The 287,340-nt window shown below is 43.0% G+C and overlaps 16 protein-coding genes across 29 annotated transcripts in view; 8 read left to right on the forward strand and 8 right to left on the reverse strand.

Annotated features, from left to right (window-relative positions):
• Nucleotides 1-9,825: 9,825 nt before the first annotated feature.
• On the reverse strand, nucleotides 9,826-17,771 carry cbx5 (chromobox homolog 5 (HP1 alpha homolog, Drosophila)). The gene is made up of 5 exons (XM_039010546.1): nucleotides 17,472-17,771; nucleotides 16,664-16,881; nucleotides 14,702-14,924; nucleotides 13,734-13,834; nucleotides 9,826-13,431 (listed from the first exon to the last, which is right to left on the reverse strand). Exons 2-5 carry the CDS (start codon nucleotides 16,804-16,806, stop codon nucleotides 13,290-13,292), a joined length of 609 nt encoding a protein of 202 aa, XP_038866474.1. The 5' UTR covers nucleotides 16,807-16,881; nucleotides 17,472-17,771; the 3' UTR covers nucleotides 9,826-13,289.
• Nucleotides 17,772-17,968: 197 nt separating this feature from the next.
• LOC120061044 (heterogeneous nuclear ribonucleoprotein A1-like) lies at nucleotides 17,969-21,630 on the forward strand. 6 transcript variants are annotated; one of them, XM_039010539.1, is made up of 10 exons: nucleotides 17,969-18,066; nucleotides 18,560-18,676; nucleotides 18,872-19,229; nucleotides 19,325-19,420; nucleotides 19,660-19,746; nucleotides 19,835-19,924; nucleotides 20,109-20,300; nucleotides 20,635-20,829; nucleotides 21,000-21,078; nucleotides 21,332-21,630. In XM_039010539.1, exons 1-9 carry the CDS (start codon nucleotides 18,055-18,057, stop codon nucleotides 21,065-21,067), a joined length of 1,215 nt encoding a protein of 404 aa, XP_038866467.1. In that variant the 5' UTR covers nucleotides 17,969-18,054; the 3' UTR covers nucleotides 21,068-21,078; nucleotides 21,332-21,630. The 6 variants fall into 6 exon arrangements, with proteins under 6 accessions (XP_038866467.1, XP_038866469.1, XP_038866468.1 ...); XM_039010541.1 differs by having other exon boundaries at nucleotides 20,109-20,258; XM_039010540.1 differs by having other exon boundaries at nucleotides 19,859-19,924.
• Nucleotides 21,631-24,792: 3,162 nt separating this feature from the next.
• Nucleotides 24,793-29,673, reverse strand: nfe2 (nuclear factor, erythroid 2). Its single transcript, XM_039010538.1, has 4 exons — nucleotides 29,443-29,673; nucleotides 27,345-27,423; nucleotides 26,866-27,009; nucleotides 24,793-26,622 (listed from the first exon to the last, which is right to left on the reverse strand). The coding sequence occupies exons 2-4, from the start codon at nucleotides 27,390-27,392 to the stop codon at nucleotides 25,309-25,311; spliced, it is 1,506 nt and encodes a 501-aa protein (XP_038866466.1). The 5' UTR covers nucleotides 27,393-27,423; nucleotides 29,443-29,673; the 3' UTR covers nucleotides 24,793-25,308.
• A 7,448-nt stretch (nucleotides 29,674-37,121) lies between these two features.
• On the forward strand, nucleotides 37,122-46,708 carry LOC120061046 (coatomer subunit zeta-1-like). Of its 2 annotated transcripts, none has more exons than XM_039010547.1 (9): nucleotides 37,122-37,231; nucleotides 39,300-39,368; nucleotides 41,012-41,093; nucleotides 41,998-42,089; nucleotides 42,217-42,272; nucleotides 42,360-42,437; nucleotides 42,948-42,999; nucleotides 43,924-43,962; nucleotides 46,124-46,708. In XM_039010547.1, the coding sequence occupies exons 1-9, from the start codon at nucleotides 37,214-37,216 to the stop codon at nucleotides 46,169-46,171; spliced, it is 534 nt and encodes a 177-aa protein (XP_038866475.1). In that variant the 5' UTR covers nucleotides 37,122-37,213; the 3' UTR covers nucleotides 46,172-46,708. The 2 variants fall into 2 exon arrangements, with proteins under 2 accessions (XP_038866475.1, XP_038866476.1); XM_039010548.1 differs by lacking the exon at nucleotides 37,122-37,231 and adding an exon at nucleotides 37,724-37,756.
• Nucleotides 46,709-59,683: 12,975 nt separating this feature from the next.
• On the reverse strand, nucleotides 59,684-69,453 carry znf740b (zinc finger protein 740b). Of its 4 annotated transcripts, none has more exons than XM_039010549.1 (7): nucleotides 69,373-69,452; nucleotides 67,944-68,106; nucleotides 67,352-67,582; nucleotides 64,783-64,923; nucleotides 64,494-64,620; nucleotides 62,658-62,776; nucleotides 59,684-61,441 (listed from the first exon to the last, which is right to left on the reverse strand). In XM_039010549.1, exons 2-7 carry the CDS (start codon nucleotides 67,986-67,988, stop codon nucleotides 61,256-61,258), a joined length of 849 nt encoding a protein of 282 aa, XP_038866477.1. In that variant the 5' UTR covers nucleotides 67,989-68,106; nucleotides 69,373-69,452; the 3' UTR covers nucleotides 59,684-61,255. The 4 variants fall into 4 exon arrangements, with proteins under 4 accessions (XP_038866477.1, XP_038866479.1, XP_038866478.1 ...); XM_039010551.1 differs by lacking the exon at nucleotides 69,373-69,452 and adding an exon at nucleotides 69,213-69,259; XM_039010550.1 differs by lacking the exon at nucleotides 69,373-69,452 and adding an exon at nucleotides 68,730-69,198.
• A 3,341-nt stretch (nucleotides 69,454-72,794) lies between these two features.
• On the reverse strand, nucleotides 72,795-76,133 carry LOC120061055 (cysteine sulfinic acid decarboxylase-like). The gene is made up of 5 exons (XM_039010563.1): nucleotides 76,097-76,133; nucleotides 75,719-75,870; nucleotides 74,724-74,838; nucleotides 74,390-74,480; nucleotides 72,795-73,044 (listed from the first exon to the last, which is right to left on the reverse strand). Exons 1-5 carry the CDS (start codon nucleotides 76,131-76,133, stop codon nucleotides 72,795-72,797), a joined length of 645 nt encoding a protein of 214 aa, XP_038866491.1.
• A 1,261-nt stretch (nucleotides 76,134-77,394) lies between these two features.
• Nucleotides 77,395-93,243, reverse strand: zgc:174906 (uncharacterized protein LOC571548 homolog). 3 transcript variants are annotated; one of them, XM_039010556.1, is made up of 6 exons: nucleotides 93,165-93,243; nucleotides 90,713-90,752; nucleotides 90,549-90,616; nucleotides 78,408-78,779; nucleotides 78,214-78,294; nucleotides 77,395-78,093 (listed from the first exon to the last, which is right to left on the reverse strand). In XM_039010556.1, the coding sequence occupies exons 4-6, from the start codon at nucleotides 78,745-78,747 to the stop codon at nucleotides 77,801-77,803; spliced, it is 714 nt and encodes a 237-aa protein (XP_038866484.1). In that variant the 5' UTR covers nucleotides 78,748-78,779; nucleotides 90,549-90,616; nucleotides 90,713-90,752; nucleotides 93,165-93,243; the 3' UTR covers nucleotides 77,395-77,800. The 3 variants fall into 3 exon arrangements, with proteins under 3 accessions (XP_038866484.1, XP_038866486.1, XP_038866483.1); XM_039010558.1 differs by lacking the exons at nucleotides 90,549-90,616; nucleotides 90,713-90,752; nucleotides 93,165-93,243 and adding an exon at nucleotides 80,372-80,446 and having other exon boundaries at nucleotides 78,414-78,779; XM_039010555.1 differs by lacking the exons at nucleotides 90,549-90,616; nucleotides 90,713-90,752; nucleotides 93,165-93,243 and adding an exon at nucleotides 80,372-80,446.
• LOC120061050 (LIM domain and actin-binding protein 1-like) lies at nucleotides 90,555-104,305 on the forward strand. 2 transcript variants are annotated; one of them, XM_039010553.1, is made up of 11 exons: nucleotides 90,555-90,826; nucleotides 92,405-92,561; nucleotides 93,564-93,609; nucleotides 95,385-95,771; nucleotides 100,701-100,770; nucleotides 101,319-101,413; nucleotides 101,688-101,756; nucleotides 101,840-101,891; nucleotides 102,062-102,132; nucleotides 102,237-102,370; nucleotides 102,574-104,305. In XM_039010553.1, exons 2-11 carry the CDS (start codon nucleotides 92,440-92,442, stop codon nucleotides 103,703-103,705), a joined length of 2,178 nt encoding a protein of 725 aa, XP_038866481.1. In that variant the 5' UTR covers nucleotides 90,555-90,826; nucleotides 92,405-92,439; the 3' UTR covers nucleotides 103,706-104,305. The 2 variants fall into 2 exon arrangements, with proteins under 2 accessions (XP_038866481.1, XP_038866482.1); XM_039010554.1 differs by lacking the exons at nucleotides 101,688-101,756; nucleotides 101,840-101,891; nucleotides 102,062-102,132.
• A 3,148-nt stretch (nucleotides 104,306-107,453) lies between these two features.
• Nucleotides 107,454-190,158, reverse strand: spryd3 (SPRY domain containing 3). 2 transcript variants are annotated; one of them, XM_039010560.1, is made up of 11 exons: nucleotides 190,054-190,158; nucleotides 186,387-186,606; nucleotides 170,414-170,489; nucleotides 157,224-157,348; nucleotides 156,786-156,921; nucleotides 154,807-154,995; nucleotides 137,531-137,680; nucleotides 118,134-118,191; nucleotides 114,218-114,337; nucleotides 110,092-110,237; nucleotides 107,454-108,965 (listed from the first exon to the last, which is right to left on the reverse strand). In XM_039010560.1, the coding sequence occupies exons 2-11, from the start codon at nucleotides 186,503-186,505 to the stop codon at nucleotides 108,831-108,833; spliced, it is 1,254 nt and encodes a 417-aa protein (XP_038866488.1). In that variant the 5' UTR covers nucleotides 186,506-186,606; nucleotides 190,054-190,158; the 3' UTR covers nucleotides 107,454-108,830. The 2 variants fall into 2 exon arrangements, with proteins under 2 accessions (XP_038866488.1, XP_038866487.1); XM_039010559.1 differs by having other exon boundaries at nucleotides 137,531-137,683.
• Nucleotides 190,159-193,004: 2,846 nt separating this feature from the next.
• On the forward strand, nucleotides 193,005-196,125 carry igfbp6b (insulin-like growth factor binding protein 6b). Its single transcript, XM_039010033.1, has 4 exons — nucleotides 193,005-193,453; nucleotides 194,527-194,561; nucleotides 195,404-195,523; nucleotides 196,012-196,125. Exons 1-4 carry the CDS (start codon nucleotides 193,114-193,116, stop codon nucleotides 196,123-196,125), a joined length of 609 nt encoding a protein of 202 aa, XP_038865961.1. The 5' UTR covers nucleotides 193,005-193,113.
• Nucleotides 196,126-199,736: 3,611 nt separating this feature from the next.
• pip4k2ca (phosphatidylinositol-5-phosphate 4-kinase, type II, gamma a) lies at nucleotides 199,737-210,813 on the forward strand. Its single transcript, XM_039010561.1, has 10 exons — nucleotides 199,737-200,135; nucleotides 200,697-200,794; nucleotides 201,012-201,108; nucleotides 201,345-201,494; nucleotides 206,123-206,269; nucleotides 206,586-206,624; nucleotides 208,036-208,149; nucleotides 208,337-208,601; nucleotides 208,775-208,878; nucleotides 209,265-210,813. Exons 1-10 carry the CDS (start codon nucleotides 199,983-199,985, stop codon nucleotides 209,343-209,345), a joined length of 1,248 nt encoding a protein of 415 aa, XP_038866489.1. The 5' UTR covers nucleotides 199,737-199,982; the 3' UTR covers nucleotides 209,346-210,813.
• A 14,373-nt stretch (nucleotides 210,814-225,186) lies between these two features.
• On the forward strand, nucleotides 225,187-229,388 carry gpr182 (G protein-coupled receptor 182). The gene is made up of 2 exons (XM_039010035.1): nucleotides 225,187-225,361; nucleotides 227,439-229,388. The coding sequence occupies exon 2, from the start codon at nucleotides 227,442-227,444 to the stop codon at nucleotides 228,525-228,527; it is 1,086 nt and encodes a 361-aa protein (XP_038865963.1). The 5' UTR covers nucleotides 225,187-225,361; nucleotides 227,439-227,441; the 3' UTR covers nucleotides 228,528-229,388.
• Nucleotides 229,389-231,266: 1,878 nt separating this feature from the next.
• LOC120061062 (zinc finger and BTB domain-containing protein 39-like) lies at nucleotides 231,267-236,487 on the reverse strand. The gene is made up of 3 exons (XM_039010576.1): nucleotides 236,424-236,487; nucleotides 233,841-235,533; nucleotides 231,267-233,636 (listed from the first exon to the last, which is right to left on the reverse strand). The coding sequence occupies exons 2-3, from the start codon at nucleotides 235,494-235,496 to the stop codon at nucleotides 232,689-232,691; spliced, it is 2,604 nt and encodes an 867-aa protein (XP_038866504.1). The 5' UTR covers nucleotides 235,497-235,533; nucleotides 236,424-236,487; the 3' UTR covers nucleotides 231,267-232,688.
• A 7,901-nt stretch (nucleotides 236,488-244,388) lies between these two features.
• On the reverse strand, nucleotides 244,389-260,339 carry LOC120061069 (arf-GAP with GTPase, ANK repeat and PH domain-containing protein 1-like). Its single transcript, XM_039010583.1, has 18 exons — nucleotides 259,142-260,339; nucleotides 251,108-251,169; nucleotides 250,879-250,966; nucleotides 250,664-250,749; nucleotides 250,266-250,407; nucleotides 249,910-250,044; nucleotides 249,543-249,664; nucleotides 248,953-249,135; nucleotides 248,579-248,659; nucleotides 248,373-248,477; nucleotides 247,468-247,750; nucleotides 247,185-247,316; nucleotides 246,999-247,058; nucleotides 246,522-246,673; nucleotides 246,129-246,219; nucleotides 245,553-245,775; nucleotides 244,986-245,277; nucleotides 244,389-244,788 (listed from the first exon to the last, which is right to left on the reverse strand). The coding sequence occupies exons 1-18, from the start codon at nucleotides 260,337-260,339 to the stop codon at nucleotides 244,564-244,566; spliced, it is 3,660 nt and encodes a 1,219-aa protein (XP_038866511.1). The 3' UTR covers nucleotides 244,389-244,563.
• Nucleotides 260,340-266,861: 6,522 nt separating this feature from the next.
• Nucleotides 266,862-275,538, forward strand: tspan31 (tetraspanin 31). Its single transcript, XM_039010562.1, has 6 exons — nucleotides 266,862-267,032; nucleotides 267,961-268,128; nucleotides 271,726-271,806; nucleotides 272,423-272,563; nucleotides 273,032-273,142; nucleotides 273,381-275,538. Exons 1-6 carry the CDS (start codon nucleotides 266,970-266,972, stop codon nucleotides 273,453-273,455), a joined length of 639 nt encoding a protein of 212 aa, XP_038866490.1. The 5' UTR covers nucleotides 266,862-266,969; the 3' UTR covers nucleotides 273,456-275,538.
• Nucleotides 275,539-285,400: 9,862 nt separating this feature from the next.
• Nucleotides 285,401-287,340, forward strand: part of LOC120060648 (E3 ubiquitin-protein ligase MARCHF9-like) — a 5,672-nt gene continuing 3,732 nt past the window's right edge. The window contains exon 1 of the mRNA XM_039010036.1: nucleotides 285,401-285,724. Within this exon, the coding sequence (XP_038865964.1) occupies nucleotides 285,401-285,724 (324 nt within the window). The remainder of the gene's footprint in view (nucleotides 285,725-287,340) is intronic.

The following is a 287,340-nucleotide window of genomic DNA, read 5'->3' on the forward strand; positions in this document are numbered from 1 at the left end:
AACTGATTGAAACGCTACTAGCGCGTACCCGCTAACTAGCTAGCCATTTCACATCCGTTACACTCACCCCCCTTTCAACCTCCTCCTTTTCCGCAGCAACCAGTGATCCGGGTCAACAGCATCAATGTAACAGTATAACTTTAAACCGTCCCCATCGCTCCACAAAAGCCGCGGCCCTTGCAGAGCAAGGGGCAACACTACTAATAGCTTTCAGAGCAAGTGAAGTAACTGATTGAAACGCTACTAGCGCGTACCCGCTAACTAGCTAGCCATTTCACATCCGTTACAGAGAGGCCATCTGTTCTGTCTGCTCCCCAAATTCACTCACATTTCCTGGATTCCTGCCACGCTAATCTGGGCTACTTTGGGAAGATTGGCTTTATTTCTGGCCAACAGAGAAGAGATGAGATGGACTTGATGTGAAATGTTAGTATGGTGGCCTGTGTGGTCCAGCTGTGAGAGCCACTGACTCTGGCATACATGTATGAGTCGGCATGGGTTCGAATCCATCCCACTGCCCTTTGACTCACCCTTCCCTGTTTTTTCGAACACATCTCTTCAATAAAGCAAAAAAAATACAAAATACCTTCAACATTTTTTTGATGTATTATGGTCATGTGGCTCTTCTCAACCACTAGAAATTAAGGATCTGATGATGACACACTGTCTATGATCAAATACATTCTCAACGTAATTAAAGATACTTCCTACTTCTGATATAAAGGGCTTGGAACTGTTGTGAATGCATTACGCATGCGGGTCATTCTATGAAAATGGTGGCTTTTTGAACAGCCAACTTTTACAAATTTGAAATCTTTTTTTAAAATCCAAACTTATAGTCAGATAATAGTTAACCCCTTAACATTATAAATCAACATAAATGACATCAACATATTTTTACTACATTACATTTTTGTTTAAATGCTTGTGCTGCCTTTTTGTCACTGGTGTTACCTATATTTTAGATGACAATTCAGGCTTTCCAGAATGTAATTTCAGTCTTTAATTTGCATATATAATCAAAGACAGAAAAAGTTCATGATAATACTAAGGAATTATTTGGATGAGTAATAATTGACTTGAAACATGTAACATTCTATTGTCTGACATTTTTCCATTTGTACTATAGTTTTTCTTTTTTGTAACATTAGAAATAATTGAGGTGGAGTCGTCAAAATTGAATGATCATATCCTTAAAACGTTTACTAATGAATGTAGCAACAGTTAGGTAGATACAAAAAAACGTATTCAATGCAATTGGGCAACTCTGACGCCAGAGCACCAATATGCCATACAGTAATAACAGTGACACAATGTGAAACCAGTGACAAACGCAAGATCATTTCAAACACATTTTTATCAATTTATTAGTACTATTTTGAATTACAAATCATTTCAGATTTCATGAGGTGGGTTGATTTAATATGAACATAAAAAGGAGGGTTATTGGTCAAAGATTAAGACCGAAAGATGAAGCCTATTGACTAAAATGTGTCTTTCATAACACAACATTGTCATGCAAACATATTAAACATGTCCACTAGAACATTAGAAACACCAACATTGAACATAAACTTAAACTGTTTTCCTAACCACACTGATACCAACATTTTGTATGCAGTAAAACATGTTCATGGAATTTGTCCTGTATTGTTCTTCACTTTTACTTCAGATATGTTTGTCTTTGCCATGTTATTGTGTCGTGTCCATCTCTTATCATCTCTGAGCCAATCTCCATTGCTTTCTAGCTACTGACAGCGTCTTCACCAGTAGCCAGTTCACGTCTGCCACTTTCACACAGTCAGGTGCTCCTCCAAGTACTTCCAGATACTGTGGCAAATTGAATCTGATCTTTTGTTCACTGGCAGCGGCTCTGGCATCAGACAAACAATCTGGTCATCCCCATACCAGATATCATCTCTTGGGCTCGGCCAGTAGAACTTGTTGACACCATTCCTGTGCATGCACTTAACTTTGACATGATGTTCTTCAACCTCCTGTATAATGCCAGGGTTGTTCGTTGTAGTTCACGATACACCACTGTCCACTGTGGTGAGACTCAACGACATCTGGACGAGGTGGAGCTGAGGTATCCAGGTCGATGACATCTGGTTGAATGTGGAGGAGAGATCACGGCCATTAGCCGGCATTGTCGGGAGGGTGACTTCTTGGGAGTCCATAACATGGGCAATCCCACACACCTTCCGCTGCTTGGCAGAGACAACTTCTGTCTCTATATTGTAGGATGCCAAGTGTGATACTTACAACCTGGTGCATTCGCATGGTTCCTTTTATGGTAACCAGAGATACCTCAGACATCTTCTGTGACTTTCTCTCCACCTCTTCCTCGCTGACATAATGCAACTGTATTTGACTGCCAGAGTCCCTCAACTCCTGGTAGAAAGACATTGCATCCGTTATGTCTCTCCCGTGGTGGACCAAGAGGTCGGCTGACCTCTTTAATGAACCTCCCCACTCCATCCGGAGCACCTTTTCCGTGACTGCCCTCAAAAAAGTTCCTCGTAGTCCCCTGGAAGCCCTTCTTGTAAGGTTCTGTGCAAATCATGTAGAAGTTGCCCGTCTGTTTATATTGTGTGGCAGGGCCATCACTGAAGAAATGAAGGTGTTGCACAGCAGGGTACTGGTGTTTTATCATGTCCAGGATGGGGTCCAGGTGAGCCCATATGGCTGCTGGATCATGCCTTCTGCTGGGTGAGATGGTGCAGAAGGAGATGGGGGGCTCCTCTGCCACATAGAGGACACCAGTGTGGAAATTCAAATTGTTAACATATGAAGAGAGTGCACACTCACCGTGGGCTTTTCAAAATAGTCTCGTCTCCAATGAACCTTTGACCCAGGAAGAATTTGGCAAGGATGTTGCATTTTTTCAAAGTGGTGGTTTTTATACATTTTAACACTAGTGACATGAAATTGAGGGACAGCTATTACTCGTAAATTATTTGTAATATTTTTTTTTTTTTTTTTTTTTTAAAGTAGTCCACTAAATAACTATAATACTTTCCTTTGTATTATGACATTTAAAGAGGGAGTAAAAATATATTTTTAAACTCTAAACATGTCACTAAACCATGACTCCTGACCTGAGGGACAAGCCAATTTCATGGTACTGACCGTGCTCTACAATGTTAGTTTCTCCCTCTTTAATTGTCATAATACAAAGGAAAGTATTATAGTTATTTTGGGGTCATTATCTCACATTTTTAAGTGTTTTTCCTGGTGAATAAGGCCGGGACAGGAAAGCCTCCATTTTCGTAGAGTTACCCATGCAAATATCCAGAGTAAGAAGGATTGATCATCTACACCACACTTAAACTATGTAACACTAATCCCATGAGCATCAAAAGTCCACTGTGCTGTGTAAACCTGTTTCCTCTTGTGGAAAGGATTCTATTTTGAATCAAAGGCACTTAAAAAAATTAGCCAGATCCAACTCCGTGCTTAATCAATGAATATGAGAACCACATTTTGTGATGAAAGAAATATCGCAGTTGGAAATCTAGAGGATTTCACAGGCTCTTAGAACCATAAGCCCCCATGAAAAGAGTGTGTTTCCTTCTAATGGCCATTTCAGTTACTGTCTGACAATCTCCAGTTGAAATGTATGAAGTGTAGACAGAGCAGACCTGGGTTCAAATAGTATTTGAAATCTTGACACATTCGATTGAGCCTGCCTGGGGTGCAAGATGAGCATTGTTTGCACTTTTGGAACTTCTCCACTTTTCCAGCTGAGTCAAGCACAGTTAAATTATTTGAAAGTAAAATCAAATCTTATTTGAACCCAGGTCTGGTGCATAGGTTAACATTAGACAGATGTGGCCATTTGTTTTTTTTCTCTCCATTGCCAAATGTGGTTTCTTAGTTCTAGTCACAGCTGTTTTTTTTGTTTAAAAAAAAAACTTGATCCCCCATATTGAAACCTCAAGCGTATAATACCATTCATTGAGAGAGTGTAACGTTAGATACTTCATGGCGAAGCATTATGCTCGGATAGAGGGAAAGCAGAAACGGTTCTCCACTTGGCTCTAGCATGCCTTGATCAGTGGTGGGCGGTGGACATGCAGCACCCAGTCAGGGGTTTGGGCAGGGCTAAGAGCCAGAGACCCAGAACGTGTCTAGGCTAAATGTGAGCGGATTAATGCTCACCACACATTTGACCTCTTTAGGAAATACAAGCCGACTTTTCAACGTAAAAGGGCGCCAATAAGGCTCTGTAGTAAAATGCAGGGTCACATGCTGTCTGAAACAGCCCAATAGTCAGGCAGCCGTGATTCCTTTGGGCCAAGGGAGGACAGGGGGCACAAAGCTGAGGAGTGAGGCAGGGGGCCTGAGGCTGGGTGATGGAGGATTGTCAGCCGTGATTCCTTTGGGCCAAGGGAGGACAGGGGGCACAAAGCTGAGGAGTGAGGCAGGGGGCCTGAGTCTGGGTGATGGAGGATTGTCAGCCGTGATTATTTCCGGCCAAGGGAGGACAGGGGGCGCAAAGGGGCTAGGTGGTGATGAAGAATAGGATAGGGCCAAGGAGCAGGTGTGTACTTTTGACTGTCCTTCCCCTTTTTTCTTTTAAGCCTCAGAATATCTACACTTTCAGCTGTGTGTGTGTGTCCTCCCCAGTGAGGACATCATGGGATGCAAGTATCTTTTCAGTTTTCCACTGAGATCTAATGGTGACTGGCTGCATATCATCACCCTCCCTGTTAGCATATCTGTATCTTCACTCTGGCTGAGGCTCTGTTCCGACATCCATCCTAGCACACAACTTAGAATGAAGCTATGTATTGGCCATGTATTCTAACTGCTGTTCTAGGGTAGATATTAGACAATGCAACCTCCAAAAGGATCCCGTTTAAATGGCTGATCTACATAGCCTGTTTGTGGTACTTCAAAGTCAATCCCTGCTGAGAATGCATTTTCCAACACAAGGGAAGCTCATTATATTCCTTAATTAGCCTCTGAATCACATTGTGCAGCTGCCTGGTAACTTAGGCTTGTCTAATAGGAATTTACACATGGCAAAGAGAGCTCCATCCCAGAAAAAAACTTATTTGAACTGTTGTTAAAATGTTCAGGAAGGGGCCTCCCGGGTGGCGCAGTGGTCTAGGGCAGCCGGCCGCGACCGGGAGGTCCGTGGGGCGACGCACAATTGGGCTAGCGTCGTCCGGGTTAGGGAGGGTTTGGCCGGTAGGGATATCCTTGTCTCATCGCGCTCCAGCGACTCCTGTGGCGGGCCGGGCGCAGTGCGTGCTAACCAAGGGGGCCAGGTGCACGGTGTTTCCTCCGACACATTGGCGCGCTGTGTTAAAGAAGCAGTGCGGCTTGGTTGGGTTGTGCTTCGGAGGACGCATGGCTTTCGACCTTCGTCTCTCCCGAGCCCGTACGGGAGTTGTAGCGATGAGACAAGATAGTAATTACTAGCGATTGGATACCACGAAAATTGGGGAGAAAAGGGGATAAAATTAAAAAAAATATATATATATAAAAAAAATGTTCAGGAAATCCATTGCGACAGTCCCAATCTCCATGTGTAATTTACCAACATGGACGATAAAATGAATCAGGATTCATTTGGGTTTTAGAGCTCTCCTCTTAGCTGCTGCACTGTAAATAAGGAGGACCTGGATTGTATTCATTAGGGCACAATGGAATACAAAAACTTCTTATTGTACAAGTTCAGGTAAATCTAGTTGTCTGTCCCTCCATGTTTTAGTCAATTTTCTTCCATTTGGAGCCTGATGAATACTACCCATGGATCAGTCGCTGCACGGTGGTCAAGAAGAGTGCGCTGAAAAACTATTTGGTCAATCCATAGTATTTGTTACAGTCCAAAGAGTCACACTATTTAATATGATGGATCCCATACTTTTTCTTCTAACAATGTATTACGTTCTTATAATGTATTGCTACGGAGAAACACTTTTAGTTTATAACAATGTAATAACAATTGTTAGAACAATGAGCTAATTTCAGCTATTTGTGCCTCTTATTTAGCTCCTCACCAAATTACAAATGTATCATCTGAAACTTGCAGGAATATAAACTTTTGTTGTATTGGAATATATTCAGCAAAATATTCTATTATACAATTACTAAAACACTGGAACCATTGAGTGTGTGCCTGCATTGCATATCAATTCATTCCCCCCCACCAATCACGAACGGCATACTTAATCCTTTCAATCTTCTTTCTCTCCCTTTCTTTGGTGCAAATGAATTGATGATGTAATTACAGGACAAGCCAGATCACCATCCTTAACAGATGGCAGAGAAACAGAGCTGGATCATTGAAATCTAGAACGGGATCAATATTCAGAAGCCCATGGTAACACTGAGTATGACACCGGCTGTATTAACATGGAAATATCATTCAATATCATGCATTATATCCAGTAACTAGCCTTTCATTCTTTGCTGGTTTCATTGGTGAGGAGAACTCGAATTACCCCTGTCCCACCACATGTAGGTTACTCAACAACAACATAACAAAGACATGCCCGTAAGAATCTGGTGCTGCTATCAATTTCATCTTCCCCTCTCCCCTTTCCTCCTCATCTCTCCTTTACTGGATTCCCCCTCTTCTCTCAGGGCTAGTCAGTCGTTTCACACTCTGCCTCCAGCATGTAACTCTAGCTAGCCTGTTTAAATTATATCTGCTCATAGGGGCCAATAATTAGCATTTACATTTTATTGGAAGCACTGAGATTTAGAGCGAGGGGTATATCAGCTCTGAGCAGACAGAATTAGTTAACAATGCATTACCTGCCTTTTATGGCAGCTATAACTCTCTGCCCTGGTCAGTAGAAGAGATGAAGGGGAGGAGGGAGGAAAAGAAGGATGGAGGAGGGAAGGGAGTCGGTGGAGTGGGTTAGTCCCAATCCCGCCAGCGGAGGGGGACACAACGGGAGTGTCCTAAATGGAACACTATTCTCTATACAGTGCAAAACGCTACGCACTGAAAATGGAGAAGCTCTCTCTGTTGCCTTCTTACTGCACATTAACCATGATAGTGAGTCAAATTAGCGCATCACTCTGCAATCACCTTCATACGGATCAGTGATACTGCACTGTGCTGTGAGAAGCTGATGTCAGAGAATGGGTTCAAATACTATTCAAAATCTTTCAAATACTAAGTGCTTGCTCTAGCCTGCCTGGAGTGCCAGATGGGTGGGGTTTGCCATTTTGGAACTATTTACTTGGTCCATTAAGCCCGGAAAGATCAATCAAACACAGATAAGGTATTTGAAATGACTTCAAATAGTAATTGAACCCAGGTCTGGTTCTGTGCTGTGAGAGGCTGAAGCAGAAGCCGTCACTCACCCACAGAACAACAGCTGGAGGACAGCTATGCAGACCTGATCAGAACACCAGAAGGACCACATGACATGGCATTGGTCTCAGAGATATTCCGACACACAGCCCCTATTGAAATACAGTATCATTATAACTCAACATTTAACAGCAAAATACAATAATAGATGTTGTATAAATTCAGTTGCCGTGTGTGTGTGTTGTTGTTGAACAGGCCATGTAATATTGATCAAGCCCACTGCAGCCATCCTTCCCTTCCCGACTAACAACCCCAGCTGCACAGTAGCCCCCTCAACACTCATTTGTGATGATGTGCAGCAAGACAACCAACCGCTTCCACAGGCAATGCCCTCTGGAACTCATTTACACTGAAAGTGACACAAACACAGAATATGCGGCACGGGCTGTGCTCGGGGAGGCTGGCGCGCACGCTTTTAATGACAGAAAGCAACCCACACACGCTTAATGGTACATGTGCTCAGTCAATTTGTCATGTCTGCTTACACTCCATGACATCACTGCAACGATCCTCACCTGAAATCCATGTACTGTATTTTAACAGTACACAACAGATACACACAATACCGGGGTGTAATATTAGTGCCTGATATAGCTAGACAGCAAATTCTCGTCCGTAGTCCCTGGCTGGTTTGATTCAACCCTCTCTGTAAGACTGCTCATATTTTTCCAGAGATGCCTCAGCCTTATTCACCACACACATCATGGACAGAGAAAGCTGCCCTGGTCCTGACTAAGGATGCGTTATGATTCTGTACCCTTCTCCAGAAGTGTGTACTTCCTTCACTCCCCCTCATGCATTGGATTGGCGCAAGCACGGTTGGAGGAAGTTTCCACTTTATTCCTTACACCAGTCAGTCCATTCCTTTTAAATCCATAAAGGCAGGTGTACAAGTGCACACTTTGGGAGAATAGCCAATCTGAACATGGAGTACTACAGCTCTCCTCTCCCACTGCACCACTCCAAGTTCTTCAGCAGAGTGAGCAGACAACTCCAGGTTCCATAAAACCCCCTTCTGGACTTAATGGTCCCACGGGCTGGATCATTTACTGGTGACCTTTGCATTCCATTTGGAGTGGAAGAACTTTTTCATGTTTTTTGCTTGGAAAATTCTACCCCCCTAAATGTAGCTATATATATATATATATATATATAAATAATCGGATCATATATATGAATGAGAGAGATCCGATTGCACCAACGGGCATGGGCGGATTGACCGTCTGGCAATTACTTACAACGATAATTCTTTTATTAGGATGGGATGGGCCAAAAATGGATACGACCGTCGGCCCATGAGACAGTTTTTTTCTGACCTTTGCGCTATTTCTGTTGTCATAATGATTCTGTATTGAGCATTTGGCTGACCATCAAACGCACCAAAGAGAATGAAACCCGCTCCGTAAAAACAGAAAGATGGTGCAGGAAAAAGTTAAACCAAAAAAGGGTTTGAGGCTGACGCTGCCAAACGTGTGAAATTAACCAACTTATTTTCTAAAAGTTCTGGTTCTGCTGGTCCGAGTGCTGTGTCTGTGAGATCATGACAGATCACATGCTGTGGTGCAGTCGAGGTAGGAAGGAAACAGAGACCGACACACTCACTCAGAAATTAATCTGCATTCACATTCTAGAAACACAGGTTTTATATTGAATTTTAAAAAACAGAGAAAGGGAGAGACTAACAGTTCCTTAATGTATCCATTGGCTACAGACAAAACATTAAAGAACTGTCAGTCTCCCTCTCTCCTTCTATTGAATTATATGTAGCCTAATATTTACACACTTTTCTAAAGTGGACAGGGGGGGGGGGGGGACACTTGAAATATGTAGTTAGGCTGTTATATGAGCCAATGGTCATCTAGAAGGTGTTCAGTGATTTTCTTTGTCTAATATACAGTATGTGCTTAAAATAAAGTGTTACTAATTCTGGAAGTGATTGAATAAAGGTCTGTAATAAACCATTAATAAATTGTGTGTTCATTTATTTATAATTACTCCTACATTTAACCATTTGCTAATCATGAGTAAAGTATTTTTGCAGTCCCTAATCTAAAGTGAGTGCCATTTACACTTTATAAATACTTTGAGCGACCAGTGTAATTTCTCACAAAAAGATGGACACGCCCTTGGTAGACATTCCTGCAGTACCTGGTAAAGAACAAGCACACAACACAGGACATTAAAGGAACTATATAGATGTGTGAATAACTAGCTTACTAACATTTACAAATGTGGGAGTAATTATTATTAAATGCTGAACAAACGGTTTGTAAATATCAAACTGGCAGTACATGTCAGTGTGTCTCTCTCCCCACATCCATTACACGACTGCTGCAGCAGCAGAGATGCCTGTGCTGCTCAGCATCACTGGGACCAGAAGACCACACTGCCTGTGCTGGGCCCAGCAACATCCTAGTACCTATACCTGTAATAGTAATTAACTCTTAGGATGGCAGGGGACATATGACAGCCAGGCACTTATATTTGCAATAAGCAGTTAGGCTTTTAAGGTATAAGCCAATGATCATTTATTAGGCATTTATTCAGTAATCATTATCTAAAAAGTGTTTATTTATTCACAACTTGGATGTTGCTGGGCCCAGCACAGAAAGACAGATGTACTGCCTGTTCCTTAACGTTGGCACTATATGTAACAGCAATCAACATATAGTGGTGAGTTGTATCTCCAGTGGTGCTTTTACATGTCGTCTTTTAAACACGAGCTGGTTAAAAGGAGGACTATATTTCACCGGTCACTGGTACAGTGATAAACGCTGTACTATAGTTGCCTATGTATACGTGTGAGGGTGTTTTCCTGACCACCATGTGATCAAAGCAGGAATACCTTAAGGGCCTGGTTGTAGTCTTTACTATATAAAGCCTCTTCATACGGGCCAGGTGGAAGAGAATATTCCATTGAATTAGCTCAATATACAGAGTTGGACTAATAGAGGCAATATGCCATCTGTCACCTAGATGGTACTCTTGAATTAAACCGTTTTTTGAAAGTCTAAAATAGTCTAGGCGATGTATAAAGCAACTATTAGTATATCAATCATTGAATCTCTCGATAGATATAATGCGTATTCTCTGTAATGTGGGGAAATTAGATTAGTTTATGAGCAATAAATACTCAATTAGGTCCATTTCAGGATTTCCTTTGACATGGCTCCATCTGCTGGTTAAATATGACTAGTGCACAGCAGTCTAGCAGAAACATCACCAGTCCGTTGAATGTTGAAAACAGTTTACCACAATACATATAAAACCCAAATTTCAGAGCATTAAAAAAAAATGGTAAGATACACCAAAATGTGGAACACTTTGAAAAAAAGAAAATCAAAAATGGACTACAAATGAAAATCTTTGAGTAAATATAAATAAAAAACAGACAACCGTTACATTTGTCCTGAATAGAGGTGTTTCTGAAGAGAGAAGGATATCAAAGTAATCTTTCACTTGTTTCTATGACTACAGTGACAAGACAACTCAGGACTCAATTGCTCATTTAAAAAAAAAAACTTGAGTGGGAAAACATCACAAATTGAATACGAGAATATTTGACCACAATACATAGCAATAGCACTCTGTCCATCATCAACTCAATGCTATAGGCTACAAATATACTGGAATACTTTTCCTCTATTCTGTGACTAAACAACCTTGCTCTTTGTTACCACACATGTGGATATGATATCATTGAACACAAACTCAATGCTCTACATTCAACACAAGGGGTAGAAAGCCAAAATGGACAGAATAGGCAGTTAAAACAAATCTGTAATATGAAGCCAATGATGTGGATAACATCTTCCCAAAACATTCAGTATTTAGCATTAACAGGAAAGATGATAAAACTAGAAAGTCAGGTCAGGACAAATGATCTTTCTACAAGTGGAACAAATACTCTGTAGGTTGAGTGGACTTAACACTTAATACTCTGAAAAAATCAAAAATCATTGACAGGATCTTAAAACGTTCAAATGGATCGATAAGCATTCCCAAGAAGGAACAGTGTCTGGAAGTAAGCACCGATCTGCCTTATCCCATTCTCTCACTCAGGGGACTGGGCAGAGCAAGTCGGCAGAGCCATTTAGCCCCAGGGTGGCATACCTTGATCAAATCAATCAGTATGGTCGTTTGGTGTCACTTTCTACTGCAGAGCATGTGGCATGCTGATTGTCAACTGACTTCTGATCTTAGGGTCGGGTTCCAATTCAGCACTGCTGTGATTATGTCATTCACATTTGCAAATAAAGATGGCTTGAAACATTGGGTACAACTTTTGAAGTGGCCCGTCTGTGCATCTGTAATATTTGCTTAATTGTGCTTGTTGTGGTGATAAAATTGTCTGATAAATAAAAAAAACGGGTAATCGGAAGAATCCAATTCCAAGTTAGGAAAAAGCAGCTACTCTGACTAAATATGTTCATGATCTTAGCAATGGAATCGGAGCTACATGATTACTTGACCTACAGAACAGCTACATAACAGAAGCCAATCGACAAAAGAGTTTAAATATTAAAATGTAGGTTATTCAAAACTTAGTCCAGCCACAGTACTAGCGAAGAATTGGAGAAATAAAACAAGACATGGAGTACTTAGAGGGGACCATATTGACCTTAAAACATCAAAAGGTGGACTAAAACTACTGAACAAAAAAAATAAGCAGGGGAGATTTTCTACCAAGGTGATCTGATTACGATAAAACAATTTTATCTACTGCATAACTACTGTTATGTTCGAGGTTTGATAAGACTTGGAAGGCGATCATCTTCCATGGGGAAACATGTCGAGGGCTCGTATTCAAAGTTTCCCCAGAGTGCCTGATCTAGGATCAGTTTTTTTATACTTTTTAGATAACAATGAATATGAATATATGGACAGGTGGATCAGCACTCCTACTCTGAGACGCTTTGTGAATGCGCTATGAAAGTCCCCCCTACTTCCTGGATCATGTCCCATACCGTTTTTGAATGGGATTCCAGAGTACATCAAATTCATGAAAAAGGTCATTAAAGATACATGTAAAATGATATTAGTAGATTTACTCCGAACTGATGGCTTTCATGAAGGTAGAAGTAAATGAATCCACTAAAACAAATATATGCTTAGGATGGCGGCGCACAATTGGCCCAACGTCGTCCGGGTTAGGCCGTCATTGTAAATAAGAATTTGTTCTTAACTGACTTGCCTAGTTAAATAAAAAAACTTTTTTCCCTTCACGTTTTCATGATTTACTCTTGAATCCCATTCAAAAACAGCCAGTACATGATTCAGGAAGTAGGCGGGACTTTCATACAGGGCACTGGACCATACGTTGATAGACGAGGCCATTTTAACGTTACCTCTTAGTTAAGACGACTACCTTCAAGTCACCTTAAGATGGCTGCCAGTACCTAGACAGGGTACCACAGAATCAAGAATCGTACTTACACAAAAATACAGAAAGGGAATAAAGAGGAAAGAAAGACAAGCCGTCCCCAGTAGCGAGCCCAGCCACCCTGTTTCACCACCTCCAAAACCCACAGTCTTCCCTCATCCTTCTCAGTTTGTGTGTAAAACGGCTAGATTGGGCTCTTTGTTATTCAGGGACATTAACCTGTACATTGGGGCACGGAGGGAGGTATCATGAAGTGGGCAGTGTCGTCCATCGTTGGTTTGTATGGTTTTTGTTATGGTCATTAGCGGGGGGGGGGGGGTCTTTCAGTCCCAAATCGCACATAAACCCTCCATTTTGCCTTAACCCGTCACTGGTGGAAAATATACCACTACACTACTTACACCTACCCAAGCCACAAAAAAAAGGCGACCATAAAAAGTGTTAAGGCCAAGGGGAGGAATAGGTTGCGATTTGGTACTGGCTATATGAGTGTCTCCAGGTTGTCCCTGCAGTCGGGGGGGGGGGGGGGGGGTCAGTGACCATTCCTGTGATGACACTTCCTGCTTACATGCTCACAGCGCCTTTCTCCTTCTTATCCCCGTCTTCATGCCAGGTGAGGCGCTCTTCGTAGAAAGCTATGACGATCTGCGGGCACTTGTGATTGGCCTCCTTGGCCAGCACCAGATCTGCCTCATCAGAGTCCTTCCTGTAGCGAGACGAAATAAAGAAAGAAATAAACATGCTTTATTTACAGGCCTATTACCATGATGAAGTAAAGACAAGACGCCCTAGTAGACTACTTAGGAAATAACGACAATTCACGATGTCACAAGACTGGATCAGGAAAACCAGAAAGCTCTTAGACCCACTGTCTTGAAGAGGAATAGTTAACAAAATCAACTTTAAGTGAGCAACCACTTCAGTTAATCAGTTTCCGGTCACCAGTTTGAAGACATTCTCAGTGGCGTAATCTAGTGGACGACATATGTCTTAGTACTCAACACTCACCACTTCATGAGGAACATGAGGTCTCCACAGGAGTCTGTGGCTCCAATAATCTTCTCTGGTTCCAGACCTCTCTCAAAGCCTCTCGCAATCAGGACGTCATCCTGGAAGAAAGGAGAAATGACCAATTATACCGCTGATCATCTCTATGTTGTACATTTGAAGTGAAACTTAGGTACCACCGCAGGAAACAAGCACAGACAAGAGTTGTATTTCACAAAGCCTTTGTCATTCTAGTGACGGTAAGCAACACCCAAAAGCTCAACTATTTCAGTTTGAAATGAGGCGTCTTCAGTTGGTTATAAATATGCAAAGGAAGTTCTCCAAGATGATCAAGCTTTTGTTCTAGCCAACAATTACAATGCTGCAACACTTGGTTGGACACTTAAGAGGTCATAAAAAAATAAAAAAAAGAAGTGTTGAATGGCCTATCAGTGAGCTGCAAAAGCTGGAGAGGTAACGAATCTCAATGAAAGTCACCCCCTTTCATAAAGTGATGATCTGTTTTGTAGACTTGCATGTGGCAGTCAATTCACATAGCTCTTAGTGTCTAGTGTTAACCAAGCCTGGTCTATGTAACCCCCATCCCTCCTTGATTTTTGTCTATGTAACCCCCCCTTATTTTTGCACTTTCACACACACTACTTCTACTGTTTATTATCCTGTTTGCCTAGCCTCTTTTACCCCAGCGACATGTACATATTTTCGCAACTACCTCGTACCGGTACTCATCGTATATAAATCTCATCATTGTTATATTGTGTTACCGTTTCCCTTTCGCAAATGTCTTCATTTCTAACTCCACATTGTTGGGAAAAGTCTTGTAAGTATGCATTTCACAGCAAAGTCTACACCCGTTGTAGTCGGCACATGTGACAAATACATTTCTATTGGATTACAAACAACTCATTCTCGCTGTTTTTTGGGGGGGGAGACTTTGTCCACACGAATTCACGAGGTCGGTTACGCACCTCTTTTTTCCGTTTGGGCTTGTTGCTGCTCCCCTCCTCATCATCGTCAGAGTTTCTCCTCTTGCTGCTGCCTTCCTTGCTACGGCCTGATGACCCCGCACTGGACTTGGCTCCTACGCTGCTGGGGGTGGCACCGCCGCTAGGCTTCTTGTAAGTCTTCATAAACTCAGCAATGAGCTCGGGGCAGCCGAGATTCTTCTCTGGCTCCCATGTGTTGTGCTTTCTGCAAACAATAAATGCATTGTCATAGCAAGAACAAAATATATTCGATAGGGAAAACACACTGCAGGGTTATTTCTGAATATTTTTTATTTTAAGTATTGTGCAGGTGTATACTTAGTATGTAGAAAATTGACCTATTTTAAATAAGATCTTTTTCATTTTTTTAATGTAAAACTGGTGAAACCATTCCCACCGCCTAAGCCCCATTTGACACAGAAAAACACCTGCACTGGCCTTCTCACATGGTTTCCAATTCATTTTACACCCAACCCTCGGTGTGCACGAGTCAGAGCGTTGTACAGAGCATGAAGGTAACCAAAACATTTCAGCACTGAAAGCCATGAAAAATCAATACCATTATGAATTGTTAGGGGTAGAAATTAGCGAGCTACTGGAAACGTCGTAAAATAATAATTCACAGTAACATGTAACTAGAACACCAAAATATTTTTCTTCTGGGGATTTTCATCAAAATGTTATCCATGGAAGGGTCCTTTGATGTTCTGTTGACATGTGTTTCTTAAAGCATAATTTTTTCCTTACCCAGGCCCCCTTTAAGATGCCATAATGTTTTGTCTGCAGGTGCTACAAGGCAAAAGTTAGTGTCATTTGAAGCTTTATGGCTTGTAAACATGAATATTTAAAATAACATTTTTGATATAGCAATATAGCTGCATTCCTAACATGTAAAAGACCCAATCTCCTCCACTTATGCCCTTGGGGAATATCCATGGCCATCTTTGCCGTCGGTCCAAACAATTAGCCAAGCAAGGGAAGTTGGCAACGTAAGCACGTCAGCCCTTGTTTGTGATAAGAGTATGCAATTCTGTTCACGCCAGGGCCTGAAATGCCCCATAATTAAATTTGGGATGATTGTACATCCGCTAAGAAAAGCCTACCAAAATGTAAAGACCAACATCAACATGGAGAAGTCAGCATACAAGTGTAAGCAAAAAATGCATGTAAATAAGCTAGACAATAATTGCAATCATAGTTGACTGTAGCTCAAATAAAGCACACCACACACCAACTACCGGTGGTTCCATGATCACTGAAAACAACCATAGGATGAACGAGTGGCGATTTCCAGGCAAGGGCGGTGCAATAAAAAGTAACCAAGTGTCCACTTAATTTGAGGGTCTGTCTTTTACGTGTTTGGAATGCAGCTATTGTTTAACATAATATACAAGTTCCAGGGTGGGATCTCTGATAGTTTTAAAGTTATGGCCCATATACTTCTGAGGTTGTATCAGGGGGAGTTGGATATGCAAAAAACACATTTCCAACCCACACATGTGTAGTAAAACACTTTTCAGGGCTCTGCAACATGACCATTTTACTCACATATGCACCTAAATAGTTTGCTTTGTGACCTGAAATGAAGGATTCTGGCTTTATTACCTCAAATGTTTTTCTTTGTGCGCGTTTCTAGTTTGGCGCACACGTGCTCCTTGTGTACAGTTGTGCTTGTACATGTGTGAAATTGTACACCCACCAAGTTATATTATGTTCAACAAAATTGAAAAGTGAGCCAAATCAAAATACTACACACATTAGAGCAAGCAGTAAAGCTTTATATGACCCCAACTTTTGCTTTGTAGCACCTACTTAAAACTTCAATTAATTATTTCTCAAATATATGTCAACAATACTTTCTCCAAAGGTCCCTTCCATGGATTTACACTTTGTGAAAATCTTATTTTGTTATAGTCTCGTCTGGAATCACCCAGATGGACTTACTCTGAATAGCCTTTCCACTTAAGGAAGAATTCAACTCGGCCCTTCACCGTCCTTCTGTCCAAAACCTTCTCCACAATAAATTCTTCCTCTTCTGAAGATGAGCCCGAGGCATCATCATCATTTTCACGAGTCTTCTTTCCCATGATTTGGTAGCGGTACCTCAAATGAGTGAACAAGGGGCACGTCCCAACTTGGAAATGAAACGTTCGAAATAAAACCTAGAAAACATAGAAACAAAGTTAAGTAATGCGTGCAATATAATACATTGGTCAGCTGTTCATTACTACTAGCTAGCTACAGCAGATAACTAACCTAACTAGTATAAAATCATGATACAGCTGACTGTCCGTTTAAAGGGAATCACTCGAATTAAAAACCATGCTAACGTTAGTAGGTTAACGTTCGCTAAATTAGCCAACACGGCTAGCTGGCAAGCAGATGCTTTGCTTCCTTGATACAACACATGGCCTGTCCTCTAAAATAAATAAGGGTAAATTAACTAGTTATCCAATTGCCGTTTTAATTTGTTCCAGTTTGCCAACGATAATGTTACATTTACAGTACATAGAGGCATTTCAATCTAGCTAAATAGCCCTAAGCGCGTGTAGACTTGTGTTTGTCCTAACCCCCGCCTGGCTAGCATGAGAATGAGCTAGCTAGCTGTTCGCCACTGGCTAACGTTAACAATTTATCAAGCGTTATCCTCAATACTTTTTGCTTGAGACGGATTGATTGAAATGGGGGGGGAGGGTGTAAACTAGCTAATATTAGTTAAGTAGCTAAGAAATTGCTATATGTATTTACTCACCCTTGCTAGCTTTAGCGGTTTACTGGTTCGTTTTCTTGACGCTGTTGCTGGGCTTTTCGTTTCCCCTCCCAAAACGACTTGCTTGTTTGCCTCGCTGTGCAAGAAAGCGAGCGCCAAAATGCACAATGGCAGACCGTGCACGCCCACGAAACCGTCAAGCCAAATAACTAGGAGATCATCAGTAAATGTTGTAGCTATGTTCACTTAGGAAATATGCGGACGTATTTTTGGTATTACTTCTATCAAATAGACTATTTGCTAAATGTATACAGACTAGCCTGGGAATGGAATGGAACTGAAGTGACGTCTACATAACGTTTTGACAAAACGTAAGCCCACACCCACCACCGGCTAGTATCGTTTTGTTATTGGACATTGCTGATAATTGACTGTAAAATATCCAATTGGAGTTGCAGCGGAAGTGAGAAATTGAATGCAACGGCAATAGATAACCAATCGCTGAATCCAAGAGGCGTATCCTCCCTATTTATTGTACTCTTTGTTTCATTTGCAGGGTCGTTGCATTCTGTCGCAGATCGTCTTTCTTCGAATAAGGCAAAGGAATCGTAAGCTACCATCCACAATGTCGAAAGAGGTAAGTTTCTCTAACGAATATCTACATACAATTTTGTTCTTATGTGCATTAAATTTTAACGTGTACGTTGACCAATCTAACCAAAAGGGTTTTCCACTCGCGCGTATCTATTAATACAGCCATAGCTCATGTGGGGACGCCGCCATCTTAAAGGCCTCATGGCCTTATTGTTCGTGCGTTTTGCTCAGCCATTTTGCAAGAAAGGACGTATCTTTTTTTCCCCCATTGCGTTTAATATTAGTCAGATAATTTAATCCATGCTTCAACCATCACACATTATATAGTTTTGGTTCACATTTGCCAAATGCCCCGCCATGTTGAAATTTGATATTATTGTTTGACCCCCCCCCCCAAACGTGTTTGTTTTTGACAAACTTAACTGCAGGAATATTGACGAACGGTTGGTAATGAACTTTGAGTTCGCTAGAGTGTAGCGCTCGCTTGCTGATCTGCGTCTTTTGTTCTAAATACATTGTAATTTTTTTTTGTCTAGGCCCCACGTGAACCCGAGCAGCTCCGCAAACTGTTCATCGGAGGTCTGAGCTTCGAAACCACGGATGAGAGTTTGCGAGAACACTTCGAACAATGGGGATCTCTTACAGATTGTGTGGTGAGTATAATGTAAAAAAATATAGCAAGACATATTATCAGCTACAGGGAGAACTGTACCCGAATTGACTACAGCGTCACACAGGTTTACATTCCTTGTTAATGCTTGATTGGTAATCCTAAATATCGGTGAATCTGTCGTATGTATTTAATTTTTTTATTAATATTTTTGCCTTAAATTAAATCTCATCAACAGGTCATGAGAGATCCAGCCAACAAACGCTCTAGAGGTTTTGGGTTTGTCACCTACTCTGGTGTGAACGAGGTCGATGCTGCCATGGAAGCACGCCCCCATAAGGTTGATGGTAGGCTGGTAGAGCCCAAGAGGGCTGTTTCCAGAGAGGACTCTAGCCGTCCAGGCGCTCATGTCACAGTGAAAAAGATATTTGTTGGCGGTATCAAGGAAGACACTGAAGACTCCCACCTACGAGACTACTTTGAGCAATTTGGCAAGATTGAAGTAATAGACATTATGACTGACCGCACCAGTGGCAAGAAGAGGGGCTTCGCCTTTGTCACGTTTGATGACCATGATGCAGTGGACAGGATTGTCAGTAAGTAGTTGTCTGAACAATCTCTTTGTATTGACGAAAATAGCTGAGTTTCATGAGTTATCTACTGTATTTTAACACTGCCATTGTATTTTCAGTCCAGAAATACCACACGTTGAACGGTCACAATTGCGAAGTGAGGAAAGCATTGTCCAGACAGGAGATGCAGACAACAGGAGTGGGTATGAGGGGTGGTAAGTACATTTGCACGCAGAAAGTTACAGGAGTATTTCCTGCTTCAGGACATGTGATATGGCCTGGGAAGGAGTCCACACCCTTGCGATAAGCAGTATCCCTGTGTAACACATTATGATACATTTTATTTGAGTACATTTTATATCAGTCACTTCACATACTATAATTGCCAAGATTGATTCATAGTTAAATCATGAGTTGTTGCGTTGGCACTAATTCTTTGAGTTTTCTTTTCCAGCCCGCGGAGGTGGCGGCAACTATGGCAGAGGTGGAGGATATGGAGGTAATGATTTTGGCCGTGATGGTGGATACTTCGATGGCCGTGGTATGTTGTGGTCCTGCACCACTCTCTCTCTCTCTCTCTGCTTTAACCTGTATGCTTAACCCCTTGTGATTGTTTCAATATACTTTAGGTGACGCTGACTCGTCTGTTTCAGGAGGCAGAGGGGGTGGATACGGAGGAGGAGATGGCGGTTACAACAATGGTTATGGGGGAGGTGACGGTAAGATTTGGATTCCAGAATAGCCATTCAATAGCTTTTCTCACCGGTGGCAATTTTAGCTGGTAAACATGTCATTACAGTAGAAAGAACTTAACACAACATGCATTATTTGAGAAGCCACAAGGATATTACCATATTTTTTTTAGATGGCCGTGTATTTAGATTCAAACTTTCCTTTCTATAGGTGGTTATGGTGGAGGCCCTGGTGGTTATGGCGGTGGTAACCGTGGCTACGGCGGAGGACAAGGTTATGGTGGTGGACAGGGTGGCGGCTACGGTGGTGGAAATGGCTATAACGACTACAACAATGGCAATGGTGGAAACTTTGGCGGCGGTAAGTCCATGGCTTCCCCACAAGAAGCAGCCCCAGTTGGTGGTAAGTGGATGGCATCATAGGCTGTGACTTAATTCTCACACTACATTCTGTTTGGTGAAAAGTATTGATATATTATATCCTGTTTACAAAAAGTAAGCAACAAATGTTACCATACTACACCTGAGATTTCACGTGCTACAAAATCATATTGTAAACTCAAATGGCCTACTAAATGTGAAGTAGTATGAGGACTATGTCATGGCTGACTATGTGAAAGTGACGTACAAAATACTGTTCTCAGCTGTTCAAAACATTCAAAACATCCTTGGGCCGGTGTAAAATGTACAGAACCAATTTCATTATAAGTAATGTGGCTGTTCAAATTGTGTTGCAGGAAACTTTGGCGGCGGTGGCGGTAACAACTACAATGACTTTGGCAACTACAACAACCAGGCTTCCAACTACGGCCCAATGAAGGGTAACAACTTTGGAGGCAGCAGTGGCGGCGGTGGAGGTAGCGGTGGTGGCAGCAGTGGTGGAAGCGGTGGTGGTGGCGGCGGCGGCGGCAGGAGTAGCGGCCCATATGGAGGTATGTGGCAGACTAGCTTTAGACCAGGCACTGGTTGAGCTGTTAACTCAAGTTGGTTTGGCACGCCTTCAGGTGACTTAGGTTGTGTAATAATTATTTGGCTGACTTAACCAGAAAGCACAAGTTAGTGTGTTTTGTTCAACCTTTGACGGTTTTCTTTTTCATTTCAGGTGGATATGGAGGTAACTCAGGAGGCGGCGGTGGATATGGTGGGGGCTCCGGTGGACGACGATTCTAAATGTTCAAAAGGTATGCTTTTTTTAACGTGACAGTTTGAAACCATAACAACCGAAGTGTGTAGATGAGACTAGCATATTCTAGGATTTGTCTTTAAAATGTAGTGTTCAGAAACTACCTCCATTCTTGTACCCTTTGATACATACAATCCTAGTAGTTGTGTTTGATCCAAGCGTTAGTAATGCTGGATCTCATGTAGTAGGTTCTGGTTAATCCAACAGTCAGTGCACAGTTTAACTTAATGTTGTTCCGTATTGTTCAACAGGACTCAGTACTTAGGAGAGGAGAGCGAGACAAATGACAGGGCAGCTGCAGGTTTACACCCTAGATCTGCTCAGCCAAACAGTTGTGGCAGGTTACAGCTGCTACAAGAAGAGATGTGTACAATAGAGAAATCATGGAGGGGCTTCATACATTTTTCTGTACTGTCAAACAGGTTTCTTATGTTTCTGGAAAGCAAGCATTCCAATGAGGTTTTATGTAGATTTTGCATCTATGGTTTTTATTTGTGTAACTGCAACAATCAAGTTGAAATAAACCACCTTTCAGTTTTTTAAAACTGTCGTTCAGTCTTGTTAGCCTCTCTTTTAGGGGATTGGGTGGGAGGGGGAGGTTCTCTTCTGGTTTGTTTTAATGCATTAGACTGTATACAAATCCACATTTGAATGATAGATGCAGTCAATGGCCATTCTTTAGAAGATGAAGTACCACCTGTCAATGGAGACTCTTTGCCTAGCCCAATATGCTTTATTCCTTTCTTACACGAGACATTCTTAGTCTGTTCCAATGCACATACTACAGAATGTAGAACATCTCATATCCCAGCACATCAATGGAAGGTTTGTGACCAAGTAGTGTTACAATAGCGTTGAAGTCCTTGATGAACTCCAATGGATGAAGTTATGGTAGTACAAATACTAAGTCCACACAGAGAGCCCGTCTCTTTGAGAACTGCACCAGAGACGTGAGTTGGATGGCTAGATCAGACTTGCCTGTCAGACAGTACAGCTGCCAGCAGAAGGCTAGCTTACATGATGCAGTCTTGAGGCTAGCCAGCCATGGAAGCCAGCTGAGCTGAGGGAGAGACGTAGCAAACAAACCCATCGCCTGGCAGGAAGGAGCAGTGTGAAGCAGGAGAGTGAGTAGCAAGAAGGCATGTGAGACTAGCAGACAGCAGCTCCCAAAGCGCTTAGATGCCGCCTGTAGGTAAGAAGACTTTTCCAACTACTGTCAGTTTGAATAACATGTTCTGTAGTTGGTATGAGCAAACACTAGTTTTATTGTAGAAATTAATAGTATAGCATTAATGACCGTGTACGTTTTATTTGGATGTGCAGTGTTTTATTAGAAACCAATGCCCCCATCTAATACAACGGTCTGGACCTTTTGCGTAACATGGTCTTTACCGGCGTGCCAATCTCATAATGCATGCTGACGTTTGCAGTCAAATCATGGAATATATTTTGCAGTCAAATCATGGAATATATCAGACTAACGCCTTTCATTGGTTTATCTTCTGATACTCATTTGTCTCCTTTTCCTCTGGTGCTTTCTAGGAAAATGACTGATCGAAAGGACAGCTATCCAAAGCATGATTTTAAGCGGAACATTGTTGCATTGCATATAGTAAGCTACAATAACCTTTTTGATAACTTGGAAATATTAAGAGATTGTGAGGCTGTCCTGATTTTAAACAATTGTCTGTTCTCTTTTAGGGTGACTGGGAAGATGCAATTGGCTATTTTTATACTGCGAAGACTGCTGTGCAGGATTTTAACCTGTTTTTACCCACTTCCTGTTTTATCAATAAAATATTTTTTACCAACATACTTTTCCTCATATAAATACTGTTCAACTACCACACTGTACACAATTTTCATATTCTGATATACATGGTATACAGGGACATTTTTATAATAGAATTCCCAGGTGTACATTTTACATTTAAGACTTATCATTGTATCCAGAACGAGCATAGGCATATGACTGGTTAGCTCACGTTACTACAGTGCCTTCAAAGTGACTTGACTTTCTCCACATTGTCACAGCCTGAATTTAACATTTTATATTGAGCCTGTCACTGGCCTACATACAATACCCCATATCAAGGTGGATTTTTTTTGTTTGTAGTTTAGCATAAATTTCAGGAGAAAATATGCTTAAGTTGCACCAACTGATTTTTTTTAAATTTATAATTCCGTAAGTCAAACGGAATTTCAACTGATTTGACCTCCAAGACCAGGGAGGTTTTCCAATGCCTCGCAAAGGGCACCTATTGGTATATATTAAATATCCCTGAGCATGGTTAAATTACTAATTAGACTTGTGATGTATCAATACAAGTCACTACAAAGATACAGGCGGCCTTCCTAACTCTGTTGCTGGAGCGGAAGGAAACCACTCGGGGATTTCACCATGAGGCCAATGGTGATTTTAACAGTTTTATGGCTGTGAAAGAACTGAGGATGGGTCAACAGTTTAGTTACTCCGCAATACTAACCTAAATGACAGTGAAAAGGAAGCCTGTATAGACATTTTCCAAAAAATGCATACTATTTGCAGTAAGGCACAAAAGTAATGTGGCAAAGAAATTAACTGCCCTGAATACAAAGCGTTATGTTAGAGGCAAATCCAATACCATATTTTCAAGCGTGGTGGTGCCTGTATCATGGTATGGGTATGCTTGTCATCGGCAAGGTCTAGGGAATTTTTCATGATTAAAAACAAACTGAATAGAGCTATGCACAGGTGAAATCATAGAGGAAAACCTGGTCTGCTTTCCAGGCAACACATTCACCTTTCAGCAGGACAACTTAAAACACAAGGCCAAATATACACTGTAGTGATATACCAAGACGTCATTGAATGTTGCTGTGTGGCATAGTTTTGAATAAAATCTGTTTAAATCTATGGCAAGACGGGAAAATAGCTGTCACGAAATGCTCAACCAACTTGACAGAGCTTGAAGAATTAAAAATATAATGTGCAAATATTGTACAATCCAGGTGTGCAAAGCTCTTAGACTTACCCAGAAAGACTCTGCTGTAATTGCTGCCAAAGGGGATATCACGTGTTGACTCGGGTGTGAACACTAATGCAAATGAGATGTCGGTATTTAATTTTCAATGCATTTGCAAACATTTCTTGAAACATGTTTTCACTGTCATTATAGGGTATTTTGTGTAGCTGAACAAAAATATAAACGCAACATGCAAAGTGTTGGTCCCATGTTTCCTGAGCTGAAATAAAAAATCCCATAAATGTCCCATACACACAAAAAGCTTATTTCTCTCAAATGTTGTGCACAAATTTGTTTATGTCCCTGTTAGTGAGAATTTCCCCTCTGCCAAGATAATCCATCCACCTGACAGGTGTGGCATAAGAAGAAACTGATTAAACAGCATGATCAATACACTGCTGAATTGTACACAGATGCACCTTGTGCTGGGGACAATAAAAGGCCACTCTAAAATGTGCAGTTTTGTCATACAACACAATGCCACAGATGTCTCAAATTTTGAAGGAGCGTGCAATTGGCATGCTGACTGCAGGAATGTCTACCATAGCTGTTGCTAGGGAATTTGAATGTTAATTTCTATACCAGAAGCCGCCTCCCCAACGTTTTAGAGAATTTGGCAAACGGCCTCACAACCACCGACCTCGTGTATGGCGTGGGCAAGCGGTTTGCTGATGTGAACGTTGTGAACAGAGAACAAACATGGTGGGGTTATGGTATGGGCAAGCATAAGCTACGGACAACGAACACAACTGCATTTTATCGATGGCAATTTGAATGCACAGAAATACTGTGACGGGATCCTGAGGCCTATTTTTATTGAAGGTATCTGTTACCAATAGATGCATATCTATTCCCAGTCTTGTGAAATCCATAGATTTGGGCATAATGCATTTATTTCAATTGACTGATTTCCTCATATGAACTGTTGCGTTTATATTTTTGTCCAGTATATTTGATCCATTTTGAATTCAGGCTATAACAACTAAATGTGGAATAAGTCAAGGGGTATGAATACTTTCTAAAGGCTCTAAGTATTGATTAGTTTGTTTAACATGGTGCCATTTTAGCTGCCATTTTATCTGATCTCTACATACACTGTTCCATGGTTTTGTATGTAAATATCCTTAATGGCACTTATTGTACTGTAGATTTAGCAACAATTTCATATTGATATATAAACTGAGGCAGTATACAATAACTGTCCAATAGATTTCATCTTTACATTATTCTCCCTCCAACACTTCACTACGAGGCACCAAGTATACGTTCCCATCAGGGGTCTGCTGTAGAGAGTAGTCATCTATAGAGTAGGGATGTCCATCCTCATCCCGGAGCTGAGAAAAGACTTCAGCATACAAGTCTGTGAGGCGGTGTTTAACAATAGTCATGTTGCGTTGGAACTCCAACCTCTCCCTGGCCAGGTGTTCCCTCTGGGCCTGTAGCTGACCCAACTCCCCCTCCAGGTAAACAATGTTCTCCAGTTTCCTCTTCCTGCAGTTCTGGGCTGCCACCTTGTTCTTCCCCCGCCGGCGGATGTCCCTGACGAGGGCGAGCTGGGAGTCCGTGAGGGTGTACTGTGTCAGGAGCTCGTTGAAGTCATCCACAGGTAGGTTGATGATCTTCTCTAGAGGGAAAGGGATCTTGAGGGCGAGGGCTCGGCGTTCATCCCGGCTCAGAGGGACAGGAAGTGGGTTACCTCTGGGTTTTACATAGAACGCCTGGGGAGAGCTCTCTCTGGTGGCAGAGCTGTTAAGATGCCGGTCGTTCAAGGCACTGGGTAAACCTTGTTGATGTTTCATTGATATGGGAGGCAGGAAGTGAGGCTGTGGTTGCATTTGGGATGGTTGTGTTACAGGGAAGTAAGAGGAGTGCATCCCTGAGTAGTGGTAGGGGTGATTGGGATGCTGCTGATAGTCCACAGAGTAAAAGAGGCTAGCTCTCCTTCCTTGCTCACCCATATTCTCCATCTCCCCGTGACTATAGTTCAGACCAACCTCTGTGCTTGAATAAGCAGGGACACCAGTCATGGCATCATCTGGTGAGGCTAGTGGTGGGCTGGACCCCAGAGATAGGCCAGAGTCAGATTCCAGATCATCCACAGTGCATGGCGGGTGTTTGCTCTGCCCATGACTTGTCCCTAGCACGTACCGACCCGGGCCCTGAGAGGGGCCAGCATTGTCGTTTCCAACAAGTCCCTCACCACCGACGCTCGGCAGACTCATATGCTCTAGAAGGCCCATCAGCGAGGGCTGTAGAGGGTTCAGAACTCTGGGGTTCAGCTGGGCTCCAGAATGGTTTCCAGAATGTCCGTACAGTGCCTCTGCTGCTGCTTCCCTGGTGGCCTGATGTTGGCAAGCTGGCATTACTTTAGAGTAGGATCCCTCATAAGCAGCATCAGGATTTGTCTCACCACCACAGCGGAGGGGCTCTGTATGAGAGTGAGACTGAGCCATGCCATAACCTCCCAGAGAGATGGGCAGCTCCATGGGATGGTACTGAATATTTTCATATGGGCTGTCATGTGGGACCTCAAACTCCTGAAATGAAGAAAAAAAGGTAAGGCTCATTGGCGGATGCTTTGTCTATGGAAAACTATGCATCATTACAGTTTATCATTACTATATGTATTGACGACAAATAAAACAATTCGACAAGTTTGTCATTGAGTTTTAAAATGCTGTGTGTATTTGTGAACACGCAAAAGTACATATCACAGGATATGTATGATCTAGGCTATATGGTGACGTAATTGTCAGGTTATTGAATACTCATCCTCCTACCTGAAGCTCAGTGATGGTCATCAGTTCCTGCCAGGCCAAGTCCATCTCTTCGTCGTGTGGGTGGGGGGCTCCATGTGACCGGGCTCCAGGGGCATGGGTGGGCATCGATACCCCCCCACACAGCCTGCCAGGATTCGCCAAGCCCTGGAGAATAGAAATAAACTTATAGCAAATCACCTTAGATATTGATAGCTCATAGGAATTTGTTGGTAATGCTTTATTTTACAGCCCTGTTTTGTCCAATTTACGTGGCATAAGAAGTGGAAACGACAGGTACTTCCTGGTACTTGCTTCAAATAATTAAACACAATCAGTAACAACCTGTCATCAAATCATATGTAGTTTTGCTTGTTTTAATGAATAAAGTGTATGTCTATGGTCTATTACACTATATGATACCACAGCCCTCCAAAAGAGGAAATATCCGAGCCAGCACAGTTTAGTTCAGCATGATATTGTGAAAAGAGTTTTCGACTCACCTCACTGTGTCTCCTCAATGGGAGCACATAGTTGGCTGCTGCACACATTCAGGACAGGCTGTGGTTGCAGCGCCCCCTCCTGGAAGAGACAGACATTGACAAATATTACTATCAGATATTCAGCCATTAGAAAATGCTGAAATCTACGGATTCAATACGTAGCTGCGAACTAACAAGGAAAACACTCATCTAGACGAAGTCTCCTCAAAGCAAAAACATGACATTTTAAAATATAGAAAATCATGTTATGCTAATGTTATACTATTTGCCCTGCAGAAAGATGTATATACCAAAACTATACCCACTGTGACATGTAACCTACTATATGAGTGTTTGGGTGCTATTCTGTGTTGAACTCTTTGGGACATGCGAAAGCCAGGCACACAGAGTTCCGTTGGGCTGGATCCATCCTATCAGCTGAGCTGTGGTGCTGCTATGCCAGACACCGATAAGGCAATCTCCTGGGAGACAGCACAGCACAGCGTTCCCTCCACAGCAGCAGCAAACAGAGGCTGGGGCTGGGGCCTAACCGCAGTCAAGTTCCATATAGTAAAGTGAAAGTCAGAGAGGGCTTTATAACCTTTATAAAGGGTTTAACCTTACGTCTGGGACAGCACATAAATAAGTCCTCAATTGAGAATAGCAGACAGTACATTGTTGTGGTTTTATAGTCATTATACCATGCATGAATTCCATATTTAGTTATGTGTATTGTAGTTGGCACTATAGAATGCAAGGTATTGACTGAGATACTTGGTCATGGTCTAACTTTTGAACATTGCAAAAATTAAGTTATGTATTGTCCAGCATTTGCTCTCATTCCTCACTGGCTTTGTTTGGATCTCAACAAATACTCGGGAAAAGAGCAAGAATTCTCTGTAACAGCACAATTATGACCATTCCATCTTCCATGACCACAATTGTTTATTTACTTGAGGTGATCTCCTCGGCAACAGAAAATATTTTCACGCAATCTGGATATACTGCTTCAGAGTGGAACATTTGATGAGGAATTACTTTGTCTCTCACACTTGCACTCCGCTCTACATGTATCTCTCACAATTAGCAGGTGATGGCTCTCACCTGAACACTGTTGCAAAGATATGACCTTATCCCACAAAATACCCACTTGCCTAATTTATCAAACCAACTACAGGTTCATCCATCGTTGTATCTCTACTATGTGATCTGTAGCTACAGGTTCCCATGCATAGAGTAACCAACATGGATGGGCTTGTAACTCTCACCATATCTTGCTACAGCCACTGTTATGTTTGTGGTGATGCTTCCTAAGGCTGTTTCCTCTAGTACTGAGGGGACAAGGTTGCTTGGCCTGTCTAACCAGAACTCTTCTTACATGTCTTACATCAGGTGTTGCATAAACAAGAATATCAGTTGTGAGCACACTGGTAGGGAACAGAAATCCACTAGACTACATTTTCATATTTTAAATTGTCTTTAAAATTGTGTCGCATGTCATTATCTGAAGAGATACAATTCAATTTTGCAGGGAAAACTTACTCACATAACTAAGAGCAAAATACATGTAATATATTTGTATGCAAAACCAATAGACAGTGGATAATAATGTGGATAAGATTAACGGATATAATATGCTATTTGTGTGGATAATCCTTCTTAGCAATGGTCAGTGTGGTAAATTTGACATTAATTACTGAAGAGGGAAAAAAGGCTTGTGAGTCAATACTTCACCAAATAAATGGCTACAATAAGTGCTCTGGCCTAAATGCTTTCTACTCTTGAAGATGACAGTTTGATTCGAATTCTATAATATGCCTGTCCTTCAGCTTGAGCATATGATCGTAATATTTGCTTGTGACTCATTTTGAATGAGATACATTTGACAATTTATTGCCATTATATGTTTTCAATGAAGTTACATTTGTTCTTTGAATAACCGCTTCTTAAGTTTGTAGGACCTGTTATGACAAAGTAACAATGAGTTAATTCAAAACGGATTATATTTGACACTGGAAACGGACCTGAAAGAGGCATCAAATCAACCTTATCTAGCAATGAAAAAATATAAACTGCTAAAAAGCTGTAGAGAAGGGGGTTGTGAAAGAACATACTGTACCTGAGCAACATGTCTCTGTGTCTTCAACAGGTGTTCAGGAGAAAAAAATCTTCAGACTGACACGTAAGAAACATAATCCTGGTAAAAAAAAAAAAAAAGTAGAAACAGAACAAAAAAGTCTTTCTATTCAGTTTAGTGAGGACGTCTGTTAATATGTCTGCTTTTAACCGACCATTATAGGGAGTGCATGTGATTTCACTCTCACTCACTCTGTCTCTGTCGCTCTCTCTCTAGCTCTCTGCTCTGCTTCACAGACAATCCCCAGCATAAATGGGATGTCTTTGCCTGCGATGTAAGCAACCTTCCTGTAAAGCAGAAAACCACAAACCAAGGGCCTGACAGACCAACAAGTATCCCGTTGAATCACCTTTTAAACCAAGGCAAATAGCTTAGCTATGATGAATAGGTGTTTAAATGTTAACTACATTCTGTGACAAATTAACCATTCAATGATACAACACGATGCACAAATCCTTACACAAATCTAGCAGATCAGAACTCATCTTCCTTTAACTAACCAAACCCCTTACAATAAAATGTCCCAAAAGAAGTCCTCTGAAAGGAGAGGTTTATGGAGTGTGATCTGGAGCACCTGGAGTTAAACCAACCTGGTATTGTTGTTAGAGAGGGCCCTGTGCAGGCGGGGGCAGTGGTGGGTTGGAGACAGGCTGGATTGCAACTTAGTTTAGTAGGGATGGAATGTACACCTCCACCAGGTAAGAAAGGACACATTGTTCCTTTATCTGGCAGAGCAACCACTAAGGGGGGGGGGGGGGGGGGGAGGAGGAGGAGCAGGGGGAGAATGGAGAGAAGCGTGTCTTACATAGCAGGTGACCAGTAGAGTCATACTCCCCCAAAAATCCCCACACCACTGCCCCAATCCAACACATGCTGTATGCATAAAGACAAGCCGAACAAGCCTAAAACTAACATTAGCACGACGGACATTTCTCTAGCCTTATCAATACACAACCAGGAGTTGGTAATAAGCCCATTTAACTATTAGAAATAATTTGATGAACTTGGTGGAGTAGTTTTACTTCAGTGCAACAATGGACGTACAGTCAAAAGGGCTGGTGTGATATTCTCATATTTAAATCTATATTCATAGCAACGACATGCAACATTTATGTTTATAACAAAAAGAACATGAAAGAGGAATTCTATGAGGGATTTATAGAGGTGGGGTTGGGTTCACATTTCAAAAATGTTGATTAAACAACAAAATACATCAAATTACTTTTAATCGTAGGGGAGAGTGGGGTAAGATGTGCCACCATTGTTTCTAAGAGACCATATACAAAATTAATAATTTCCTCAACTATTTAGGAAGAGTCTGTGAAGGAAGAAAACATATGGAAAGTGGTAAGTAAGCAAGTTAGGTAAAAAATAATAATTCACCAAGTCAAATGAATGTATTGTGTTAGATGTTTCAATAATGCTTGTATCGAAACCAAAATAGATCATTTTAAGATTGATGTCTAGACATCAGTTGGTGCTTCTATAAGCTTCGATATGAGGTCCTAAACCTAGCATGAAAGTGCATCATTGTAGCTGTGTGGGCTAATACAGTAAGTTGGGTTAAGCCAATGGCAAGTTGAGCAAATTGAAGTGTTTTCCTCCCAGGTGTAATGCAAGGCATTATTGCTGGGATATGAGATAACAACAGGGCCTGGTGTTTGTTAGGTGTTAAGCCTGTGTTAAAGCCTGTGCTTTAAGCCTGTGCTTACAATTATTAAAAGACAGACAATAATTGTGATTGTGTTGAATGGTGCTTAGGAAATAAAGATAGACAAGGTTTTTAATGGGTAGTGGTAATATTTAATTCAGTACAGAAGTGTGTAGACGGCCTAAATTACCATATCCCGCGTTTCAACTTACCACATACAAGCTATGTTTTGTAATGTTTACAATGATTTCTGATTATTTCCAGGGATACACAACATCTTGACGTAGATACTGTATCTTTGTTAGAAAGAATACTATATTTCGCTTGACAATGATGCTGAATGTAAAAATTGCTCAACACATAAAATAAAATAATCACCCCTACACATAAAATAACAAGCCAGAAGTTTGAAAAAGTCCTATTACAAAGACAGATCCCATCTCCAAGCCATAGTTTATGATGTTTTCGTGTCATTGTTCTCAAAACATGGGAAGAGTAGGTGGCTGACAGAGTCAACAGAGGTGGGTGTTTACCAGGAATAAGAGAGAGAAGGGACTTCCCAACTTCCTAGCACCCAGCGCCCTACTCACCCACCTCCTAAGGATGCTAGAGAGCAGGCTGTTATTACACCGACCACAGTGGTTTTCACTCTGGCTGCAGTTACCAGCTCAACGCCCCCTCTCTATGGTTGTGTTTGTTTGCTGCAATTGGTCTTTGACATCTTGGGCAAGTACTTTTCAATTTGTTCTCTTAAAGTATCTCATCCATCCTCCTGATTTTTACCACATCTCTGAGAATAATCCCCCAAAGGCACTATTATAGTCCTTCCTTTGTCCCTGTCCCCCAAAGACCTACGTAGTTCCATGTAAGTGTAGGTGTAATGACCTGATGTGCACCCTCTGCCTTTTGCATGGCACCCTGCCCACACCTAACCCTGTATTCTCGTGACCTACACAATATGGGCTAGAAACCATAGCCATTTATATACATATATGGATACACACAAATAATGGTGTTTCTAGCATAGTCGTATCCATATACACCATCCTAATATTGAGTTGCACACCCTTTCAGCATCAGAACAGTCTCAATTCGTCGGGGCATGGACTTCACAAGGTGTCTAAAGCGTTCCACAGGGATGCTGGCCCATGTTGACTCCAATGCTGGATGTAGTTTAGGTGGTGGACCAGTCTTGATGCACACGATAAACTGTTGAGCGTGAAAAACCCAGTGGCGTTGCAGTTCTTGACACACTCAAACCGGTGCGCCTTGCACCTTCTACCATACCCTGTTCAAAGGCACTTAAATATTTTGTTTTGCCCATTCACCATATGAATGGCACACATCCATGTCTCAAGGCTTAAAAATCCTTCTTGAACCTGTCTCCTCCCCTTCATCTACACTGATTAAAGTTGATTTTCAGGTCATCAGATCATAGCTTTCACCTGGATTCACCTGGTCAGTCTATGTCATGGAAAGAGCAGATGTTTCCAAATGTTTTGTACACCCAGTGTATATGGATACAGCTATGTCAGAATCACCATTCTTTCCACAGATAATTCTAGAATTAGAACTAGGAGTCAGGTGCATGTTCTACTAGTTCTACTCCATGATTAATACATTGCTTCTTTCTCGACAAGTATTTTTAATTATTGTCACCATTTTGTCATTGAAGAGGTGTGGTATTGGAAGTAATGCCTTAACAACCCGAAAACATGATTTATATGATTTGAGTGGAAAAAATACCTCACCACGAATTTGTTTCCCCTGGTTGCGGTCTGGAGAAGGGAAATTCTCTGAGCCAGTAGGCCCACAGCTGTTGGGAAGAGAGGAATAGAGACTCCATGGACAGAGGGGAAAGTGGAAATAGTTCTTTATTGATTATTTAAAATTTAACTACGCAAGTCAGTTAAGATCAAACTCTTATTTACAATGACGTCCTAGGAACAGTGGGTTATAACTGCCTTGTTCAGGGGCAGAACGACAGATTTGTACCTTGTCAGCTTGGGGATTCAATCTGCAACCTTCCGGTTCCTGGCCCCGCGCTCTAACCACTAGGCTACCTGCCGCCCCATAAATACCATGGAGGGAAATGTATACTGAACAAAAATATACTGAAGAAAGATATAAACGCAACATGCAACAATTTCTAAGATTTTAATGAGTTACAGTTCATATAAGGAAATCAGTTAATTGAAATAAATACATTAGACCCTAATCTATGGATTTCACATGACTGGGAATACAGATATGCATCTGTTGGTCAAAGATACCTTTAAAAAAAAAAGATATGGGCGTGGATCAGAAAACCAGTCAGTATCTGGTGTAACCACCATTTGCCTCATGCAGCGCGACACACCTCATTCGCATAGAGTTGATCAGGCTGTTGATTGTGGCCTGTGGAATGTTGTCCCACCCCTCTTCAATGGTTGTGTGAAGTTGCTGGATATTGGCAGGCACTGGAACACGCTGTCATACACGTTAATCCAGAGCATCCCAAACATGCTCAATGGGTGACATGTATGGTGAGTAGGAAGGTCATGGAAGAACTATGACATTTTCAGCTTCCAGGAATTGTAGATCTTTGCGACATGGGGCCGTGCTTTATCATGCTGAAACATGAGGTGATGGCGGCGGATGCCTGCCCATACCATAACCCCATGCCACCATGGGGTGCTCTGTTCACAACGTTGACATCAGCAAACCGCTCGCCCACACGACACGTGGTCTGCGTTTGTGAGGCCGGTTGGACGTACTGCCACTTCTCTAAAACGACGTTGGAGGTGGCTTATGGTTCAGAAATCAACATTCAATTCTCTGGTAACAGCTGTTGGACATTCCTGCAGTCAGCATGCCAATTGCACGATCCCTCAAAACTTGAGACATCTCTGGCATTGTGTTGTGAGACAAAACTGCACATTTTAGAGTGTTCTTTTATTGTCCCCAGCACAAGGTACACCTGTGTAATGATCATGCTGTTTAATCAGCTTCTTGATATGACACACCTGTCAGGTGGATGGATTATCTTGGCAAAGGAGAAATGCTCACTAACAGGGATGAAATACAAATTTGTGCACAACATTTGAGAAAAATAAGCTTTTTGTGCGTATGGAACATTTCTGGGATCTTTTATTTCAGCTCATGAAACATGGGATCAACACTTTACATGTTGCGTTCATATTTTTGTTCAGTGTAATTATCACCACAAGCATTGGCAATAGATAATGCTCAGAGACAATAGCAAACAGACATGGAAAGGAAAATGTGTTTTTGTATGCTTCATCCAGCATCCCCTATCTCTATATGATGATGTTGTTCAAAATATAACCCATTCCCATTCCTAAGTTAATATCGATGTGTTTTCACATTGCATGGCAAATGCAAGTTTGTGGTGACGGTAGACAGTGGACAACGCCCAGTGTGTTAGTCCAGCATTGTGCAACGGACGGTGCAAGGCAGGGAGGATGGAGGGACAATGCGATAGCATGGGCTGCTCCCTTCTCCCCCTCTCATGGCAAAAACCACAGCAGTTAGCAGCTCCCTTCATAAGCACCCAATGCTGCTTTTATCAGCACCCAGCAGAGTTTCCTCTACCCAACATCCTCCCTTCCCGTCTTCCCTCTTTCTCTCTCTCTTTTTCTCTCTATGCATACACACCACACTGCAACAACAATACACATTCCTGTTGCACTTCGTTGAAAAAGTCCAGGTGATAAATGTAATCTTATTATTGTTATAAGATAGTAGTAATAGGCCATAGTCATAGAATAACAACTTTTCAAAATGTGAGGTTTAAAAAGGTGAAATACTCTGTATTGTGAAAGATCACAACTAGGGTAATCTGAACATCTTATCATTGGTCATATTGAGACATTAGCAATGAATGCAATGATAGTGCAGGTTCATGTTCCTCATTTGCTGTTATTCCGATGTAACAATTGGTCAATGGCGAACATTTTACTCAACCTCAACAGACCGTCTTCTGACTATTCTGCAGAATCTCCATGAGCATCAGGTTTGCTGTAATGATGAACATGATAGAACTACCAGATAAAGAGGTTATTTGTTACACCAGTAAATGCTGTTGTTCAATTTAGTCATATTGATTAAGCCGTTAAAAGTGTCTTGAGCATACTTCAGGAAGGGGCATACTGCCAAAGTGTTGCCTTTAGACTTTAGTGTCCACGTCTTGTGATTTTCCATCAGTTACATGAACATTTTTATCCTCTAGCTCAGGGTTTCCTAAACTCGGTCTTGGGGCCCCCAATGGGTGTACGTTTTGTTTCTTGCCCATGCATTACACAACTGATTCAAATAACCAACTCATTAACAAGCGTTGATTCTTTTAATCAGCTGTGTACTGTAGTGCTAGGGTAAAAACCAAAACGTGCACCCATGGCCCCAGGACAGAGTTTGAGAAATCCTGCTTTTGCTCACAATACAAAAAGTGTTTTATTTTATTTGACTATTTAAAACACATGAATATGTTACATCAGGCAACAGATACATATACCAAAATTGCTGCGTATTATATATACAAAAAGTCAAAAGACTTGTTTCCATTGTGGTCCTCTATTGGTAGGTAAGGGATGTTCATTATATACTTTATAAATCTAGTAGTATTTCGCTACACCTGCAATAACATCTGCTAAACACATGTATGTGACCAATAACATTTGATTTGGTTATGGAGGGAGGTCCTCTTTCCTCTCTATTGAATGGAAAACCCATTTGCCCATATTGTATAGAAGTAAATGATGAATACATTTAGGAATTAAACATGTAAAGTACTAACAGTCACTGTTGTCATGGTTATATTAAGAACAGGCTATACTGTAAAAACACAGGCATCAAGGATGAGAACAGAGGAATCTGTTAAAAATAAATGTTCTCATACTGCTATACTAAGTACAAGCAATGCCAACATGTGGCATGCCAACATTCTTCTGAGAAGCATTCAGGCTTTTGACTGTACAGTCAAGGCTGCATATTGTGTTTCCTCTCAGACATCAAGGGTAATTTCGAAATCTTTAGTGGTACAATTGTGAAAACCCATTGCTGCATTGCAAAATGTGTCGGTTAGCCACAGAACTGTTGCAAGTGAATTTTTTAGATAATATGATCATTTAATGCAGGCTATATAATATATAATATACATTTAGATTTATATTTGGAAAAATACATTTTATGACAAAAACAAATAACTTCAATGGCAATGTGTCTTTCCTGTGAAAACAATATTACACTCACAATACTCCTTGCAATAACAGACAGAATTGATGTTCATAACCAAAATGGAGGTTGACACGTAAACACTGATGCCATTCTGAATAGAGGGGAAACCCCATCACTAGTATGGGTTTCCAGATTGATACTTCCCAGAAGAAACAACCAGGGTAATTAAGTTGGTTTAATGTGGGATGATTCTTTAAAAAAAAACTTTTCATATAACATGACTGACTATACTCAGACACACAATAGGAATCAAAGGGGAGAACAGATGAGCTGAAGCCAGAGAGGAATACAGTTGGCCTACCTTCATTACTGTAGGCCTACCATGTAGGTTATACTGTATTATGCTGTAATGTAAAAACCTAAGGTTTGCAGTGGTGGAGTTGAAGCGCATGTCCTTTGGTCAAAGAAATCTAACTGACTTGAAACTTTTATAATACCCACAGAGCAAGCTAGTGGTATACCACCACCCCTGCTTGCTGGAAATGTTACTGCCCAACTGCACAGTCCCTCCCTAACCTTGTCTTAATTAGTACTGTCAGCTCCTCCAACCACAAATGTTGGCCCCTGGCCCTCACAATTAAATCCTGCATAATGAATGATATGAGCAGGTAACCCAATTGTATAATTTATAGTAACAGAAACTTTACATTCAAAGTTTATTCACTCAAGTATTTGCACCTTATTAATGGTCTGGACTGGTTGGCAAATGCCTTATACCTTTGTACTCTGTACTCAGTACAGAATGGACGGTGTCATATCGGGGTGTTATGACTGACGCGGAATATCATCCAATGGGAGATCACATAAATATTTAGCTAGGTTGCTAACAAGCTAAGAAGGTTGCTAGCTAGGACCTATTGGAAGAAGATGGATACTGTAACGCTGGTAACGTTTGTTTTGAAAAATATAGTTTTTTTTATGTTACATTCCTGATGTGACTTATTAAAGTCTAGTGACTTTGACCACGTCACGAGAGATAATGTGTTTGCTGCCTGTCGAGAAATTGGAAGATATTAGCTAGCTAACTCGCCGGATGTTTTAGCAAACTAGCTGATGTAGCATTTACAACAGTGTAACTAGCTAGCTAATCAGACGATACAGTATGTAAGTTCAGAAACTCTGTGGCTAAGTCCTCTATCTCTGGTCACAATGCTTAGTCAGCTTAGTAATGTAACATGTTTCCGTTAGCGAATGTCCTTATTTCTTGCGTCCTTACCTGCTATCATAGCTAGTTAGCTAACTAGTTGCTAATGTTAGCTAATTAGCTAGCTAACGATTGATGATGTGTAACATAGACGGAGCGAAAGAGGCGAGCGAGAGCCCAACTCCGGCAAAAATGTGCCTTCCCCAGCAGGGGGACATGTTTCTTTTTTTTTGCTTACATTCAAAGCGATGAGTTTTTGTCTGGAGGTCAGTGTCTAATTTGGTCAACAAAAAATGTAATGGTTTATTTGTTCGAATATAAGTTTTGAAATGTTTTTTTACAAGTGTACTGATAAGTAGGGCGTGACATCCCACAACATCGGAGTTGTCTCGAGCTGGCTATTCTGACATGAGGCTGTTAGCATAGCATCTCTATCCATTGACGTCAACACTATATTAAAAATAATTAGATGTTTCCACCAATCCAAAGAGGAATAAGCGGGAGTTTGACAGCCCGCTGTGCTGCTTTGTGGACAACTACTCCATTGTTTGGAAGGAGAGACAACGATATCGTCAGTACATCCATAATCTTTGCCTTAAAGCAGGGATTTGGAAACTCCAGTCCTCAGGGGCCGGCGTGGTGTCGCACCCCTCCCAGCAAACACAGCTGATTTAAACTAATTGCATTCTAAACTGGAGATCATGATTAGTTGATTATTGGAGTGAGGTGTGTTAGCGAAAGTGTGACTGATACAAATCAGGCGCCTAGGACCCCATAGAGAAGGATAGAGGCCTCTAGTGGCCAACGCCATTGAGGGCTTCCACCATTTTAAAGACACATTTTGTTAATTTGAGTCTGTAATGCCCAGAGCACGCAGGACCCTCTACCAGCGAACAATGACCTGAAAACTTGAAAGAGTCATGATTATACAAGCCTCTCGTTCAGCATAGTTGGCTTATTGAAGCTGTCATTTGTGACGGAGACTTGTAAAGGTGTGCTTTAAACAATGTACATTTGTTGATTGCTTGGCGTACAAATAAGAGTATTTCTTGATATATTTGAAACAATGTCTAGTTGTGGCGGAATGCATAGCTTGACTGCCGCGAGGGTGATAAGTAGCCTGACGACTCGCACTCAATTCTTCTGTTGCTTTGTCATTCGCTACATACTTCTAATTGCTGAGAATAAACTAACGTCCGTAGGCGTGGCGTATCGTTTGTCCGGAGTAAGGAGTCTGGGTAGCCAGGCCTGGTGATAAGCACAGTCGAAAGCGAACTGCAACCCCCCCCAAACGATACGTGTTTGAATTTGTTGAGCAGAGGCTGTGTATGTTTTGGTTCTACAAAGCTGTGTCCATCCTAACATTAAATAATCAATTAATTGCAGTCATTCTTACACCATGCGATGAAATATCAATTCTAAACATGTCTATTTTCCTGCGCGCATATGACAGACTGTTTGTGAATTGAGCACGTCTCTGAAGCTGCTGAGCCGGAGGAGCGTGTATTATTCCTGCTGTAGTACTCATTGCAGCCAGCACTAGCAGGTCAAACAAACGACTAAAATGAAAAACGAAATGACTCGAGTCATTAAAATGAGTTGTTCAAAAATAAATAATAGTTTGCAACTCACTAATTCCTATGGGTTGTAGCCTCATTGGCGCTGCCCATGCTGTCACAGACGTTATAATGGCACAGATATAAAGATGAGTCCTCTATATCTCTGTGTGTAATTTATTTCGCCACAGAGGAAGAGTACGCCCATATTCCCCTTCACTGCTACTCATGTCTGTGTACATCTGTCTAACAGGAACCATCTTTGTACACTGTGAAAGCAGTCCTCATTCTGGATAATGATGGAGAGAGGCTCTATGCAAAAGTAAGACTGATGATTAGGTGTGTTATACTGGGCTTGAACAAAAGCCTGCACACTCAGTAATTCAGAACCGAAGTTGGCAAGCTCTGCTATGTAACTAATTCTGTCGTTATGCAATACCCAGCTGCATTAGTCTACCATTGGAAATGTACTAACACGGTCGATCCATATGAGTTCAATCACTTTTTGACAGCATCCCTTTTGATTTAAACAAAACTTTCCATACATCTTTGCCCATGGAAGAAGTGGTCAGAAAGTGACTTGTTGGACATGAATGCCAAAACATTCAGGAGATAGGGGTGCTCAAAGTTTCCCATTTTGCATACCCCACCCTACCATGAGACATCCATGTCCATCACTGGAGAAGATACATATTTAAGTCTGATATAATTTATAATCTTACAAAATAGGATCTTCAAACAATTTTATTTCATATATTTTTTATTGTTGAATAAAAATCGATTTTTTTAACCTTTTTAATGTAAATTATCTAATAATGTGTATACTCCAATTTTTATTATATTTTTTTCTTATTTGCATATATAGCTTATACCCTACTTTAAATCTTCAGAGGTTTTTGTGATGTGCCAGCCATCGGTTGAAACACAACATGCTCTTGAGTACAAGGTGGGTGTCATTTCAAACATAGGTCCATTCTATGAATTATATTTCTATCCCTTCAGACCAATGTCAACTTAAATGGTCATGTCTATTCTATTATCTATATTTCTATGATTTCAATAGGTATCCTTTGGAGGATTGACAGTATAATTTTAAACTAATAAAAAGCATGAGCTGGCACACACCCAGAGAAAAGTATTTAGTGTAGAGGTGCTGACTAATGGTGAATAAACTGTAAGCTGTTAAAACCAGAAGAGCCGCACACTCTATATATAACCGCCCTGTAATTCATTGGGTAAAAAAACATTTCGGCATCACTGTGCCTTCTTCAGGGTGGCACAGTGATACCCAATAAATTACTGGGAGTTTATTTTTATATATATATATATATACACTTGTTATATATGGAGTATGGTACTTTAAATAACTTTTTTTATAGCTTCCAGTATAATTTAAAACCGGTATTCCCATTCAAGTCAACATTCTCTGATGTACCGCCGGTACCATTTTGAAAGTATAAATTTCTATTTTATTATTTTAGGACACCCACCCTGTATTCGAGCATGTTGTGCCTCAACCGATGACGTGCACAAAAACCTCAGATTACGTAAAGTAGGGTCTAAGCTACAACATATAAGATTTTTTTGGTTTGTTGAGTTTACACGTTTTTAGATCATTTACGAAGAAAAAAGAAAAGATGACAAAATTATAAAACAGTTTGACAACCCTGTTTGTAAGCTTTTAAATGATATCAATCTCAACCGTTTATCTTTTCAAGACATGGATGTCTCATGGTATGGTGGAGTATGCACCTTTTTATCTCTTGAATGTTTTTGTATTCAGGTCCAAAAAGTCACATTCTGAGCATTTTCTACAATGGGCAAATATGTATGGAAGATTTCATTCAAATCAAAAGGGGTGCTGTCAAAAAGTGATTGCATTCAAATGGATTTACCCAACAACCAAAAATATTTGTGGTATCGATCCCCTCATTCTGTTCATGCATTTTACTGCTTTATTGACAGTATTATGATGGCACCTACCCTTCAGTGAAGGAACAGAAAGCTTTTGAGAAGAACATCTTCAGCAAGACACACAGGACTGACAGTAAGAAATGCATTTGAATACACACACGCACGCAGACTAGTTATGTGTAGGTCAGCTTTGTTCACCTGCACCTGCCCATGCAATTGCTAATAACCCATCTGCAACCCCTGACTATTTTTGATAAAGTGAAAATCTGAGGCCCGTACCCGACCCTAAACCACAAAAATATAGAAAATTGACAGTGGGTGCAGGATAAAAAAACAACAAACAATTACGCCTAATTTAGATCGCCTACCAAAATGTAGTAAATTATAAGCAGAAACATAGGCCTATATGTTAATCAACTTGTCTATACTTAGATACGCATCTCTTCTGTCGTTACTTGTTTCCCTAGAAGACTAAATGAATCCTTGGTCACCAGAAAATGTCATACAACGATTGAAGCATTCATTCTATCTAGTTGACTACGATTTGGTACATTTTTAGAGACCGGGAACGTTTTAAGAAGTTTAGGGACCAGGGAGAAAGTGCAGTAACTCTCTCTTATTGAATTAAACTCAGACATTGTCCTTTTTGCCTCAGTTGATCGCCGTTAACTTTTTCTGCCCAAATTCCCAAAAGCATTTGGCGCGTGAACAGTTGGTGCGTAAGCCTAAGCTTTACGGCCTAACACCAGATCAAAAAAATATTAAAGAAAAACCTCAATGTAGACTTTAGATATGAATTGCACAATAATTATACATTTATGGATTTTTAATGCAAAGTTTCAATTTTTTTCAACCCACACTCCACCCACATGCCCTTCATCCACACAATATTTCATGACCCTAAACACACCAGCCTCGCGGATATAACCGCAGGGACTGCAGGTTATGAGTCAACTCGCACTTCACTAACACATGCACAGTTCATTGAATCGTGTTTTACCTCTTTGTCTCATTGTCATGTTTCTGTGCCTACTCAGGTGAGATCGCTCTTCTAGAGGGCCTCACAGTCGTCTACAAGAGCAACATTGATCTCTTCTTCTACGTTATTGGAAGCTCACATGAAAATGAGGTCATCATATTGGAAGGACGTGATTGGAAACAATTAATGCATTAATTGTATGTTTCATTTCAGTGCACTCTGCCATTCTCTAAATAACTTTTTTGGTGTGTCGGGTGTTTTTGTTTCCCTCCAACAGTTGATGTTAATGGCTGTTCTGAACTGTCTGTTTGACTCACTTAGCCAAATGTTGAGGTGAGACCTAAAGCTTATTAATTACAGCACATATTTAGTCATCGGTCTTTAAAAGGCAAGCCTTAAATGATTTGTCTGTCTCTGTAGGAAGAATGTTGAGAGGAGAGCTCTACTTGAGAACATGGAAGGTCTCTTTCTAGCTGTGGATGAAATTGTGGATGGAGGGTGAGTTCTATATTTTATACATTGATAGTTGAGCTGTCCTCTTATCCAGAATGACTTTCATCTTAAGGTAGCTAGGTAAGACGACAACATGTCATAGTAAATACAACTTTTTCTCAGTAAGCAGCTGTCAGTAAAATCAGTGCTAGTAAGACAAGTGTGGGCAGTGGCGTGTATTCATGGTTGCCTAGGGTAGCCAGGCTTCCCCCAAAAATTGACCAGAAAGAAAAAATTATCAGAGCAGTTGCTCTCCGGTTTTGTGATGAAACAAAGGTGTGGTTGAAATTATTCTGCCGCTGTGTCTTCTTATTGTCTCTGCCTTTATATCACAGTGGCAAGACATATGAACTAACAGGTTACGCAATTATCACAACACATGGGTTGAAATATGTCTTTATTTCTGGCTTCCCCAGTGATTATTATTATTATTATTTTTTTTTTTACCCACCCACTGCTCCCTCTGTCCTTGCAGTGTGTGAGTGATAACAAGCTTTTCCCTGCTGTCTCCTACAGCGTGATTCTGGAGAGTGATCCTCAGCAAGTGGTCCACCGCGTAGCTCTAAGGGTAAGTAAAGGTCTCTCTCCTCCCCTCCCCTCCCCTCCTCTCCCTAGAAAGTACTCTTAACTCAACCTAGTGGACCTTAGTGGAAAGTGTTCTGAGTATTGGTGCTGTTGTGTGACCAGGAGCTAAGAACACCTGACAAATGCGGGTAGATTTTTGTAATTGGCGGAAAATGTGTCTATTTCACCAGCCACTGTTGGTGGGTGGTCACGCCTCCACAGTGTGAGCATTTCACTAGCATTAGTGAATAAAAAGTCAAGTATGATCACATTTATAGTCAAATAAATGCTGCAGTAGATGTTTTCAAAGTATTTCTGCCATTTTTGTATCATAGCTGGTAAATTAATCTTACAAAATCAAAGAACTACGAATCCTATATAGCCTATCAAACCTTGCGCTGAAACACTGCCTGGCTGGGGGTTGTGCGCAGGTGAAACGAAAGTTTACTGAAGTGAGACTTTATGCTTGTTTCTTGGCTGTTTACATGGTTTTGTAACAAGCTAGGTTGTTTTTCTATGTTTTGAGTTTCAACTGTTAGAGAAGAGAAGATGACACGGCTACTAGTCAGATTAAATCTCACGGGCACAAACATGACTCCAGTCGCGCAACCACGGCAACCTCCCGCCCTTAAAGGGGCAGGTGACATTTTTGTCTCATCTGTGATATTTTGGTTAAAAGACTGAGATGACAAAAAATTACAACTATTCAATATACCAGATTATTTACGTTTTACTAGTAATATTGTTTCAGAAACATTACAAAGCATGCTCATCTGTTTTGTTGGTGTAATTTTAGGGGCTTTTTTTTTTTTTTTGACTTGTAAAAAATCTGAATGGCTGGTAGATTCTTTTTTTAAAATCTACGGCGGCTGGTGGACCAAAATGTTATTGTTATGCCCTGAAGGCCACTATGTGTTCTCTCCTACAGGGGGAAGATGTGCCTTACTCAGAGCAGACTGTTACCCAGGTGAGGAAAAACAGCCCTAATTACCTCGTTCATCTCAACATACTACACTGCTCAGTGTGGAATATGCTCCATTGCATTATTGACTTTCCACTCTCCTGAGACTTAGGGTGTGTCCCAAATGGCACCCTATTCCCTATGTATTCCACTACTTTTGACCAGGGCCCATAGGATTCTGGTCGAAGTTAGTTCACTATATAGGGAATAGGGTGCCATTTTGGACAGAACCTTAGAGCTGTGCCAAATGTCCTCGCTTGGGAATCCAGACTGAATCACGCTACATTTCACCTCTCTTGTTTTAGTGACAGTGGAGTGAAACAAAAACTGAAACGGAGCTGAATTGAGTCTAGATTTCCAGGCTACCAATGTCCCTCTCCTCTACATGATGGTGATCCGCATACTTCACCATCTCCAATCCTACCGTGTTGCTTTCACACTTCCTTAGTCCTTTTGGATGTAAATCACACAATTGGAAATGATTGGCTGATGGTATGGTAGCCAGTGGTGGTTTCCATTGTGTGTGCACACGCCTGTGTGCGTCTGCGCTTAGCTCCTCTCCTGATTAATGTTCTCATTTAAGAGGCCTGTGACAGGCTGCCATCCTGCCATCCCTTCCCTCTCTCTCTCTCTCTCTCTCTCCATCCCTTCTCTCTTTCTCTCTGTCTACTGATTAATGGCTGGCTGTCTTCCTCATGCTTTATGGTTCTGGTTCTCCTTTCCTTCAACGAATTAAGATGATTAATTAATTCCTGCATATTTTCCTTTACTGGCATTACTCATCTTCCTCCATCTAGCCTTTTGTTAAACTTTTTGTTGAGGTCAATTTAATGATTGCATTTTTATGTGAATCATATGGTCTCCCTCCATTTCCTTAAAATGGTCAATTGGTCTTCTAAACCAAGGTGGATGAGATTAGATTCAATCGGTGGATTCCATTCATTTGTTTCGATAGGGAAAGTCTTTCGTTTTGAAGTGCAATAAAAAAAAAAAAAATGGAAGTCAAAATTGTAGGGATGTAACGATTCCCCAATACGCGTCGGTCCCCAGTTCAAAAGTTTAAGATACGAGTGCATCGCTCCGCAGGAGCCCAAACTGATCCAAATGAAGCATGCATCGGTAAGAAAACCGAATGAAACATTACGAATAGCCTGTTCACTAAAGTTTGTTTACTTATATATTTTTTCTACCTTATTGGGAAAATACCTATAATCTATTGTGACTGAATTGCTGCGTCCTCTTGTTCAGCCTATTAAACTTTTTTGCATGTAATTGCGATTGAAATTGATCAACAAGTCACCAACGAGGGTTAGGTCTACCCTATCCCTGTTCTAATATTCGTTGGCTACATCTGCGTGACACCTTAAGCATTCTGATGTTTGTAAAATGGCTTTCGCAATATTAAATCATAGGCTTTATTAATTGAGGGACAACAAATGTAATTTGCTGGGTCATTGTTACCAAAATGCGCTGTAGAAAATGGTGTTTTACTGGTGGAGCTGTGTATGCTACGAATTGAACACTCATATCTTGCTGATTGCACATCCTAACTGCTGATTGGGGCTTTTCGATTGCCAGGTTCACTGTACAAAATCTTTTTGGTAGTTGTGCTTTCAACAGTCAGTGCATTTACATGGACAGGGTAATGGTGTGATGTCATAACAAGACCAGTAATCAGTTTTGTTGGGCCTCACTGGTCTGAACTCGAGACGAGAGCAGCTTTCCTCCGTAAGGTTCCAACTGTCAAAACCATTCGCGTTTGAGATGAGGGTGAATTCCAAAACTGTGTTTTAGTCATTTCTAAAGAGTAACATGTCTATTTATATCTCAACATTTTAATCTGCTATATGACAACTTAATCAGTGGGTGATGAGGATTTCAGATTAAAAGTGGGGGGACAAAAACATAAATTGCCCCTCCTATGGCTCAGCTCAAACACTACATCACACACAATCAAATCGTTTTGAGTAAACGTATTGCTCCTGTATCGTATCGGAGCCCATGTATCTAGATGCATATCGAATCGTGCTTGTAAGGAGAGATGCATGCCCTCATAAAATGGATGTCGTTAACGAAAGCTGGATGCTTATTACACAAACAGGTTTGTTTGTATGTTTACTTGTGTTGGTATGATCTGTTTTATAAGGCCAGTTTTTTTCATCTACAGGTGCTGCAGTCTGCCAAGGAACAGATCAAATGGTCTCTGCTACGATAGAACCTGTCGACTCCCCTCATTTAACACTGTACCACCATTACCCATGGCTCCTCTCTCTGTGACGCCATCTCTTCCCCTGTGCTCGTTACTCACCATTCCTTCAATCAGGACTGATGAGAGGATGATCACTCAGCCAATCAGACACTGCCAGGGGAAGGGATATCTGAGTTTTGTCTGTCTGAATCAATCATTTCTATCATGTGTGTGTCTTTACTGTAAAGGTGTATTCTTCTGATATATAGTTCTAACGCTAGCTATGAGAGATATTGGATGGTAGCGTGTCCATACATTCCAGTGGTTTGGTTCGCGTTTTCTTCCACAGTTCCTTACCACTTCCGTTGACCGCTTCATGCCCCTCATCTCTGATAACATTACATGGGTTAGTACAGACCATAGAAATAACTCCTTTCAAATTCTATGGTCCAGACATATGGTCCGATCAGGCAACATCGTTGTTCGTCACTATGTGCTCTTCGGAATACTTTATGAACTCAGTCATTTAAATCTTTTGAATAAAAAACATTTATAGACACTGAAGCTTCGACTATTATGATATTGTGTGGTTGGTTATGTTCTTGGTCGCCCTATTGATCTTGTCACACATTGAAATATGTTAATGTGAGGTTTTTATAAATGAAAACTGGTAGACTATGCTCCATTACGCTCATACATACATACATACACACACCACGGCTGTCAGCCAATCAGCATTCAGGGCTCGAACCCCCCAGTTTATAATGCCCTGTAGATTATGTGGAATTTCAGTCCACTTGAATCATGTACTGTCTCAGTTGCAACATTCCCATGTCAGACTATGTTTTTCCAGAGAACTTGGCCGGCCAAACAGGGAGAGACTCACAGCTAAAGCAAGGGCTCCATCTCCTGGTTGATGCATCAAAACCCATTCCTGAGGTAAATTATTTTGATGTAACTAAGTGCGTCTTTATTGAGACACTTTCAGTTAACGTTATGTGTTTAGGTGCTGATGAATCATGTCTTACATGTTTTTACCTTGAGTTACCTTGATTTCCCTTGGTAATCTCACTACACATCCAATCCAAATTGAGCAGTAGAGAGATAAATTGAAGCATGCAATTCATCTTTTTTTTTTGTAGAGCCCCCCCCACCACCACCACATTAATTTTAAATCAATTGAAAGATGCCCTCCAGAGAAATGGGTGCGGAATCAGGCACTATATCACGTTCTTTTAGTGTCTGCATTCCTACAGCACTGCTGGGTTGTGTTCATAAGGGCACGCAAATTAAAATGTTGTTTAACTTTTCGGAATGGAAATCGATATTAAGAAGTCCAGATGGTCCCTCCCTGTTTGTCTGTTTGGTGCCTATTGCCCCTAGTGTAGTTACACACATTCTCAATCTAACTTCTATAAGGTATTTGATGCAAACTGAGATGTGTACCATGTTCCATAACTGGTCTACCATTTATTAATGTGAACCGTATTGGATCAGTATATCATCAGTATGATAATACAATGGCTTTAGTATAATATATATATATATTTTTTAAGGCTTGTGAATGTTATAGATTTTCCCTCGGTGTCTTGAATGTACTCACACAGCCTGTTTTAAGTTGACAACCCCAGCATGTACAGACCCATCTCTAGGACAGAGAGCATGTACTGCTAATTGACAATGGATGGATGAGGTTGCTGTTCACCTGGGGCTCCCTTCTCTTTTCTATTCCCTCTATCCTTAATGAGAATTTGGCTCGGATATCAAAGGCGGAAAGAGATGAAGGGAGTGTTCAATTAATGTCCAGTCAGATCAGAGGTGTTTGATAACACCGACACTCACAGTCTTGTTAAGGTAGAACCAAAGCACCCTTTCTTAGCAAGTTTGTGTTTCATAGAACAACAGGCCTCAAACCTGCTAGTGAGGTCTTATAAGCCTTGACCTAGACATGATTGTCCTTTTTCTTAAGATGTTTGCTTATTCGACCTGCTCAGACACAATGCCGCTGTTTTTGTCCATCAATTACAAGGCTCGAGCCCACCACACACCCCTGGCTGTTTTACAGCGTGTTATGTACAGCGTGTCAACCGTGGCGTTTCTGACTATTATACTCATTCCTGTATAATTAATATAAATTACCTCTACGGCGTTTTACGATGAAAGATAATTATCTGATGAAAGATAGCCGTTGACTGCCCCAAGGTGCTGCCAGCCCTCCCGTCGGTGGAATATCTAGTTGGAATTGAAGGGACGGCAGGACACACACACACACAGTGACTGGGACATATAGAACATCTAGATGACAACTACGTGAGTGAATGGCAATACAGGAACTACAAATGTGTGTTTTGTGCGTGCGGGATCAATTTGAACTGTTTCCCTCCGTCCTCTGCTGGGTGAGGACACGGTGAGATGAATCGAAGCACCTACGGCAGTGCTGCTGTCTAGATCTGCTGCTGTCTAACCATGTCCTCTTTAACCTTCACATCTCCTGATTCCCCTCCCGTGAAACCACACACTGACTGAGACATGTGCTATAGGTTGACCTTCAGTATCAGCAAACTGGTTTGATATTGGAGTGAATAAATAGCATGGTACCAGTGATGGTAACACACCTGTCAGTCATGGCATCCTTTTATCCACTTAAAGAGTGGTGGACTTACTAGCAACACAATAGAGGATCTGACTAGAGGCCCGACAGTGGGTCCGTAGGTCAAAGCCCATAACTGTTTCATTACCCACACTTCCTCTTCATCGATCACTGGTATACACCAATGCTCAAACATCCACTCAGCTGCTACTGCAGCGTCCACAATGTGATCATTCAGAAGACATCGTTTTTTTTTTTATCATAGGAAAGACTGACGCGTCACACAAACCAAACATTTGCATCCCTATCTGCCTTCAACAGAATAATGTAGAAAAATAGAGAGTCATGAGCTGCATTTACTCAATTTAAACCAATCAGAAAATCATTTATTGGCACAGACTGTGTGAACGAGAGCTATAAAGGCTTGTGTATGCATGCGCGCATTCGTGTGTGTGTGTGTGTGTATGGAGGGGAGCTGGGACTGAAAGCATGGATGGAGGAGGGGTAGTAAAGGGGTCTTGGGCTGGTCTCCTCTTCTCAACAGCATCACTACAGTATGGCATGCTTTATGGCTCTGGTCGCCATGGTGGCCCTCAGAGGGGCTGTTTATGGATTCCCATAGAATAGAAAATCATTGCTGCTTTGCTCTGTGGAGTAGCCGGCCAAAAACAACAACACCATCAGAGCACAGACCACAGCACTTTCTCTCTGCCCTGGCCCCCTCAGCCATAACTCAGCACACAGTCTGTTTTTGCGAGAGAAAACAATTATTGTATTAATATCAATGACATAAGATGACGATAAATCACTGATGCAAATGTTTAATTCCGTGTTGATGTATGATAAAAAATGTCACAAGGACCGTAGCTGGTTTATTAGCTGCTGTTGATCCTTTCGGTGGGAAAGTTACATAGGTTTGTTAGGATAACGCTTTTTTTTCCCATCATTGAATAACTTTGCTTTTACACTAAGCTATTTATCCATCCTTCATCATGTTTCATTTGCTTCTCAAACTGTGTCATATAAATATTCCAACACTTTGATAGGTTAATGGTGTGCATTATCCAGGGTGTAGTAAATGGAAAAAATACTCCAACTTGGCTTGTCTTCTCTCCATCTTTGTCCTACCATTCCTCTATGCCTTTTGCAGTTCCTATGCCTTCAGCAGTTTACTTTTGGCAAAATGTTTTTCCTTGTTCCTCACTGAAAGTCTGTTCTCATTTAATTTTTGTATAGTATGTTATGTCCTAACACATGTGAAAAGTGTCATACGTGATGTGAACCCTCAGATGTCATTCCGCACAAGACTGTTGATGTGGGAAGAGGAGCTGGTAGTTTATCTCTGTCTCTCGCTCTCTCTCTCTCTTTGTGATTTAGAAGCATAATGAAATCCCTTCAGATCCAGGCCTCTGTCTTGCTGTGCTGTAGTACCCAGACAACAACCGCTCTTCATTTGGACCCGCTGACTGCAGACTGCTGCAGAGAGCTGGAGGAGGGACCACATCTGGTCAGCCAGAGGCCTCTCTGAGCAGAGCATGCAGCTCACAGCCCCTGACCCCTAGACCCGGGGCAGTCTGCCTCCAGCCAGTCAGTCCCACTGTCTGCCCTCATGCCTCCAGCTTGTCCCAGCTTGTCTGCCCACTGATATTGCTGTTTCATGGCTATCAGAGCCAGAGGTAAGTGTTATTATGAAACAGTCAACCTACAGTTTGGACTGGAGGAGTTGGGTAGTGATGCAAAGAGAGGGTGAAAAAATAATTCCCATAACTCATTTTCACTGCAGACATCAGACATACAGCCGTCTGTGGTGGCAGTAAAGGTTTATGGGTATTTTTCCTGGTGTTATCCAACTCCAGTACCATCCCTCGGGGGGGGGCACACACATATGTTTCTCCTCTTTTGTGGCTGTGTTTAGTCTTGTTTTTGTCACATTCCTCTGTCTGCCCTCTCTATGCTCTTTAAGTTTTTTAAACAGTATGTTTTGGATGTGACTTTGAACATGGCGTGGCTAAAGAATGAGAGGGAGAAAACAAGCGTTTTAATTCTGTGGCATACCGCTGTAGCCTTCAGTTCACCCACCCCTTCTCCCTCCCCTCCTCCCTCTGTCATCTATTCTTTCTCTCTCTCACTTTCTCCCCTCTCTTCCTCCCTCCCCACGGATTCCCCAACCACACCACAACCCCGTTAACAGACATACCCTTGACAGATTTACCGCCGCCGTCTTTCCATTGGCCGCCAGCGCGACGTGTGATTTAGTGCCTTGTCCTGATTGGCCCAGGCGTGACAGGGCAATTTATGGCCGTGCTGTGATTTGATGCCAGCTGCCTTTGAAGTGAGTTACAGCTCTGCCGCTTATAGGACACAGAAACAGTGTCAGGTTTCAGTCATAAAATCTTATCCCTGAAGGGAGGTGGTGCTGCCTGCTGGATAACACTGCTGGGCTGTCTGACGTCACCATAGGGGAGGAGAGACCCAAACACTAGCCTACTAGTAGAGAGTCGCAGAGAGAAAGACGGATAGTAGGAGAGACCCACTACTATTAGAAAGAGACACACAGAGAAAGAGGTCAATATAAGAGGCAGCCCGAGTCACACACAACTGCTCCACCATCATCATTGAATTGTGTGTGTCCTGTCTGTCTGTCTGTAGCAACTTCATCAGATATTTATTTCTCCAACAGTAGACAGGTATCATAAGGATCAGTAACTGCCTCCTCAACCATCCACCCATCTTACCCCGTCCCATACATCCTGCAATCAACGAGGCAGAATTATATCACTTATTATATATCAAAACCTACAATAAGACTTAAAGTGGCAAACTAAATCACTCTCGCATAGCTGATCAATAGAAGCAAACTGCCAGTCATTTTGAATCCCTGTCTATCTGCCCACTGGTACAGTATCTCCTATCAGCGATAAATACAGTTTGCACGCTACACATAATCTATCTACCGCCTAGCTATGTTTCCATCAGTCAGACATAAGGTGACGATAAATCCCTGATGCAAATGTTTAATTCCGTGTTGATGTATGATTAAAAAATGTCACAAGGACCGTAGCTGGTTTATTAGCTGCTGTTGGTCCTTTCGGTGGGAAAGTTACATAGGTTTGTTAGGATAACGCTTTTTTTCCCATCATTGAATAACTTTTGCTTTTACACTAAGCTATTTATCCATCCTTCATCATGTTTCATGTGCTTCTCAAACTGTGTCATATAAATATTCCAGCACCTTGATAGGTTAATGACATGCATTATCCAGGGTGTAGTAAATGGAAAAAATACTCCAACTTGGCTTGTCTTCTCTCCATCTTTGTCCTACCATTCCCCTGTGCCTTTTGCAGTTCCTATGCCTTCATTCTATCCCGTGGAGGTCCAAAAGAACCCATGGCCTGTATTCATGAAACGCCTCACAGTAGGAGTGCTGATCTAGGATCAGGTCCCACCCATCTCTCCGACTCTAATCTTTTTTTGTATCTTTTAAAAAATATTAAAACATACAATCTACCTGCAGTGAAGCCACTCAACATTTACATTACATTCAGTCATCTAATCGTCTCCCGTCCAGAGCGACCCACAGGTGCAACCAGGGTCAAGTGCCCCGCCCAAGGGCACGTCGCCAGATCTCCCACCAAGCCAAAACGGGGTCCAGAACCAGTGGCTTCATCTAATTCATTATGATCCAAAAGACAAAACTGATCCTGGATCAGCACTCAATACTCTGAGACGTTTTATAATATTAATAATAATAATAAATAAAGTTAATCCAAATAATGAATATGAGCCCAGAGTGCACTTTTGTACCGGCAGTGACCCGTGAATATCTCTAAGGGTAAATGGTAAGGCCGACCCTGTCTATCAAACCCCAGGGATTCATGCGTCATTCACCTGATATCAGATCCCTCCTCACTCCTTCACCTGACACTTACAGGTTAGGTTGGTCTGCTCAAGTGGAAAATTGCTGGAAAATAGAAAGAGAGGGAGAGAGAGAGCGTGAGTGAGAGAGAAAGAAGACCTGGACAACTGCAATGTAATTGCATAATTCCTTGAGAGAGAGAGACCGGGATATGAACTTGCTTAGCTCGAGGTTAGTACATGGCAGACGCAGACTCACTGTTGCTGTGCTGTGTTAAAGAGAGAAAACAGGTTCTGCATCTAAACAGCATGGCTCCTCGCTTCTGTGAACTCATGACTGACATTTTGACCACAGATGGGCAAAAGATACGTGTAAGTATCTTGTTACAAATACAAAATATCCGACAGATCAATGTCTCAAAATAAAATAAGAGACACTTGCCAAGTATTGTATCGAGATAAAATACAAGAGGCTTTTGCAAGCAAAGTATTGTATCTACATAAAATATATATTGTTGTTGCTATTTTCATTCAAAATACAAAATATATAAAAGTAGATGCCTTAACTACAACAACATTCTCAGTAATGTTTAAAAAAAAAAATGTTTTATTATTATTGCTTTGACTGTGATGTGTTTTTTGTTGATCGACCTTAGTTGAATGCACTGACTGTAAGTCGATATGGATAAGAGTGTCTTCTAATCAACCAAAATGTGAATGTAAAAATGAACAATTGCAAAGCACACTGGGTATTATTATTGGCCTTGTTTTGGGGGCAGAGTTCATTAGAATAATACCCAGCATGCTTGCAAGTGTTCATTTAGAATTTTTTTTACATTTACATTTTTGACACTCATTACACCATAGTGCCATCAGACTTCTGATTCCAATGCAGGGTGAGCTGCTATACATTTTTTTAAATACAGGTCTCGAAAGTATCTTGATACAATCCAATTTAATTTGTATTTCAGGCCGGTGAAATAAAAATGACTCAAAAGTAATTGAAATACGTATTTCAAATACATGTAACAGAAATACTGCCCATCTCTGATTATGACAAGACAGCCTAATCATATCAAAAGCGTATAATAGTTATCAAGTGAGCATTAAAAAATATATATGTTGCCACAATGTGTAAGGTAAAGCTCTAAACCTTTTTAATGTGCTGTTTTTGATCGCTTCCATCCGCCTCGTTGGGTTAATATGCCATGATTGTATCATATCTCCATGCGCATCGATTTCAGAAATGACTAAGTATGTCATACAGGTTGATTACAAACAGGGCTGGAATATTGCTTTAATAAATCCTCGACATGACTTCAGTGTGTCAGAGCAGAGCAGTCAAGTGATCAGACAGTCTCTCACACCAGGGTTGTGTCTCAAATGGTACTCTATTCCATATATAGAGCCTGGTCAAAAGTAGTGCACTAAATAGGGAATAGGGTGTCTTTTGGGATCAGCCCAGAAGTCACACTGCTACAGCTGAGCCTAGAAGTTGAGCCTTGAAGAAGCCTTGTTAAAATTCTCCTCTATGGTGAGCACAGATTAAGGAGACTCATATTTCATGTGCAGCATATCTATGACCTGTACTATATATATTTTTTAACTTTCTCTAACCTACTTCTTGGTCCTGACTCCTGACATGACATACTGTTGCTGTAACAGATTCACAGCAACAGTAATCTGTTACTTTTGCTGTAACAGATTCACCCTTGGTGAACTCAGAGTGACTAAATATGTGAAGGGCCTCTTTAGACCAGAAAAATATGTATTTAACTAGTCTTCCTGACTTGTGACATACTGAAATATAGCTAACAGGTTTAGGGCTGTATCCTGACTTGAGAGCCGGTGATTACATTTTTGCCCAAGTCTCCAAATGAATGATTTACACACAAGTCTGAGTATTGCCTGTTTATCTCAACTCTGAGTTGGGCCCTTGAGAGACTTTGGAGATCTCAGAGTGACTTACGTAAATAGAGACTAGTAGTGCAGACTACAGCGTGCTGGCTGGGTGGCAGTGACGCCCACCCATGATGTCTTGGCTCGATATTCCCTGAAGAGGGACCAGCCCCGCCGGCCTTGACGGGTCCCAACGAGCTGCAGATTAATGGGGTGGTGGTGGCGTGGGGCCACGGTGGGTTAATGTAGCTGTCTGTCCCAGCTAAACGCCTATGACTCTCTCCGGCCTCCTTCTGTCTGCAGGGGGCTGGGGTGGCAAACCACTCACTGAAGCACCCACCCATGGTGTCTTGGTTTGGAAAGAAAGGAGGGCTGGACTGGGCGCCGGCCCGGAAGTGGTGTCAATCCTATGCAGGGAATGTGAATGACTATTGAACCAATACATCACCAGATCTCCACTCTCTCAGCATGGGGGTGGACAGAAGGGGAAAACATGAAACTTTGTTCTAGTCTGAGTCTCATGGGTTAACACATGAATATGCATGATTTGGTGTGATAAACATGTAAGTAGGCCAATCGTGTGACTGTTTCATCGTTCAAATCCCTAGTCACTCATCATATGCTCTGATGGTGACAACTTCTCTCCCAGACTTGATCAGATGGGACAGGAGTGTTGAGGAATGGAAATAATATGCTTCAGCTAATTAATCTTGAGTGTTACAAAAATGTCAAAAAGCAGCTTATCGGGTGGTAAACGAACTGTAAATTGGACTTTTTTTTTTTTTTTTACAGCTTTTGCTTATCGTCCCATATAAAATACATTCTATAGTATCACAGCCAGGGGACATTTTAGTATGCTTTTTTTATCAAGTGATTGCCTGTGCAAAATAGAGCTGCTTTCTATCTTTTTTTTAGTAGGCAAAAGATACATCTAAAACAGTGGAGGCTGCTGAGGGGAGGACGGCTCATAATAATGTCTGGAAAGAAGCTAATGCAATGGCATCAAACACATGGAACCCATGTGTCTGATGTATTTGATACCATTCCACTAATTCCGCTCCAGCCATTACCACGAGCCTGTCCTCCCCAATTAAGGTGCCACCAACCTCCTGTGATCTAAGTCTTATTACATTTTGGTAATTTTGCTGACGCTCTCATCCCACCATAGTACCATCAGAAGTCTGATAGCAATGCAGGGTGAATGGGGGCAACGAAATTGTGAACTGCTGTAAAAAAAAAAAAAAATGGTACACAAATGTATCTTGTTACAAAAAACATTGGATTGTAGTTCAGGCCGGCAGTGAAATACAAATGACAAAATATTCCAAACGAATTGAAATACATATTTTACAGAATTACTGCCCGTCTCTGCATTTACCCATTAAACCAAATGAATACAACTATTTGGAAGCCATTTTGTCTATCACCCTTATGCAGTAAGTCATATAAGATGGCTGCCATTTTAAGGGTCCATTCTTGCTTTCCTTTTCCCAAGAGAGTACTTCATGCTCACTGATGTCTCGGGTCCTCTGAACAGCTCTTTTATGGGTCTATTATGCCTCTGTGTTATACTGTGTATAAGGATTCAGACCCTCATATATAATTAATTTCAGAATAATTGCATTCAGTATTTCAGAATATAATATTATTTTGGTGTTCATGAAAAAAATATTGTTTTCACAATTTCTTTATGCAGAGCTGTTGGGATTTCAGAATTTATGGAAAATGCCTCCTGGTAATGGAAGTGTTTGGTATCTGTTTACTAATAGGCTGTCGTTTGAGAAGCTTTGGAAGATTGTGGTTTACCTTAGAAGCACATCATGATATAAACCATGCTTTACGACTTGGTACTCATTTATAAACCAATTGATCTATCACACTTTTAAGTGCCTAAACCTGAACTCTAGGTTTCAAGGGACAAGACCATTTCTGTATTAATATTTTGTCACTGGGTGGCCACACCGCCGGTATGTACTAGGTAGTAGTACCTGTGTGTGTAGAGGTGGTGTACAACGGGCGGTGGGGTTTGGAGTAACGAGGACGTGAATATTTAATGAAGTGTGCACACACGTTTAAAAGGAACACCTAGCTCTGTCTGTATGCTGGCTTAAATACCAGAGCTAATTAACACAGAGTTGGGCTGTCATGATGAATAGCAGGGAGGGAGCGCGCGCGCGCACACACACACTCTTCAGCAGCATTCACACAGAGCGGCTGTACCATTTATTAATCAAACATGAAATGAGGAGAGAGGAGGAATGGGTCGTGCACCTCGGGGAGAGGGAGATATTGTTGGGACAGAGGGTTTTCAATCATATTGGCTGTGTGTGTGTGAGGTATTTGACCATAGACAGGAACCAAACCAGGGGTAAGTAAAGAGACCGAACCCTGGAAAAATACAAAATAACCACAGATATTTTTGTAACCTGAAAACCTCTTACAATAACAGAGATATTGACAGATTTACATTTGGTTATAATTGTTCATTTGTCTTCAGACTATCCTTAGTGTGTAGGGCCCTAACAGAGCAATAGTAGCAGGAGAAGAGGGGCTTCTGTCAGGCCAGCCACGCCTCACTCGTCTTGCTGACTGGGTGATAATGGATAACAAAGCAGGCCTCAGTCTCTGCGTCCCAAACGGCGCCCTATTTCCAACATTGGTCAAAAGTAGTGCACTGACCCCATAGTGCTGTCTGTAGAATGATTTCAAACCTGGATGATTTCAACACTTTCTGAGATTATGGAGTGGTATCACCCCCTCTCTCACCTCACTTAAGGCAGTACAGTGTTAAGTGCTCTGGCCTGTGGGGACTGTAAATCAGGGGTGGAGAGGGAGCCGATGTCTCCCCAGGGGCAGAGCACACGCTCCCTGGCCTGCAGTCTCCAGTGTAGGCTGATCTAATCCAGCTCATCTCCTTGGAGGTTTAATTACAACGCCTGGTCAATTAGAGGGAGGATAGCTCCAATACAAAGGGGAGAGAGGTTTGGAGAGGAAGGGATGGCCCCAAACATGAGAGGGGGAGAGGTATAGAAGGGCCAGCCCCACTATGTAGCCTAGTGGTTAGAGCATTGGGTCAGTAACCGAAAGGTTGCTGGATCGAATCCCCGAGCAGGCAAGGTAAAAAACATCTGTCATTCTGTACGTGCAAAGCAGTTAACCCACTGTTCCCCGGGCGCCGAAGACATGGATGTCGATTATGGCAGCCCCCTGCACCTCCCTCATTCAGAGGGCTTGGGTTAAATGAAGAAGACACATTTCAGTTGAATGCATTGTTGTACAACTGACTAGGTATCCCCCCTTTCTCAACTAGATCATGTTGCGAATAGGATCAAAGCCTGACTGCTGTTGGGTTGCAATCACAGACATAATGGCTGTGGATAGAGCCTCCTCTAGTGGCGTCTCACGGTCACAGCTATGCAATATCGTTGTCCAGATATGATTTGGAGTCCAATTCAGATGAACCAGTATGGCAAGATGGGTGAAACTACAATTCTCTAAATCATATGAGAAAGCATTGACAGTACCAAATGTTTAAAAAGAAAAACACATTTATTAAAGCTTGAGGCCCTAGTTTTTCCATTCACTACAATATCTTACTGAGTCAAAACTTTATTTTATCACAACTTTACTAGGATTGTGATAATGAAAGTTATTTTACTTTAAAAAAAAATATTTATTTATAAACCATTTTTACGGTCTTTACTAAAAACATTTATACAATATCCCTTCATTTTGGCGATCACAGATGCATGCAAAACTACTAGTAATAAAACGTTAATGACTGCTACAGTAGACAGGCACTAGTGGCAGTTCTGCCTCTACTCCTAATTGAATTTTAAAATATATATTAACTTAAATTCAGAAGTAGAAAACTAACTGCCTTTAGTCTTTGTAAAGGGCCACAAACTCCTTTGACACGACTTACAATCTGACAGTGATGCAATAGTAACTACTGGTCCTCTATAGAAAACCTTCTCGGTCTATACAGATAACTGTTGTATTACCTATATTTTGGGCTTCCTCAATCCAGTGTTTACAGATAGAATGTCAATGATAGCTTGGTCCCAGATCGCCTTGTGCTGTATAGCCAACTTCTATGGTCGTTGGGTATGGCAATGACCATAGGAGTTGGCAAGCCAGTACAAACTGATATGGGACCAGGCTACCATAATGGAACCCGAGACGCTCCAATAAAAATGTGAGTGAAAAGAACCCCAGTGGAACTTCTGTTACCATGGAAATATACTGAATTCTAAACCGACCCCTAGCACCTACTGTTCAGCCATTCCTGTAGATCTGAGAGGACTAGACAGATGGTATTACCAATTCTCTCAGATCTACAGGAGTGCCTAGGTTGTAGGGGTCGATTTGGATTTCAGTAATGGTGATCTTCCCTTAAGATGCTAGAGGTGAATAAAGTGAGCTTAAATTATTGGGAGTGACATTTGTTGTTTTGGCTCTTTACTCCAGCACTTTGGATTTGAAATGATACAATGACCATAAGGTTAAAGTGCAGACTAGACTATCAGCTTTAATTTGAGGGTATTTTCATCAATATCAGGTGAACCGTTTTGAAATTACAACACTTTTTGTAAATAGTCTCCCCATTTTAGGGGGCAAATTCTTTTTGTAAACTTTTTGTAAATAGTCTCCAAGTATTGGGACAAATTCACTTGTGTATTAAAAGTAGTAAAAAGTGTAGTATTTGGTCCCATATTCCTAGCACGCAATGACTACATTAAACTTCTTTGTTTCAGATTTTGTGCACAATAGAAATTAATGGTAAATAATGTAGTGTCATTTTAGATGAACTTTTATTGTAAATAAGAATAGAATGTTTCTAAACACATACATTAATGAGGATGCTACAATGATTCTGGATAATCCTGAATGAATTGTGAAATGCTAACCTCTCACCATTACAATAACAAGAGAGGTTAGCATTTCTTTTTTTGGGGGGGGGGCTCTAACTTTCCCACTCACGATTATCCGTAATCACGGTAGCATCCACATCAATGTAGAAGTGTTTCGAAACATTATTTTCTTATTTACAATAACTGACTCCAAAATGACAACATTATTTACCATTAATTTCTATTAGGCACAAAATAATCTGAAACACAACCAAAACAAACAGCAAATGCATCCAATAAATGTGTAGTCACAAGCTTGATGTAGTCATTGCATGCTATGAATATTGGACCAAATACTTAACTTTTGACTACTTTAATACACATCCTGTATAAGTGAATTTGTCCCAATACTTTTGGCCCCTTAAACAGGGAGACTATGACCAGAAAGTGCTGTAATTATTTAACGGTTCACCCGATTTGGATGAAAATACCCTCAAACTAAAGCTGACAGTCTGCACTTTAACCTCGTGTATCATTCAAATCCAACGTGCTGGAGTACAGAGCGAAAAACAACAAAAACTGTCACAACACTGAGCTCACTGTAGAAACATCAACACGGTATGATATTATAGAGGAAGCATTTGTTCACAAACTGTTCAACTGTCCTGCTTCATGAGATTACCCCTTCTTTAAAATAACACCAGAAATATGACAAGATGGATCGACATACTCAGGACATTTGATAATGAAGGACAAAAAAATAAAAAAATAGTGATATACTCTTCATAGAGTCTGAATGAATATAGAATAGGCTTACATGCACAGATGTCCTTTGAAATAAAACACCTGATTATTCACAACAAAAATACAAGATCACTTAGAATACTAGAATGGACATGAGTAATTCCATTTCCATGGCCACTGTCCTCAAAACGGTAGCTATGAGAGGTTCTAGAGTTAAACATCTGACCAGTGTAGCAAATTAGAAAGTTAGAACAAGAAATGTGTCAACTACCCAATGATCTCAATATCAAGGTAGTGTCAGCTAGTTACACAGGTCTATTAGGCTACGGCCATTCACTAACAAGTCAAACCAGGAACTGTTAAGCTAGTAGTAGTAACAGAACCAACTTGAATGAATTTGAGTGGTTCAAGGCCACAAGGATTTGTGTGTTCAACATTGTCCTTCAAATACTTAATAATGTCCATAGTATGTGCTTGGCCACTGAGGCTGCTAGTGGATCAGGAAGAGTGTCCTAGGTTACTGATCAGTATTGTCCAATGGTAAGAGTACACATACAATCAAATGGAGAGAAAAAATTGAAGCAAAGACATTTGTTCATATTGGTATGACCAGACCAACCTCACATTAAAGGGCTTTCCAGGCAGGAAGTGGCAGTGGAGTTTCCCATTCAATGGAGCTAGGTGGGGGGGGCCGAATTCTATCCAAGCGGAGCGGTCAGCAGTGCACGTGAAAGCTGCCTAGCGCAGATAATAGGAATCTGCCGAACTCCACTCCGAATGTTCACTTACTGTCTGGAAAGAGCTTAAGTCTCCAGTCAAAAAAACACTTGTCCAATTGAGCCTAAAACATGTCAGTTAATGGATTCATTATTGCCGTAGTAATATGACAGCTTGCCCAAACTCCTCCCACCCCACCCGAGGTCTCGTCTTCTCCTTCTGTTAAGTACCATGTACGTAACAATACAACATTTATTTAAAAAGTTATTACAAAAGTAGAAAATAATCCACTATCCCATCAACAGGATATGAGCTAGCTGGTGAGAAAAACTTAAGGTTTGGTGTCTTAGCCAGGTTTATCTGGGCTGAGGGAGGATGCAGTACTGGTCTGCTCTAGTATGTGGTGCCACTGAGCTGAGGACTGTTGTCTGTGAGAGGGTCAGCAGTTAAAGGTCAGACAGCCAGACGGCTGTTCTGCTGCTGTAGGGGGCTCCAGGCAGCCGTGTGCCCAGGTGCATCCTGGGAGTAGGCTCCTCCTCTGCCCTCGCAGGAGAATGACTGGTTCTCCTCCTTGGGAATGCTCCTTCCCGCCCCACACAGACGGCGATGACGTAGCAGACGGTCCGTCCGCGAGAAACTCTGGAACCGGGGCAGAGGGAAAGCATACAAGTAACCACAAATGATGGGAGTCAGTGTAATGTACGTATTAACCCCAAACCATGTTCAGTAGGCAAATGTTGCAGATAGAAATGTCATGAATAGAGCCGACATAATTCCATATTCTACATAACATATTTCTATCTGAACGTTCCACAACGTTGTGCCTTGCTGACAGTGCCCCAGGTGTGTGTGTGTGTACAGTGTGCACAATGTATACTGAACAGAAATATAAAACGCAACAGGTTGTGTTTGTCCGTTGTTTCATGGGCTGAAATTAAAGTTCCCATAAGATTTGTTCGATACGCACAAAAATCGTATTTCTCTCAAATGATGTGCACAAATTTGATTACATCCCTGTTAGTGAGCATTTCGCCTTTGCCAAGATAAACCATCCACCTGATGTGTGGCATATCAAGAAGCTGATGAAACAGCATGATCATTACACAGGTGCACTTTGTGCTGGGAACAAAAGGCCACTCAAATGTGCAGTTATGTCACAGAACATAATGCCACAGATGTCTCAAGTTGAGGGAGCGTGCAATTGGCATGCTGGCTGCAGGAATGTCCACCAGAGCTGTTGAAAGTTAATTTCTCTACCATAAACTGCCTCCAATGTCATTTTAGAGAATTTGGCAGTATGTCCAAACGGCCTCACAACCGCAGACCTGACTGCAGCTCGGCGTCGTAACCGACTTCAGTGGGCAAATGCTCACCGTCGATGGCCACCTGCACGTTGGAGAAGTGTTCTCTTCACGGATTAGTCCCAGTTTCGAGGGGTTCACGGATTAGTCCCAGGCGATGGGGTTATGGTATGGACAGGCATAAGCTACAGACAACGAACACAATTGCATTTTATCGATGGCAATTTGAATGCACTGAGATACCTTGATGAGATCCTGAGGCCCATAGTCCTGCCATTCATCCGCCTGATCAACTATGCGAAGGAGATGTGTCGTGCTGCATGAGGCGGTCACACCAGATACTAACTGGTTCTGGTCCACGGCCCTACCTTTTTTTTAAAGGTATCTGTAACCAATGCATCTCTGTATTCCCAGTCATGTGAAATCGATAGATTAGGGCCTAATTTATTGATTTAAAATTGACCGATGTTCTTATATGAACTGTAAATCAGTAAAAACTTTGAAATTGCTGCATGTTGCATTTATATTTTTTGTTCAGTGTAGATCTCGCTTACCTGATTGCAGCGATCACACTGGTAGGGCTTCTCTCCACTGTGAACTCTCTTGTGTCTGTCCAGGTGGTATCGCTGAATAAACCGCATGTCACACACGTCACACGCAAACGGCTTCTCCCCTAAACACAAAAACACTGTTCAAAACATAATGCTATAGATTGAATTTGATGGATTTGTACCTTTTGGGGGAGGCATACACCGCCCCCCAATTTCTTTATTATAGCTTTTTATTTTTTGTTACATTCTACACACATTTGACATGCACAGCACATTTTTTACAAAGTAGTTACATAGCAAAATATATATAGTTATTTGATATACATTATTACATCTGGATAGATAGTACTTAAACACATCCAGTATACATTATACACTCAGTGGCTAGTTTATTAGTTACACCCTGTTCAGGAAAATGGTTCACTCCTACAGAAAGTGAGTCACGTGGCCGTGGCTTTCTATTAAAAGCCATCAGACAGACATCGAGGCATTCAGCTACTGTTCGATTGAACGTAAGAATGGGCAAAACGAATGACCTAAGCAACTTTGAGCGTGATATGATCATCTGTGCCAGACGAGACGGTTCCAGTATCTCAGAAACGGCCAGCCTCCTGAGGTTCACACACGACAGTGTCTAGGGTTTGCCAAAAATGGTGCGACAAAACATCGTCAGCAGCAGTCCTGTGGGCGGAAACAGCTTGTTGATGAGAGGTCGAAGGGGAACGGCAAGAATCGTGCAAGCTAACAGGAGGGCCACAAACAGACAAATAACAGAGCAGTACAACAGTGGTGTGCAGAACAGCATCTCGGAACTCATCGGTCCTTGTCACGGATGAGCGAATGCAGCAGACGACCACACCAACACTCCTATCAGCTAAAAACAAAAAGCGGCTCTAGTGGGCATGCAATCACCAACACTGGACAATTGAAGAGTGGAAAAACATTGCCTCGCCTGACAAATCCCAGTTTCTGTTGCTTCATGCTGATGGCAGCATGAGACCATGGCACAATCCAGCCTGGTGTCTACGGTACAGGCTGGTGGTGTAATTGTGTGGGGAATGTTTACCTGGCACACGTTTGGTCCCTTGATACCAATTAAGCAATGTTTCCATGCCCCGAAGAGTTCAGGCTTTTCTGGAGACAAAGGGTGGTCCGACCCGGTACTAGATGGGTGTACCTAATAAACTGGCCACTGAGTGTATATCGTTTTTTCAGTCATAACTATTATAGATGGTGGTCTTTTAAAAACCACCCCTTAGCGGTTCTCAGCTCACCCATCTCCGTAAAGCACCCTCTTATGATTTCCATGTGCCATATTTTTTTTAACTGCGCTGTGATGATTCACATAAGTTCTGAACCTTTAATCACATAGTATCCACAGATTGTAAAATTAAAGATAAACAGTTTTACTGTTTCCACTAGCACTTAAAATTAGGGCCAAATTCGAGCTGGCTCAAATGTTATTCTCAAATTCGAGCTGGGTCGAGGGAAACCCGGGCCAGCGCAGCTCAGTTTCACGACTGGTCGGGCTGGTGACGCCGTTACTATGCAACCACCAAGCTGATCACTGCTGGATGCTGACAGCGTTTAGCTAGCTCGTCTGGGCTTGTTGCTGTTAGCTAGTACATGGACAAGCAGTACTGTAGTAGTCAGACATGACAGGAATTACCACCATAGCGGGATCCTTCATTTTTTAAAAATAAAAATAAAACATCTGCATTTAATTGCGAGTCGTGCATGTCTCTCTACTAATGAATGTTCTTTATGACTAGTGTTATAACTTAACACATTTTATGAGTATTCCTGAGCAAGGAAGGGGAAACGTAATGCGATACAAACCTGTATGAGTGAGAATGTGCCGCTTCAGGTGGTAGCTACTTCGGAATGCTCCATAGCAGTGCTCACAGATAAAGTTCTTCTGTACTTGTGAATTATGATCATCACCGTTAATATCCATCTCCACCTGCTGAGAAACACAATGAATTTTCAAAATATTACAACTTCTCATATTATATACACACACACAATAAGTGTAACGCTACAGCACGCACACACAAACACTTCGGTCCTGCAATTGTATCCATCATTGTACATTCCATTTTCCAACTCTCACATAAACACAACTTACCTCCACTTTCTCTCTCAGCTTGTTGGGTGTTGCTGATTTTCTGTGCTTCTTTTTTGTCGGTTGTGTATTCTGGCTGGGCTGCATATCTTTCTCATCCAGCAGCCTGGGTGCGTGAAATGAGTGTCCATCCTTTCTAATAAACTATCGAGAGGAGAGATGGTTGATAATTCATATGTTTCTAACATATGAACCAAAATAAGCTACTGCTTAGATATGTATTCTTTTGTTGTTGATAGATTTACTATAATTACATTAATACACTGCTCAAAAAAATAAAGGGAACACTAAAATAACACATCCTAGATCTGAAAGTATGAACTATTCTTATTAAATACTTTTCTTTACATAGTTGAATGTGCTGACAACAAAATCACACAAAAATTATCAATGGAAATCAAATTTATCAACCCATGGAGGTCTGGATTTGGAGTCACACTCATAATTAAATTGGAAAACCACACTACAGGCTGACCCAACTTTGATGTAATGTCCTTAAAACAAGTCAAAATGAGGCTCAGTAGTGTGTGTGGCCTCCACGTGCCTGTATGACCTCCCTACAACGCCTGGGCATGCTCCTGATGAGGTGGCGGATGGTCTCCTGAGGGATCTCCTCCCAGACCTGGACTAAAGCATCCGCCAACTCCTGGACAGTCTGTGGTGCAACGTGGCGTTGGTGGATGGAGCGAGACATGATGTCCCAGATGTGCTCAATTGGATTCAGGTCTGGGGAACGGGCGGGCCAGTCCATAGGATCAATGCCTTCCTCTTGCAGGAACTGCTGACACACTCCAGCCACATGAGGTCTAGCATTGTCTTGCATTAGGAGGAACCCAGGGCCAACCGCACCAGCATATGGTCTCACAAGGGGTCTGAGGATCTCATCTCGGTACCTAATGGCAGTCAGGCTACCTCTGGCGAGCCCATGGAGGGCTGTGCAGCCCCCCAAAGAAATGCCACCCCACACCATGACTGACCCACCGCCAAACCGGTCATGCTGGAGGATGTTGCAGGCAGCAGAACGTTCTCCACGGCATCTCCAGACTGTCACATGTGCTCAGTGTGAACCTGCTTTCATCTGTGAAGAGCACAGGGCGCCAGTGGCGAATTTGCCAATCTTGGTGTTCTCTGGCAAATGCCAAACGTCCTGCACGGTGTTGGGCTGTAAGCACAACCCCCACCTGTGGACGTCGGGCCCTCATACCACCCTCATGGAGTCTGTTTCTGACCGTTTGAGCAGACACATGCACATTTGTGGCCTGCTGGAGGTCATTTTGCAGGGCTCTGGCAGTGCTCCTCCTGCTTCTCCTTGCACAAAGGCGGAGGTAGCGGTCCTGCTGCTGGGTTGTTGCCCTCCTACGGCCTCCTCCACGTCTCCTGATGTACTGGCCTGTCTCCTGGTAGCGCCTCCATGGTCTGGACACACGCTGACAGACACAGCAAACCTTCTTGCCACAGCTCGCATTGATGTGCCATCCTGGATGAGCTGCACTACCTGAGCCACTTGTGTGGGTTGTAGACTCCGTCTCATGCTACCACTAGAGTGAAAGCACCGCCAGCATTCAAAAGTGACCAAAACATCAGCCAGGAAGCATAGGAACTGAGAAGTGGTCTGTGGTCACCACCTGCAGAACCACTCCTTTATTGGGGGTGTCTTGCTAATTGCCTATAATTTCCACCTGTTGTCTATTCCATTTGCACAACAGCATGTGAAATTTATTGTCAATCAGTGTTGCTTCCTAAGTGGACAGTTTGATTTCACAGAAGTGTGATTGACTTGGAGTTACATTGTGTTGTTTAAGTGTTCCCTTTATTTTTTTGAGCAGTGTATAATTTCAGATGAATTGCCAGATTAACCCCGCAATGTAAAGAGTCAAATAGCTTTCAAATAGCCACATCCTTCTAGTCACTGAATTCCATTTTCTGTGTTATTTTTTTCCCGTTCAGTTTTTTTTTTTTAAATTTCAAACTGACAATTATTTATAGAGAATCAACTACATTGAATGTTCTGAGTCCATGGCAATGCATAGATCACAACAGTCTGGAAAAAAACTAAAACATTTAGATTTTTTGGTGTAATTCCCCTTTACCTCAAGTGCATACCTAGTGAGAGAGGAATGCGTTTTGGTAGCAATGTGTCTGTACTGCACATGTGAGTTTGCTAAACAAATTCCCACCAATTGATACAAATAATCTGTATATTATTGTCAGGTAGGCCTACTTTGCAGTTAACATTTAATTGAGAAAACGTTTCTGTCTACCGACAAGACGGTTATCATAAGCATTGCTAACTGGCTATACAAAGTGATAGTCAAACGCGCGCATACACAGACAGGCAAAGTTGCTGGAAATTAAATCGCCAGATAGTGTTATATTTGGATTTTTAAGCCAATTGTGGCTAACCAAGGGTGGGATAATGTAAATGTGGATGTGATTGGATAGTATCTGGGAGCTTGTAGTGTCTGATACAGTATTTGTGAGATTTGTTTATGACAGTTTGCGGTTGAACACATGAAAAATGTTTGTTCGGCGAGCTGCTCATAGTCGGGCTGCACGTGTCTCTATTTCTCACCAGGGGTGGACAGCTGACCCCCAAGGGCAGGACCATGTGACTGTGGTGGGACTGGTGATTGTTGTGGTGTCCATGGTGTGATTGGTGAGACTGCTGCTGGTGGCTCTCAGGGTTGTTGATGTCCCTCTGGACCTGGTCGTGCTGTGACATCTTCTTTTGTCCCCCAGACATGTTGTTGGCCTGCATTAGGGCCATGCTGGACAGCACTGCCTCACAGCCCAGCAACCCAGCCTGGAGGAACAACACAAACAGCAGTTCAGTTGGACAGTAGTATGGTGGCCTAGGATTGTCATCAACTCAGACTGCAGGAACTACACAGGACAAGCAGCAGCTCAGAGTCAGCATCAGGGTCAATGTCAGGGCCAGTCTCACACATAAAGGCTGACACAGGGACTGCAGATGGTCATCCACTGACTGTTTTCAGACTATTTTTGGCCTGGTCTGTCAGGCCTCTAATGGAAAGACTAATGGAAAAAGTGAGGATGAGAGAAAGGCTTCAAGCCATGCATGTAATGGAATTGTGGCACAAAGACGAAAAACAAGAGTCAAAATAAATAAAAACAAAAATGGAAAGGAGGAGGATTCAACTGACCCATTTCATGTGGTCTCGAACTGAGTTGTTGGGATGGTGTGTCATCGCCGGTGCGTGGATTGAATGCGTGTGTGTTTGGGGGTACAGGGGCGCATCAAGGGGGTTCACTCAGGATGAGGGGTGTGAGAAGACTACACCCACCCAAATCATCAGGTGGCAAAGCCTGGAAATAGAGGGTTATTGTGAGGCCAAATTATTTGACCATGACTACTGGTATTCAAATTCAGGCCTAATATATCTAATAGAGTGTAATTTGGTTTAATTATCAGGGGTGCTCGGTCATTTCTCATCCATATATTTATATGTACATATTCTTATTCCATCCCTTTACTTAGATGTGTGTGTATTAGGTAGTTGTGGAATTGTTAGGTTACTTGTTAGATATTGCTGCACTGTCAGAACTAGAAGCACGTGCATTTCTCTACACTCGCATTAACATCTGCTAACCATGTGTGTGACCAATAAAATTTGATTTTATATATTTGGCATGGTCAACAAAGAAAGTTGATCAGGCTTGTAGACAGCAGCCCCAATGGTTTGGTGTATGCCTCTTCTTCCCATGGAAAACAAAAGATTCTTGTCAAATATTGTTGCAATGATAACAGAAATAAAGCTGGAGGAGGACAAACACATTCTGTTCATAAATATGATCTGGAAAAGGGGTTATGATTCATGCATGTGCAAGTTACTCAAGATACCATTCAATATTGACCCAAGTATAGGCTAATGATATGCTATCACATGTTAAGAGTCAAGTACAAAAACAAACAGGAAAGCATAGTTTACCCTATACACACAGTTGATCGATCATCGTGTGTTCCTTCCACTCTACAAACATGTACTCTAGTCTCCATGCAAAGTGCCCGCTAAAGTTGGCTAGAAGTGAGGGGCTAAAGCTGCCTGGAAATGAAGGGATATCTACCTAGCTTGTTAGAGCTCTTCAAATGCAGAATTATTCAATGCAATTAGACTGCACTGCTCTAGTTAACTACAATAACGTCTGAATACTGAGCGAGCTCAACGTTACAGAAGGCGCTAGCTACCTAATTAGCAAGCTAAGTTAGCTGGCTAACGTTAGCTATTTAACGATAGCTAGACATCACTGAGTTTCCGAGGCCAAACACCAACACATAGCTATGGGGTAACGTTAGCTAAGACAATGAGTGAAAATATTGTTTGGTTAAATATTTGGAGAACTAGCAATCAATGAGGTAATTTATGGGGTAAAGCAAGGGTCTGCTTAGGTAAAGCTAGCGCAAGATGACTCACTGGTTGGGTACCCCCCTCAGACAACACAACAACAGCCAGGTAGGGCGTGCGGGTTGAGCGCCGACTACAAACTGTCATTGCCTTACAATTCTGGGAAATAACTTATGCATTGCAACTCTATGGTGGCTTTGTTGGGAATTACATTTTAGAATGGGTTTACCTTAGTTTTTTTTTAGTTTTGCAGATTAATATTTCTTGTCGGAGTTCCAATTTTCTCAGTTTACAAACACAGGAAACTACACCGGAAGTGTTCCCCGGGGAGCACGTCCACGTGAGTTTAATGACGCATGATATCGGCCATGTTGGTAAGGGAAATATAGGGTTTTGCTGTTGCGGCGCCATGTTGGAAGACCAGAGTCAGTCTGGTGGAAGTCCTCCAATCACCCACATGGCTGGCTGCGTTTAAAGTACCAGCGGAAACTTCATAGGGATTACCTATGAGCTATCTAGCTAGCTACAGAAACAGTGTTCAGGTTAACTCAAATGAGCTGCTAAAGTAGCTTTACATACTGTATAGTAGGGGTCTCCAACAGTTTGATCCTGAGTTACCAGTAGCTTGCAGCCCACCTTTGAGTAGATCGCCAAACAGTTCTGAAACTATTTCCAATTTTCAAGTGTACCACCGCAAACAAATATCAGAAACCACAAACTCCCAGCTGCTATATAATCAACGCAAAATTGCTATTATCCCAACCCTGGTTGGCCACTATTGTCTTACAAAGCCAAACCTATCAAAATATCTGTCAATTAATTTCCAGCAGTATTGCCCCTGTCTGTCTGTGGTTCCCACATTTGTTTATCACTCTTGTGTGTAACCATCTTGTGGGCTGATAGAAATACTTTCCCCAAAGCCTTCTCAATTAAATGTTAACTGTAAAGTAGGCTTACCTGGCAGAAGCACTGTATATCATGTAAGTATATCATTTGTATTTGTTATTTGCAAATTTTGCCATGAAATTAGCAGCAGCAGCACAACCATTGCTAGACCGGCACATTCCTCACACCATACCTCTTCTGATGTGATTTAAGCATTGACATGGACTTTGAGGCTGGTGAGTAATCAAGGGCTGATTGCTCACCAGCCGTATGGGGCCCATAAAGCTGCCAGGAAAGCAGCACATGGGAGGGTTGGAGGTAGTGAGAGGTTACTACCAGATAGACGTCTGCATGGTCTGCTAGAACCAAGGGGCTCTGTGTTCTACCCCAGAGGAGACAGCATTCATTGGAGCCTAGAAGGCTAGAAGGTAACCCGGAAGAGGTCTCCTGGAGGAGACCGATTAATTTTCCTTGTTTTAAATAAACACCTTTGAAACTGAGGTATCACATTTGTGTTTGTGTCTGATCTGTGTAAACATCTTGATCAAACCCCCTGGTCTGCCAAAAGTGATGGCGAATGCGGGCAGACCAGGGTTGACGTTTAAGCAGTATCAGCATAGACAAGTTGATAGCTCAGTTCATTTGGGCCCAACAAGCGCAATAGGACATTCAGGAATGAACGCTGGAAGAACAGCATCTACAGAATTTCTGCCTGCTTGAGGAAGTCCGGAAGCTGTGAGGAGAAACGCAGACTGAATCACATCCCAATCAGTTTTTTATCAAGCTAACTGAGGATAAAGACATCGAGACTTACCTCTCCACGTTTGAATGGACAGCACTCCAAGAAGGATGACCCAAGGCGAAATGGGAGTCTGCTGGCCCTGTTCCTGTCCGGAGATGCCCAAAAGGAGTAGTATAACCTCATCACCGAACAGGCGGCTAACTACGACTGTCTCAAGAGGAAGGTACTCAGCCGCTATGGATACAGCTTGGCCCGTCGGGCCCAATTGGAGGGTCGTGGCGAAGCTTCCCCCCCCGAGCCCAGATGAGCGACGTACTGTACATCACCAGGGCATGGCTCCTAACCAACATAGCCACCCTCCTGGTTATCGACAAAGTGGTCATGGATTGCTTCTTACGGGCGCTACCTCACAACATGGAGGGCGGCGAGCCGACGTGCGCCCCAGACCTTGGAGGACCTCTTGGGAGCTGTGGAGAAGCACCAGAATACCGAGGCCCTGCTGAAGGGGACGCAGGCCGAGTCCGGGATCCGTCAGAGGGGAAGGATGACCCCACTACCATACTCTCCAATCCGACAGTCATCCGGGCTAAAGGACTGCAGACCCGCGGAGAGACAGCCGGGGGAGAGTCGACCCGCTGCCGACCCCAGGTGGATGAAGACCAAAGGAGGTGTTTTGAGTGTGGCGCCCGGGGACACCTCGCATGGAATTGCCCGGGTCGAGAGGAGTCAATTCCATCAGCGGGCCCCAGAGACGAGCTGGGTCATGCAGTAAACTACGTCACCTCCTGTTGGGCCCAAGTCGACGGTCATGACACGCTCTGTTGGATAACTCTTGTACTATCGTGCCTGCTGGCCCATCCGAGCGACCATGGTGATGTCCATCTCCTGTGTCCACGGCGACACCACGAGGTATTTGACCGGGCAGGCAACCATCTTGACGCCACAAGGGAGCTGCCAGATAGTGGTGAGTGCCGGGGAGACGGAAACCCCAACAGATTTACCACGTGAACCTATTGAAGAGGTGGCACGTGAGGACAGCCTTGGCCATGTTGTGGTCAAAACCCGGGACATCGACAGGAGCAGTGGTGGTCCCGAGCAATGAGGACCTCGGACCGGCCCAGAAGCAAATGCTCCGGGAGCTCAGGGATCGGAACACCGCCGCCGGATCGGAATGGCCCTCTTTGAACACCACGTCCGCACCCGGCCCAGAGAAACGGTACGAAAGAGGCCATACCGGATCCCCGAAGGAAGGCCGCGCAGCAGGAGGTGGAGGCTCTGCTGAAGATGGGTCATCAAGGTTGCCCACAGCGCATGGTGCAGCCCCATCATGTTGGTGCCCGAACCGAACAGTAGTCTCCGTTTCTGCAATGACTTCGGGGGGGTGAACGACATCATCAGTTTGTTCGACGACTTCCCCATGCCGAGGGTGGACGAGCTCATCGACCGGTTGGGAAAGGCCCGGTACATCAGCACCCTGGACTTGACAGCCTTGGCAGCCTCCTCCCGGGAGAAGACGGCATTCTCGACACCGGACGGCTTATACCAATACCGGGTCCTCCAGTTCGGTCTCCATGGAGCCCCGCCCATGTTCCAGCGCCTGATGGACCGACTCCTCCGACCCCACCAACAGTATGCAGCGATCTATTTGGATGACTTCATCGTCCACAGCCAAGGTTGGGAAGAGCACCTGAAGCGCCTCCAGGTGGTACTGGACGCGTTCAGGCAAGCCGAGTTGACAGGGAATCCCAAGAAATGCAAGCTGGCGTTCGAGAAGGTGGAGTACCTGGGGCATCTGATTGGACGGGGGAACATCAAGCCCCAGGAGAGGGAGGTCCAGGCGGTTCGTGACTGGCCCGTACCAAGAGATCGGTTCTTCCTGTGGCTGGTGGGAGCTGGTTTATAGCTGGTTTATCCCCAACTTTGCAGCTATAACCTCCCCCCTTACCAATCTGACCAGGCACCCACTTCACCCTTGTCACAGAGTATAATGAATGAATGAATGGTAAATTGAATATTGTATTACTTCAACCATAGTGTCCGTTTTCCCCTACCTCTTGAGATGTGAAGACAGCCAGTGGAGGGAGGGCCCACAGTCCCTTTAGTTTCACTTCTGGGAAGGTGTGGTATCGTGCCACGTTCATGGCATACATGTTAGACACAGAGCCGCCTGGGCAGAAGATGCCATCTCCCTCTGTCCACCCAAACAGAGAACGTAGTTTGGCGAGGACCTCGTCTTCCATCAGGACAAACACTGGAGTTACCTCATAGGTATACCTGTAAAGAGAATTGTACAACAGTCAATCACAAGCCTCTTCATATCATAACATATGTTATGGTATATACTATACTGCTGGAATGTAGAAACAAATTAAAAGTTATCTTCACTGTCCAAATAAATACGTATTTATTTGGACAGTGAAGCGAAAACGTTTAATTTGTCTCTAAACTCCAGCATTTTGGATTTGAGATCAAATGTTTTACAGAACGTCACCTTTTATTTGAGGGTATTTTCTAACATATTTGTTTACCATTTAGAAATTAAAGCACTTTATGCATCTGGTCCCCCCATTTGAAGGTGTCATAAGTATTTGGACAAGTTCACTTGTAGTATATTACATTTAGTAAAAGGTTTAGTATTTGGTCCAATATTCCTACCACACAATGACTACATCAAGCTTGTGACTCTACAAACTTGTTGGATATATTTGCAGTTTGTTTTGCTTGCGTTTTGGATTATGTTGTGACCAATATGCTGTGAGAAAGTTACAGTGGCACAAAGATCATATCCCCAAAACATGCTAACAGGGAAGGTTCAGAAACATGTTCTGTTCTTATTTACAATAAAAGTGACTCCAAAATGACTCAATACATTATTTACCATTCATTTCTATTGGGCACAAAATTGTTGGAAACACAACCAAAACAAACTGCAAATGCATCCAACAAGTTTATAGAGTCACAAGCTCATCACTAAGCTAAGGTCCCTGGGACTGAACACCACCTTCTGCAACCGGATCCTGGACTTCCTGACGGGCCGCCCCCATGTGGTGAGGATAGGCAACAACACTTCCGCCACGCTGACATTCAACACGGGGGCCCCTCAGGGGTGTGTGCTTAGGTCCCTCCTGTACTCCCTGTTCACCCACGACTGCATATTTTCTACTCGCTATATATAGTCATGTTATTTTCTACTCGCTATATTTTGTCATGTTTATTTTCTACTCGCTATATATAGTCATGTTATTTTCTACTTGCTATATATAGTTATGTCAAGTAAGCATTTCACTGTTAGTCTACGAAGCATGTGACGAATCAAATGAAATTGTATTTGACAAGCTTGATGTAGTCATTGCGTGGTAGGAATATGGAACCAAATACTAAAAACGTTTTACTGAATTTAAAACACTATAACTGAATTTGTCCAAATACTTATGACAACTTCAAATGGGGGGACCAGATGCAAAAAGTGCTTTCATTTCTAAACGGTAAAACAGATATGAATGAAAATGCCTTCAAATCTAAAATGCTGCAGTATAGTTTTAGCTTCACTGTCCAAATAAATACATAGGGAAGTGTATATGATATTTATGGTATATATGCATATATTGCTCTCTCCTACTGGCTAGTGTTGAGAGCCTCTGTAAAGAATCGTCCTGTCAAGGCATGGTAATCCACCCCTGCAAAGAGCTGATTGAAGAAACGCGGATGATCTGGAGAGAGATATGCTCTTAACTTTATTTAGTGCGTGCATTCAGGACAGTTCTAAGTGATTGCCTACCAAAAATCAACTGTAACCAGAACCACACTCATCTCCCTCTGTCTATGTTTCCCTGTGGGGTTGGGGTAGCTCTGGTCCAGGGCGTTAGTGCAGCTTGCTTATTAGTGAAGGAAGGCTCAGCGATAGCAAACCGCCCTAACACCCTGGACCAGAGCTTGGGCTGTGGGGGACTTACTGGTCTTGGCTACGTCCCGTACTCTCTGCAGCAGCTGGTGCTGGGACTCCCCGTTCTCTCTCAGCTCCAGATCCAGCAGAGCAGCCAACTCCTCCGGGTCCCGCCACTCACACACCTGTAGCCCGGGTATAACAAGCACAAGAAACCCCTGAAAATACAGCACTGGGTAGTGTGTACTTCCAATGTTTGATTGTAATGCAAACAATCAGGTGGGAAGATATCAATTAACTTATCGGTACTAGCCCAATGCCCAGTGGTTCCTAATTGTTTTTGCTAAACTATTTTATAATTTCTGGGAAAACAAGTTTTTTAATAAAAACTTTAACCTTTAACATCAATTATCTAAAAACTTGTAAACTCAAGACCCTATTTTACATAATCTAAGGTTTTTAGTTGTGTCCCGCCATCGGTTGAGACACATGCTCTTGAATACAGTGTGGGTGTAATTGAAATAATATAAATATAGTTCATAGAATGGACCTGTAATTCAGACCACTGTAATTTAGCTGGTACACCATTGAAATGAAATAATTTTTATTTCAAAACAAAACATTTGAAGAAATAATGCAATTGTTTGACAACACTGTAAGCTTTTAAATGATCTCAAACTCAACCATTTTTATTTTCCAGTGATGAAGACATGGATGTCTCATGGTATGGTGGGGTATGCAAATTCGGTCAACTTTGATCATCTTTACCTCCTGAATGTTTTGTCATTCAGGTCCAAAAAGTCACTTTCTGACCACTTCATCCATGGGCAAACATATATGGAAAGTTATTTTTAAATCAGAAGGGATGCTGTCAAAAAGTGATTGATTTCAAATGGACACAATGCAGGGAGGTTACAGGTTAGACAGAATCATCTTTCAACAGATGGAGTCATTCTAAAGTGACTGCGTTGCCATGAACTATCAGTGCAGATGGTCGTTGCGCTATCTGGGGTAAGACAATGTTTAGACAGACAACTATATAAAGGTGAAGATGGGATGTGAGACCTTCTCATTGATGTCTGTGCCCTTACACAGCACCTCTTCCATGATGACTTTAAAAGCCTGGGTTAGGAAGTGCTGGCCCTGTCTGTGGTCCAGAAGTGGTTCATTCAGGCACAGCAGATCATTGGGGGAAGGTTCTGTAGTTGTCCCATAGTCTAATGAAGGAAGATAATGAAGAGTTGAATAGTTACATGGCAATCAAATGACAGTGTGATGCAAAAATACACACGCACACAAGAATTGAAACCAAACACTCAATAATTTAAATCAAAAATGTTTTTGCACTACTAGTCAATGTTTTTATTTTACATCAAAATGTTCAGAAGGAAACATCAATGCATCGTAAATATTGAGTCACAGGTTGAAAATCCTGCACAATACGGATGTACACCCTCGCCCCATCAGACAACACAAACATTCCATATCACCTCGCTCCGAAACAACACTCAGATTCCTCCAGCTATTGCGAGAGGAACGCCATACCAGGTTCCAGAATCTCGCTAGTTGACGCTTACAAATGGCTTACAAAAGCCTGTCTGTAAATGTGATGTGCATACCATAAAATATTGGGAAACAATAGAGCAAAGCATCCCATGACAATTTAATATGCAAATAGCACTTGATTTATATATCTGTACTCTGTAGTAACGTACTCGAAGAAAACGATTTCCAGAGAGCAACAGGATTCATTTTAATAAATCTCCTATGGCAATAAACATCTTAGACTGTGGCTGTTAAAATGGTTCCAGAACAAACCATAAGATTAAGTTGTACAAAACATTTCAAACATACCTTGGAACTGGATATACAACACAGTAGGTCTATGTCGTAAATGGTCATCTGTGCAAATCTCAGAAACTGAAATCTCGTTCACGATGAACATCACATAGCTAGCACTAGACCCTTAAGAATGGAGTCTACAGTACAAAGTCCATGTTCTTAACATGCATGAAAATGCAGTGTTGAGCTTGACCATGTCATTACTAGGTTTATGGTTCAAGGGTGAGTAAAATTACCCGACCAGAGTGAAACAATAACTACATGAAATCACAAAGGTCATTATGAACAACAAAGATGATCAGTACACATAGTGGAATATATAATGTAATCTATTTTGAACATGGATTCCCCCCCCCCCCACCATAAAATGAAAATTAGATTAAAATCCACATTACAGTCAGGAAAGAGTGAGACGGGCAAGTAGAGTGTCTGGTGCCAGCCCGATTGTTTTTGGGGGGGTGCCGACCTCATCCATGGAAACACAAAAGTCTCAGGCTTTAGCCCATTAGCATTGGATATGACTCATTAGCTAATGTACCTGTAATAGTGAAGACACCAAAACTATGAAATAACACATATGGAATCAGCAAAAAAGTATTAAACTGATGCTCCAGATACTCAACTAGTCTAAAGAAGGCCAGTTTTATTGCTTCTTTAAATCAGGACAACAGTTTCCAGCTGTGCTAACATAATTGCAAAAGGGTTTTCTAATGATCAATTAGCCTTTTAAAATGATAAACTTGGATTAGCTAACACAACGTGCAATTGGAACACAGGAGTGATGGTTGCTGATAATGGGCCTCTGTACGCATATGTAGATATTCCATATAAAAATCTGCTGTTTCCAGCTACAATAGTAATTTACAACATCTACGCTATTTCTGCTAAATTTGATGTCATTTTAATGGACAAAAAATGTGCTTTTCTTTAAAAAAACAAGGACATTTCTAAGTGATCCCAAACTTTTGAACGGTAGTGTATATATATATATTTTTACAAATAAAGAATTAACAAAACAAGAGATGATGCAAAACAAATGTATAAAAGAGATAGGGTTTTTAAAGCTGATCTGGTAAAAAAAATAACAAAATAAAAGACCAATTGTCACCCAGTCTGACCATGAGGATTTCCTCCTGGTATAATGGTAAAGACGTTGAGTTACCATGCAGAAGACTTGGGTTTAAATCCCACCGGTTACGTCCTTTCCCCACTAAACCTCAACCATGGAAACACTAAAGTCTGAGGCCAAGCACTGTGGTAAATCCCTGCAGTGGAAATGATGCAATAGCAGCTAAGGCCAGACTGCTAAGGGTCTAAGATGGGGTCCAGGAGAAAGTCTATGCTGTTTGGCAGCAGGGCCCAGTCGCCCTGGCTGAGCAGGGAGTGGAGATTGGCCGCCGTGGCCTCATGCCGTTTCAGTGTGCTCCAGTAGCGCAGCATGGCGAACACACGGTCCACATGGCTGTGTGGATAGTCCTCCAGGATCTGATCCAGCTTGACAGAGGGGATGTCTAGGGCCCCTGTACCAATTGCCCTCCAGGAGCGACCGATATTTTGAGCCACACGCATCAGATCCTTCTCCACCACCATCTTAGAGCCTGCTCAGCAACAGAAGGGTCCAAAATGAAACACCACAGACTATCACTAGACAGTCAACATTATAACGTTTTGAATTAAATTATACCCTATATTTCCTTGTTTCAAGAGCGTCAACTCACCATCCTTGCATGTCTGTTTAGCGGGAAGGTTCTCTTCGGACTCAAATGTTTGTCTTCTCTTTCTGGTAACTTCATTTCCCCCTAGAAAAACAAAAAACATTATTTAAACTGCATAATTTTTCAGTACAGTAAATATGGTAATATAGAGGGGCGACACCATCCCCCAGGTGAGTCTAAAGAGATGTGTACAGTACCTGTACCTTTTTCACCTGCAGCTCTTTGATCATTCACTGGCAGTTCCTTGAGGAACAGAAGGTTGGGAAACGTATCCTGCATTTCTTTGCCCCTCAGGAGCTGCAGAAGCTGCTCTGCAGCAGTGGGTCCTTTGTTGATCACATGGTCCAGAAGGTCCTGGGCCTGTTTTGATGGGTCAGTGAGGGCTTTGACCTGCTTGTACTCATGCCGGGCCAGTAGGCTGAGGGAGTCTGCATGCTGCAGCACAAAGGCAGGGTCTGCACTTAGAGTATCGATCAACTCGGGCTTCAGACGACGCAGTACCTGCTGGGCGCCACCTAGGGGTTCTTCTTCAGCCATGATCAGCTCGCTATTCCCTTATATCGCTGGACCTGAGAAAATGATGCATTACAGTAGCTATCATTAAATCTGCAAATGAAAACTGTTATGCAAACTGGCATTCATTCTCATCAAATGTAGGCCTATAGTTTGATTTAATTCATTGGAAACTTATAGTCAAAGTAAATGCTTACAGAGATTGTGTATTTATTCCTTGTGTTATTATACTGAACAAAAATATAAACGTAACATGTTTCATGTACTGAAATAAAAGCGGACAGAAATTTTCCATATGCACAAAAAGCTTATTTTGCTCATATTTTGTACACAAATGTGTTTACATCCCTGTGAGGGAGCATTTCTCCATTACCAAAATAATTAATCCACATGACAGGTGTGGCATATCAAGAAGCTGATTAAACAGCATGATCATTACACAGGTGCTGGGGACAATAAAAGGCCACTAAAATGTGCAGTTGTGTCACAACACAATGTCTGAAGTTGAGGTTGTGTGCAATTGGCATACTGACTGCAGGAATGTCCACCAGAACTGCTGCCAGAGAATTGAATGTTCAATTCTCTACCATAAACCACCTCCGTTGTTTTAAAGAATTAGGCAGTACATCGAACCGGCCTCGCAACCGCAGACCACATGTAACCACGCCAGCCCAGGACCTCCACATCCAGCTTCTTGACATGCGGGATTGTCTTAGACCAGCCACCCGGACAGCTGACGAAACTGAGGAGTATTTCTGTCTGTAATTAAACCCTTGTGTAGTGAAAAACACATTCTAATTGGCTGGGCATGGCTCCCCACTGGGAGGCCCTGGCTCCCAAGTGGGTGGGCCTATGCCCTTCCAAGCCACATCCATGCCCAATCATGTGAAATCCATAGATTAGGGCCTAACATTTATTTCAATTGACTGAGTTCTTTATATGAACTCAGTAAAATCGTTGCGTTTATATTTCTGTTCAGTATATTTATTTCTGGGTTTTATTATTTTTCTACTATTCCTCTGCATTGTTGTTCACTGTTTGTCTACACCTGTTGTTTACGAAGCATGTGACAATGTTATTTGAAGCGTTTGGCTGCCTGATTAGCATACTGCTAATTTGGCCAGGTGAACATTTGAACGTGAAGATCTGAAAATGGAAGGCTACTTTTTTGGCTTTAAATTGAGATTACATTTTTTTCATGGTTCCAGGTAGATTTTCAAGCATTTACTGATTTCAGCTCCCAAATTACTTCTGCGCCAAAAATTAGCCTGCAATTACACACACTGTTCTGTGTAATTGTCGGCTATTATTTGTGTGCAGGTGCTAGTCAGAACTAGGACACTCGGAAATATCCAACTTGCGAACTGCTTGAACAGGGCACTTGTATAACTACAACCAGCTGGCAAGTCTGAAATGTCCATGTTCTGAGTAGCATTTGAATGCGGCTAGTCGGCTAATGTTACTCATCGAAAAGACTCGAAATGTCCATAACTAAATAATGCAGTCTTGGCAGAGTTTTGTTGATGTCTAAGCAGGAAGTCGCCCCACTATCTTAAAGTCGAGCTAAATGCATTTAACGCACGGAACCCAAAACATCATTAGCTGAATGTTTTATTTTATCATGGTAAAATCGTATGCAACTTCTTACCAGACACGTTTGAACACACCAGAAGACCCTTCTTCTTCTGTGGGTTTGATGGCGGGACTACAACCCAAAATTGTCTATTGCCGCCACCAACTGGACGGGTTGAAACCAAAACAAGGTAAAAAAAGAAAACCCATACGTGATAGGGAAACTAACTTAATCCACACAAATATAAATAGTACATTAGCAAAACGAAACTCCCACTTCCTTCTTTCAATTCTCCGTGGTACGGCTTGTGACAATATTCCATGTAACTCCCTCGCAGAGAAATCTTTCAGCCCCAGCAACCGCTCCCACAATGATTTCTATCTTTCTGGACCTTCTCTCCACCTTTGCAGTACCATTTATCACCATAGCTATAAAGGCCACAAAATCCACCTTAACTTTTTAAAATGTCAGGATCCTACTGGTGAAAGGCAACCCCTGCAGCCTGCAGTGAAGGCCTATCTACCACCATGGACTCTTCAAGTGCCCCATTCACACCCTCAACCGTTTTAACAGCAGCTGCATACGATATGCTCTGAATAGCCCTGACTTTGGCCACCTCATTCTCATTCACCCTTGTGGGCATTCGAAAGATGTGGCTTCATGGTTCCCACCACAATTGCAACATGTCACATTTTCATCACTTTAATAACACATAATATGATCTTTTCCACAACTTGGATATCTCGGCTTCTCCCTTTGCAAACACTTGACACATGACCAAAAGCTTTACAATGATCACACTGCATTGGTCTTGGGATAAATGCTCTGACACTGCAGTTAATATACCCTAACTGCACTTGATTAGGGAGAGACTACATATCAAAAAACAAAAGAACAGATAGACATCACTTTTTCTTCATTCACCACACAATTAATCCGACGTGCATCAATCACTCCAATAATATTTTTCATCTCTTCAACATCTACTTCCCACGAGACGCCAGATATAACCCCCTTGAGGGGTGCTCTGTTCCTAAGAGATACACACAACACTTCAAACTTATCAAATCGGGTGAGACCCAACACACATTTCTTCTGATCCTCAAGAGCAAAAATCTAAGCCAGCCCGCCTCTCGTGATCCTAACAGACTTCACTCTACCCAGCCGACTAAAAACGAGGGCTCAGGGGCTTACGTTGCAAACTTCCCTTGCTTGGCTAATCATTTGGACCACCCTCCAAGATGGCGACGGGGATTCCCCCAAGGGCATAAGGTGAGGGTAAGTGGATGAGGGTGTATCTTTTAAGTGTTTGGACCACCAGAAGACCCCTGTAGCGACTACTATTATCTTATTTTTCTATGATATAATGGTGGTCTGCAAACAAACGTTAAAGAAGCATGCCGCCACCTACTGTGCTGAAGTGTGTGGTCAATCACGGTTTATAACATTTCTAAAGCCTCCTACCTAACTCACTACTTCTGAAAAGTAAAAAAGAGCCCTACTAACTTCTAATTGACCCTCCCCCATCCCTCAAATCCCTTCCCAACCCTGATGACCCTAAACTTCAATCTTTCCCTCTCTTCAACATACTTACGACAATATAGCGACACATGCTCCACCGTTTCATCGACCATTCACTCCAGACACAAACCATTCACATGCTTGCCAACCAGATGTAATGACGAGTTCAATGTCCTAAGCACAATCGAAGCAAACACCACCTCTTTCTTCCTAATCTGACCTTTGAATCTTGGTCCACCGACCTTTCTTTGGAGGGCATATAAATGCTGGCCCTTGGGCTCAGAGTCCCATCTCTTCTGCCACACATCTATCAAAATGTCTCTGATCTTACATTTGGCCTCACCTCAACCCAGTGGAACATTAATATCAATTATATCTTGTTTCAAAGCTCTTTTGGCTAACTGGTCTACAATTTCACTCCCTTCCACACCCGAATGTGCTGGGACTCCAAAAATTCTCACTACTACACCCAGTCTCAATTTTCCATAACATTCATACCTCCAATAGTAGGTCACTCCGATTAGATTTACAAGATGATAAACAACTCAATACAGACAGAGAATCTGAGCATATTATAAATCTAACAGGTTGTACCCACTGGAGGGCAACTAGTATCGCGAAACAGTTCAACTGAGTATACTGACAGTCTATCTGTTAGTCTTCTACATATCTGCACATCAAATTCAGGAAGGTAAACGCCTGCTCCCACTCTCTGGGTTATTGGATCCATCTGTGAAAAGTGGTAAAAAAGCATAACAACTTCTACCAATGTAATTGTCAACCAGTTTCCCTTCATCACTGACTTCTGACCAATCTCTCCTTTTCTCTACCAAGGTTAGATCAACAACAGGATCTGGGAGTAACCATGGAGGAACATCCCCTATCAACACAGAAGGGCCAATCTCCAACTCCCTCAACCCCCTCTCATCAACAAGCTTTCCAACTGTCCAACCAAAACCACTGCCTTGTCTACTAGTATATTCCCAACAGTCGTCTAGAGCAGTAGCAGTGGGATTCTCAACCTCACAGCCTTTCAACCTAACCCAATAAGCGAATGACAATTTGTTACGCCGTATATCCAAATGCATCTCACCTGCCTTCACTAGTAAGGCAAATACAGATGTTAATTTAAATGCACCAATACATATCCTTTAAGCTGTATACTGGATTCTGTCCAGCCTCTGAAGCCAAGTTTTCGCTGCTGTTCCATAAACTATACACCCGTAATCAATTGTCGTCCTGATCAGAGCTCTATAAATATCCATCAAAGATTGTCTGTCCCCATTCATAACCAGAGACTGAGCGCATAAGATTCACCACCTTCTTACACTTTGTTTCAACATTTATGACATGATCTTTCCATGTATATCGCTCATTGAATCATAGACCCAAATATTTATACTTAGAAACCCTCCTCATAGGCTGTCCATACAGAAACAACTGTATATTATGACATGATCTTTCCATGTATATCGCTCATTGAATCATAGACCCAAATATTTATACTTAGAAACCCTCCTCATAGGCTGTCCATACAGAAACAACTGTATATTATCACAATCAGCAACTTTCTTCTTCGAGAAGAACATACAACAAGACTTCGCCACCGACAATTCAAAACCCCAGTTAATCGACCATCTTTCAACATCCACTATAGCTTCTCTTCCAAATGTACTATCTTCTTCTTCTTTGAGTTTTTTATTGGCGGATCACAACCAACTGACAGGTGCATACACCGCCACCTACTGTACTGGAGTGTGAGGCCGGTCAACAACTGTCTATACCACAATATTCTCTTAATTAACCCTGAATTTCGAACACAGGAGGTTGGTGACAAATACATCAATTTGATGCCATTCTATTCCAGCTATTATTATGAGCCGTCCTCCCCTCAGCAGCTTCCTGTGATTTCGAACAAAATGCAAAAATTCCCTACAAACCTCACTATTCCCAAAATACCACCCAATCCCCATTCCCTTCTGACCCTGTCAAACAACCTCTCCCTTTCTGCATCATACATTTCACAAAATAGTAATACATCTTCAACCGTTTCCTCTACCATACAGCCATTACACATTCCAGTACCATGGTACCCTATCAATTTCAAAGAGGAATTCAATCCCATTCCCGTATGCCCTAATCTCATCCTACACAACATAACTTCCTCCCTTCTGTTTCCATTTCATGACACTCTATCCCATTCAGATTATTGTACTATCAAAATGTCTGCCAAAATGTTTATCCCATTGTCTCTGCCAACAATCTAACCAATTTTTCAGAATCTGTTTTCATTTCCCCTCTACCCACCTGCACCTGTATAGAGTGCCACAGTATGAGTCATAATACCCATAAAACTTAGCTGTCAAAAAAGGAAATTCTAATTGTTTTTCTACAATACATCTTTCCAATAGGGGATTTTAGAAACACTTGAAATAAGGGCTGTGTTTCATATAGGCTTACCCTGGTGTGACATTTTGATAACCGTGTAAACCTCTCTAAGACAAGGTGACTTATCAATATATTCGGGCTCTATATCCACAATATTATTTTCCACAGCTTTTTTTTTGCTATTATAACTACCATATTATTTCCATTAACTCCTGTATGAACCGCAATCCAATAGAACTGAATTTCAATACCATTTCTTTGTAAACCGAACAATAGCATCACCATTTCTAAACATAAATCCTCACGTTCTGACTTTCCAGATCTTAAACTACACAGCCTAGTATCTTCTTCATCGGTGCTGACGTGCATGGCTAGATACTTAGCGCTGCCTGCAGGGTGGAGGGTGGCTGCTGCACACACTGGACTGTTGAGAGCCAGCACGTGTCAAGTGAGTGCTGCATGGTTGACATTCATGAAGCCAGCTAACTAACTCGTAAATTATTAGGTTACTCCTGTATACTTTTTGTAAGTGAACAAAATTGCATCCAATTGCAAAAGAGTAGAGAGAAGTCATATTTTGAAGAGCAACTTGAACATGTATTTGAGCAAATTCAGTGATGAGTTCTATTACTGTTGTTGTTTACTGTTTGGCTATGGAGGATGATGATCGTTCATGGCCTTGGCTGTCACCCAGTTGGTCACCAGTCTGAGTTGTTGTTGATGAGAATTGACTAGCAGTTCCAGTAGAGCATACTTTTGGTCATGTAGGGTATGTGGACACCTGCTCATCGAACATTTCATCCCAAAATCATGGGCATTAATATAGAGCTGGTCCCTCCTTTGCTGTTATAACACCCTCCTCTCTTCTGGGAAGGCTTTCCGCTAGATGTTGGAACATTGCTGTGGGGACTTGCTTCCATTAAGCCACAAGAGCATTAGTGAGGTCGAGCACTGATGTTTGGCGATTAGGCCTGGCTCGCAGTTGGTGTTCCAATTCATCCCAAAGGTGTTCGATGGCGTTGAGGTAAAATCAAAGCACATTTTTATTGGTCACATACACATGGTTAGCAGATGTTAATGCGAGTGTAGCGAAATGCTTGTAATAGGCTGGGGGCAACAAAATTGTGTCATGGTCAGATTTGCCGAAGGGGGGGCAGGGGAGGTACTTTGTATGCATCGCGGAAGTTAGAGTAGCAATGGTTGAGAATGCTACCAGCCCGTGTCACGCATTCGATATGCTGATAGAATTTAGGAAGCCTTGTTCTCAGATTAGCTTTGTTAAAATCCCCAGCTACAATAAATACAGCCTGTATGGTTTCCAGTTTACATGGAGTCCAGTGAAGTTCTTTCAGGGCCGTCGAGGTGTCTGCTTGGGGGGGATATACACGGCTGTGACTATAATCAAAGATAATTATTTTAGTAGATAATGCGGTAAGCTAGGTCAGGTGATCAAAAGGACTGAAGTTCCTGTATGTTGTTATGATCACACCATGAGTCGTTAATCATAAGGCATACACCCCCACTCTTCTTCTTACCAGAGAGTTGTTTGTTTCTGTCGGCGCGATGCGTGAAGAAACCGGGTGGCTGTACCGACTCTGACAACATATCCCAAGTGAGCCATGTTTCCGTGTAACAGAGAATGTTACAATCTCTGATGTCTCTCTGGAAGGCAACTCGTGCCCTAATTTCATCCACCTTGTTGTCTAGAGATTGGACATTGGCGAGTAATATGCTCGGAAGCGGTGTATGGTGTGCTCGCCTTCTTAGTCTGACCAGTAGGTAGTACCGTCTACCTCTCCTGCGGCGACCGCGTTGTTTTGGGTCGGCCTCTGGGATAAGATCCCACACGGTGTAAATAGGCACACCACAATGCTATTACGCTCCAACTTAGCTCAGGTGCATCCAATTTCCTTTGATCATCCTTGAGATGTCACTACAACTTGGTTAGAGTTCTCCTTTGGCCAATTCAATTGTTTGGACATAATTTAGAAAGAAACACACCTGTCTATATAAAGTCCCACAGTTGACAGTGCATGTCAGAGCAGAAACTATACAATCAAGTCCAAGGAACTGTCCGTAGATCTCCATGATAGGCATATATCTGGGAAGGGTATAAAACTATTTCTAAAGTGATGAAAGTTTCCAAGAGTACAATGGTCTCCTTCATTTGAAAATGGAACTACCCAAACTCTGCCTAGAACTGGTCGTCCAACCAAACTGAGCAATCGGGCAAGAAAGACCTTGGTTAGGGAGATGATCAAGAACCCACTGACCACTCTGACAGAACTACAGAGTTCCTTGGCCGAGATGGGAGAACCTGCCAGAAGGACAACAGTCTCTACAGCACTTCACTAATCTGGGCTTTATGGGAGAGTGGCCAAAATATTCTGTGGTCTGATGAAGCAAAAATGTAACTATTTGGCCTGAATGCAAAGCTCTATGTCTGGAGAAAACCAGGCACAGCTCATCACCCATCTAACATCATCCCTACCATGAAGCATGATGGTGGCAGCAGCTGTTCAGCAGCATGGTCTGGGAAAACCTTTATTTAACTAGGCAAGTCAGTTAAGAACAAATTCTTATTTACAATGATGGTCTACCAAAAGGCCTCCTGCGGGGACGGGGGCTGGGATTAAAAATATAGGACAAAACACATATCACGACAAGAGACACCACAACACTACATAAAAAGAGAGACCTAAAGACAACAACATAGCATGGTAGCAACACAACATGGATGCACCACAACATGGTAGCAGCACAAAACATGCTACAAACATTATTGGGCACAGACAACAGCACAAAGGCAAGAAGGTAGAGACAACAATACATCAGGCGAAGCAGCCACAACTGTCAGTAAGAGTGTCCATGATTGACTCTTTGAATGAAGAGATGGAGATAAAACTGTCCAGTTTGAATGTTTTTTGCAGCTAGTTCCAGTCGCTAGCTGCAGCGAACTGAAAAGAGGAGCTACCCATGGATGTGTGTGCTTTGGGGTCCTTTAGCAGAATGTGACTGGCAGAATGGATAGAGGGAAAAATGAATGGTGCCAAGTACAGGCAGATCCTTGATGAGAACCTGCTTCAGAGTGCGAACGACCTTAGACTGGGTGAAGATTTACGTTCCAACAAGACAATGACCCCAAGCATACAGCCAAAGCAACAATGGAGTAACTTCAGAACAAGAATGTCAAAGTCCTTGAGTGGCCCAGCCAAAGCACAGACTTAAATCTCATAAAAAATCTGTGGAAGGACTTGAAGATTGCTGTTCACCGCTGCTCCCCATCTAGCTTAGCAGAGCTTGAGAAAATCTTCAAGGAAGAATTGGAGAAAATACCCAAATCCAGATGTGCAAAGCTGATATAGACATACCCAAGACGACTCAAAGCTGTAATCGCTGCCAATGGTGCTTCTACAAAGTATTGACTCAGGGGTGTAAGGGGTAAGTGAGATATTTCTGTATTTCATTTTCAATACATTTGCAAAAATGTCTTAACATGTTTGCACTTTGTCATTATGTGGTATTGTATGTAGATGTGTGAGAAAAACATATATTTAATAAACTTTGAATTTAGGCTGTAACACAATTAAATGTGGAATAAGGGTATATGAATACATTCTGAAAGCACTATCTTTGACTGCAAAACTAAATAAAATAAAATGACCATCAATAGTTTTTTTTTTCTTTTTTCTAAACTTTGGGCAAAAATCAAATGGGGAAAAAAACGCACACAATGGGGTTTAAGCTTTTTTTTCGGATGTAATGAATGGGTAGGGCCAGGCGTTAGATTTTTTTGTATTTTAATCATGTGACCTCGAGACCAATATAGCGTCTTCTCACATCACGTGTGAATTAATTGCCACGTGTTCATACCATGATCATCTAACCTAATTATCCAATTAGTTCAAAATAAATGTTGAACCATGTGGATTGACTTCAAATGAAATGCTTATCTTAAGGACATTATCAAAAAACACTTTAACGTATTGTCTGTTATCAACATTATATGGGAATAATAACCATTTTATCTAAGAAAATGTAGCCTCTTTCCGTACAAAGTTACCATTTTCATTCGCTATCCGTGTAAGTAAATGAAGTGCATTCCTTAATACACATGTGAAGAACAGAGGCGCAGTCTGGTCAAAAAAACAGAAGGCATCTCCATAATAACAGACGAATCCACTGACACAAAATACCAATATGTTCTATATATTTTGTAGGAGAGCTGGGTGAAGATGTTCAAGTTGTTCTGGCTGATACAGTATTTACAGGCAGTGAACTATTCAACAGTAGCAGAATATCATTCTGAGTACCTGCGCTTTTATGCGAGCTTTGTGGAGGCAGAGAAGCATATCTCTCCAAATAATGTAGTCTAACAGAGTGGGAGAAATTTCTGGGTGGTTATTTCTATAGCGAATGTAAATAGGCTAGCAATTTATGTTCTGAGAATAGTCTACATTTCCCTCTCTACATTTTCTTATATAAAAAGGCTTATCAATAATGTTTGTACCATGTTTTGTGCTGCTACCATTTTGTGCTCTTGCATGTTGTGTTGCTACCATGTTTTGTCATGTTGTGTTGCTACCCTGCTGTGTTGTCATGTGTTGCTGCCATACTATGTTGTTGTCTTAGGTCTCTCTTGTCGTGATGTGTGTTTTGTCCTATCTTTTTGAAATCTTTTTTTTATCCCAGCCCTTGTCCCCGCAGAAGGCCTTTTGCATTTTGGTAGGCTGTTGTTGTAAATAAAAATTTGTTCTTAACTGTCTTGCCTAATGAAATAAAGGTTTAATAAATGAATAATACCCATATGTTAAGAACAGAAAACGAATGCGTTGTGAAATATTTTTGTTGATTGATATTGTCTTGTTATGTAAGGATGAGACTGTTTCGTTATATCCTCCACAACCTTCTAAGGTAGAAGCATTCTTCTGAGACAGCATAAGGTTTTTTTTTTTTTTTCTTCCGATGACTGTCTATCAAGCCTTTCCGTAATGACATGCTCTTTTGTTCAAGAGATGCTTTTCTGGTTGAATTCATAGTCTCTCCCCTTTAACTGTCACAATTGCCCCATTTTTATAACCTCAGATGATCAGGGATTGAGTCTGTTGGAGAGGATCATCTTGAGCAAAGTGAGGTGTAGAATCTCTGATCTACAAATAGTAGAATTGCAGGAAATGAGATTTAAAACTGCTACATTTTCTGCTCTCTCATGGAATAACGTAGAATTGCAGAAAAGGAGATTTAAAACTGCACATTTTTCTCTGTGCCAACAAGAAGTGTGTGAACAGTTTGGTGTCACATGGGTCGCGAGGTGTGGGTTTGTTACTACGCCGATAAATGCCAACATCCATCCAGACATTTGCCACCTAGGACATTTGTGTGACAGACCATCTCAAATAGTACTGGAGTACCCCTGCTATAGGCCTACACCACATAAATGGCTCCTAGCCTCCCATGCATAACCCTACTTTTATTCCCTAACACTAAGAGTAAAACTAAAGCATATAAAAACTCAATAGAAATGTTTTTATCAAACTGAAACTGAATAAAAAGAGTAAATCAAGTCTGAAACATAAATGAAACTAAACTGAATTTCAAATCAAAATGTAAAAACTAATAGAAATAAAAACAAATAGAAAATCACAACATTTGATTAACTTTGCTCCAAAGACATACAGACCACCCAAAGTAAAGACAGAGTGATTAATCCTGAATCTGATCCACACTGGGTTTTTAGCTGTTACACAACTTTGTATTCTCAAAATAATGTCTGCCATAGACATAGTTGTGTGTCAGGTTATGCTCAATTCTACAGACACAGAGCCCTTCCCTACACACACAGGGAAATCATGTGGTTTGGATTAGACTGTAGTGATGTGTCACTGATGTAGACTAGACCCTGGTGCCACACCATCTGAAGCTTAGCAGTCCTGTTTAACCACATGGTAAATTAGAGGGCACAATAGCAGTGACTTAAACATCTTAGACTAGGTACAACAAGGTATAGAGGGTTGTTTTGGTATGGGTTTACTGATAGACAGAATGGCCGAAAGACAGATAAACATACAGACCTGTTAAGGAGTTGAAGAGGGATGATAACATGGGTTTGATATAGTGATAAGAAGTCTCATCTTTTGATAAGAAGTCACACACACACACACACACACCACACACACACACACACCGTCAGTTGAGTTTGTCTGGATTGTGAATGACTCACATCCTCTCAGCCTTTGACCTCATGAGAAGGGAGGTGGAGTTTGCTTCACTTCCAGGAATTGAGTGGGATGCTTCCTCGTATGTCATACTGTAAGGAGGTGTAGTCTATACTGTATGTACCCACCTTTTTTGCTTTCAGATTCACTCTGGGGAACACAGTGGTTTGGATGGGAAGGGCAGCTTGTACTGTACCTGCCAGGTGGAAGTAAATGCTGCTATGTTATTGGTTGGAAAGAGTCTCATGGTGTTGATTTGCCCACTCCCATTTTCCCAAGCACACATACTTACATGAGCACAGCACACAGCAGTGCCAGACAGCAAGGTGTTACTGAGGAGAAGGAAAAGAGGGAGGTTGAAACAAGCATCAAGAAATAAGAGAGGAGTGATAAGAAATACTTGAAGGTATGTAACGTGCCTGAGCTTTCTATGGGGGTAGAGGTGATGATTTTAAAAAATATTTTGTGTAGAAAGGCTTATCCTAGTACTTAGACATCTTTCTGAAAATACTGATTTGAAAGTTAAGTTGGATGCCTAATTTGGCTGCAATGTTTCTAATCTTTTGCTCTCTGTGCTCAAGTCATTTCCTATTAGTTAAATATTTGATTGTAGTCAGTCATATGCTGCTGGCAATTTCCAAAATGTGTTGTCTGAGGTGATATTTTGATTTGATATGTGTGGTGTTTGATCAGTGGACAAAGAAATAGAGAAGTGTTAAAGGTCCAATGCAGCCATTTTGATCGAAATATCAAATAATTTATGGGTAATAATTAAGTACCTTACTGTGATTATTTTCAATTAAAATGGTCTAAAAGACACATAACTTATTAGTAAATAATTTTTCTAGGACTGTCTGGAAGTAGTTTGAGTGGGAGGGGAAAACTGATAACTAGCTGTTATTGGCAGAGAGGTTTGAAACTCTCTTTCTTATTGGTCTATTAACTAATTTACTGCCTGGTGATGTCACCAGGCAGGCCAAAACTCCGGCCCACCAAAACAGGCTGAAATTTCAGGGTCTCTTTTCAAACAGCTCTTACACTAAAAGGGCATTATTATAATTTTCACAGTATTATTCAAATTTCATAGTTTGGAAATATACTGTATATAAAACACAGGAAACCACGTTTTTGACTGCACTGGGCCTTTAAGGCTTGCCTATATTCCAGAGCAGAATATTTGGATTAATGCCAACCTGCTAAATGGGGACTTCACTATTATTAATGTTATTCATAATAATGGTGGTTTATCTGCTGGTGGTGGATGTGTGCAAGGTGTCTCATATTTCTCATTACCAAGGAAAAGTCTAGGTCTACCTGTCCTGTCTTACCATATCTGTTTCAAAAGGAAATTTAAACCAACAGGCTAGTTTGACAGTACAGTATATGTTAGCTCATTAAACTGTACAGAACCCTAGAGGCTATTTCCTAACTAGAATCCTCAACATCCTCCACATTGGCTAATTGTTTTTGTACTGTGAACCATGTGTAATTCTGAAATGACAGTTGAAATGAAAGTGCATACTGTATAACAGTAAGACAGAGTGAATGCATGTATCTGCTTGCCCTGGCTTCCAGACAGAAAGTCTGTGTGGCGTCCCAGGAAACAAGTGGACACTTCACTGTCTCTGTATGACACTGAGAAAGATGACCAGGCAAGGCCTGTGTATGCTGTGAGTAGTAGCTTGAAGTTCATGAGTTCAGTGTCTCAATGAGAGGCCGGAGTTGGATGAGTAACTGCTGTGTGCTGGCTAGTGCCTTACTCCTTGCTGATTTATTCATCCACAGGAACCATGAGTCATCTTACACAATAGTGGCCTACTGTCGCTCACTGCAGACTACTCATACCATAGACCTATGGCTTACACACATAGTCTCCTCACACATGCTGAGATACGAGGAGTATGATTGTCTAGGGTAGAATCTTATTTTTGTTCCTTTAATTGTGAGGTAAATGTAATATCCTATATTTTCTCTTCCTATCCAGCCAGCTAGAGCAGTTTTTCCCTGAGAACAACTGAGATGGCCGTCACTCCGTTCAGTCGCAGACAGTGGGCCTCCCAGTCCCTCAGAGTCACAGCTACGGAATTGTCCATAGTCGGCACCAGAGGAAAGAACAATGCCATCGCTGAGCGCTTCTCGAAGTAAGTGGCGTACAGTAGTATCAAATATATTTATAAATAACTCAAGATAGTTCATATGTGTCGTTTACAGTGGGAGCAATTTAAGGATAGTGGGCAGAATAAACAAGGAGTCGGACCAAGCCATGCGCGAGCGAGATCCTATCCGTGCGTTGTAGTATGTATTTGCATATTTCTGTTAGGGAACGCCTCCTTTGTGAAATGTGCACAAACTCAATTGAACCTTGCACTCCTTCTAAACAACGCAATTTAACCCCCAAAAACTTTGGCAAAGCGTCAAGTCTATAAAACGTAGTGCACTGTGTTCGTAACAGATTCTAGTTTTGGGAACAGAAAACAAAAAAATTTGCAGAATGTCGGCCCAGGTTCACCTAGTTCCATTATTTCCCACTACCCGGGAGCTTTATAGCCCTAGTTACGTGTCTGGGTTACCCTTTCAGTCTGTGGTAGTATCGCTCTCATTCACCTTAACTGTTACTCACTTTCTCTTCTTGCTCTCTGATGACTCTTCACATGTAAAGTCACCCAGTTGTATCTATTGCTCTCACTCTCTTCCTATTGTACATACCCTCATACTTGTTCCAAGGTAGAAACGCAAATACTCACTTCAGTGTTACGTTTATCTCTCCCTCTCCTACTGACCACTGATAGCTTTTTCCATCCCAGTCCGTTCTGCTGCTTGAAACCATAGCATTAGATCACACACTCCCTCCCACTCTCTGTCCTCTCTGTGTCTGCTGGATCGGTACAAGATAAGACAATTACACCAGCAATATTTTCAAACTGGATTTAATTGTGCCAGTCTGCTTGTGCTATCATGCCAACTCATTGTCATGGAGTAGGCAAGAGCACAAACAGATCTGGGACCAGGCTAGAGTTTTACCAGTTTGTCTAGCCAAATGTGGAAACAGCACTGGCTAAACCATGATACAGCCAAAAATGTCTGAGATCCAATTGATCTGTTATGTAACCCTATCCTCACAACCCCCTCCATCCTCTTCCAAGGTACCAACTGGCTGCAGAGGAAGCCAACTTGGAGAGGAAGAAAGCCGTAAGTACCCAGGCAAGGTTGAAGGGACTAATATCTAACAAAGCTAGAGATATTGGGATGAACCTATGTCTCTCTCAGGCCTAAACACGCACAGTCATGCCTGTCCACATATTGCACTTGGAGGATACACTAGTAAAGCTTTAATCCTTCTTCAGAGACTTTTAATCTGAAGGTAGATAACCTCTGTCGCTCCCAGTACCTCGCATCACTTCTACGCTTCTGTTACAGACCTGTTCAATTAACACTGGGTGGTCACACACTTCACAGGCATGAAGGACTACAATGTAATGCCAGATCCCACCTGGGAAATACAGACACTCTTCCTAGAGGTCTGTTGGTGGGGCCTGGGAATGTCACCTGAGGGGATATAAACAGACAGCAGGGAATTTAGTTTTTTTCATTAAGCTTTTTCAATCCCAGGTAGTATGTGTCTGAGTCTGGAATAAGTCGACTGTCAGCTGTTGTATTGTATTGTGAGCAAGGCTTGAAGTATTGTTTGGATGCAGGACTGTACTGTTAATATTTTGAAGCCTATATTCTATAAGAGGTACCAGGTATTAAAGCATTAGAACAGGTTCGAGCACAATTCAATCTCTGATTTATAGGGTGCATGTTCTGGGCGTTGGCCTAGGTAGAATTGAGTCATTTCAAGGTACTTTCAAGGCATTTAGTGGGATTTTTTGTTGTTGTTGCTACAATTATGTACATTGTCACTGTTAGCAGAAGAACTTAACATAAGAAAATCTGTTAGTCTTCACAGTTTGTGGAGGGGGACATGCTGCTGGTCTCTGTCCTCAAACAGTTAATTTCTCCAAAAATGACCATTTCCTGCTTTCTCGTTTTTGGGATTTTCCCCTTCTTTCAATTGACCTTTTCTGTTTCTGTTTTTTTCCCTCTCTCTCTCTCTTACTCATCCTCTTTCTTTCCTTTCTCTTCATCTCTTTCTATGTTCCCCCCCTTTCTCTTCCACTCTGTTTCTCTATTTCTCTCCCTACTTCCCTCTCTGTGTTTCTCTCACACTCTCCTGGCGTAGAGGGGTGGGCTAGCTAGCTCCTTCATGCAGATCTTTTCTTGAAGCTCACATCTGGGAGAGTTTTTATCATTTCCACCCAACAGACACAGAGCCAACTGGATCTCCAGGTTACCGGGCTTTCCAAGGTTTTTACTATTTTTCTTTGACAAAAGGAGACAGACAGCAGTGAAGGGAAAACTATGCATTTTTAAGGTCCTTATTTCACATTCATTTAAATGGCTGATGAAACTTTTAGCTCCACTTATCTTACTGTTATGGTTGTCTAAACGGAGGACAATGCGTCCGTTGTTTACTTGAAAGTAAGCATTGAAGCTCGTGTTAAAAACCCCTTAGAGTGTTCTCGTCATATGGTCCTAGTCATTTGATGAGCATGAGAAACTGTGTCGTCATAGCAAGGTTGGGTTAACCAGGGAGAGGTCTGGGAGAAAGATGCTACTCAAGTTGAATGCTAACGGTAGCTGTATTAGTAGCTATAGAAGAAATCGGAGACCAACTCGTCTCCTGAAACAATTGATGTGGGTGTAACACTGGTATCTGATCTGTATTCCCCCCCCCCCTCATCCTGTAATTACTACCGCATATCATTCCTCAACTTTTCTATTTTACACGACACAAAACAACAAAACCTGGTCTCTTAAGTATCTAAGTTATGGATTCAGCCAGTTGGGATACTTCTGGAATGTGTCAGTGATTATGATCCGTTAGTCAGACTGAGACTGTCTGTCTTTACCCCCTCCTCCAGGCTGCGGAGCCGTCGCCACAGACTTTCCGCAGTTGCAACCTGAGTGTGTTGAAGAAGCTTTGGGAGCAGCCTGTCCAGTCAGCCACACCTTATGCCCCGCTACCCCACACTCGCCGCTTACTCCCCTCAGATCCTAACGCCAAGCACCAGATCCAGACCCAGGCAACTCAGGCCCAGCCACCTCTCTCACCAGACCCCAACACCAGTCCCACAGCCGCAGAGGACCAGGCAGGACCAGGTATGGAGAGGAGACGGCAGCAGAGAGACCGAGAGGGGCAGGAGGGAGGAGCAGCAGCAGAAGTGCCTTGCGTCCCCAGTGAGAAGCCCGACATACCCCTCAACAACCTCAAGATGATGTTCGAGAAAGGAGAGAACCTTCAGCACAAAGTAAGTCCAAACTTACTGATCTATAAGCTACATGCCCCTAAATATTTTAATAGGATATATGTAATTTTTCTGCCATTTTCCACCACATAAATGATAAGAAATTAGAATGGCTAAACAGGAGCAAAGCTGACGAACTACTGCAAAATGCATTGTTTGTTTAATCTTTTATTTTTATCAAAGTCGTTTGTTTCTTCAAATCTGTGGTTTCCACATGTATTTTGGAGAAACACTTGTATATTGTTTAAGTATTAGAAGTCCAGTGTGGTCATGTTGATCAGGTGTTGTGAGGCCTTCTACTCTGTGACAGTGACTTAAAAATGTGCCTTTCTTTCAAAAACAAGGACATTTCTAAGTGACCCCAAACTTTTGAACGGTAGTGTACATGCATACATACTAACATACATACAGTGCATTCGGAAAGTATTCAGACCCCTTGACTTTTTCCACATGTTGCTACGTTACAGCCTTATTCTAAAATGGATTAAATAAAATACAAATCTCAATCTACACACAATGCCCCATAATGACAAAGAGAAAACAGGTTTTTAGAAATGGATGCATGTTTTTATATAAAACTGAAAAACCTTATTTACATAAGTATTCAAACCCTTTGCAACAAGACTCGATATTGAGCTCAGGTGCATCCTGTTTCCAATGATCCTCCTGATGTTTCTACAAGATCTGGGGAAGGGTACCAACACATTTCTGCAGCATCGAACTCTTTGGCCTGAGTGCTAAGCGTCACATCTTGAGGAAACCTGGCACCATCCCTACGTTGAAGCATGGTGGTGGCAGCATCATGCTGTGGAGGAGTTTTTTCAGCAGCAGGGACTGGGAGACTAGTCAGGATTGAGGGAAAGATGAATGGAGCAAAGTACAGAGAGATCCTTGATAAAAAAAACCTGCTCCAGAGCGCTCAGGACCACAGACTGGTGCGAAGGTTCACCTTCCAACAGGATAACGACCCTGAGAACACAGCCACGACAACGCAGGTGTGGCTTTGGGACAAGTCTCTGAATGTCCTTGAGCCGCCCAGCCAGAGCCCGGACTTGAACCCGATAAACATCTCTGGAGAGACCTGAAAATAGCTGTGCAGCAACGCTCCCCATCCAACCTGACAGAGCTTGAGAGGATCTGCAGAGAAGAATGGAAGAAACTCCCCAAATACAGGTGTGCCAAGCTTGTAGCGTCATACCCAAGAAGACTTGAGGCGGTAATCGCTGCCAAAGGTGCTTCAACAAAGTACTGAGTAAAGGGTCTGAATACTTATGTAAATTATATTTCCACCCCTCCCCTAATTGGAGTAAACTAATGGAAAACACCACTTAGGCTTCTACTTTCAGCTTATACGTACTATATAGATTTTACGGACATGCCTAGTTGAATAAACAATGTATTTTACAATAGTTATCTTGTTTTTTTTGTCTATCTCTGAACACCATCCAGTTTTGATTTCTATGGGCCATATACATTTCAACTGTGTTCAGAACATTTCTATTCTCATAGTCTCTACAGATTGCAAACCAAAGATAAACACCTTTGCTAAAAGTATTATATTATTGATCGATTGACTAGGACTTGTCAAATCACCCAGCAGTGACAGTGACTTAGATGTGTTTACTAAGGAAAGGCCCTGTGAAGCAGCCTTATGAATTGTAGAGTTTTGAATGATTTTTTCTGAAGATGTAGCATTGTGGTTGAGACAACAGGTCTGTGTGTCGTCAATGTTCCTGTTCCAGAAGTAAAGAATGTTGTGCTGTGTGTTCTCCAGGGGTCAGAGCCCTCCTGGGGTTAGTCATGCTGCCAGTCACATGCATCGCTCTGAGTGTTCTCATCTCACAGTACATTCCTACAGATGGGCTAGATATAAACATGCCCTCAGGCAGATAGGAGGGTAGGATGGGGGGCTTCAAAACAAACACTGTCCTCCTCACACTCACTTTGGAGGTTAACAGCCATTTTGATAATAGAAAAGTGGATAAGATCGTTTAGAAGCAAAGGATCCTTTTTAAACCTTTTTACTCTAGGCTAATAGTCTATATTTTGTTTATTTTCCCTGGCTTGTATGAAATATTAGGTGTTGGAAATGAAAGGCCAGACTTTCAATGGGACTTCCTTACGAGGTAGAGTTTTTGGTTGATTGTTGATCAAGATTCAGACCTTCATTTTTTTTTTTAACTAAAGCTAGTTTACTAGTCGGTTTTTGAACATGGGCACCCGCCTGGACACCAGATCAGAGGATTGTTTTGTAGCGGCTTAATGAGTTGCCTCGCCACACCCCAGCTAGTTGAACCTTCCTTCCTTCCTTCCTTAAGCACATTAGCAGCTTTCTCTCTCCCGGCTGAAAGCCAGGAAGTGACCTGGGCTCTCCCCACACCCCCCCCACACCCTGGCCTCGACCCACACCTCCACGTCCAGCCCTGACTGGCTCCCTGCTCCTTGGCCTGTAGGCCTAGCCCCTCTCCTCGCTTCTCTTCCAGGGGTGGTGATGTCATGGGGCGGTGATGTCATGGGGCAGGCATTGCACGTGACTGCAGTAGAGATGAGCAACTGAGCCTCCTCAGATAACTCTTCCTCCCCTGGTCTCTGGTTTATCAAAGAAAAGGCCTTCTCCTTCTCCCCCTCCTCTCCCTGGAGGAGACGGTCATGAGGGAGAGGCACTTAATTGACCCAACTTCATCCCCCCTGTCACCCCCAACCTCTTTAGCCCCCCACTCCCCTCCATATGCCCCCTTGAAGGCCTCCCCTCCCCTCTGCTCCTCTCTCTCTCTGTGTGACTGTGACGAGGCAGAAAGGAAGGAGGCACCAGTCCAGTCGTGGTCCCTGCTCTGCTCTGTCAGGCAGCCCAGTCCAGTGGAGCCACAGTCTAATGAACACAATTGAGTTAGCTGCGGTTGATGTTCCAAACTCCTCCAGGACAGGTATGAGTGCTCCAGCGTAACAGTCTTCTCTCCTCCACTCGTGCTTCGGTCCGCTTCTCTCTGTAGCTCCTAGCGTTGCTTTGCGAGAGGTAAATATGTATTTTTTTTTTCTTTGTTTGGTCTCAAACCCCTCGACCTCGGACCTCCTTGAGCTCACTTTTATTATTGCGGCTCTGAAACATAAAGCGGAGACTATCTGGGGTCTGCTTTCATTGCTTGTTGTTGGATTCGTATGTTTGTATTAGGTTATAGTGCATTATGCTGTGAATTGAATCTTTTGATGGGAGGGCTAGCATATACACTGACTACACTATGGTTGATGAAAGTACTGGTCTGTCAGTGAATAGGGCTTTTCAAGGACTTTGTTTTTGTCAATGGTGGTTTTGTGCTATATGTAGTCTAGCCTACAACTCACTTTGATTTGAATTGGCCTTTTTTCTTGTTATTGTTCTGGGTCCCAGGCAGCCAGCCGGCAGGCGGTAGGCTTTAGGGAGGAGCCTCAGTCTGTCTCCGGGGGTTTTAATTGTCAGTGGGATTAGTGTCAGAGCTCTTTGTCTGGGCCACTGATCAGTTCCTCCCTCTCTAAGCTCAGCTGCCTTCTGGCTGTTTGTTTGTTTACATCCTCCGCCTACTCCCCCATATTTGTTGAAGCACCACCCGTGACCACCGTCTGGAGAGGGGTTGACAGGAGAGGGATCAGGCTGAAGAGTGGCCACGCTTGGGAAGGGGCCTCCGGCTACGTTAGAGAGAGGTCTCTCTGCCTGGGGTCCGTCTGGGCCAGCTGGGGTCTGGCTTCCTCTGCCTGGAGTCTAGAGCCTAGATTAATCCACTCTGGAGGATGGAACAGCACGTATCACCCCCTTCTGCGAATGCAAATCTAAAATCCAGATGGCCACGAATGCACAACTCTATATAGACTTTTCCCCCGGAACAGCACTGCTCTGTCCCGTCCTTTTGCCACCCTTTGCCTCCTCATCTCTCTCGGTCTGTCTGTGTGGCACCAACTGGCTTTGTGGCACCCTGCTGCTCCTCTAATCTCTGATACCGATCACACCCGTGGCTTACAGACACAAGCGGTACAGACGGATAGGAGGCAGGAAACCGTGCGCGTTCCAAATGGCACCCTATTCCCTACACAGTGCACTACTTTTGACCAGAGCCCTCTTTGCCCTGGTCAAAAGTAGTGCCCTATATTATAGGCAATACGGCAACATTTGGGGCTCAACCATAGGCTGTTCTGGCATTGAGCGGGTGGAGGCCAGGTGAAGCCAGGCTTAACTTGAGTCTCTGCTATTACAGGTGTGCCAAGAACAGCATGTCTTCTCCTCTCGGCTTTTACCACTGACCTTTGGCTCTACGAAATCCCTCTCTCACCGATGGCCTGATCACTGAAACGAGAGTTGAAAAGTTGGTTGAAAAGCAGGCAGCCACTCTGTCTTGTCTTCAGCTGTGTTCAGAATGCGCCGTGCCGTGTGTCAGGCAGGAGGGTGACTGGTGAGTCTCCTGGCGGGTGCTGGTGTTGACTGGGGATGTGGGACTGTGGACAGGAAGACAGACTGGGGTGTCCGTCTCGCCTTTTCTCCCTAAGGTTCTGGCTCACAAGGGGATTAGAGTAGAGTAGAGGAGGGCTGGGCTGAGCACGAGAGGCAGACAGCTGGGACGGAGGCTGGACAACAAGCCAGGCTGATACTGCAGCTGACTCCCTGACAGGCTGCCACACCTCCTCTCCGCCTCTCTCACCTATTTCCTTCTCATCTCTCCTCACCACTCTTCTCCTCTTCTCACTGTCAGAGCACTGGGCTCAGAGCTGTCTGATGGATGGCCCTGGTTCTCCCCTGCCTTAAATTTAGTTTCAGCGACGTGAGCATCATATGGTTCTGTATGGAAAGCACGAGGCAAGTGCTGCTGGCCTTATTCCGTATGTTCAGAGCCTGCTCAATCTACAATGTAAAGGCTACCCTAATGGAATATACCGTCCTGATAACATGGCTTGGTTCTGTGTTTCCAGGTGTCCAGAGAGCCTGTGAGGATTGGAGGGACCGGAGGCATCACTGACAACATGGATCAGCTACTTGGAGGTACTATTACGCTGACAGAGCTCTCTCTCACTCACTCAGACACCAGAGTTAAAAGCAAATGTACTGTTCTCCACGAGGATGCACGTATTGTTTCACTAGGCTAGAGAGGCGTACAGACAGACTAAACATATGTTAGTTGTCCAGACTTCTTCTTTCCTGTAAATGTACTGGGTCAGTGACTGTAGATGGCTCCTTCCTAAAGTGCCATGATCAGCAGAATGTCTGATTACAGGAAGAATGATAGTTACGGGAAGAGGGCTTTTCCCTTCTATTCCCCCTGTGACCCTGTGTTCCCGTCGCAGCCTGACAAACACCATGGGCATGTCCCAAATGGCATCCTATTCCCTATATAGTGCACTGCTGTTGACCAAAGCCCATAGGTTCTGGGGGGGGGGGAGCGCACTATATAGGGAATAGGGTGCCACTTGGGACACATCCCATGACCCAGACAGTCTGCATTGTGCTGAAGGGATCACCTGTACTGTCGTCTCCATAGCTTATGAGAGGTGTGTGTGTGTAACCTGTGCTTCTCTCTGTCGGTCTCCTAGATGCAGGGAGCATAGAGTCCATGCCCCTGAAGGACAGGATGGCCATGTACCAGGCTGCTGTGTCTAAAACAGAGGTGTTATCCTCCTCAGTCAGCGTGAGTACCTGTCCTTTACTCTGCTTCACTGCCTACCTGCCATGGAAGATCATGTAAGAAGTCCATGGTTGCACTTCTTAAACCTGACTAGCCTCGTAAGGTATAACGATCCTGAAGTCTTGCGAGCTTACGAGCTTACATTCTGTTCAAGAAACGAGAGCACAGCGGTGGTCTTGGATCAGGCTAGAACTTGACCCCAAAGTGAGAACTTCAGGCCCATCCCGGCCAGAAGCTGTCAGTTACGAGTTACTTTTATTTTATCTCTCTCTGACAGAGTGATCAGCTGGACTCTGACCTCTACAGCAAACAGAAGGAGAATGTACCCCCAGGCAGTGTGGACACGGTGAGGGATTGTGTTCTCGTGTGTGTGTGTGTGTGTGTGTGTGTGAGATACACCTAAATCACCACCTCTCCCTCTCCTCTCAGGGTCCGGACTCAGAGCCCAACAGTAGGAAAGCATCTTCCACAGAGAGCAATGGTAACTGATTTGGTGCGCTACTGCATTTCACCAGATCTACAGTATATTCTTGTCTGTCATTATTTATGTCTCCTCTATAGGTTTCAGCTTGTAAACGTTAGGTCAGTATTTTCATAACAGCTCCCTCTGGTGTCCAGTGTGTGCCATTACTGATTTTAGTCTCATCACAGCAAGCTCCAGTACCGGCACCTCCTCTGCATCCTCGACTCAGAAGGACCAAGCTCAGCCCAAGACCTCCAGGGTGAATTCAACAGTCCCTTTTCTGTATTTGTCTCACAGCAATTGCCAAACCAACCATTCACTCTCCTAACGTGCCTTGAATGCCTCTATTTTGTGTGTGTACAGAGCTTCTGCTTGCCTGCACGGGAGAGTTGTGTGTCATGTCAGAAGACAGTCTACCCTTTAGAGCGTCTGGTAGCCAACCAAAAGGTCTACCACAACACCTGTTTCAGGTGCTCCCACTGCAACACCAAACTCAGGTGAGGGGATAGGATGGGACAGACACCATGCAGCAAGGAATTGTTTATTTGTTAAAACATCTGTTAATCTCACTCTTAGTGGAATTGATATTGTCTTTAGGTCCACAGTGTTATTCCTCTTGAGTTAAGGATCATGGTTTATGCTGCAAGATTAGAAAAAAATATTTCTCAATGTGTTGTCTTTGTCTCCCTCTGCTGGCCAGCCTGGGGACCTACGCCTCTCTGCACAGCCACGTCTACTGCAAGCCTCACTTCTGCCAGCTGTTCAAGGCCAAGGGCAACTACGACGAGGGCTTCGGCCTGCGCCCTCACAAGGAGCTGTGGGAGACCAAAGGAGAGAGTGGGACTGGGGAACAACCCAGGACAGAGCCGACTACCAAGGCCACCTCCTTTTCCAAAGACAAGCTGAAGAAGTGCGCCTCTACTGGCACGCTGTTGTTCAGTCCAGCGGTAGAGGAGTCTCAACCGGCCAAGGTCAACGTGGTGACGGCCTCCCTGGAGACCTGCGCCCAGAGCTCAACAGAGAAGGACAAGCCAGTGGAAACACGTCGGCTCAAGATCTCCTGGCCCCCCCGCACTGAAGGAGACGGAGAGGGGGGTAACATTGGGGCCAGCCCCACCTCAGACGGGAGCTCCACTGGGAAACAATCCCGTGCTAAGTGGCCCCCAGAGGATGACTCAGCCTTCACCGACCAGAGCCCAGAGTCCACCGTACGCTCCACCCTCTGCAGGAGTGCCTCCCTCAAGGAGCGTAGCCGACCCTTCTCATTGGCCATGGCCTCCCATGCTCCCGCTCTTGCTGCCAGTCAGACAGCCAATCCTGAGCCACTTGAGAGGGGGTGCTCATTCGAGGACAGGGAGCCTGAACTGGCCTGTAGCCCTGAGGAACAAGGCATGGAGGACCAGGAACAACCAAACAGCCTGTCACCTGACTACCACACGCCTTCTGACGACAGCTACGTGGACATCCACACCAGCTCTGAGGACGAGGGGATGGAGGGGAGAGTCGCACGTCTGAAAGACCACCACGAATTACTAGAAGCAAACCATGAACAGGGAACAAAGAATGACGGGGAGGAAGAAGAGGAAGAGGAAAAGCTGGAGGGAGAAGAGGAGGGAGCAGGAAAAGAGGGGGAAGGGTCACCTTCTCAAAACTGCCAGACTGGCTCGTCAGAGATTGCCGCGCCCCCCTCATCTCTGGAGACTGAGCCGAGGTCCAAGACCAGCCGCACGTCTCAGGATGTGGGATTCTGGAACGGCGAGGAGGCCGTGTCTGTAGAGGAGATGATTAAGAGGAACCGCTACTATGAGGAAGATGAGGAAGACGAGGACTGAAAGAGACTGGACTGGCGTTTCTCATGCCATGAAAACGATCAGCCATTATCACCACACTGACTGTTAACTTCCTCCCCTCTCTTCATTTCCCTGTTACTAAGGAACAGTGTCTGGCTGCGTTTGGTGCAATGTCAGGTGTTATACTCTCTCTGAGCTCCATTTGTGCCTCTGAACTATCACCTCAATTGGAGTGTGCAAGTCCTCAGAATATCTACATTGTTAGTTTTCCATAATATAGATTTATTGGAGCACAGATCAGTCTTATGTTTGTGTATCATTCAACGCTAATTTTAAGATATTCCATTATCTGAAACTACCTATTGTGATCATTTATTTCTGTCTATTCTACCTTAGCTCTGGATGATGGTACAGTAAAAAACAAACGAATGCTGATGATACCAACTGAACCCAGTGAATGAGACATATGAGTCTGTATTTAAAGAGTCCGATGAATGTTTTTAAGGTGGATTGTTTGATAAGAACAGCAGGAGAGCTCAGCTGAAAGGACAGGATGGGTTTTCACCATATTCATTCTGCTTGTTATCATTGTTTGTATGAATAAAAAAAAAGGAGGCACACAAAATATTCTGTGACTTTTAGTCTCATTCTAGTTTGGACACCTACTCATTCAAGGGTTTTCTTTATTTTGATTTTACTACACTGTAGAATAACAGAAGACAAACTATGAAATTACATATGGAATTATGTAGTACCCCAAAAAGTGTTAAACAAATCAAAAAATATTTTATATTTCAGATTCTTCAAAAGTAGCCACCCTTTGCCGTTAGGACAGCGTTGCACACTCTTGGCATTCTCTCAACCAGCTTCACCTGGAATGCTTTTCCAACAGTCTTGAAGGAGTTCCCACATGCTGAGCACTTGCAGGCTGCTTTTCCTTCACTCTGCGGTCCAACTCATCCCAAACCATCTCAATTGGGTTGAGGTCGGGTGATAGCAGAGGCCAGGTCATCTGATGCAACACTCCATCACTCTCCTTTTTGGTCAAATAGCCATTACACAGCCTGGAGGTGTGTGGGTCATTGTCCTGTTGAAAAACAAATGATAGTCCCACTAAGCACAGACCAGATGGGATGGTGTATTGCTACAGAATGCTGTGGTAGCCATGCTGCTTAAGTGTGGATTGAATTCTAAATAAATCAGTGTCACCAGCAAAGCACCTCCTCCATGCTTCACGTGGGAACCACACATGCGGAGATCATCTGTTGACCTACTCTGCGTCTCAAGGACTTATCAGACCAAGGACAGATTTCTACCAGTCTAATGTCCATTGCTCGTGTTTCTTGGCCCAAGCTAGTCTCTTCTTCTGATTGGTGTCCTTTAGTACTGGTTTCTTTGCAGCAATTTGACCATGAAGGCCTGATTCACACAGTCTCCTCTGAACAGTTGATGTTGAGATGTGTCTGTTACGTGAAGCATTTATTTGGGCTGCAATTTGAGGATGGTAACTAATGAACTTATCCTCTGCAGCAGAGGTAACTCTGGGACTTCCATTCCTGTGGCGGTCCTCATGAGAGCCAGTTTCATCATAGCGCTTGATGGTTTTTGCGACTGCACTTGAAGAAACTGTCATTTCTCTTCGCTTATTTGTTCTGTTCTTGCCATAATATGGACTTGTCTTTTACCAAATAGGGCTATCTTCTGTATACCACCCCTACCTTGTCACAACACCACTGATTGGCTCAAACACATTAAGGATAGAAATTCCACAAATTAACTTTTATCAAGGCACACCTGTTAATTGAAATGCATTCCAGGTGACTGCCTCATGAAGCTGGTTGTAAGAATGCAAAGAGTGTACAAAGCTGCCATCAAGGCAAAGAGTGGCTACTTTGAAGAATCTCAAATATAAAATATATTTTGATTTGTTTAACACTTTTTTGGTTATTACATGATTTTTGCACATGTGTTATTTCAAAGTCTTTATTCTACAATGTAGAAAATAGTAAAAATTAAGAAAAACCCTGGAATGAGTAGGTGTGTCAACTTTTGACTGGTACTGTATATCAAACAATGAAAGTCAAACAATTGTAGTATGGAAATAACTACCTTTTTTTTTTTATTATTTTTTTTTTTTTATCCCCTTTTCTCCCCAATTTTCGTGGTATCCAATCGCTAGTAATTACTATCTTGTCTCATCGCTACAACTCCCGTACGGGCTCGGGAGAGACGAAGGTCGAAAGCCATGCGTCCTCCGAAGCACAACCCAACCAAGCCGCACTGCTTCTTTAACACAGCGCGCCTCCAACCCGGAAGCCAGCCGCACCAATGTGTCGGAGGAAACACCGTGCACCTGGCCCCCTTGGTTAGCACGCACTGCGCCCGGCCCGCCACAGGAGTCGCTGGAGCGCGATGAGACAAGGATATCCCTACCGTGCCAAATGGCACCCTATTCCCTTTATAGTGCACTACTTTTGACCAGGGACTATAGTGCTCTGGTCGAAAGTAGTGCGCTATATAGGGAATACGTTGCCATTTGGGACATTGTCTGTCACCTGGACGTGCCTCATTTGGGATGCACACAGAAACATCTCATGGCGAATTAAATCATACAAATAGAAATGCAATATGGCGGATTGATCAGAATCCATTTGGATCACAAAAGCTGCCAAACCTTAAACATTTGGCATAGATCGGAACAAGTTTCGTAAACCTTAAGAACAAATGACAAGAGCTCCGCCTCTTCCTCTGTATACATTTCGACACGCAACCTCAAATGGCACCCTATTCCCTACATAGTGCACTACTTTTGACCAGTGGGCCCTGGTAAAATAATAATAATAGTGCACCATGTGGGGAATAGGGTGCCATTTGGGACCACAAACAAACATTCCTCTCAGATTGGGCTGAACAGGATGCTGATCGCACTCTGCTGGTTCTACTGAGTACTACAGACACCACCCGACTCAACCATTTCTAACGTGCTTGTGACAAAAGCATACTGTTGCAGAAGACATTGTCAACATATTGATAATCTCGTGTGCAGTTGATCTATTATCCTCAACCAAAATATGTTCATCTGCTTTGATTGCAATGAAGATATGTTCATGAAAAATAAATCGGAACATATAATTAGGCAAAAAGTAACCGCTTGTAAATTACATTGGGAGTGGATAGAGTACACTTAAAAAGTACTAAGGATTTTTAACTAAACCCTCACCACCCATCCCTCCTATTACAAAAAGCCAACAGTCTCTCTCTTACGTCTTCAGTTATAGAATTCCATGTGGAGAGAAATCTAGGAAAATATATAGGAGATTATGAATCTATACAGTCAAACATATAGGATATAGAATTTATACATACACTACATGGCCAAAGGTATATGGACACCTGCTCGTCGAACACCTCATTCTAAAATCATTGGCATTAATATGGAGATGGTCCCCCTTTTGCTGCTATAACAGCCTCCACTCTTCTGGGAAGGCTTTCCACTAGATGTTGGAACTTTGCTGAGGGGACTTGCTTCCATTCAGCCATAAGAGAATTAGTGAGGTCGAGTACTGATGTTGGGCGATTAGGCCTGGCTCGCAGTCTGCGTTCCAATTCATCCCAAAGGCGTTCGATGAGATTGAGGTCAGGGCTCTGTGCAGGCCAGTCAAGTTCTTCCACACAGATCTCGACAAACCATTTCTGTATGGACCTTGCTTTGTACACGGGGGCATTGACATGCTGAAACAGGAAAGGGCCTTCCCCAAACGGTTGCCACAAAGTTGGAAGCTGGCTCGATTGTATACACCTGTCAGCAACGGTTCTGGCTGAAATAGTCAAATCCACTAATTTGAACGGCTGTCCATATACTTTTGTCCACATACCATGTAGTGTATATTCACACATTTACATAATCTCCAGTCTTCGATAAAGGGTTACTTGATACCAGGATGCCATCCATGTGATATGGAGAATATCATTTTTACTCCCACCTAGCCCAGCTCTAGCCTGGTCCCAAATCTGTGTATACATGTTTGGCATGACAATGACCATAAGAGTTGGCTATAAAGCACTAACAGATCTGGAGCCTAGCAAGCTCAGCTCAGCTCCAGGAGGCAGGTTAGTGAGCACTCACAGGAGGGCACTACTCACTCAATCACACACAGAATCTACCGGCGTCCCAAATGTCACCCTATTCCCTATATAGTGCATTATTTTTGTCCAGGGCAAATAGGGCACTAGTCAAAAGTAGTGCACTATATAAGGGATAGGAGAGCACTACTCACTCACTAGTGCCTATAACATGAACTGCCAGCAGGCTCTTGGACTCTGTTGGACATGCATTGCTATGTTTGGGGCCATGACAAATGAAATAAACAAAGTGTGCCAGTAGACCTCATGAGAGACATTTTAGGGGCTCCACTGTATCAGAGCCCAGGACCAGGCAGGACTGACTATTTGCTTTGACAGGGGAAAAAATGTGGCTTGATGAAAAATGATAAAACAAATTGCACAGAATTATCCAACAACTCTGTCTTAGGCTAAGCCTTTAGTTTAGCCACAGTGAATCCTGATGGTAGTGTTGCCACAGTGAGTCCTGATGGTAGTTTTGCCACAGTGAGTCCTGATGGTAGTTTTGCCACAGTCAGTCCAGATGGTAGTTTTGCCACAGTGAGTCCTGATGGTAGTTTTAGTAGTCGCTGGTTCGAATACCCGAGACAACAATGTGAGAGAGAAAAAAAATCGATGTTCCCTTGAGCAAGGCACTTTACCCTAATTTGCCAAACTACTATTGCTGACCCTGTAAAACAACACATTTCACTGCACCAGTGTATATATATATATATATATATTTTGCTACAGTAGACCTGATGGTTGTGACTAAGGCTGGGATTCTATTCAAGTTGTGTTACAGGGCAGCACCCTATACAGCCCACAATATGCCTTTTAACAGCATTTTCCCAGACGTTTGCAGAGATCAAATAAATAGTAAACGCTCAAGCATAAAATACCTTTAAAAGTCAGTTATAGAATGCCATGGAATGAATCCCTGCCCTAGTTTCACTACGCTGATCCCCAGTAAGGCTTGATGTGGTCACTGGTCAGGCGATGACAGGGTGCAGTGTTCGGTTTCTGGACTCATCTTATCCACTAAGAGGATGCAGGTTGGTCAGGTTCATCCACTGAGGGGGTGCAGGTCCACCTTGACCTTTTCTCCGCTGCTCAGCATCCCCACGGTGGGGTAGAACCCCCCTGGGGGCACCACCACCTCACGGCGACCCATCAGCTTCCCGTTCCGTGTGAAGAACACCTGCCACACAGCCACAGGGGGGCGCCAAAAAGACACAGATTCACTACTGTTTACATTCACATTTGAGTAATTTAGCAGACCCTCTTATCCACAAAGACTTAGGTCAGGATTCAATCAGAGGAGCATTGTAGACTACAGGCAATGCACCTTTTTAAGGCAATTTCACGGTACTCGCAGAGATCGCTGCGGACGTTGGCTCCAATGTAAATTGCCTTTAAAAGTCAAGTTCAATGTGATTGGCTAAAACGTGCCTTTGATTGAATCCCGAGCTTCAACTGAGGTAGGCAAAACCACCACATCATAAATGAAGAACACCTGCATAGCCACAACGGGACGCCCGAAGACATTCCCTACAGTTACTGACACTCACTCGCTCAAATCACACATCAAATATTTACCCAATCATTCTAAAAGCAGCTCTTTATATGAAGGCCTATAGAGTTTCATGTCTTTGATGAATGATGTTTAAAAAATGGCAGAGCTGCCATTTTGTCAATATCGCCTTTCTCATGTAGCTGTGAAATTACTACACCCTTAGTGACTCCAGTGTGTGTGTGTGTGTGTGTGTGTGTGTGTGTGTGTGTGTGTGTGTGTGTGTGTGTGTGTGTGGTGCAGTACGGTGCCAGAGTGTTCTGTAATGTCAAAGCAGGCTTTGTTGGTAATGTGTCCCACTGAATAAATATGAACAAATCCCTGGATTACAGCTTGGCCAATTCTATTTTCACTCTCTAAGGTTGCAACAGCAGCACAGATGGCACCCTATTTCCTACATAGTGCACTACTTTTTTTTAACCAGAGCCCTGGTCAAAATTACACTATGTGGGGAATAGGATGCCATCTGGGACGCAGCCTACAGTCTTGCTGACCCCTCGTTGCACAATGCAGCAGTGAGACAAGGGCCAAGGCTGGCAGCCATATGAGACATATGATCTCTGTAAAGAATGCTGCTTCACCATTCCAGCAGCTACAGTCAATCAAAATAACAACAAACAAACCGGATCAAACCACAACGCAGATTCAATTCATGATTTTACGTCAAAGGATTTGCATGTGAGAAGGTAAGTGACACAAGTGACTGAGTCTAGAGTATTGTGTTGTGTGTTTGTGCCCAATGACATGTGCTCACCATGACCTTCCTGCCGTCATGCTCCTGGTCCAGTTCGTCCCCCTCTTCCTCCTCCTCCTCCTCATCATTCAGGTACAGAACGTTCTGGATGCGCCCCTCGCCCTGCCTCGGGAGCACCTCCAATGGGTCCCACTCATCTATGTCATCTGAGGACAAAAAACAAAGGGGCAAATCTTAACTTTCATTATTTCCATCAGGGGCACAACTTTCACTAGGGACATGTCCCCCACATTCAGATTTGTTTTTTGTCCCCCCCAATGTTATCATTGCACTGTGATACAAAAACACGGCGCTGGTGTGCTTTAGGACCATGCATACGCCTCAGAGCTGTCGGGTAGGCTGGTTTCTGGTTTCAGTCGGCTGGATTTAGGACCTGACGGACACCACAGAGCAGAGCGTGCAGACAGGCTGTGTGAAGGCAAAGCTTCTGAACCGCTGCAGTGTAGGACCATTATGGGAGAGATGGACAGAGGCAGCTGCTGTCTGTGTTGCGCTTTTTTTCAGAGTTTTAAAAGCAAGTAGAGCCGAAACTGGCTAATCTTTAGTTGACTAATCTAGCTGGCAAGGCAACTGCTGTTTGACAGAAGAAAAAACTAATATTCCCAATGCTGAGCTAGAAGTGTAACTGACATGTTAAGTTAGCTAATGTTTCATCCCCTCTGGACTTAAGTTAATGAACTACTAGCAGGTAGTTAGCTAGATAATACAGACAGTTCAGCTCTAGCTATCTGTCAGGTAGCGGTATCTAACAGCTGTTGTGTGTATGGAAATGTTTTGTAGCCTCTGTTTTGTCCCATTTCAACAGAAGTAAATTTGATGATTTACCATTCGCTAGATTTAGCCAAAAGTTGGCTAACATTAGCTAGCTAGCTCACTAACATTAGCTAGCTAGCTCACTAACTTTAGCTAGCTAGCTCACTAACTTTAGCTAGCTAGCTCACTAACTTTAGCTAGCTAGCTCACTAACTTTAGCTAGCTAGCTCACTAACTTTAGCTAGCTAGCTCACTAACTTCAGCTATAATTTTTGCCTCAATCACACTAGATCTAAATCAAATGATGAAACCAGCAGCCAAACGATTGAAGACCGATATTCTGACATTTCTTCAGCGCAATGAGTTTTTATCAGTCAGTATAGCAATGTAACATTATCTGTCAGTTTACATAGCAAACTCCCTACTTATCACACTGACACAGTATGAACAGCTCTACAGGCTTCACTGTCATGATGCACAGTCAGTACACAACACTATGCTCATCATGTCTTAGCAGGATCAGATGGTGACAGGCCAGGTGAATTTTACAGTACATTATAACAATCAGTGAATGGATACAAAGTTCCATCTTGAGTTGACGGTGACAGGGTGTCTCGTCAGGGTCAGACGGTGACAGGGTGTCTCGTCAGGGTCAGACGGTGACAGGGTGTCTCGTCAGGGTCAGACGGTGACAGGGTGTCTCGTCAGGGTCAGACGGTGACAGGGTGTCTCGTCAGGGTCAGACGGTGACTCGTCAGGGTCAGACGGTGACAGGGTGTCTCGTCAGGGTCAGACGGTGACAGGGTGTCTCGTCAGGGTCAGACGGTGACTCGTCAGGGTCAGACGGTGACAGGGTGTCTCGTCAGGGTCAGACGGTGACAGGGTGTCTCGTCAGGGTCAGACGGTGACAGGGTGTCTCGTCAGGGTCAGACGGTGACAGGGTGTCTCGTCAGGGTCAGACGGTGACAGGGTGTCTCGTCAGGGTCAGACGGTGACAGGGTGTCTCGTCAGGGTCAGACGGTGACAGGGTGTCTCGTCAGGGTCAGACGGTGACAGGGTGTCTCGTCAGGGTCAGACAGCCAGGGAAGACTAGTCTGTCAGCACAGAGGTGAACCTTTGCAGATACACTTTATTCTCTCTGTGCATCAAACACTGGACAAGCAAGAAGCTTCAACGATGTAGACTATTTTAAGGCAGTCTGACAAACCTCTAAAAGTTGATTTCCAAACTGTATCAAGGGTTGATAGAGGCTTTTCCCGATGACACAAAACATGTAACACAAAAATGTGAGGAAGACCTGGGAGACGCTATTGATGATGATGAATGGATACAGATATGTTAGAATGCCCAGTCATGTTCATATAATCTCAGACACAAATGACTGCAGTTTAAGACCATCCATAGAACGTTCTATATGCCAGTGAAACTGAATATCATGCACTCAAATGTAATTCGTCTGCTGGAGGTGTAAAACACAAATTGGGACATATGTGCATATGTTGAGGTCTTGTGAAGGCTGGCTGAATTCTGGTAGAGAAGTATGTTCTTTTATCTCAGCATGTCTACAGATTCTCCCGTCTCCCTGTTTTTGATTGCTTGGAAATGTTGATACTGGAGACTTATCAGAAGAAACTGTGTAACCAAGCATTTATAGTGGCTAAGAAATGCATTGCCATTAATTGGAAGGTTGGTTATCCTCCCACAATGGACAGCATAAATGTCAAGTTATGTATCAGTAGATTTGATTTATTCCAAGATTAAGGCCATAGTGTGCAACTTTCATAAGGTCTGGATGCCTTATATGGAATACTGTATGACAAAAGGAGTCTGTATTGAAAACATGCCCACGTCAGGAGAGATACCTATTTATGCAATCCCTAGCTGCTGGGCTGCTCAGTCTTGACCCTGGGGTTCTGTTGGACTGTTGTTCATCACTCTGGCCTTGGCCTAACACACCTGAAACCAATGAGGAATGTTTCACTAAGATCCTAAAGCTGAGTTGGTGTGTTGGGTTGGGGCGCTACAGGGCCGTGGACCCCTAGGGGCAGGACGGGGTGACCCAGCTCTATTGTATGCAAGTAAAAAGAGCTCTACAGTACTATTAGCCCTATGATATGAATTATATGGAGGATGGACTGTTTGTGTGTTAATGTGTAGGTGTGTTTTTTTTTAAACTTTTGTTTTTCAAACCTTTCCCTTGAGACAAAAAAGAAAAGAAAAAAAAGATGGGAAGGCAGTTGTGCTGGGGAGAGTTGAGGTATTGACTCGGGCAGGCGGATCGGGCTGGCTGAAATTTGATAGAGGACGTCTTAATAAAGACAATCGAAAGAATTGATACTTTATTTGTAAGAGTTGTTCATTTGTTAGGTTATTGGTTAAAGGTGCAACACAATATTGATTATTGAATTATCATGGATCTAGTTCAGTCTTATCAATCACTTAAACATATTTAATAATGATCTCTTAGCTTGACTGTGGGCATTTTCGCTTACTTTTTGTTGTTCTAAACAGAGACGGCTAGAAGGGCCATGGGTCATATTAGATTGTGTAGAATTACAGGAAATTAGCTTTAGATGCCCCAAAAAATGGGAGAACCCCCCCGCCAAGTTATGTACCCCCCACTTCTAAAGCCAAAGTTGTGCCCCTGATTTCCATTGACATCAATGTATGACTAAGTGAAAATTGGGCAGAAGTGAAGATTCGCCCCCAAATAGCTGAATCATCTAACATTCACTCTCAACTCAGGCAAGTGTCACTACTTCCTCACTATTCTACAACACATCTGTAGGTTGCAGGGAGGAACGGTCATGTCATTAATGGGAACAGGTGACATTGAAAACTCTTTTAAAGGGATTCTCCGGTACTTTTGTAGACTTCTTAGCCAGTAGTTCTGAAAGTAACCCTCACGATCAAAAAGTGTTTCCCGAAAATTGCGTACTACATCACATATGTGCAGAAAACTGTATGTGCACAACTGCCATTTGTTTCGCTCTCTCTCTCACTCCACTGTGTGTGCATCTTGCTAGCTGTCAGTCATATGGCAAGGGGCTGAAGCTCATTGGTTGAACTCGAATTGCTAGGGGGCTGGCCCACTTGGGGAAAAAGTAAGGGAAAATGGCACAGCTTCCAGAAAAACAGTTGCTTTCAAACTAGGAATTTCATCAGACAGTAATTCTCCTCATAGATTATGCATGTATGAACTACACACTCACACATCCAGCCCAAAGCGGGAGATAAAAAAAAAAATACTAGTCAGTCGCCAAAGTTCCGGAGCATGTCTTTAACTTCCGCTACTGTAAACAAATTGCCATTCGGGAACAATAAAGATCTATTGAATTGAACTGAAAATGTGCCCCTATCTTATTGTTCTTACCTTCACCATCCAATATGTAGTCCCGTGGGAACATGATGCCACAGCCCATGATGTCACCCTCGATACAGCGAGGACCAAACGGCTCCCCAACCCCACTACCATGGAAGATCTTCCCATCATCTGAGAAAGAGAGGGAGAGAAAGACAGAGGGAGAGATAGAAAATGAGAGAGAGAGGCACAGAAAGAGAAAGAGAGGGGGAGACATCTTGTCACTGTGTGAGGACTGTTGATGTAAAAAGGGCTAAATGGGATTTATTTGTTTACTGATAGCTAGATAATCCTGCTGTATTATGCTACAATCTTTTTGAACTTTCACCAAGAGGGCAACATTGTCACCTAATTGTTCTTCGCAAAAAACTAAATGTTACTAGAAACACCTCCAGTGGGATTTCACATGAAACTCTTTTTAGGATGTCCACAAGAAAGCAAGGATCATCTAAGTAAACAGCTAGGTAAACAGCTAGGTAAATGTGTTGCACACGATGCTCTAATATTTCCAATCTTATTCTGGATTTAGTGCCGTGCCATCTATTCAAAATGACATGGTCTACGTTGCACACCGTGTACAGTGATTACCAAGGGTAAATGTTCCTCCGTCCCAATGTTCCAGGGACATGATCACTGGGACAAACAGGCCTCTACACCTACATAACACTACTTCAGTATTCTTTCAGTAAAACAAATCCAATCTCTGGTGGAAAAACAACAAAACAAGAAAGAAGTAAAGCACGCACACACACACGTGTGCACACACGAGAGAAAGAGAACAATAAAAAAAGAATGAAAAACACTAAAAGGTAGCCTGCAGACATGATCCTCCACGGTGCGCTGCGCCTGGTTTCTGGTAAATATTTGTGGAGTTGTCATGGGAGCCGTCCCCGGCTCAGGATACTGTTTAAACAATCTTTATCTGAGATTGTGTGTGTGTGTGTGTGTGTGTGTGTGTGTGTGTGTGTGTGTGTGTGTGTGTGTGTGTGTGTGTGTGTGTGTGTGTGTGTGTGTGTGTGTGTGTGTAGGATGGGGAGGGAGATGGAGACACTATCATTAGGGCTCCCATGTGGGCCCCTGTCACAACACACACAGCAAACACTGGTTCCACGACGGGGAAAGAGAGGAGGGGGAAGATGAGAGGAAGAGAGGGGGAAGAGAGGAGAGGAGGAGGGTGGCTAAAAATAGCAGTGTGGAGCGTGGATAAAGAAATGGCTCTGGCTAGAGAAGGCAAGGCTTCTGGCACCTGAGACACCAGCTCGCCAGGCCAGGAAATCTGTCTGACACCTGGCTGGAAGACAGCTGAAGACCGGAGGGACGGAGGAAAAGAGAGGTGTGAACGAGAGAACAGGGCCCCTTGGCGTTCATAATAGGAGGGTATGTATGTCTGGAAAACACAGGGGCTTCCCTGAATCCCTCCCTGGCCTGGCCCAGGGAACTTTGACTCAACAACAACATCTAGAATATGTGCATGGATTTTAACACCACAGCCACTGACCTAGAAGATACATACAGTAGGTCTTCATTGTTAAAATGTGGCTATGGTGGTTGTAGGGTGGGGCCTGGGCTAGTTCGGCAAGGCGGTGGTGGTAGGGTAAGGTGGGGCCTGTGCCAGTGACAAAGAAGCAAGGCTGTGATGGTAAGGTAGGGCGTATGCCAGGTCTGGCTCTGTGGTGGGCCAGTGCCAGCCAGGTTAGGTAGTGCTGGTTGTTGTAGGGCAGGGCATCGTGCTGGTGTTGAGTCAGAGCGTGAGTCACTGATGAGGAGTGGCGATAGGGTCGTGCTCTGAAAGCGTAGCGCCTGCCAAGGTGACAGGGTTAATGAGGCTTGGTGAGCTGCTGCCTCACAGGCTGCTACTAACAGGGCACCACAACACGCCGCACACACACACACACACACAACAGGGTGCTGCGCCTTGGTCCGCTCAGAGCAGAGAAAATGGACCACGGCCCATCGACACAGTCAGCAACATCACACTGTGGCAACACATGGAATGGAGGTTCTCACTGTCTGTGCCAATATCGCAACAGTCAGACTTTTGATTGATGTGAGTGAAATGATACGCTGGCAGCCACTTGCCCTCTGGAACGTGAGGAGAACATAAAAACAGATATGGCTGATTCCCAAATGGCTGACTATTCCCTTTATATGGGCCTCTGGTCAAAGGTAGTGCACTATATAGGGAATAGGGTGCGATTGGGGACGCAACCATGGTCGTGAGCTAAACAGACGACTGAGTTGATAAACCAAACAGATGTACCTTTTCACAATGTTCCATCTTGGCCCGCCACTGTTTTTGTGTCTGTAAAAAAAGCTAAACAGCAAGAAGCCCTCTCTCAAAACTCAGTAAGGCAAAAAACACAAATTGAACAATCGGCCTTCCCTATTATTATTGCGTACATAGATAGTTTGGATATTAGTTTGTCTTGCGTGTGCATATTGTGAAGTCCTGAGTTATTGCGCTGCTGACTGTGCTGAAGGCTTGCTTGGATGGATGGATGGCTGGCTGGCGAGGATATAACTAAGAGGTTCTAATAGGCCTCTTGTTCCCTACGTAGTGCACTACTTTTGACCAGATGTAGGGAATAGGGTCACTTTTGGGACGCATCCTATGAGGTACTAGGAGTCCTGTTGATGTAGACTGAAGGAGCTGGACGGAGCCTGTATGTGAACCCAAGCATGGGAAGGCAAACCTCAGAAACAGTGTGGAAAACCACATATATCATTTTTGTCTCTAACAAATAAGATTAATGGGGAGCTGTGCTTGGGCATGCAAATTCTTGTGGAGTCTTCCACACGCCAGCCAAACCAGAGCAGGAGCCCACATATAGAACCCAAAGGGATTGACCGTGGTGCCCCAATCCATCCCTCAGTCAGAACTGGCTGTATAATCTCCAGCCCTCCTAGGGTTACATCCCAAATAGCACCCCATTCCCTTTGTAGTGCACTACTTTTGACCAGGGCCCATGAGGGTCCTGGTCAAAAGTAGTGCACTAGGAAATAGGGTGCCATTTGGGAGGCAGACTAGGAGAGCTACCAGATTACTCTGGTCAAAAGTCGTGCACTACACTGTATAGTCATTTGGGAATAGGATGCAGGCTACCTTTTAGCCATTTCAGACACACCACACACCTTCTAAACCATCAACGATGATGGATTTAACAACGAGGTCCTTCCGACTGGCCTCTATGTAGATAACTCTCAGCGCCCCCATGATACATTCCCTCTAGCGCTGATACAGTAGCAGACCTAGCAGCACTTGATAGCTAATCAACAGTGATAAGTCTTTAGTGATAGATAGCGGTGGGATGCAGGAGGCTTTGGGACGGCAGATGCCTGGAGACAGAGACAGCAGCAGTTGGTAACAGGGCCCGTCTTCACAAAGGGCCACAGTGAGCAGTTATACAACCGTAGCAAGATAACTGCAACTGATTCCTTGATTGGAGAAGGAGAGATCACTCCCCGAGGAATGAGATATCATCCCCCTTTCTTCCTCAGACGTTTTGCCGTTCTCTTCTTTATCGCCCTGCGTGATCCTACTCTATCTGCCCTGGCCCCCTCCAGCTGAGATGGTGCCCAGAGATGCTGGGTTTGAAACTGTGTGTATCAGAGAGATGCAAAGGAAACAGCTGTGATCCATCAGCCATCTAAAACATGAGTTGGGTCAAAACCCACATACTCAGGGAATGAGCTAAGCAGTAAGCAAGACAGGCCAGTAGAGAGAAAGGCAAGACAGAAAACAAGTTAGGAAGAGCACGGAGAAATGTTGACGAAGAGCACAGAGTAATGTTGACGAAGAGCACAGAGTAATGTTGACGAAGAGCACAGAGTAATGTTGACGAAGAGCACAGAGTAATGTTGACGAAGAGCACAGAGTAATGTTGACGAAGAGCACAGAGAAAATGTGATGAAGAGCACCAAGTCTCACCTGCGTGATAAGCCACTGAGCCTTGGCTCCAGCCTGGGTGTCTGTTCTTGGGGTAGTCCTAAAGACAGACACACAAGTTACAATCACAGCTCACTCCACACATTCAAGTCCTCTCTAAAATACATAACTTTTCCCACAGGCCTGCAAAATAAACACTTGTATTGGCTTTTATGTGTTCCCACATTTTCTTAGTCCAGTGTACTCCCCTGGTTAGTCTGTCAGCCGATTAGTGTTTGTTAAGTGTACTTTTTATATTCTTGCTGATTGTAACATATAATTTTATTGCTTTGTTATTAATCTGGCTGATTTATTATGTAAAGTGATGGTGTCTGATACCTACCCTCATTAAAGTTTTTCTCCCTCAAATCAAACCATTTTTTGTTGCCACAGCGGTGCACACTAAAAGTACACATAGGAAGAGGATACATATTTTCTATACAGGTTCTCCATGCCAACAGAAACAATAAAAAAGGGCTAAGTAAGGTTTGGATAAGATCAGTCAGTGTGACTCACGACTCAGCGAGTTAATCAGCAGAGATGTTTTTTGTTCTCTACGGGTTTACTCATTCTCCATAAGTAGAGAGCCAACCATCCACAGCCCAAAGAGGAACACAACTCCTTTTCATTCCACATTCAACAAAAATAACATTTCTGCTGTTCATCGTCCATGTAGCAGAATTGCTAATAAATAAACCCCCGAAACATGCCACAGGTCATTATTGATTTTTGAAGCGGTTAAGAAAACGAATACAACCCTTTACTTAAATGGACCACACTTCAGTGGAGATGAGTGTACCTACAGACACAGGCTGTGTCTGAAATCTGTCTCGCCTACTACTTACTGAAACTGCATACTGTGTATTAATCGCGCTACACACTATTTAGAACGTACTGTTTAGTAAAAACTAATGCAGCAAGCAACAAATATCAACCTACTAGGCTCATCCTACTGAGAATGCGTCATATAACGTGCAATTGCGTTGATTCCCGCCGTTCGTTCATTTTGGTACAGCGCGTCCCCTCAGATGATTATCAGCTGTTGTCAAACACACAAGTCTCAGAAGACGATTCTCTTCCTCAATAATGTGCAGCGAATTCTACTAGATGAAAAGCTGCAATGAGTATGACATCCTGGCATTTAATGCATACAAAATGTTGTCACATAATATAAAAAAAATGTTTTCCGTATACCCAAAATGCGTAATACTATATTTAGAATGCAAGTACGGGTATTCGGACAAAGCCACTGTCTAGTGATCTCTACACAGGTGGGAAAGATGCCATGATGGGCCTTCAGTTGGGTCCTAATGGAGAGGCCACAGACAGCTGCTTCATCAGGTCAGATGAGACAGAGAGAGGAAGCCATGGCGGGGTTAGTCTATCTGACAGCCTCACTGAGGGTGGAGGAGAGCTGGAAGAGCGGGAGAAGGAAGCGAGCGAGAGCAGAGGAAAAACACAGAGGACCAGGAGGAATGCAGATCCTGCTCCAAGCCATGTCTACTCTCTTTCTTTTCCCGTTTTCAACCACAAGCCCTGGAATCTCTCTGGCTGGCCCCGTCTCCAGGATGACAACGCTAAGCTTGGATTGTTTGGGGTTTTGTTCTAGTAGAGGCTATGGACCCTGGTCAAAAGTAGTACACTATATTAGGGAATAGGATGCCATGTAGGACGGAGGCTCTGAGGGTGAAAGCCAAAAGGATCGCTGGGCTCATTGAATCTGTTCATCTAATTCATGCGGACTGTAAGTGATGGATACAGTCAAGTCGCAGTGAAACCACAGACCTGTGTCTTAGCACAGTAATACCCCTCAGTTTAATTCCCAAACCAGTCTGCCAGCTACCATGTTGTTTTCTGACTGGTATGTTTTCTGACATATTATGGTACTTGAGCAATCATTTTTATTGATTTAAAAAAAAATATTTAACTAGCCTATGGGGGCGCCATTTCAACTTTGTAAAATATCGTTCTCAAATTAAACTGCCTCGTACTCAATTCTTGCTCGTACAATATGCATATTATTATTACTATTGGATAGAAAACACTCTCTAGTTTCTAAAACCGTTTGAATTATTTCTCTGAGTGAAACAGAACTCATTCTGCAGCACTTTTCCTGTCAGGGAGTGAGATTTCAGAAATCGAGGTCCCTGTTCTGAGGTCAGTTTATAAGTCCCCATGTAAGCCATCGGGCTACATGCACTGCATACGTCTTCCTCTAGATGTCAGTAAGCGGGGAGAATTTGAATGGAGTGGATTGCGCAATCTGGGACCTTATATAAGACTGTGGAACGGACGGACCGTCCTTTTCAACGGTGCGCCTGACGCATGAAGACATCACAATGGCTTCCTGCAAACGCTTTCGTTTTAGTAGTTCTATATCTCCGGTCATGTTTTTATTTGTTATAGGTGTTAAAGACATCATAAGGTAGTTAATTTAAACCGACTTAGCAGTTTATAGCAGTTTATTGCGATTTTCTGGGATTTCTTTGCCATGCGCTTTCACGAGTTGGACACCTCTCCAGTTGGCGGCTAACATTAGCGGCTATTTCGACCGGACAAGAGGACATCTTTCAACCCAAAGACGATTGTTCTGGAGAAAGGACACCTTGCCCAAGATTCTGATGGAAGCTCAGCTAATAGTAAGCAGTCTTTATGCTGATAATTCATTGTTCTGTTGAAAAAAGTCAAATGCATAAGACGCCATTACTTGCAGTGTAGCCTTGCTTTATCGCACCCTGTATTGCGCAGTAACGTTAATTTTAAAAATGTAATTCAGCGATTGCATTAAGAACTAATTTGTCTTTCAATTGCTGTCCAACCTGTATTTTTTTAGTCAAGTTTATGAATAGTTTTCGATAAGAATAGGTGCCTTTCCAAGATGGCGCCGGACAGATTGCTTGAGTATTTGGACACTATTTTCATTGTATAAGCACGATTTGTGCCGCTAAATATGCACATTTTCGAACAAACTCTATATGCATTGTGTAATATGATGTTACAGGACTGTCATCTGAAGAATTCTGAGAAGGTTAGTGAAAAAATTAATATATTTTGGTGGTTTATACGTTATCGCTCTTTTTGCCTTGAATCAATGCTGGGGTGATGTTTGCACATGTGGTACGCTAATATAACGCTATATTGTGTTTTCGCTGTAAAACACTTAGAAAATCTGAAATATTGTCTGGATTCACAAGATCTGTGTCTTTCAATTGCTGTACGCTGTGTATTTTTAAGAAATGTTTTATGATGAGTAATTAGGTAATACACGTTGCTCTCTGTAGTTATTCTAGTCGCTTTGGTGAGATTTGTGATGGTGGCTGCAATGGTAAACTATGATTTATACCTGAAATATGCACATTTTTCTAACAAAACATATGCTATACAATAAATATGTTATCAGACTGTCATCTGATGAAGTTGTTTCTTGGTTAGTGGCTATTTATATCTTTATTTGGTCGAATTTGTGATAGCTACTGACGGAGTAAAAAACTGTTGGAGTAAAAAAAGTGGTGTCTTTTGCTAACGTGGTTAGCTAATAGATTTACATATTGTGTCTTCCCTGTAAAACATTTTAAAAATCAGAAATGATGTCTGGATTCACAAGATGTGTATCTTTCATCTGGTGTCTTGGACTTGTGATTTAATGATATTTAGATGCTAGTATTTACTTGTGACGCTATGCTAGGCTATGCTAGTAGCTTTTCTACTGATGGGGGTGCTCCCGGATCCGGGTTTGGGAGGTGTTAGAGGTTAAGAACAAATTCTTGTTTACAATGACTGCCTACCGGGGAACAGTGGGTTAACTGCCTTGTTCAGGGGCAGAATGCAGATTTTTACTTTGTCAGCTCGGGGATTCAATCTAGCAACTTTTCGGTTACTGGTCCAACGCTCTAACCACTAGGCTACCTGCCGCCCTCCTTAAAGCAGCAGTAACTTCATTCAAAGCGTATAGTTTGTTCACACACAAACACATCGTCAACGCTCTCCCTCGGACGGTATAAATCTGCATAAAAGTTTATTCTGTTAACCCCAGAACCTCGGTCTAGTACTTCACCATGAACCGCAATGTTCTGCAGAAGCCATTAGTCAAAAACTAAGCTGCTTCCAAGAACAACAAAGAGTAGCGTTCTGTCTGTCCAGACCTCTATCTGATCCTCAGGGGCTTTATCAGTGGCATTGGAGCTAGCCTGCATTTCCACACTGTGACAGAGTCAACAAGCTGGAGCTGCAGAGATGCTGGCCTTCCCTGGCCGGGCCCTGTTGGATTCATGGAGGCAGATACTCATCTCTCTTCTGAGTCCCCCGGCTATAAATATCACCACAGGGATTACTGTAGGAGAAGCCAGGTGAGCGTGTGTTTGTGTGTGTGCCCACAACCCCTCAGAGAGAGACAGAGAGGGGGGGTAAGGGTAAGGAGTGGTGGTGATGCAGGTTTGTTTGTGTAACCCCTTGTCATCGTGTAAAAACCACCATCGTGAAATACCAGGGCAAAGAGATGGAGATCAGAGATCAGCACTTGATGGGAATGAATAGAACAACAGCATGTGTGTGTGTGCCCTGTCTATTATATTGCTGCTACAGTAAACCAGATAGACAGAGGCCTTGGCTTTCGCGCTCAGGTCCTTTGTTCAGCCAGATAGAGTCAACATGTTAAAAGGCTCTGGTTCTGCATCAGGGAGCATTCCAAAGGCAGTGAGGACACAGAGACACAGCCACAGGGATAGGTCAGGCCATAGTAAACACACACACATTAACCTGACCTGGCTGGACCTACAGTATGTGGTACACCAACAATAACCATGCCAAACAAAGAAGAGGACAGTCTCGCTTGTGCAGGTGAAAGATATTTTAAAGCAACAAAAATAATTCTACAAGGAGCTGTTACAACTGCAGGAGAAGAGCTTCAAAAGTTTCACATACGGAAAAAATGAAAAAATGTGTGTGTGTTAAAAATGGCCAAATAATGTATTTTTCCAGCATTGGAACACTGCTGCCAGGACTTGCTTCCATTCAGCCACAAGAGTATTAGTGAGGTCGGGCACTGATGTTGGGCGATTAGGCCTGGCTCGCAGTCGGAGCTCCAATTCATCCCAAAGGTTTTTGATGGGGTTGAGGTCAGGGCTCTGTGCAGGCCAGTTAAGTTCTTCCACACTGATCTCGACAAACAATTTCTGTATGGACCCCGCTTTGTGCATGGGGGCATTGTCATGCTGAAACAGGAAAGGGCCTTCCCCAAACTGTTGCCACAAAGTTGGAAGAACAGAATTGTCTAGAATATCATTGTATGCTGTAGCATTAAGATTTCCCTTCACTGGAACTAAGGGGCCTAGCCCAAACCATGAAAAATAGGCCCAGATCCTTATTCCTCCTCCAACAAACTTTACTTTGCATTGGGGCAGGTAGCATTCTCCTGGCATCCGCAAAACCCAGATTCGTCCGTAGGACTGTCAGATGACGTACAGTTTTTGTGCTGACGTTGAATCCAGAGGCAGTTTTGAACATGGTTGGGAGTGTTGCAACTGAGGACAGACAATTTTTATGCGCTACGTGCTTCATCCCTCGGCGGTCCCGTTCTGTGAGCTTGTGTGGCTGAGCCATTGTTGCTCCTAGACGTTTCCACTTCGCAATAACAGCACTTACAGTTGACCGGGGCAGCTCTAGCAGGACAGAAATTTGATGAACTGACTTGTTGGAAAGGTGGCATCATATGGCAGTGCCACATTGAAAGTCACTGAGCTCTTCAGTAAGGTCATTCTAATGTCAATGTTTGTCTATGGAGATTGCATGGCGGTGTACTCAACTTTATAAACCTGTCAGCTACAGGTGTGGCTGAAATAGCTAAATCCACCATGTTAAAGGGGTGTCCACATACTTTTGTATACATACTGTATGCGTGAAATGCTTGATAGTGTGTGTGAGCTAAAGAGAGAAGTCTACTTTCTTGGGGACCTGAATATTGACTGGTTTTCATCAAGCTGTCCACTCAAGAGGAAGCTTCTCACTGTAACCAGTGCCTGTAATCTGGTTCAGGTTATTAATCAACCTACCAGGGTGTTTACAAACACTACAGGAACAAGATCATCCACATGTATTGACCACATTTGAACTAATACTGTAGAACTTTGTTCTAAAGCTGTATCTGTCCCCATTGGATGCAGTGATCACAATATAGTGGCTATGTCCAGGAAAGCCAAAGTTACAACAGCTGGGCCTAAAATAGTGTATAAGAGATCATACAAAAGATTTTGCTGTGACTCTTATGTGGATGATGTTAAAAATATTTGTTGGTCTGATGTGATTAATGAGGAGCATCCAGACGCTGCACTTGACGAATTTATGAAATTCCTTTTTCCAATTATTGATAAACATGCACCTGTTATGAAATGGATTATTAAGGCTCCATGGATTGATGAGGAATTTAAAAACTGTATGGTTGAAATAGAGGAGGCAATAGGAGTGGCTAATAAGTCTGGCTGCACATCTGACTGGCTGACTTACTGCAAATTGAGAAATGATGTGACTAAACTCAAACAAAAGAAGAAACTGTATTATGAAGCCAAGACCAATGACATGAACAATAGTAGAAAGAGCAGGAAGGGAAGCGCTACTAAGGTACACTATAGTATATTTTGGTAGATAGAAGGTGCTCTTTGGTAAAAGGGGTAAATTGGTCATCAAAAAGAAAGGAGGACCAAGGCACTCTTCATATAATTAATTAAAATGCCTTTATTAGTACTAATAAAGGCATTTTAATTAATTATATGAAGAGTGCCTTGGTCCTCCTTTCTTTTTGATGAAGAATAGTAGAACAACTTTTAATTACTTTAAATCAAATTATTGTCAGAAATACCAATTCAACTCCATCTGTCATTGAATCAGATGGCTTATACATCACAAAACAATTTGATGTTGCCAATTATTTTAATGAATACTTCATTGGCAAAGTGGGAAAACTTGGGCAGGAAATGTTAACAACGAACATTAGGTAATCGTACTCAAGCATAAAAAAAAAGAATAATGAAAAGAAAACATTGTAAGTTTGAATTTTGTAAACTTGATTGGAGTCCACCTGTGGTAAATTCAATTGACTGGACACGATTTCTGCAGCATTCAAGGACACGATTTCTGCAGCATTCAAGGTCCCCAAGAACACAGTAGCCTCCATCATTCTACGATTGAAGAAGTTTGGAACCACCAAGACTGTTCCTAGAGCTGGTCGCCAGGCCAAAATGAGCAATCGGGGGAGAAGGGCCTTGGACAGGGAGGTGACCAAGAACCCAATGCTCACTCTGACAGAGCTCCAGACTTCCTCTGTGGAGATGGAAGAACCTTCCAGAAGGACAACCATCTCTGCATTGCTCCACCAATTAGGCCTTTATGGTAGTGGCGCAAGATGGAAGCCTCTCCTCCGTAAAACAAACATGACAGCACAACAAGATTCTCTGGTCTGATGAAACCAAGACAACTCTTTGGCCTGAATCTGGAGGAAACCTGGCACCATCCCTATGGTGAAGCATGGTGGTGGCAGCATCATGCTGTGGGGATGATTTTCAGGGGCAGGGACTGCGAGACGAGTCAGGATCGAGGGAAAGATGAACAGAGCAAAGTACAGAAAGATCCTTGATGAAAACCTGCTCCAGAGCGCTCAGGACCTCAGACTGGGGCAAAGATTCACCTTCCAACAGGACAACGACCCAACGCACACAGTCAAGACAATGCAGGAGGGACAAGTCTCTGAATGTCCTTGAGTGGCCCAGCCAGAGCCAGGACCCGATGGAACATCTTTGGAGAAACCTGAAAATAGCTGTGCAGCGATGCTCCCCATCCAACCTGACAGAGATTGAGAGGATCTGCAGAGAATGGGAGAAATTCCACAAATACAGGTGTGCCAAGCTTGTAGCGTCATACCCAAGAAGACTAGAGGCTGTAATTGCTGCCAAAGGTGCTTCAACAAAGTACTAAGTAAAGGGTCTGAATACGTATGTAAATGTGATATTTCAGTGTTGAATTTTTTATAAATTTGCAAACATTTCTAAAAACCTGTTTTTGCTTTGTCATGGGATATGCAAAGCTGTCATCAAGGCAAAGTGTGGCTACTTTGAAGATTCTCAAACATAAAATATATTGAGATTTGTTTAACACTTTTTTGGTTACTACATGATTCCATACGTGTTATTTCATAGTTTATGTCTTAACTATTATTCTACAATGTAGAAAATAGTAAAAAAGAAAGACAATAAAGACAAACTCTGGAATGAGTAGGTGTGTCCAAACGTTTGACTGGTACTGTACACGGAGGGTACAAAACATTTGGAACATCTTCCTAATATTGAGTTGCACCCCGCCTTTTGCCCCCAGAACAGCCTCAATTCGTCAGGGCATGGACTCTACAAGTTGTCGAAAGCGTTCCACAGCGATGCTGGCCCATGTTGTCTCCAATGCTTCCTACAGTTGTGTCAAGTTGGCTGGATATCCTTTGGGTGGTGGACCATTCTTGATATACACGAGAAACTGTTGAGCGTGAAAACCCCAGCAGCGTTGCTGTTCTTGACACACTCAAACCGGTGCACCTACTACCATACCCTGTTCAAAAGGCACTTCAGTCTTTTGTCTTGCCCATTCACCCTCTTAATTAATGACACACATGCCCAATCCATGTCTCAATTGCCTCAATGCTTACAAATCCTTCCTAAACTGTCTACAACACCTCACGGCACAACGCCTCTCCCCTATTTGACCTAGATAGTTTGTGTGTATGCATTGACATGTATGTAGTTCTGTCCTTGAGCTGTTCTTGTCTATTGATGTTCTGTATTATGTCATTCTGTATTATGTTTCATGTTTTGTGTGGACCCCAGGAAGAGTTGCTGCTGCTTTCGCTACAGCTAATGGGGATCCTAATAAAATACCAAATAACATAATCTATACTGATTGAAGTAGATTTAACCAGTGACATCAATAAGGGATCATAGCTTTCACCATGGATTCACCTGAGCAGTCTGTCATGGAAAGAGCAGGTGTTCCGAATGTTTTGTACACTCAGTATATATACACACACACAAGATGAATTTACACAAGATATACTAAGAATGATATGTACAGCAGTAGATATATTTGTGAGCTATGTCAAGAATCCAGTATCTAAATAAATATGCGGTGTGAATAAACAGTAACTAAAATGCAATGTACAGTACTAGAAATATTAAAATGAGCTATGTCGAAGAATACATTATTTAAATACCCAATACAAAACCCCACGGCAAAATTGAATATATAAATATATACAGTCCATTCGGAAAGTAATCAGACCACTTGACTTTTTCCACATTTTGTTACGTTACAGCCTTATTCTAAAATGGATTGAATATAGTATTTTTTCTCATCAATCTAAACAAAGTAAAAACAGGTACTTTTTTAAAAACTGAAATATATTATATTTACATAAGTATTCAGACCCTTTACTCAGTACTTTGTTGAAGCACCTTTGGCAGCAATTACAGCCTCGATCGATTATCACGCTACAATCTTGGCACACTTGTATTCGGGGAATTTCTCCCATTCTTCTCTGGAGATCCACTCAAATTCTGTCGGGTTGGATGGGGAGCATTGCTGAACAGCTTTTTTCGATTGGGTTCAAGTCCAGTGAACCTTTGCCCCAGTCTGAGGTCCTGAGCGCTCTGGAGCAGGTTTTCATTTTTAAATCAATTTTAAAATAAAGCTGTAACATAACAAAATTTGGAAAAAGTCAAGAGGTCTGAATAATTTCCAAATGCACTGTATGTATATGGTGTGTATAGACAGTATAGTAATAGAAAATGTGTGTACAGCAGTAGGTATACAGGATAAGCCCTGACTAGAATACAGTACATACCACAGGAGGCTGCTGAGGGGAGGATGGCTCATAATAATTGCCGAAATGGAGCAAATGGAATGGCATCAAACACATGGAAACTGTGTGTTTGATGTACACTGAACAAATATATGAACACAACATGTAAAACGATGTTTCATCAGCTGCAATAAAAGATCCCAGGAATATTCCATATGTACAAAAAGCTTATTTCTCTCAAATTCCATGCACAAGTTTGTTTACATTCCTGTTAGTGAGCATTTTGCCAAGATAATCCAGCCCCCGGACAGCTGATGAAACTGTGGGTTTGCACAATCAAAGAATTTCTGCACAAACTGTCAGAAACCGTCTCAGGGAAGCTCATCTGGGTTCACGTCGTCCTCACCAGGGTCTTGACCTGACTGCAGTTCGGTGTCGTAACCGACTTCAGTGGGAAAATGCTCACCTTTGATGGCCACTGGCACACTGGAGAAGTGGGCTCTTTACGGATAAATCCTAGTTCCAACTGTACTGGGCAGATTTCAACCGTGTGGGCGAGCGGTTTGCTGATGTCAACGTTGAGAACAGAGTGCCACATGGTGGAGGTGGGGTTATGGTATGGGCAGGCATACGCTATGGACAACAAACACAATTGCATTTTATCGATGGCAATTTAAATGCAGAGATACCGTAGCGAGATCCTGAGGCCCATTGTTGTGCCATTCATCCGCCGCCATCACCTCATGTTTCAGCATGATAATCCACAGCCCCATGTCGCAAGGATCTGTAAACAATTCCTGGAAGCTGAAAATGTCCCAGTTCTTCCATGACCTGCATAATCACCAGACATGTCACCCATTGAGCAGTTTTGGGGTGCTTTGGATCGTACAACAGTGTGTTCCAGTTCCCACCAATATCCAGCAACTTCTCACAGCCCACGAAGAGGAGTGGGACAACATTCCACAGGCCAAAATCAACAGCCTGATCAACTCTCTGTGAAGGAGATGTGTCACACTGCATGAGGCAAATGGTGGTCAGACTAGATACTGACTGGTTTTCTGATCCACACCCCTACAGGTATCTGTGACCAACAGATGCGTATTTGTATTCCCAGTCATGTGAAATCCATAGATTAGGGCCAAATGAATTTATTTCAATGGACTGATTTCCTTGTATGAACTGTAACTCAGTAAAATCTTTGAAATTGTTGCATGTTGAGTTTATATTTTTGTTCAGTGTATTTGATACCATTCTATTTATTCTGCTCCAGCCATTACCACAAGCACATCCTCCCCAAGGTGCCACCAACCTCCTGTGGTAAATAGATATAAAGTAGTTAAAGCAGTATGTAAACATTATTAAAGTTACCAATGTTCAATGACTCTGTAAAGTGCCTTCGGAAAGTATTCATACTCCTTGACTTATTCCACATTTTGTTGTGTTATAGCCTGAATTTACAAAAAAGAAAATCCCATTTCTTTCTCCAACACATCTATCTACACACAATACCCCATAATGACAAAGTTGTTGTGAGGTGTTTACAGAACAACTGGTGCTGTGAGATTAGGATATCAGGACCTGCTTAGACAAAGCAATTGTAACAGTAGAGCAAGGGATAGCAATATATGGGAAAATGAATGGCTGCTGTGTTGCCGTTATAATGAGTACATGATGCACGGAATGCCAAGGCATAAATGTATGAAAGCATAAATTCTTATTTTAAATATATGTAGTTTTGTCCTTGTCTATTAATGTTATGTACTGTATATGTAATGTTTTATGTGGACCCCAGGAAGAGCAGCTGTTGCTTTAGCAGTAGCTAATGGGGATCCTAATAAATACACACACAGTGTGGGGGTTATGGAGGGGGGCTGAAACAGCCCGCGGGGACGGAAGGAAAAGGGCAGAGGAAAGGGCCGACGGGGAATGGACGGGAACGGAAGGCCAGCCAGCAAGATAACGGCACGCACACACGCACGCAAGCCATGGCTGCTCAGGCAGGCACCACTGATTGCACCTCGCCACCCCACTCAGGGCAAGATCTCTCTCCTTGTCCTGCACCTTAGCAACCAGTGTGTATCTCCAGATGAAAGCCGAAGTGCTTCCAAGCAGCACACATACATCTAAACTCTTATCTGCAGAGAGAGGAAGGAGAGCGAGAGTAGAGGTAGCGCCAAGTCTAGGAAGGGGAGATCATAGATTACATCTCCCCCCCAACACACACATACATAAACAAACATATAAACAATGTGTGCCTTTACCTGGTATCTAAAATCATATTGCTGCGGAGCTAAAGCTTCAGTGATTCGATACTTCCCAAACCGGTCATCCGTCTTCTGGCAGGGTTCTAGACCAACTTTTTCCACTGGTGGCAATGACCTGACCTCTGACCCATAATGTACCTGCATTCCATACAGGACCAGGCTAATAACATCTATCCATCTTTTAAATTAGCACGCCCTTGCAGTGCTTGACATTCAAGTTAATTTGCCAGGAGCACACTGGGCCAGTGCCAACTGAAAGCTACTGGCCCGAATGAAAGGAATACTGGCCCACGAAAGCGGATGACCTACAGTACCCTCCACGCACAAATAATTACATTTTAATTTGACAGTATTGATTGTATGGAGGGAAAAGATTAAGTGGTTGCGCAATCTCAAAGGGTGTGTAACAATGGTAAATGTAATAACTTTTCATGTAATAAACCCAGTAAATGTAATAACTTGCCGGTAAACGCAATAAAATGTTGAACAGTAAACGTAACTTATTACATTTAGAGGAAAAAGTTATTACATTAAGCGCTGATTATTACATTAACTGGTGAGTAACAACCTTTTCATAAACAATATAATAACTTCAACCAATCATGCAATAACATAAAATGCATGAGTTTGTTTCTGTTGTGATTGGCAGTAGGTGGTGATATGTACATCGAATTGAGTGAAGTAGTACATACTATTTTTTATGTTTATGTTATCAGGTCAGTAGCAACATACCAAAATCAATGTCTTTATGTTTAATTTCCTTTATTTTATCCCTTACTTTGATGGACATGTGCAAAACCCTTCAATCTAGCACTCCATGCAGGCTCGAGTAAATCCTCAAGGTATTTGAACGATTTCAAATCTGGATGGCAGATCTGGTTGGCACCAGGGCAATTGGTATCAAATTAACATGTTGAGTAAATTTGCCTGAAACCCGAAGAATTGCATTAGCTCCACAAGCTAACCAGGTAGAGGCACACAGATTGTTTATATGAACTCAAAAATCGAATCAAATTGTGTCACATGCGCCAAATACAACAGGTGTAGACCTTACAGTGAAATGCTTACTTACAAGCCCTTAAACAACAATGCAGTTTTAAGAAAATACCCAAAAAAAGGTAAGAGAAAACATTTTTATAATTAAAGAGCAGCAGTAAATAACAATAGCGGGCCTATATACAGGGGGTACCGGTACAGAGTCAATGTGCGGGGGCAGCGGTGTCGAGGTAATTAAGGTAATATGTACATGTAGATAGAGTTATTAAAGTGACTATGCAGAGATAATAAAAGAGAGTAGCAGCAATGCAAATAGTCTGGGTAACCATTTGATTAGATGTTCAGGAGTCTTATGGCTTGGGGGTAGAAGCTGTTTAGAAGCCTCTTGGGTCTAGACTTGGCGCTCCGGTACTGCTTGCGGTACAGTAGCAGAGAGAACAGTCGATGACTAGGGTGGCTGGAGTCTTTGACAATTTTTAGGGCCTTCCTCTGACACCGCCTGGTATAGAGGTCCTGGATGGCAGAAAGCTTGGCCCCGGTGATGTACTGGGCCGTACGCACTACCCTCTGTAGTGCCTTGCGGTTGGAGGCTGAGCAGTTGCCATACCAGGCAATTATGCAACCTGTCAAGATGCTCTCGATGGTGCAGCTGTAAAACCTTTTGAGGATCTGAGGACCCATTCCAAATGTTTTCAGTCTCCTGAGGGGGAATATGTTTTGTTGTGCCCTCTTCACGACTGTCTTGGTGTGCTTGAACCATGTTAGTTTGTTGGTGATGTGGAAACCAAGGAACTTAAAGCTCTCAACTTGCTCCACTACAGCCCTGTAGATGAGAATGGGGGCGTGCTCAGTCCTCCTTTTCCTGTAGTCCACAATCATCTCCTCTGTCTTGACCACATTGAGGGAGAGGTTGTCCTTGCACCACACGGTCAGGTCTCTGACCTCCTCCCTATAGGCTGTCTCTTCGTTGTCGGTGATCAGGCCTACCACTGCTGTGTCATCGCCAAACTTAATGATGGTGTTGGAGTCGTGCCTGGCCATGCAGTCATGAGTGAACAGGGAGTACAGGAGGGGACTGAGCACGTACCCCTGAGGGGCCCCAGTGTTGAGGTACAGTGTGGCGGATGTGTTGATACCTACCCTTACCACCTGGGAGTGGCCCGTCAGGAAGTCCAGCATCCAGTTGCAGAGGGAGGTGTTTAGTCCCAGGATCCTTAGCTTAGTGATGAGCTTTGAGGGCACTATGGTGTTGAACGCTGAGCTGTAGTCAATGAATAGCATTCTCACATAGGTGTTCCTTTTGTCCAGGTGTGAAAGGGCAGTGTGGAGTGCAATAGAGATTGCATCATCTGTGGATCTGTTGGGGCGGTATGCAAATTGGAGTGTGTCTAGGGTTTCTGGGATAATGGTTTTGATGTGAGCCATGACCAGCCTTTCAAAGCATTTCATGGCTACAGATGTGAGCGCTATAGGCCGGTAGTCATTTAGGCAGGTTACCTTAGTGTTCTTGGGCACAGGGCCTATGGTGGTCTGCTTGAAACATGTTGGTATTACAGACAGACAGGGAGAGGTTGAAAATGTCAGTGAAGACACTTGCCAGTTGGGCAGCATATACTCGGAGTACACGCCCTGGTAATCCATTTGGCCCTGCGGCTTTGTGAATGTATAAAAGGTTTTACTCACATCGGCTGCGTAGAGCGTGATTAAGTTTCAGTGTTACTTGCATCGAAGCGAGCATAGAAGTTATTTAGCTCGTCTGGTAGGCTCGTGTCAATGGGCAGCTCTCGGCTGTGCTTCTCTTTGTAGTCTGTAATAGTTTGCAAGCCCTGCCACAACCGACGAGCATCGGAGCCAGTGTAGTACGATTCAATCTTAGTCCTGTATTGACGCTTTGCCTGTTTGATGGTTCGTCGGAGGGTATAGCGGGATTTCTTAGAAGCTTCCAGGTTAGAGTCCTGCTCCTTGAAAGTAGCAACTCTACCCTTTAGCTCAGTGCGAATGTTGCCTGTAATCCATGGCTTCTGGTTGGGGTATGTACGTACAATCACTGTGGGGACGACGTCGTCGATGCACTTATTGAGGAAGCCAGTGACTGATGTGGTGTACTCCTCAATGCCATCGGAAGAATCCCAGAACATATTCCAGTCTGTGCTTGCAACAGTCCTGTAGTTGCTTCTTCTGACCACTTTTTGTGTGCTGCTTCTTGCTTTAATTTCTGCTTGTAAGCAGGAATCAGGAGGATAGAATTATGGTCAGATTTGCCAAATGGAGGGCGAGGGAGAGCTTTGTACGTGTCTCTGTGTGTGGAGTAAAGGTGGTATAGAATATTTTTCCCTCCAGTTGCACATTTAACATGCTGATAGAAATTAGGTAAAACTGATTTAAGTTTCCCTGCATTAAAGTCCCTGGCCACTCGGAGCACTGCCTCTGGATGAGCATTTTCCTGTTTGCTTATGGCAGAATACAGCTCATTGAGCGCGGTTTTAGTGCCAGCATCGGTCTGTGTTGGTATGTAGACAGCTACGAAAACTCTCTTGGTAGATAGAGTATGTCATTATAAACTGTAGACCACACTATCTTAGGAGAGCAAAACCTTGAGACTTCCTTAGATATTGTGCACCAGCTTTTGTTTACAAATATACATAGGCCGTTAACAAATATACATACACTCTATCCTGCCGATAGAGTGTATAACTCGCCAGCTGTATGTTAATGTCATCGTTCAGCCACGACTCTGTAAAACATAAGATAATACAGTTTTAATGTCCCGTTGGTAGGATATACATGCTTTCACTTCGTCCCATTGATTTCCCAGCAATTGAACGTTGGCTAACAGTATTGGCAAAGACAGATTAGCCACTCGTTGCCTGATCCTCACAAGGCACCCCAATCTCTTTCCGCGAAATCGGGGATTTCGGGGATGAGGGCCTGTTTGGGTGTTTGGATTATATCCTTCCCGTCCGACTCATCCAATTCGAGGTGAGTAATCGCTGTTCTTATGTCCAGAAGCTCTTTTCGGTCATAAGAGACAGTAGCAGCAACAATATATACAAAATAAGTTACAAAAAATTTGAAAAACCGAACAAAATAGCACTGTTGGTTTAGAGCCAATAAAACGTCAGCCATCCTCTCCGGCGCCATCTTATGTTTGTTTATGTGTTTATGAAAGTAAAAACATTGATTTTGGTATGTTATTCTATGACTGGTTGAAGTTATTACATTATTAATCAAAATTGTTGTTACTCACCAGTTAATGTAATATGCACTGGTTAATGTGATAACTTTTCCTGCTAAATGTAATAAGTTTTGTTTACCATTCAACATTTTATTACGTTTACCAGCAAGTTATAAGATTTACCTGGTTGATTACATAAAAATTGAAACGTTATTACAAATAGAAAATGTATTACATTTACCGGTGTTATTATGTTTACAATTGTTACAAGGTGTAATTCAGGGTTTTCCAAACTTGGTCCTCGTTTTAACGTTTAAACAGTCACACCCCTATTTTGCACCAAGCAATGTACAGTTTAGGCTACATGTGATGGCAGAGTATACTAAACAAATGCCCCACAATTGATACAAATCATCATGATATTCTGCCAGCTAAGCCTACTTTGCAGTGAACATTTAATTCAGAAGGTTTTTGGGGAAAGCCTTTAGACATGTTCATTCAAACATCACATGATGACTGAATGGCGCATCGCAAAGATTCAACCAAGACACATGGTTGTCTAAGTCTTAATTTAAAGGAAAAAAACAAAAACCAGCAGACACTAGGCCGTCCATGGAATGACTTTGACATCCTTCCTCTACTGGGTTAGAGTAACTGTACGGTGCCACCATTCAGTCAACCGGGCCAGGTAGGCAGTCAGTCAACCGGGCCAGGTAGGCAGTCAGTCAACCGGGCCAGGTAGGCAGTCAGTCAACCGGGCCAGGCAGGCAGTCAGTCAACCGGGCCAGGCAGGCAGTCAGTCAACCGGGCCAGGCAGGCAGTCAGACAGAGTGTGTGTGTGTGTGCACGTGCGAGGGTGTGTGTGTTGGGCATCCACTCTGAGACATCTAGCAAGATGCTCTCGGAGTGAAGTAACTGATCCCAACAACATGTAACATTCTGGTGAGTAAACAGCGATTAACCAGCCCTTCAATTATCTGCTTTATCACCTCAGTTGTCCTTTGGAGAAGGGAGGCCATAATGTCTCTGTAAACAAACACAAATTCAGAGAGACAAAGTCTTAAGGGGAGGAAACGTTATGGAGTTAGTTATCACTAACAAAATGTCTTCCTTTATTCAGAGTGGAAGGGAGGAGGAGCAGGTCGGTCTGGTCGGCAGACCTGGATTCAATACTATTTGAAATCATTTCAAATACAGTAGCTATGATAGACTGAGCTTGCCTGTTGCAATGGAACCGATAGACAAGTACCAAAAGAACAAACACTGCTCACTTGGCATTCCAAGCAGGCTAAAGCAAACACTCAAATAATTTAAAATATATATTTTTTAAATGTATTGAACCCAAGTCTGGTTGGTCGGACCCAGTGACCTTGGCCTTAAATCAACCTTCCCTTTCACAAGACAAGACTAGTTTCAGTCTGCGGTCGCCGGTCGGTTCAAGACCTGAGAGTAATTAGTCTCTGTCTACAGTGAGCCATGCCCATGGCCACAGAGAGATCAGAGCGAGCATGACAGGACAGGGCAACTCCACGTAGACCAGGCCTTGGGTTGTGGCTGGCGTTCATTACACCTCATGACTGATGTTCCTAGGTCAGACCTACACAGTCAGTCCCAGACCGTTTCATCCTCTACAGACAGTATGAGCAATGCAAATGGGTGATATAACTCGGTCATTGAGCATCTCTCAGTCTTGGCCTTCCATTGATACCTATGTATATTATGGATACGTCCAAAATGGTATACTATTCCCTATACTATGCACTACTTTTGGCCATAGGGGCAACCTGTATTATTTTTGCTCTGTTCCAGTCTACAATGGTGTAAGACCAGATGTTGCTCATTGTTTTGATCAGTTCCCGTACAACTGTTTGTTGTGTTAGGCTTCAAGGCACACCGGTTATTATGGAAAGTCTAGCAGCTCCTGTCCTGTGCTAACATTAGATGGGAACCGCATGTGCATTCTTTGGAAAACGAGATGAGGGGTTTGAATTAGTCGTGCTAAAATTTCTTTAATTGTTTTTTCCTTCTTCATCAAGCACACTGTGTTCTATTCCTACAACAAAGGCTTTGAATAATGAGGGAAGTATGTAGGTACAGTGCATTCGAAAGTGTTCAGACCCCTTCCCTTTTCAGTACTGACTTACCACTCATGTATGTTGCAAATAAGTAGAGAAGACGTATTATTGAGTAGAACTTGTAAGGTAGTCATGAAAAGTAAGTAATTTTTTCCCCCATGAGGTTGTGGCAACATACTGCCATCTGATGGCGACTAGAATCAATTGCATAATAGGAACTACTTAAAATTGATGGTCCTTGAAAATAAATATTAGTGCTTGAAAAAGTAATTGAAAGTCCTTGAATTTGACTTGCCACTGTCTGTACGAACCCTGTACTGTACCTAAATGTGTTTTACGATTGTACTATTAACTTCCTCAACTTCAAAACAAGCAGAATCTGACTAAATAAATGCCACCTATACTTCTCTGTAGTGCTGATGGTTAAAAACTGTATACAGAGTTATGAATGCTTACCCTTAGGCTATGGCCAGACAGAGATTTTGTCTCAGAAAATTACAGATTGAGCCAATGTTATTTTTTGTTGTTGTAATTTTTACCCACTTTCTCTTCCCAATTTCGTGATTATGATCTTGTATCATTGCTGCAACTCCCCAATGGGCTCGGGAGAGACTAAGGTCGAGTCATGCGTCCTCCGAAACATGACCAGCCAAGCCGTGCTTCTTAACACCCGCTTGATTAACCCGGAAGCCAGCTGCACCAATATGTCGGAGGAAACACCGTTCAACTGACGATCATTGTCAGCCTGCAGGCACCCGGCACCGCCACAAGGAGTCGCTAGAGCGTGATGAGCCAAGTAAAGCCCCAGGCTGTAGTGACGCTGCAACACTGCGATGCAGTGCCTTAGACTGCTGCGCCACTCGGGAGGCCAGAACCAAATGGTTTTTCAATGGGAGACATTTGTTGACAGATGGACAATGGAGATCATTGCCAAACACCAAAAACTCTTCCGAAAATAGTTGACTAACTTTTGACAAAAATTGACAATTGATGAATGCATGTGATTTCATCTGTCTCTGTGTGGCCGTAAGTTTACTGATGTGCAATTGTACAGTGCTTACCCTTCTGGCCAGGCCCAGGGCGATGTAGCACTTCTCTCCAGCGTCCACTATCTCCACCTCAAAGTAGTGGCAGCGTGTGCTGAGGGGCTGCCTGGCCTGGGCCAGACCCACGTCCAGGATGCTCTTCCCCTTCCCGACGTACTCCAGGAGCTGCTAAAGTGTGTGTGTGTGGGGGGGGGGGGGGGGGGGGAGAAATAGGGTCAGTATTCATATACAACATACTGTAGTTTTGACTAAGTTGGCCTTTCGCGAACACGCTTGGAGTACTCAAAAGACAGATACACCTAAAGCCGGGCGTACACTACACAATTTTGGCCCCGATTTAGCTGTCCCAGACGGGAGACAAAATCCACATGTTGTTGCCTACTCGGGGCGCGCGACCGTCACCGACGTTCGTTTAACGTGAGTGGGTCAGAGACGCAGTCTAAGGTCTACCGATCACATCTTTGAGCCGTCCCAGAGGTCCCGATATTTTCAAACATGTTTGATTTTATCGGCACAAAATCTGCTATGCTCTTGTAGTGTGAGATGTGCAACAACAAGTTTTGAGAATGGTGATCAGCAATAGCCAATGAGAGCTTGCCAGAGAAGATGCCAGTGAGATGATGATGTTGTATCGCATCACCCAGAATGTGTAGACTCTCGAGCAGGAACCATGACTACTACTGGTAGCCTATGCATTTGTACTTGCAACCACCAATTGACACAGCTTTGTAGTTCACAAGCAATGCTGTTCAATAAAAAATGTATTGACTAGATATTTCAACTCTGTATGGCAAGCATGAATGTTTGAGGCTGGTTTGAGCTACAGCTCATTCTAGCTACGTTAACAATCTAATCACATCGTCACCTTGTTTTTGCGAGACAGCGTGATATCGAGAACCCTCACGACCAAGTGAAGAATCTTGTAATGTGTGACCCCCCCGTCTATGCCACATCATTTAGTATGCGTTGGCAAGACAAAAAACTACAGGAAACACAGAGGCAGAGATGTTAGGATTTTGGAAGTCGTGTAGTGTACAACCGGAATAAGGAGGAAGTCACCAAGTACAGACTAGCAAATGTACTAAATAGGGAATTGGGTTCCATTTTGGGACACAGCCATGCAGTCATACTCCCACTGTAACAGGCACGCCCAGGTTGATCATGCGTAAATAGTCTCGCCAAATATTCCACTGATTGAACATTATAATAACTTCTCCATGGAAGGCTTAACAGATCCTATAGGAAAAACACATTACTAAGCCTCAGAAGAACAGGTTTCTATGGGAAGGGCAAGTAGGTGGGCAGCTAGGCAACCAAGTGCTGCTCCTATTTTTCCATCCAGTGTGTCATAGAGAATAGAGAGACCGAAGGAACGCCTTCAGTTTGAAGTAGAAGAGAAAAGATGACAGACAAAGTGGGGGTGGACTCCTCTAATAAGCTTGTGACAACACCTGGGTGCGTTAAGGTAATAGGCCTACAGCGGTTTTGAGTTATACTTCAAAAGGAAAGGTTTCCCTCAATTAAATGATGATGAATGTTGCCTGGTTATCCATCCAGTGGAAATAAATAACTTCCTAACTAGGTCTCAGTCAAGAAAATATAGTTTTCTTTCAATTATTCTGTGACAGATTGAATGAAGGACCAATCCAGGTACAGTGTTCCTTACATACTACCTCACACCCAAATTACATACTCCTTACACCAGCAATATCAAGCGAGAAAGGACAAACACAGGCCAGGACCAACTTTGTCAAACTCCACTCTCAACATGAAAACTCTCAACCATATATTCTGGAGTGGCCCTTGAGACAGCGTTTTCCATCACCATCAACAAAACACCAAATGATGGAATTTCTTGTAGAAGAATGGTGTCACATCCCTCCAATAGAGTTCCAGACACTTGTAGAATCTATGCCAAGGTGCATTGAAGCTGTTCTGGCTCGTGGTGGCCCAACGCCTTACGACACTCTGTTGATGTTACCTTTATTTTGGCAGTTACCTGTATAATACTGCTGACGACCCAGATGCTACAGTCTGGAATGGAATCTGCACATGAAAGCTATATTTAAAGTGGACAGGGATCGTGAAAGTTGATCATTTGAAAAATGTTCATTTATTGGCAAATACTTTTAATCTTCCAAGTCACAATCTGGTTATTACACGTCCTAAAACTCAGACATGAAAGACATAGTCAGCATCTGACAAAACGAAAAAAAATCTTCCCTTTAAAATAACATAATTCATTCTATTACTGACTCTGTCTGGACAGTTACAAAAAAATACAAAAATTAGTGCCCTGTCTTGTCTTGTGTGTCCTCAACTCACAGGCCTGCTCTACATTAATGAGTACCCACTTCTTTACAATCTTGTTTTTAGACTGTCCTTTCTTGTTCTCTTGCTGCTATCTTATCCTTCTCCTCAACCTCTTCAACTTTCATGCCTGGACAGTAGCTGTTATTTTGAGGGGGAGAGGGAGTTGCAGCGAGTGTGTTGTCACACCTTCCCGCCTCTGTGATGCTGAGTAATGGAGAGAGAGAAAGAGAGAGGTAGAGAGAGCGAGAGAGAGGTTTTTAATCAGCTCTCCCTCCCAGCAGCTTGGAACACGCTTCAGTGAGAGTGCTGACAGATGCCTGCAGTCATTCTCTCTGCTCTCCCTTTCGCTCTCTCACTCTCTATCTCTTCCCTTTCTCCTTCTCTCTCTGATCATGGCACCATCCGGGGTGGTGGTGTCAGGGCTGGTGGTAGGGGTAGTGTGTGTGTGGGGGGGGGGGCTAGGTCTTCCAAGTTTTCTGTCACTCCTGGAGGCATTTGGAACAAACGTAGGAGATTAGAGGGCCTCTCCCTCCCAACCAGCCCGCTTGGGCTTGGTACCTGTTTGGCTGCCACTGTGTGCTGCCTGTGTAAAATGTTCTACTGCACCCCAAAATGGCACCATATTCCCTATTTAATGCACTACTTTGGTCCAGGGCTCTGGTCAAAAGTAGTAACGACACTAAATAGGGAATAGGTTGCAATTCGTGAATCAGACGATTACTCACCAGTTGTCTACCAAATTACCTATCCATCAATCATACTTAGCCAATTGATCCCAAATAACCTAGAAGAAGATCCTGGACTATTTACATTGACATGCCCACCCTCCCTTTTGTTTTTACACTGCTGCTATTTTGTACTTTATTTACTAAATATCTTCTTAACTCTTTCTTGAACTGCATTGTTCGTTAAGGGCTTGTGAGTAAGCATTTCACGGTAAGGTTTACACCTGTTTTATTCGGAGCAAGTGACAAATAAAAATTGATTTGACTGACCAAAACACAACCAACTATAATTTTGACACAGACCATTGATAGCCTTCTATCAGTGGTGTTGCGTATGGTCAAAAAGCTGGCACGCAGGCCGCGCCGTAAGTGCTGAAGCAATACAGCAGCACCTGAAAGTGTGTAATTGAAACTGAGTCAACATACTGCAGAATCAAAACACACTCCAAAAATAGAAATAATCAATCACTCATTCCCTCACTTTTACTTGGTAAATAAACTCACCACAGATGCCAAATTCAGAGGAATGTTTTGAACACACACTGGGGTGAGGCTGTGAAGGTCTGAGAGAGAGGGAGACAGAGAAAGAGAGAGAGGGAGTGTGAGATTATTTTTCTACAGCACCCAATTAAATCAATCACTCACTCAGGACAATGACTCCAAAGTCTGTTTACATTGACTGTGTGTCAGGTGAACTGTAGGTCTACATGGCAGGTGGTGTGGAACATAGAAATAGAATGAAGTAGGGCATAGAACGGCCGCTGGTCCACCCATCACGGAATGTTGACTTGAAAGGAAATAACCATTCGAGTCTTATGTCTATGGCGTGTGAAGACACTGAAGTGATGTGGACAGTGGAGTAGGCCTAGATAAAAGCAGAACCTGCAAGAGGACAGGGATCAAAACACAGCCTTTGCTTACCACAGTATAGAAAGCAACACTAGCTTCGTAGCCTATGGTGTGGTCTCTTACATCCATCACCTTCCTGTGTTTGACTAGCCAAAGAAAGGCCCACAGAGGGATGCTTCTTATTTGAAAAGTTGAAGTAGTGACTCCTTAGTTTTAAAATATTTTCTTATAAGCTGTCTTCCGGATGTACTCAACACAACAACACCAGACAGTCATGGCCCCACCGCAGATGAAGAGAAACCTTTCATTTGGCTTTGGCTGTACATTTACATTTTAGCAGACACTTACCCAGAACAACTTAAGAGTTAGTGCATTCATCTTAAGATAGCTAGGTGGGACAACCAAATTTCAGTCATAGTAAGTACATTTTTCTCCTCAATAAAATAGCTCAGCAAAGTCAGAGCTAGTAAGGGGGAGAAAAGTAAAGTGTGAGTGTTAGTTCACTTGTACTTATATGATACAACTTTTTTTGGGGGGGGGGATGGGAGTCATCGACTCCCATCCCTTTCATGCAGACTCCTGCATGGTTTCCACTTTCCACCTTTAATCTCTTCCTTCCACTTCTGAGTGGAAGTTGAGTCGAGTAACTTTCTTTCAAAAGAAAAGAAGCAGCTGTTACCTAAAAGGTGTTTAGAAAGTCATTATTACACTTTGTGACATAAGTGAGTCAGTGTAAAAAAAAAAAAAAAATGTTTTAAACTCCCTTAGCAAAAATCTCCCAGTTGGGGCCAGGAATGACCTTTATATAATTCTTCAACTGCACACACACACACACACACACACACACACACACACACACACACACACACACACACACACACACACACACACACACACACACACACACACACACACACACACACACACACACACACACACACACACACACACACACACACACACACACCCCTACTCCCCACATGATGTGATATTAAGACCATAATTGCCTGCAGCAGAAGCTTCTTGCTACCCCCTACCCCCACTGATAATCTCTGGTTCGTTAGCTCCAGGGAGGGGGTGGGGGGGCGAGAGAAAGAGAAGAGAGAATGTTAGTTACCTCCAATGAAAGAGAGGAGCTTCTAATAGTTTTGTGGTGATAGCTGGGAAACAAATGAACTCTGACTGTTTTATTTCCTCTGCAGAAAAACAGAGAGATGAGACGTCCCTGCTGTTGTTTTCCTGGTCACCAGCGTACCAGCATCAAGTCACATTATGCTGGCTTGCAAAGTGATGTCGAATTCCTATTGGACTCCAGCACCAAGTGGGGATACAGTGCCTTTGGAAAGTATTCAGACCCCTCGACTTTTTCCACATTTTCTTACGTTACAACCTTGTTCTAAAATTGATTAAATAAATAAATAGATCCTCAGCAATCTACATACAATATCCCATAATGACAGTGAAAAGTTATTTCTTTTTGCAAATGTATTACAAATAAAAAACTGAAATACCTTATTTGCAATAGTATTCAGACCCTTTGCTATGAGACTCGAAATTGAGCTCAGGCACACACCTGTCTATTTAAGGTCCCACACTTGTCAGAGCACAAACCAAGCCATGAGGTCGAAGGAATCGTCCGTAGAGCTCAGAGACAGGATTGTGTCGAGACACAGACCTGGGATAGGGTACCAAAAATGTTGTTCAGCATTGAAGGTCCCCAAGAACAGATGCCTCTGTCATTCTTAAATGGATACATTTTGGAACCACCAAGACTCTCCCTAGAGCTGGTCGCCTGGCCAAACTGAGCAATCGGGGGAGAAGGGCCTTGGTCAGGGAGTTGACCATGAACCCGATGGTCACTCTGACAGAGCTCCAGAGTTCCTCTGTGGAGAAGGTTGTCTTTCTGGAAGTGTCTCCCATCTCTGCAGCACTCCACCAAATCAGGCCTTTATGGTAGTGGCCAGACGGAAGACACTTCTTAGTAAAAGGCAATTGACAGCCCGCTTGGAGTTTGCCAAAAGGCACCTAAAGACTCTCAGACCATGAGAAACAATATTCTCTGGTCTGATGAAACCAAGATTGAACTCTTTGGCCCGAATGCCAAGCGTCACGTCTGGAGGAAACCTGGCACAATCCCTACAGTGAAGCATTGTGGTGGCAGCATCATGCCTTGGGGATGTTTTTCAGAGGCAGGCACTGGGAAACTAGTCAGGATCGAGGCAAAGATGAATGGAGAAAAGTACAGAGAGATCCTTGATGAAAACCTGTTCCAGAGCACTCAGGACCTCAGACTGGGGCAAAGGTTAAACTTCCAACAGGACAACGACCCTAAGCACACAGCCAAGACAACGCAGGAGTGGCTTTGGAACAAGTCTCAATGTCCTTGAGTGGCCCAGCCAGAGCCTGAACCCGCTCGAACATCACTGGAGAGACCTGAAAAAAGCTGTGCATCGACGCTGCCCATCCAACCTGACAGAGCTTGAGAGGATATGCAGAGAAGAACGGGAGAAACCCCCCAAATACAGGTGTGCCAAGCGTGTAGCATCATACCCAAGAACACTCAATGCTGTAATCGCTGGCAAAAGTCCTTCAACGAAGTACTGAGTAAAGGGTCTGAATACTTATGTAAATGTATAATTTAAGTTGTTTTAAAAACGTATAAAAAAACAGTTTTTGCGTTGTCATTATGGGGTATTGTGTGTAGTTTAATGAGGGGGGGGGAAAACTATGTAATCAATTTTAGAATAAGGCTGTAATGTAATAAAATGTGGAGAAAGTCAAGGGGTCCAAAGACTTTCTGAAGGCACTCTATATTTCTGTTGACCCCCTGCAGTACCTCTGTGGACCCCCGGTTGAATACCCCTGGCCAATATGAATTCTAGCTACTTTTGAACCACACGTTGTGCCCTAGAAACTAATATGTAACACTGTAAATACATTGGTTTATTATAAAAGTGAAACATTTTGATACAAATACCGGTCGTTGAAATTACGAAATCATTTATGGAATATTTCGTTTCTACATTGTGTAAAAGCACTATTTTCCTATTGGGATGCAATACACTGAAAATGGTTTCTTTAAAAACGTCAGGTTTGTGATGTCGACATACAAGAGATCTATCATTCATTCATTGCTATGATCATTGATCTCCTGAAGAAGATATTCCTTTTCCTTTATTTCTGTGCCCCCAAATGTTTGCATATACTGGTAAAGTTACTAGGTTGTTAGATAGCTAGCCAATGAGGTAACATTACTGAACAAAAGTGTAAACAAATGGTTAACGACGTCGCCAGTTTTAGAACGGCCAACGACATGGTTTATGAATGTAAAATGCAGTCCCTGTGATCCGCTATAGTAAGATACAAATGTTGCGGCGGTAATATTGGTCAGATCTTTTGACCTGGAAGTAAGCCACTTTTGCTGTAGTACTCATTTGTTTCTCTAGGGTAGGAGGAAACAAGGGTAGAGCAAAGCCTTATCATTACAACAATTATTATCTGGGAGATTTTGCTAGTTTTCCTAGTCGCACAGCAAAATATTTTGTCATACTTTAGAGCTCTGATGGTACATTTTTCTACCCAATATTTTGGAAATAAGGTACAATCATCACTGCGCTTTGAAATGTAGGTGAAGGCAATTTACCTGTAACACACCAAATACGACAAGACACAGACCATGCTGGTCTTCTAGGCAGAGTTCCTCTGTCCAGTGTCTGTGTTCTTTTGACCATCTTAATCTTTTATTTTTATTGGCCAGTCTGAGATATGGATTTTTCTTTGCAACTCTGCCTAGAAGGCCAGCATCCCGGAGTCACCTCTTCACTGTTGACGTTGAGACTGGTGTTTTGCGGGTACTATTTAATGAAGCTGCCAGTTGAGGACTTGTGAGGCGTCTTTCTCAAACTAGATACTCTAATGTACTTGTCCTCTTGCTCAGTTGTGCACCGGGGCCTCCCACTCCTCTTTCTATTCTGGTTAGAGCCAGTTTGCGCTGTTCTGTGAAGGGAGTAGTACACAGCGTTGTACGAGATCTTCAGTTTCTTGGCAACTTCTCGCATGGAATAGCCTTCATTTCTCAGAACAAGAATAGACTGACAAGTTTCAGAAGAAAGTTTGTTTCTGGCCATTTCGAGCCTGTAATCAAACCCACAAATGCTGATGCTCCAGATACTCAACGAGTCTAAAGGCCAGTTTTATTGCTTCTTTAAATCAGAACAACAGTTTTCAGCTGTGCTAACATGATTGCAAAAGGGTTTTCTAATGATCAATTAGCCTTTTAAAATGATAAACTTGGATTAGCTAACACAATGTGCCATTGGAACACAGGAGTGATGGTTGCTGATAATGGGCCTCTGTACACCTATGTAGATATTCCATAAAAATAAAAACCAGTCATTTCCAGCAATAGTCAGTAACAACATTAACAATGTCTACACTGTATTTCTTATCAATTTGATGTTGTTTTAAAAATGGACAAAAACAAGGACATTTCTAAGTGATCCCAAACTTTTGAACGGTAGTGTATATTTTGAAATAGAGCATCGGTGAAATTTCTCTTTAAGTCAAGTAAATGTATTGCAGTTATTTTTTTTTAAATTGTTTGTTACAAAATCTGTTTTTGCATTTACATTGATTGATTAAATCAATAAATGTATCTTATGCTACACAAAGATTTTTAAAAAAACGTATCCTATCCGTTAGTTGGATTTATTGCACCCGTTACTGAAATGGTTGTTCCAGTTTAAATGGTTAACGTCAGGGATGGGAAACTTTTATGGGGTCGGGGCCACAAAAATTCTGGGGGGGCCGCAGTTGCTCGAGGGTCTGCGTAAGCACATCCATGCCCACACATGCAGTCATAGCCGGCCCTAGCCTTCTGAGGGTCCTAAGCGAAATTTGGTTCGGGCCCCCCCACCTTGCAAGCAAAACATTTTAGCGGCCCCCCTCTTGACAGCGGAGAGAAAGACGTCATTTTAGAGTTCATTTCCTGCAATTCTACACATTTTGCCATGGGACGTAGTGAACATTTTGCAGTTTTAAAGCAAGTTTGCTGCAAATCTAAACATTTTGCCATAGGGTGGAGATAAATGTTTGCAGTTTGTAATATAATATCTGAGTGACTTGGGGGCCCCCCGGTCGGTTATTCAACCATAATTCCTACAAGTTTAGATATCTGGACGCTAGACTAACTTAACAATCACATGGGCTAATTGAGTGACTGTCATGAGAAAAACTACTGATGCAAAAACAAATAAAAAAATTGCACTTCGTTCAATCTACTCTTCTAACTCTCAACAGTAAGTTGAAAACACAATGAATGCTGGTCAGCCAGCACAACCAGTTAGACCATGCTAGTTGGCTTGCAGAACCAGCGAGACCATGCTGGTCAGACCAGCTTGACCAGCATCAGACCAGCACAGACCAACTTAAAATTCATGCTGGTCTATGCTGTTTTTTTTCAAAAGGGCTAAAGAGAATAAATGGAACATACGAGAGAAGAAACATCTCTATTGTCTGTGGTTGCACCCCAAATGGCACTCTATTCCCTATATAGTGCACTACTTTTGATCAGAACCCTAATGACCATCAAAAGTAATGCACTATATAGGAAAAAGTGTGTAGAACAGCTCAACTAACTAACAACTCGGCTAAACTATGATGAACCAGAACCAATATTTTGAATATCATCAAGAGTCACAGTCTTACTTTCAACTGTAGCTGGCTATTTAAATCAACAAAAATTCTTAATCTGCGTCACTGTCATTCGTGTGAGATATCTCTCGCCATCTAGGACATTTTTCAGAAATTATGCAGACTTAAGCGGAAATTTTCAGTGAGATGTCTAGTTAAAGAAGCAGGTTGGCCCGGCCTCGCCTAAACCTCCCACATGCAGTATTCATCAGAGCTTCCTTTCATACTCACAAACACACACGTTCTCACGCTGTTCTGTTCCCATCGTGGACAGTCAGAGGACACTCTGGTCGATGCCACTGCCTGCAGTGTCTGCCTGCCTGCCTAGTGGTTCTCAACAGGGGAATTACACAGTTTATGGGAAACTGATGAACTTCAGCAGATCAAACAGTATCATGATGGGATGCATGACAACTGTTCCTCCAAGGAAGGAACCAGGCAACCTTAGAAGGGTGTTAGCTCCTCTAGTAAATGGAAATAACATGACTGGTGGTTCAGATAGAACTCTATGGAGAGGTGCATGTGTTGGCTGGAGACCAGCACAGATGATAATATATTTTATGTGCTGCTCAACTTTGGGTGGGGGAACCTGGAAGGGGCAAGAGGACATGATGATTTGATCTTTCTAGGTTAATTGACACACTAAGAAGAATAACTTGGGATTTAATACTAGAACAGTCAGCCCATTTAAAATTTCAGGAGGACACGTGTGTGTGTGTGTGTGTGTGTGTGTGTGTGTGTGTGTGTTTTTGGTTTTACTATCCTTGTGGGGACCAGAAGTCCTCACAAGGTCAGTAAAGCAAAAAACATTCTGACAAGGAGACATTTCACAAGTCCCCACAAGGAGAAATGATATTTTAGGCTTAGGGGTTAGGTTTAGGGTTATGGTTACAATTAGGGTTAGGTTTAGAGAAAATAGGATTTTGATTGGGAATCAATTGTTTGGTCCCCACAAGGATAGTAAAACAAATGTGGGTGGCAGATAGCCTAAAAGTTAAGATGGTTCAAATCCCAGAGCCGGCAAGGTGAGAAAAAATCTGCCATTCTGCCCTTGAGCAAGGCAGCTAACCCACAACAACCACAACTGCTCCCTGGGTGCCGATGACGTCCGATTAAGGCAGCCCCCGGCACCGCTCTGATTCAGAGGGTTTTAGTTAAATGCAGAAGACACATTTCAGTTGAATGCATTCAGTTGTGCAATTGACTAGGTGTCCCCTTTTTCCCCAATGCAGCCCACGGGCGGTAAGTGTAAAAGTGTCTAGCCAGAACATTATGGGGGTGGGGGGGTGCAAACTCAATATACTTTGAAATGAATAAAACCAAATCGAAAACTGTGTAGAAATGAACCTACATTCATATAGTTACTTGACGGTGTCCAGCTCACTGATAATCACCAAAATGAAAGCTAGAGAGTCAGGGAGCATAGAAAATGGTGTTATATTGGTGACAACAGAAAGACAGTGTCAGCCATGCAGGTGTATGTGCGTGCGTGCATGTAAGCGAGGTGTGTGTGTGTGTGTGTGTGAGGGAGAGCTCAGTCATTCCAGCAGCAGACTGAGGTGCTGCCCAGTCCTCTGCAGCACTATGCTGGGTGGGGGGGATTAGCTTGGTGGGGACAGCCGCTGCTGTGGCAACAGGGAGAGAGGGATTTGGCTGCTTGCATTTGTATCAAGCAGCACGTACGCAGCACAGCCAGCCAAATGCCTCCACACAAGACAAAACATACAGGAGCAAGAGCATGGTGGCGGACAATGCAACTTATAACATGTCTTATTTCAATTGGGAGTTTTAGTCTATTAGTCAAAACTGATTTATATGGATTACACAATACGTGTTCTGTCTGTTTTGTGTACCTAACATTAAAAACCATGACAAAAGGAGTTCAATAAATCAGTAATTATGTAATATTATGACATTAAGGGAATTGAGCAATCCCCCATCCCCCCAAGAATAACAGACAGAGACAGACCAGTCAAACATTTAGACACACCTACTCATTCAAGGGTTTTTCTTTATTTTTACTATTTTCTACATTGTAGAATAATAGTGAAGACATCAAAACTATGAAATAACCTGATTGCTCAGATTAGAGCTGTCCGCCTGGCCAGGAAGAGTCTTGGTGGTTCCAAATTTCTTCCATTTAAGAATGACGGAGGCCTCTTCTCTAGGGGACCTTCAATCCAGCAAAACATTTTTGGTACCCTTTCCCAGATCTGTGTCTCGACACAATCCTGTCTCGGAGCTCTACGGACAATTCCTTCGACCTCAATGTAGAAAATAAAAATTATTAAAAACCCTTGAATGAGTAGGTGTGTCATAACTTTTGACTGGTACTAATATACATACATACGTAGGTACGTACGTACACACACACACACACACATACATAAACACACACATACATAAACACACACATACATAAATACATACAGTTGAAGTCGGAAGTTTACATACACTTAGGTTGGAGTCATTAAAACTCGTTTTTCAACCATTCCACAAATTTATTGTTAACAAACTATATTTTTGGCAAGTCGGTTAGGACATCTACTTTGTGCATGACACAAGTAATTCTTCCAACAATTGTTTACAGACAGATTATTTCACTTATAATTCACTGTATCACAATTCCAGTGGGTCAGAAGTGTACATACACTAAGTTGACTGTGCCTTTAAACAGCTTGGAAAATTCCAGAAAATGATGTCATGGCTTTAGAAGTCTCTGATAGGCTAATTGACATAATTTGAGTCAATTGGAGGTGTACCTGTGGATGTATTTCAAGGCCTACCTTCAAACTCAGTGCCTCTTTGCTTGACATCATGGGAAAATCTAAAGAAATCGGCCAAAACTTCAGGGGGAAAAAAATGTAGACCTCCCCAAGTCTGGTTCATCCTTGGGATCAATTTCCAAACGCCTGAAGGTACCACGTTCATCTGTACAAACAATAGTACGCAAGTATAAACACCATGGGACCACGCAGCCGTCATACCACTCAGCAAGGAGACGCGTTCTCCTAGAGATGAATGTACTTTGGTGCGAAAATTGCAAATCAATCCCAGAACAACAGCAAAGGATCTTGTGAAGATGCTGGAGGAAACAGGTACAAAAGTATCTATATCCACAGTAAAACAAGTCCTATATCGGCATAACCTGAAAGGCCACTCAGCCTTTAAAAAAGCCAAACCGTAGCCAGACTACGGTTTGTAACTGCACATGGGGACAAAGATTGCACTTTTTGGAGAAATGTCCTCTGGTCTGATGAAACAAAAATAGAACTGTTTGGCCATAATGACAATTGTTATGTTTGGAGGGAAAAGGGGGAGGCTTGCAAGCCGAAAAACACCATCCCAACCGTGAAGCATGAGGGTGGCAGCATCATGTTGTGGGGGTCCTTTGCTGCAGGAGGGACTGGTGCACTTCACAAAATAGATGGCATACTTCCAAAGTTGTGCAAAATGGCTTAAGGACAACAAAGTCAAGGTATTGGAGTGGCCTTCACAGAGCCCTGACCTCAATCCTATAGAAAATATGTGGGCAATGTGGGCAGAACTGAAAAAGCGTGTGGGCCAAAATTCACCCAACCTATTGTGGGAAGCTTGTGGAAGGCTACCCGAAACGTTTGACCCAAGTTAAACAATTTAAAGGCAATGCTACCAAATACTAATTGAGTGTATGTAAACTTCTGACTCACTGGGAATGTGATGAAACAAATAAAAGCTGAAATATATAATTCTCTCTACTATTATTCTGACATTTCACATTCTTAAAATAAAGTGGTGATCCTAACTGACCTAAGACAGGGAATTTTTACTAGAATTAAATGTCAGGAATTGTGAAAAACTGTGTTTAAATGTATTTTGCTGAGCTGTATGTAATCTTCCGACTTCAACTGTACATACACACACACACACACACACACACACACACACACACACACACACACACACACACACACACACACACACACACACACCCCCCCCATCGGAAAAGAAGTTGGGGAGAATGGGACCACCCTATAATAATATATATATATATATATATATGATAACTTTTCTATTACATTGATTCTATGAGTTTGACTCAGTTTAATCTCAAGAACATAAACTATAACAGCAATGTACATTTGAAAATGGAGGACATAGCCTATGTTATTATAGAGAGGAAAACTTGTGGTGGATGGGTTTAGGGTTTTGCTAGACAGGCGTGATGCTGACAGTTGGTAAACAGCTGGGATCTGATACCCACTTATCTAAACAGGAGCGCCCGTCCCGCCAACTGCAATGTAAACAGTGTTCAAAGACAAGGACTCCATGGAAGGCAAGTCAGTGCCATCACCATTGTACTACTCTGCATTCTGTGGCTTTGCACTTCTCAATTCAAGCCCCATAAAAATCACACTTGTCAGAAAAGTAATTTACAGTGCCTTCAGAAAGTAGTCATACCCCTTGACGTATTCCACATGTACGTAGATCTCTGACATAGAATTGTGATGAGGCTTATATCTGAGAAGGATATAAAACAATTTCTAGAGTGATGAAAGTTTCCAAGAGTACAATGGTCTCCATCATTTGGAAATGGAAAAAACATGGAACTACCCAAACTCTGCCTAGAACTGGTCGTCCAACCAAACTGAGCAATCGGGCAAGAAAGACCTTGGTTAGGGAGATGACCAAGAACCCACTGACCACTCTGACAGAACTGCAGAGTTCCTTGGCTGAGATGGTAGAACCTGCCAGAAGGACGACAGTCTCTACAGCACTTCACTAATCTGGGCTTTATGGGAGAGTGGCCATAAAGAAGCCACTCCTGAGAAAAAGGCACATAACAGCACGCCTGGAGTTTGCAAAAAGGCATGTGAAAGACTGAGATCTTAAGCCAAAAGATTGTGGTCTGATCAGACAAAAATGTAACTCTTCGGCCTAATTGCAAAGAGCTATGTCTGGAGAAAACCAGGCATAGCTCATCACCAATTAACCCTGTCCCTACAGTGAAGCATAGTTGTGGCAGCAACTTTTCAGCAGCAGGGAATGAGAGACTGGTAAGGATAGAGGGAACAATGAATGGTGCCAAATACAGGCAAGTCCTTGATGAGAGCCTGCTTCAGAGTGCAAACAACCTTAGACTGGGGTGAAGATTTACGTTCCAACAGGACAATGACCCCAAGCATACAGCCAAAGCAATGCTGGAAATGGCTTCAGAACAAGAATGTCAAAGTCCTTGAGCGGCCCAGCCAAAGCACAGAGTTGAATCCCATTGAAAATCTGTGGAATGACTTGAAGATTGATGTTCACTGCTGCTCCCCATCTAACTTAGCAAAGCTTGAGAAAATTCCCAAATCCAGAAGTGCAAAGCTGACATAGACATACCCTAGACAACTCAATGCTGTAATCACCACCAAAGGTGCTTCTACAAAGTATTGACTCAGGGGTGTAAATTACATATCTGTACTTCATTTTTAAAACATTTGCAAAAATGTTTAAAAACATCTTTTCACTTTTTCATTATGGGGTATTGTGTGTCGATGGGTGAGAAGAAAAAACAACAACATTTAATCCATTTTGAATTCAGGCTGTAACAACAAAATATGGAATAAGTCAAGGAGTATGAATACTTTCTGCTCTGTACCTTTCTTGTGGCATCATAATTCTTTGTCCCTTTTCTACCATCTGTTAGGACGCTTATCATTCAGAACCAGAACCGTTTTTATAGTTCTAAAGAACAACACATAAAAGTATTCCATTCTGTGGCAAAGTTTACAAATGGTGATGCTGGCAAAGTAAACAACGCCAGGAAAGAATACGGTACAATAACGTAGGCCTAAGTGGTATAAAATGATAAGACGCTTATCCGCGATGCACACTGTATAGCTATGTCATCGGAAACTTTCACTGGAAAGCTCCGTTGCATAGCTACAGTACATATGAAAGAAGGATAATATTTGCATTGCTTCTAATTACTATACATCAGATTAATACTCTCAATCAACGGAGGGACTAACATGACATGTGAGGGAGGGAAAAACCCACACACACGTCTGACGCACGCACACTGTTTAGAAAACTATGAGACTAGCCAGGTGTTTTTTATGGAACAATTGTTAACACATCATGAGAGAGGTTTGCTTCTCACCAAAAGAGATAAAAGTTTGAAGTATTGGTTTTCATTTGCTGAATGTTGAAACTAAAACCCACAGAGATCCACCCAGGGCTATTAAAGTGCAACTCTACCGCCCTGATATTCCAAGTAGGTTATTTAGAGAGCCAGGCAAGCTCTGTCAAGTGCAGCTCGAAGTATTTGAAATGAAACAAATATTATTTGAACCCTGGTCTGTTCAGATTCAGAAACAACTATGTTGTACTAGTCTTGTGTGAAGAGAATGGTTGTAATGTCATGTTAAAAGACCCAAGAGACCAGTCTCAGATCTCCACCCGAAAAGACCTTGAGCTTGTCAAAACTCGCCCTTATCGGTTTCCAGCATCAACAGAAGCACCATCATCACCCTCTCCTCATGTTGATGAGGGCTACTTTACTCACTTGCTCCTAAAGTAAGACACAAAAAAAGAACTAAACAAAATGGTTGTCTGCAGGACACACACAAACACAGCTGAACACCCCAGCTGTGAAAACCTCCGACCACATGAGACAGAGTAAAAGATTCCTTGGAGTCCCGCTACTCCCCTTACTGAATTTTTACAACCTGGTGAGCTGCCAGGCCTTGCCTCGTACCATCCCGTTCCGTGCCACTGCCAACCATTAGTCCAGGAAAGCAGAGCTGAGAAATAATTTGTCTTAACCCGCAGACCCTCTTTTATGACCTCAGTCTACCCTCACTACTCACAGATGATGGTCTCTCTCAGTCCTCTCAACTGGAGGTGTCACGACCTGTGGATGAACAAATCTGTCACGCAACCTGTGTGTGTGTGCGTGCGCGCGCCCGCATGCCTCTAGTATCAACATATATAACCTGGATTCTTTGAATCTCTCCGTATTAGAGATGAGTGGGGTCTGATCTACGTACCCACAACACAAACATAACCCCGGATGTTACCGTTTCTCTTAACTTTTCTAAACACTGCTGGGAAACTAACAGAAACAGCAGCCAAATCCATCCTGACCCCCACTACTGGCTGTCGCAACCAACAGCACCTTGGCACACATGCAAGTGGGAAGGTGCCAGCTAACAACATTACTAATTGACACAGTTTTACGGTTAGCCAAGAAGGTCTTGTGGAGTCAAGAAGCTAGGGCAGGGAGAGGGGAGTCATAATTGGGGCAAAACCTCTCCTCAAATCCCCATTCCTTTAACCACTTCCAGTAACAGCCACCAGATAGCTACATGTCTAAAACAATGGTCAATCCTCTGGACAAAAGGCTTGCTGGCCAAAACTTGTCCATTGTGCCTGCTGATAATAAAACTAAATAAAACCTAATACTTAATTTGCGAGTGCTGTTCCTCTTTTTCATACATGTCATATCTGTTGGCCATGCATGTTCCTCCAAAACTGGCCATTCAGTAGCTTGTGCCCTTGTGGCCTGTTGGTTGTGTTACGTTGAGGTGGTTACAGAAAGACAGGGGCAGCAATGCAGGTGTGTGTGCGCGCATGCATGTACGTGCATGCGTACGTACGTGTGTGTGTGTGAGAGAGCTCAGTCATTCCAGCAGCATAAAAAGGGAGTGACAGAATGGGAGGACGCTATTCTGTATTACTCCTTACCGTGCCAGTGACCCTGATGTCGTAGAGACGTCCCCAGTCGTCCTCGTGGCTGTCCACCATCATGACGCTGTCCGCCTCCTCCATGTCCCACTCTGCCTGGAGGTCCAGCCTCACTTCCTCTCCCAGAGAGTGCATCCCGATGGCTGGGAACAGGCCCTCTGCCGCTACCGGGAACACCAACGAGCCCACCTGGAACAAAACACACGGAGGTCGGACGCATGAACGCAGACGCGCGCGCACACACACACACACAGACGTAGACACACAAACACGCAGGCGCAAACATACACACACACACACACACACAGGATGTCTTAGCTCTTCCTCTCAAGGATGTTAGGCTTAAGGGGGAACAGAAGCACTAGGTTCTAGAACGCCAGCTAACTGTAAATTACCTTTCTTCATATTATTACGTCCCTGAGTAGTCAAACATTTTAGAATGTTGATTTATGATGGCCTGTAAATGCTTGTTTCTCAAGACGTTTTCAGGTCAATTCTATTTGTCTAATGGTTGTAAACTCTTAGATCTTATTTTTCATAGTAGGCCTACTGGTCTCTGCCTGTCCGTCGCGTCCTACAACTGAGATCACATCATTGTACTCTCCCACCTTTCAAACTTTTCCCCACCAGTCAATTTGGCCTATGCTGTATTTTAAATTAGGCAAGCAAGAGCAAGGTTGGTTCTGTCCTCGAATAGGCTAACAGTAAAACAATCTTGAAAATACAGTGACGGTATGTACATATCCTAACCAGAAGCCATGGATTACAGGCAACATCCGCACCAAGCAAAAGGCTAGTCCGGACGCTTAAAAGAAATCCTGCTATGCCATCAGACGAACCATCAAACAGGCAAAGCGTCAATACAGGACTAAGATTGAATCCTACTACACCGTGTCTGACACTTGGCTAACGTTTCCACAGAGTCCACAGAGCCCAATGGCGGCGAGCTTTACACTGCGCATGGTGGTGATCTTAAGCTTGTGAGAGGCAGTTCAGTGTTGTGTGCTGTCTGTGCTGACGAACAGTTCTTGTGCTGACATTGCTTCCAGAGGCAGTTTGGAACTCGGTAGCAAGTGTTGCAGAGGACAGACGATTTTTCACGCTATGCGCTACAGCACTCGGCGGTCACGTTCTGTGAGCTTGTGTGGCCTACCACTTCGCGGCTGAGCCGTTGTTGTTCCTAGACATTTCCACTTCACAATCACAGCACTTACAGTTGACCGGGGCAGCTCTAGCAAGGCAGAAATTTCACGAAATGACGGAAAGGTGGCATCCTATGACAGTGCCACGTTGAAAGTCACCGAGCTCTTCAGTAAGGCCATTCTACTGCCAATGTTTGTCTATGGAGATTGCATGGCGGTGTGCTTGATTTTATTCACCAGTCAGAAACAGGTGTAGGAAGGAGGTGTCCACATACTTTTGTATATATAGTGTATGTGACCAACAAGTTGTAGCCTAGTTTTACCTGGGACTCAACAAGGAATAGCTGGAAGGCCTGCTGAGAGGCAAGTGGAGGTGTGTACTTGCGCAGGAGAACAGTGAAGATAGATAGGCTAAAGATCATCAACCTATTTAGAAGCTCATTCATAAGCATAATTCGTAGGCTAAATATAAGGCCTAATACTGCAGTGAATTAACCACCCATGTTTGGCAAGACAGAATAAATCTCTGCCGGTTTAAAGAGTGTACTCAGAATTAAAATGTGGTGTCAGCATTGACCACCTGCTTCACTAAAATTGATCAACGGTTAATCAATATGTACAGGTAACTGCCAAAATAATGAAGAAAATTAGGGATACAAAGTATCAAAATTACTGCCTCTGCGATTCTTATGTTTTAACAAGGCTTAGCGACATTTGACCTAGCTTGTAAAACACTTCCATTCCCCTTTAAGCAGCGGTCAAGAGCACTGAAGTTAAGCCCCAATTATTTGATGGTCTCTCATTGTGGAATTTGGGCAAAAGCAAGGAGCAACTCACCTCTTTGCCATTCTTGGTGAAAAAGACTGTGGTCAACCCAGCCTCGATGGTATCACAGTATATTCCACAGCCAATCCTGTCACCACGGTTGCATTTGGGCCCAAACTGCTGGCCCACAGGGTTTCCATCGTACAGCCTATACAAAAGAAATAGGATAACAGTGACTCATTGAGCCTTATTCACACTGGACAATGCTGTAGAACATAATCATGCCTGTGGTGTGACTATTTTTGTTGTTGTAAAAAAAGAGACATTGGTCTTAAAAATGGGACTTTCTGCTGAAATAAGGGTGAAATAAATAAATAAAAATAAGGTCCATAGCATCTCTGAAAGTCCCTGCAATTAGCCTACATCCATAACAAAACACCTTAGAGGTCAAACTGAGGAGCTGGTATGACTGAGGCCTACTTGCGGTCATCTGCATGGTGTGAGACTTACTTGCCGTCATCAGCGTGGTAGGCTACAGACTGTGGCAGCCAGCCTGGCTGATGGTCCAGCTTGTAGAACTGTGGCACCAGGCCTACTGCTATCGTCCCTCTCACCCCTGTGTCCATTATGGTCACCTAGGTCAAGAAATAAAGAAAGTGCACCCTTAGGTAATGTGCTGACTAACGGAAGACAAACGGAACAATTGAAAAAGATATTCGCACTCTCATCTCTCCTTGAAGTGGATTTAGGCTATTTGAACATAACACACAGCCTACTGTAACAGCCAGAAACAATACCTACATGATTCATAACAATTCACCTATGTAAGAAGACACAAGCATGATAAATAATAAGTAGTCTATTCAAGAAAGTAAAGATGTGGCACACACACATTCTCATATGGGAAAGAATATTGATGCATATGTGACCAATGTTCCCTCAAAATTATTTTCGGCATTGCGCAAATTTCAGGTCTGCTGAGCGCAAACTTGAACATTGTGAAAATTCTGTGGAAGTTTACTGTGAACACTGAGGCTGTACCCACCTTAAGTTACAGTTATAACAGTGGCCAAATAGGCTACTGTGGCTATTTGATCATAATGTAGGCCTATCAGAGTGGCCTACCATTAAAAAAAATATGGAGAAAATACCATAACATTTTAACATGGAAATAGCAGTTCTATCATTAAGCCTGTAGTAGCAGCCAATGTGAGGTTTTCAATGTAGGCATACATTCCATTAACCTGGTTATCCACTTGTCCTTCAGAAAAGGAGGTGACTGAAAATGTTGTGATGTTTGATGCAAGAAACCACTTTACTAAATAAAATTCCTTATTCCCATACCATTATTATAGAAAATATGACAAATTATGCTACCCTCTGCCAATTGGCTACATAGCTTATTCAGGCCTGTCTCAAAATACAACACTGCCTCAAAATACAAGACTGCCCCTTACAGACAAAAAGCTCTTTACCGGACTTGAAATGCACACATTTTCTGCTTTTTAGGAAACAATCACTCCCCCATTGCGGACTAGAAATGAGCTATAACTGGACTAATAACTCACTAACAAAGAATATGATCAAATGTACACACCTGGCTACATGCAGCTCTTGCTTTGATCTCAAAACAAGCGCATCTACTCACGACCACTCATGCTGTAAACACAGTGCAGGTCAAATTGAATGACACAGATCCATATATGGCAATGGTCTATTTGCATATTGGGATACTGCAGCTCTGATTGGTTATTGCGCACAGATCTGTGTAGTTTGGGCCAGAGTCATGCCTGTGAATGCAATAAAATCCTACTCCAATGCACTCTGCCTACAAGAAAATCACTTGCACAGTTGTTTTTGTTTCGGTATGTTGCACTGAAAGTGGCTAATATTGCGTTGATTCGATCACAATTCGAACAATAGAGGGAAACTTTGATAGAGATAACTAAAGGGGGAAACTAGAAAGTTGAGTGAAGTTCAATGTGCTTCTCTGCGCAAGCTGATATTTCTTCTGCGCGCCAGTCCCGGGGAGCTGCGCACCCACAGCTTAGAAGGAACATTGTATGTGACACATACCCAAGTGTGTGCCACAATGCTGGTGTTTCACAATTAGATCGGGAAGGAGTGAGACATATAGGCCTAACAGAAAATCGAACTGTCAACAGTTACTGTGAGAACTTCACTGAGTCACAACTTTAAATGGAAAACTGCTGTCAGGGGCTGCTATTAAATCATTGACTTTTCAACCCCAGCCTCTCCTCTCTCTCACATAAGCACACACCCGGCCCACCGATGGTGGCCCACCGCCTCCCCACTGCCCTGGGGAAGCACCCCACTCTGCCTTCTCAGCCAGCCAGGCAGGGAGAGAGAAAGCTACAGTTACAGCCAGCGGCTGGCAGTAGAGCCAAGCATAATTAGGTGAAAGGTGATCCAGCCCATACAGGAGAGGGTAGTCCTCCTGCGCCTCTGGCTGCGAACCTGTCCAACACTCACTCTCTCTGAAAACACAGTGGAAGTCCCTCTAGCTCAGTGGAAGTCTTCACCCATTGTTCACTAGTCTTGGGATACCCGGTTCAAATGCAGACCCTTCTACCTCCCGAGAGAGAATTTCAGCTGTTATCGTGACTGCTGTATATATTCCACCTCAGAACAAGAAAAACAACAAGTTGGCACTTAAACTGTATGAGGCTATAAACAAGCAGGAAATCTTGTACCCGGAGGCTGCGTTTCTTGTTGCCGGTGAATTTAATTCTGCGTCATTAAGACACGTGATGCCCAACTTCCATCAACAAGTTCCCTTCGCCTAGACAACTGTTACTCTACCCACAAGCAAGCATACAAGGCCCTCGTTCGTAGCAGAAGCTCCTAGCAGAAGCTCAGGCAGGAAGTACCCATGATGCACAGAGGCTATGCTATAGGACTGATGTGCTAGCACTGACTGGAATAAGTTCCGGGACTACGCCGATAGCGTCAACGAGCTAACCACCTCAGTCACTGGCTCCGCCGCCCACCGTATGTGGCAGGGGCTACAGTCCATTACAGATTACAAAGGAAGACTCAGCCATGATCTGCCCAACGATGCCTCTGTACCAGAGGACCCCAACGCATTTTATACACGCTTCGACAAAAAACAGCGGGCCATGCATGAGGGCCCCCGCTGACCCAGAGGACTGGGGGATCTCACTCTCCGAGGCCGACGTGAGTAAGGTTTTTAAATCAGGTCAACACCCGTGGGCTGTGTTCTCAGCGCATGCGCAGAACAGCTGGCAGGTATATTCAGTCATTTTCAACCTCTCCTTGTCCCAATCTGTAATCCCAAATGTCTCAAGCTGACCACCATCATTCTCGTTCCCAAGAACTCTAAGGCTACCTGCCACAATGACTACCGCCCTGTATCACTCATCTGTAATCATGAAGTGCTTTGAAAGGCTGTTTATAGCACACAACTCAAATCATCCCAGCCACCCTACACCAGGGATCATCAACTAGATTCAGCCAGGGGACAATTTTGTTTCTGAGCGGATGGTCAAAGGGGCTCGAACATAATTACAAATCATTTGTAGACTTCAAATTCACTGCAAGAAGCCCCAGGGGTCGCGTTAAGAGTCAAGAAATCTGCATTTTCAAGAACGCAGAACATCAAAAACGTGTGCTGTAAACTATTTCACCTGCGTTTTATATTGAAAATAAACAGTTTTCTTTGCTTCAACAGACTGATCAGGGGCATGCAACTATAGTTTCCATTCAGCAGAAAATAGCTTAATAAACATCAGATTACAACAGAAGTGCAATGCTATTTAGCTAGCAGCCACACAAGTAAATAAGCTTAAAATGAAAAAGCATGGTCTTGTTTTGCAAAAATGTTCCATTGCCATCATATTTATAATGTTTATCATAGAAGGAATGCAGCCAGCAACATTGACTGAGTATTTTGCTATACAGTGCCTTCGGAATGTATTCAGACCCTTTGACTTTTTCCACATTTTGTTAGGTTACAGCATTATTCTACACACAATACCCCATAATGACAAAGCAAAAACAGTTTTTTTTTTTTAAATGTGTTGCTAAATATCACATACGTAAGTTTTCAGACCTTTACTCAGTACTTTGTTGAAGAACCTTTGGCAGAGATTACAGCCTCGAGTGATCTTGGGTATGACGCTACAAGCGCGGCACACCTGTATACCGGGAGTTTCTCCCATTCTTCTCTGTAGATCCTCTCAAGCTCTGTCAAGTTGGATGGGGAGCGTAGCTACAGAGTTATTTTCAGGTCTCTCCAGAGATGTTTGATCGAGTTCAAGTCTGGGCTCTGGCTGGGCCACTCATGGACATTCAGGGACTTGTCCTGAAGCCACTCCTGCATTGTCTTGGCTGTGTGCTTAGGGTCGTTGTTCTGTTGGAAGGTGAACCTTCGCCCCAGTCTGAGGTCCTGACCGCTCTGGAGCAGGTTTTCATCAAGGATCTCGCTGTACTTTGCTCCATTCATCTTTGCATCGATCCTGACTAGTCTCCCAGTCCCTGCCGCTGAAAAAACATCCCCACAGCATGCTGCCGCCACCACAATGCTTCACTGTAGGGATGGTGCCAGGTTTCCTCCAGATGTGATATTTGTCATGCAGCCCAAAGAGTTCAATCTTGGTTTCATCAGATCAGAGAATATTGATTATCATGGTCTGAGAGTCCTTTAGGTGCCTTTTGGCAAACTCCAAGCGGGCTGTCATGTGCCTTTTACTGAGGAGTGGCTCCCATCTGGCCACTCTACCATAAATGCCTAATTGGTGGAGTACTGCAGAGTTGTTTGTCCTTCTGGAAGTTTCTCCCATCTCCATCTCTCTCTTATATGTGGGAATACTTTGGGAAAGATTTCTAAAATAAAAATCTCTTGGAACTGATTTGCTGGTGTTTTTACAGTCTTATGAACAACAATTATTCTATTTTTTTTAAATCAGTTGAGGAAACTTGCCCTAGACCCACTCCAATTTGCATACCGCACCAACAGACCCAGACTTAGTAATCTCAATTGCACTCCACACTGCCCTCATCCACCTAAACAAAAGGAATACCTGTGTGAGAATTCTGTTTATCGACTACAGATCAGCGTTAAACACAATAGTCCCCTCCAGGCTCGTCACCAAGCTTGGGACCCTGGGTTTGAACACCTCCCTATGCAACTGGATCCTGGACTTCCGGACGGGCCAACCCCAGCTGGTGAGTGTAGGTAACATCACAGTACATCACTGAGGCCAAGCTCCGTGCCATCCTGGACCTCTATATCAGGCGGTGGGAAAGGAAGGCCCAGAAAATTGTTAAGTCGCCCAAGTCATACACTGTTCTCTCTGCTTACGTATGGCAAGCGGTACCGGAGCAAGTCTGACAACAACATGCTCCTGAACAGCTTTTATCCACAAGCCATAAGACCGCTTAAATAGCTAACAAGAATTGGCTACGCGGACTATCTGGATTGACCTTTTTTTCTTGCACCGGCTCTATGCACACTTACATGACTCTACACTCACACTCACTTAATTTGCTGACACACATTCATAGTGACGCTACACACACACCGTATGACAGCGAGATGTTTTATTATCTCGCTGTCAAACTGTGTTCTACCGTGTTTGATCTTGCCTGGCCATCTTGTTTCAAGGACCACAATGGAAACTAGTCCAATACTTTGTGTGCTATCCTCGATGATTTTACTAATGTGCATGTATGGCTTTTCGAGTTTTATGTGTACTTGTTTTTAAAATGGTCAAATTAATAAACACTCACATTCAATAATCATATACGCTGCTGCTACTCTGTTTATCATACTGTATATCCTGATGCCTGATTACCCTACACATACAGTATCTACCCCGATCACGCCAATATCCCTGCACATTGTAAATATGGTATTGGAATTGACCCTGGAACTGACCCTGTGTATAGCTTACTTTCTCGGTTTATTCTTATTTCTATTTCTCGTTTTTGTTCTACTTTCCAAAGGCTGGGCCTAATTTAGTGCATAAGAGATCAAACAAGAGGTTTTGTAGTGCATCCTATTGTCACGTTCTGACCTTAGTTCTTTTGTTATTTCTTTGTTTTAGTATGGTCAGGGCGTGAGTTGGGTGGGTTATCTATGTTTGTTTTTCTATGTTGGGTTTTTTCGTTTGGCCTGATATGGTTCTCAATCAGAGGCAGGTGTTTGTCGTTGTCTCTGATTGGGAACCATATTTAGGGAGGTTGTTTTCTATTGTTTTGTAGGTGGTTGTCTTCCGTGTCTGTGTGTTCCACACGGAACTGTTTCGGTTTTCGTTCGTTCAATTTATTCTTTTGTTCAGTTTGTTCTATTAAAGTTTCATTATGAACACTTACCACGCTGCGCTTTGGTCCTCCTCTCTTTCTCCAGACGAAGATCGTTACAGAACCACCCACCAACAAAGGACCAAGCAGCGTGGTAACGGACAAAAGCAGCAGCAGCAGCGATCGCAGGACTCTTGGACCTGGGAGGAGATTCTGGACGGCAAGGGATCCTGGGCACAGGCTGGAGAGTATCGCCGCCCCAAAGCTGAGCTGGAGGCAGCGAAAGCGGAGAGGCGGTGGTATGAGGAGGCTGCACGTAAGCACGGCTGGAAGCCAGAGAGGCAGCCCCAAAAATGTATTGGGGGATGGCACACGGGGAGTGGGGCTAAGCCAGGTAGGAGACCTGAGCCAACTCCCCGTGCTTACCTTGGAGAGAGAGGGACCGGGCAGGCACCGTGTTATGCCATGAGGCGCACGGTGTCCCCGGTGAGCAGGCATAGCCCGGTGCGGTACATAGCAGCGCCTCGTATCGGCCGGGCTAGAGTGGGCATCGAGCCAGGTGCCATGAAGCCGGCTCAACGCATCTGGTCTCCAGTGCGTCTCCTCCTACGCATGGTGTCCCCGGTTCGCCAGCACAGCCCAGTGCGGCCTATTCCACCCCGCCGCACTGGCTTGGCTACGGGGAGCATTCAGCCAGGTAGGGTTGGGCAGGTTCGGTGCTCAAGACCTGCAGTGCGCCTCCATGGTCCGGTCTATCCGGTGTCACCTCCACGCACCAGGCTGTCTCTCCGTCTCCGCACTACAGGTGCTCCCGCCTGCTCAGCGCTGCCAGAGTCTCCCACCTGTCCAGCGCCGCCTGAGCCTCCCTCCTGTCCAGTGCCGCCTGAGCCGTCCGTCTGTCCAGCGCCGCCAGAGCCGCCCGTCTGTCCTGAGCCGCCAGAGCCGCCCGTCTGTCCTGAGCCGCCAGAGCCGCCCGTCAGTCCTGAGCCGCCAGAGCCGCCCGTCAGTCAGGAGCCGCCAGCGCCGCCCGTCAGTCAGGAGCCGCCAGAGCCGCCCGTCAGTCAGGAGCCGCCAGAGCCGCCCGCCAGTCAGGAGCCGCCCGCCAGTCAGGAGCCGCCAGAGCCGCCCGCCAGTCAGGAGCCGCCAGAGCCGCCCGCCAGTCAGGAGCCGCCAGAGTCGCCCGCCAGTCAGGAGCCGCCAGAGTCGCCCGCCAGTCAGGAGCCGCCAGAGCCGCCCGCCAGTCAGGAGCCGCCCGCCAGTCCGGAGCCGCCCGCCAGTCCGGAGCCGCCCGCCAGTCCGGAGCCGCCCGCCAGTCCGGAGCCGCCCCTCAGTCCAGAGCCGCCCCTCAGTCCAGAGCCGCCCCTCAGTCCAGAGCCGCCCCTCAGTCCAGAGCCGCCCCTCAGTCCAGAGCCGCCCCTCAGTCCAGAGCCGCCCCTCAGTCCAGAGCCGCCCCTCAGTCCAGAGCTGCTCCTCAGTCCAGAGGCGCTCCTCAGTCCAGAGCTGCTCCTCAGTCCAGAGGCGCTCCTCAGTCCAGGGCTGCCCCTCAGTCCAGGGCTGCCCCTCAGTCCAGAGCTGCCCCTCAGTCCAGAGCTGCTCCTCAGTCCAGAGCTGCTCCTCAGTCCAGAGCTGCTCCTCAGTCCAGAGCTGCTCCTCAGTCCAGAGCTGCCCCTCAGTCCAGAGGCGCTCCTCAGTCCAGAGGCGCTCCTCAGTCCAGAGCTGCTCCTCAGTCCAGAGCTGCTCCTCAGTCCAGAGGCGCTCCTCAGTCCAGAGGCGCTCCTCCAGTGGGGCCCTTTAGTAGGGTTGCCAGTCCTAGGTCGGCGGCGAGGGTCGCCACTCTAAAGACGCTACTGAAGCGGACTAAGACTATGGTGGAGTGGGGTCCACGTCCCGCGCCAGAGCCGCCACCGCGGACAGATGCCCACCCAGACCCTCCCCTATAGGTTCAGGTTTTGCGGCCGGAGTCCGCACCTGGGGGGGATACTGTCACGTTCTGACCTTAGTTCTTTTGTTATTTCTTTGTTTTAGTATGGTCAGGGCGTGAGTTGGGTGGGTTATCTATGTTTGTTTTTCTATGTTGGGTTTTTTCGTTTGGCCTGATATGGTTCTCAATCAGAGAGAACCATCGTTGTCTCTGATTGGGAACCATATTTAGGGAGGTTGTTTTCTATTGTGTTTTGTGGGTGGTTGTCTTCCGTGTCTGTGTGTTCCACACAGTCTGTGTGTTCCACGGTTTTAGAATGTATGTTTTGCCACCCTAGGGTCACTCACTACTCATAAAGCAAAATTGAATTTGTATTAATCTAAAACATAAAATACCGTCAAATTATATTTTGGCCATATCGCCAAGCCCTAATAAAGAATGATAGTAAAAAGCTTTGTGCGTAAACTCACTCCATCCTTCATTGAATCAGATGGCTCATTGATCACAAAACCAACTGATATTGCCAACTAATTTTTTTTTTAATTCGCTGGCAAGATTAGCAAACTTAGGCATGCCAACAACAAACTCTGAACCTACACAGCCATTCATAACTCACCAAATTATGAAAGACAAGCATTGTAATTTTTTTATCCATAAAGTGAGCATTGAAAAAATTATTGTTGTCTATCAACAATGACAAGCCACCTGGGGCTGGATGGAAATTTACTGAGGATGATAGCGGACTATATTGCCACTCCTATTTGCCATCTCTTTAATCTAAGCCTACAGAACAGTGTGTGCCCTCAGGCCTGGAAGGAAGCAAAAGTCATTCCACTACAGAAGAATAGCAAAGCAGGGAGGGGCACTCAACATGTACAGCACTTACACAAATGACTGATGATTGGCTGAAAGAAATGTATAAGAAGCTAGTAGGAGTTGTTATTTTAGACTTCAGTGCAGCTTTTGACATTATTGATCATAATAGGCTGCTGGAAAAATGCACATGTTAAGGCTTTACATCCCCTGCTTTATTGTAGATTGAGAGTTCCCTATTTAACAGAACACAGAAGGTGTTATTTAATGGAAGCCTCTCCAACATAATCCAGGTAGAGTCGGGCATTCCCCAGGGCAGTTGTCTAGGCCCCTTACTTTTTTCAATCTTTACTAATGACCTGTCACTGTTACTGAGTAAAGCCTGTGTGTCTATGTATGCTGATGACTAAACATTATACACATCAGCTACCACAGCAAGTTAAATCACTGCAATACTTAACAAATAACTGCAGTCCGTTTTAGAATGGGTGGAAAGTAATAAGCTAGTACTAAATATTTCAAAAACAAAATATATTTTATTTGGGACAAACCATTCACTAAACCCTAAACATCAACTAAATCTTGAAATGAATGTGGAAATTGAGCAACTTAAGGAGACTAAACTGCTTTGGGTAACCCTAGATTGTAAACTGTCATGGTCAAAACATATTGATGCAACAGTAGCTAAGATGGGGAGAGGTCTGTCTGTAATAAAGCGCTTCTCTGCTTTCTTGACATTGCTCAGCAAAACAAGTCCTACAGGCCCTAGTTTTGTTCACACCTGGACTACTCCCCAGTCATATGGTCAAGTGCCACCAAGAGAGACATAGGCAAATTACAGTTGGCCCAGAACAGAGCAGCACAGCTGACTCTTAAATATACCCAGAGAGCTAACATCAATGACATACATGTCAATCTCTCCTGGCTCAAAGTAGAGGAGAGATTGACTGCATCAATACTTGTCTTTGTGAGAGGTTTTAACATGTTGAAAGCACCAAGCTGTCTGTTTAAACGACTAGCACACAGCTCAGAGACCCATGCATACCCCACAAGACATGTCACCAGGGGTCTCGTCACTCCCCATGTCCAAAAGAGACTCCGGGAAACGCACACTACTGCACAGCCATGACTTCACGGAACTCTATTCCACATCAAGTAACTCATGCGAGCAGTAAAATCAGATTTAAAGAACAGAAAACTACACCTTATGGAAAAACACAGACTGTGAAGAGACACAGGCACACACACGCTAGCACACACACACATACATTTTAATATTGTTTTATGGCGTTATTATACACTTTGTGTTGTAGAAATGTTGTGGTGTAATGATGTTGTATGATGTACAGTTTTTGTTGTTGGTATATTTTTTTGTGTGATGTGCCTTAATGTGCTTGGAACCCAGGAAGAGTAGCCGCTGCTTTGGCAGAGGAACCAATGGGATAGTCCTAAAAGTGCAAATTCTGCCTATCCGGCAATTTAGGCCAGCTCAATCACATTAAGTTTTTGAAAGAAAACACTATTTGAACCCAGATTCTGGGCTGGATCCCACGTGATTATTCACAGTCTGAAACTGAACTCCTTGGGTTTTTCTGAGTGAAAGTCCAGGTCTCACTCACCTGCTCTCCTCTGCACTCATTCGAGGATACTTTTTGATCAGTTCAGTTCAATCTCTAGGCTTTTACAGTACTGGCTGTACTGCACTTGACACTTGACAGGTTCAAATACATTAGTAGAAGGTACTTAAAAGCTTATAAATGTCTGAATGAAAGATTCACAGACGCAGCTGGGCTTAGATAGGCTGATGAAATTGGAATGGACTTTGAATGGATTGAAATGGAATTCAAATAAAATGTTGAAATAAGTGGAATGCCACAAATCCCAGATGCTCTTCTGCTGGATTCACTGAAGACAGATAGGTCTAGATTTGAGTGCACAGGGGCAGTGTCTGACGAAGGTGAAATTATTTCCTTGTGAAAGCATAATGAGGAAACATGAGGATACTAGTGACGCATATTCTGACAGGCAAATGACCTTTATGGGAAAGAATGCCCCCAAACTTTCAATATCTGGGGGAATTTCACAGGATGTGCGTCACGCCGAATAAAAATTGAGAACCGGATCACATAAAGTACGGACGTGGAGTTCTTTAAAGATCACTCTAAACTTCTAACTGTAAATGTCAAACTCATTTAATCTAACTTGCAGATAGCCATCAGACTCCAACTGTGACTAGCATTTGAGAATTATTTTGGTTTTCTTTGATAAAAAGGGATCAGGTTCTGAGAAACTCTGGTATCTTGCTTGGAAAATGGCCTCTAGCTTACGCACATACACATCTCATATAGGCCAGGAGCGTGAGGAACATCACTTTCAACAACATGTCAGCACTGACGCTACTAAGAAAAGCTTTATGCATAAAATTACACTGCACTGTTATAATATTCTCATATTAGTCTAAGTTTACAACCTAAGTTTAGTATGGTAACATGTTACATACTTAAAAGGATTTATAAAGGGGTTATACAGTAAGTAAGCCTAGCATATAAACAATTTTTAACTACTTATAAACCCTTTATTCTTAATCTATACCTCAAGGTTCATGGATTTTATTGCTTATTTGCTTGAATTTGCACACACAAAAAAAAATCGGGCAATTTGGATAACTAGGGCCACTATCAACTTGCTGTGGAGTCGTGGAGACAACAGTGAAGAGGCGACTCCTGGATGCTGGCCTTCTAGGCAGAGTTCCTCTGTCCAGTGTCTGTGTTCTTTTGCCCATCTTAATCTTTTATTGGCCAGTCCGAGATATGGATTTTTCTTTGCAACTCTGTCTAGAAGGCAAGCAAGTCACCTCTTTACTGTTGACGTTCAGACTGGTGTTTTGCGGGTACTATTTAATGAAGCTGCCAGTTGAGGACTTGTGAGTCATCCGTTTCTCAAACTAGACACTCCATTGTACTTGTCCTCTTGCTCAGTCGTGCACTGGGGCCTCCCACTCCTCTTTCTATTCTGGTTAGAGCCAGTTTGTGCTGTTCTGTGAAGGGAGTAGTACACAGCGTTGTACCAGATCTTCAGTTTCTTGGCAATTTCTCTCATGGAATAGCCTTCATTTCTCAGAACAAGAATAGACTGACAAGTTTCAGAAGAAAGTCCTTTGTTTCTGCCCATTTTGAGCCTGTAATCGAACCCACAAATGCTGATGCTCTAGATACTCAACTAGTCTAAAGAAGGCCAGTTGAATTGCTTCTTTTATCAGAATAACAGTTTTCAGCTGTGCTTTTCTAATGATCAATTAGCCTTTTAAAATGATCAACTTGGATTAGCAAACACAACGTGCCATTGGAACACAGGAGTGATGGTTGCTGATAATGGGCCTCTGTACGCCTATGTAGATATTCCATAAAACATATATTTATTTTTTTAAATCGGCTGTTTCCAGCAATAGTCATTTACAACATTAACAATGTCTACACTGTATTTCTGATCAATTTTATGTTATTTTAAATGGACAAAAAAAAAGTGTTTTTCTTTCAAAAACAAAACAACTTTTGAACGGTAGTGTATCCTCCAAACACTGGCTTCGAGGGCATTATCATTTTTATACAACGGGTTACCAACATATTCAAATAATGATATACATATTTCCATGGGAAAATTTTATTTTGATGAATTTATTCATACCATTTCATCCTTCCACAAGATATACTCCCGACACAAATCTAGGGTTGCTACCCAAGCCGGCTGGTCGTTCGTTCTATCGGTTCGGTTGCCAGTCATTGAGTCTTTTTGTTCTGTATCTATGGACAGTCATTTGTTCTAAATGTTCTATTGCCATACATACAGCACCAGTCAAAAGTTTGGACACACCTACTCATTGCAGGGTTTGTATTTATTTATACATTGTAGAATAATAGTGAAGACACCAAAACTATGAAATAACATATGGAATCATGTAGTAACCCAAAAAGTGTTAAACAACTCAAAATATATTTTACATTTGAGATTCTTCAAAGTAGCCACCCTTTGCCTTGATGACACCTTTGCACACTCTTGGCATTCCTTCAACCAGCTTCACTAGGAATGCTTTTCCAACACTCTTGAAGGAGTTCCCACATATGCTGAACACTTGTTGGCTGCTTTTCCTTCACTCTGTGGTCCAACTCATCCCGAACCATCTCAATTAGGTTTGGGTAATGTCTAGATGTTTTTATAGTGGAGATCAAGTTTATAAATTGCCTGGCTGGGCTGATGAGACAGTGGATTGCGCAGTCAAATGGAACAGAGTAAATAGGCATTTTAACGTCATAGCTTTAGCCGGTGATAACTTGTGGAATAGACAGCGGCTGGAATCCGATTTTAACCAATCAGCATTCAGGATTTTTAAATAAATTCTTATTTACAATGACGGCCTAGGAACAGTGGGTTAACTGCCTTGTTCAGGGGCAGAACGACATGTCAGCTCAGGGTTTCGATCTAGCAACCTTTCGGTTACTGGCCTGGCCCAATGCTCTAACCACTAGGCTACCTGCTGCCCCTATTAGCATTAGACCCACCCATTGTACAATTGAAAATAATAACTGCTTAGAAGTGTGCAAGGCACACACATTTCAAAAGATAAGGCTATCATCGTCTAAGGATACTAATCATTAGTGAAAATAAAACAGGTGTTAACACTTACCTCAAAGTAGCAGTTTCCCTTTGATAAGGGACGGGGAGCCACATAGCAGCCAACCTCATCAGAGTTCCCTTGATAGCTGAAGAGAAATAACAAAGAAACACTTCCACTCAGACATCTGCCAATTAGAAGGTGAAGATCCTAGTTTGAGATAAGAGCCAGGGGCACTTTTTGGGGGCCATAAGCTGAATTTAGTTGTCGTATAATAATAGTCATAATCGTTTTAATACATTCATTTTTAGGAGAAGGGGGATTCAATGTTATATTCAAGTAGCTATAGTTACCCAATAGCAGTTTTTCCATTTTCACATTATTTTACAAGCAGAACGGAACGTTTGGGAGAAGCTTAATTTCCAACATTTCTAAGCGATCAAAAGCATTATTTTTTGAGACAGAGGTGTCACCAAAGCTGTGTTGTATTAAGTACTGTATGTCGTAGTTGTATTCATTAGGTACAGTGCCTTCGGAAACTATTCAGATCCCTTCCCTTTTTCCAGTTACGTTACAGCCTTATTCTAAAATGGATTAATATATATATCTCCCCAGCAATCTACACACAATACCCAATAACGACAAAGCGGAAACAGGTTTTTTAGAAATCATTGCGTATGTATTGAATATACATAAGTATTCAGACCCTTTGCTATGGGACTCGAAATTCAGCTCAGGCCACCTGTGGTAAATGTTGTTTATATGTTGTTTATCCTGTGGTAAAGACGTTTGTACAACTTGATTGGAGTCCACCTGTGCTAAATTCAATTGATTGGACATGATTTGGAAAGGAACACACCCGTTCTATATAAAGGTCCCACAATTGACAGTGCATGTCAGAGCAAAAACCAAGCCATGATGTCGAAGGAATTGTCCGTAGAGCTCCGAGACAGGATTGTGTCGAGGCACAGATCTAGGGAAGGGAACCAAAACATTTCTGCAGCATTGAAGGTCTCCAAGAACACAGTGGCCTCCATCCTCCTTAAAAGGAAGAAGATTGGAACCACCATAAGACTCTTCCTAGGGCTGGCCGCCCAGGCAAACTGAGCAATCGGGGAGAAGGGTCTTGGTCAGGGAGGTGACCAAGAACCCAGTGGTCACTCTGACAGAACTCCAGAGTTCCTCTGTGGAGATGGGAGAAACTTCCATACGGACAACCATCTCCGCAGCACCAAATCAGGCCTTTATGTTAGTGGCCAGACGGCAGCCACTCCTCAGTAAAAGGCACATGACAGCCCACTTGGAGTTTGCCAAAAGGCACGTAAAGACTCTTAGACCATGATAAATTATATTATCTTGTCTGATGAAACCAAGATTGAACTCTTTGGCCTGAATGCCAAGCGTTACGTTTGGAAGAAAACTGGCACCATCCCTAAGGTGAAGCATGGTGGTGACAGCATCATGCAGTGGGGACGTTTTTCAGAGGCAGGGACTGGGAGACTAGTCAGGATCGAGGAAAAGATGAATGGAGCAAAGTACAGATAAATCCTTGATGAAAACCTGCTCCAGAGTGCTCAGGACCTCAGACTGGGTCCAAGGTCCACCTTCCAACAGGATAACAAACCTAAGCACATAGCCATGACAATGCAGGAGTCTCTTCAGGGCAAGTCTCTGAATTTCCTTGAGTGGCCCAGCTTGACCCCGGACTTGAACCCCATCGAACATCTCTGGAGAGACCTCAAAATAGCTGTGCAGCAACACTCCACATCCAACCTGATAGAGCTTGAGAGGATCTGTAGAGAAGAATGAAAGAAACTCCCAAATTACAGGTATGCCAAGCTTGTTGCGTCCTTTTATAAATTAGCAAACATTTCTAAAAACCTGTTTTGCATTGTCATTATGGGGTATTGTGTGTAGATGGATGAGGGGGGGGAAATGATTTAATCAATTTTAGAATAAGGCTGTAACGTAACAAAATGTGGAAAAGGTCAAGGGGTCTGAATACTTTCCAAAGGCACTGTATGTCTTTCAAAGTGGCATTACAAGCACAAAACATTAACAAAAAATGACAATTATGACAATAACTGTGCCCATTTGAATGCCAATTAATCGTTACCCCAAATTGTCAGGGCCCTAGTTTGGAGTTAACTTTCTAGTTAATAGGCTTTTAGAGTTTATACTTCATCCAATTATAATGTGGGGAGGTCAAAATAATGAAAATCAATCTACCAAATCAATTAATTTAAAAATGTTGATTACTTGTCCTTGCCATTATAATTCAGTGGATAAGACATGTGGACAAAAACATGTTTTGCTAACATGGGGGTCCCAGGGTCACCGGATTCTCTGGGCGGGGGTCCCTGAGCAAGAATAGGTTGAATACCCCTGGTTTAGATAGCTGGCTCGACCAACTCCCCAATCTAAAAAAAAAAAAAAATAGCTGACATGGGCTAATTGAGTGACTTTCAGTGACTGACACTAAAACAGAAAAAACACATTTCAGAATGTCACCTTGTGTATTCTACTACTCTAACTCAAAAGTAAGTTGAGAACACGACAGAGTTTCAAAAAAAGTACAAATATTTTTTTTGGGGGGGGGGGGCAGTTGCCCATCCCTGTTATAGAAGCACCATATTTTAATTAAAGACTACCAGATAGGCCTACATGCAAAGAGTTTCATAAAGCTTAAACACATTCAATTAAACAACAATCACGAGTCTTTAAAACCCCCATGCAGTACATCAAACAAAGTGATCATAAACATTGACACTGTATATGACAGTTGATTTATGAAATCAACAAAAAAATGTATTGGTCGCATACACATATTTAGCAGATGTTATTGCAGGTGTAGCGAAATGCTTGTCTTCCTAGCTCCAACTGTGCAGTAATAAAAAATTTAAAAAATACTCCAAAGTTTCTTCGGAGCTAGGAGCTAGGAACCAGGTGACCATGTCTATCGGCGCCATCTTGTCTATGATATGGAAATGTGAAGTTCCCATTTGGACTCACGGGTGTATGGCTTGCTTGTATGACATCAAAGTGGTATTTATTATAATCCTCAACATCTCATCTTTCAAAAAACATAGTCCTCTTACACAGCATTTCCCTCACTCAGACAACAAAACATTTGCAAAAGTTGCCCAATTAGCAGGAGTGATGGGGGCAACTTACTGTCGCGCGAGGTGCTCAAATTCAGAACAGCTTTCAGTCAAAGCCCATACAGCGCTGTGAAGCACAGAGCCAGAGCTCTACATCATGTATAGCATGTTACTGCACTGCGTTCCAATTTAGGCATTTATAATAATATATTCAGTAGTGTTCTCAAAGCTCAACATAGTAAACGATACAAATTTATATACAATATAAAACATCATACATTTAGAATCAAGGCAGGAAATAGCAATACATCCTAAAGGGACTTTCCAGATTAGGACTATAGGAAAGAGTCTGTAGAAATGTGTTTTAAGGGCCGTTAAAAGTTCTGATTGATGGAGCGGCTCTCAGATGATCAGGGAGAACATTCCATAGGCGAGGGGCAAGGGAGCAGAAGGCTCAGTCCCCCATAGTACGGAGATATGTCTTGGGGAATTGAAGAAGTAGGGAGTTGCTCGAGAAACTCCCTACTTTCTATCATTGATAGAAATGTGGTCCCTGATGTAGGTGGGACCCAATCCATTTGAGGTTAAAAACACTAGGAAGATTAAAGTCAACCCTATAGTTGACCGGTAGCCAGTGGAGTTCAGCAAGGACGGGGAGATGTGGGCTGACTTCTTGGTCCTGATCAGTACTCTGGCAGAGTTGTAGCCTCTGAAGTGATTTGGCTGGAAGGCCCACCAAACAGAGCGTTTTGCCGTAATCAAGCCAGGAGAAGTTGAAGACGTGAACAAGTTTCTCTGCATCTGGCTGGGAGAGCAATTGTTTGAGCTGGGCGATGTTTCTCAGACGGAAAAATTATGTTTTGCAGATGTTTTATATGGGCATCAAAGACAGAGAAGAATCAATCTTGACTCCTTGGAGAGATGACAAAGGACAGATGGATGTCTTGGCCGTCAATTGTAGGGCAGCACTGGGGACCTGCTTGGGTGTCCCAATAAGCATAGCTTCAGGCTTTCTGCTGTTCAGCTGGAGTAAGTTCTCTATATCCATGCATTGATGTCATCTATGCAGCTGCTACATTTTGCTAGGGCTGAGATGGTGTCCGGTTTGGTGTTAATATATACTTGGGTGTCATCAGCGTAGCAGTGGACGTTGATGTTTGGCCGAGAGGGAACATGTAGATAAGGAACAGAATAGGCCCCAAAACGGACCACTGTGGGACACCACATGTGACTGAAGACTTCTCAGATCTGGACTCTCCAATCGTGATGTATTGCTTCCCATTGGAGCGGTAGGAGGATAACCAATTCAGAGCAGTTCTAAGAGGAGGAGGAGGCTAGCTAATCCAGAATCTGCAGCCATCAGTAGGTAATTGGTAACTTGCACCAGAGCTGTTTCGGTGCAAGGGCCAGAAGAGAGACTGGAAAACTTTGTACAGCGGATTGGAAGACAGACGGGATTGAAGCTGATTTGCGACTTATTTTTCCAGTCTTTTGATATGAAGGGGAGGTTGGCGATAAGCCGGGGAGGTTGGCGATAGTGGTATTTATACAGGCGATAGCCTGTAGTTGGATAGAATGTCATGGTCAAGGTTGAGTTTCTTCAATAAGGGGGTGACTGCAGCGGTTTTTAAGAGTGATGGTATCTCCCCAGTCAGCAGGGACTTGTTGATGAGGGTGGTATCAAACTGAAGCAGGCTAGATGAGCAGGTTTGGAGTAGGGATGTAGGGATAGGGTCAAGGGAGCAAGTGGTGACCTTCACTTTAAAGATGATTGACTGCACAGCAGTTTATGTTGCTGAGGGGAGGGGCAGACTGCGTTGGGGGCTCAGGAGGTGGGGTGCAGGTCGTCTTGGAAGCCATGATGTTTGTTCTAATGTTGTCAACCTTACTCTGAGAAGTGCTTGCACTGCTCAGATGAGCCTGCAGGAGGGCATGAGTTTGCAGGGTTAAGAAGGCGGTTGATGGTTGAGAACAGGGTTCTGGGGTTAGTTTTGTTCGTGTCAATCATGGTAGAAGGCAGCAGTAGAAGTGTGATCCTGCTGCTTTTAGGGCAGCAGAGTAGCTTGTTTGGTGGTCTTTGTAGGCCAGTAGATGGACAGTGAGGCCATCCTTCCACCAGCGCTTCTCAAGCTTACGGCCATGACTATTTATTCCGCACAGTTCATCAGTGAACCAGGGTGAAGAGCGTTGGACGGTTACTTTGCGTTTTTTTCAGGAGCAAGGATGTTCAGGGTAGTACTCAGAGTTTTGTTATACAGGTTGACCATGTCGCTGAGGGCCAGCTCACTGCAGTCAGACTCAAAGTTGGGCTGGATGTGTTCCAGGAAGAGGGATTCGTTGTTTCGTGAATTTAATGGTCCTATTTGGGCGGTGTTGCGGAGTGGGTGCCATCAGAGATAATGTCACAGCCTTGTGGTCAGATACGCCAAGTTCGAGGACATCCAGGTCAGAGGCAGGGACATCTCCAGGAATAATTGCTTAGCAATTTTTTTCTTAGCTAGCTACATAGCCGTCTTTGTATCAAAGATAATTGTGTAGTTTAGAGTAATTATCGAGGTTATCGAGGTTACCTAGCCAGTTATCGAGGTTACCTAGCCAGCTACACTTTCAAACAAAGTCAGCTAGACAGCTATTTTCGTCCTTCTAACGTAGTCAACACTGCTAGCTAGCCAGCTAGCCAACTTCTACCGAAACATTACAACGGAACGATTTGATTAGTGTAGTGTTAGCTAGCTACATAGTTGTCTTTGCTGTCTTTGTATCTAAGATAATTGTGTAGTTTAGAGTAATTATCGAGGTTATCGAGGTTACCTAGCCAGTTATCGAGGTTACCTAGCCGGATACACTTTCAAACAAAGTCAACAACGCAGCCACTGCTAGCTAGCCTACTTCACCAGCCAGCAGTACGGTATCATTTTAATCATTTTAGTCAATAAGATTTTTGCAACGTAAGCTTAACTTTCTAAACATTCGAGACGTGTAGTCCACTTGTCATTCCAATCTCCTTTGCATTAGCGTAGCCTCTTCTGTAGCCTGTCAACTATGTGTCTGTCTATCCCTGTTCTCTCCTCTCTGCACAGACCATACAAACGCTTCACACCGCGTGGCCGCTGCCACTCTAACCTGGTGGCCCCAGCGCGCACGACCCACGTGGAGTTCCAGGTCTCCGGCAGCCTCTGGAACTGCCGATCTGCGGCCAACAAGGCAGAGTTCATCTCAGCCTATGCTTCCCTCCAGTCCCTCGACTTCTTGGCACTGACGGAAACATGGATTACCACAGATAACACTGCTACTCCTACTGCTCTCTCCTCGTCTGCCCACGTGTTCTCGCACACCCCGAGAGCTTCTGGTCAGCGGGGTGGTGGCACTGGGATCCTCATCTCTCCCAAGTGGACATTCTCTCTTTCTCCCCTGACCCATCTGTCTATCGCCTCCTTTGAATTCCATGCTGTCACAGTTACCAGCCCTTTCAAGCTTAACATCCTTATCATTTATCGCCCTCCAGGTTCCCTTGGAGAGTTCATCAATGAGCTTGACGCCTTGATAAGTTCCTTTCCTGAGGATGGCTCACCTCTCACAGTTCTGGGTGACTTTAACCTCCCCACGTCTACCTTTGACTCATTCCTCTCTGCCTCCTTCTTTCCACTCCTCTCCTCTTTTGACCTCACCCTCTCACCTTCCCCCCCTACTCACAAGGCAGGCAATACGCTTGACCTCATCTTTACTAGATGCTGTTCTTCCACTAATCTCATTGCAACTCCCCTCCAAGTCTCCGACCACTACCTTGTATCCTTTTCCCTCTCGCTCTCATCCAACACTTCCCACACTGCCCCTACTCGGATGGTATCGCGCCGTCCCAACCTTCGCTCTCTCTCCCCCGCTACTCTCTCCTCTTCCATCCTATCATCTCTTCCCTCTGCTCAAACCTTCTCCAACCTATCTCCTGATTCTGCCTCCTCAACCCTCCTCTCCTCCCTTTCTGCATCCTTTGACTCTCTATGTCCCCTATCCTCCAGGCCGGCTCGGTCCTCCCCTCCTGCTCCGTGGCTCGATGACTCATTGCGAGCTCACAGAACAGGGCTCCGGGCAGCCGAGCGGAAATGGAGGAAAACTCGCCTCCCTGCGGACCTGGCATCCTTTCACTCCCTCCTCTCTACATTTTCCTCTTCTGTCTCTGCTGCTAAAGCCACTTTCTACCACTCTAAATTCCAAGCATCTGCCTCTAACCCTAGGAAGCTCTTTGCCACCTTCTCCTCCCTCCTGAATCCTCCTCCCCCTCCCCCCCCCTCCTCCCTCTCTGCGGATGACTTCGTCAACCATTTTGAAAAGAAGGTCGACGACATCCGATCCTCGTTTGCTAAGTCAAACGACACCGCTGGTTCTGCTCACACTGCCCTACCCTGTGCTTTGACCTCTTTCTCCCCTCTCTCTCCAGATGAAATCTCGCGTCTTGTGACGGCCGGCCGCCCAACAACCTGCCCGCTTGACCCTATCCCCTCCTCTCTTCTCCAGACCATTTCCGGAGACCTTCTCCCTTACCTCACCTCGCTCATCAACTCATCCTTGACCGCTGGCTACGTCCCTTCCGTCTTCAAGAGAGCGAGAGTTGCACCCCTTCTGAAAAAACCTACACTCGATCCCTCCGATGTCAACAACTACAGACCAGTATCCCTTCTTTCTTTTCTCTCCAAAACTCTTGAACGTGCCGTCCTTGGCCAGCTCTCCTGCTATCTCTCTCAGAATGACCTTCTTGATCCAAATCAGTCAGGTTTCAAGACTAGTCATTCAACTGAGACTGCTCTTCTCTGTGTCACGGAGGCGCTCCGCACTGCTAAAGCTAACTCTCTCTCCTCTGCTCCCATCCTTCTAGACCTATCGGCTGCCTTTGATACTGTGAACCATCAGATCCTCCTCTCCACCCTCTCCGAGTTGGGCATCTCCGGCGCGGCCCACGCTTGGATTGCGTCCTACCTGACAGGTCGCTCCTACCAGGTGGCGTGGCGAGAATCTGTCTCCGCACCACGTGCTTTCACCACTGGTGTCCCCCAGGGCTCTGTTCTAGGCCCTCTCCTATTCTCGCTATACACCAAGTCACTTGGCTCTGTCATATCCTCACATGGTCTCTCCTATCATTGCTATGCAGACGACACACAATTAATCTTCTCCTTTCCCCCTTCTGATAACCAGGTGGCGAATCGCATCTCTGCATGTCTGGCAGACATATCAGTGTGGATGACGGATCACCACCTCAAGCTGAACCTCGGCAAGACGGAGCTGCTCTTCCTCCCGGGGAAGGACTGCCCGTTCCATGATCTCACCATCACGGTTGACAACTCCATTGTGTCCTCCTCCCAGAGCGCTAAGAACCTTGGCGTGATCCTGGACAACACCCTGTCGTTCTCAACTAACATCAAGGCGGTGACCCGTTCCTGTAGGTTCATGCTCTACAACATTCGCAGAGTACGACCCTGCCTCACACAGGAAGCGGCGCAGGTCCTAATCCAGGCACTTGTCATCTCCCGTCTGGATTACTGCAACTCGCTGTTGGCTGGGCTCCCTGCCTGTGCCATTAAACCCCTACAACTCATCCAGAACGCCGCAGCCCGTCTGGTGTTCAACCTTCCCAAGTTCTCTCACGTCACCCCGCTCCTCCGCTCTCTCCACTGGCTTCCAGTTGAAGCTCGCATCCGCTACAAGACCATGGTGCTTGCCTACGGAGCTGTGAGGGGAACGGCACCTCCGTACCTTCAGGCTCTGATCAGGCCCTACACCCAAACAAGGGCACTGCGTTCATCCACCTCTGGCCTGCTCGCCTCCCTATCTCTGAGGAAGTACAGTTCCCGCTCAGCCCAGTCAAAACTGTTCGCTGCTCTGGCACCCCAATGGTGGAACAAACTCCCTCACGACGCCAGGTCAGCCGAGTCAATCACCACCTTCCGGAGACACCTGAAACCCCACCTCTTTAAGGAATACCTAGGATAGGATAAAGTAATCCTTCTAACCCCCCCCCCCCCTTAAAAGATTTAGATGCACTATTGTAAAGTGGTTGTTCCACTGGATATCATAAGGTGAATGCACCAATTTGTAAGTCGCTCTGGATAAGAGCGTCTGCTAAATGACTTAAATGTAAATGTAAATGTAATGTGTGTCCACGGTTGTGTTTGGTAACATTAATATGTTGCAAAAGGTTTAGACAGTCCAGCAAGTTGAGGAAATCAGCAGCAATACATCCCTTTGGTGAGTCAATATGGATGTTAAAGTCACCCAAAATCACACTGGAGAAGGTGGTTCATACAGAGGTTAATATTTCAGAAAACTTAGGCATAAAAGAGGTGCTTGTCTTGGGGGGAGGGTTAACAAGGATAACAGGGAGAGGATTTGGTTGTTTAAATTTAAAAAGCAAGGCACCCAAAAGACTGAAAATCAGCAACAGTCAATAGGTTTAAAATAAAGCAGTCTCTGTATAAAACAGCAAGGCCTCCATTACGTCTGATGGAGGCCTTGTGTGCCTTTTCAATGTATTTATATCCAGGCAGAGCTGCCTCATTTAGTTGGTAAAAGTCCTCCTCTTGCGTCAGTGAAGCAGGTCATGTAAAATTCATTGTCTAAGATGAACTCATACAAAAGAGGAGAATTGTTTGTTAAAGACTAGACATAGTAGAGTGCAAAACACTGGAAACAGTTTCATTACATGTTGGTTGATCAACTGCGCTCTGTATGGACTGTATAGACTTGGAGTGGGTGACGTCATTTGCCTGAGGGTCAGCCTGCAGAAATGGCTGTCCATTACCATCCAACTCCGGTGCTGTATTGCTCTCAATATGAATGTGCACAATATACTTTAGTTTGTTAATTAGTCTCCTACCACCTAGTCGTCTGCATGTTTTCCCATAAGAGCCTGTATTGAAAGAGGCTGTTCTTAAACTCCTTACACAGGGATGTTTTAATCTGTGCAAAACTTCAGGAGGAATCCTTCTGTGTGTAGTGAATGAAGGTTGCTGCCATTTCTGAATATTTTGGTCCAGTAGATGGTAGTTGAGGATCTAGGAAGATCTAGCTAGGCTGGTATTTGAATCTAAACTATTTGCTAGTTGATTGAAAAGGTTGGAGAAGTAGCTAAATATGTTAACTAATATAACATTGATGATTAAAAAAAAACTGTTTTACTTGATTCCTGTGTTCTATACTTGATAAGCTATCAAATAAAACTAAAAGGTTGATAAAAACAATGTGCATTAAAAAAAAAACTCTTAAAACTAATAATTATGGATAATTTTGCAGGAATAGACTACCAAGGCAGTCTCTAGGCGCCATGAAATCCCATATTTGTCATCTTGTTTATCAGTGCCCAAATCTGCAATTTTCAACCCGTATATGTATACGAGCGTAAAGGACTAATGAAAATAACTCCAAAATATATGTTTTATCATTTATTTCCCTGAGCCTCCTTTGGCCCTTGAAATGCTCAGTCTGATCATATTGGCTGTAGGAAACTAATTTGAAGAGATTTAGATATACAGCCCTGATTGGCTGATCGGATGTTCTAGAGCCCACCCCCTTACCGAGATGAACAGTTGGAAAAAAATAAAGGGGCTGCTTTTTCCACTGGGAACCGGTACGTTCGCTAGGACCTTATGGTTTCCTCTCGCATAAAGGTGGTGGAATTATGAGGGAATTAAGTCAAGGTCAGAACACGGTGTATCTGTAGACACACCACCGCCACACCTTTATCTTCACCCCCAAACGAATAGCAGGTGAATAGCATGCTATTCTCATGCTTAAGTTCAAGGTCTGAATACGAGTAGAGAAAAGTGCATAGAAAGGGAATCACATTTCATTTACGCACGCTGAACTCGAGTCAGAATTGCCCCGTATAGCCTATCTGTACCATCTTTTCATAGGACAACCCTGTTTTTACTGAGTTGGCATATTGATTTACAGAACTGTACCTTTTCAGTGTTTTGTAAAAAAAAAAAATAGCAAAGCATAAGAATTGAGCACATGAATACGACAACTTGGCCGTCTACCTCGTCATGAGACAGTTTCCATCAGTGACATACATGGTAGGCCCAACCTCATCCCCAGACTATGTCGCACAGCTTGGGGAGGAACCCGTTTTTTTGCCGAGACAGTAAAATGATGCATTAGCCTAACACTTTGATGAACTGCATTATGGGCCAGGTGGTCCCAGCTCAGTTTGTGCTCTTGCCAACTCTGTTGCTGTCATCTTGTTTTGTTCAAATACCAGAGCATGACTACATCAATATTACTATGCTTCGGTCAGTAGGACGTTCATTGTTTTTGGGGCGGGTGAGTCAAATGTTCAGATCATGTGCTAGAAATTAGTTAGTGGTGTACCGAGTATCCCCTAAAATGTTTTCAATGATTTCAATCACTGTGTATCATAACAGACCTCATGACATTAATTAATATGAACAGAAGGGACACTGAAACTACGGTAACACTATACTTGACACCCAGTACGGTCAAAACCATGTCATAACAGCTGACATAACTTGTCATACATAACCTGTCATAATATGGTAATAACACTATGACCCATATACATGGATCGTACAGACAGTGGCAAGTCAAATTCAAGGCCTTAAGTACTTTTTCCAGCACTAATATTTGCTGTATTCTATAACAATTTGAAGAGAAACAAGTTATTAATGTGTTTGATACAATTAAAGATTCTCTCATTTACATTTTAGGGGACCCCACATGGGTTCCAGACCCCAAGTTCGGGAACAACTGTACTACTAACCTCTCTCCCTGCTTGCTTCAATGTTTCCACTCTCTGTGTATCTCCTTTATTGAAGCCTGAAGGCCAAACGGAACGCGAACAAGCGTGTACACGCTGGAATTAGAATGCACGGTAGTAAAGTACAGAACACAGACGTGCCGCGAGCGTCAACGTCATCAAAAGTGTCATGTTCTTCAAACTAGAAAGCAAGTAAATTTCTCTGTCTCTCCAAAGCAATGCTCATTCGCGGTTCATTTGATTTGGCCTTCACTCACCACTCTGTCTCACTACTCACTGTAAAGGAAAAAGTATTTTGTTATGAGAACTTACAGTAGTCCATGTTTTGATTATAGCTAGCTTCATTTCTGTCGACTGCTCCTGTTGAGATCAGGCTCCGTTCAACGTTAGCTTCTAACTTAATCCGTCTAACCAGATAGTTATAGCTAGCTACCTGGCTATCAGCCAGAGCCCTTGAGCTACCTAGCTAGTTAACTAGACATCTGACTGAAATATCAGTGACTATTTACCAGTTGTACACTAAGTCTTCGAAAGCCAGGTTTTTTTTGTTTGGTGGCAGGAGTCAAGGGGTGTTTAAAAAAAATCCCACTGTGAGCGGCGTCTCTGCCACTGTAGGTCTGGGCTGAGTTTCCCGTTGGACAGAGTGGAGAGTGAATGTGCCGCTAACAAGGCAAAGGTGGGGGAGCAGGAGGACATAACGAGCACACATGAATCATTCATGATTCCACTTGTTCGCAAATGTAAGCGCAATTAGAACTCATATCAAGAAGCCTTTGAGTATTGATCAACGCTGGGAACGCAATAATATGCGGGTAAACGATAATTAACTCAATAAAAAAAGGTGAGTAAACGCTATTTCACAAATAGGTACATGAACAGCGTTTACCCTCTACATCCCTGGATGGGTCTGGCAAAACCATTCATAAACATCAATATCCTACCAGGCAGGCTTGAATCTACATTTGCCCGGCATTTTAGCTATCGATGTGATGTTTGGCAGCGCCTAATCAGTCAGTTATGTACCTGCCTGGCTGAGTGGCAGTGTGGGTGGAATGAGCAGGATTGCCTGGCAACCAGTGCGCGAAACACATGAGGAAATAAAATTCGGTAGTCTGCCTGGAAATTAATTTGCAAGACCAATACATTTTTCTAATCTTTTTCATATTAACATATTTGATCATTTATCTGTACTTTTTAAATACCAACTTGCCAAAACATCAGATTTTCAAGGTATTCGAGTACTTGAATTTCAGAGTGTCAAATTCAAATATTTTAAGCACCTTGTGCCAACCCTGCATATATTTACACCTGTTGTGACGTACATTGCATTCTTTTATGTGGCTGGTTATGACACCTATATAAGAGTGTCAACAACCACATTCATTAAAATTCAGTTTTTTCCCCTGCCAATAAGTTTCCTTTTGCTTGTTTTTTTCCTTAATCATATTTTAAATAACTTGAAGAAAATACACTTCATGACACTGTCATGAAGCATTATGACCATCCTGTGTCACTTCACTTGGACTAAGAAAATACACTATGACCATCATCATAATATAAGCCAGATAGGCCTCACATATATGCCCTTATATCAGTCATCAGTCAAAAAGAGGGTGTCTTGTCCCGCTCCTGAAACACACTAAGACAGTCGTGAATAGGACACGACAAAGCCTATTCCCCTCAGGAGACTGAAAAGATTTGGCATGGGTCCTCAGATCCTCAAAAGGTTCTACAGCTGCACCATCGAGAGCATCCTGACTAGTTGCATCACTGCCTGGTATGGCAACTGCTCGGCCTCCGACCGCAAGGCACTACAGCGGGGAGTGCGAGCGGCCCAGTAAATCACCAGGGCCAAGCTTCCTGCCATCCAGGACCTCTATACCAGGCAGTGTCAGAGGAAGGCCTGAAAAAATTGACAAAGACTCCAGCCACCCTAGTCATAGACTGTTCTCTCTGCTACCACATGGGAAGCGATACCGGAGCGCCAAGTCTAGATCCAAGAGGCTTCTAAACAGCTTCTACCCCCAAGCCATAAGACTCCTGAACATCTAGTCAAATGGCTCCCCAGACTATTTGCCCCCCCCACACACACACCACTGCCACTGTCAATGCGTGGCGGCAGGTAGCCTAGTAGTTGGACTAGTAACCGAAGGGTTGCAAGATCGAATCCCCAAGCTGACAAGGTAAAAATCTGTCGTTCTGCCCTTGAACAAGGCAGTTAACCCACTGTTCAGAGGCCGTCATTGAAAATAAGAATTTGCCTAGTTAAATAAAGGTTAAAAAAAATAAAAATAAAATATGCATAAGACACCATACTCGTGGTCTGCGGTTGTGGGGCCGGTTGAACGTACTGCCAAATTTGGAGGCAGCTTATGGTAGAGAAATGAACATTCAATTCTCTGGCAACAGTTCTAGTGGACATTCCTGCAGTCAGCATGCCAATTGCAGGCTCCCTCAAAACTTGAGACATCTGTGCGTTACAGGGAAGACATCCTCCTCCCTCATGTGGTACCCTTCCTGCAGGCTCATCCTGACATGACCCTCCAGCATGACAATGCCACCAGCCATACTGGTTGTTCTGTGTGTGATTTCCTGCAAGACAGGAATGTCAGTGTTCTGCCATGGCCAGCAAAGAGCCCGGATCTCAATCCCATTGAGCATGTCTGGGACCTGTTGGATCGGAGGGTGACATGCTGACCAGACCGGACACGTCGCGTGCGCGAGCGTCGCAAAATAAATTTAGAAATCCATGTTATTCAATTATTGCACCCACACTGCTCGCGAGCGTCTACGACGCCAAGGGCTAAAATAGAACTCATTCCTATTTCTGACGCAGATCGCGCTGCAAGTCCTGCCTCTCCCATCTCCTCATTGGTTTATAGAAGCAGGTACCCACGTGCCATCTCCTCATTGGTTATACCCACGTGGGTGATCGAAAGACGAACTGTTTTGCCAGTTGTCTAGGTAATACAATGACAGTTTAGATACGATCACCATATAATTTAAACGATGAAAAAGCCTGGAAGGAGGAGAGATGACTAGAAACGATTCGGTTGGCCGTTTTATGTGTGGATTAATTGTCGGAGTAGAGGTCCTTGTGCATTTCAGGTAAAATAACAACTCAATGTTTATATCCCAGGACAAATTAGCTAGCAACAGCAAGCTAGCTAAATAGGACAAATTAACATTAGCTAGCAAGTGCAAGCTAACTAGCTATACATGTTTAATGCTTTTCGACCTGTCCCCAAATTAATGTCATTGGTTCAGAGTTTGTTTTGATATTTTAACCTGCGTGTCGTGATCGCGTTTGGTGTGGGGGGGCAAAATACATTGCATCTGCGCACGCGCGCAGCCGGTTTGGGTTCCGTGTGAGGGCTAGGGCCATTCCCCCCAGAAATGTCAGGGAACTTGCAGGTGCCTTGGTGGAAGAGTGGGGTAACATCTCACAGCAAGAACTGGCACATCTGGTGCAGTCCATGAGGAGATGCACTGCAGTACTTAATGCAACTGTTGTCCACACCAGATACTGACTGTTACTTTGATTTTGACCCCCCCCCCTCCTTTGTTCAGGGACACATTATTCAATTTCCGTTAGTCACATGTCTGTGGAACTTGTTCAGTTTGTCTCAGTTGTTGAATCTTGTTATGATCATACAAATATTTACACATGTTAAGTTTGCTGAAAATAAACGCAGTTGACAGTGAGAGGACGTTTCTTTTTTTGGTGAGTTTATATGTTGAGTACAGAGATGAGGTAGCCATTAAAAAATAATGTTAAACACTACTAAGTTGCATGAATCAATGCAACTTGTGACTTGTTAAGCAAATTTGAACTTATTTAGGCTTGCCATAACAAAGGGGTTGAAATACTTATGACTTTTCATTTTGAATTAATACATAATTCCACTTGGACATTATGGAGTATTGGTGTGTAGGCCAGTGAAAAAAATCTCAATTGAATCCATTTTAAATTCAGGCTGTAACACAACAAAATGTCGAAGAAGTCAAGGGGTGTGAATACTTTCTGAAGGAACTGTAAATGTGTAGCCTAATACATGGGCATGGGTAGAGTTGTACTCTTCAACCAGTTTACAACCAGAATTGATTGCAATCTCGTTGTGATGACATTTCAAACTTGTGGATCTGCTGGGAACCCTCTTGCCACTCATAACAGGCTCACCTGAGTGTGTCTCCATTCTTCAGCATTCTTTTGTAGCGCTCCTGAAAGCGTACAGCACGCACGTCTCTGATCCTCCTCCGCCAGTTCAGGAACCTGTAGTGTAGGTTGATGTCATCCATCTTGACTTGAGGTCAGGATTGGCTAAATCCAGTGAGTTCGGGTAGGGCTAGCGTAAAAACCAGCACACTCAGTAGCTTTCCAGAAGACGGGTTGGTTACCCCTGTATTTGAGGGAGGGGTGACAGGGTGAGTCAAATTCTCTACTTGGAAGCTAATTGGTAGAAACCTAGGTGAGCAAGGTGCAAATTACAGGGTAGCCAGGAGGGGCTCAGATCCCCTGAATGAGACGTTAGCTCCCCTAAACGCAACAAAAGTCAAACTTTGGGGTGTCTCTAAATAATGCTAATTTAACCATTCTCCTATTTGTTTACAATGTAGTGGTAAATATGTTGTACAGTGGTAATTATGAAAATAAATGTGATCACCCCCACCTCTCTGTCATGGTTTAAACCATTTATTTCTATGTGACGGCGCTGTCCGCTTAGTAGGGCTGAATTTCGGCCTCAGCTGAGCTGCTTTATGTATAGATTTTAATTTGTACATCTTCATTTTTTCCATTTGTTTGCCATGCGTCCTTGATTTTTTTTGTTGTTGCCTTTATTCCAATGCATTAGATTTATCTGTTGATTTATCATTGTTTGCTTTTGTCAGTCAGCTGTTTAGAGCGCTCATTGCTTGCCAGAAGAAGAAGTAGATCATTTATTTAGCTTTATTATATTTGTTTTCTTTCCTGGATCAGCTGATGGTTGAAAAATATCACTAGACAACTAGATGCCAATTTGCATCCAATCCATACAACAAGAAGACTATACGTTAATGACAGTAGGCCTATATAGTGACTCTTTCGGTTAGAAGAGGTTTTAACGTTCGGTTAGAAGCATTCGATTTTGAAATGGCATAGGCTTACCTTATTTTGGATTTGTGTTCCCATGAGAACTGTTTTCACAGCAAAACTTAGAGCATTTTCTGAGATCTACAAGATCCATGATTCGTACAGGGTTGAAGTTCAATGATCTAATTAAATTGTTAAATGCTTAGTATTGACAAATAACACTGTCATAAATGTTATTAATGTAATAAAAGAAAGGTAGTGTTTTGTGTCACACGATCTGTGAAGACAAAGCATTAACATGAATTATGGGCAACTCATGAACTAGAGTGTAAAACATGTTCTGATTCAACATGTTTTATATTGAATGTAGGGTCCCTGTTCTGTGTGTAAAATTGCCACGGCTGAGAGGGTAGACTACCGGCAGTGGTGTAAGCTCTATTTATCACTCCTTCAATCGCCTCCAACTGCTCTTAAATGCTAGTAAAACGAAATACATGCTCTTCAACCGATCGCTGCCCGCACCCGCTCGCCCGACGAGCATCACTACTCTGGACGGTTCTGATTTGGAATATGTTGGCAACTATAAATATCTAGGTTTCTGGCTAGACTGTAAACTCTCCTTCCAGACTCATATTAAGCATCTCCAATCCAAAGTTAAATCTATAATCGGCTTCCTATTTCACAACAAAGCCTCCTTCACTCATGCTGCCAAACTTACCTTCGTAAAACTGACTATCCTACCGATCCTTCATTTCGGCGATGTCATTTACAAATTAGCCTCCAACACTCTACTCAGCAAATTAGATGCAGTCTATCACAGTGCCATCCGTTTTGTCACCAAAGCCCCATATACTACCCACCACTGCGACCTGTATGCTCTCGTTGGCTGGTCCTCGCTGCATATTCGTCGCCAAAACCACTGGCTCCAGGTCATCTATAAGTCTTTGCTAGGTATAGCTCCACCTTATCTTAGCTCACTGGTCACCATAGCAACACCCACCCGTAGCACACGCTCCAACAGGTATATCTCACTGGCCACCCCCAAAGCCAACACCTCCTTTGGCCTCCTTTCCTTCCAGTTCTCTGCTGCCAATGACTGGAACGAATTGCATAAATAGCTGAAGTTGGAGACATATATATCTCCCTCACTAACTTTAAGCGTCAGCGCTGCAGCTGTACACAGCCCATCCAACCAACTACCTACCTCATCCCCATATTTGTTTTTCTGCTCCTTTGCACCAGTATTTCTACTTGCACATCCTCATCTGCACATATATCACTCCAGTGTAAATTGCTAAATTGTAATTACTTCGCCACTATTGGCCTATTTATTGCCTTACCTCCTTACTTCATTTGCACACACTGTATACAGCTTTTTCTATTGTGTTATTGACTGTACATTTGTTTATCCCATGTGTAACTCTGTGTTGTTTTTGTCGCACTGCTTTGCTTTATCTTGGCCAGGTCGCAGTTGTAAATGAGAACTTGTTCTCAACTGGCCTACCTGGCTAAATAAAGGTGAAATATATATATATATATTTTTTTTTTAAGCATGGTGGAGGGTAAACTCAAGTAAATTATGTTGACACACCTTTGTCTGATAAATGCATTTAACTATAGGGAGTGTTACTTTTTATTTTTTTACTGTGACCAGCAATCAGAGTTTACCCACCACTTGTTTTAACACTAGATCACTGGCTAACGGTAGGCCTATTAGAAGTTCATGGTAATACACATTGTAGACTACTAGCCTACTAAATTGACCATATATGTGTTAGGGTGTCCATCCTGTTTTCCTGGTACAGTTTCAGCCCCATTTCATTCTCCCGACTTTTCAGGCTACAAAAAATGTACATTTGTCATACAATACGCATCATTTAATGTAGGCCTAATCAATGGCAATCACTGAATGACATTAGGCACACTGTGTTTTGTAACAGATGTCTATTTCCATTCATCAAATGGCGCGAGTATAGGCTACATGCAGTTTGGATGCTGTAATTATTTTGGAGTGGACTAACATGCACTTCTTTAAAATGGTTTGTTTGACAATCAGAATAAAATATAATGACTTGTGTTCATGCTAAGCGCGTGCACTCTATAGAGAATGTCATGGTATAATTCGCACCGAGTTTGGGAAACCCTTAGCTATTGAATACTCTAGCAAGCATTCTGCCTTCTCCCTAGTTTTCAGGCATTAGCGTCGCCCACGACAAGCTCATGTGAACTACAATCTCGACGCTTTGTTCAACTTTTAGGAACGTCAATAATCATCCCTTGCGATATGGCTTTCGAAACATATGGCCCTTATCTTTCATCAGCGAGAAAGAATCCTTTAAATAAAATAGGCACTTACTCTAGTAGTTTTGCACAGGTCCATACAGCTATGGGTGCCTCCATCCAACGAAACTAAACTTCCCAAGTCAAACTTGCACACGGGTGTTTGGAGCCTACTAGATAGCTAATTAGCATAGGTGGTCGCCTCATGTTTTCCGTAAACAAGCGCAACATGGAGATATGGCTGTGTGGGAACACTAACCCCATAGATGTGTATATCAATTTAACCTAAGCTATTTAGCTAGTGGCGCCTAACGTTACCGGTATTGGCAAAACAATTTGAGCAACGCTTCAGTAGCTAACGTTACCTACGTAGCATACTAGCTAGCTAGCTCACATCGGACAAATAGATTCCCTAGCTAATAACGTTACTAGCTTGTGAATTCACTTGCTAGAGCCGTGGCTACACAGCATACCACTATTCTTGTGAATTGCTTACCATTTGTCCAGTATGTGTTTAAATAATTAATTCAAAGGCACTTGTGTTCATTTGGTAAGACTCCAAAACGTTACAGTAGAAAAACTTTGTAAATGTATGGCGCTTCCAACTGACATCAGACACCGGTAACTTCAGTGAGCCAATCAAAGCTAGCCATGAGAAAGACTGACAAGCTGTGAAACCAATTCCATATCAGAATCATAAAATCATATTTTGTGATATCGAATAGGTCTGTCTGTGTACAGAGACGTGTTTCCAGAGGCAGTGGTGCTCCCTGATAAAAGGAACCAATGAGATATTGTAAATAGTTTTTCCCACAATATGAATTGTCCTGGACACAGTATGTCAAGTATGTCACTATCTGAGCTAGTGACAACTTGTGCCCTTGCTTTACCCTATGGGAAAACTGTTTGCTACCATAGGTATTGGACACAAATGGAGTTTCCCAGATACTGTAGCATAAGGTGGTTAAAAGGTGTGGAGGGCAAGCAGTCATTGTAGTCTATATTTTGTGAGAAGAGGAGAGGAGGAAATAATAGGAGTAGCCTATAATAGGAGTAGCCTACATCTGACTCAATAGAGACCTGAGAGAGGTGGGGGTAGAAGGTGGGAGGAAAAATGAGTAATCCAGGGAGTGTGGAAAAAAAGAGCCCCCATTGGTCTGGCGTGTCTCTTGGAACGTTCTCCTGACCGAACATGTGGAAACAGACTAGCTAGGGCTGTAGCTGCTGTAGCTAGCATTGATGGGAACACAAGACGGCAGGTGATTTCTGTTCTTAGTGCCAAGATTAATCATTCCTAATAATAACACCAGGCGGCTGAAAACCAAGAAGGTTTTCACCAAGTGGGGTTCCGGAACTATTGCGATATAGTCTAGTTTGTGTGTTTCAGAATATCTATGGGTTCCGGAGCTTTGGGAAGTAGTGACCTGCCGCTGTGTTCTAGATAGAATTTTGCCCAAAGATACAGCAGGTGGTCCAGCAGGTTGGTCAAGAGCCAATCATCTATATATGTGCCCTTATTTTAGTGGTGCTTTGCCATTACAATTTCAATGTTGTTAGATCAACATCTTTTTAATTCCTGTTTAATGCTCTCTGAAATGCTAATTTGTCTTTTGATATCGTTGTGTTGATGTTGCCTCATGACAACAGTTTATTGTCCTTACAGGAACCTCCTTCATGGTAGTGACCTCAGACAAACTATAGCACCCAACACTATGAGATAGATGGCCTAGATAAGAGTGGATTTCTAACCTATGGGGCTCTAACACTTAGAAATAGAATTAGCCATTGTAATTCTATTGATTCATTAGAGTCATTCTAATTCTAATGGGTCAATCTAAATCTCTGCTCTATGATCCTCCAGCTAAGGCTGGCTTATCAAATTAACTGTAATCTACATTATAGCCCCATATCTATTGTTATTCTATGCCTACTGTAATCACAACTCTAAAAACACATAGATCATATTTTTTACTACATGCAATGGAACTGTAAGTGGTATGAAGAGGTTTGAGGCTCAGGATGGGTGAGAGTGAGTGATCTCTGGAAGATGGCGCCCGTGAAGCAAATCTTGAACGGTTGAGTGCATAGATGGATTGCATTATTAGTAGCTGCATGCCTGGCACAGCCTTTCCCTCTTACAGTCAGTATGTACATTCCAGCTAAAGCAAGTCCTCCTTAATTATCCAGTGGATGCCTCTTCCAATACAAACAACGGCAGCATGGGCAAGAAAATCAGAATCTACCATCTACTGTCCCCTCAAGACTGAATAACTTCTTTATATGATTTAGTCCACACATAGTCTTGAGTTTGTAAAAAGACTGCTGAGAAATAAAGACAACTTTTTCTGAAACTTCACTAAACTACATTCTATGAAACGGTTATAATGTGTTAAATACCCAGTCCTGCCATTATCAAGATCTGTCATCCCTGGTCTCAATTCACGTTCACTATAGTTTGGCAGGAGGCGGGATAATCCCCCTAGTGGAACGATACCAATTCATCCAACATTGTTTGATCTGGAAAAGATCCAGCAAACTCCAATGGGTTATAGTTATGCACATGTATTACACAAAGTGGTACATGATACGCCAGTTTCTGAAACATTGTGTTTTTCATGGCAATCAGTTTACATTAAAACACTTCTACTTCTGGAAGCCTTTCTTAACTAACATTTGGCACACATCTGTGTCGATCATGATTACATTGTACTTAGGTGGTAAAATAAGGTATTTTTTTTGGTTATTTTAACTTTCACCTTTCTTCTGTACATGGACAGTTCAATATCTATTTAATTATCTGCAATTGGATCAGTGGTTGTAGTTTTCATTGATTTATCAGTTACTTTTTCATGTAGTACCTCTTTTGCGAGATCCAAGCAGTATTCTGTATTCTTCTGTGGTCAGGGTTGACAAGAGTATTAGAACAACTCCAATAAAGCTAGACATTGCAGTCAGTATAGCTGAATGCAATGCTATACCTTGCCGTAATTGTTACCATGGCAAATATGATCAGAATGGTCTGACTGACATCAATGCATAATGGGGAGAAAGTGTATATTTTGTAAAGTATACTGTTTGTACATGTAAAATGTTTAACATTACTATGGAAAGGGGTCAGTAGAAAAAGAAGGGGTGGGGGAGATTTTGCTAATTTCCAAAAGGAAAATAATCCACCCCCCACCTCTCTCTACTCCCTCTCTGCCTTCCTCCCTCTCTCCCTCCCTCTCTCTCTCTCTGAGTCCCAGCCCCTGAAGGTGTCATAACTGTGCTCTCTCTCTCCCTCTCTATCACCGCCTTTCAGATCTTTAAAAGCTGCTGCTTTGCTGTGTCTCTCTCGATCTCAATTTGTCTCCTCTGGCACTGCAGGGGACTCCTGGCTGCCTAACGATTGAACCGGCTAAGCACCAAGCAAAGCTGAAGAGACGGAGAGAGGACAGAGAGAAAGAGGAGAAAGAGATAAATATACATCCAGAAATAGCATCAGCCACATTTGACTGACAGAGAGAGAAAGAGAGAGAGAGTGTGTGTGGAGCTTAACCTGAGACCTGGACAGAAAATGCCTCTCCTTTCTAACTTAACGACTATTGTCTTGTTGCTGATTGCTCACTGCGGATCTTGGATTCTGGCTAACCGCTTGGGCCCCTACAAGGGTTGTCCCTCCTGTAGAGAATCTTTGGGGGCAGGTCGGGCCCCCCGGGACCATATTGGACAAGCAGGCAGCACATCCATGTTGGCCCAGGGAGAGCCCTGTGGTGTGTACACCATGAGCTGTGCCAAGGGGCTGCGCTGCGTGCCCCCTCCTCAGGAACACAGCCCGCTCCAGGCGCTGCTGCAGGGCAGGGGCTTCTGCACCAAGCACAGCAGGACCAGTCCCACGGAGAGGCCCCACCCCACAGGTAAGACTGAGACACACACCACTGGCACATCTAATATTATTAAATTCAGCTCTGTGTTGTGTGTGTTAGGGCAATTATACTACAGCTTAGCTTATCAGGTAAGACTGATAAGTAAGAAACACATTCTCTTATCATCAGTGTGAGGATTGTATTATATGTTGGTGTGCACCAAAAAGAAATGCTAGTACTGTTTTATTATAAGAGTATGACATTTAGTGTTAGACACATGACAAGCACCAAAGATGAATTTGAAAAGGCTGCATGGTCTTGATTTCTATGCTGCAGTGCCTCTGCATGGTGTCTTGTGACAAAAATCTAATTTGAGAGAGTGTTGGACTAGAAGTCTCAAATGTTGGATTGAACAGCCTATCATCAGTCATGTAATAAAAAGATGTAGTCAACACTATGATGCACAGACACTTGAGGCACGCTTTAGGTGTATTAGTACGTTGGAGCTTGTGTAAGTATGTGTGTGCAAGTATGTGTATGTATATGAATGTGATGTGTATGGTGATGGTACTGTACATGCATGCATTTCAAAGAGAGGGTGTGATCTGTGCATTTTATTGACAGCCCAGAATGAGTGTTATACTGTCACCTACAGTCAGATAATGATGCTTTTCATTGCAAGGGGTCTCCATCTACTGTTCAGACTAAGCCACTGCGATTCCTTAGGAAGGACATACTACAGGAAATATCAATTCAGAGCCGAATCACTGTCCAGTAAAGATGCAGGGTCTTGATTTGAGCCAGTTTGCTACAGCAGGAAAATAATCCTGCAGCAACAGGAAATGTGATTTTATATGTGGATTATAATTCATCTACATTTTTTGAAGTGGTTGATAAAAAAAATGTGTAAAGGAAATTACAATCTTCAGACGCCTTTTAAACCTCAAATACAATACAAGTTTGACATTTCCTGCCTTGCACTTGTATATGATTGATGCTTCATGTCTTGCAACAGCTTGAAACAAAACACTTCTAACTTATATTTTGATATCAGAGATGGTTTAAGGTTCTTAGTAATGCCCTGGTTGAATGTATTATTGGTAATGTGCTGCTCTCTCCTATAGGTCCACATCCTTCACAAAGTGGTGAAATAGAAAAGGTAAGTGTTATCCAAGTACGGTACCTGCTTAAGCCACTTGATGCAGTAAGCTAATAATGACTTCTACTTACATTTACCCACACCTGTTTAAATCTGAGAAATATGTAGAGCTGCTTACATAATGCATTCATATTCATACAGATAGATACTGTATGATGGAAGGAGTCGGGTAGAGAGAGTTATTACTGAAGCTGCTGTGCTGTCTGGGTGATACAGCGACAGCAGTACCACATATAGTGCTCTAAAGCCATACATTATGGTGCATGATGTGTATGCTGCTATGCGGCAGAACTAATAGACCATGATGTGAATCAGTAAAGTTTAGACTCGACTGTGGCGGCCTTGGATTTTTCACTTTACGAGGAGAGGAGAGGAGAGGAGAGGAGAGGAGAGGAGAGGAGAGGAGAGGAGAGGAGAGGAGAGGAGAGGAGGTGGATCTGCAATGAAACACAAACCCAACATAGAATTTATTTCTACAATTTGACAGATACTGCATACGTAGTCACACAGTTGCTTCAAACCACTGTCTAAGTGACCTGGAAAAAGACAGTCCTTGTTTAACAATATCATTATATAATGACATGATATTATGTGACATATAATATCTTTTGCTTCTGGCTTCATGCTGCATCAGTGACCTCAATCTTCTATGATATCCACACGTGTTGTAGCTACTCTAATAGGCTAGAAATGGTCTTCTAACATCAACCATGGGCTTTTCTTACTGTCATTTAATATGTAGGCTCTTTCCTTGTATACAGTAGTTACTGTATTTATCAATGTATAGTTGCTGTATTTATAACTGTATAGTTTCTGTATTCATCAATGTATCCTCTTTTTAGGCACCCTGCCGTAAGCTGCTCAATAGTGTTCTGCGGGGTATTGAGCTCACTATCTTTCAGTCTGATCGTGACATCTATATCCCCAACTGTGACACTCGGGGCTTCTACAGGAAAAAGCAGGTAGTTATAGCGCAGCGCGGCTGTTGACGTGAATATTTGCCTGTGTATGAATAGTATATGTGTTTATGAGATCAAGAGAGTGGCATGCTATTTGGGCTCCCGAGTGAAGCAGCGGTCTAAGGCACTGCATCTCAGTGCTAGAGGCGTCACTTCAGTCCCTGGTTCAATTCCAGGGTGTATCACAACTGGCTGTGATTGGGAGTCCCATAGGACAGCGCACAATTGGCCCAGCGTTGTTAGGGGTTGGCTGGGGTAGGCCGTCATTGTAAATAAGAATTTGTTCTTAACTGACTTGCCCAGTTAAATAAAGGTTAAATCAATATTTTTTTATTCCTCTTTTCAATTGCATGCTATCTATTCAATTCAGCCCAAAAATGGCTCTGGATAAAGCACACTTTGCTTCCAGGCCCTCTGGGCTGTGGGCATGCAGACAATAGTTATGTGGTATGATGACATATTATCATTCTCTATCCTGTCACACAACACAGTGTCGCTCCTCCAAGGGTATGCAGCGTGGCCACTGTTGGTGTGTGGATGAGCTGGGTACCGCCTTGCCCTCACGTGCAAGCGAAGACGGCACTTTACCATGCGATGGAGAGTGAGAGTGGTCCTTGTCCCAAAACTTTGAGCCTAGAGGAGGGGGAGTAAGGGGAGGAGGAGGTGGTGGAGGCAGAGGGGGAGTAAGGGGAGGAGGAGGACAAGGAGGAGGGGGAGTAAGGGGAGGAGGAGGAGGAAGAGGGGGAGTAAGGGGAGGAGGAGGTAGAAGAGGAGGAGGATGAGGAGGAGGTGGAGGAGGAGGAGGAGGAGAGGGAGTGGCTTTAGCTTGTGCTAGACACTGCCTGGACAGGAGACACCAGGGATTAAACCACTTCCTATGGAAATTACCCCAAATTAGTTTACTGTCCTCTTGTCAAGAAACAGCCTAACAAAGGCACATACCTACAGTACAGTACTACAGTGGCAACATCCAGCTGAATGTTCAACAGTTTGCAGCAGCAGTACCAGTCCTCTGAATCATTCAGTGTGACAACGTGCAGTAGCTTATCTATCTCACATTACTGCTTTGTTACTCACTGCCTCAACTAACTGATATCAAAGCTGTATTTCTCAATATTGAATTCCCTGGCTCTTGTCCTGGCTTCGTCTGTTTGTATGTTCGTTGTAGATTTTCTGTTTTATAGGATAGCTCACACTGCCTGTGTTTGTTATTAAAGGCCCAATGCAGCCGTTTTTATCTCAATATCAAATCATTTCTGGGTAACAATTAAAATGGTCTGGTTTTCAATTAAAATGGTCAAAAAGTACAATAGCATTTTAGCAAGAGCAATTTCTCAAGCAAAAATGTAGCTAGACTGTCTGGGAGTGGTCTGAGTGTGGAGGGAAAAACTGAAAATTAGTTATTTGGAAGTCTCTTATTGGCCTATTAAGTAATTTACCACCAGGCAGGCCAAAACTCCATCCCACCAAAACAGTCTGAAATTTCAGGTGGTCTGGTCAACCAGCTCTTACACTAAAAGGGCATTATCATAATTGTCATAATTTTACAGTATAATTCCAAACTCATAGTGTGGAAATATATTTTTTTAAACACAGTAAAATCACATTTTTGACTGCACTGGGCCTTTATCTAAGTGGGCTGAAATACTGTTACGCTGGTGTTGGTGTGACACAATGTTTGAAAATGTGTCTCCGTCACCATCCTCTCTCCCTTTCTCCAAAGATACACTGACATTATGATACTTAATTCAATTGATGAAAATTCCTTTTCTATTTAATTTATTTTGGAGTATGAATTTCCATGCAGCACTGCTTGAATTTTACACTTATCCTATAATCGTGTCAGAAAAATAGTTAGGCTATGTGAAACAGTCCATTGTTGTTGAAATGACGTTCTGACTGCTCTAATAGTTGATTGTTTGTACATATGTTGGATTTTTGTGGTTGACAGTGTGTGTTCTGAAGTGGCAGACAAAAAAAAGCTTATGGCTGTTACCCTTTTCAAGAAGTTGTTAAGCATATTTTTATACACGTCAATATAATATTTTATATATAAATTGTTGGTTTATGTAATGAACTACAATGCCATGTATTTTTATATTGTCAGCAGTTTTTTTTATTTAAAAACAGAGGTTATTTTATTTATTTGCTAGGGAGAGCATTGTGCTTTGGAGGCGGTAGCACCCTCATGGCGAAACTCACCACACATATCTGAGCTATTCAACTGCTGTACATGTTATGATTTTTATTTCATTTTTTAAATTTAATTTATACTTTGACCATTTAATATTGGAATGTATCATGATAATGTTTTGCTTATGGCACACCCTATTACAATGCTAATTTTGGTAAATTAAGTTTGAATATGTTACAGTTACTTACTTGTCTTTGAATTGTGTGATAAACTGTGTGATTAGATCATTTCTATTTCTCACCCATCTTGTTGTGCCAATGTATGTGCTGTGATGGTAGGGCCATGCACAGGGGGCCTATATTTACAAAGCCTAAAATAAAAAAATGATATCAAAATAAATAACAATAAATACATATATTAATATAAAAAAAAGAGCATTACGGTGTGTTTTATTTGTGAGCTCCACCAGTGCAGTAGCTGTAGTGGTATCGGATCTCATTCATTTTACAAAGCTGCTTAGTCATAGTCACAATCTGAAGCACTGCACAGGTATAGCACAGCTACTCTGCTAGCCACTGTTCTCTTATGTCAGCTGAGCTGATTTAAAATGACTGTTAATAAGATTTAATAACTGTCTCTGTTCAGATCACGTTAAGATAAACCAACAAGTTAAAGATGAACCAACACGTTATTAACATGTATGTAGTAGGAATGAATAGGCATTAGTATGACTTAGGTTTTCTACCATGTCTAGGGGATGCAAAGGACAATTTGTTCCAGCATCTACAGTATACAAGGACACATGCCTGTTTCCAAGGAAACAGCATAGAATATCCTATTTGTCAATGCATAAGAATTTGAAATGCAGGTCTCGCAGAGGATGATGCAGGAAAGTAAGCAGTGTCCTTTGTTAAATCACACCACATGTCCTACTTCTGTATCTAGGGTGGTTACATTTGCTATTCTTAGGAAAGTGAATATACGAGACATCCTATAGCTACCCTCTCTGTGCACAAAATTAACAATCTAAATGTGCTCAGATGGAAGACATCAAAATGCTATGTAATTAACATTGCTTGTAGTATATCCTATATAAGAGCAGGGTTTATATGCAGACATAAAGAAAAGATATATTCAACTAAAGCCCAATGTGATGATGATCAGTATGGGTTAATAATGTCGATTCCACCAAATGTATGCATTTAAACATGCAGAGTGTAATCCATTTCTGTTGCAATGCTGTAGTTATTAGTGGCCCGAAGCATATGAGAGATGGAATGTCAGAAGTAATAACAGAGTGGAGGGTCTATGTCCCAAATGGCACCCTATTCCCTGTAGTACACTATATGGTGCCCTGGTCAAAAACCATGCACTGGTGCACTATAGGGGTCCTGTTCAAAAGTAGTGCACTAAATAGGGAATAGTGTAATCTGCGATGCACACACCCCATGACATTGGCGCTGCTCTAAGGCCAGTGATGGTGAAAATAAGGGGAGAACACCAGGCAAGGGAGAACAGTGTAACAACAGTAATAGAATTATGCAAAATTGGGAAACTAACCATAATCTTATGGATCCCTTGTCATGTTTCAGTTTGAGTAGGTCTACACAGTTAATAAGAAAAGAGATGAGAGTGTATCATGTGAATCATTTGGACAACACGCTTGTTTCAGTCAAATTTAGTCATTGGCACTGCTGTGAGTGAGATAGGTAGATGAGGGCTGCAACTTTTCTAGTGAGAAAATTCCTCTATGATCAATTCATCAAAAGGTGTAATGTTTGTCTTCTATGGAATTTGTCTTTGGAAAGCTCAAGTACTGCACATATGCAGGATTTAGCTTCTTTACTTTCATTGTCGAACTTTATTCTCCTTATAGGAAAGCTCTGCATTGCTACAGTGTAGCAGAACTGTGAGGACAGCTCTAGTATCCTATTACGGTTAGTCACTAGTCAGTAACATTTTACATGAAAGAAATTGACAAGTTTCCGCCTATAAGATCACATGACATGATTGTAACATCTCTATGGTTTTTCACAACTGTCCATCACCTGAACACACAGGTGGACCAACACAACAGGGGTCAGCAGTTCAGTTCCTCAATATTTTTTTTGAGACTAGCTGGACTGGAATATATCTGAAGAAGACTAGTTTGGAATCCAAAAGTATTGTTAAAACAAGCACAAATGTAGGCTAATACTGATCTGAATTCAGACGGGATCGCTCCGGTAACATTACGCAGTGACACCGGGAAGTCAGTTTGCGAAAGATCAGAATCGGGAGAAGAAAAAATAAAGTTCACACGCAAGGCAAAGCCAGGCAAGCTCTACGATGGCGTCCAGCGGTAACGCTGTTTCCAGTCCTATGGTGATATTGGCTCCAAAAACCAAAACCAAAAAGAAACATTTTGTGCAGCAAAAGGTGAAGGTCTTTCGTGCCAGTGGCCCAGTTTTGAGCGTTTTTATGTGGGGTGTAAATCATTCGGTGAGTATTAAACGTTTTCAATGTTAGTATTTCTAGCTTACCTAACTAGCTATCTAACGTTACAGTAGCTAGATAATTTTTACATTCAGTTAGCTGTCTAACCTAGCTGTCAGTGTAGCTAACTGACTAACTTATGCGCATTCAGTAGAAATGTAACATTAACGAAACAAACCGTTCCGATAAGTTAACTAAGTTAATGTCTGGTTGATTGCTAAACGCGTTGGCTAGAGTTGTTTATGTCATTAACACTAGCAGCAAGCTAACTAACCAACTTGCTGCTGGCTACTAGCTAACTATCAGCTGACACTGAAGTGTTCGCGTCATGGACTGTGTGTTGTATGGGCTTTGCTGATAGAAAAGTTAGCCAGTGTGGTCCTTAATGACCGGGCTATAGGGCAGGCTGTCATAAAAATAATTTTCATCTTGTTTGCTATCTATTAACTGCATGTTTAACCCTCATGATGATCCCATGTTTAATCCTCATGATATGTGTTCTCCCATGATGAAAGCCTAGTAACGTTAGCTAATGGGAGTACCGTACTTATTTATGTTTGTCTGCAGATTAATGACCTAAACCAAGTGCCTATTCCTGTCATGCTGCTGCCTGATGACTTCAGAGCAAACACTAAGATCAAAGTCAACAATCACCTCTTCAACAAGTAATGTTTACTTACTCTTGTCAATACTGTTTCTCTCATATGTGTGTAAATTTATATATATGCAATTAGCCTATGTCACTAAATTAGTTACATATTCTCATCTTTCACCTATGGCAAGAAGTAAGAAATTATTTTGGTATGTTACACCGGGAAGGAATGGTAAGAAAGAGAGTAAACACTGCAAGTCGTTGAGAATTTGTTCAACATTCCCTTGCAGAGAGAATCTACCAGGACATTTTAAGTTTAAAGAATACTGTCCCCAAGTGTTCCGCAATCTTCGGGAGCGCTTCGGAATTGAGGATCTCGACTACCAGGTATGAGTGTTGCTATGTTTGATACAACTTTGGAAACTCCCACTAGCCCATACCTTCACCCATCCAATGCTTTTAGATTTGTGAGAAGTAGTGAACCAGTGCAGACTTCAGAAGAAAGGAGATGTTATTGGGACACACCGATGGACAAGGCGAATGACTATTAAAACAATAAATATGAAGTTTATCATCATGCAGTTGATTTTTAAGCACACCTGTTTTCTCTCTCATCCCTGTAGGTGTCGTTGACCCGCAGCCCTCCTGTTAGAGGTGGGGACACCCAGGGGGAGGGGATCCTCCTGACCTCCTACGACCGCACACTGGTCATAAAGCAGATCTCTAGTGAGGACGTGGCAGACATGCACGGCATCCTGTCTGAATACCACCAGGTAATGTAATGACACCCAGGCTGTGGGCAGCTGAATTAACCTCTATTCGAAGCCTGTGGATGTGTCCCAAATGGCATCATATTCCCATTTATAGTTTGCTACTTCGGTGAAGTTTTGCAATGCTTTACTGGGTCAAATGAACAGTGCATTTGATAAACAAAAACTTTGGTTGGATGCGTCAAACGCATTACAATATCGTGGGCTTCCTTGAATTGCAAATTAGCATCTTATACTTTGTCTCATGGTCTGGTCTGTACTCTGGTGATACTGTAGTATGTTATGGTAATAGGGTGTTATGACTGTTCTTCCATGCCTCTTGTTTTGCACGACTAGGCGAGGAGAGACAATATTTGGAGATGAATTGGTCAGTATGCTTTTTCACATCAGTTTAGCAGCTATTCTAATTGAACTTGGCATTAATCAATTCGGGCTAAAGAGAGGGAAAATATTTTGGCATACATTTCATTTGAAAGCCTTGGACTCGCCATTCCATTTACCAGATGTGAATTTCTGGTTAGCAGAGGAGCGAGTTGCCTTGCTCGTGTTCAAAATTGTGTCTTGGATTAAGCCATCCTTGTCCATAATCGTATTCATTATACTTTTTTTTAAAGGCTAAACTGATCCTACATCAGCACTCTGACCTTGAGGCCCTGGTTATTTAAACAGCCGTATTAGGCTAGAGTGTATGTGCATGCGTGGGTCATTTGTGACTGAATGAACAGATTATTATTATTATCATCGGAGCAGCAGAGCTCTTGAGTCTGCAGTGCCACTGCAATTTTTTATTTTTACGTCTGTATTTTTGGATCCCAAATGGCCCATCGGGCTCTGGTCAAAAGCAGACCTGCCAACCTGAACACATTTTGCGTACCATGCACGCATTTCGAGGTCAAAGTATGCTGGTACAAAAAACGACCCTAAAATACGCAAAAATAGGCCTCTAGTTGGCACATTTTGTCTTTTTTGACTCAACCGTCTGAAGTTGGAGTTGAGCTAATCCGAGGATTTGGGTGAGGACAAATTATCTCTACCGCATTGTCAGTTGGTAAATTCAGAGCATTTCGCTCTCGGAGCGTTCAGAGCGCACACTGGATGCTCTGGCCAAGGAGTAGGGTTGATCCGAGCGTTCTGACCTCACAACAGCAGTCAAGCACCCGAGCTAACTGGCTAATGTTGGCTAGCTTGCAGGCTACTTCCAGACACAAATGAGAGCACACCTCACTCTGGCCATTTTACTCGCCCTTGCAGAGCTGGTTTGGCTGTGTTCATGTTATCCAGAACGTTGGAGATTGCAACTGTGCTGCTGGCAACAATTTCACGCCGCTTTTTTTGCAAAAGTTTACCGACACCGGCCGTATTCAACGGGTGTTGAGCGTTCGTAAATTCATCAGTTATTCTGCGCTCTGGCAGTCAGATGAGAGTGCTCTGAAATCGGAGTAGATGGCCAGAGTGAATTTACGAACGCACCCAAAGCAAGAACACTTTCTGGCCTTGTTGGATTAGCTCAGGCACGGAGATCTGTAACAAGCTCCTATAGGCCTAGTTCAGTTGTTTCATATTCTAAATAGCCTACAGTAAACTAGACTACTACATTGCATCCAGTAATTGAATTATTCAAAATGTTCTCCACAAACTAAATTAAGCCAGTTTAAATGTTCACTGGTATCCACATAAAGATGGCTATTAATTAGAATAATCATTATCCCCTAAATTTAACCTTGAGTGTCAATAGCTAGGTTTCCATCCAATTGGGGACAGATCTTCCTGGAAATATTCTATAATCCGCATGAAGAAAATGTTAATGTGCCGAATTCAAATCTAAAGTACAATGTGTTTTCATTCGGATTTTCAACTCTGAAAGTTTTGTCACAAAAACTGTTGCGTTGAATAGAAATGTGCCTATTCTGGTCTTGGTACGTGGGTTCTAGCCAACAGTTTGCAGATGCACTGCAGGTAGGGTAGTCTACCTGATGAGATTATTACGAATAAGAGTGAGAATATTTTTGGTGGTCAAGCATCGATCATTATGTCACCAGAATAAAACCCTCTATTTATAGGAAAGGAACATCAAGATCACCGTGCACTTTCACCACACTGAGAAGTTCTTCATAACTTATTTGATCTGTAGCCTAATAAACTGCTTGGTTTCCCTAGTCATAGTGGGAGGACCAGACACCATACCATCGCGTTTTCTTCGATATGATGGTTATTATATCAATATTTGCATGTACAGGTGTTTCAACCACTAACAAATTATCTGTCAGCATATAAAATTGTACCAAAACAACATGTTTTCATCACAGCTGTCATGATTTCTTTTATATACGGTATGACCTTACTTGCATGAAAACTTGGGATGGAAATGTGGTTAATGAGACCACCTCAGTTTAATTTAGGATCAAACACAAGACTTCTGTGTTGGCTACATTGTTTGATATACACTGAACAAAAATATAAACGCAACATGTAAAGTGTTGGTCCAATGTTTCATGAGCTGAAATAAAAGATCCCAGAAATATTCCATATGCACAAAAATGTTATTTCTCTAAAATCCTTGTTAGTGACCATTTCTCCTTTGCCAAGATAATCCTTCCACCTGGCAAGGTTGGCATTTCAAGAAGCTGGTTAAACAGCAGGATCATTACGTTGCAGTTGTAAATGAGAACTTGTTCTCAACTGGCCTACCTGGTTAAATAAAATAAAATTGCACAGGTGCACCTTGTGCTGGGGACAATAAAAGGCCACTCTATAATGTGTAGATTTGTCACACAACGCAATGCCACAGATGTCTCAAGTTTTGAGAAAGTGCAATTGGCATGCTGACTGCTGGAATGTCCACTAGAGCTGTTGCCAGAGAATTTAATGTTAATTTCTCTACCATAAGCTGCTTCCAACATTGTTTTAGAGAATTTGGCAGTACATCCAACTGGCTTCACAACTGCAGACCACGTGTATGGTGTCTTGTGGGCAAGCGGTTTGCTGATATCAACGTTGTGAACAGCGTGTGCATGGTGGGGTTATGGTATGGACAGGCATAAGCTACGGTCAACGAACATAATAGCATTTTATTGATGGCAATTTGGATGCACAGCGATACCATGACGAGATCCTGAGGCCCATTGTCACGCCATTCATTAAACATTACCTCATGTTTTAGCATGGTAATGCACAACCCCATGTCGCAAGGATCTGTACACACTTCCTGGAAGCTGAACATGTCCCAGTTTTTCCATGGCCTGCATACCCACCAGACATGTCACACATTTAGCATGTTTGGATGCTCTGGATCTATGTGTACGACAGCGTGTTCCAGTTCTCGCCCAATATTGAACAACTTCGCACAGCCGTTGAAGTGGAGTGGGACAACATTCCAAGGGCCGCAATCAACATTCTGATCAACTCCATGCGAAGGAGATGTCGTGCTGCATGAGGCAAATGATCACACCAGATGCTGACTGGTTTTCTGATCCACGCCCCTACTTTCTTTTTTTAAAGGTATCTGTGACCAACAGATGCGTATGTGTATTCCCAGTCATGTGAAATCCATAGATTAGGGCCTAATGCATGTATTTTAAGTGACTGATTTCCTCATATGAACTGTAACTCAGTAAAATCTTTGAGATTGTTTCATGTTGCATTTTATATTTTTGTTCAGTATAATTTAAGACTAGGTTTCAGGAAATGGCAGTCACAGGTTTTTCAAAAATGCTAAATGCTCCAAGTTCCTGAGGGGGAAGTTGATTGACACCCTCAGGACCTCCTCCCTACCAAACCTTAGGCCTACATCTGCACTACCTTGTCAGAAAATCCTAAGGAGAGCCCTGATTGTACATTTACATGTATTTCTAGTGAGTTACTGAAGAGCCGCCAATAATTACAAAGTACCCATAAGTCTATAACCTACCATTTATACTGAGCCAGTCTTCTGCCAACATCATTATTAGGCAAAAAAAATGCCATTTGCCTATGATTTGAGCAGTGTGGGTGTGGCATGCTCGCTGTTGTGGGCTCTGCAGAGCAGGGGGTGCCGCTACCTCATTGAATTGGTACTCATTCTTCAAGGTTGTTAGGTCAGCAAAAGTAGTGCACTATATAGGGAAAGTAGGGTGCCATTTGGGACTTGGCTTATGTGTTCTGGGGGCGTTGTTTACCTTGCATCCCATCCACATTGCCACTGTGCTCACTTTGGCTCCATGCAGACCGCAAAGAATAGAAGCGGAGAATATAAATAGTACAGTAGTCTCTTCAAAGCATCATATCTTTTGTTAGCATTCTGCTAGCTACATTGTGTTCCAGTCAGGAGACTCTGAATGAGGTCAGTTTAAAGTGTGTCCCTTTTTTAATAGATCAGTCTGCGTGGGGACACATTTGTAACCTGGATAGAGACGGAGAAAGAGGGACAGGACGTAAGACAGGGAGATGGAGAGCGCAGTTTGGTTGAAAAACAGTATGAAAAACATTTCAATTTAATCTTCAACCAGGGGTGAAAGGAGTCATGTGAATGCATAATGAATGTACTTTGGACAGTACTGGTGTGTGTTTTTTGACCACGGCCCTATGGGTGCCATTTCAGACACAACCATAGTCTATTTGCCGTTCATTCTTTCCTGTCTTCTCCCTGGCTGCAGCACATAGTGAAGTGCCACGGCAGCACTCTGCTGCCCCAGTTCCTGGGGATGTACCGCGTGGGTGTGGAGAATGAGGAGACCTACCTGATCGTCATGAGGAACATGTTCAGTCACAGACTGGTGGTGCACAGGAAGTACGACCTTAAGGTGAGAGGGAGAGACTCACGCAAAAACACACACACACACACACAGTACAATGTCAAGGTGAGAGAGACACACACACACCTAGATATACACAAACTTCCAGGTTTTCCAGAATTCTTGATTGGGGATTTTTGCTTATTCCCTTCTTATTCCGGCAATCTTCCAACCGGGATTTCTGGGAAACCTGGGCATTTAGGTAAAGTTACCCTAGACTCACCTGTTGTATAATTCTTGTTTCATTAGCCACTTCATGATTTCCATTCAGAGGTCATATAATCCCTGACCTTGCCTATTAACCTCTTATCTTATTGATACTCAGGGCTCTCTGGTGTCTCGTGAAGCAAGTGACAAAGAGCGGGTAAGGAGACTAAGAATGTGTATCTCACCCAACCATACACTACCGTTCAAAAGTTTGGGGTCACTTAGAAATGTCCTTGTTTTTGAAAGAAAAGCAAATTTTTCTGTCCATTAAAATAACATCAAATTTATCAGAAATACCATATAGACATTGTTAATGTTGTAAATTACTATTGTAGCTGGAAACGGCTGATTTGTAATGGAATATCTACATAGGTCTACAGAGGCCCATTATCAGCAACCATCACTCCTGTGTTCCAATGGCACGTTGTGTTAGCTAATCCAAGTTTATCATTTTTAAATACTAATTGATCATTAGAAAACCCTTTTGCAATTACGTTAGCACAGCTGAAAACTGTTGTTCTGATTTAAAGAAGCAATAAAACTGGCCTTTTAGACTAGTTGAGTATCTGGAGCATCAGCATTTGTGGGTTTGATTACAGGTACAAAATGGGCAGAAACAAAGAACTTTCTTCTGAAACTTGTCAGTCTATTCTTGTTCTGAGAAATGAAGGCTATTCCATGAGAAATTGCCAAGAAACTGAAGATCTGGTACAACGCTGTGTACTATTCCCTTCACAGAACAGGTCAAACAGGCACTAACCAGAATAGAAAGAGGAGTGGGAGGCCCCGGTGCACAACTGAGCAACAGCATAAGTACATTAGAGTGTCTAAGAGGCGACTCCGGGATGCTGGCCTTCTAGGCAGAGTTACAAAGAAAAATCCGTATCTCAGACTGGCCAATTAAAATAAAAGATTAAGATGGGCAAAAGAACACAGATACTGGACAGAGGAACTCTGCCTTAATAAAGGCCAGCATCCCGGAGTTGCCTCTTCACTGTTGACGTTGAGACTGGTGTTTTGCGGGTACTATTTAATGAAGCTGCCAGTTGAGGACTTGTGAGGCGTCTGTTTCTCAAACTAGGCACTCTAATGTACTTTTCTTCTTGCTCAGTTGTGCACCGGGGCCTCCCACTCTTTCTATTCTGGTTAGAGCCAGTTTGCGCTGTTCTGTGAAGGGAGCTAATGATCAATTAGCCTTTTTTTAAATTATAAACTTGGATTAGCTAACACAACGTGCCATTGGAACACAGGAGTGATGGTTGCTGATAATGGGCTTCTGTAAGCCTATGTAGATATTCCATAAAAAATCTGCCGTTTCCAGCTGCAATAGTCATTTACGACATTAACAATGTCTACACTGTATTTCGGATCAACTTGATATTTTAATGGACAGAAAATGTGATTTTCTTTCAAAAACAAGGACATTTCTAACTGACCCCAATCTTTTGAACGGTAGTGTACATGTGAAAATTGCCTTTCTTATTACAGTACATTTTCTAAATTCATGTCATTACTTTCTTTGGAAAATTCACATGCGTCTGTTTCAATGTTTCATAACTGTCCCTCAGGTGAAAGAGCTCCCCACCTACAAGGACATGGATTTCAGAAACAACATGCAGAAGGTGTATGTGAACGAGGAGCAGAAGGAGAAGGTCATGGAGAAACTCAACAGAGATGTGGAGGTAAGGTGACCTCCACAGAACTCGAAGGGGAACTAGAACTATAATTTGTGTTTTGATGTTTTCAGTTCTAGAACCTGCCTTCCTATTCTATTTTAAGAATCTACCACAAGGTGGTAGTAGAAACATTGTTTGTTACCATGATATCATCATCTCCATCCATAGTAATCGTTTGGTGTGTGTCCTGTAGTTTCTGGTCAAGCTAAAGATCATGGACTACAGCCTGCTGTTGGGTATTCACGATGTGGGTCGGGCTGAGAGGGAGGAGGAGGAAGGAGAGGAGCCCTCCAATGAGGAAGAGGGGGAGCCTGAGAACGGCCTGACGCAGGCCCCTAACGTGGGGTCCTACGGTACGTCTCCTGAGGGCATCGCTGGCTACATGGCCTCCTGCAAGCCCCTGGAGCCCGGGGAATTTGACCCCTACGTGGATGTGTACGCCATGAGGAGTGCCCCTGGTGAGTTCCAGGCAAAGTTGTGAAATTACACGGTTGGGGTCTCCATTTTACCTACTGAATTGAATTAATTTATGATCTTACTCCTGTCATGGATTTACAGCTCCACTGCAATTTGGGTAATTTGTGTTTTTGAGCAGTGACTATTTTGCATCTCTTTCTGTTTCCCCCCTCAGGAGCCCCTCAGAGGGAGGTGTACTTCATGGGTCTGATAGACGTTCTGACACAGTACGACACCAAGAAGAAAGCTGCTCACGCAGCCAAAACTGTCAAGCATGGGGTGAGTGAAAAGGGAGAAGGAAGGGGGGTTAGTTAGGGTCTGTCCTATTAGATATCATTTAGATTCAGAATGCTAGGAATATATTGAGAAATGAGCTTTCATTCCACCTTATGATATTAGATGCAATGTAATTATCATTGCATACTGTGTCCATTTCTGCTTTTCTAACGTCATTCTCTGTTCATAAATAATTGAAAGTTACCTAATCCCAATTGTCTTCTTTACCCTTGTTTTTCAATGTTGGGTTGATCTAATCTGAGATTAGTATCTCGTATTAGATACCTTATTTGTTCAAATTCAACTGTAAAATTAGCATTTCATTGATACTTTTCATTCCTAATATGAGATGTTCAGTCTGACGTTATCCCTTCTCTATGCCTCTACAGGCTGGTGCTGAAATCTCCACTGTCCACCCAGAACAGTATGCCAAGCGATTTCGTGATTTCATCTCCAACATCTTTGCATAGCAGGACGTTATAACCACCACTGCTACAACCAAACCTTTCCCATTTAGATTTGAAGCTTTTCTTTTACTTTTGTTCTGCTATACATTTATATCATGAAACATTGCCCCAAAAAATGTACACACACAGATTATTTTAGTCTGATCTCACACCAGACTCTTTCCATTGTTGTAATGTATTACTGACTGATATTTATGAGAAGAATGTGATAAGCACTCTGACTTTGGAGCCAAGGGTACTTAGGCTAATACTGCTGCTTGTGTCCTAGAGATGTTACACTGAAAAGGATTGATTAGACTTAATGGGACAACCTGAGATTGATACATTGACTGCTTTCTTGTTGTTTGAATCCCTGATTGACCCTTTAACCCAGTCAGTTGAAATCCTGGGTCGTGTCCATTTTAAGCACCAGACAGGAGAAAAGGTTTGAAACAGGAAGCTACAACACTACCAATGACTAGATACTAACTACCTGAACTTGTCCAATAAGAAATCATTGCTATTTTAGTGCTACTGAACACGACCCTGGATTGGTCCGATCTACTGAGTGAGAATGCTAATATAACTGGACATGGGAACATATCAGTGTAGTGAAACCTACAGTAAATATCAGAGCACTTTGTTTCAAAGGGAAAGCCTTGTGGGATTTGACATGAACATCCCTCATCATCATCTCACTTTGGATCATATGGAGTCTGTGTTTCCTCTAGAATTTCAGCAGTGGGGGCAAGGGTAGCTGGGGTGACGGGACATTCTAGCTGTTCCCATAGACTTCTAGTCATTGAGCCAATGACTTATCTATTTAAAAGCGCGTCTGCAGAAATTATATATAAATGTTGCAGCGGTGGTTCCCCGCTGCCGAATGAATATAGGGGAAACATTGAGCATTTTGCTATCAATATTGGGCTTGGGACCAGAACCCATTGTTGGACTGACTAAATGTTCTTTTGAACATATTGATTGCTGCACATTTTTTTTGCGCATCAAACAGCATTTTTAAAATAAGCACTTCTCAAGAATGATGGGGAATAAAAGTAGCTTGAGTGCCAGTCTGTCTGTGCTATCATACCAACTGCCTTTCACACATTGTCATGGCAAACATGTTTTGTCTTGACAATGACAGCAATGGAGTTGGCAAGAGCACAAACCGATCTGGGAACAGACTAGAATTAAAGATCAGTAGAGATTGATGGTCTGTGCTTGGTCAAATTTGACTACTACTATTAGATAATCCATTGAAGAACCAGCTTGGTATTATGTGTTACTCGTAGAATATAGCACTACATTTCAGTTGCTTTATGCAATTCGATAGCCTTAAATGTGTGATGTCGAGTTTTCTAGTATAGAAGTTGAATACACTGTTATGGCTGAATAGGTACAGTAGGAATATGTGATGCCTTGTGACCATTGTGATTGCACAGCCTATATTTTTGCTAATCAGCTTTTGGACCAAAATATATTTTACAAAAGATTTTCTGAAATGTTTCGGAATATTTTTCTATATATTTTACATGAAAATGTAGACCTTGTCTAGACAAATCTCTCCTCATCTTCCTGTAGTGTTAGATACATAAAATCACAGAGTTCAGGCGACCAGGTCGGCTCAATGAAAACAGCTAACCAAGATGGAGGAAAGAGATTTCCTCTCTTGGGGAATTTATCCATACATGCATTACGTATGATGTGTGAATAGAGTGCCATTTGGGATGGGGACATGGAGAAGTTCAACTTTCCTGTTTACGGTCAGGATGAAACTCTGCTAGTTTGGTTGGTACCTGTACATCGGGGTTATTAATTCCTAGTGCATGTCAGCTGATAGGGCTGTGAGTTTGGTTAGGGGTACAGTTGATAGGGCTGTGTGTTTGGTTAGGGGTACAGTTGATAGGGCTGTGTGTTTGGTTAGGGGTACAGTTGATAGGGCTGTGCGTTTGTTAGGGGTACAGTTGATAGGGCTGTGCGTTTGGTTAGGGGTACAGTTGATAGGGCTGTGCGTTTGGTTAGGGGTACAGTTGATAGGGCTGTGCGTTTGGTTAGGGGTACAGTTGGTATGGCTGTGCGTTTGGTTAGGGGTACAGTTGATAGGGCTGTGCGTTTGGTTAGGGGTACAGTTGATAGGGCTGTGCGTTTGGTTAGGGGTACAGTTGATAGGGCTGTGTGTTTGGTTAGGGGTAGCGTTGATAGGGCTGTGCGTTTGGTTAGGGGTACAGTTGGTATGGCTGTGCGTTTGGTTAGGGGTACAGTTGGTATGGCTGTGCGTTTGGTTAGGGGTACAGTTGGTATGGCTGTGCGTTTGGTTAGGGGTACAGTTGATAGGGCTGTGCGTTTGGTTAGGGGTACAGTTGATAGGGCTGTGCGTTTGGTTAGGGGTAGCGTTGATAGGGCTGTGCGTTTGGTTAGGGGTACAGTTGGTAGGGCTGTGCGTTTGGTTAGGGGTACAGTTGGTAGGGCTGTGCGTTTGGTTAGGGGTACAGTTGGTAGAGCTGTGCGTTTGGTTTGGGGTACAGTTGGTAGGGCTGTGCGTTTGGTTAGGGGTACAGTTGGTAGGGCTGTGCGTTTGGTTAGGGGTACAGTTGGTAGGGCTGTGCGTTTGGTTAGGGGTACAGTTGGTAGGGCTGTGCGTTTGGTTAGTGGTACAGTTGATAGGGCTGTGTGTTTGGTTAGGGGTACAGTTGGTAGGGCTGTGCGTTTGGTTAGGGGTACAGTTGGTAGGGCTGTGCGTTTGGTTAGGGGTACAGTTGGTAGGGCTGTGCGTTTGGTTAGGGGTACAGTTGGTAGGGCTGTGCGTTTGGTTAGGGGTACAGTTGGTAGGGCTGTGCGTTTGGTTAGGGGTACAGTTGGTAGGGCTGTGCGTTTGGTTAGGGGTACAGTTGGTAGGGCTGTGCGTTTGGTTAGGGTCATTTGAGTTTTTATGCTGGCTAGAGATAACAGGCAGGGCCCAACAGACTGGAGGAGGTCAAGGACAGGTTTATCCCCTCTTTCCAGAAGCCATAATTCTGCTGACAGACCTCTTCCTGTTGCTTTAGAAAAAGAGAGGAATTGACTACTCTTAACAAAGGGAAGCAAGCAGGATGGACAGAGAGAGAAAAGATCACCCAAAAGCTGAGAAATGCTGACAACCTAGAGGGAAAGGAGAGGGGTGGCAGTCGGAAACACTACCTTCCATTCACGTCCCATTAATCTGCAATTAACATGAAGCTCAGCCAACACAAATGTTGTGCCTGTGCTGCTCAGTATCACAATGAGACCTGGAAGGCTGTTGCCACTGGAGCTCTTGAACAGAACAATGGTGCTGACTGCTCATTCATGTTTTGTGTATATTTAACCAGGATAGTCCACTTAGTTACAAAAGCCATTGCTTTACATAAAATCAATAAAAACACATTACATTAGAAATTAAATAGAACTGCTGCTGATGAAAACTAAAGTTATAGCAACTAAGATGACAATGTGTTGTCAAAGGTGTTTTGCAAGATTTCCCTCTCACCTAACCTGACAGGTGTTGACAACTTTATCTTACTCAGCTGTTTCAATCAGAAAACTGACCAGGGGTGGTTGATTTCCCTCCAAATTCATAGCACCAAGATCATCATTTTATATTTGCATATCAATGGCCTTAAGATGATCTTAATGCCAGGAAGCTTTCAGGAAAATGACCCCTCTTAGGTAGATGAGACCACCCATTGAAATGTCAGTAAAATCATTGCCTACAACTAGCTGCCAAGCTGCTGTAGAAGCAGTCCTTTCAAAGTGGGTGTTGAGACAAACCATCAGATGGGTTGGAAGGGGGTTTGGGTTAAAGGGCTTCCTTCCTCTGAGGTTTGATTTACCACAGGCTTCCTATGTCCCCCTACTCTCTCTTCCATTCACTGCTCCTCTACGGCTAAGGGGGCTTCCTGGCATTGTCCTACCCTATTGACTTTTTTTGTGTGTATCACACACACTTCCATACCAACTAAACTGTTTTTGTGTTTTTTTGTACAGAAATGTAACCTTTACACTCATGTGTATGGGCCTATATGGATAGGGCTACATTTAAATTGTATTTTTTTCACAGAAGAAATATGAAAAGCATAAGTCTTTGGTGTGCTTTGTTGTGCTTATCAATGCACACGCACATTTCCCCCCCCACTCTTTATATAATAATTATCAGGTCATACAAACATTTTATTGTGGATGAAGTTTCAAAATCATTCTGTCATTACTTAATGGGATAGGTATGTTAATATAAAAAAAAAATGTTTACACAAACATTTGGTTAATCAAATATTTAATCAGTCTTTCTCAAATGAAGTGAATGATGACAATCTTTGTGAGAGGGAGGGAATCTGACTTCATTGGTCCTCAACTCGCTGCTCAGACACTTCATTCAGGATAAATGGAGTTATCCCTGAGTTAGCCTGCCACGGAGCAGGTTACTTGTTAAGAATTTGATACCATATAAATTGAGCTGAGATGAGATGAGCCATTTTCGTGCTACTGGTTATCCTGATTTGAACTCAGTTGACCCAAGTTTCCTCGCTAACTCTTCAAACGTGGCTCAAGTGGCCACACACCTCTCCAAAGTGCACAGTTCCTATGTAATTTCAATGCACTTTTATGACTCAATGAAGAGTATTCAACTAAGGTGTATATATTTTTTTTTAACATCCTAGCTGTGCCGTTGAGGAACTAGGGAAAGCACACCTGTTTTGTTTGGAACGCAGCCCTGCATCCTCGCCATCACACAATTACTGATGTTTACTCAATCCAAGAACTGTACATTACAAATTGCAATCGGAGTTAGGCGGGCATCATTTGAAAGCTTGTTGTTTTGCCAACATGACTCGCTAAGTTATAAAATACGATCTTAGTGTTAGACTTTCACAAGTCAACTCAGCGAAACATCTAATTTTGGTGCATATACACTACTGGTCAAAAGTTTTAGAACGCCTACTTGTTCAAGGGTTTTTCTTTATTTTTACTATTTTCTACGTTGTAGAATAATAGTGAAGACATTAAAACTATGAAATAACATATGAAATCATGTAGTAATCCAAAAAAGTGTTAAACAAATCTAAATGTATTTTATATTTGAGATTATTTGCACACTCTTGGCATTCTCTAAACCAACTTCACCTGGAATGCTTTTCCAGCAGTCTTGAAGGAGTTCCCACATATGCTGAGCACCTGTTGGCTATTTTTCCTTCACTCTACGGTCCGACTCATCCCAAACGTCTCAATTCGGCTGAGTTCGGGTGATTGTGGAGGCCAGGTCATCTGATGCAGCACTTCATCACTGTCCTTCTTGGTAAAATAGCCCTTACACAGCCTGGAAGTGTGTTGAGTCATTTGGTGTTTTATTAGGATCCCCATTAGCTGTTGCAAAAGCAGCAGCTACTATTCCTGGGGTCCACACAAAACATGAATCAGAATGACATAATACAGAACATCAATAGACAAGAACATCTCAAAGACAGAACTACATACATTTTTTTTAAAGGCACACGTAGCCTACATATCAATGCATACACACAAACTATCTAGGTCAAATAGGGGAGAGGCGTTGTGCCGCGAGGTGTTGCTTTATCATTTTTTTTACACCAGGTTTGCTATTTATTTGAGCATATGAGATGGAAGGAAGTTCCATGCAATTAGGGCTCTATATAATATTGTACGCTTTCTTGAATTTGTTCTGGATTTGGGGACTGTGAAAAGACCTAGTGGCATGTCTGGTTTGATAAGTGTGTGTGTCAGAGCTCTGTGTAAATTGACTGTGCAAGCAATTTGGAATTTTCAACACATTAATGTTTCTTATAAAAATAAGTGATGCAGTCATTCTCTCCTCAACTCTTAGCCAAGAGAGACTGGTATGCATAGTATTTATATCAGCCCTCTGATTACAATTAAGAGCAAAACGTGCCGCTCTGTTCTGGGTCAGCTGCAGCTTAACTAGGTCTTTCCTTGCAGCACTGAACCACATGATGGACAAAAATCAAGATTAGACTAAACTAGAGCCTGCAGAACTTGCTTTTTGGAGTGTGGTGTCAAAAAAGCAGAGCATCTCTTTATTTTTGCCAGACCCCTCCCCATCTTTACAACCATTGAATCTATATGTTTTAACCATGACAGTTTACAATCTAAAGTAATGGCAAGTCATTTAGTCTCCTCACCTTGTTCAACAGCCACACCATTCATTACCTTATTCAGCTGAGGTTAAGAACTTAAGGAATGATTTGTACCAAATACAATGCTCTTAGTTTTAGAGATGTTCAGGACCAGTTTATTACTGGCCACCCATTCCAAAACACACTGCAACTCTTTGTGAAGGGTTTCAATGACTTCATTAGCTGTGGTTGCTGATGCGTATATGGTTGAATCATCAGCATACATGGACCAATGCTCAATGTTTAATGCCAGTGGCAGGTCATTGGTACAAATAGAAAAGAGGGCCTAGAGAGCTGCCCTGCGGTACACCACACCTTACACGTTTGACATTAGAGAAGCTTCCATTAAAGAAAACCCTTTGAGTTCTATTAGATAGATAGCTCTGAATCCACGATATGGCAAAGGTTGAAAAGCCATAACACATACGTTTTTTCAACGACAGGTTATGGTCAACAATATCAAAGGCTGCTCTGAAATCTGACAGTACAGCTCCCACAATCTTCTTATTATCAATTTCTTTCAACCAATCATAAGTAATTTGTGTCAGTGCAGTACATGTTGAGTGCCCTTCTCTATAAGCATGCTGAAAGTCTGTTGTTAATTTGTTTACAGAGAAATAGCATTGTATTTGGTCAAACACAATTTTTTCCAACAGCTGGCAGCAAGCTTAGAACCAGTAAAGGCCGCTTTACCACTCTTGGGTAGTGGAATTACTTTGGCTACCCTCCAGGCCTGAGGACAATGACAGATAGAAGTGGCTATAGAGTCAGCTACCATCCTCAGTAGCTTTCCATCTGTTGTCAATGCCAGGAGGTTTGTCATTACTGATCGATAACAATCATCATTCCACCTCTCCCACACTAACTTTACAAAATTCAAACTTGCAATGCTTTTCTTTCATTATTTGTTTTTTATGCATGAATACAATTGCTCACTGTTCGTTATTGGCATTTCCTGCCTAAGTTTGCCCACTTTGCCAATGAAATAATCATTAAAATAATTGGCAACATCAAATGGTTTCGTGATGAATAAGAATAAAATAAGATTTGATGAAAGATGGAGTTGAATTTGTCTTTCTGCCCATAATTTAATTTAAAGTGCTCCAAAGTTTTTATATCATTGATCTTGGCCTCATAATCACCTTCTATCTACCAAAATATACTATAGTGTACCTTAGTAGCGCTTCCCTTCCTCCTCTTTCTACTATTGTTCATGTCATTGGTCTTGGCTTCATAATACAGTTTCTTCTTCTTTTTGTTGAGTTTAGTCACATCATTTCTCAATTTGCAGTAAGTCAGCCAGTCAGATGTGCAGCCAGACTTATTAGCCACTCCTATTGCCCCCTCTATTTCAACCATACAGTTTTTCAATTCCTCATCAATCCATGGAGCCTTAACAGTTCTGACAGTCAGTTTCTTAACAGGTGCATGTTTATCAATAATTGAAGAAGCAATTTCATAAATTCATCAAGTGCAGCGTCTGGATGCTCCTCATTAATCACATCAGACCAACAAATATTTTTAACATCATCCACATAAGTCACAGCAAAATCTTTTGTATGATCTCTTATACACTATTTTAGACCCAGCTGTTGTAACTTTGGCTTTCCTGGACATAGCCACTATATCGTGATCACTGCATCCAATGGGTACGGATACAGCTTTAGAACAAAGTTCTACAGTACTAGTAAAAATGTGATCGATACATGTGGATGATCTTGTTCCTGTAGTGTTTGTAAACACCCTGGTAGGTTGATTAATAACCTGAGCCAGATTACAGGCACTGGTTACAGTGAGAAGCTTCCTCTTGAGCGGACAGCTTGATGAAAACCAGTCAATATTCAGGTCCCCAAGAAAGTACACCTCTCTGTTTACATCACATACACTATCAAGCATTTCACACATTATTTAGATCAAATCAAGCTTATTTTATATAGCCCTTCGTACATCAGCTAATATCTCGAAGTGCTGTACAGAAACCCAGCCTAAAACCCCAAACAGCAAGCAATGCAGGTGTAGAAGCACGGCGGCTAGGAAAAACTCCCTAGAAAGGCCAAAACCTAGGAAGAAACCTAGAGAGGAACCAGGCTATGAGGGGTGGCCAGTCCTCTTCTGGCTGTGCCGGGTGGAGATTATAACAGAACATGGCCAAGATGTTCAAATGTTCATAAATGACCAGCATGGTCAAATAATAATCAATAATAATCAGGAGTAAATGTCAGTTGGCTTTTCATAGATACTGACTGTTAGCACTTGGTGTCCTACAGCAACACCCCAAAAGAAAAGGCTTTAGATGTGCCAAGTGAACCTGCAACCACAACACTTCAATATCACTTGACATAAGATCTTCTCTAAGCATTACAGGGATATGGCTCTGAATATAGACAGCAACACCTCCCCCATAAGCATTTCTGTCTCTTCTATATATGTTATATCGTTGTATTGCTACTGCTGTATCATCAAATTAATTATCTAAGTGAGTCTCAGAAATGGCTAATATATGAATGTTATCTGATATTAGCAAGTTATTGATTTCATGAACCTTATTTCTAAGGCTACATATATTAATATGGGCTATTTTCATCCCTTTCCTGAGTAGCTTATCAGAGAGACATAATAAAAAAAGAGCAAGCAATTCAAGAGAAAAAAATATACATTCAGCAGTCCATTAATCAATTGGTGTGTGTGTCCTGTGGGGTTGAAGCTACGAACCCATAGGCTTGGCTCTCTCATCCCTTCCAGGCTTCTGGGAGGGAGGGTGGACAATGAGCCTGTCATAGCAGATGTAAGCAATGTCTCCACGTGCTCTGGCAGCTTTCATTACTGGGATCAGTTCGTTCCTCTTCTGGCACACAGCTTCAGGATAGTCCTCATTGTGGAAAATAAAAGTTCCTCTCAAGTTCTTGGCTCTTTCCAGAACATCTACCTTGTCCTTGAACCTCAGGAACTTGACCACTATTGGCCTGGGCCTATCACCTGGGCGGGTGGTGGGTTTTCCAGTCCAGTGGGTGCACTCCACCTCAATCTTCCTGTGGTCCATCTCAGAGTTTCTCAGAGATCTTTTCCCTCACTTTGTCCTCCGACTCCATCCAGGTCTCATGTGGAGATTCTGCAATTCCGTCCACAACCATGTTGTTCTGTCTTGATTGTCCCTCAAGATCATCATGGATTCACACACAGAACTGATGTCCTCTCTCAATGACTTACAGGCTGCTGTCATCTTGCCGTTCTCCTGTTTGAACTCATCAAGCTGACCCTGGGAGAACTGCAAACTGTTCTTCAGGTCCTGGACCTCTCTGGTCAAGTCGTCCATTATTTTATTAGTAGAATCCACCAGTATTTGGACAAAACACTTGAAGCTATTTTCTTGTTGTTGTAACAACTGCTTGTAGGTCTCTTTTTGTTTTTTTAATAGATCCTTCACATGTGATAGACACCACTGTCCTCAACGGTACTCCTGCCGGTTTGGTCTTTGTCATAGTAGCTAGCAACGTAGGTTACTCTGTTACTCCTCGCAGTTCCAGACAGGGCAGGTCACGGGAAGATTGAAAACAACAAACAGCAGGGATCTAGACATCCACAAACCCGGGACAATCCGTGGTAATAGCCACAATGGCTAACTGCGTCGCGGGCTGCGTTCAAGAAACCTTGCTAGCTTGATATGCAGCTAGCTACTTAACTTTTTTGGTTACTACATGATTCCATATGTGTTATTTCATAGTTTTGATGTCTTATTCTACAATGTAGAAAATAATACAAAATTAAGAAAAACCTTTGAATGAGTAGGTGTTCTTAAACATTTGACCGGTAGTGTACACTGAACAAAAATATAAATGCAACATGTAAAGTGTTGGTCCCATGTTTCATGAGCTGAAATAAAAGTTTCCAGAAATGTTCCATGTGCACAAAAAGCTTATTTCTCTCAGATTTTGTGCACAAACTTGTTTACATCCCTGTTAGTGAGCATTTCTCCTTTGCCAAAATAATCCATCCACCTGACAGGTGTGGTATATCAAAAAGCCGATTAAACAGCATGATCATTACACAGATGCACCTTGTGCACTCTAAAATGTGTAGTACTGTCACACAACCCAATGCCACAGATGTCTCTGTCACACCCTGATCTGTTTCACCTGTCTTTGTACTTGTCTCTACCCCCCTCCTGGTGTCACCCATCTTCCTCATTATCCCCAGTGTACTTATACCTGTGTTCTCTGTTTGTCTGTTGCCAGTTTGTTTTGTTTCGTCAAGCCTACCAGCGTTTTTCCCCGTGTGCCTGTCTGTCTCTAGTTTCTGTTTTCTAGCTTTTCCGGTTTTGACCATTCTGCCTGCCCTGACCCTGCCTGTCGTTCTGTACCTTGCCATACCACCCTGGATTACTGACCTCTGCCTGCCCTGACCCTGAGCCTGCCTGCTGTTCTGTACCTTTCGGACTCTGCTCTGGACTACTGACCTCTGCCTGCCCTTGACCTGTCATTTTGCCTGCCCCCCTGTTTTTGTAATAAACTTGTATTACTTCGAAACTGTCTGTATCTGGGTCTTCTCCTGAGCCTTCACAGTCTAAAGTTTCGAGGGAGTGTGCAATTGGAATGCTGACTGCAGGCATGTCCACCACAGCTGTTACCTTTCTCTACCATAAGCAGTCTCCAAAGTCGTTTTAGAGAATTTGGAAGTACGTCCAACTGGCCTCACAACCGCAGACCATGTGTAAACCCTGCGAGCGCAGGACCACATCCGGCTTCTTCACCTGTGGGATCGTGTGAGACCAGCCACCCGAACAGCCACCGAGGTCTGACAATCTGGATGGAAAATTACTCAGGATAATAGGGGACAATATTGCCTTTCCTATTTGCCATATCTTCAATTTAAGCCTACTTGAAAGAAAGTCATTTCGCTACCCAAGAATAGTAAACCCCCTTTACTGGCTCAAATAGCCGACCAATCAGCCTGTTACCAACCCTTGGTAAACTTTATGAAAGAAAATGTGTTTGACCAGATACAATGCTATTTTAGAGTAAACAAAGTGACAGACTTTCAGCACGCTTATAGGGAAGGACATTCAACAAGTACAGCACTTACACAAATGACTGATGATTGGCTGAGAGAAGTTCATGATATAAATATTGTGAGGGCTGTTTTGTTAGACTTCAGTGCAGCTTTTGACATTATTGATCATAGTCTGCTGCTGGAAAAATGTATGTGTTATGGCTTTACACCCCCTGCTAAATTGTGGAGAAAGAGATACCTGTCTAACACAACAGAGGGGATTCTTTAATGTAAGCTTTTCCAACAACAGGGCAGCTGTTTAGGCCCTTACTTTTTTCAATCTTTACTAACGACATGTGACTTTGTGTAAAGCCAGTGTGTCTATGTATGCGGATGACTCAACACTATACACGTCAGCTACTACAGCGGCTGAAATCACTGCAACACTTAAAGAGCTGCAGGTAGTTTCAGAATGGGTGGCAAGGAATAAGTTAGTCTTAAATATTTCAAAAGCTAAGAGTATTGTATTTGAGACAAATCATGCACTAAACCTCAACTCTAAATCTTGTAATGAATGTGGAATTTGAGCAAGTTGAGGAGACTAAACTGCTTGGAGTAACCCTGGATTGTAAACTGTCATGGTCAAAACATATTGATACAACAGAAACTAAGATGGGGAGCAGTCTGTCCATAATAAAGCTCTGCTCTACCTTCTTAACAGCACTATCAACAAGGTAGGTCCTACAGGCCCTCGTTTTGGCGTACCTGGACTACTGTTCACTAGTGTGGTCAGTTGCTACAAAGAGGGACTTGGGAAAATTACAATTGGCTCAGAACAGGGCAGCACGGCTGGCCCTTGAAAGTACACGGGGAGCTAATATTAATGATATGCATGTCAATCTCTCATGGCTCAAAGTGGAATAGAGATTGACTTCATCACAACTTATTTTTGTAAGAAGTGTTGACATGCTGAATGTACTGAGCTGAGCTTTAAACTACTAGCACACAGCTCGGACACCCATGCATACCCCACAATGCCACCAGAGGTCTCTTCACAATCACCAAGTCCAGAACAGACTCAGTACTACATAGAGCCATGGCTACATGGAACTCTATTCCACATCAGGTAACTGATGCAAGCAGTTGAATCGGGTAAAAATACACCTTATGGAACAGCGGGGACTGTGAAGTAACACAAAGGTTCAGACACATTCATAAGCACACAAGCGCTAGCACACTCACTCTACACACACGTACATTGTAATATTGTTGTATGGTGGTATTATACATTTTATATTGTAGATATGTAGTGGTGTAATAATGTTATGATGTACTGTTTAATCTTTTGTTTTATGTGTAATGTAAGTGCCTTAATGTGTTTGGACCCCAGCAAATTTTCTTCATAGTTGACAAACGGGCTCATTCTGTTGATGATGCCATGTCATCTTGCAACTGTTTATCAAACATAGTGATCATAAACATTGACACTGTGTACAGGGGTTTAGTGCTGAGGGACCATCGCTCCCTTACTTTCTATTTTAGAATACATGGGCAATTCATTCTGATCAAATCAAATCTGATTTTATTGGTCACATACACATATTTAGCAGATGTTATTGCGGGTGTAGCGAAAAGCTTGTGTTCCTGACTCCAACAGTGCAGTAATATCTAACAATTCACAGTAATACACTCAAATCTAAAAGTAAAAGAATGGAATTAAGAAATATATAAATATTAGGACGATCAATGTCTGAGTGGTATTAAATAAAATATAATACAGTTTATACATATAAAATTAGTAAAGCAGTATGTAAACATGATTAAAGTGACTAGTGTTCCATTAAGTGGCCAGTGATTCCAAGTCTATGTATATAGGGTAGCAGCCTCTAAGGTGCAAGGTTGAGTAACCGGGTGTTAGCCGGCTAGTGATTTAACAGTCTGATGGCCTTGAGATAGAAGCTGTTTTTTAAAATTTTCCTGGCACCACTCCGCCAGGGCCCTCACCTCCTAGGCTGTCTTGTCAGTGTTGGTAATCAGGCCTACGATGGTTGTGTCATCTGCAAACTTGATGATTGAGTTGGAGGCGTGTGTGGTCACGTGGTCATAGGTGAACAGGGAGTACAGGAGGGGGCTGAGCACACACCTTTGTGGGGCCCCTGTGTTGAGGATCAGTGAAGAGGAGGTGTTGTTTCCTACCTTCACCACCTGGGGGAGGCCCGTCAGGAAGCTCAGGACCTAGTTTCACAGGGCGGGGTTCAGACCCAAGGCCCCGAGCATGATGGTGAGCTTGGAGGGTACTAGAGTGTTGAAGGCTGAGCTGTAGTCAATGAACAGCATACTTACATAGGTATTCCTCTTGTCCAGATGGGACAGGGCAGTATGCAGTGCAATGGCAATTGCATCGTCTGTGGATCTATTGGGGCAGTAAGCAAATTGAAGTGGGTCTAAAGTGTTAGGTAAGGTAGAGGTGATATGATCCTTAACTAGCCTCTCAAAGCACTTTCATGATGATAGAAGTGAGTGCTGCGGGGCGATAGTCATTTAGTTGAGTTACCTTTGCTTTCTTCGGTACAGGAACAATGGTGGACATCTTGATGCAAGTGGGGACAGCAGACTGGGATAGGGAGAGATTGAATATGTCCGTAAACACTCCAGCCAGCTCGTCTGCACATGCTCTGAGGACATGGCTAGGGATGTCGTCTGGGCCGGCAGCCTTGCGAGGGTCAACACGCTTAAATGTCTTACTCAAGTCGGCCACAGAGAACGAGAGCCCACAGTCCTTGGGAGCGGGCCACGTTGATCCTCAAAGCAGCTTAAGAAGGTGTTTTGCTTGTCTGGGAGCAAGACGTCAGTGTCTGCGACGTGCTGGTTTTCCCTTTGTAATCCATGATTGTATACATTCCATTCTCAGCGTCAACAAAACAATCTCTATTCTCTATCTTGTTAAGTGTGTTCAGGTGTGTTGGCCAAATAGGTGTGGCCAATTAGTGATTTACTGAACACACTTAACAAGATGGAGGACTATGGAAGAAATTCTACTTTTACCGCTTTTTCTCCCCAATTTCAAATCAAATTGTATTTGTCACATGCGCCTAATACAACTGGTGTAGACCTTACCGTGAAATGCTTACTTACAAGCCCTTAACCAACAATGCAGTTCAAGAAATAGAGTTTAGAAAATATTTACAAAATAAACTAAAGTAAAAAATAAAAAGTAACACAATAAATTAACAATAACGAGGCTATATACAGGGGGTACCGGTACCGAGTCAACCGGGGGTACAGGTTAGTCAAGGTGATTTGTACATGTAAGTAGGCGTAAAGTGACTATGCATAGATAATAAACACCGATTAGCAGCAGTGTAAATACAAAGGGGTGGAGGTGGGCATTTGATTAATTGTTCAGCAGTCTTATGGCTAGAGGGTAGAAGCTGTTAAGGAGCCTTTTGGACCTAGACTTGGCGCTCCGGCGCCGCTTGCCGTGCGGTAGCAGTAGAACAGTCTATGACTTGGGTGACTGGAGTCTTAACAATTTTTGGGGCCTTTCTCTGTTCTTCGTGATATAATTGGTAGTTAGAGTCTTGTCTCATCGCTGCAACTTCCGTACGGACTCGGGAGAGGCAAAGGTCGAGAGCCATGTGTCCTCTGAATCACAACCCTGCCAAGCTGCACTGCTTCTTGACACACTGCTCGCTTAACCCAGAAGCCAGCTGGACCAATGTGTCGGAGGAAACACTGTGCAACTGGCTATCGAGGTCAGCTTGCAGGCTCCCGGCCCGCCACAAGGAGTCGATAGAGCGCGATGGGACAAGGAAATCCCGTCCGGCCAAACCCTCCCCTAACCTGGACGACGCTGGGCCAATTGTGCGCCACCTTATGGGTCTGCCGGTCATAGCCATCTGTGACACAGCCTGGGATAGAACACGGGGCTGTAGTGAAGGCTCAAGCACTGTGATGCAGTGCCTTAGACTGCTGCGCCACTTGGGAATTGAATGTTTTCTAAATGTTCTGAGAACATGACTGTAAATCGAACCATGAGGAAACCTGTAGGAAGCGTTATGCTGAAGTACTGAAATTCCCACCTAAGAAACATATGTGCTCGCTGGGTATCCTGCACCAAGGTTGTATGCAAAAATCAGGGTTTCCCAAAGTCGGTCCTGGGGCCCACCCTGAGTGCACGTTTTGGTTTTTGCTCTAGTACTACACAGCTGATTCCAATAATCAAAGCTTGATGATGAGTTGGTTATTAGAATCAGCTGTCTAGTGCTAGGGCAAAAAACAAAACGTGGACCAGGACCGACATCGGGAAACCCTGTGCAATAGGACAACCACACTCTCACCAAGCTCTAAGAAACACATGGTTCTCAGAACGTTATGTGCTAATGTTACGTGTTGGGGTGGCAGGTAGCCTGGCAGGTACTAGCGCTGGGCCACGGTCACACTGACCCCAGTGGCACCCTACTCCCCATCTAGTGCACTAGTCTTGACCAGGGCAAAAAATATGTTGCACTAAATGGGGGAAAAGGGTGCCATTTGGGACATAGGCCAGTATTTGGCCCCTGGCAGCCCCACAGCCATCAAGGCTTTCCTGCCCTGCTCTGCACCACCAAGCTCCACCCCATTTCTTAGGATGTCCTGTCAACTCTGGCTCTGAGGGGACAGGACAGGGGGATGAATGAGGGGAGGAAAAGGCTTAATCTAGTCTGCCTAAACTAAGCACAGATTCTCCAGGACCCCAGAGCCAGTACGGTCGTCTTGCTCCTCCAAGCCACAGCTAGCTTCCCAAGCAGGCAGACCAAGAAAAACGCCTGCCCTGAGGGACCTTCCCTCACCACCCATCCACCCATCATCTATTGCCAGGCACTCCGCTTCGCAGCACATCAAGATACTGTATGTATGACTGTATTGCTTCCTCCTGTTCTTCACCTCTAGTAGAATTTGCAATGATTTGAGTTTAGACTTGATAGTCTGTGAGTGATATATGAAAAATTTAATTTGTGAATATTCATATTTATTATTTCATTCTCTCATTACACTATACACAAAGTCATTTATTCATGCATTTTGTTGCTATATTATTATGATTACTAAAGAGGAAAACAGAAGATAAAAAAACATAAAAATGTGCTTATTAAATTACCTAGTATATGCATACCATAGTGTCTGATATTTTCTCAGGTACTGTGCCTTCAAAAAGTATTCTCACCTCTTTACTTTATCCAAATTTAGTTGGATTATATTTAGATTTGAGACACACAGTATCCCATAATGCCAAAGTGGAATTATGTTTTGGGAATGTTTTACAAATAAATAAAAAATGAAAAGCTGAAATATCTTGAGTCAACAAGTATTTAACCCCTTTGTGATGGCAAGCCTAAATAAATTCAGGAGTATACATGTGCTTAACAAATCACATAATAAGTTGCATGGACTCTATGTGCAGTAATAGTGTTTAACATTATTTTTTATGACTACCTCATCGCTGTACCCCACACATACAATTATATGTAAGGTCCCTCAGTTGAGCAGTGAATTTTAAACACAGATTTAACCATAAAGACCAGGGAGGTTTTCCAATGCCTTTCCAAGAAGGGCACCTATTGGTAGATAAAATAAAAAAATTAAAAAGCAGACATTGAATATCCCTTTGAGCATGGTGAAGTTATTAATTACACTTTGGATGGTGTATCAATACACCCATTCACTACAAAGACACAGGCGATCTTCCTAACTCAGTTTCCAGAGAGGAAGGAAACCACTCAGGGATTTCATCATGAGGCCAATGGTGACTTTAAAACAGTTGCAGAGTTTCATAGCTGTGATAGGAGAAAACTGAGGATGGATCAACAATGTTGTAGTTACTCCACAATACTAACCTGATTGATACTGTAGAGTGAAAAGAAGGAAGCTTGTACAGAATTAAAATATTCCAAAACATGCATCCTGTTTTTAACAAGGCACTAAAGTAATACTGCAAAAAATGTGGCAAAGCAATTCACATTTTGTCCTGAATACAAAGTGTTAGGTTTTGGGAAAATCCAATACAACGTATTACTGAGTACCACTCTCCGTATTTTCAAGTATAGTTGTGATTGTTAAGGACTGGGATAAAGAATAAACAAAATGGAGCTAAGCGCAGGCAAAATCCTAGAGGAAAACCTGGTTCAGTCTGCCTTCCACCAGACACTGGGAAATTAATTCACCTTTCAGCAGGACAATAACCTAAAACACAAGGACAAATCTACACTGGAGTTTCTTACCAAGAAGACAGTGAGTGCTCCTGAGTGACCGAGTTTAAAGTTTTAGTATTTCGCTACATCTGCTAAATATCTGTGTGCGACCAATAACATTTGATTTGACTTGAATCTACTTGAAAATCTATGGCAAGACCGGAAAATGGTTGTCTAGCAGTGATCAACAGCCAATTTGACAGAGCTTGAAGAATTTTGAGAAGAATAATGGTCAGATGTTGCACAACCCAGGAGTGAAGAACTCTTAGAGACTTACCCAGAAAGACTCACAGCTGTAATCACTGCCAAAGGTCATTCTACAAAGTATTGACACAGCTGTGTAAATACTTATGTAAATGAGATATTTCTGTATTTCATTTTCAAAGAATTTGCAAACATATCTAAAAACATGTTTTCACTTTGTCATGATGGGATATTGTGTGTAGATGGGTGATAATTAAGGCTGTAACACGACAAAATATCTAATAAGTCAAGGGGTATGAATACTTTCGGAAGGCACTGTAGATTTAAAAATGATTCATGACAATTCTATGGCAAGAAATGCTCCTCACATCTCATCTATGTAGGCTACATTAGCAAACTCATAAACAAGCCAGAAATCCATGTTTGAACAATCCACGTCCTCCACTGCTTACGTTATGTAACGTCTGAATATAAACTGATTAGCCCAATACTAAACTCCTAACACAGCTAACAATTTCCTCTGTATTCAATAGACCATGAACGAACACGACTTCCACAACTCCTCGTTTAATTTCTTCAATGGCACGCCCTGGTTCGTCTACGAGTGCACCATCAATCTGGATAAGGACTATCGGCGGATCGCCCTGTTCCTGCTCTACCTGCTGCTGTTCATGGTGGGGCTGGCTGAGAACACCCTGGTGGTGTGGGTCAACTGGCGCCGGCGCCACTCGGCCAACGGCGTCTTGTTCTGTGTCATCAACGTGAGCCTGTCGGACCTGATGGTGGTTCTGATGATGCCCTTCTACATGCTGGAGGTGACCATGGACAAGGTGTGGCTGTGGGGGCGCTTCCTGTGTAAAGTCACCCACCTCATCTACACAGTCAACTTCTACAGCAGCTCCTTCTTCCTGGCCTTCATGACCCTGGAGCGCTACCTGTCCCTGTCCAGGCCCTCGTCTCCCGCCTGCTTCCCCGTGGCCAGGCGTCGCCGCTGGCTGCTCTGTGGTGGTCTCTGGCTCTTCTCCCTGTTCCTGGCTCTGCTGGAGAACTTCCACGTGGACCTGCTGGAGTGGGACGAGCCCGGCTGCTACATGCTGCCAGACTACGTTGAGTGGTTCGTCTCCATATCCTTCCTCTGCCTCATCTTCCAGTTCCTGGTCCCGGTCTCCGTCATCGTCACCTGTAACGTGCTGATCGCCCGGGCAGTGCGCTCCGCTCCAGACGTGCAGGGAAGACGGGATGTGTGGCTGGTGCATGTGTACTCCCTTGTGTTTGTCCTCTGCTGGCTGCCGTACCACATGGTCATGTTCCTGATAATGGTGGATGATCTGGACCCTCACGTGTTCAGCTGCAACACAGTGGAGGTGCTCTACTTCTCCTTCAGTGTGGTCCAGTGCCTGTCCCTCTTCCATTGCATCGCCAACCCAGTCCTCTACAACTTTCTCAGTAAGAGCTTCCGCAACAACCTGATCAATGCTGTGGTCCACTATACACCCAGGGAGGACCCAGGAGGGTTGAATCCCCAAGAAACTGCACCCAAAGCAGGAGGACCAGACACAGGGAAGAAGGAACGCAAGCTTAGCAACATGAGTACCAGCCATTCTGACGTTGCTGCCTCGTAGAAAAAGGAAGCATCACAGTGTCACATTGAGACTTAACTAGCCATCATCACTGAAGGACAATGGAGGAAAGAAAAAAAATCACTTCAGACCTGTTACTGAAGCGTGTGCTGCTTTCACAGGCTAAAAGACAGGGCACAAGACAAGAAGCCTCCTAACAGTCTCTGCTGTTTATGACTTGAGTCCAGATTGTCCACCCTACTTCCAAAGGTTGCACTTGCACACTCCCTGTTATGGATTTTTAAGCATTTGATTAGTGTAAGCATTGCCTGGAGGGAGTTTCCATCATTGTTAAATCCAAGACAGGGAGTGTGCAAGTGCGCACTTTTGGAGAAGTGTGGAGATAGGGATGTAGCCTTGGTCACTAAGCAATAGTCATGTAAATTATAGGCTGACAAACACTCAGTGTCCCTCTCATAATCTGTCTCCCATTTTTCTCCTCATCCCGTTTTTCAGCCCATCAATGTTGTAAACAGAGGAAGGAAACATTTACAGATTTCTTTCCATCTTTAAACTCCCACAGGAACTTATGGCACCAATGTCTAGGAACTTCTGGAGGACAGAATTGCAGTCATTACGTCACAGGGTGAAGAGGAATGCTTCCTCGCAAACAAACATTTTCCTCTGTGCAACAGATAAGATTGATCCTTATAACTACTGAGTATAAAAAACTTGTAAAAATGTTGAACTGTAACTGATAAATATTCAACAATTTTGATTATATACACATCTTAATTTCCACACAGTAACATCCATATTTAACAAATGTTCTGATTGTATTTAACTATATATTTTTAAAGCTACTGAATTTGTAAATGTGTTGGATGCTGAATGATGTCACCCGTTACATTCAATAAAAGTATTTCAAACAGAATGATTGTGTATTATAAAAGTCAACAGCTTGTCCTTTTGATGACTGCTCAATAGGGACAACACCATAGTATTTCTATATGGGTTGGTATCCTGCTATCCCAAAGGAGATTCTCCACTGAGCTTGCTCTTTAGTCCAGGACTGGGCTTAATCTGTGTCTGGGAAACTGCCCCCAAATGGAATAACTTTTTATTGTGTGGTAATAAATACACAAAATCCTCATTCTTTTAGTTGAATACTGGCCTGTGTTTGCTTTCACTGGGAAGTCCGGTGGGAAATTTCCATTGGTTTAATGATGTTGACATGATGATCAGTGGAGGGAGGAAAGACATAGGTTTCACTCCGCATATGGCACAATGGGAGGAAGCAGCCTACCTAGAGCAGAACAGGGTTCCAGTTTCAAAGGTCACCTATCCCTGAATCAGGAACTAGATAAACGCTTTCAATTGTGCATAACTGCATTTGCATCATTAAAATGTGATGACGAATGTAGTATTCTGTGGCAGTGGACATCATAACATATTAAATGCAATGAAGAAAAATCAAGCCTAGGTCTAAAAGTTACAAGATAATGGGATTCTGAAAACATTTTTCTGTTTACTTTATTCTTTACAGAACTAGAAACTACACTGAACACAAATATAAATGCAATATACAACAATGTCAAAGATTTTACTGAGCTACAGTTCATATAAGGAAATCAATCAAATTAAATAAATTCATTAGACCCTAATCTATGGATTTCACATGACTGGGAATACAGACATGCGTCTGTTGTTCATAGATACCTTTAAAATAAAAGGTAGGCCCGTGGATCAGAAAACCAGTCAGTATCTGGTGTGACTACCGTTTGCCTCATGCAGCACAACACATCTTCTTCACATAGAGTTGATCAGGCTGTTGTTTGTGGGCTGTGGAATGTTGTCCCACTCCTCTTCAATGGCTGTGCGAAGTTGCTGGATATTGGCGGGAACTGGAACACGCTGTTGTACACATCGATCCAGAGCATCCCAAACATGCTCAATGGGTGACATGTAAATGAGCATGCTGAAACATGAGGTGATGGCGGCGGATGAATGACATGACAATGGGCCTCAGGATCTCATTACAGTATCTCTGTGCATTCAAAATGCCATCGATAAAATGCAATTGTGTTCGTTATCCGTAGCTTATGCCTGCACATATCATAACCCCACCGCCACCATGGGGCACTCTGTTCACACTGTGAACAGAATGGCCATCGAAGGTGAGCATTTGTCCACTGAAGTCGGTTATGACGCCAATCTGCAGTCAGGTCAAGACCCTGGTGAGGATGACGAGCACGCAGATGAGCTTCTCTGAGACAGTTTCTGACAGTTTGTGCAGACATTCTTCAGTTGTGCAAACCCACAGTTCCATCAGCTGTCCGGGTGGCTGGTCTCAGACGATCCCGCAGGGGAAGAAGCCAGATGTGGAGATTCTGGGCTGGCGTAGTTACACGTAGTCTGCGGTTCTGAGGCCGATTGGACATACTGCCAAATTCTCTAAAACGATGTTGGAGGCAGTTTATGGTAGCGAAATGAACATTAAATTCTATGGCAACAGCTCTACTGGACATTCCTGCAGTCAGCATGCCAATTGCACTATCCCTCAAAACTTGAGACATCTGTGGCATTGTGTTGTGTGACAAAAATGCACATATTAGAGTGGCCTTTTATTGTCCCCAACAAGGTGCAGCTGTGTAATGATCATGCTGTTTAATCAGCTTCTTGATATGCCACACCTGTCAGTTGGACAGATGATCTTGGCAAAAGAGAAATGCTCACCAACAGGGATGTAAACAAATTTGTGCACAAAATCTGATAGAAATAAGCTTTTGTGAGTATGGAACATTTCTGGGAACTTTTATTTCATGGGACCAATACTTTACATGTTGCATTTATATTTTTGTTCAGTGTAGATATTGGAAAACTGTTCATAGTTTGCACTAAAAAAGTACATACAAATTACAATTAAAAAACAGCATTAATAGAATAAAACATTTCATAATGAGGTAAGACACCAAATAGAACACAAACACGAGTTAAGTTTAAATATCAAATCCAAAGTATGCAAGTCTACAGAGCATAATGTAGTGCTTTTGAAATGCTGAGACATGGCACAACACACATGATTTCATGTGAATTTGAAACCGCTTGTGTGACTTAATGGCACTGTGTAGTTGGAAACCACTGTTTGTTTGTTCATATCATCTGATCACTAATACATACAGTCTACATGAACCACAGTATCATGTTTGCATTATAAATAGTCTATCACTAAAGAAGTCAAATGCTTGGAGGAAAACATACCTAAATGGTTTCCAAGGGAACTGATACAGTGAGGCCTCATTCATCGGTTGCAAAGTACAGTATGACTGGTCAGGTACACTTAATGGTCCAATGCAGCCGTCTTTATCTCAATATCAAATCATTTCTGGGTAACAATGAAGTAACTCACTGGGATTCTTTTCAATTAAAATGGTCAAAAATAAACTAAAATAGCTTCTTAGCAAAGAACAATTTCGCAAGCAATAACTTTGCTAGGACTGCCTGAGGGGAACACTGAAAAGTAGCAGTAATTGGCAGAGAGGTTTGGAACTTTTTCTTATTGGTCTATTAAGTAATTTACCGTCTGGTGATGTCACCAGGCAGGCAAAAACTCCATCCCACTAAAATAGGCTGGAATTTCAGGTCGTCTTTTCACAAACATAATTGTCCCAATTTCACAGTATTATTCCAACCACATGATGTGGAAATATATATAAAACACAGGGAAATCACGTTTTTGACTGCACTGGGCCTTTAACGCTTGGTGCACAGTGGTAAATATGGTGTTTCACTCAGACAGACACAGACGGTCCATCACGTGTTTCATATATAAATGAATACATGGAACATGGTGCTTAACTGACACAAAAAGTGTTGTTTTTCTAACGCAGAATAATAGTACACTTAGGAAAATGTTTGACTGCAATTTAGGAAAAGACAGCTTGCAAACAGTAACAAGTCCTTCCATAGACAACAGTGCATACACTGCCATCGAGTGGCTAAACTACTTCCAAGGAAGAAGATGATGTCTTTTACGCTATGCTACAAAACAGGTCTCTTCCATCCAAAACACCATCTCAAACACAGACATAAAACAAGTTAAATGCATTCTACAAGTCTATAGATATGGCCCACAACCACAGAGACAGAGAGAGACAGAGACAGAGAGAGAGAGACGCATGACAGACAAGCTCAAAGACAAAAAAAAGACGTGGGAGTAGCTGATCAGGTGTCCAGGGCGGGGAGGGGTTCTTTGGAGTGGTCATTGTACATGAAGGTCTGCTCTATGTTGAAGTCTGGAGGCAGGTGGTCCTTGTGGATCTCCATGTGGGAGGACACCAGCTTGAGCGTGGAGAAATACAGGCCGCAGACGGTGCAGCGGTACATGAGCGCACCGGCGTGGGTCTTCAGGTGGCAGATCATGGTGGAGCGGCCTCGGAAGAACCTCAGGCACACCTTGCACTGGTACGGCTTCTCCCCAGTGTGGATGCGCAGGTGGTAGGTGAACTCGCCAGAGTGGGCGAAGCGTTTGCCGCAGAAGCGACAGCGGTACCATTTCCCCCGGGGCGTGGCGGCGCCCATGGCCGACCCACTAATGCTAGAGGAGTTCCCATTGGACAGGAGGCCTGCGGAGAAGCCAGATGCCACAGCCCCCTGAAGCAGCTTGTCTGAGAGGTGGAAGGAGCCCATCCCCAGGTCGAAGCCCATGTTGCCAAGCTTCCCCAGGCTGCCAGCCTCCAGGGGGGAGGAGCAGGAGTACTCCAGCTGGTCAGCCTTACGTTTCCCTGTCCACCCCTGACTGCCCTGGCCCTGCCCCTGGGGCTGGGTCTCGTTGGTGTGAAAACTCAGGTGGTACTGGAAGGCTGTGCCAGAGCGGAAGGTCTCTGGGCATAAGAAGCAACGCAGCTCCTCCTCTCCCTCTGCCCCGGCTGCTTTATGAGCCCTCATGGCCTCTCTGTCAGTTTCTGCCTCCTCGGCATGCAGGGCCATGTGTCTGTCCAGCAGAGGGCGATCCAGGAAGCCGCAGGCGCAGAGCGGGCAGGAGTAGACTGGCAGGGAGAGGTGGGTGAGGGCGTGCCACAGCAGGGCACACAGGGAGGGCTGGGGTAACAGGCACACACCACAGCTCAGTGACTGGATAGACACGTGACTCAGCAGGTGATCCCTGATGACCTGGTTGCAGGAGAGACAATACGATATGTCAACAATACAAGGAGGGATAACACACGTCTTCAAGTGTCTTAGCCAATACAATGCAATAGGTGTACTCTTGAGTTCAGTTAATTTGTTTGAGCTATGTCAGTCTCTATATTTTGCATTAGCCAAAACACATGCCAAACCACCCAGGAAAAATTAAGCAAATCAAACCACACTGACCGGGAAATCCTTGGTGAGGGTTTTGTTACAGACGGCACACTGCAGCTCCCCATTGTGCCCCTGGGTGGCGTTGTGGAGCTGACTGGGGAGGGTGTACCGAGCAGCCGCCTGGCGTCTGTGGCGTACCAGCTTGGCCTGGCTGCAGAACTGGAGATGACACATGTCACAGGAGAACACCACATGGGACAGGGCGTGGGTGATGCTGGCCCCGCGGTCCCCGGGGAAAGATGCCCCACACACTCTGCAGGTCCCTGTCTCAGTGAGGTGGGTCTCCGCGTGGGCCCTCAGGGCAGCAGACTCTGTTAACAGTTCCATCCCACAGGCTTTACACGCCACCATACCCGACATCTGGCCAGGCTTCACTCCCTCTCTGCTAACCACTGCTCCATTCTCCACACACACAAAGTCATCTTCATCGTCCTCCTCATCGTCTTCCTCCTCCATGTAATTCTCGTCATCGCTCAGCTCAATGACATCTTCAGCCAGGGGTCTCCACTGGTCCCCTCCTCCGTCAGTCCCTTCTTCATCTCCCTGCAGCTGTTCTCTCTTTTCCTCATTATCTTCTTCATTCTCCTCCCCTTCGAAGATGACCCCTTTGTGGCCAGAGCTAAGCCCACCCACCCCCCCCAACTGCAGACTGTCCAGGGGGTCTCCAAAGGAGGAGGGGGCACAGGGAGCCTCCACCCCACAGACCACCCTTCCCAGCTGGGCTGACGAGTCAGGGAAGGAGCAGGCGTCAGACACACATGGAGTTGGAGAACCAGCTCTACTCCCACTAGCTACCATCTGTTCCTCCTCACTGTTACCAACCCTGTCTCCCATCACCACCTCCACGCCCTCCTCAGTCTTCAGCTGCAAGGGAAGGAGAAGTCCTGGGGTGGTCCCAACAGCTACAGTGGAGAGACTACCTACTGAACTCTGCTGATCTCCAGCCAGCTGTAGCTGTTTGTCTTCGGCCATCTGTCCATAGCCCATCTGTCCATAGCCCAGGTGAGACTGCTCATCCTCTGCTTTGAGAGGCAGGGACAGAGTGGCTGTGTGTCCACCACCCCGGCCCAGCCTGGCCACCCTGCTGCCCTGGGGGAGAGGGAGAGGTGATGGTGCTGCCGCCGGGGTAGGAGCAGCTGAGGGACCAGCAGATGACGACAGAGAGGAACAAGATACTGCAGACGACGAGCACATTGATGACCCAGCTGCAGCAGCAACCATGTCAGGGTCCAGGTCTCCATCCGCCACACAGTCTGCAGACCCTGAGCCCAGCTGCTGCAGGTCAGGGAAGGTAGTGTGACAGGCTCTCACCAGCTCTCTCACCCCCAGCCTCTCTGCCAGCTCATACAGCACCCCTACATCTATCAGGTCTGTGAAGATCTCTCCGGTGTAGATGAACGTCAGCACCTTCTCAAAGTTGGCCGGGGACACAAAGTCCAGAGAGTACGTTGTTGTAGCTCCGGCTCCAGAGGTTCCGATCTGTTTCCCCCTACCTGAGAACAGGCTGCGGAAGTGTGTCCCAGCGCAGGCGAGCACCGCACGGTGCACTGTGAAGAAGCGGCTCCCCACCTGAAGGATGACATCACAGAAGAGGCGGGAGAGACGGCAGTGATTGAGCTCGGTGAGGAGACCGGCGGCATGGCCTGAGCCCTGCAGCCGTATCCTCATTCCTCCCTGGCAGTGTCACTCACAGCCTAGAGCCCAACTATGAGAAGATACAAGGGGAAACCATCAGCATCATTGTCAGTGGTGAAAAGTACTTAAGTAAAAATACTTAAGTAGTTTTGGGGGGTATACATACTTTACTATTTACATTTTTGACAACTTTTACTTCACTACATTCCAAAAGAAAATACTTTTCCCTTCATACATTTTCCCTGACACCCAAAAGTACTTCTTACATTCTGAATGCTTAGCGGGACATAAAATGGTCAAATTCACAAGAGAACAACCCTGGTCATCCCTACTGCCTCTGATCTGGCAGACTTACTAAACACAAATGCTTAATTTAATTTTGAAAACAAGAAAATTGTGCCACCTGGTTTGCTTAATATAAGGAATTTTATTCATACTTTTGATACTTAAGTATATTTCAGTAATTACATTTACTTTTGATACTTAAGTATATTTAAAACCAAATACTTTGACTTTCACTCTAGTACTATTTTACTGGGTGACTTTCACTTTTACTTGTCATTTTCTATTACGTATCTTTACTTTTACTAACGTATGACAATTGGGTACTTTTTCCACCACTGGTCATTGCCTAACTCATTCTGCAACAATACCTGTACTAATAATAAACACTTTCTTTGTGCAACGTCCAATAATAAGAGCCAATGAGTGATCGATTTGTTAGAGTTGCAAAGGTGGAGTGCAGCTTTGTCGCGCACGTGCTCGTAAACCAACTATTTAATAGTTATTTAACTAACAGGCAATTATTAGAGATCGAATACATCAGAAACACCAACTGGTAAAAACTGAGGAAACGAGGAAAAGTTTTCTACCAAATGCAAACCTATCAACACCTTTCTACAAAGATGGATAACGCCGCTCATATGGCAAATAAAGTTATGTTTATAATATATTATTTACCAATAGAAGGTAGTATTTTCGACCGTTTAGCTAACGTTTTCGCTAGCTTAATGCCAGTAGTCGCACAACAATGACGTAAATAAAAGAAGGCCCCCAAACAGGAAGAGGACAAGCGAGAAAAATAAAACGAGAGGTTTTACTCTGTTTCCACTAGATAGCACAGCCACAAAGTCAAAATTATATCCTAAAAATGAATGAAAACCACAATTATATTTTGGGCCTTTAGGCATAAATTAAGCAGTGTGGTTGAGATTAGGGTTAAAGTTTTGGTTAGGTTTAAAATCACATTTTAAGAAGATAAATTGTAGTAACAACAAGGCTATATACATGGGTCTGGGGAGTTTCCTGGCCATGGACCCAAAATATCAATGTTTTGTTCCCCGAGACACTTAGTTATCACTTTTGCATTATGGCAAGGTGCTCCATCATGCTGGAAAAGGCATTGTTCGTCACCAAACTGTTCCTGGATGGTTGGGAGAAGTTGCTCTCGGAGGTTGTGTTGGTACCATTCTGTATTCATGGCTGTGTTCTTAGGCAAAATTGTGAGTGAGCCCACTCTCTTGGCTGAGATGCAAACCCACACATGAATGGTCTCAGGATGCTTTACTGTTGGCATGACACAGGACTGATGGTAGTGCTCACCTTGTCTTCTCCGGACAAGCTTTTTTCCAGATGCCCCAAACAATCGGAAAGGGGATTCATCAGAGAAAATGACTTTACCCCAGTCCTCAGCAGTCCAATCCCTGTACCTTTTGCAGAATATCAATGTGTCCCTGATGTTTTTCCTGGAGAGAAGTGGCTTCTTTGCTGCCCTTCTTGACACCAGGCCATCCTCCAAAAGTCTTCGCCTCACTGTGCGTGCAGATGCACTCACACCTGCCTGCTGCCATTCCTGAGCAAACTCTGTACTGGTGGTGCTCCGATCCCGCAGCTGAATCAACTTAGGAGACGGTCCTGGCGCTTGCTGGACTTTCTTGGGCGCCCTGAAGCCTTCTTCACAACAATTGAACTGCTCTCCTTGAAGTTCTTGATGATCCGATAAATGGCTGATTTAGGTGCAATCTTACTGGCAGCAATATCCTTGCCTGTGAAGCCCTCTTTGTGCAAAGCAATGATGACGGCACGTGTTTCCTTGCAGGTAACCATGGTTAGAACAATGATTCCAAGCACCACCCTCATTTTGAAGCTTCCAGTCTGTTATTCGAACTCAATCAGCATGACAGAGTGATCTCCTGCCTTGTCCTCGTCAACACTACCACCTGTGTTAACGAGAGAATCACTGACATGATGTCAGCTGGTCCTTTTGTGGCAGGACTGAAATGCAGTGGAAATGTTTTTGGGGGATTCAGTTCATTTGCATGGCAAAGGGGGACTTTGCAATTAATTGCAATTCATCTGATCACTCTTCATAACATTCTGGAGTATATGCAAATTGACATCATACAAACTGAGGCAGCAGACTTTGTGAAAATGTATATTTGTGTAATTCTCAAAACCTTTGGCCACGACTGTAGATTTGAATGTGTGCATTTATACACCCGAATTAAAAGCACCCCCATCCCCAAACTACTTCCCATGGTTCTAGGTGAAGTTATAAGAAATGAAGGTGTGGTGGAGGTGTGTACAGATCAGACGTATTCTGACCTTCATTTCATTCCCTCATAATTTCACCACCTTTATGCGAGAGAAAAGCATGGATACGGTCGCGAGAACCTGCTGGTTCCAAGTGGGAAAAGCATCTATTTTATTTTTTCCGATATAAATAACAGCAGTATTCTCCATGCACTGTAATTTATAAATGGATAAGAGCTATTGATAAGAGCTAGGTAAATGAGTAAGCCGTTTGGAGAAGGAGATTGTAAATACACATGGCATTTGTTTTCCCTATGATCCCTGGAGACAAATGTTAAACCAGCCATATGAAAGCAAACTGAAAATCATATCAACATGACATGTATTACTGTCCCTTTTACACAGTGAAATAGGCTATAAATAGCTGTGCAATTGTTCAGAATTGTAATTTTGTGCCTTCATAATTTGATGAATTAGCTTTCAAATGTTTTCTCCATTTAATTTAGCAATTTGTATCATGTTTAACATGTGCCACGATCGGGATCCACCGTCAGGAATACCCACATAAATTTATAACTGTCACTTTCAAATTGTCACTTTCAAATTGTAGCTTACATTTTGCATCATTCCATTCCGTTGACCTTTCTTTTATGTGCCACATCCATGTAAATTGTTCCTGAGGATCACTAGCATTAGTGGGTCATATTAGCCTAACGTTGTGCAGTAATTTAACCACACGTAGAAGGTTAAACCTGAAGCCTGGAGCACGGTTCACGACAACTGGACCGTTGTCAAACAGTTCCATGATGTTAGAATTAGGGTAGATTTACAGGATTATTGTTCAACCCCTATTGTTTGAACTTTAATATAACAGCTTTCAGGATTAATCAAACCACTGTATATCATGGCACAAGACGAGACCCAGATGCAGACACAGGAGGCAGATGGTTGGAATCTTACTGTTTATTAATCCAAAAGGAGTAGGCAAGAGAATGGTCATGGACAGGCAAAAGGTCAAAACCAGATCAGAGTCCAGGAGGTACAGAGTGGTCAAGGCAGGCAGAAAGGTCAGGCAGGCGGGTACAGAGTTCAGAAATAGGCAAGGGTCAAAACCGGGAGGACTAGAAAAAGGAGAATAGCAAAAAGCAGGAGAACGGGAAAACCTTTGGAAAACATACAAAACGACCTGGCACAGAGAGACAGCAAACACAATACACTGGGGAAAATAAGCGACACCTGGAGGGTGTAGAGACAATCACAGGGACAGGTGAAACAGATCAGGGCGTGATACTGTATTCTTAATTCATCAACATATTTCATGAGTAAAGGCTATCCAAACCTGTTTTTTATCGTTCATACATATTTTCCCAACCCGAAATCAACATGGTCTATAAGCATTTCCTATTATTCTGTACATAAATCCGAGACACTTCATTTCGTATGATATGTTACATTTCGTATGGTATGTATTCATTTGTGGAAGTCCATCACCCATTTCATGTGATATGTTATGAATTACAATTTGTATGTTATGTTACGAATTTGCAAAATGTATAATATGTTATGAATTTGCAAAACGTACAATATGTTACGAATATGCAAAAAGTGTGATATGTTACAAATTCTAGCTAGGTGGCTAACGTTAGCTAGGCTAGGGGTTAAGGTTAGGGTTAAGTCTTTAGGAGTTAGGTTAAAGTTAGGGGAAGGTTTAGCTAAAAGGGTTAAGGTTAAGGGAAAGGTTAGCTAACATGCTAAGTAGTTGCAAAGTAGCTTAAAAGTTATTTAGTTTTTGTCTTAAGTAACCATCTCTCTTATGTAACCATACCAACATAACATATCATACTAATTTCAGTATCTCGCATTTACATTTACTATGTTACGTCTAGTCTACGAGACCAGGCTGCAAATAAATTGACAGAAATTATATTGTCCAGCAAGTGGGAGGGTTTTCAGCAGCAGTGGCATGTATTCATGGATTCCAATGGAAGCCAGGCTTCCCCAAAAACTTTACTAAGAAAAAAAAGAAAAGAGCATAAAATAATTCATCTTTCGTCTCTTTGTGTTTCTTAATTGTCCTTGAATTCTCAAGAGGCTGAATGTATCTCACTGGAGAAAGCATCCGAGCGAGCGAAACATCACCCCTCTGTCTCTGTATGTTTAGCCTATCTATCTGATGCTGTCTGGTCAAAAAGAGTATGATATTTTTGCCGCCTGCATCATTAAATATAAGGGAAGCAAGCGAGGATTTGGACTCCCCTGATAACATTTATACAATAATAGCCAATCAGCGTTGAGCTAAACTGAGTGAGCTCAACTGTGAATGGTCCTGGCCCACCCAAAAAAATAAAAAATTGCAGCACCCCCAACCTCAAACTACTTCCCACAGTTCTGGTTCTGGGTGGAGTTCTAAGAAATGAAGGTGTGGTGGAGGTGTGTACAGATAAGACGTATTCACACAAAAAAGTGTCAAGGGAAGCCTGTTTGGATTTGGCTTCACACCAATCAAGCCAAACATCATTGACAGAATTTTTTTTGAATTGTTGCGTTGTTGTCCTCTGGTGGCTAGCTAGTTAGCTAAAATGGGCCATTTTCTAAATTAGCCATGGACAGAGATAGGGATTTGGACTTAATTCTCCATACTGGCCAATGATTTAATGAAAATTCTGATCTAATCATAAATTCAAATATTGTGCATCTGGCCTGAGAGGATGGAAGATCAATGTGTAGCTAGGTGTAGTAGTAGGATAATGTTAACTAGATGGCTAATCATTGCCCATGAAAGGAAGTAAGGCCAGCGAGCAATAGTTTTAGCCAGGTAGCATAGGACAACAAAAACTAAAAGCTTGTACATTTTGAATCACACCGTACCTTCTCCGCTATGCAATCTGGTTTCAGAGCTGGTCATGGGTGCACCTCAGCCACGCTCAAGGTCCTAAACGATATCTTAACCGCCATCGATAAGAAACGATACTGTGCAGCCGTATTCATTGACCTGGCCAAGGTTTCGACTCTGTCAATCACCACATCCTCATCGGCAGACTCGATAGCCTTGGTTTCTCAAATGATTGCCTCGCCTGGTTCACCAACTACTTCTCTGATAGAGTTCAGTGTGTCAAATCGGAGGGCCTGTTGTCCGGGCCTCTGGCAGTCTCTATGGGGTGCCACAGGGTTAAATTCTTGGACCGACTCTCTTCTCTGTATACATCAATGATGTCGCTCTTGCTGCTGGTGAGTCTCTGATCCACCTCTACGCAGACGACACCATTCTGTATACTTCTGGCCCTTCTTTGAACACTGTGTTAACAACCCTCCAGACGAGCTTCAATGCCATACAACTCTCCTTCCGTGGCCTCCAATTGCTCTTAAATACAAGTAAAACTAAATGCATGCTCTTCAACCGATCGCTGCCTGTACCTGCCCGCCCCTCCAACATCACTACTCTGGACGGTTCTGACTTAGAATATGTGGACAACTACAAATACCTAGGTGTCTGGTTAGACTGTAAACTCTCCTTCCAGACTCACATCAAACATCTCCAATCCAAAGTTAAATCTAGAATTGGCTTCCTATTTCGCAACAAAGCATCCTTCACTCATGCTTCCAAACATACCCTTGTAAAACTGACCATCCTACCGATCCTCGACTTCGGTGATGTCATTTACAAAATAGCCTCCAATACCCTACTCAATAAATTGGATGCAGTCTATCACAGTCCCATCCGTTTTGTCACCAAAGCCCCATATACTACCCACCACACCAGCCACTCTCGTTGGCTGGCCCTCGCTTCATACTCGTCGCCAAACCCACTGGCTCCAGGTCATCTACAAGACCCTGCTAGGTAAAGTCCCCCCTTATCTCAGCTCACTGGTCACCATAGCAGCACCCACCTGTAGCACGCGCTCCAGCAGGTATATCTCTCTGGTCACCCCCAAAACCAATTCCTCCTTCCAGTTCTCTGCTGCCAATGACTGGAACGAACTACAAAAATCTCTGAAACTGGAAACACTTATCTCCCTCACTAGCTTTAAGCACCAGCTGTCAGAGCAGCTCACAGATTACTGCACCTGTACATAGCCCATCTATAATTTAGCCCAAACAACTACCTCTCTCCCTACTGTATTTATTTATTTTGCTCCTTTGCACCCCATTATTTCTATCTCTACTTTGCACATTCTTCCACTGCAAATCTACCATTCCAGTGTTTTACTTGCTATATTGTATTTACTTCGCCACCATGGCCTTTTTTTTTGCCTTTACCTCCCTTATCTCACCTCATTTGCTCACATTGTATATAGACTTATTTTTCTACTGTATTATTGACTGTATGTTTGTTTTACTCCATGTGTAACTCTGTGTTGTTGTATGTGTCGAGCTGCTTTGCTTTATCTTGGCCAGGTCGCAATTGTAAATGAGAACTTGTTCTCAACTTGCCTACCTGGTTAAATAAAGGTGAAATAAAAAATACAACTGTTTGTTACATGCAATATGTTTTGTGGACTCCACCGGACAGAGGTTGCTCTCCGGTTTTGTGATTAAACTAATGTGTGGTTGAATTTATTCTGCCACAGTGTCTTCTTATTGTCTCGGCCTTAGGCCTATATATCATGGGGGTAAGGCATATGAGATAACCGGTTATACTGTTACTGTTTAGCTGTTGAATTACATGTATTCAGCACACAAGGGAAGCCTGTTCTGCACCTGCACAAGGTAAGTTTGAATATCAACTACTGAGAAGTGCATAGGAAAGACGCTCGTAAACAACACAGCGTCATTTCCTAAGTCAGAATCAAGCCCTTATAGCGTGCGTGACTCCATTTTAAAGTAGTTCTTTTTCTTCTTCTTCATTGGCTGATTGCTCCCAACTAATAGGAATCTCCATCCAGTTGACTACTTTAAAATGGAGATTGCCTCAATGGCGCTGCCCATGCTGTCACAGATGCTATAATCGCACACATACAAAGTCCTTTGTCTATGTCTATGGCCTGTTGTTCACACACGTATCTGCCCTCTCATTGGCTAAAATGGTCCCACCTGATCTCACCTCATCCCGCCTGCCTTCCATCTTTGAGGACATGTATTTCCATTGTTAGAGCGGTCACTTGACAATATTGTCAATATAATAGACCGTCTTTGATGCCTAAGAGGCTGCTTGAATGCCAACGATTTGGCAGTAACTCCACCCAGCGGTCGGATGACAGTGGTACACAGGAACCAGAGGGCCACACAAAGTCATTTTATTCAGTTTACTTACACAGCTCATAAAAGTTTCAAATTGAAACAGAGACAAACAGGGATGACAAATAGATAAAATAAGAAAATAAGTCAGATAAAAGTACTCTGAAAATCATATAGAAACAAATGCAGTCCATTTTTTGAATTGTAAGTTTTACCCTGCATGCTTACAAACAATTCCTATGTGTTCCTACAGGCTTACATACGTACAATATATATTACAAAGACATTGTATGGATTATACATAATCATTATTTCTCAATATTTTAAAACAAAGGCAAAATGTATAATCTAATTAGATATAAATAGTTCATTACAGAGTTAACCCACCTATTTTCTAATTTGTTTCAATTATTGTAAACAGACAACATTCACAACTTCAGCAATACATTTTCCTTCAATAAATGGAATGAATATTGCTTCTTAGATGTTTGATATGTTGTCTTTCTGTGCTTTACTTTTGTATGAGGAGTACTTTATTTATATTATTGTTGCCTTCCTCACTTTCAACACTACTAGTGCTTAAACGAAATGTCGTTTTTTATTTTTTTTAAACAACTAATTTACCGACATCGGTTCAATTGTTTGAATTTCATTTCGTTTTTTTTTTTTGAGACCCCACTGCACACATTATACAATTTGTCTGGAGCTAAATCAGATCCCGCATGAACTGTGCGATGTAGTAGGTACTTGTAGTTTCCAACAGGCCAATATTCTACATAGTTTTGCGCATAAAACGTAATACTTAACTACATTAACCACAATCCATTGCGCATCTACTTGCCTGGACTGTTTCTTTTACGCCTGCTAGGGAAGAGAGAAGAATGCTCGATCGTGAGGTGAGAACAGCTATTGCTTCATGAGGTATCTACCTGAAATTACATGATCTAAGATTATATGCCTTATTTACTTTGAAGAACTAAAAAATAGTAAATGTGTCAGACAGCATTGGCAGCAGCTCTATAGAGATGAGATGATGACTTGGAATGAAATAATTGTCATCAAATAAAACAATTTTTATTTTATTAAAGTAAAGTAAAGTGAATAAATGATGGTTAATAAGTAGTAAGCAGTAATGGGAAGTCACTACCATCATGGGACTTTTATTAATTGTTTTATTTTGTGTTGTTACAGTTTTCGACCCACATAATGCATAGTGCATTTAATGTAAAAAAAATTAATAATAATCGAAATCGCAAACCGTGTTTTTTTATTTTTATAATTAAACCCGAAACGACCTCAAAAAGCACTAATCGCTCATCATTAAACACTACATCCATAGTTATTTGCTTTTTTTCACCAGCCCTTGTATGTTTGCTACCATGGCCTCTTAAAGCTACGAAACCCTTCTCCTGGAATTGGTACGACCCAGGCTGCTGAGGCTGGCAGTGCTAGATCTACGGGAGAGACCAAGCGTGGGTCCAGTGGGGGAGACGGGGGAGACCTCGTTAGGACAGCCATGTTGCAGCAGGATGTCAGCACACTCTTTGCTCCCAGTCTTTCTGGCCATGGTCATGGCTGTCTGGCCCTGGGGATCCCTGGCCTTCACATCACTTCCATACTGCAAGGAGAGAGAGATTGAACAATTCACCATTTACATTCTGTATAAAATGACCAAAAAGTATAATCATTGAGAATGTGGTGAATTAATGAATACCTTATGTTCATTTGAAGTCACTTGACTTGGGCAAAAGGCTAACAAAGTTCTTCCAGTGCTTGGGAAAGATAGGAAATCATTTGTCCAGACCAGGGGCTTACCCAGACTAGCAGCTGTGTCATGACCACATCCCCCAGCTGACAGGCAGCGTGCAGGACAGTGTGAGGCTGTGTCTGTGAGGGTGCTCCTCCAGTGGACAGGGCAGTGTTGATCTGGTCCTTGTTGCTGTGGGCCAGGAGTAGTAGGAGCCTGGGCAAGTCCCTTTCTGTCACCGCTGACAGCAGACACACAGACATAGCAGTGTCCCCTGGGCCTGTGGAGCTTGGAGCAGGCAGGGGTGCCACAAACACCCGTTGCTCGTATTTGGCACGGATCCATGATTCTCTCTCCTCCCTGTGAGAGAGACCCGAACATACAGATGAGTGACCATGAGTTACCATGGCAACTCTCCATGGATCAGGAGAGAGATCTCTGTGACAATATACAGTACCTTCCATTTGATTTACTGCAACACATTATTGGTTGCAATCATTTCAATCTTATTTTAGTCTAAGAATGGTCTTTATTGGACAAAAAGAAGTGCTTTTCTTTTGAGCTCTCACGAAACCTAAAAATCTAATAAGGCTTACGGATGTTCCCTGTCTATTACATTCAAACAGAGCCCTCACCGTGTGGCGTTCGGGGTGGGTTTGGGTCTGCCCTGGGTGTGGCTCTCCCAGATGCTATTGGCCAGGTGGTTGCCGATGGCGGTCAGGACCTGGGTGAGCTCCCGAGGCCAGTCATCCAAGTCCAGAGAGCGGACCCTCGATAGGTGTGTCCCAAGGTTACGGTGGATCCCTGAACACTCAATGCAGATCAACGCACCCAGGTTGAGACTGGCCCATGTGGGGTCTGGATGAAGGACAGACAAACCAGAGCACAGGAAGTGAGATAAAACAAGCGCAGTCTGCATCTAACGTAATCTAATTGATGTTCATAACAAGGGTCATTGCTAGAAGGGATCCAGCTTTTGTCAAATTCATGTCAAATTTTTTTTTTTTTGCATTTTGCTAACCTTAACCCTAACCCTATTCCTAAACTTCACTTAATTCTCCTAACCTGCTACTTTAATTCTCCTAACCTGCAACGTAAGTTCTAGCCTGCTACAAAAAGTCAAATCTGACGTGAATTTTACAAAAGCTGGATCCCTTCTAGCCAGGACCCATAACAAGGGAGATAAAGGCAGAGAGAGCCTAGAAACCCACTTGGTGCTTCGCAGTCCACACAGAGGCTGTTGCCCTTGGCATTGCGGATGGCCTGTATTGCTACTGCCTCACTCTGGCTGCTCCTCCGTGCCTATAAAAGAACACACACCCATTTCCCGGGAATTAAGTGCATGTGGCTGCCTACGTCACTAGACAGAGATCAGCACCTTGGGCAGCGATTCCTGTCACTACACAGACAAACAACGGAATCTCCCCTCCCCAATTACAGAACAGAAATTCAGAAGGAACATTTATATGCTATCAGACATTTTTACGCTGTAGTCCTACACACACAAATAATGACACATACATGTAAAGAAGGGCATTGTAATGTTAAGTGTGACCAAAACACATCTCAAGGTGCTGCCCAGGCCAGTGCATTGTGGTCCTTGCCTTGTTCCTAAGGCTCTCACAGGACTGCAGGCTGGCGAGGATCTGGCTCTCTATGGCCGCCACCCAGGAGTCTCTTTCCTCTAGAGTCTGGGCCTCAAAGTGCCATGTCTGCCCCGTGCTGGACACGATGATGAAGTCAACATTCTCCTCATCTACAAAGAGAGGTTGGTAAAATGCAGGGGGGGGAAAATGCAACATATATTTTAGTAAGTTTGAACCCTGTGAAACACTTATTTGACATATTTGACAATTACAACATACAAACAGACTCACTGTGCCACCATGATATGTTCGCAGAGCAGGCAAAAGGCATGCAATGGGGTGACAAAAGGGTGAACAGCTTGGTAGTCATAAGGCAAACAAATAATGAGCTTTACAAATCACAGTTTCGATCCGAATGTGCAATACAGGTAAACAGTGACAGACAAACAAGACACAGGACGATTCAGTGATCCAGCTGCTCATGTTCCTCGTTACCTGTCTTGTTAATATTTCTCAAGCTACCAAAGCTTTTTAATTTCCACATTTTGCGCTTGGCTGCAGGGCGACAGATTAGCCCAGAGAAGCAGGAGAGGAGGAGAAGGAAAATAAGAGCAAAAGAGATTGATATAAATAGTGCAGAATAATCTGGCAGAGATGTACAGCAGGAGGCCCAGAGCTCACCTTCAGCCTGTCCAATGGCTGTGTCTCCTTTCTGGTTCATACTCTTCTTCCTTGTTTTCTTCTTTCTGTCAATCATTGGAGAGGACTGACCGTCTTTTCCAAAAGGGAGACTGGTTACTCCTTCAATAGCTTCTGACATTGAGGTACAAGGACAAATTAAACACTGTTTGTTATGTGCTTGCAGCTCTGGTTCTAACATGCTCCAAAGTCCACATTGGCATACTGTATTAGAAACCCATTATTATGAATACAAATGGAACACAAAAACGGTTTTCTGACATACCAGCACTGTGTGACTTGCTGGACAGTGACGATGGACAGCATTTTACCCCACTCTCTGCTGGAGGAGCCAATGCCCCAGCCTGTTCTTCTACAGGCACAAGGCTGGGTGGCAACAGTGGGGCACTGTCGCTCTCCGTGGCCCCAGTGACTTTGACTACGTCGTTGAGTCCAGGGGAGGGGGAGGGTCCACAAGGGGGGACAGCCCTGGGTGGGCGTTTCCCTGGAACCTTCACTGTGACACGCAATAGGTCGATCTCTTTAGCGTGGGCATTCTGCATGTAGTCCTGAAACCGCTGTAGGAATATTTTAAGATAATACACAACACAGAGGACTAGACGTCAATAAGGAATTAACAATCAATGGAAATAGTTGTTTTTCAGTTCAACATCTGTTTAGAATCTGTGTAGGAATTTCAGTCCTGGACTCATAGCTACAGGTGTCAAGTTTTCATTGATCCAAATCATTTATGCATTGAGCCTGAAACAGGATACTTGTTATTTGGCCATTGGCCCAATTTTACTGCAATGAATTCTAATTGGTCAACCGCAGGCTAGGGTTGGGATTTATAAATTACATCCTGCCCCTTTGTTCTGTGGAGAATCATTGAGGACAGGGAAGAATTAACATCTACTTCTCAGCATAACATCTATGATTTGTCCTCTTTGAATAAACCTATTTTTCTCCCCCTGATTTGCTTTGGGGTCTGTGTCATTGAAGAGTAACATCAACTGCTAACACCGCCAAAAACATTCCCATGACTAGGTTGATGTGCTGAATATCACTAGACTAATATTGCAATGTTACTGTGTATTAAAGTTCACAAAAGTCGATTTTAAGACGTGTTATAACTCAGACGTGTTATAACTCAAATGAGATATTACTGATGTTGATTATGGTGCGACTTACATTGAAGCTGGAGTGATAGCCCAGTGTGCCGTTGCTGGACAGAGTGACATATTTCTTCTTCCACTCTTTGTTCAGCGAGCTCCCACTCCGCTTCCATAGGATACTCTGTTACAAACAATGGCTTTAATGTTCCCTTCTATTACCGAAGATACAATAGAACTAGCTTATTCATAATACACGATATCCAGTGTGTGTGTCACACTGACCTGCTTGATAGTGATAGCCCGGCCACTGCCCAAGTCACCTTTAGGGTCAACATTCTTTTCACTGCCACTGCCTCGACGGTTCTGAGAGAAGTTGTACCAAGGCAATGGAGTAAGAGACGACAGTGTGAAAGGTATAAAGACGGACTGACACAAGTTTACAGGACAGACCCATGTAGTGAGATGAGAGACTACATGATGGATGAAGAAGAGAAAACAAACCGTGTAACGACTACTATATCTACAATTGTAAATGTATTTTTCAGCTCTCGTTTGAAATGTGTTTGCTTGAATTGTATGGCTCTTTGGGACATTGTTCCACTGACGAAAGAGTCTTCTAATTTTGATCAGCAGAGATTCTGAGAACAGTAACTGACCTTGAACAGGGAGGTCCGTCGTTGAGGGACGTTTCTCAGGGAACCCGAGGAGGTGACACTGCCGCCCCCCTCTCCCCCTGCCCCAACCCCCGTCCCCGCCCCACCCCGCAGCTCTCTATGGCTGATCACAGGGGTAGAGGGTAGGGAGGAGGGGTAGTTACTACTCAGTCCTCCATTACTAGCCTGAGAGGGAGATGGGAGGACAGATAGAGGGACAGGGGGATGGGGTGAAGTGGACAAATGAGATGAAACAGAAAACGAGGCAAGCAGACAATTGACACAGTCTTCTTCCTTCTGGAGTACACTTGCAATCTACTAGGATAAATCCTACAACAGTGGTTCTCAAACGTTTTGAACCATTCTTTGAATCCATGTATGGCCTCCTTTTATCCCCCAGGTGAGCTAAAAACCATGTACAGTATTTAGCGGCTGCTCAAGGTTAAGTCAAAGCTCATATAGGAGGAGCTACAATACTACAACTGTTATCCACCTGTGGGTCCCACTGCACTACAGTATTGATTTTCTGTCAACAACACAGACGAGATAAGCCTGGGGAAAAATACAGATGTGAACAGTTTGTAGCATGTTACCTGTCCAGGGAAGGATGTTGACCCAGGTGTGGAGCCCCCAGAGTGACTGGGGGAGTTGGGAAGAGACTTACAGGAGGCCAGTAGGGCAGACTGCTTTTTCTGTGTGACTATCTTCTGGGCAGCTGAGAGGACAGACCAAGATCGGTAAGAATTCACGAATTGCTAATGACGTTCTTTTGTCCAGCATGTGAACTGTATTGTTAAGTGGAATGATTTGTGAAGCATCGATGATGTCGTGCTTTATGAAGACTGAATGTATGTGTTTAAAGTAGGACTGAAATTCTGTATTGTGTTGGCACATTAACAATGTGCCTGTCCCTTTGGATCCCACTGCTGACACCAATGTACTCAATGTCAGTTGACTTACCCTCCTGAAAAACCCGGTCCACGTTGAGCCCATAGGTGGCGCAAGTCTCATAGAACACACAGTGCCTCACATCAACGCATAGCTGCCGGGCACGTATGTCCTCAATCACACGCGGGTTGGTACTGCTGATTTTGTCTACAGGGTAGAGAACAACAAACAAAGACAGATGAAGTCATGAACACTTTACGTTGCTAGAGTAACAGATCATTGGAATCCAAATAAACAAACAAGCACTCACTGTTTCCGGTGTGATCGGCAGTACGTCTATAATGGATCTCTGTCTGTTACATGCCCATTATAATGAATAGCCTTAATCCACCCCCTAAAGTCATCCGTTCCTGCCTCCTGTCCCTTACCTTGTGTGCCAACCACAACCAGTGGGATTTCGGCAGTGCTGCGGAGTGTGTTGAGCTGGCTATAAAGTTTGTACACCTCCTGGAAGCTGGCCTCATTCTCCAGACTGAATACAAGGACCACTGCATCCACCCAGCTGCTGAACTGGAGACAGAGATTTGATAGGATAGGGAGAGAGAGGGAGAAGAATGCAGAACGAGTCAGCGATAGCAGTATTGGTTAAGTATTGGTTAAATATCCCACAAAAATAGAATGGATTTTTATCAACTAATCCAATGTAATTCAGTGAATTCTATTAATCAATCTTTCTGTGTCTCTGGTGCTATAGCGACACATTCTTGCACATGGATAACAACAAGGCTGTATGGTTCAGAGGGTACAGATACACACAAAAACAAACCTGTGCATCAGGAAGCGCAGCCTCCTCCCTGATGAGTAGTAGATGGTTCTGTCCATCTACCAACACCTCCTTCTTATACCTCCCCCCTGACAATGGAACAGTAGAGCATAGGTTAGTTACTGTGTGTCAAGAGATTCATGAAAGATAAAATGGCAGGACTGCAGAGTTGTTCAGTATAGGACGAAGAGGACAAGATAGGAGTTTTTCATGCTTACCTTCAATCTTCTCTAGAGGAAGATAGCTGCCTGTTATGTATCTATTTACCAATGCTGACCTGCCACTCTGAAGACTTCCCAGCAGCCCCTGCACAGATAAAAAAAAATTAGGAAACACACACATAACCTGTCTTCACTAATGTGGTAGTTAACCTGAAGGAAGTGGGTAGAGGAAGCTCTATCTAACTTCCCTTTCAAATGACCTTTCACGAGGATGGATTTGTCTTACCACACGGAGCTCTGGGATGGATCGACTCAGGGTCCACTCTTGACTATTTGCACAACTAGCTGCTTGGGGACAAAGGGAGAGATAGAGAGCGAGAGAGAGATAATAATGTATATAATGCTAGGGGAGTATCATAGTAAGGATGATCCTGAAATGTCACTAAGTTTGCTTATGAAATGATTTATGAATATAGCTGATAAGCACGCCCATTTAAGAAAATGCACTGTGAGGTCAAACGGTGCCCCATGGATTGATGATGAGCTGAGAAATTTAGTGATTCAACGTTAGGATGCCAAAAAAGCATCAGATAAATCTGGCACTCCGTTTGATAAGCAAAGTTATTGTGAATTAAGAAATCTTGTGACCAAGCTAAACAAATGAAAGAAGGGTTTCTATAAGCACAACATTGATGAAGTAAAGGGTGATGGGAAAAAACTGTGGAGAATGTTGAAAGCTATTATGGGTAGGAATTCAAACATGTCCGCCTCTTTTGTTGAATCAGAGGGTATATTTATTACAAAACCACACGCTGAGGAATGCTATGATTCCAACTGATGGCTCCATGTCATATACTCTTATAAAAGATTGTATCATGAAGGAGAGGCAATGCAGGTTTGAATTTTACCAAGTGGAGTCTTTATTTAACTGAGCAAGTCAGTTAAGAACAAATTCTTATTTACAATGACGGCCTACGCCGGCCATACCCTAACCAGGACGACGCTTGGCCAATTGTGCGCCGCCCTATGGGACTCCCAATCACGGCCGGTTGTAATACAGCCTGGAATCAAACCAGGGTCGGTAGTGACGCCTCTAGCACTGAGATGCAGTGCCTTAGACTGCTGCGCCACTCAGGAGCCACTATTACACTACCTAAGGATACAAAAATCTGGATTCACTGGTACTAATAGTCGTCCTATAAGCTTGCTGCCTGTGTTAAGTAAGTTATTGGAAACAATTGTATCTGTACAAATCAAGGATTATTTCTCATGTAAGTCTGATAACGGGTTTCCAGCATGCAAACAAAGAAGGGAATTCTACGAGTACGGCCTTAGCACAAATGACAGGTGATTGGTTAAAGAGGATGGATGACAGGAAGTTAGTTGGTGCAGTGTTGCTAAATTTCAGTGCTGATTTTGATGTAATTGATCATGAACTGTTCCTAGGTAAACTCAAAAGTTATGGTTTTAAGTCAGCAGCTCTATCCTGGATGTAAAGCTATCTATCCAGGAGAAGGCAAAAAGTGTTCTTAATGGTAGCTTTTCAAACAGTAAAGATATACATTGTGGTGTTCCTCAAGGAAGCTGCCTAGGCCCACTTCTCTACTCTATCTTTACTACTGATTTACCTTCAGTAATGAACAAAGCAAGAATGGTAATGTTTGCCGATGACTACAATGTATAGCGCAGCATCAGAATGTAATGCGCTAACAGATGTACTCAGTAGGGAACTAAGAGTGGTGTCTGAGTGGGTTGATATGAACATATTGGTGTTGAACATTTCGAAAACTAAATGTATTGTATTTGGTTCAAGATATATGCTTGCTGATGATACCCAATTGAATTTGTCGATGGATAGAACGCATGTAGAGCAAATGAAAAAAATAACTACTAGGTTGGACGCAGCTTTATCATGGTCAGAACACATAGATAGTATTGTTATTAAGATGGGTAAGGGAATTGCTGTTACAAGACAATGTTCAGAGTATGTAACATCTAGTGTAACGGATGTGAAATGGCTAGCTAGTTAGCGGGTACGCGCTAGTAGCGTTTCAATTAGTTACGTCACTTGCTCTGAAACCTAGATGTAGTGTTGCCCCTTGCTCTGCAAGGGCCGTGGCCTTTGTGGAGCGATGGGTAACGACGCTTCGTGGGTGTCAGTTGTTGATATGTGCAGAGGGTCCCTGGTTCGCGCCCGGGTCGGGGCGAGGGGACGGTCTAAAGTTATACTGTTACATTGATGCTGTTGACCCGGATCACTGGTTGCTGCGGGAAAGGAGGAGGTTGAAAGGGGGGTGAGTGTAACGGATGTGAAATGGCTAGCTAGTTAGCGGGTACGCGCTAGTAGCGTTTCAATCAGTTACGTCACTTGCTCTGAAACCTAGATGTAGTGTTGCCCCTTGCTCTGCAAGGGCTGCGGCTTTTGTGGAGCGATGGGTAACGACGCTTCGTGGGTGTCAGTTGTTGATGTGAGCAGAGGGTCCCTGGTTCGCGCCCGAGGTCGGGGCGAGGGGACGTATTAAAGTTATACTGTTACATTGATGCTGTTGACCCGGATCACTGGTTGCTGCGGAAAAGGAGGAGGTTGAAAGGGGGGTGAGTGTAACGGATGTGAAATGGCTAGCTAGTTAGCGGGTACGCGCTAGTAGCGTTTCAATCAGTTACGTCACTTGCTCTGAAACCTAGATGTAGTGTTGCCCCTTGCTCTGCAAGGGCCGTGGCCTTTGTGGAGCGATGGGTAACGACGCTTCGTGGGTGTCAGTTGTTGATATGTGCAGAGGGTCCCTGGTTCGCGCCTGGGTCGGGGCGAGGGGACGGTCTAAAGTTATACTGTTACATATCTAGCACTCTGAATCAGGTGATTCAATCCCTGGTCCTATCACACTTAGAATACTGTCCAGTTATATGGTCATCTGCAGCAAAGAAAGATATAAAAAAGCTCAAAACAGTGCTGCCAAATTATCTCATCATTGCTCTATCCATTTGAATACTATCCAAATGCATCAAAATCTCTCATGGCTTCACGTTGAAAACAAATTACTATCCAGTCTTCTGATTTTCGTTAAGAATGTTATATTTTTCAAAAAACCACAGTACTTTTCAGGCCAGTTAGTACATACTAGCAACATGCATAACCACCAAACTAGACAGGTCAATTCAGGGCATCGAAGACAACCCAAGCAAAGAACAAATCGCATTAATCTACAGTTTTATATAGAGCCATAGCTGAATGGAACTCTTTACCAATCCATATTTCTCAGGCAAAAAGTTAATCCACGCATCTAATGCGATAGACCATATGACTGGACAGGAAATAGAAAGCATCAACTAATTGTTAAATGTGTTTCCTGTCAGGTATTTTAGTTGTCTGTATTGTCTACTTGTTAAATGTTTGTAAAGTCTTAATTTGTAATGGTTTGTAATGTCTTATTAATTGGTGTTGGACCCCAGGAAGATTAACTAATGTTACGGCGTTAGCTAATGGGGATTCTAATAAACAAAATTCACAAATCATAACGGCCTTGGATAGGAACAGCGATAAATTACTGCTATGTGAATTATAACTGTGTGGTAGCCAGACACCCTTCATGAAACCACATACTGCATGTGGATTTGTGTAAACTGCTTCTGCATAATGTATGTTGTCTGCATATCCTGTTTATTGTCTGTCTGTATATTCTGTTTGTTGTGGCAGCCCCATTTCACCAAGTCAAATTCCTGTACATGCAAATGTATAATGAACAAAAATATAAACACAACATGTAAAGTGTTGGTCCCATGTTTCTACATCCCTGCTGAAATAAAAGATCCTAGAAAATGTTCCATACGCACAAAAAAAGAAGCTTATGTCTCTCAAATGCACTAATTTGTCTACATCCCTGTTAGTGAGCATTTTTCCTTTACCAAGATAATACATTCACCTGACAGATGTGGCATATCAAGAAGCTGATGAAACAGCATGATCATTACACAGGTGCACCTTGTGCTGGGGACCATAACAGGCCACTCTAAAATGTGCAGTTTTGTAACACAACACAATGCCACAGATGTCTCAAACTTTGAGGTGTAACAGATGTGAAATGGCTAGCTAGTTAGCGGGTACGCGCTAATAGCGTTTCAATCAGTTACGTCGCTCTGAAACCTAGAAGTAGTGGTTCCCCTTGCTCGGCTTTTGTGGAGCGATGGGTAACGACGCTTCGTGGGTGACTGTTGTTGATGTGTGCAGAGGGTCCCTGGTTCGCGCCCGGGTATGGGCGCGGGGACGCACTAAAGTTATACTGTTATATTGATGCTGTTGACCCGGATCGCTGGGTGCAGCGGAAAAGGAGGAGGTTGAAAGGGGGGTGAGTGTAATGGATGTGAAATGGCTAGCTAGTTAGCGGGTACGCGCTAATAGCGTTTCAATCAGTTACGTCACTTGCTCTGAAACCTAGAAGTAGTGGTTCCCCTTGCTCTGCAAGGGCCGCGGCTTTTGTGGAGCGATGGGTAACGACGCTTCGTGGGTGACTGTTGTTGATGTGTGCAGAAGGTCCCTGGTTCGCGCCCGGGTCGGGGCGAGGGGACGCCGTAAAGTTATACTGTTACAGAGGCAGTGAGCAATTGGCATGCTGACTGCATGAATGTCCACTAGAGTTGTTGCCAAAGAATTGAATGTTCATTTCTCTACCATAAGCCGCCTCCAAAGTCATTTTAGAGATTTTGGCAGTACATCCAACCGGCCTCACAACCGCAAACCAGGTGTAACTGCGCCAGCCCAGAACCTCCACATCCGGCTTCTTCACCTGCGGGATCATCTGAGACCAGTCACCCAGACAGCTGATGAAACTGTGGGTTTGCACAACCGAAGAAAAATGGTCAAAATACACCTCACCAGGGTCTTGACCTGACTCCAAATGCTCACCTCCAATGGCCTCAGGCACGCTGGAGAAGTGTGCTGTTCACGGATTAATCCTGGTTTCAACTGTACCGGCCAGATGGCAGACAGCGTGTATGGCGTCGTGTGGGTGAGCGGTTTGCTGCTGTCAACGTTGTGAACAGAGTGCCCAATGGTGGCGGTGGGGTTATGGTATGGACAGGCATAAACTACGGACAACAAACACAATTGCATTTTATCGATGGCAATTTGAATGCACATAGATACCGTAATGAGATCCTGAGGCCCATTGTCGTGCTATTCATCCGCCGCCATTGCCTCATGTTTCAGCATGATAATGTACGGCCCCATGTCTCAAGGATCTGTACTCAATTCCTGGATGCTGAAAATGTCCCAGTTCTTCCATAGCCTGCATACTCACCAGACTCACCCACTGACCCATTGAGCATGTTGGCGATGCTCTGGATCGATGTGTACAACAGCGTGTTCCAGTTCCTGTCAATATCCAGCAACTTCGCACAGCCGTTGAAGAGGAGTGGGACACCACAATCAACAGCCTGATCAACTCTATGCGAAGGAGCTGTGTCGTGCTACGTGAGGTCACACCAGATACTGACTGGTTTTCTGATCCATGCCGTGACCTTTTTTTAAGGTATATCTGACCAACAGATGCATATCTGTATTCCCAGTCATGTGAAATCCATAGATACTTTTTTCCACTCATTTATTTATTTAAATTGACTGATTTCATTATATGAATTGTAACTCAGTAAAATATTTTTAATTGTTGCATGTTGCGTTTATATTTTTGTTCAGTGTATTTGGCGAATTAAGATTATTCTGAATCTGATTCTGATGAAAGCAACCTTTGACTATAATATCAACTACTGGATTTAACTAGTTTCTCAATTGAAAGTTTATCCCCTCTGCCCCTCAGAGGCTTGCAGTAGTATGTGTTGTTCTCCTAGAATGCCCTTTACATGCTGAAGCTGCCAGTCACGGCATCTGGTTTCGCTAAGGATCAAAGTGTCTAAAGGTGTCTGAAGCAGGGAACTCCCTTTGCAAAGACAAAGAGAAGGTTCGGTGACACTGCTGCGTTCTTCGTCCTCTCCCAGTGGAACACGACACCCACACGCACTCTTGCCACGGTCAGGGAGGTAACACCACACACAAAGTCACGGTCAGCTGACACAGAGCTGTGCCACGCTGCCACTGTCCCTGCTGGGCCAGAGAGGTGACATGCCCCCAATGCGATGTGACGCACACACCCCCAGACCCCCAGTTGTCTCTGTCCACTGTCCACAGCTGTGGCTCTGTGATGAGAGAGAGAGAGAGCAGGGTGCTGAGTGCCTCTGTGTTGCTGTTGTGGGTTCCAGGGACAGACCGTTCTACCTCACAGCCGCCTGGTTCTGATCTGAATCATGGTTACAGACCATCGGACGAGCCCCTCACAGATGCGTCCCCTTACAGATGCACAATGAGTGCAGAGAAGATGGGGCAAGTAAAAGATAGGGAGGAGAAAATGGGCTTTTACACAAGCTACCACTTCGGGCAGCCCTCTAGTCTCTCAAATGAACACTCAGATAAGAGATGAACTTGACTCCATCTGAATTCATCCCCAGTCAAAGGGCTCTTTATGTGCCAGGCCACATGAGAGATGTTGCCAAAGCAATTAGACAGCATGATCCTTATACAGCTGCCTGCAACACACTCCGTATAAAGCTGAATATCGAGACTCCCTCTTAGAACTGTATGAAAACAACAGTCACGTGTCACTTAGATTCAAAGAACCCTTCCGGTGCACTACCCTTCCATTCTTTTTAGGAACATCAAGTCTCACTCTTCCCCTCCGTTTCATGTCTCTCTCTCTCTGTTGTACAACACACCCATAACATACATTTCCCTACCCATGTTGCTATGGTAACCTTTCCTCCAGACCCTACTAGCCTGATTCTGCTCTTGCCCAGAGAACACATACGTGACCAGACACAAAACACATGCATGTGTAACAGCATGAATAATATACAGACACTTTAGGCACATACTTAAAATCAGCATACATAAAATCAGTTCAAACTAATATTTAACACAGGCTGCAGGCACATATCAGTGAAACCGCTTGTCAATACAGTCCACAGACAATAATAATGCTTGCATGTTATTGACCTTGACCATAAATGGGTGATGATTTAAGTGACGTTTTTTTTTGGTCAGAGGCAGATGAAACTACAAGGCATTCTGATGTTTTATCAACTTCTCACACAAATAGGGCATATCAAATAGCTGATCAAATAGGGCATATTTATTATTCATAGACCTTAGAATGTCAGATGGTTGAAAACATGAAGTACAGGGAAGAGAGAGAGAGAGAGAAAGAGAGAGAGAGAGAGAGGTGCCAGAGATATTTGTGGAGGAATAGTCAGGCATTGAGTGGGCGGAACGTCAAAGATATGGATTAAGGATATTGGCTGTAATTGCACTTTCCCAGAGGGTATTCATATTGTCAAATTTCCCTTGAACCGCTCCAGTTTTGGAGACAGAAAAAAACAGCAGCCAAAGCAATACATCAAAATAACAGATAGTCATGGTGCCATGCTGTCAGCCTGCTGCCACAGCCTGGGCTTTAACCAGAGCTGTATATCCATAATATATACTGTAGTTCTGGCTTTAATCATTAGGATCATTATGAGAGTTAAACAGTGGCGGTGTCCCAAATGGCACCCGATTTCCTATTTAGTGCACTACTTTTAACCAGAGCCCAATGGGCCCCGGTCAAAGGTAGTGCACTAAATATGGAATAAGGTCCCATTTTGGGACGAACACACAGTGTAGCTACGCCGTGGAGAGATTACCCCTTCAGGCTGCGTGAAATCATCCCCCGTTCCATTCAGAAGGGAATTAGATTAAAACTGTCCACTATTGTCAGCTCAGAGATCAAAAGACTTTCTATCATGGTTTTACAGTCACACATGGCTCTAAGTTAAACATCGCAGACACGTGACATCCCTTTTATTATGAGCTCAATATCAAATGTATGCGAGGCTCTCAGAATAGCTCATTCCCTTCCCTCCATTACAAATGAATTCCTCGGCATACGGATCAAATACGGGACTAGAATAAAATGGATACTCATTTGATTCCTCCTTGACTGTCTAGTTACATGATGGCCGAAAAGCAGCAGACAGACATTTTCTCTTGATCTTTATGTAAAGTATTTCAACCCTTAGAGCAGTGTGTGTGTGTGTTTGTGTGTGTGTGAGAGAGTCGGAAGGGACTCTGCTTCATTTTAGTGAATGCTGTGAGTGTGGGAGGAGGTAAGGAGAGAAGGCTAATAGTCTGAGACACGGGGGTGGTGTCATTGTGTGACCCTTATTGTTTGATACTTTCAACATAAGAGAGTGCATTGTTTGTGTGTGTGTGCTTGCGTGTGTGCTTGCGATGTCCTACCGTCCTCCTCACTGGACTCTCTCTGTATATTGCAGACAGGGGGAGGTGTTGCTGTATTAGAGGAAGTTGTGGCTGAGACAGAGACAGGGCTGCTGCTTTTGGTGAAGATCCCACTGATGAACTTGAGCATCTTACGATCTCGAGCAGAGCCCTTTTGTCCCTGCTGGTTGTGGGGACCAGGCTGTATCTGGCTGTTCTCTCTGCCCACACAGAGGTCCTCTGCCTGGCTGTTAGGGTCAGTGTCATCCAAGGTACAGCTGTAGCCCCTGCGTGGGGGCTTGGGGACTAGGGTGACCGGAGCAGGTAGAGAAGCGGAACTGTTCTTCAGTCTCTCCATCCTGGGATTGTCTCGTTTTGCAACCGCTCCTCCTCTTCCCTCTTGTGTACCAGCTTTGTCCCCAGCTTCATCAGTCACTTGTTCTTGATTCCCTGCTCCATCTCCAGCTTCATCCCTACATCCCTGACCCTGAGATCTGGCCCGACCCTCACCACTCTCAGCCCAGGAGGCCCGACAAAGACCAGGGGACCGGGTTGGGATTCTGCCGTCTCTGCTACCCAGGCTCTGGGATGCCGAGGGGCTTCGCTTGGCCTCCCGGCGGCTGGTCACAGGGCTGGCCAATGGGCTGTGGGCTTTCAGCACGGACCCTGGATGCTGATCTCCCGTGCGTACAGGGATACTGCTCCCGGTCGGGGTGCGGTTGGGGTCGACTGCTACCTCCACAGATGTTGAGGTCTGCTGTGTAGCTGTGCTGCACGTTAGCACTTTTGAGGTGACTGTTGTCGTCTGGTTTTCCTCTTTCTCCCCTGCTGCATCCTCTCCACCCGTTAACGTTTCAGTCTTGACATTGTCAACAGTGGAGGAGATAATAATGTTGTCTCCGTCTGGTAACTCGTCACTTTTTTTAGGAGGAACATCGCCCACAAAAGGTTCATTGTCTCTTGAGGGGAAACTGGGTGATTTCCTCTCCTCCTTCTTGAGTTCACTACCTTTTCCACCCTCCAGGACAGCAACATCTGCCTGGTTGTCCTCTGGGGAGAAGGGAAGTCCCGTCTCCACCCCAGCCCCATCCCCAGCCTCCCTCCCCTGGGTGATTGACCTGGCCTGCTCCCCTCCATGTTCTTCCACAGCCTCTACCTTGACCAGGGTGAGGGAGATGAGGTAGGTGGTGCGCTGGTGCAGCGTGTCGGCTCGGCTCATGTGATCAGGCTTTGGTAGACACACCATAGACAGAGAAATTCAGAAAGAGCTGACACTGACATGGGTCGATGACTGACAAGCTTTGAAATTCTGATCCTCAAAGGAAAATGACAGCAGGTGGGAGCAAACTCACAGAGAGAGAGAGAGAGAGAGAGAGAGAAGAGAGAGAAGAGAGAGAGAGAGAGAGGGGGATAGATGAAGTATGTCCTCAAGGGGATTAGAACAGAACTGCTACCCACTTTCAGATGTATTTATTCACTTCCTTTCCCTCTTCTCTGCTTTTAGATTTAGGATTCCAGTCATCCAATGTCAGTGTTTCACTTAATCTTCCATCCATTTTCATGGAATGTAGAAAAATGCTACATTTTTTGCCCACAAATTATCTGAAATTCGTGCAGTTGTGTTAACCAAAAACATGCTATGGTAAAAACAGCAGCAGTATAAATATAGGTGGATTCAATTATTCACTTGACCTTATTTGTGTTGTGTTGCCGCTCCCCCATCTCGAATGGTGTTCAACTCCATGTCCCATATTTGATGTAAAACGCAAATCAGAAAAAACGAAATCCGCTCCAAGTCACAATATAGTCTATCTCACTGCAACTGTCGATCAAGTGTCAAGAAAATTTGAAGCGTTTGAATATTCCCATGTTGAAAAAAAATATAAGAAAATATCCTCACAGACGTACAGACCATGGTTTATCCTCTTCAGCCATGTGTTCTGACAGGAGCCTCTACTCAATCAGAGAAGGGTTGTGGTCAGAGCGAGAAAGACAGACAGGACAGTGATCCGACGTGATGTCGATCAGGAAGAAAAAGACAATAGGATCCAATCGGAGGCAGAGATCTGAAGATGCATGACCGAGTCACAGCGCCCGGCCACCATCACGCCTCTCACCCTCGGTCCCTGTGTCTTTCAAGCGTGTCAGGCACTGTGCATGTCAGTAGTACCACCAGCCTGTGAGGCTGAGCTAAGCCTCCGTGCTGAACACTGAACGTCTCTGGCTCTGAATCTCTCTGCTATACAGACAAATCATGTTCGACATGAGTAGGAAATAAACAGCGCAAAGCTGGTACCCGGATAGTATGGATACAGAGAGGAATCTTCTCAATCCCTCATCTTGATCCCCCTTCTTGTGTGAGCGCCAAACCAAACAGAGAAGGAAAACCCTGTTTCTATCCTATCTCCCCCTCTCTGTCGCTTTCCCTCTCAGCAGGCAGACTGTGTGTGCTGTCCCTGCTCTTTATTGCTTGTCACTCCCCCTCCCCTCTCTCTCTCTCTCAGTCTCTCTCTGTCTTTCTCTCTCCCTGTTATGAATGTGGAGGTGATGAGGCGTAGATGAAAAGACTGGTGGTAAAAGCTCAGAGAAGCTGGACCTGGTGAAAGAAGGCAGGAGATACCAGAGGAGGGGAGATCAGGGGCAGAGAGACAGAGAAAGAATAATGAAAGAGGTGTGGAGAGGGTAATCAAGAGTGACAGTGGAGTAGAACGAGGGATTGTGGAGAGGAAGGAAAATAGCGACTGCTTTATTTTTCTCCTTCTCCTTTCCCTTGTCTGTTCTCATTGCACATCTGCAGCAGCTTCATCAAGATCCGTCACAGCCACTCAGTGTTAGTTATCATCAGTACCCCCCCCCCCCTCAGTCTTTACTCAAGATGCTGAGCTGGCCTGTTACTAAGGTTTTAGGATCTTCCTGGCTCCAGTGGTATTATCCTAGCTCCTTTCCTACTCAACCAGCAGAGGATCTCTATCTCTGTATCTTAATTGTGTGTGTGTGTGTGTGTGTGTGTGTGTGTGTGTGTGTGTGTGTGTGTGTGTGTGTGTGTGTGTGTGTGTGTGTGTGTGTGTGTGTGTGTGTGTGTGTGTGTGTGTGTGAATGCATTGATCTGTAGCCTTCTCTACCATATACAGGATATATGTTCATTAGCAGATGTGAGGGTGAGAACATATTGGATATCAATAAGATCATTACACATTACATTCAAATAAATAAAACAAGAAAAACTGAAAATGTTCTATATCAGACTCATTAATGCCATAATACATCTCTATCCAAATGTTACAAATTTCAGATTTAAAAAAAACATACATTTTATGGGTTCTCTTTGTAAAACCACGTACAGTTTTGTGAGGGTTGTTTACGTATAGAATCTTCACATACACTAGACTCATATCTCAGTCTCTCCCTGCTGACATCCAAATACATAACATCTGACTACCCACCTGCTCACACCTACTTCCCCTCCCTCTAACCCGCTTACAGTCACTGAGGGGGCCTTGACCACACTCACACTGAATACAAAAGACCCTGACAGCATTTAGCTTAAGGAGGAAAACACAGCCTAGGAACAACATGATGCAGTCTCAAACACAGAGGAAGTGCACTGAATGAATGTGACTGGTACATCCACCTTAGGGCTAATGCAAAATGTTATTTTTGGAGTGCAGGTCAATTTATGTGTGAAATCCTGCAGAACATATAAAATCAAATTTTTGGTGTTCAATTTCTGTGCTCACGTGTAAGATGTTTGCATACCTTTCTGTGCTGTCTCTTGATGAATCTGATATAGACACCCACAGATTTGAGATGAAGAATCCGGTTGCTCAAGGCAAGGATTATCAGACAGGTGGGCTCTCTCTCTCTCTCTGACACACACACACACACACACACACACACACACACACACACACACACACACACACACACACACACACACACACACACACACACACACACACACACACACACACACACACACAGAGCGAGAGAGTCAGATGGACACTGACAGAGGGCAGTGTTGAGGCTGGATGATATTTTTATATATTACCCAGCTAGCACATTTGGTTCCTTGGAAGTTGTGGTAACGTATGTTTTTGGTTTCACATTGGATGTGGTAACGAAACCATACATTTCCTGACAGGTGAAAACTGAACGTTTTTTAAACGTTATGAGAACAGAAGTGAAAATTTGGCCTTTTCTGGGAACGTTTATTTTTAGGTTGCAGGGAGGTTCTGAGAACTTTTACTCTGGTCCCTTTAACGTTTTCCAGGGAGGTTTTATTAACGCTCTGAGAATGGAAAATATAGGTCAGTTTGAGGTTTTTGAATAACTTCCTTAAACTTTCAATGAATGTTTCAATAAGATTTTTAATAACACTGCTAGCTTATTTGGGGTAAACTTTTTTAAACTCCAAGCACAGATAGGACACATGGTAATTCATTTACTTGGGCATTAAATCATGCAAAGGCATGCATTTTTTAATTGTGACATGGCATCAGTGAGATTCAAACCTATAATATTCTGTTCTCTATCAATGGAATTAGTCCACTGCACCACCAGGATGGAGCTAGCATGCCATGTTGTTTTATGCATACAAATCTGTTTATTTTTGTCTATTCAAACAGACCCCATTTCAAAGGAAACAATGCTGAGAATGGAATGTACCTGTTTTTAAATAACATTCTTAGAATGCTCTCCTTAACTACTCCCAGAAAGTTGCGGGAAGGTTGTATGCAAAATAACCATAGGGCGGCAGGTAGAGTGTTGGGCCACTAACCAAAAGGTTGCTAGATCAAATCCCTGAGCTGACAAGGTAAAAATCTGTCATTCTGCCCCTGAACAGGGCAGTTAACCCACTGTTCCTAGGCCGTCATTGTAAATAAGAATTTGTTCTTAACTGACTTAGTTAAAATAAAGGTTAAATAAAAAAATGTAAAACATGTTCTCACCAAGCTTTAAGAAACCTATGGTTCTCAGAACGTTATGTGCTAGCTGGGTATTCCATCTTTGCTGTGAGCAATCCCTGGTCCTCTTTAAAAGGCCCATTGCAGCCGTTTTTCTCTCAATATCAAATCATTTCTGGGTAACAATTAAGTACATTATTTTTACAAAAATTGCTTCCTAGCAAGATACATTTTTCAAGCAATAATTTTGCAAGGACTGTCAGGGAGTGATCTAAGTGGGGAGGGGAAAACTAGCTGTTATTGGCAGAGGTTTGGAACTCTCTTTCTTATTGGGCTATTAACCAATTTACTGTCTAGTGATGTCAAAACTCCATCCCACCAAAACAGGCTGACATTTTAGGCAGGCTTTTTAAACGGCTCTTACACTAAGAGGGCATTATCATAATTCTCACAATTTCACAGTATTATTCCATCCTCATAGTGTGGAAATATATATAAAACACTGGATTTTTTTTTTTTTTACAGCACTGTGTCTTTAATCTGTTTTCTCTACAGAAATCATCCACTCTCCCACTGTGTTGGCATGCTGCAGAGAACGGAGCTGCTGTATGTGACAGATCCTAATTCAAATGGCTTCATTCGGCACCCTGGAGCATCACTCCTTCTCCCCACTCTGTTTTTTTGGTCAGCCTATTTTTGGCACGGCGGCCATCATCCGCTTCATCCAACTCACTTCCATTCAATTCCTGACAGAAATGCCGCCTCTGACACCAGTGCAATGGACACTATGGGCTCTGGCCAAAAGTAGTGCTCTATGTAGGGAATAGAGTGCCATTTGGGACTGAGCCCATGTGATGGGTACCACAGAGTGGACTGTCCAAAGTCAGAGTCTTTGATCGTGGCTGCCATGGAACATGTGCTGGCCAAAATGTATAAATTATGCTAAATAAATGTTTAAAGCACAAGTGACTCTCAACTAATTAGGGACTCTGGTGACCTTTCTCTCACAGCCAAATAGGGGAGTGACTAAATTACTATCTTTCACTGAATAATACATTGATGATCCAGGGAGAAAAGGTTTAACATTTATTTTTAACATCTCTACTCAATTTTGGTTATGATTTAGGGCAGCCATCTCATTCATTAGTAAAACAAAATAGCAAGTGAACGACAATAAAACAAAAATGCTCTGTGAAATCAAGAAAGAAACTAAGCAAGAGTGGGAAGGAGGATGGAGGAAGTGACGGAAAGCGACAGAATTCGCATGCAAACTAAGGTGCTAGGAAACTGTCTTGGTCTGAGAGGAAGTGGCTTTGAGGGTACAGAAGAAGGGTGGCAGACAGCGTTTTGGGTTGAACAACCCTACTGCCATGGCAATGGCCACAGAAACTTGTTGTTTAACCCTGTGTTCAGACTAAATAGTAGCTACACAAACATGGCTTCACTCTCAGAAGAAAGTAAAATGGAAATGTTGAAGTGAGAGAGAGGAGTGTGGAAGAACGCACCCCCACGAGGAAGTCAAGAGGTTGATCTTATCGTGATCTGCAGTCAGTTGTTTTGAAATGCACACACATTTCTGGGTAACTGGTCAGTCTTGACCTTAAATTAAACCTCCACCTCCATCACAAACAATGGTACATAACACTTTACTTGAAGGGGGTATGCACAAGGCATAACAGTTGAGAAAGACTTCAAATGGGCTAATCAGTGGAAAGAAAGATATTTTCCGTTACCAACAATATTATACAAACCTATAATGTGATCTAAGTCACATGTTTGAATGCTGTACTTTAATTCAGTAACACCGTGGAATTGATTCAAAACTGCACATTCTAATTTCGTGTCAAACAAAGCTTGCACCTGCTGTGATGATAAGAGAGCTTACCCTGAATACTATGGAGGTAAACCTTCAGGCCAGAACGGAGCTGCTGATCACCAACCCTCTCAAACTGCTTGAACAGTTTGTTGATTGTGTTCTGGATGGATTCATGCCGTTTCACCTCTGCTCTTATGGCACTTGACTGAGCCAATTTGTTGCTGCTATTCATCTTGAAGTATGTAGATTGAAATAAACTGGGTAAAGAATACAGTTGCTTCAGCCCATTTGAACTCCTCTCTTTTTCGTTCCACAAATGAACCGTTAAAATGCAAAAATATACTCCAAAAGAAAGGTACACTCAAAAGTCTAGACCACAAAACACCAGAGCTCTCATTGCAACATGTTTCAGTTTCCTCTGATGGCTTTGAACTGACTTCCTTATTTCAAATCGTTTGTGCTCTAGGCAACACTAACAACTGCAAAGGTTATTTTTGCGGATTCAAAAGTCATACTATTTTCTTTTAAATTATAATACAATTTCAGGTCCAATAGGTGCATTAAGTGTTTGTGTTAATAGATATCTCTATGTTCACAATAAGGGCATAACAACAGGCCTATAGCAACACTGACAGCATCAGAGCCTCTACTTGTCTCGTGTTGCTGGTAGCTGGTGTTGCTGTACATGACATAATGCCAATGCATGGGTAAATTGATGTTTACATAACAATCATCTATCTGCCTTTGAGTGCCTCCTGTGTCTCTATCTTTCTCACCCCTCTGCACTATGTTGCATTCTCCTTGTCAAGGCTTGTGGAGTAAGGCCTTCCATTTATTTATGATAATCATTCATTACCCCATATGTGATATGAATAACATATTACACTGGATCATATATTTGATTTTATTCAAGAATTATGATATTTGGAAAATGTTGCACATTTTCTCTTCCAGGGATTAGTAGTCTTGATGATGTCATGTTTTGCACAAACGTCATGACAACGCCCTCTTTTCACTTGTGTGCTGTTGCGTGCCAGACCAACAACAAATCAGTTTAGCCAGTTAGCCTGTGAAAGCTTTGCTATTAAAGCAAGGTCTTTGTTTTAGAATTTCGATAAAAAATACGAATATGGTCTGTGGTGGATTTACCTGCTCTAAAAACGCGCTTTGTTCCTTAAATGTGGTTTACATTGTGAGTATTGAAGTGGAACATCTTAGCTAGCTAACGTTAGCTTGCTACACAGCTAAACTGGATAGCTGGCTAACTGGCAAATGGAAGATTGTGTAACTAGCTAGCTAACACTTTTTTTATTTCGTTTTAACTAGCTTACGATGTCATCTAACTGGACATATGGGTAATTTCTGACGTAGATTGTTGCTTTTGCTAACGTTAAATGTATTGTGTCAAATATTTAACGTTAACATTAGCTAGCTAACCAAATAACGGTATCCTACTAAAGTTAGCTAACTGCTACATTAGAACGCATCATTGCTTGGGTTGGGTAAAAACATAGCTACATCTGCAAGTGAATAACTAGTTATCTAGCTATTCCAGACAATGCTGTACATTAGCTAGCTAGCTGACTCAGTAGGGTTTTTATTTAGCTATATAACTAGCTCACAGTGAGCGTTATCTCCCTCGACCTCTGAATCGTCACTGACACGTGTTACAGCTGGTCCACTCGGTCCTGCCCCCCCATCACCCGGGTTCACGTTTTGGTTTGTGGGTGGGGGGGTTGGGAAACCCTGCTATAGTGCATACTTCTCCTCTGCCAGCTCAGCCCATAGATAATAGATCTGTGTGTGTGGTGTTTTTGTTTGCATGCATTCCTCAATCAGCACGTTGGCCTAGTTATTATCTTACCTTTCCCATGTCCTCAGCACAAACTGCCTCAACACTGTTGTATCAGAGACAGTGGTTCCTTACTTGATTGCTTGTTTGGTTACCTCTTGCAATGACTTCTTCTAAGCCTGGTTCCAGATCTGTTTGTGCTGTCTTGCCAACTCCTATGAGCATTGCAAATATGTACCATGACCAAAGGAGTTGACAACACAACCACATCTGGGACCAGGTTAACAGTTAACTGTATTTGACTACTTCTCACCTCCCCCCTCCTCAGCTGGTAGGTCTGCTGCTGATAGGCGTGGCAGCATGGGGGAAGGAGTTTGGCATCGTGTCTAGCATCCACATCATCGGTGGGGTCATAGCTGTGGGCTTCTTCCTGCTTCTCATAGCCATCGTGGGACTCATCGGAGCCATCCACCACCACCAAGTCATGCTCTTCTTTGTATCCTTTATATGTTTTGTAGGAGGAAGTCTCCTAACGTGGCTCAGTTTGAGTCAATCGTTGGGCTTTAATTACAGTTTCCCTGACTTCATTGTATTGGGCAACATTTTGGAGTAGTGTGTCTATTAAGCCAACCAAAATCTAAGTTTTTGTAAGAAAAGTGGAGATAAAATGAAAGATTGACATCTCATGGGAAGTTGTATGACATTTTTTATTGTAAGAGAAAAATATTTGATTAAAATATGTGAAAAGTCCAGACTGGGCTTAATGGGTACCCTTAAACCCATAGATATTCCAAATAAACCCACCTCTTAAATAATCAATTTTAATCCATTTCCAAATGTTGAAAACATACAAACTGACATTTCTTATGGGATCTTAGATTATATGAATCTCCCCTAAAGTTATTAAAATAAACTGATCATTACTATTCATCATGAAATTACCACTCATAACAGCGGGGTGTCCATTCGTATCCACAGAGATCAATGTGAACCTAGGCTTTTGTTTTTGCCAACCAGTACACACCTGATTCAACTATTCATAGACTTCAACTATTCAAGACCGGATTAGTTGAATCAGGTCTGTTATTGCTTGGTTAGAACACAACCCTGCACCCACACTGGCCCGCTGTGGATAAGAAGCCATGCACAAAGACCAGAACACACACAAGTTTAAATGAATTATCTAAATGCTGGTTCACATTTGCTGTACTCCTATTATTGTTAATTAGTTCAACTTGTCTTCCTAAAGCCTGTCTGAAGACAGTTTCAAATCTCCCTCTCTACTGTTGCATTACAAAGGTACATGTGGTGAACCAACAAATAGAATCACCTGGATGAATGAGAGACAACAATATGACAATGCCCCGGGCCTAACTGCATGAGTAGTCGTCCAATGGTCATCTTCTTGTCCCTCATTTGTTTCCATTTTTTTCTGCTACTTGTAGGTCTTCTATCCCTGATATCCTTAAAATCTTCTCTCTCTGCTGTCGTGTCTTTGGCTATGCCGGATTAAGTGATATGACATGCTATTCTATAAAATAATTTCTCTGTAATTAATATTACCTGATTAAGCTAATCAGGTAAATAATTAACTAGAAAGTCGGGCACCACGAAATAATGTTTATAGAGCTGTTATCTTCCGAATAAACTCTTAAAGACCTAGTAATCTTTTACATCAATAGCAGTCAATATTTAATCGTCACCTTATTTAGTCTCATCTGAAAGTTGTAAATTCTTGGTTATTTTCACAAACCCTGGCTAACAAGTTGAATCAGCAATACAAAATGTGGTTTATTTATTTACTAAATACCTAACTAATCACACAGAATTACATCTACACAGAATGGATCATACATTGATTACAAATTATGTCATAAAGCAAAACGTCCCTAGTGGACGGAACAGATATGACAGCTGGTTACACAAGGAAAGGGGGTTGGGTTTGAGTGAAAGAGCGGGAAGACTGAGGAGCAAAAAGATTTTGTGTCTCTATCGGGGCCGTAGGCAGCTATGTTATCGTAAATACAGTATCTTATGCATTCAAAATTACCAGCCATTTGAAAAAGGAAAATGCAATTAATATTTACTCTGAGCTGCGCTTCGATCGGTTGGTCGTAGATGGGAGGCCGGGTTTTCCTTTGAAGAATGTCTGGTGGTAGAATGGATACTTGGTAGTACCGTCGTCGTGTGGTAGACAGATACTCTGTCAGTCCTCTCCTAGCCCACGTCTACAGTTGCTGCGCTAATGCAACGGCTAGGAGGTAACACTTCTTTAGTGAATAAGAGTTCAAAGTTCATACCAAGTTGCCATAATTTAAGCTCATGCTATATTCTGCTGGTATATTCTGCTGCTATATTCTGGCTGGTATAGTCGAAATTCATCCTTCCGGCGTGTAGGTCGTCACCTTCACATTGAAATTCGATGCTAATTTCGTTAGATTCTTGCTGAGGTTGGCTTAGTTCTGTAGGTGGTCTTTGTCCTTTCAACGTGGGGACCTCAAGTCCACACGTTCTTGGAACAGAAAGTTACATTTTCGTCAAGGGGCTTATATAGGATTGGGAGAGAGGGCCGTGTTTACAACCAGTGTCTGTTCACATGGGCGGGGGGCCACTGAGTTGAGCATAGTTTACTCATGAAAACCAATTCTCTCATTTAGGAGCTAAAAATGTAATTTAATCTTTTCACAAATAGTTTCATATTTAAACATTTAAATTGCACAACAATTCCATGTGAATCTGATAACTAGAATGTGTAGATTTTCCAAGATACAGTTTATGTCGTCCTATCATCAGTAATCATGTCTCAGACGCCAACTGAACTGACATCATATTCATTAAGTCCCAACACATATTTTCAACTGGTTGGATTACCGAAATATGGTTCCGTTTCCTATCTTTTGATGTCACCAGACTCTCTCTCAATGTTAACAAAAGGATTTCCAATAGTCACATTGGTAGAGAGAGGAAAAAGGGGAAAGGTATTTATGGGGGTCATAAACCTCCCCCTCAGGCCAACGTCATGACATTGCATCAACGACTACCTGTCTACTCCAAACGTCTTGGAGAGACTACAGAGGCTTTTTAATTGTTCTTACTTTTGTTAAAGGCACCATGGATAGATGCATAACTGTAGTTTGAGTATTTTAATCAACATAAATCGGAAGAAAATACATATTTATGCTCAGGCTCATTGAATATTAGGGATATCAACACACAATCCCCATGTGTTTCAATGCATGCTGGGCTTAATTGAAACAACAATGATTTGTAGTAAAAAAAAAAAAATGTTTGGGGAATAAATATACACTATAGACTACAATGCAAAGTTAGTATTGAACAATATTTATTTTCATTTCCAGGGGGTGCTTTGTGTTCTACTGTAACTGTTAAGCCCACCTGAGATAAATGTCAAATTTACAAAAATGTGAATGTATAACAATGCAAGGTTGATTTAACAGTAAAATAAGACAAAATGCATAAATAAATGTGAGCTGTGAGTTCTTGAGATCTATTATATTGTTGTGGTTCACCAAGTTATGTTGCTACTGTATTGACTGTGACATGTGGTACGACTGCTAGCATGAAAAACACATGGTTTCAATTGGCAATAAATAGTCATTTATACCCATGTAGTATGCTATCATGTGTATATCAACACATGAATCTCTTAATTTTACATGAAGAATGATCACTTATCTGAGAAGGTGCAAAAAAATCTGGAAAATGTGTTTATCTGAGAGTCGCCACCACACAAGTTATTTTGCAGCTTTGAAATTGTAAGAACTTACAAATGCCAATAACTTAATAATAAAACATCTGGTTGTCTTCGAATAAAAACGGGTATGGATACAACGACTACATAAACTGGTTGAAACATTAAATAGCAGAAAATATTATTTTTTCCCCTTCTTTGAATCCAAAGATGGAAGTGGGCTTAATAGGTAAGCTTACCCACTATCTCCCAATGTAGAAACTCTAATGTAGAATGTAGAAGCTCCAATGTAGAATGTTCTCTCTCTCTCTCTCTCTCTCTCAATATAGGCCTAGTTGATAAATTACCAGTTTGTTGTTTCCTTTAACCGGGCCCTTGTAGTATATGATCATACTTTTCCTGGTATTCCTTGTCCAATTTGGAGTTTCATGCTCCTGCTTGGCCATGAACCAAGACCAGCAGGTGAGTACCATAGATCCCTCAAACTCAACTCTGGAGACCTGAGACACCAGGTGGGTGCAATTAATGATCAGGTAGAACAAAAAACCAGCAGGCTCCGGAACTCGTAGGGTAAGAGTTGACACTACCCCCGAGGAACTTGTGTAGATCTGAAAGGAATGGATAGATTCCCTTCCTCTATCCATTTCAGCTATGCCTTGTCAGCTGCTCCTTTCCACTCCCTCTTTCTCTGTAGAATCCATCTTTATGCCTGCGTTTAGACAGGCAGCCCAATTCGGTTATTTTTTTAACTAATTGGTCTTTGACCAATCAGGGGGAAAAAGAGCTGATGTGAAAAGATCTGTTGTGATTGATCAAAAGACCAGTTAGTTGACAGAAATATAAGAATTGGCCTGCCTGTGTAAACAGAGCCCATGTTCTCTTGTATTTCCACTCACGCATGTCCTCATGGGCCTGTGTGGCTCAGTCGGTAGAGCATGGTGCTTGCAATGCAAATTATCATGGGTTCGATTCCCACTGGGGCCACCAAAAAAATGTATGCGCTCATGACAAAGTCGCTTTGGATAAAAGCATCTGCTAAATGGCATTAGTATTATTATTATATGTCCTCTCTTTCCAGGAGAAGCTGCTGAACTCCACCTGGAGTCTGATGAGCAACAACACCAAGGGAGAGCTGGAGGGCCGGCTGGACTGCTGTGGCCTGCTCAACAACACCCTCGGCCAGAAGCAGTTTACCCAGGACTGGTTCAGCTGCAATGCTGTAAGGATTGGCTGTACTTGTAATGCATGTTCCTGCAAAATACTACCTGGAAATAGTTGTACTTGTAATACATGTGTCCTTCTGCTCATACGAAGTATGACAGGGAAATGGTAGCTGAAAAAAGTATGAAAATGTATGCACCTACAACTGTAAGTCGCTCTGGATAAGAGTGTCTGCTAAATTACTCAAATGTAAAAATGTAGCTGTATTTTACATTAACCCCTTGTTCATGATTAGTCATCACAGGAAAATGTATTTCAGAAATGACTTGGTTTTATCCATGAGTAATGCCCTGTCACATATAAATATGTGACGTAACGGTCAAGGAAGCTCTGAATGTTTCCCCCTTGCTTTTGCCAGTGTAGTGTGTACCTCGCTCCCTGTGCTTTATCAGAGTTTTTGCCAGTTGATCTACTGTTAACAGTACACCACAGCTGAGACTGCGAGCGTGTCTGTCTTCCATTACAGCCGTGTAAAGACAGGAGGAACTGCTACACCTGTGGTACCATGATGCTACAGCACGCTACAGAGGCTCTGAAGATCCTGGGAGGGGTTGGACTCTTCTTCAGCTTTACCGAGGTGGGTGTCTGAGATGCGAGCCTTTCTTTAGGCACTTTTTGCTCTTTTCACACTCGTGACCACCTGAACCCGAACCAAACGGTGCCAACTTGGATATTTTCACACTGTACACAATTCCAGACACTATGGTGGATACGCAACCAGGCCAGCTCAGTACATCTTGCTTTGGCTCAGTAGTGTGAAAAGCCATTTGGTATGACCACATCCTTGTCTGAATTATGTAATCATTTTCTTCCAGATTCTTGGGGTGTGGCTGGCAGTGCGGTACAGGAACCAGAAAGACCCCAGAGCCAATCCCAGTGCTTTCCTATAGTCGGTCTAACCCCATCTAATTAATGCAGTACTGTAGATTCCCAATGAGGAGATACACTGGTAGCGGTACATGTAGAATTGTGCACATCTAGAAACACTCAGGAGTTTAAACTGGACCACAATCATACAAATGGGTTCCGTTCCAAATTGCACCCTAGTCCCTCTATTGTGCACTAGTTTTGACCAGGGCTCCATAGGGCTCTGGTCAAAAGTAGTGCACTATATAGGGAATAGGGTGCTATTTGGGAGACATCCGCAGACAAGAGAGCGCATACAGAAGCTGACACACCCCTCCGATATACACACCTTCCTTAAATTCACACTGGACTAAAACACATCGCCTACCTACTGCATTAACCTCTGTTTGTGCAAGCACTCCTCTTCATATTGCCTAGTTTAGATTTAGCGAGAGGTCAAACTTCTCGATTTTGGCAAGGATCCAGATCTTATGTATGATAGGATTAATGGCTACCTCCATTTGGCTATTGCCCAGCCTTGATTTGAGTACCGGATCTTTGATGACTGACTATATTCCAACCATGTAACCGTAGACATTCTTTTACACTTGCCCTGCTGCACAGTCATACCTACAGTACCTTGTTTTCTCCCATGCCTGTTGACAACCCTACTGTGTATAACGTTTAATAAGCAAATTTAATTCACCTTTTCCTCCAACCTGTATGTATTGTTAATTCGGCTGAGTATGGCCCTCTAGATTAGTGCTAGCTATGATGTGTGGCACTAAAGTATGGTATGTACCCACTGCTGTCAAATGCATTATTCAGGAAGTTTCTATTTTTCTCTCTTAACTTGAGGTGAAATGCTGTGTTGTTTGAAGTCAGATCGAAAATCTCAAAGTAACTGTTGTCGCAAAGGAATGGGTGCGCGTTGGAAGTGGTGTGTGATGGAAATGTATGTTTTTCAGATGAATTGATGATGCTGGTATTGTATTTTAGAAGTTCGATTTTAGATAGTCAAGTAGTTAATCTGATAGGATTAAGAATATTTATGAACTGAACTTGTGTAACTGAGCCAACTAATTTAACATTCACATAAGTAAGTAGGTAGATCGCCAATGGACTGCAGCCCTTATTGTTGTACATGTATATAATCTTTTGAAAGTTTTCAATATCATGAAAGACGGGTTTGATGGTTAAGATGATCCACACCTCCTGCATTTCCGATGTTCCTTTGTTTCACAAATTATGTCAATAAGTGTAACGATTTAGTGACCTATGAGGGACATGGTAGTCAAGTACACTATGACCTCTCCAATAGCAATAGTTCACGTCTCTGAACGTCTCTGAATTGGTTTATGATAAGGTAAGAAAGTAGTAAGATCATTTGGGTATGTCTAAGTCTTGTATTCTTCCAAAATAATTGTAATGAGCAATACAATGTTAAATGGCACCTTTAACTAGAAGGGAAATGATCTATTATCGATCATTTCAAGTTTTTAGCTGAAAATCAGAAGTTATGCCTAATTTGGTCGAAGCTATAGTGAAGTACCTGCTGTACTTGTTTTATTTTCCGTAATCCTCAGTTTGTTTGTGCATTTGTTGTTTTGCTGAATGATGTCATTGGTTTTGTCCTCATTTGCTGACATGATTTTGTTCAACAGTGTTGAACTCATTTTTAAATCTTTTGATAATGCACAGCAGACGTTTTTTTTTTATGGGCTTAATATTATAGTGTTAGTAAGGTGTTTTCGTTAAAACACATTACTGCTTGTTCTATGTCTTACACAGAGGTGTGGAGGAGTGGCATCTCATCTGGCCTCTATTGATCTGGATCAACCTTTAGGACTAAGATGAATTGAAATGTCAGCGCTTGTATTACTTGAACCACTTATGGTGAATTAATATGGTTTTGATGGTGGATATGGTGCTTGAGTGGAGCCACTACAAGGTCTAATGCATATATATATTATCTGTACGCATTATATTAACTCTGTACCTTATAGACCATGTACCCTACTTAAAACCTTGTGCACTTGTTATCCCAATTGTACCCTATCTTGAATTTTTGAGACTTCAATTTCAAAATAAAAATGACAAGATAGGATAAATGTTTTACGTTGACTATTTTGAGACTCACTTCTAGGCAGGAAATGATCTCAATTCACATTTGACTAGTTATTGTAATACACATGTTATCCATGGCCAGCTAAGGATTAGCTTGTTTTACAATGTGCAGCTCTCTCTATGTACCACACAGTGGCAGCACAGCGCCTATACCAATTCAGCTGCACAACATCCATATTCAATTGCTTAAGAAAGGAGTCAAGAGGAACTAGAAAAGGTGGACTATAGCAATATATTCCTGGAAGATCAGCTGACTAACATTAACAGTATGATAGAGGTATGTAGTCCTGTATCTATTGAATATAAATGCCACATACTGTACATTTTCCAGTCAGGTTTTAAGGAGTCAGGACTGGGAAAAAATATTGAGGAAATTCTCTCAGACAATTGTAAGTGTATGAGGTGGTTTCCCTGACACAGATAAAGCCTAGTCCTGGACTAAAAATCTTACTCCATGGAGAATCTCCACTGAAAGTGCTTTTTAATCCAGGTCTAGGCTTCACATGTGTCTGTAAATCCGAATCCTTTTCATGCCTATAATGTAAGTCTATTGATCCTCTTGTTGGGTCCCATGACAGCAGACTCTGGGTAATAATACACAAGAGACCATTTAGTTACAGGCATTACTTTACCAATTCAAATAAATGGCACATCATTTTAAGTAAGCACAAACAAGTTTACTAACAATGGGAACATAATCTGAGTATCCCTAATTCCCTAGTCTATCCCTCCATGACATGAGATTGCTACCACCATAGTATGTTATACATTGATTTTATGTGGGACTGATATTGACATATTGAATCAACAATATTCTGATACGTTGTACTATAGCTCATGCAAATTTTCAACACCCGCCCCTAGATGGGATGTAACCAAATCACATGAGGGTGTTTTAATAGGCTACGTATACGACTTGGCCGGGTGGGGTACCTGCATACAGGTCGGGCGGGGCCTATCCCCTGGAGTGTAATAGGAACATTTATGTAAGTAAAATGTGCCTAGTAAGGGCTTTGGTTCCTCAGAGTTTCCGGTACGCGGATGGCAGTGTGGTTTGGACACCTCGCTGGTCCACAAACTGGGTGTGTGTTTGTGTGTGTGGTTTGAACACCTCGCTGGTCCCCATCATCCCCATCCTGTCAGTGTGCTCTCCTGAGGGCCTACTGCCAGTCCATGTCCCAAATGGCAACCCATTCCCTATTTAGTGCACTACTTTTGACCAGGGCTCAAAGGGCTTTGGTCAAAAGTAGTGCACTAAATAAGGAATAAGGTGCCATTTGGGACTGAGCCCGTTCCCTACCCTGTGATGCATGTCCATATGCCGGGTGTATTAACTTGGAGGAGTGGAGGAGCTGTGGAGATTCACACCAACAGGGACAACCATCTGGCCCTGTAATGATATTTTATGTGGTTGTGTGTGTTTGTGTCATGTAATGTACAATGCCTTTTCAAAGACATAAGTAACTAGTACCATATGCATCCTACAATATCTTAAAATTATGGATTATATATTATATTAGAGATCTGATAACATGGCCATTTATCTATCTAATTAGCATAATACTAAAAAATCTAGAGATATCTTGTATATACATTTTTACATGGGCTGAGTTTCAATCCACCGCATCTGCCGATATCGGCCTTCTGCGGTGGAAGGTGGCAGAGCTACAGAGGTGTTTGTCATCTCACGAAAATGTCTGTAGCTTCCAAACAATTTGGCCTACAAACTAATATGACTAATATGGAAAGAGGAGATTCTCATGACTACGACCCCCACAAGCGCCTTGGGACTCGTCTGAAGTCAGTACAGCCGATCTGCCAACTTCTGTATGTAGCCTCCGAACAGTTTGGGCTACACACTAATATGACCCCAACATCGAAAGGTGAGACTCACGAACACGTACATGTGTTTTTCTCTTGGACGCCCACAAGCCTCACTAAACTCATAAGAGTTTAGAAAAAATAATTATGGAAGTATACTGTACATGGAAGTATTTTAGTTCCAATAATAAGGGGTTAAATATGAGTAATTAAATAAAATGTAAAAAATCCTGATCTTTCTTATATCTCTCATTTATTTTTTTACTATCTTTTTTCCAATGTATAGATACAGTTGAAGTCAGAAGTTTACATACACCTTAGCCAAATACATTAACTCAGTTTTTCACAATTCCTGACATTTAATCCTAGTGAAAATTCCCTGTCTTAGGTCAGTTAGGATCACCACTTTATTTTAAGAGTGTGAAATGTCAGAATAATAGTAGAGAGTGATTTATTTCAGCTTTTATTTCTTTCAACACATTCCCAGTGGGTCAGAAGTTTACATACACTCAACTAGTATTTGGTAGCATTGCCTTTAAATTGTTTAACTTGGGTCAAACGTTTCGGGTAGCCTTCCACAAGCTTTCCACAATAAATTGGGTGAATTTTGTCCCATTCCTCCAGACAGAGCTGGTGTAACTGAGTCAGGTTTGTAGGCCTCCTTGCTCGCACACGCTTTTTCAGATCTGCCCATAAATTTTCTTTGGGATTGAGGTCAGGGCATTGTGATGGCCACTCCAATACCTTGACTTTGTTGTCCTTAAGCCATTTTGCCACAACTTTGGAAGTATGCTTGGGGTCATTGTCCATTTGGAAGACCCATTTGCGACCAAGCTTTAACTTCCTGACTGATGTCTTGAGATGTTGCTTCAATATATTCACATAATTTTCATGCCTCATGATGCCATCTATTTTGTGAAGTGCACCAGTCCCTCCTGCAGCAAAGCAACCCCACAACATGATGCTGCCACCCCTGTGCTTCACGGTTGGGATGGTGTTCTTTGGCTTACAAGCCTCCCCCTTTTTCCTCCAAACATAACGATGGTCATTATGGCCAAACAGTTCTATTTTTGTTTCATCAGACCAGAGGACATTTCTCCAAAAAGTACGATCTTTGTCCCCATGTGCAGTTGCAAACCGTAGTCTGGCTTTTTTTATGGTGGTTTTGGAGCAGTGGCTTCTTCCTTGCTGAGCGGTCTTTCAGGTTATGTCGATATAAGACTCGTTTTACTGTGGATATAGATACTTAGATACTTTTGTACCGGTTTCCTCCAGAATCTTCACAAGGTCCTTTGCTGTTGTTCTGAGATTGATTTGCACTTTTCGCACTAAAGTACGTTCATCTCTAGGAGACAGAACGCGTCTCCTTCCTGAGCGGTATGACGGCTGCGTGGTCCCATGGTGTTTATACTTGCGTACTATTATTTGTACAGATGAACGTGGTACCTTCATGCGTTTGGAAATTGCTCCCAAGGATGAACCAGACTTGTGGAGGTCTACAATTATTTTTCTGAGGTCTTGGCTGATTTCTTTTGATTTTCCCATAATGTCAAGCAAAGAAGCACTGAGTTTGAAGGTAGGCCTTGAAATACATCCACAGGTACACCTCCAATTGACTCAAATTATGTCAATTAGCCTATCAGAAGCTTCTAAAGCCATGACATAATTTTCTGGAATTTTCCAAGCTGTTTAAAGGCACAGTCAACTTAGTGTATGTAAACTTCTGAACCACTGGAATTGTGATACAGAAATAATACAACATTTAAAACATGATACTTACAGGGATCCTAAATACTTACAGGGATCCTAATTCCATCATAAAACAATTGCATATGTTAGTAGCTTAGTAGAAACCCAGCCCTAGGTCCTTAGATCTTAGGGGTAATTATTTCTTATAATTGAACGTTACATTGCAACCACAGGGCATCAATACCCACATAGAATGTTGTTTGGAAAAAGTAACTGATATTTCTCTATTATTTTAGAGGATGGCTGTCGTCTTAACGGCTCTTAACCAACCATGCTATTTTTTTTGTTTTGTTGTGTTGTTCATAACCTGTTTTGCACATAATGTTGCTGCTCTTATGACTGAAAAGAACTTCTGGACATCAGAACTGCGATTACTCACCTCAAATTGGATGAAGAGTTTTCTTCAATGAGTCGGACGGGAGGGATATACTTCAGACACCCGACCAGGCCCAGATCCCAGTCATTCGCTGGAGAAGGAAACTGAGATTTCGCGGAAAAAGATCAGGATGCCTTGTGAGGATTAGGCGACGAGTGGCTAATCTGCCTTTGCCTTCCGTCCTGCTAGCTAACGTTCAATCGAAGTAAAATAAATGGGACAAACTGAAAGCACGTATATCCTACCGACGGGACATTAAAAACTGTAATATCTTATGTTTCACAGAGTCATGGCTGAACAACGACATTAAGAACATACAGCTGGCGGGTTATACACGCAGGATAGAACAGCAGCCTCTGGTAAGACACGGGGCGGGGGCCTATGCACATATGTAAACAACAGCTGGTGTATGATATCTAAGGAAGTCTCAAGGTTTTGCTCACCTGAGGTAGAGTATCTCATGATAAGCGATAGACTACTCTATCTACCTAGAGTTTTCATCTGTATTTTTTGTAGCTGTCTACATACCACCACAGGCCGATGCTGGCACTAAAACCGCACTCAATGAGCTGTATACCGCCATAAGAAAACACGGAAACGCTCATCCAGAGGTGGCGCTCCTAGTAGCCGGGGACTTTAATGCAGGGAAACTCAAATCAGTGTTACCTCATTTCTATCAGCATGTTAAATGTGCAACCAGAGGGGAAAAAAACTCTAGACCACCTTTACTCCACACACAGAGACACGTACAAAGCTCTACCTCGCTCTCCGTTTGGCAAATCTGACCATAATTCTATCCTCTTGATTCCTGCTTACAAGCAAAAATTAAAGCAGGAAGCACCAGTGACTCGGTCTATAAAAAAGTGGTCAGATGAAGCAGATGCTAAACAACAGGACTGTTTTGCTAGCACAGACTGGAATATGTTCTGGGATTCTTCTGATGGCATTGAGGAGTACACCACATCAGTCACTGGCTTTATCAATAAGTGCATTGAGGATGTTGTCTCCACAGTGACTGTACGTACATACCCCAACCAGAAGCCATGGACTACAGGCAACATTTGCACTGAGCTAAAGGGTAGAGCTGCCACTTTCAAGGAGCAGGACTCTAACCTGGAAGCTTATAAGAAATCCCGCTATGCCCTCCGACGAACCATCAAACAGGCAAAGCGTCAATACAGGACTAAGGTTGAATCGTACTACACCGGCTCCGATGCTCGTCGGTTGTGGCAGGGCTTGCAAACTATTACAGACTACAAAGGGAAGCACAGCCGAGAGCTGTGCAGTGACATAAGCCTACCAGACGAGCTAAATAGCTTCTATGCTCGCTTCGAGGCAAGTAACACTGAAACATGCAGGAGAGCATCAGCTGTTCCGGATGACTGTGTGATCACACTCTCCGCAGCCGATGTGAATAAGACCTTTAAACAGGTCAACCTTCACAAAGCCGCAGGGCCAGACGGATTACCAGGACGTGCACTCCGAGCATGCGCTGACCAACTGGCAAGTGTCTTCACTGACTTTTTCAACCTCTCCCTGTCTGAGTCTGTAATACCAACATGTTTCAAGCAGACCACCATAGTCAGTGTCCCCAAAAACACTAAGGTAACCTGCCTAAATGACTACCGACCCATAGCACTACTGTAGCGATAAAATACTTTGAAAGGCTGGTCATCCCAGAAACCCTAGACCCACTCCAATTTGCATACCGCACCAACAGATCCACAGATGATGCAATTTCTATTGCACTCCACACTGCCCTTTCACACCTGGACAAAAGGAACACCTATGTGAGAATGCTGTTCATTGACTACAGTGCAGCGTTCAACACCATAGTGCCCTCAAAGCTCATCACTAAGCTAAGGACCCTGGAACTAAACACCTCCCACTGCAACTGGATGCAAGACTTCCTGAAGGGCCGCCCCCAGGTGGTAAGGGTAGGTAACAACACATCCACCATGCTGATCCTCAACACCGGGGCCACTCAGGGGTGCGTGCTCAGTCCCCTCCTGTACTCCCTGTTCACTCATGACTGCATGGCCAGGCATGACTCCAACACCATCATTAAGTTTTCGATGACACAGCAGTGGTAGGCCTGATCACCGACAACGATGAGACAGCCTATAGGGAGGAGGTCAGAGACCTGACCGTGTGGTGCAAGGACAACAACCTCTCCCTCAACATGATCAAGATAAAGGAGATGATTGTGGACTACAGGAAAAGGAGGACCGAGCACGCACCCATTCTCATCGACGGGGATGTAGTGGAGCAGGTTGAGAGCTTCAAGTTCCTTGGTGTCCACATCACCAACAAACTAACATGGTCCAAGCATGCCAAGACAGTCGTGAAGAGGGCACGACAAAACCTATTCCCCCTCAGTAGACTGAAAATATTTGGCATGGGTCCTCAGATCCTCAAAAGGTTTTACAGCTGCACCATCGAGAGCACCTTGACGAGTTGCATCACTGCCTGGTATGGCAACTGCTCGGCCTCCAACCGTAAGGCACTACAGAGGGTAGTGCGTACGGCCAAGTACATCACCGGGTACATCACCACTGCAAGGCAAGTGGTACCGGAGCGCCAAGTCTAGGTCCAAGAGGCTTCTAAACAGCTTCTACCCACAAGCCATAAGACTCCTGAACAGCTAATCAAATGGCTACACAGACTATTTGCATTGCCCCCCCCCCCCCCCCCCCCCCCTACGCTGATGCTACTCTCTGTTATTATCTATGCATAGTCACTTTAATAACTCTACCTACATGTACATATTACTTCTATTACCTCGACACAGGTGCCCCCGCACATTTACTCTGTACCGGTACCCCCAGTATATAGCCTCGCTATTGTTATTTACTGCTGCTCTTTAATTATTTATTATTCTTATCTCATATTTTTTTTTTGGGGGGGGGGGATTTTCTTAAAACTGCATTGTTTGTTAAGGGCTTGCAAGTAAGCATTCGGCGCAGCTCTTCACATAACAGAAGGAGGGGAAATGGCGTCAAATAATCATAGAAATAGAAAGACAAGAATGCAATTCTGACTATTTCTATGGATGGAACCATGAGACAAGAGACAAGATAATGATGTGTCTGGATCTAGATCTACATTCCTCTCACTGTAACGATGCAGCCAGGGCCAACAGGAGGGGAAATCATTGTCATCAGTTCAGTAAGAGGAGAGAAACAGGTCAGTAAGCCTATCAATAATGTAACAGACCGACCGGTGGGTGGGTGGGTGGATGCATGTTGTTAGTGCTCATAAAAAGAAAGACGCCCTGCCCTGCTACGCCTGAAACTGTCAGTATGGGAGATGATATACTGTTGTTATCATAATTCCCCCATTACAATAAGAATGGTGGTGTGTGCATGTTAGGGTTCATAAAGATAGCCCTGCACTGCTATGTCTAGCAGTATGGGAGAGTGTAAGGATATCTTGTGATAGGAATTATTCTGTTACAGTATGAATCACACCCCATACACTCATTAGTAGGAAGGATCATATCGGGGCAGGTGGTGAGAGTGGGGGTGGGGCAGGATGTTTACGAGTCACTGAAACTACTCCTCAGATTACCATAAGAGGTTTTTGTGTAGGAATACGGGATAGCAAATATGACTGTTTATGGAGACTTCAAATAATAGCCTATGAACTGCCTCTCAAACCAAGCTCCATGTTGAAAAATCCACAAGTGCAGAGTATGTGTGAAAAATCTATTCTGGTCAATCTAAGAGTAGAGGGGGATCTGTGCAGGGCGGCAGGGAATTACTATGGGTTCTGAATGCTGAGTGTGGGGGCCGGCCAGTGGTCAAGGAACAGCCAATAATTCAGTGTGTGTTGTGTAAATGTGTGTGTGTGTGTGTGTGTCTATTTATGTGTGATTAAACAGACCTTACAACCCCAGCATGTGATATAACCGAATTACCTTGTCTGGTGCACTCTGCGAAATGGCCCCGAGACAATTCTCCCTCACCAAGGAAGGAGCATGAACTTTCTCAGGTGCTTCTCCATCACCATGACACGAGGAATTGCATGGACATTATAGTAAACTAGTGGTTGCTGGTGTATTAATCCGTGCTTGATTTAGGCAGAATCTCACCGGAGCTGAGTACCAGGACCTCACATGTTCTACTGCTTGAACTCCTGTTCCTCTTATAGTATAATCATTCAAAAATATTGTGGAGCTCCTGCACCTAAATGTAAACAGTACCGGTACCTATTTCAGTCCAAGTCAATCACTGATAGTGTCCTGGTCGAAAAAGACTGAGACCCCATAGATCAAAAGTTGTTTATAATGTGGAGTGTAGAAACAGGTCAAAGAAAGAGTGGTGGAAAAGAAAGGGTCCGTGAATTCGTAGGATCATGCACAAGAAATAAAGAATGAAAGAAAGATGCTCAGGCGTCATTATGTATATTTCCCGGGAGTGTAGTGCATGTGGCACTGTGACTGCACACGTCACTAGGCGAGATCGCACCTTGGACAGCGACAGCGTCGTCTGTCAATACAACAGCCGAACGGAATCTGCCCTCCCCATCCCTAACTACAGGGCTCCAGAGAGGGTGCATCCATATCATACAGCGGAGACAGACTAATGACTGTAGAGAAGAAAATGATAAAAGTATACCAGTGTCATGCAGTTTTTCATTCTTGTAGGCTAGTATTCATTCCGGAAGTAGGTGCTGCGTTGGTTCACTATCAAAGTCGACCATTTCGAGGAGGAATCAGGCAGCGCGAGCAAGCAGTAGGCTATCATCATCATCACCATCTGAGAGGCTAGGCTACAATATCAATGGCATTAGGCTACTGCTGTAATTGCCCTCTCGGATGTGTAGACATCTCCATCGGTCTGTAATTAGAAGATTGCAGCAACTGTTGTTTTGAATTCTGGTCTGTTATTCTCAAATTTCGGTGCACCATATTTTCAACGCAAAGATTGAAGACACCGAAGAGAAATGCTGATGGCTATCAAATGAAGGTGGGATGTATCGCTGTTTTGAGTGGATATATTTACAGATATATTTAACATGAAAATTCACTGGATTGTAAATTGGATCCACTCTGTGTGGACGTCGGGTGGAATGAGGTGGACCATTCTTGATGGATCAATCCAAAACATGACAGAAGTGGAATAGAATCGAAAAATCATGATCTGACGATTGGAATGCTACTAAGGATCATTAAAAAGACGATATAATCACACGTCTGCATCTAACTTTCATTATATCGTCTGTCCGCACCCTTTTGGATTATGCTTCTTGACAACAGTCCCAGATATGACTGTGGGGTTGGAAATGGAATGTTGTTGTTTTTTTACACCTCGTTCTAGTTTATGTCTCTCCGTTGTTCACTCTCCCACTAGTCCACACTGGCATGTCTTCTGCTTTGTGTAGCAAACATATCTTTTTGCTGCAAACCCCTAATGCAAGCTATTTGATGATGTGTATAATTTAGATCGATAGTGCAGGCAATGGACGATATAGGCCTATCACGTATTTGTGGTGATAGGGGTGGAGGAAGAATCTAGCTTGACAGCATTCGCAGAGTTGTTTCGTAATGAATATTGAGAGAGTGTATCGAGCTTCTTAAGAGGGAAATCTCTCATCTGCATTGTCTTAGACACACATGCCATCAGAGACAACAACCAAGACGTGGTCATTTATTTCTTACCATTTGACAGAACATTTACAGTAGGGTGATCCTACAAGTTTTGTAAGCTCATCAGTGATGCTATTCAGAAAATGTTTAGGTAAAATCCCCTAAGTAATAGCATATGCAGCACAATAATTGGCTAAAGATAATAGGCGTACAATAATAATAATAATAACCCTTCTCCTAAATCAAAGGCATATTTTATTTTTTCTTGAGACCACCTTATTTTCAAATTGGTTTCATTCCCTTCTGAATAATTAATGTAGCCAAACATGTTCAAATATAGGATCCGCATGTTTTTCAACGAACTGAAAGTACTGGTTTTTATGCGAGACGATTCGAGACAGCCTGAACGACCCGAAGCAGAGAGACGGTCCAGCATGCGGGGTCTTGGGATGGGCGGCTGCGGCTGGCCTCCCTTTGTGGACTGCTCCTCCCGGGATGACGAGGAGGAGTATTACGGGACGGATCCTCGGCCTCGGAGCCTGGGCTTTGAGGAGAAGGACCCCAAACTGCAAGTGGGCCTGGATGCGGTGTCGCTCACCAGCACTGCAAGCAGCCTGCGCTGTCGTATCTGCTTTCAGGGTCCGGAGCAGGTACTGTCCCAGATAGATACATACGCCTTCGTTGTCCCGCTTTTCGCGCCACAACACAAAACTGCTCAATTTGACTATTAGGCAATAGCCCTACGCTGTCCATGGTTCTGAATGTTAGTGCGCGTGTAAACCTATATTGCTACATTTTGACCTGTTTCGATTTGGTGTGTTCTGTGACATTGACAAATTGATTTGGTTGAGAAAATACGACAAATACAATTGTTATTTTAGTACTCTATAGCCTACAACAATGTTGATTATAGCTTGACTGATGTCATGGTCCACGTGTGCACGTGAATAATAATTGGCCTGGTAATGAACTGGTAACGAATGTCAGAAGAGCAGAAACAGACTGGAACCCAGGCTATGTCTGTGGGCCTCTAAGCCAATGAATGTATAGGGATGCAGAACAATGAACGGAGCTTTGGTCCTCAGCCAAAATTTGACACAACAGATGTGCAGAACCTGTACAGCCTGGCTGAGCTCGTTAACCATGGCCTTGAGATAATGAGATATGGTGTAAGTGCCACTGGAGCACAGATGGAAATCACCACTTAATCACTTTGTGAGATTTTATGTTTGTCATAGCATTATTACAGTATACAGTAGGTGCTACTTCCTAGCATCTGTAAACTCAATGGGAGCTATGCAGAAATGAAAAACTATAAAAAAGGAACAGGCAGGTGTTTTACACCTGTAATATAACCTTAAGAAATGTTGATCAGTTACCTGGTTCTGACCAGTTGTTCCACGTGGTTTGGATCTCAGGCTAATTGGCCGGGCCTTAAAGTGAATAGACTATGAGGCAAAGGCAAACACACATTCAGAATACATTTAAAGAATGATTTAAAAGCAGCATCAATATTCTTTAGATTGACATGATAGGAACTTATCTTTCAGCACTGCTTCCCTGTACCACTTCAACTTCATGATTACTTAGAAGATAAGCTATTATCTTAGACTCAGCCACTTTGTCATTTAATTGTTATTTCATTATTCAAGTGGGTCACAACAGGGGACAGTCATGTCCCTGTCAGTTGAGCAATTATTTCTACAAATATAATAACCTTGCTCTGTGGGACGCATGAAATATGATTCATAATTAAACTTCCTGTCAGAGCCGTCAGGAGGAGGACTCCATGGCATTGCAATGGCATGTGCACCCATAGAAATATAATATCTAGAACGGGCATCCCCATTCAAGTCAAGGTGACATGATGGGTGGTCTGGGGTCTTAGGAGATTTTATACTAATAATAATATATGCCATTTAACAGACACCTTTATCCAATGCGACTTACATTTTCCCATTCTAGTGATAATTTTTCTCTGTGCTCCATCACCAACCTTTCCACTTGACATGGTCTAGCTTCAGAATAGGCTGTGCCAGAGCCTATTCTGAAGTATGGAATGTTAGCCAAATATGAGGCGCTGGGCAGTGCCAGGCAGCATTTGCTTCAGACAGGATGGGTGCCTGGATGGATGGGTGTGTGTGTGGGTGGACACACTATTACTTTTACCTGGCTTGACATTTTGCTGTACAACAAATGTTTGTTTAAGTTTTTATTCAGTTCCTCATATACTGCGGATATATATACTTCCTCATATACTGCTGAC

This window comes from Salvelinus namaycush, chromosome 16, assembly GCF_016432855.1.
Source record: "Salvelinus namaycush isolate Seneca chromosome 16, SaNama_1.0, whole genome shotgun sequence".
NCBI lineage: Eukaryota > Metazoa > Chordata > Actinopteri > Salmoniformes > Salmonidae > Salvelinus > Salvelinus namaycush.

Bases quoted from the DNA above. Each gene is read 5' to 3' on its own strand.
- cbx5 (XM_039010546.1), bottom strand. From the start codon at position 16,806: ATGGGAAAGAAGACTCGTGAAAATGATGATGATGCCTCGGGCTCATCT. The intron at 14,925-16,663 runs GTAAGTCCATCT...TATTGTTTGCAG, and splicing joins AAGTGGAAAGGCTATTCAGA to AAAGCACAACACATGGGAGC. The intron at 13,432-13,733 runs GTGAGTGTTGAG...GTCTCGCTACAG, and splicing joins CTCATGTTCCTCATGAAGTG to GAAGGACTCTGATGAGGCAG.
- LOC120061044 (XM_039010539.1), top strand. The intron at 18,677-18,871 runs GTGAGTATAATG...TCTCATCAACAG, and splicing joins GATCTCTTACAGATTGTGTG to GTCATGAGAGATCCAGCCAA. The intron at 19,230-19,324 runs GTAAGTAGTTGT...TTGTATTTTCAG, and splicing joins TGCAGTGGACAGGATTGTCA to TCCAGAAATACCACACGTTG.
- nfe2 (XM_039010538.1), bottom strand. From the start codon at position 27,392: ATGTGTGCAGCAGCCAACTATGTGCTCCCATTGAGGAGACACAGTGAG. The intron at 27,010-27,344 runs GTGAGTCGAAAA...TCTATTCTCCAG, and splicing joins CATTGAGGAGACACAGTGAG to GGCTTGGCGAATCCTGGCAG. The intron at 26,623-26,865 runs GTAGGAGGATGA...TCTTCATTTCAG, and splicing joins TGACCATCACTGAGCTTCAG to GAGTTTGAGGTCCCACATGA.
- LOC120061046 (XM_039010547.1), top strand. The intron at 39,369-41,011 runs GTAAGACTGATG...CTTTATTGACAG, and splicing joins GAGAGAGGCTCTATGCAAAA to TATTATGATGGCACCTACCC. The intron at 42,090-42,216 runs GTCATCATATTG...TCCCTCCAACAG, and splicing joins GAAGCTCACATGAAAATGAG to TTGATGTTAATGGCTGTTCT.
- znf740b (XM_039010549.1), bottom strand. From the start codon at position 67,988: ATGACACACCATCCCAACAACTCAGTTCGAGACCACATGAAATGG. The intron at 64,621-64,782 runs GTAAGTTGTGTT...TGTGTTTCTCAG, and splicing joins AGCTGAGAGAGAAAGTGGAG to CAGGTGGAGATGGATATTAA. The intron at 61,442-62,657 runs GTAAGCGAGATC...CCCCGGTTCCAG, and splicing joins AGTGTGATCGCTGCAATCAG to AGTTTCTCGCGGACGGACCG.
- LOC120061055 (XM_039010563.1), bottom strand. From the start codon at position 76,133: ATGTTTGTGTTGTCTGATGGGGCGAGGGTGTACATCC. The intron at 75,871-76,096 runs GTATTGTGCAGG...TTCCTTCATTAG, and splicing joins TGGGGCGAGGGTGTACATCC to ACTATGGGACAACTACAGAA. The intron at 74,839-75,718 runs GTCTCACATCCC...CCCGGGCTACAG, and splicing joins GCACAGACATCAATGAGAAG to GTGTGTGAGTGGCGGGACCC.
- zgc:174906 (XM_039010556.1), bottom strand. From the start codon at position 78,747: ATGGCTGAAGAAGAACCCCTAGGTGGCGCCCAGCAGGTACTGCGTCGT. The intron at 78,295-78,407 runs GTACTGTACACA...TTGTTTTTCTAG, and splicing joins TGCAGGTGAAAAAGGTACAG to GGGGAAATGAAGTTACCAGA. The intron at 78,094-78,213 runs GTGAGTTGACGC...GTTGCTGAGCAG, and splicing joins TAAACAGACATGCAAGGATG to GCTCTAAGATGGTGGTGGAG.
- LOC120061050 (XM_039010553.1), top strand. From the start codon at position 92,440: ATGGCCGTCACTCCGTTCAGTCGCAGACAGTGGGCCTCCCAGTCCCTC. The intron at 92,562-93,563 runs GTAAGTGGCGTA...TCCTCTTCCAAG, and splicing joins ATCGCTGAGCGCTTCTCGAA to GTACCAACTGGCTGCAGAGG. The intron at 93,610-95,384 runs GTAAGTACCCAG...CCCCTCCTCCAG, and splicing joins ACTTGGAGAGGAAGAAAGCC to GCTGCGGAGCCGTCGCCACA.
- spryd3 (XM_039010559.1), bottom strand. From the start codon at position 186,505: ATGGATGACATCAACCTACACTACAGGTTCCTGAACTGGCGGAGGAGG. The intron at 110,238-114,217 runs GTAAGAACAATA...TTTTGTCCTCAG, and splicing joins CTACATATTGGATGGTGAAG to ATGACATAGATGAGTGGGAC. The intron at 108,966-110,091 runs GTGAGCACATGT...GCTGTGTGGCAG, and splicing joins ATGACGGCAGGAAGGTCATG to GTGTTCTTCACACGGAACGG.
- igfbp6b (XM_039010033.1), top strand. From the start codon at position 193,114: ATGCCTCTCCTTTCTAACTTAACGACTATTGTCTTGTTGCTGATTGCT. The intron at 193,454-194,526 runs GTAAGACTGAGA...TCTCTCCTATAG, and splicing joins GGAGAGGCCCCACCCCACAG to GTCCACATCCTTCACAAAGT. The intron at 194,562-195,403 runs GTAAGTGTTATC...TCCTCTTTTTAG, and splicing joins AAAGTGGTGAAATAGAAAAG to GCACCCTGCCGTAAGCTGCT.
- pip4k2ca (XM_039010561.1), top strand. From the start codon at position 199,983: ATGGCGTCCAGCGGTAACGCTGTTTCCAGTCCTATGGTGATATTGGCT. The intron at 206,625-208,035 runs GTAAGGAGACTA...ACTGTCCCTCAG, and splicing joins AAGCAAGTGACAAAGAGCGG to GTGAAAGAGCTCCCCACCTA. The intron at 208,150-208,336 runs GTAAGGTGACCT...TGTGTCCTGTAG, and splicing joins AACTCAACAGAGATGTGGAG to TTTCTGGTCAAGCTAAAGAT.
- gpr182 (XM_039010035.1), top strand. From the start codon at position 227,442: ATGAACGAACACGACTTCCACAACTCCTCGTTTAATTTCTTCAATGGC.
- LOC120061062 (XM_039010576.1), bottom strand. From the start codon at position 235,496: ATGAGGATACGGCTGCAGGGCTCAGGCCATGCCGCCGGTCTCCTCACC. The intron at 233,637-233,840 runs GTCAGTGTGGTT...TCCTGCAACCAG, and splicing joins CCCTCACCAAGGATTTCCCG to GTCATCAGGGATCACCTGCT.
- LOC120061069 (XM_039010583.1), bottom strand. From the start codon at position 260,339: ATGAGCCGAGCCGACACGCTGCACCAGCGCACCACCTACCTCATCTCC. The intron at 251,170-259,141 runs GTAGGACATCGC...TTTGTCCCCAAG, and splicing joins AGAGTCCAGTGAGGAGGACG to CAGCTAGTTGTGCAAATAGT. The intron at 247,059-247,184 runs GTGAGCTCTGGG...GTCGCCCTGCAG, and splicing joins AGCCATTGGACAGGCTGAAG to CCAAGCGCAAAATGTGGAAA.
- tspan31 (XM_039010562.1), top strand. From the start codon at position 266,970: ATGGTCTGTGGTGGATTTACCTGCTCTAAAAACGCGCTTTGTTCCTTA. The intron at 271,807-272,422 runs GTGAGTACCATA...CTCTCTTTCCAG, and splicing joins CCATGAACCAAGACCAGCAG to GAGAAGCTGCTGAACTCCAC. The intron at 273,143-273,380 runs GTGGGTGTCTGA...ATTTTCTTCCAG, and splicing joins TCTTCTTCAGCTTTACCGAG to ATTCTTGGGGTGTGGCTGGC.